General features: G+C 49.8%; 8 protein-coding genes, 3 long non-coding RNA genes and 1 pseudogene across 30 annotated transcripts in view; 6 read left to right on the top strand and 6 right to left on the bottom strand.

Annotated features, from left to right (window-relative positions):
• The first annotated feature begins 50,023 nt into the window (after positions 1-50,023).
• On the top strand, positions 50,024-95,986 carry PIGG (phosphatidylinositol glycan anchor biosynthesis class G). Of its 6 annotated transcripts, none has more exons than XM_032857061.1 (13): positions 50,024-50,296; positions 51,149-51,354; positions 57,159-57,368; positions 62,758-62,946; positions 63,825-63,966; positions 72,175-72,387; positions 76,551-76,768; positions 77,131-77,412; positions 78,806-79,263; positions 82,799-82,990; positions 86,531-86,672; positions 90,424-90,587; positions 94,940-95,986. In XM_032857061.1, the coding sequence occupies exons 1-13, from the start codon at positions 50,143-50,145 to the stop codon at positions 95,151-95,153; spliced, it is 2,784 nt and encodes a 927-aa protein (XP_032712952.1). In that variant the 5' UTR covers positions 50,024-50,142; the 3' UTR covers positions 95,154-95,986. The 6 variants fall into 6 exon arrangements, with proteins under 6 accessions (XP_032712952.1, XP_032712944.1, XP_032712963.1 ...); XM_032857053.1 differs by having other exon boundaries at positions 86,363-86,672; XM_032857072.1 differs by lacking the exons at positions 86,531-86,672; positions 94,940-95,986 and having other exon boundaries at positions 90,424-90,567.
• Positions 95,987-98,738: 2,752 nt separating this feature from the next.
• On the bottom strand, positions 98,739-99,418 carry LOC116867458 (annotated as a pseudogene).
• A 13,128-nt stretch (positions 99,419-112,546) lies between these two features.
• On the bottom strand, positions 112,547-114,289 carry TMEM271 (transmembrane protein 271). Its single transcript, XM_032857050.1, has one exon. It carries the CDS (start codon positions 114,225-114,227, stop codon positions 113,097-113,099), a length of 1,131 nt encoding a protein of 376 aa, XP_032712941.1. The 5' UTR covers positions 114,228-114,289; the 3' UTR covers positions 112,547-113,096.
• A 21,064-nt stretch (positions 114,290-135,353) lies between these two features.
• On the top strand, positions 135,354-168,255 carry PDE6B (phosphodiesterase 6B). Of its 2 annotated transcripts, none has more exons than XM_032869794.1 (22): positions 135,354-135,856; positions 140,122-140,274; positions 140,587-140,676; positions 155,536-155,676; positions 155,767-155,841; positions 157,201-157,265; positions 158,079-158,145; positions 158,326-158,373; positions 159,131-159,280; positions 159,509-159,652; positions 160,104-160,169; positions 160,556-160,702; positions 161,862-161,969; positions 162,349-162,458; positions 162,659-162,746; positions 163,060-163,160; positions 163,400-163,507; positions 164,052-164,115; positions 164,428-164,502; positions 165,659-165,742; positions 166,990-167,146; positions 168,135-168,255. In XM_032869794.1, the coding sequence occupies exons 1-22, from the start codon at positions 135,389-135,391 to the stop codon at positions 168,191-168,193; spliced, it is 2,568 nt and encodes an 855-aa protein (XP_032725685.1). In that variant the 5' UTR covers positions 135,354-135,388; the 3' UTR covers positions 168,194-168,255. The 2 variants fall into 2 exon arrangements, with proteins under 2 accessions (XP_032725685.1, XP_032725616.1); XM_032869725.1 differs by having other exon boundaries at positions 168,132-168,255.
• A 1,729-nt stretch (positions 168,256-169,984) lies between these two features.
• ATP5ME (ATP synthase membrane subunit e) lies at positions 169,985-171,840 on the bottom strand. The gene is made up of 4 exons (XM_032857043.1): positions 171,724-171,840; positions 171,211-171,265; positions 170,534-170,632; positions 169,985-170,071 (listed from the first exon to the last, which is right to left on the bottom strand). Exons 1-4 carry the CDS (start codon positions 171,757-171,759, stop codon positions 170,046-170,048), a joined length of 216 nt encoding a protein of 71 aa, XP_032712934.1. The 5' UTR covers positions 171,760-171,840; the 3' UTR covers positions 169,985-170,045.
• Positions 171,841-175,015: 3,175 nt separating this feature from the next.
• MYL5 (myosin light chain 5) lies at positions 175,016-178,599 on the top strand. The gene is made up of 7 exons (XM_032853519.1): positions 175,016-175,069; positions 175,804-175,911; positions 176,077-176,152; positions 176,920-177,024; positions 177,450-177,528; positions 178,094-178,142; positions 178,446-178,599. Exons 1-7 carry the CDS (start codon positions 175,016-175,018, stop codon positions 178,545-178,547), a joined length of 573 nt encoding a protein of 190 aa, XP_032709410.1. The 3' UTR covers positions 178,548-178,599.
• Positions 178,359-214,159, bottom strand: SLC49A3 (solute carrier family 49 member 3). Of its 7 annotated transcripts, XM_032856970.1 has the most exons (12): positions 214,153-214,159; positions 205,479-205,482; positions 186,599-186,626; positions 184,192-184,350; positions 183,784-183,997; positions 183,544-183,637; positions 182,139-182,276; positions 181,884-182,000; positions 181,035-181,187; positions 180,604-180,761; positions 180,249-180,358; positions 178,359-179,686 (listed from the first exon to the last, which is right to left on the bottom strand). In XM_032856970.1, exons 2-12 carry the CDS (start codon positions 205,479-205,481, stop codon positions 179,514-179,516), a joined length of 1,347 nt encoding a protein of 448 aa, XP_032712861.1. In that variant the 5' UTR covers position 205,482; positions 214,153-214,159; the 3' UTR covers positions 178,359-179,513. The 7 variants fall into 7 exon arrangements, 5 of the variants coding, with proteins under 5 accessions (XP_032712861.1, XP_032712843.1, XP_032712869.1 ...); XM_032856952.1 differs by lacking the exons at positions 205,479-205,482; positions 214,153-214,159 and adding an exon at positions 186,731-186,913 and having other exon boundaries at positions 186,599-186,698; XM_032856978.1 differs by lacking the exons at positions 205,479-205,482; positions 214,153-214,159 and adding an exon at positions 186,731-186,913 and having other exon boundaries at positions 178,359-179,646; positions 186,599-186,698.
• LOC116867376 lies at positions 191,395-197,311 on the bottom strand. Of its 2 annotated transcripts, none has more exons than XR_004382590.1 (3): positions 197,136-197,311; positions 191,916-192,433; positions 191,395-191,571 (listed from the first exon to the last, which is right to left on the bottom strand). It is a non-coding gene; the product is annotated as an uncharacterized LOC116867376 (long non-coding RNA). The 2 variants fall into 2 exon arrangements; XR_004382589.1 differs by having other exon boundaries at positions 191,916-192,048.
• Positions 197,560-246,228, top strand: PCGF3 (polycomb group ring finger 3). 6 transcript variants are annotated; one of them, XM_032857035.1, is made up of 11 exons: positions 197,665-197,778; positions 213,552-213,592; positions 213,929-214,081; positions 218,474-218,591; positions 219,948-220,044; positions 223,258-223,313; positions 232,094-232,204; positions 233,028-233,116; positions 238,418-238,555; positions 245,284-245,364; positions 245,754-246,228. In XM_032857035.1, the coding sequence occupies exons 4-11, from the start codon at positions 218,483-218,485 to the stop codon at positions 245,799-245,801; spliced, it is 729 nt and encodes a 242-aa protein (XP_032712926.1). In that variant the 5' UTR covers positions 197,665-197,778; positions 213,552-213,592; positions 213,929-214,081; positions 218,474-218,482; the 3' UTR covers positions 245,802-246,228. The 6 variants fall into 6 exon arrangements, with proteins under 6 accessions (XP_032712911.1, XP_032712902.1, XP_032712932.1 ...); XM_032857040.1 differs by lacking the exon at positions 213,552-213,592 and having other exon boundaries at positions 197,675-197,778; XM_032857011.1 differs by lacking the exons at positions 213,552-213,592; positions 213,929-214,081 and having other exon boundaries at positions 197,566-197,778.
• Positions 203,501-205,897, top strand: LOC116867387. Its single transcript, XR_004382591.1, has 2 exons — positions 203,501-204,226; positions 205,033-205,897. It is a non-coding gene; the product is annotated as an uncharacterized LOC116867387 (long non-coding RNA).
• Positions 246,229-268,944: 22,716 nt separating the features above from the next.
• Positions 268,945-282,541, top strand: part of LOC116867314 — a 20,352-nt gene continuing 6,755 nt past the window's right edge. The window contains exons 1-2 of the long non-coding RNA XR_004382580.1: positions 268,945-269,026; positions 269,639-269,648. This is a non-coding gene — a long non-coding RNA (uncharacterized LOC116867314). The remainder of the gene's footprint in view (positions 269,027-269,638; positions 269,649-282,541) is intronic.
• CPLX1 (complexin 1) overlaps positions 269,067-282,541 on the bottom strand; it is a 33,385-nt gene continuing 19,910 nt past the window's right edge. For both annotated transcript variants that reach the window (XM_032856934.1, XM_032856925.1), the window contains 2 exons: positions 275,983-276,158; positions 269,067-269,526 (listed from right to left, as the gene is read on the bottom strand). In XM_032856934.1, coding sequence (XP_032712825.1) covers positions 269,329-269,526; positions 275,983-276,158 — 374 coding nt within the window. In that variant the 3' untranslated portion in view covers positions 269,067-269,328. The remainder of the gene's footprint in view (positions 269,527-275,982; positions 276,159-282,541) is intronic.

The following is a 282,541-nucleotide window of genomic DNA, read 5'->3' as shown; positions in this document are numbered from 1 at the left end:
GCTGGTACAGCTACTCTGAAAAACAGTATGGAGGTTCCTCAAGAAATTCAGAATTTGTAAGCAACCTTACAACCCAGCAATTGAACCACTGGGATTTACCACAAAGATACAGACATTGTGAAAAGAAGGGTCACCTGTACCCCAATGTTCATAGCAGCAATGTCCAAAATAGCCAAATTGTGGAAGGAGCTGAGATGTCCTTCAACAGATGAATGGATAAAGAAGATGCGGTTCGTACACACAATGGAATATGACTCAGCCATCAGAAAGGATGAATACCACCATTTACATCAACATGGATAGAACTGGAGATTATTCTAAGTGAAATAAGTCAATCAGGAAAAGACAATTATTATACGGTTTCACTCATATGTGGAACATAAGGAACAGCGTGGAGGACCATAGGGGAAAACTGAATGGGAAGAAATCAGAGAGGGAGACAAACCATGAGAGACTCTGGACTTGGGAACCAAACTGAGGTTGCATTCCCACTAACAGTGTAAGAGGGTTCCCCTTTCTCCACATCCTCACCAACATTTGTTGTTTTCTGCCTTGTTAATTTTTGCCTTACACTGTTGGTGGGAATGCAAGTCGCTGTAGCCGCATTGGAAAACAATGTGGAGATTCCTTAAATTAAAAATAGAGCTACCCTATGACCCTGCAAATACACTATTGGGTATTTACCCCAAAGATACAGATGTAGTGAAAACAAGGGCCATCTGTATCACACTCTTCATAGCAGCAATGACCACAGTTGCCAAACTGTGGAAAGAGCCAAGATGGCCTTCAACAGACAAATGGATAAAGAAGATATGGTCCATATATACAATGGAATATTATGCCTCCATCAGAAAGAATGAATACCCAACTTTTCTATCAACATGGATGGGACTGGAGATTATGCTCAGTGAAATAAGTCAAGCAGAGAGAGTCAATTATCATATGGTCTCACTTGCTTGTGGAGCACAAGAAATAACATGGAAGATATTGGGTGAAGGAGAGGAGAATGGAGTTGGGGGAAATTGGAGGGGGAGATGAACCATGAGAAACTGTGGACTCTGAGAAACAAACTGAGGGTTTAGAAGGGAGAGAGTGGGGGGTTGGGAGAGCCTGGTGGTGGGTATTAAGGAGGGCACATACCGCATGGAGTACTGGGTGTGGTGCATAAACAATGAGTCTTGAAACACTGAAAATTTTTAATTTAAAAAAAGAAAAATATATATAATTCCTTGGTCTTTCTCATACTGACAGCCCTATGTTACCCATACTAATGAGAGATACCATAAGTTTAGTCAACATATATATATTTGATCTTGTGTTTTTCCTTTTGATATTTGTATCTCAAATTCAATGTCTATATTGCTTTCTTAAAGTAATAATAATAATAATAATGACATCCATGTAAGGGTCTGGATCCCCATTGTCAGACAACATGGCTCTGGTTCAGATAACACAACCTCAGTCCATGAAGCAAAGCCCACACCCTCAGGGATCCTGACACATCTCATGGGTGAAGAGTTCTGTACAACATGGAGTTGTCTGAGTACAAAGGATGCAAGCACCCTCCAGCACTCATTCTGTTTTCTTCATAAATTCCCCAGTTCAAGTCACAAGTGATTCACCAGGTCAAGCTTCCAGAGCCCAGGATGGGTCACCAGGTGAGCAGCACTTTTTCCCACCTGGAAGGCTAACAGGAGACTCGATTTCCTTTGGGAGCATGGTGGACCACTCCCCGAGCTCCTAAACAAGATACACTCCTTCTCCGTTTCTCCTCACAAATGGCACCATGCTGCTTCCTGTCAGCGAACGGGAGAAGAATGAGGCACAAACAAGTCAGCTGCAAGAGAAAGGGAGCAGGGGACAACAGTAGAAAAGACTGTTGCCCCAAACAACTCCTCAGTCCTGCTTTTCTTAGATAGAAACAATAACCAACAGAAGAGTCAAAGAAGGCCAAACATTAGTCATATGCCTTGTAGATAAACAAGAAGGAAGGCAAAATATGTCTGGACAAGCAGTATAAAGTTTATAGTTGAACAAGCACATTCAAAGGACTTATCTAATTAGCCACAGGTGCTCTTGGGGGGGAAAGGGGAAATAACGGAAAAATGAAGCAGGCGGTGTTCCTCCCTGAGCTGGCTGGACGTTCCTAGCTGCTCAGCTTCAAGGCCATATATCATCCTCTCCCCCAGAGGCCTGTTGCCAGTATGTGTTTTTCTTAAGGCTATATCTAAATGTGCTTGGTAACTAGTAAAATTTCATGGGTTATATTTTAATAATACAATGTTCTGAGGGACAGTTGCAGCACTGCACCCTGTTACAGCTCTGAGGCTGTGTTTTAATTTAAAAATATTTTCTAATATCGGAATGTCATTCATGAAAGAGAAAAACATGAACATCCACAAAGGATTCTTTTAATATTTCAAAATATTATTTTACTGTTGTTTAATTAAAACAGGAAATGAAAACGCACATATAGCCCCTTCCATCAGCAGGTACAATTCACTGGGGTGACTTAAAAAAGAGCAGGAAATAAAAGAGTAACAGACATTTTGATGACCCATCATTTCCATAATCAAACTTTTGAAACTTCACACACATGCAAAGAAAGAAGCACAAACAAACGTCTCAGCCTGGCAACTCAGAGAAGTATGAATTGGAGTGATATAGACAGACAATGAGGTTGTGTGTGTTGGCTGAAGTTGGTGGCACAGAAGAAGGTGCCCTGCCAGCTCTCCACCTGTGCCTCACCTGTCCTCAGTGAGGAACCTGCTCATAGCCCTGACCTGTCACAACTGTCACACGGGAGACACTCAGCCACCCCTGGAGCCAGCCCTGCCCACACCCTCCTGCAGAATGCACTCCACTCTCCTCCAGGACCCCTGTTAGCTCTACCCAGACCTGGAACTCCCCTGTCTGCTGCAAAGCTCCAGGATCCCCCCAACCCCCACCTTCTTCCAAAATTACACTGGCCCAAGGCTTTCATGAGAAAGGCAGAAGGCTACCTAACGAATGGTTAACACCTACTTTCCTCTTCTGTCATATTTCTTTCCACTTACAAATGGTAAGTAATGTATCAATGTGCTCTGAGATCTGAATCTTTTATTGTAGCTTTCTGGGGACTCCTTGAGAAATAAAATACCATATCCCATGACAGGGGGGTTAAAACTATTGTTTACAGAATAATACAACCCAAATCACCTTATTTTTAGTTGCTCTTCATTAAGCAGGAAGCTTCTGTGTAAAAAGACCTTCCATAAATATTACCTGCCAGCAATTTCATAAGGAGGAAACAGAAACTCTGTGGGATAACCTGACTCACCCAGTGTCAGACAAGCAGTTCCAGAACTCACCCCATGGCTACTGATGCCAAGCCCCTGGAAACTACAAGCATGCCTCTATCCAGGAGAATTCCCAAAGACTCTCCTTCTGACTCCACCACCAAAGAAACTACAGAGAAAATACAGCACATCAAAATATCTAGATGATACATTTAATAAAACTAGAAAATAAGGCTCAACTTTTAAAGAGTAAAAGCCTACTTTGAATAATTTTGAATTTTCCCTTGACCCTAATTATAACTTTTTTGATGGAAAGACTAATCAATTATGAAGCATCACCCTTGACAAATGACATCATCAAGGTCTGTATCTGATGACAAAAAGCCACCTAACTCTAGATGTTGGCCACTCAGTCATACCCTAGGACCAACTGAATAAACTCTGTTAGATAAGAGGAAAAGGTTATATGTTCAAAACTCACAAAGAATAAATCTCACCTTCCCTTTCTTTTTTTTTTATTTTCAGCATAACAGTATTCCTTGTTTTTGCACCACACTCAGTGCTCCATGCAATCCGTGCCCTCTCTAATACCCACCACCTGGTTCCCCCAGCCTCCCACCCACCGCCGCTTCAAATCCCTCAGATTGTTTTTCAGAGTCCATAGTCTCTCATGGTTCACCTCCCCTTCCAATTTCCCCCAACTCCCTTCTCCTCTCTAACTCCCCTTGTCCTCCATATTATTTGTTATGCTCCACAAATAAGTGAAACCATATGATAATTGACTCTGCTTGACTTGTTTCACTCAGCATAATCTCTTCCAGTCCCATCCATGTTGCTACAAAAGTTGGGTATTCATCCTTTCTGATGGAGGCATAATACTCCATGTGTATATGGACCACATCTTCCTTATCCATTCATCCGTTGAAGGGCATCTTGGTTCCTTCCCTTTCTAATAAAAGTGATTTCCTAAAAAACAGATGTTCAGTTTACCTTTTGAAAGCAATAAATTAACAGAAAAAACAATGCAGTGTTCTACCTGTAGGGAAACTAACTCCTGCACCCAATCTAGATTGCTGACAGCTACTTCAGTTTTACTTCATCGATCAACTAGAGACAAGAGAAAACTCCAGCAGGTTTGGGGTTAAAAAGAAGTTTTATGATGTGACACTGCACCCAATGTACCTGCTGCTCTCTCAGAATGCTGACATTCTGTGATAAGCTGTATGACTGACTCAGATGCTGATATTCAAAACTTCCAGTCTCGTGGGGCCAGAGAGGAGAAGTGCTGTCCGGTGGGCATAAGTAGGCACCTGCAACCTACGGCCTGCACATCTGCTTCAGTTTCTGGGAGAGGGGAAACACATACTTGTCTCTCTCTCTCTTTTTTTTTTTTTTAAGATTTTATTTATTTACTTGACAGAGAGAGAAAGAGAGATCACAAGTAGGCAGAGAGGCAGGCAGAGAGAGAGAGGAGGAAGCAGGCTCCCCGCTGAGCAGAGAGCCCGATGCAGGGCTCCATCTCAGGACCCTGAGATCCTGACCTGAGCTGAAGGCAGAGGCTTTAACCCACTGAGCCACTCAGGCGCCCCACATACTTGTCTCTTAAGTAGTAATGATCTTCATTAGAAAGTAGATCAATGACATTGTCTTTTTTGGTAAGGTGAAATTACTCTTCCAAATGAAGAGTTCTTCATCTGTTCTTCATGCAACTTGAGTGGGGTCTGGTTTAGTCCAGCTTCCAGGCCTCCACATGGAGGATGCTCCTGAATGATCCTGACAGCCCATTACCTCCATCCCCGGGGACACAGGGCACAATGCTGAAATTGGAGAGTTGTTCTGGGGCTGTTGCCACCACACCTGTGCTGGGGGAGGGGCCAGGAGCCAGGAAGACCCTCCTGCGTGATCCAGATAGGCCATTACCACCATCTCTGGGGGACATGGGGCACAATGCTGAAGTTGGGGGATGGCTCTGAAGCTTGTTGCTGCCACACCTGTGCCTGAGGGAACAGGAGACACCCCGCTGAACTTGGGGTGCTGCTCAATGTCCATTACCTGCACTGTGCCAGAGGACAGGGAGCATCCCATTGAAGTTGGGTACTGTGTGTCATCCTTAGGTGCACTCTTCTCTGGGAACACAGGAAACCCTGAAATGTCTGCAAGGCATCCCACAAAGCCTGGAGTGAGCAGGCATCCTGAAGTCCACAGATCTGGGGGATATGGCCAGTTGACAGACATTGGGCAGAAGAGACTTTCAAGGGGAAAAAACCTCATCTGAGTTCCCAGGATTAGCTCACCCTTCCAGTACCCCTGCCTCCCACCTGGGGCTCACCCTACCTTGGGACTCCCACCCCGGCCCACAGCGTGTACTCACCCAGGAGGGAACTCCACAGGTCAAGTTCATCTTCTCCTGCCCCACCTCTGCATCCCAGGGCAGCTTGGGGCTGCCCAGAGAGAGGCAGCTCCATGCCCATCCAGTGACTGGTCAGAGAGGTGGTGCCCTGAGCCCACTGGATGCCGCACCTGTCTGCATTGGGCCACATGCCCTTAAACCTGTGCCTCCCTGTAACTGCCATTGGTCCCGGAGGTGCCTCCTGCCCCAACACCTGGCTGGGCCCTGAGAGCAAGGACAGGGTTGTGGTCAGAGCCCTCCCACACACACACAGGGCCCCTTCCATGGATCTCTCTAGCTACAGACCACCCCCAGAGCCCTGCCCCTTCCTTTCCTGCACCAAACCCTGCCTACAGAGCTGTGCCTGGCTCCCAGCAAGGTCAGCTGTTCTCAGAAGTAACGTTTTGGCTTTAGGAAATGCATTGGTTTCCCACATTTCCAAGGCAATTTTAAAACCCAAAAAGTAATGTTCTAAGTGGGAAGAGTTTCACATTCTGGTCTCAATCATGGAGTGGCTAGTGCTTCTCAGACCTTCAAAGCATCATTCTAGGATCAGCCCATTTGTGTTGGAATATATATACATGTACTTGGTTCTGCAAGGAAGCTCCAGGATGAACAAGAACAGCCAAGCTTCTATGCTGTTGGAGTTGTGAACCAGGAACATTTTTCACTTAAGAAGAAAACATATTGTTATTGTCAACACTAAATGAACAAAGCCCTTTAAACATTTTAGAGAGAAAGGAAGAGAATTTTTATTCAAACCCAAGTCGGGACAGCTGCCTGAGAGACACAGTCTTCACAAGGAAAGGGAATGCTCCAGGGAAGGAACATTTGGGGCAGGTTTATATGTTTGCTCTGTTTTGTTTTACAGACAGAGTTACACAACATCATGAGGAAGAACATTCCAGAAAGTTACAGACTTTTTCCTATGTTTTCAGTATATGCAAGTCAGTTTGACTTTAATCTCATGGGAGCAGGAGAGGTTCTTTTGTTTTTCTTATCTTCATGTTGGCGGTGGCATTTTTTGGTTATCTTTTTCTTCTTGAAGAAGATGTACAACATGTGCTTGGGACAGAAATAGGGCTCATGCTCTAAGGTTTTGCCCAGTCATTTTGATCTTGGTAAAATGTTAAAGGATAACTTCCCTAGGAGCCCAGGATCCAGGCCCATGGATGGTAAAATATAAAAATTTCCATTATCATTATAATTACTACTAAGGGGAGGAACCTGAGACAAAAGCACCTTTAACAATAGTACCAAGAAATCAAAATGATGCCTACAAAGGTTACCTGTTCCATGGCCAACACAGGTAGTAGAGGTGTTCACAGACACTGGACTCCTCCCCTTCTCCTACACAAAACTCTGAAGCATGCAGATAATTTAAAGTCTGAATTTTAGAACCACCAGACATCTTAGAGGTGTTTGGCACCATTCCCTTGGTCTATAGAATAAAACATAGTAGTTCATTGTCACAACACTAATTTAAACATAGGTACTCCTAAACCTTAGATACATGGTCTAAGTTCTTTCCTTTCAGATTTTGACTAATATAAGTCATAGTCATACCATACAAATTACTACAATGGTTGGGAAGTAAGTAATCTTAGGTAAGGGAATATTTTAGCAAAGTTTATAAGCTTTATCTCACTTTATAGAAGAGGCTGAGCTGAGTGTTTTTAAATACTATTTCAGATGGAGGCATAATATTCCATTGTATATATGGACCATATCTTCTTTATCCATTCGTCTGTTGAAGGATGTCTTGGCTCTTTCCACAGTTTGGCAATTGTGGACATTGCTACTATGAACACAGGGGTACAGATGGCCCTTCTTTTCACTACATCAAGTTACACTAAATTTTTAAACATTGAGGGACTTCTTGGTTTTCATTTTCATTATGACTATGGTTCAATTTCCCTGTGGTCTAAGAATATAGCCTGGCTAATTTCAGGATTTAAAATGTGTAGTCTTGATTCATGGTCCCAACATATCGTCTATTTGGGTTAATCTTTTTTTTTTATTTTTATTTATTTTTTCATTTCTTTTCAGTGTTTGAGAATTCATTGTTTATGCACCACACTCAGTGCTCCATGCAATACATGCCCTCCATAATACCCACCACCAGGCTCACCTAACCTCCCACCCCTGACCACTCCAAAACCCTCAGCTTGCTCTTCAGAGTCCACAGTCTCTCATGGTTCATCTCCCCCTCCAATTTCCCCCAACTCACTTCTCCTCACCATCTCCCAATGTCCTCCATGTTATACCTTACGCTCCACAAATAAGCAAAACTGTACGATAATTGACTCTCTCTGCTTGACTTATTTCACTCAACATAATCTCTTCCAGTCCTATGCATGTTGATACAAAAGTTGGGTAATCAACCTCTCTGATGGAGAAGTAATATCCCATGGTATATATGTACCATATCTTCTTTATCCATTTGTCTGCTGAAGGGCATCTTGGTTCTTTCCACAGTTTGGTGATTATGGCCATTGTTGCTATGAACATTGCAGTACAGATGGCCCTTGTTTTCACTACATCTGTATCTTTGGGGTGAATACCCAGTAGTGCAATTGCAAGGTCATGGGGTAGCTCTATTTTTAATTTCTTAAGGAATCTCCACACCATTTTCCAAACTTGTATTCCAAACTTGCATTCCCACCAACAGTGTAAGAGGGTTCCCCTTTCTTCACATCCTCTCCAACACTTGTTATTTACTGTCTTGTTAATTTTGGCCATTCTAACTGGTGTAAGGTGATATCTCAATGTGGTTTTGATTTGAATCCCCCTGATGGCTAATGATGAACATTTCTTCATGTGTCTGTTAGCCATTTGTTTGTCTTCCTTGGATAAGTGTCTGTTCAAGTCTTCTGCCCATTTTTTGATGTGATTATCTGGTTTTTGACGTTATGTTTGAGGAGTTCTTTATAGATCTTGGATATCAGCCCTTTGTGTGTAGAAGCACCAGGTGTTATACACAACTAATGATCACTGAACACTACATCAAAAACTAATGATGTCAAACTTTTGTCTGTACTGTCATTTGCCAATATCTTCTCCCATTCCGCGGGTTGCCTCTTTGTTTCGTTGACTGTTTCCTTTGCTGTGCAGAAGATTTTGATCTTGATGAAGTCCCAAAAGTTCATTTTCACTTTTGTTTCCTTTGCCTTTGGAGACATATCTTGAAAGAAGTTGCTGTGGCTGATATCGAAGAGGTTACTGCCTATGTTCTCCTCTAGGATTCTGATGGATTCCTGTCTCACGTTGAGGTATTTTATCCATTTCGACTTTATCTTTGTGTACGGTGTAAGAGAATGGTTGAGTTTCATTCTTCTACATATAGCTGTCTAATTTTCCCAGCACCATTTATTGAAGAGACTGTCTTTTATCCACTGTCTATTTTTTTCCTGTTTTGTCGAAGATTATTTGCCCCTAGAGTTGAGGGTCCATATCTGGGCTCTCTACTCTGTTCCACTGGTCTATGTGTCTGTTTTTATGCCAGTACTATGCTGTTTTGGTGATCACAGCTTTGTAGTAAAGCTTGAAATCAGGTAATGTGATGCCCCCAGTTTTGTTTTTGTTTTTCAACATTTCCTTAGCGATTCGGGGTCCATTCTGGTTCCATACAAATTTTTGGATTATTTGCTCCAGCTCTTTGAAGAATACCGGTGGAATTTTGATCGTAATGGCATTAAAGTATAGATTGCTCTAGGCAGTATAGACATTTTAACAATGTTTATTCTTCTGATCCAAGAGCATGGAATGGTCTTCCATCTTTTTGTGTCTTCTTCAATTTCTTTCATGAGTGTTCTGTAGTTCCTCGAGTACAGATCCTTTACCTCTTTGGTTAGGTTTATTCCCAGTATCTTATGGTTCTTGGTGCTATAGTAAATGGAATTGATTCTCTAATTTCCCTTCCTGTATTTTCATTGTTAATGTATAAGAAAGCCACTGATTTCTGAACATTGACTTTGTATCCTGCCACGTTACTGAATTGCTGTATGAGTTCTAGTAGTTTGGGGGTGGAGTCTTTTGGGATTTCCATATAAAGAATCATGTCATCTGCAAAGAGAGAGAGTTTGACTTCTTCATTGCCAACTTGGATACCTTTTATTTCTCTTTGTTGTCTGATTGCTGTTGCTAGGACTTCTAATACTATGTTGAACAAGAGTGGTGAGAGTGGGCGTCCTTGTCGTGTTCCTGATCTCAACAGGAAGGCTGCAAGCTTTTTCCCATTGAGGATGATATTTGCTGTGGGTTTTTCATAGATAGACTTGATGCAGTTCAGGAATGTTCCCTCTATCCCTATACTTTGAAGCGTTTTAATCAGGAACGGATGCTGGATTTTGTCAAATGCTTTTTCTGCATCAATTGAGAGGACCATGTGGTTCTTCTCTCTTTTCTTATTGATTTGTTCTATCACATTGATTGATTTGCGAATGTTGAACCATCCTTGTAGCCCAGGGATGAATCCCACCTGGTCGTGGTGGATAATCTTTTTAATGTGCTGTTGGATCCTGTTTGCTAGGATCTTGTTGAGAATCTTAGCATCCATATTCATCAGTGATATTGGTCTGAAATTCTCCTTTTTGGTAGGGTCTTTGCCTGGTTTGGGGATCAGGGTAATGCTGGCTTCAGAGAAACGGTCTGGAAGTTTTCCTTCTGCTTCAATTTTTTGAAACAGCTTCAGGAGAATAGGTGTTATTTCTTCTTTGAAAGTTTGGTAGAATTCCCCAGGGAATCCGTCAGGTCCTGGGCTCTTGTTTTTTGGGAGGTTTTTGATCACTGCTTCAGTCTCATTACTAGATATTGGTCTATTCAGGTTGTCAATTTCTTCCTGGTTCAGGTTTGGGAGTTTATAGTTTTCCAGGAATGCATCCATTTCATCTAGGTTGCTTAGCTTATTGGCATATAACTGTTGATAATAACTTCTGATGATTGTTTCTACTTCCTTGGTGTTAGTTGTGATCTCTCCCTTTTCATTCATAATTTTATTAATTTGGGCTTTCTCTCTTTTCTTTGGGATTAGTGTGGCCAATGGTTTATCGATTTTATTGATTCTCTCAAAAAATCAGCTTCTAGTTTCATTGATACGTTCTACTGTATCTCTGGTTTCTATCTCATTGATCTCTGCTCTAATCTTAATTATTTCCCTTCTTATGTGTGAAGTTGGTTTGATTTGTTGTTGGTTCTCCAGCTCTTTATGGCATAGAGACAGCTGGTGTATTCTGGATTTTTCAATTTTTTTGAGGGAGGCTTAGATGGCTATGTATTTCCCCCTTAGGACGGCCTTTGCTGTATCCCAAAGGTTTTGGACCGATGTGTCTTCATTCTCATTGGTTTCCATGAATTGTTTAAGTTCTTCTTTGATCTCCTGGTTGATCCAAGCATTCTTAAGCAAGGTGGTCTTTAGCTTCCAGGTGTTTGAGTTCCTCTGAACTTTTTCTTGTGATTGAGCTCCAGCTTCAAAGCATTGTGATCTGAGAATATGCAGGGAATAATCTCGGTCTTTTGGTATCGGTTGAGTCCTGATTTGTGACCCAGTATGTGGTCTATTCTGGAGAAGCTTCCATGTGCACTTGAGAAGAATGAGTATTCTTTTGTTTTAGGGTGGAATGTTCTGTATATATCTATGAGGTCCATCTGGTCCAATGTGTCATTCAATGCTCTTGTTTCTTTACTGATTTTCTGCTTTGATGATCTATTACTGAGAGAAGTGTGTTAAGATTTCCTACTATTAATGTATTCATATCAATATGACTCTTTATCTTGATTAATAGTTTTCTTATATAATTGGCTGCTCCCATATTGTGGGCGTAGGTATTTATAATTGTTAGATCATCTTGGTGGATAGTCCCTTTAAGAATGATGTAGTGTCCTTCTGTATCTCTGACTACAGTCTTTAGTTTCAAATCTAATTTATATAATATGAGAATCACTACCCCGGCCTTCCTTTGAGGCCCATTGGCATGAAAGATGCTTATCCATCCCTTCACTTTCAGTCTGGGTGTATCTTTAGGTTCGAAATGGGTCTCTTGTAGACAACATATGGATGGGTCCTGTCGTTTTATCCAATCTGCAACCCTGTGTCGTTTTATGGGCACATTTAGGCCATTTACATTGAGAGTGGTTATTGATAGATACGTTTTTATTAACATCATGTTACCTTTGAAGTCTTTCTTTCTGTAGATTGTTTCTATATTTCTATTCAATGATATTTTTAGGATTTTTTCTCTTTTGTAGAACCCCCCTTAATATTTCCTGCAGTGTCGGCTTGGTGGTTGCATAGTCTTTTAAGCCTTGCCGGTCTTAGAAACTCTTTATCTCTCCTCCATTTTGAATGTCAGTCTTGCTGGATAAAGTATTCTTGGCTGCATGTTCTTCTCATTTAGTGCCATGAATATATCTTGCCAGCCCATTCTGGCTTGCCAGGTCTCTGTGGACAGGTCTGACATTATTCTGATGGGCTTTCCTCTGTACGTAAGGAGCTTCTTTGTCCTGGCTGCTTTCAAGAGGGTTGCCTACAATTATAATTCTTCATTCTTACTATTAGGTGTCTCGAGGACTTTTGAGAATCTATAATCTTGGGGGGAAACTGTTCTGCCTTTAGTACATGAACGCTGGTTCCATTTGTGTGATTGGGAAAATTTTCATGAACAACTTGTTCCACTCTATCTTCTAGACTTCTTTCTTTCTCCCCCCCTTCAGGGATTCCAATAATTCTGACGTTGGAATGTTTCATGGCATCATTTATTTCCTTGAGTCTGTTTTTGTGGCTTCTAAGCTGTTTGTTCCAGGCTTCCTCCTGATCCTTTCTCTCTATCTGTTTGTCCTCCAGATCACTAATTCTATCTCTGTCTCAGTTACCCTAGCTTTGAGAGAATTTAGATTAGACTGGAACTCATAAAGAGCATTTTGAACATCATCCCTGGTGGCTTTCAGTTGTGCCCTAACATTGTGAACATCATCCCTGGTGGCTTTCAGTTCTGTCCTAATCAATTCCGTTTGGTTATCCCTGGCTTTCTCCAACCTAACTATTGCCTGGATAATTGTTAGCCTGAATTCCCTTTCTCACATATTGTCTATGTTGATAGTCATTAGCTCTGTTGCAGAAGTCCCATCCTCTGTATTTTTCTTCTGTTGGGCATTCCTCCTCCTAGTCATTTTGGTGAGAGATGACTGAACAGATGTAGCTGGATGTATCAACTGTGGTGTAGTCAAGGTGCACCCTGGAACCCTTCTGAGCAATCAGGATTCCCCACCCAAATGAGAGAAAAAAGAAAGAAAAAGAAAAAAGAGAGAGAGAGACAGGAAAAAAGGGGAAGATAAAAGAGAAGGCTCAGCCCAAATGGGCCCCAAGGTAAGATTTATGAAGTATACAAACAAAAAGACTGATAAAACTATATGACAAGAGAAAAAAAATATATATATAAAAGCAAAAAAAGGAAGAACCTCATCAAAAAGAACCCCAAGTATAAGATTTATATACTATCAGGACAAACACAAATACACAGAAACACTGGTGGCAGAAAAAGATGGGAGTGTGGTTATAAATTTTCAGTGTGGGCGAGGAAGGTTATTTTTATTCTTCCTGGATGTATCTTGATATCTTTGTTAAAGGACTCAACTTTCCTAAGATAAGGGGAGATTAAAAATTGGTTTACCTATAGGGGTAGCATTGACTGGGGAAAGGGGGTTACCTTGAAGTTTAACTCTATATGAATATTAGAAAATAAAAATTAAAAAAGAATAAACTGTAAGGTTTTATAGGCGAGATAAACACGACACCAGGCGAGGTAGGTGCAAGGCAAGATTTATTAAAGGCACTCCCCGGCCGTTTCAGGGCTCAGGAGAAGGGGAGCCAGGAAAGTTGCACCGGGAGGAGGTAGGCACCCTTGGGCAAGGTTCCTCGACTCCTGAAAGGGGGGTGGGGGAAGTCGCCCTGGGAGGGAGTTGGTGGAGGTCTTTTATCTGTTTCCTGCATAAGTATCAGGTTACCTATGGAGATGTGACCTGGGCAAACATCCTTTTGGCGGGAGAGTCAAGGGTTAAGGAAAGGGGGGGGAGGAGGCTGGAAGATGGCGGTGGGACCCAGCGGTCATAGGATTTTATTTATTTACTTGACAGACAGAGATCACAAGTAGGCAGAGAGGCAGGCAGGGAGAGAGGGAGGAAGGGAAGCAGGCTCCCTGCTGAGCAGAGAGCCTGGGATCATGACCCGAGCTGAAGGCAGAGGCTTTAACCCACTGAGCCACCCAGGTGCCCCCCGGCGGTCATTTCTATTGTTCCTCCTGCATTCCCGGAGCCATCAACCCAACATTCCGACCTTTTTGGTGTAATAGGGGCATCAATTCAGATCTGGCTACTTCCTGTTGGCAAAGGGGCATCGTTATAGGGTCCTTCGGATGTGGGTAGGTGGATATAGGGATGCAGGAGAAGTTGGTTGACAGTGACCCTCGCGGATGTGATCCTGAATGAAGAGAAGAACACAGGGGGCGATTAGTGCTAATAGGCAGAGGAGAATAAGGGGACTTAGGATTGGAAGGAGCCAGGTCATTAAGGGGGAGAGCCACCATTGAGAGGGGTTTATTCCAGGGCGACCAAGGGAGTCACGGATTTTTGCCAGGGCACCGATATTGGTTTCGACTATACCGGATTCATTGATATAATAGCAGCATTCTTCATTGAGGAATAAACAGGTTCCTCCCTTGTCTGCGGTGAGCAGGTCCAGGGCTCGTCGGTTCTGTAGGGCTACCTGGGCCACTGAGGTAACCCGAAGATTGGGGGTGATAGGGGATATGGAGTCTCCAGGTGATGTCGAGGCTCTCGGAGATCTGTTGTGTGATGCTGGAGATGAAGCCCGATCCGTTGTCCGATTGTAGGGTTCAAGGGAGTCCAAACCTCGGGATGATGTGTTTAATGAGAACCGCGGCGACCACGTCTGATATTTCCCTAGTGGTGGGGAATGCCTCGATCCAGCCTGTGAAGGTGTCCACAAGAGGTTGTAGGTATCTAAAGGTTTTGTGTGAGGCATGTGAGCAAAGTCAAGTTGCCAGTCCTCGCCTGGCTGATGCCCTTGGAGCTGGTGGGTGGGTCCAAGTCTGCGGAGGCCGCCCTGAGCATTGACCGCAGAACAGGTTCTGCAGGCCTGGTATACCTCCTTAATGGTCTTTTGGAGGAGGAGGTGGTGAAAGAGAGGTTGGAGAAATTGGTATAGGGCCTTTGGACCGCTGTGGAGAGACCGGTGGATATCATTAATGAGGGTGTGGATTAGGCCATTTGGGAGGGCAATTTTGTCCTGGACATAATACCATCCCTTGTCACCCAACCTGTCACCTAATGTTTTGAGGGCCTGAGTCTCTTCATCAGTGTACGAGGGACTGTGAGGAGTGTTGGGAAACAGGAGAGGGGCTGGATAGGAGTTTAAGGCCGTCTGTCAGGCAATAGAGTCAGTCTTGTTGTTCCCCAAAGAGATGGGGTCCTTGGAGGCCTGATGGCCATGGCAGTGGACAATACCCAACTCAGTAGGGTAATTGAGAGCCTCGAGGAGTTTGGCAATAAGAGGCCTGTTGACTATGGGGGTTCCCTTGTTCGTGAGAAATCCCTTTTCTCGCCAGAGGACAGGGTGAGTGTGAGTAATAAGGAAAGCATATTTGGAGTCAGTATAAATAGTGACCCGTTGGCCCTCAGATAAGTGAAGGGCCCTGGTAAGAGCCATGAGTTCTGCCTTTTAAGAAGTAGTCCCAGTGGGAAGGGGGGGGCCACTTCTATGACTGTGTCCAGGGTGACCACTGCATAGGCCGCATGTCGCTGTCCATCTGGAGCTATGAGGGAGCTCCCAGCCACGAACAGAGTGCGACCGGGGTCAGGCGGCGGCCGGTCTGAAAGTCCTGGATGGGAGGGAGAGAGTTCTTCCAGGAGTTGAGATCAGGAGTGGGAAGGAGTGGGGGTAGACGAAGGTGTCGGCAAGAGAGTGGCAGGATTTAGGCGAGGGGAGACAGAGAGTGTGACCTGGTGTACAGCAGGTGGTAGAGTTGGAGATGGGAAGGAGTGAGTTGTGCCAAGGATTTGTGGCTGACTAAGTCCATTAGTCGATGGGGGGAGAAGACCACAAGGGCTGTCCTAAGGTAAGTTTGAGGGCCTCCTTTGTCAGAGAAGGCTGCCGCTAGGGCCCTGAGGCAGGGCTGCCATCCCTGGGCAGTGACATCTAGTTGCTTGGAGAGTTAATGGGGGTAAGGAGATCCTGCTGCTGGAGGCGGTCACTGATGAGCTTAAGTACTCGCCAGTGGGTTGCTACTACAGGTCTGGAAATGTCCCATACCTGCAGGTCTACGAAGGGAAGACAGTCCGGAATAGAGGACAAGCCATAGGGAAGCAGAGGAAGGACGAGGTGAGCAGAAGTCGAGGGAGAGGGAGAGAAATTAATGGTGGCCTGAAGTTTGTGGAGGATGTCCCTGCCTAGTAGGGGAATGGGGCAGGAAGGGATAATGAGGAAGGAGTGTGAGAAGGGGAACCCATCCAGGCTGCACGTAAGGGGTGGGGTGGCCTTTGGAGTGGAGGAAGTACCATCAATTCCCATAACTGCAACTGGGGAGGGACCAGTAGGACCCGAGTAGGAAGGCAGGATGGAATAGGTAGCCCCTGTGTCCAACAGAAAGGAAATGGACTTACCCGCTACCTGGAGCATGACCCTGGGCTCGGCATGGGTGAGAGGGGTGTCCGAGTCTGGGCTTCATCAGTCATCCTTCAATCCGAGAAATTGGAAGGCAGGACTTACCATCTCAGGGTCTCCCCTGCGTGGAGTAGTCAGGAATCCCCCGAGGCTGGGGCAGTCCGATTTCCAGTGGCCCATCATGCGGCATTGAGGGCATGGCCTAGTAGGCGCTTTTGGACTGGGGCATCGACGGGCCCAGTGTCCCTTGGCTCCACACTTGAAACAGGCCCCTGAAGGGACGCGGTTAGGTGCTCCCTTCTGTTGAACCCAGAACCTGCCGGCCTCAGGGCTGCTACCAGGGCTTGGGTCTGCAGTTGGACCTTCTGTTGGAGTTTGGCTTGGCGCTTAAGTTCTGCTGCCTCTTCTCGGGAGTTAAAGACTTTAAGTGCCATTTTCACCAGATCAGAAATGGGAGTTTGAGGGCCTTCCTCCACTTTCTTTAATTTTTCCCAAATGTCGGCGGCTGACTGAGAAATAAAGTGAGTAGCTAAAACAGTCAGTCGCCCCTGCTGGAGAAGCCGGGTCTAGGCGAGTGTATTGAGTCAGCGTCTCAGTAAGTCAGTTAAGAAACATGGCCAGGTATTCATTGGGTTCCTGAATGATTTCCCTTCACAAACCTTCTACAACTTTCCTTTGCATTCAGGTTTTGTCTCAAGTCATTTCATTTAGGACAAAATTACCTCCTTTTACTTTCAACAAAATGTACTCCCATTCCTTAAATCTTTCTTAAACACCTTCTACTTTCCTACATACAGAGTTGCTTCCTTTATTTCCATCAGTCTTACAGTTAGCAGAATTTTGTACTCTTAGAAACACCTTTAGTTATTAGCATCTAGTCAGTTATTAATCAATTGTGAATGGTTATAATAGAATTCTTTAGATGCCAATTTATGAATCAGTTAAGCACAAACCATGCTTACTGACGGATTTAAATATTCTTTCTTTTGTTGTAAGAAGTCAAAAGCACAAAGCTATGTTCAGTAATCAATGGCTTGGCATTTTATCCTCTTTGGAAAAGACCTAAAATGTCCAACAAATTTAATTCCATTTGTCATCCAAGCAAAACTTTAAACTTTCAGGTTACCAAAGACTTTGAAAGCTATCTCAGCAATTACCCATTAAAACTTTGAGACAGACAATTAACCATCAGTTTAGTCATTTGTTTGCTAACAGATTTTAACAAATAACACAAGCTTATTTGACCTTCAGTAAACTTTGATTGAAGTTTTACATTTACTGCGGATAACTTTGTCAGGAGTTGGGATAGGAGTGGGGAGGGGGATGGGTAGACGAGGGCGCCAGTTCAGAAATCCTGAACATAAGGGACCTTGGCCCATCTACCTTGGTATCTACTGAGGTTATTTAGGTACACGAGAATTCTGGAGTCCATTGGGACTGATTTAAGATTGGCCAATAGACCTAAAACACCCCAGGGATGTTTTAGGGTCGAATTTGGATTAGGAGGTCCCCATGATTCGTTGCCGGGCAACCCGAGGGCTGGAAGAAAGCGTCCCCTCGTCCACCACTGGGTTGCGGAAAAGGAAAAACCGTGTCAACTGCCGTAGAGGTTAGGACGTCTCCCAGCCTCTTGGAGTCATGGAGGTCACCCGGTGACCAGCGGGGTCCGCCCTGATGGGGCTGCGATTAGGCAGGGTTTTCCGGAGGGAGGCGCGGAATCAGGGGAAACTCACCAGGGCTTCAGAAGTGGTGTTTGGAAAGGCAGGTCCAGGTCCGGCTAGGGAGAGGAGAGAGACTCCCCACCAGTGTGGAGGCTCAATCTCCTCCCGGGTTTTGGGCACCAAATGTAAGGTTTTATAGGTGAGATAAACATGACACCAGGCAAAGTGGGCACAAGGCAAGATTTATTAAAGGCATCTCCGGTGAAGTTTCAGGGCTCAGGAGAAGGGGGGAGCCAGGAAAGTTGCACCGGGAGGAGGTGGGCACCCTTGGGCAAGGTTCCTTGACTCCAGAAAGGGGAGTGGGGGCAGTCATGCTGGGAGGGAGTTGGCGGGGGTCTTTTATCTGTTTCCTGCATAGGTATTGGGTTACTTATGGAGACCTGACCTGGGCATACATCCTTTTGGCGGGAGAGTCAAGGGTTAAGGAAAGGGGCGGGGAGGAGGACCCGGAGGTCATTTCTATTGTTCCTCCTGCATTCCCAGAGCCACCAACCCAACAAAAACTAGACTAAAGTAAATTAAAATTAAAAAAAAAATTTAAAAATAGAAAAGCAAAAGAAAAACATGGGTGTATGTATCCAAAAGTTCAGGTTAGAAGGTTATTATGGAATTTGATGTACTGGACATTTCACTGTGATGGTAAATAGGTTAAAAAATTATCTATATATTAAAAAAATGAACCAGAATAGTGGGAACGAGTTAAAAATAAAAGTCGTATCTATGAAGTAGTGGTGGTTGTTCTCTTGTCGTCTTTTTTTTTTTTTTTTCCTTTCCAGGTTGGTTTTCTGGGGGAGGGGCCTGCCACGTGAGTTTTCAGTCAATGACTTTCCCTGAGTTAAGTCCTCCCGCACCCTCAAGTGGGTGGGCTCTGAGGAAACCGGTTTTTCAGGCTTTTGTTCTCTGGAGGTTTTTATGGTTGTTTGTTAATTTTCTCTCTCTCTCTCTCTCTCTCTCTCTCTTGCCTTGACAGCTTTTGATGGTTTTGGGAGGTTTAGAGGAAAGCAAACTGCACCCCGACCTCCCTCTCAGAGAGAAGGCCTCAGTCTGCTCCCCTGTGGGTGCTGCAGAGCTGCTGGCAGAGCAAGTTCCGAGTTGCGGTCCCTGGGGACACAGAAACTCCTGCTTGGACCCAAAACCACGGCAGAGGCAGCTGTCTGGGCAGCTGCAGATGGCCAGAGAGGTTCTAAGCAGCGATCGCACACTGAGATTTTCCCACTGGCCCGGGCTGGGAGTGCCTGGTCTTTCCGGGTCCGAGAGCACCGGGCTGGCACCTGCACGCACCTCTCTCAGGGGAGGATGAGGGGCCCGCGCATCTCAGGCCCTGATAGTACGGCGCGGCGTTCTGCCATCTGGCGAGACTCCCAGCCCCCTCACAGGAGCTGGACCCCATGCATTCTCCGGTGCGCTGGCATCTCAGGGACCAAGACCTGGTTTCTCCACTGCACTCTCTCTGGCTCAGCACCAGGGAAGGCCGTCCTGGGTCCGGGGACTTAAGCCCCTGTCCCTAACTGCCTCGATTCCCACAATTTCCCCCATAATCCTTTGCTCGTTTTGAGTGCTTTCAAGCAGACTCCAAGTTAATGCTGGTCCCCAGACGCAGGGCACTCTCGTATTGAGGTATTACTTTCCAATCGGTCGCCTCTGTTGGCTCCCTCCCCCTTTTGTTTATCAGTCCAACGTTCCCACTCCACTTTACCTGCCCACTGGCGTCTTCTGCCCCTGTAGAAATCCAGATGTGTATAATTCTGATCTCAGGCTGATTTCATGGGTGATTGGAGTTCTTTGGTAGGTAATCAGCTCACTTTAGGGTACAGGTTGAAACGCGCCTCCTCCTCCTTCCCCGCCATCTTGTCTCCCCTCCCGGGTCTCCATTCTTTTCTTTGTGCAACTGGCCTGTGTTTTCAGGAGAAGATTCCTGGTGCTCATCACCACTGCTTGCCTTGAGGACTAACCCCTGTCACCTCCCACAGTGGACATGACAATGTGGGTTGGGGGATGCTCACTGATGAAGCCCCAGTGCTCAGTATAGAGCAGTGACCCCAGATCCTCTGCTGAATGATGGAGGAGGGAAGGGAGGATAGAAGGGACTGAGAGTGAAAGAGGTAGAGGGGAGGGAGGGAGGATGAAAGTGAAGGAGGAAGATGGGAGGGAAGGTAGGAGGATGGGAGGGAGGATGAGAGGGGAGGAAGAGAGGATAGGAGGGAAGTAAGCAGGGGAAGGAGGGAGGGGGGATTGAGGGAGGCAGAGAGGGAGGCAGGGAAGAAAGATTAGGAGGAGGATGGAGGGAGAGAGGAGGATGGAGTTGGGGGAGGGAAGGGAGGGGTGGAGGGGAAGGAGAGAGGGGAGAATGAATGATGGAGTGAATAAATGAGGAGGGATGGAGGGAAATCACAGAAGCTGGTCCATACCTCAGGAGCCATTATTTGGGGTGAGGTCAGAGGGTGTCACAGCCTGGCCTCCGGATGGTGGCTCAGGGCATGTCCCACTGTCCTTCCAGTGCTGACCTTCCTTGTCCTTGGCCCTCTGTCATCTTGGATCCTTTCCATCTCCTCCTCCAACAATTCCAAATGTTCCCAGGAGCAGAGTGGCAGGAGGAGGTCTCAGGAGAGGCTTCCGAGATCCTGTACCCTGGACAACACTGGGACAGTAGCTATAGGGCATTCTATTATGAGGACTGGGACCATGGATCCCTCCAACTCCTTGGCCATTAGTGTTGTTCCATTCCTGTTCTCTCCACCACCACTGTGTTGAGTACTGAAAATACATCTATGAAAAACTGTGCCCAAGTTTCTGGGGCTGAGTCCAAGGACAAGAACTACCAGGTGATGGGTGGGATGGGTACTGCTCACTGTTCTCCCAGACGGGGTGCCAATCACCCTCCTCTGCCTCCTCACATTCTCCCTAGGGCTGCTGGTCCCCAGACCAGACACCTGCTGGTCTGAGGGTGACCAGCGCTGCCTCCATAGGGTTTCCTTTGCCAGAGTCCTTCCCCAGGAGCTCCTGCATCTCTGACACATACTACTCACATGCCTACCCTCCCCCTTGGACTTGCATGTGTTTGGTCTCTCTCCCTGTTGAACCCAGTGACATGGAGCATAGTTTGGGCCAGAGGTATGGGAAATCTTTCTCTGGCCTTGGGTTGTGAGCAAAGCTTTTGCCCTTTGTGATGTGTCTTCCAGCTTTCTGCATTCCCCTGATTTCTGTGCAGGCCACAGGAGGAACCAGCTGTGTCCTGTCTGAAGTCAGGCTGTGGTGTCCCAGCAGGAACAGGGGTCTTGGCCCTGAGATTGTGCCCATAATTCCTAAAGGGGCCTCTATGATTACATCTCATCTGTAATCCTACATGGATTTCAATATTGAATAAGGAAAATTCTATGTCAAATAAACACAGAAAAAAATGAGTGCCCCTTGAAAATAGGTGGGCAGAAACAAAGTCACCTACTACGTAACTCCACTTACAGGAAACATCAAGCATAGGTGAAGGAACAGAAAGAGAAAGCAGCTCAGGGTTTTCTAGGGGCCAAGCTGGAGGAGAAAAGGGCAGGGAGGGCTTCTGGTTCAGGGATTCCTTTGGGGAAGGAAATATTCTGCAACGATGTTCTGTGTTGTAGTGGCATAGTGCTGGTAATGTACTTAATGCTCATAAAGTGTTCAAGTGAAAACAAGCAATTTTATTTAAAACAAATGACAAACAGTATACAGAACATGGAAAGATAAAATAACAGTTAATATGTACCAGAAGGAAAGAATATACAGGTAGGGGATGAAACATTCCTGCAGGCCATCAGGATCTGGTGAGGGAACAAAGGACAACTGCAGAAGGAGCAGGGCTGTGGGTTCAGGATGTGGCTCTGGGGGCCCCACAGGAGAAGGAATAGGGGCAGTGGTTGGGATAGGAGCAAGGGCAGGAGCAGGGACAGATGCAAGAGCAGAGACAGGGGCAGGATCCCAGGCAGGAGCTGGGTTAGGGGCAAGAACAGGAGCATAGGCAGGAACAGGGGCAGAGGAAGGGGGACTGGCTGGGGTGGGAGCAGGTGCCAGCTCTTCCTGGACAGTGTCATCCTCTCTGTGGGCAGGTGCCTGGTCACCTGCTGGCTCCTGATCTCCTGTTGAAGTTGGTGCAGGCACCCTCCCTCCCTCCAGAGCTGAAGTTGGGGGCGGCTCTAGCTCCTCAGCTGGAGCAGCTGTGAGAGGAGAGAAGCTACCCACATGCCTGCATCTCCCTGTGCCTTTGCAGAGACAGAGCACAGCCCAGGGCCTCCTAGAGAAGCTGCAGCCAAGAAGGAACCCTCACCGGGACATCTTCCTGACTGCACTCCACCTGCTGGGAGCTCTGAGCCCAGTCGTTGCTCCTGGCCCCACACCAGCCTCTGGGGACTCTTCCCTGTGGGGCCCAGTACTGACCCATGCCCACACAGTCCCAGGCACCCAGTCCCAGCCTTCTTATCCTCAGATTCAGCCTCCATGGGCTTGGGGTCCTGGAGCACAGTCCAATGTACTACCACCAGGGACAGTGGTCTGGGCAGTGTTGGTGGCCTTTCCAGGCAGTCTCCAGTCCCTGGTCCTGGAGAGCCTTGTGTTCTAACTCCCTCTGTCAGGGACATTGAGTGGGTGTCTGCAAGCCTCCTTCCTATTTCATCCATGGGCTTCTGCAAAGACAGACAAGTAGTGTCCTGGAGGCATCAGAGTCCTGCATGGCCATCCCCACTGTCCTCCCACCCAGTCCCCCTGCTGCTCCCAGATCAGACACAGACCTGTGCATGCACCCCTGAACCTTCACCCATCCATGCAGGGCTCTCAGGATAACCCTGGGCAGAGGGCGCAGCATCCCACACCCTGTCCCACCCAGCCAGTCTTGACCTGGGGTATGAACAGGACCCACTCACCAGTCTTCTACCCCTCTTCAGCCTGTTCCGCTCAGGACGTCCCCACTCTATGTGAACCCCCTTTCCACATACACAATTACACACACACACACACACACACACACACACACACACACACACGGAGGGGACCTGGGGCAGGATAGGTAGGATCGGAGTGTGTGGGCTGGGTGCCCGGCTCTGGGCCTCCTGGTGTCACCTTTCAGTCCTTTTGGCCAAATGACCAGAGGCATCAGGGAGCCCTGATAGGACATCCCCAGTGAGGGAAAGTGTTTGCAGAGTGCACTGTCCTCTGCCTGTAGCCTCTGGATTTTGGGAGGCAACATGCAAACATGTTTTTCATTTGATGATCTCCAATGAAATGAGCTGGGCTGCAGGCTTTCTCTGGAATGTGGGTGCCTGGTTACTCATGTCCCAAATTCTGTTGGGCTCTGTTGTCAGGGAAGTGAGGTCACCACTGCTTGGGGACACTTTACCCAACTTCCTCCTAACATAAGAGCCCCCAAAGAGCCCCCCTCCCCCAGCTACTCAATGCTCGCCCTCTACCCCATGCCCTGTCCATACAGTGACACCCACAGAGCCCACCCACAGTCCCTCAGAGGCCTGGGTGCAGCTGGTGTTCCTGCTGTGAGGACACAGAGGACACAGGGTTCAGACCAGACTCCTGCTTGTGCCCAGGACTCTGGCAGACCCTGTGCCTCTCAGGGCCTCCCCAGCCTCCCCATCTGCACACTGGAGGTGCTCTGGCTTCTACCTCTAGGGGTGCCATGAAGGGTAGGACCTCTACATATGTTCCATACCTGCTATCACAGGAGGCTGGTGCAGACACTTGGCAAGGCAAGGATGAGCTAGGGGCTCCAGGCAAAGCCACCCTCCTCCTGCCTATCTCCAAGCCCCCATGGGAAGTCTTCAGTGAAGTGATTCTGACCTTGTCCTCTCATGACACAGACTTCCAGGAGCTCCTATTAGCTTTAGGCTCAGGTCCCAGGGCCTAGTCTGTGCCAATGTGCTGGGCAGTATCCACAGTGGTTCCTGGGCATTCCTGAATCCTGATCACACATCCCTGTGGAATCCCCTCCCCTCCAGTGTGGATGGCGTGTGTGACTGTGCTTTAAGGAAGAGAATGGGGCAAATGATGGGATGCCATTTCCAACCTGTTTGAGGAAAGTCTGTGACTTCTCCTGGTTCTTTCTCTCCTGTGTTCAATCTCTGTCTCTGTCTTCTTCTCTGTGCATCTCTGTGTCTCAAAAGAGCAGGATTTTTGGGCTCCAGGGACGACGTGAGAAACCTCAGAAGCCTCCCTTGTCCCCATTTCCCTCTCCTGTCTTGGTGCTTGGCTCCTTCCTGAGGCTTTCTCACCCTGACCAGAGCCAGGACTCTGGCACCTCTTCCAAATGGGGACCCTGAGGCTGCAACAAGGAGGATTCTGACCTTGGTCCTCAGACCAGTGGTCCAGTGCTCTGCCACATTCTGCATACCCAGGTCCTCAGCCCCCAGGCCCCCAGACTATCCTCTACTCAGAAGGACCTCGAGGGATTACAAAGCATTTTCCCAGGACTGGGAGCACAGTGGGTCAGGGATGGAGATCCAAGGCCAACAGGCTCTTCTACAAGCCTGTGGGATCCTAGGAACACCCTGTCTCTCTGGCCGAATTGATAGAAGAGTTACCCGAAGCCTTCTGTGCTGTAGTCCCATCTGGACTTGCGGGGGTGGTGGTTATCTCTTCCTACTTCCTGTAGTTCAGGTTGGTGATGGACACCGGACCCCAGACCCTGTCCTCTCCCAGTGCCCTGGCAACCCCCTCTGGGCCCCTTGGGAGCCCCTTGACTGTCAGCCTGGCCTGTCTCCCCTCCCCATGCTATGGATCTGGGTTCTTGCCAGGAGTCCTGATGCCCCTGTTCCATGGCCCAGCTATCACTGACCTCTTCCTTTTTTCCCCCTTGTCATCCACCTTGTTCCTAAGGTGTCCTCCCCTTCTGTCCCCCAGCTGGGCAGTCAGAATGGTGTGTGTGTGTGTGTGTGTGTGTGTGTGTGTGTGTGCAGGTGCACATGAGTCTAACTATCTGGGGATGCCCGAGGTCATGTCCCCACATTGGAGATGGTGGGTAGCTATCCCCAAGGTTCTGAGGGACTCTTACCCCCAAAGCAAACCTCATGGGACGGTTGGGGCTGGCCTAGGACTGGAGAGCAGCCCTGCTCTTTGGACTTTGTACCCCTCATTTGTCCTGAGCCAGTCCCTGCCTCTCTTGACCCCAGGTTCCCAACTGTCTCTGGGGGTTGGACATGGAAATGCTTGAACATGGCCTCTCCTCCCAGGGTGGGTGGAGGACAGGTGCACCAGGCACACAGGCCTCATTCCCAAGAGGGCCAGGTGTACAAAGAGATCTGCACACACACCTCTACCATGATCCAGCCCTGAGGCAGACGTGCCATGGCTCCTTTGACCAGTACCCCATGTTCTTTCACCACTGCCGAGTGCTCTGTGACACCAAAGTCTGCTGAGTCCCAGAACCATGCTCACCCTGAGCTGCAAGCTCACGGTGAAAGGCCAGGTGGATGGACATCTGGGAATGCAAAGGTCACTGATTACCCCCCATCTAGCTGACCAGGACTCCTGGGGTCCACCAAAGTGCAGGGCTGGGCCAGAGGACCCGGAGGTGTAGGCTGACTCAGGGCACGGAGACCAGTCCATGCATTCCCCTTCTCCTCTCCTCCTTCTGCTTTGTCTTCATGGTAGGACCCTGGGACACAGGTCCAGTCTTTCCCTGGATGCAGCCCTGGCTGGAGTCAAAGGTGTGGGAAGCAGACTGGGGAGAAGGGGCCCACCACCAGGATGCCCAAGTGTGAGGGTCTTGTTACTAGGATGAGGGGCCCCATATGCATTCAGGGATTTAAGCTCTTTTTAGACAGGAGCAGTGGCCCCAGGACTTGGGCCCTGCCCCATCCTTCACTCTCCATGAGATCCTGGATCTCCCCAAATCCACTCCTTGTCTGTAGCCAGTCCTCCCACAGGCCCAGGAAATCCAGATGCTCCAGGGGGCTGCGAATTCATTATAAGCTGGAACCGAGCCTACCCTATGAAGCCTGGTTCTGGGTCCTAGAGCCCCACAGTGAGGACGGGTGATGCAGGGCAGGAGAGGAGAGAGCAGAGTGGACACTCCCTGGAGGCCATGGCTCCCTGGTCAGCACAGACCCTGTTCTGTTCTGGTCCCTAGGGCACCCAGACTTCAGCTCCCAGGCAGGCTCCAGGAGGGAGACCAGAGTGTGGCTCATGCTAGCTCAGATGTGTCACTCTGTCCTGTAGTTATGGCTTGTCCTGCCAGCTGGAATCCCCTTCCTAGCTGGCCAGCAGCACCCTCAGGGCCAAGAAGAATAGGCCATCATCAAGCCCAGGGGCCAGTATGTGGCTGAGCAGGCAGGGGAGGGCTTGCTCTGGGCTCAGGGAGTCTCTGGCTGGGCTAATGGGGACTTGAGAGGGCTGGGCTTCCAGCTTCTCTGCTAACCAGCCTTGTGACTGGAGCCATTTGCTTCCCTCTGTGGGCCTTGCTCTCTGCCTCTGTGCAATGCAGTGATGCTGAATGATTGCTCCCATGTCAGGAACATGTGGGGTGCTGGTGATTGATCTACGCTGGGCACAGAGCCTGGACTGCAGAGTGCAGTGGGGGTGGTGAGTGTGGTGTCACCAGTGAGCACCCCTCCCCCCAAAAGCAATCTAATCCTTCCATGCAGCCACCAAGCCCCTGGCAGACCACATTCCTGACACCAGGTCCCTGTGTGTGGCTCTTCCTCAGCAGTGGGATATGGTGGAGACCCTGGGACACAGGGCCATCTCCTCCCTCTGAAGGCAGGAGAGGAAGGAAGACTTTCCCTGGGGTTCCCCAAGGCCATGTAAGAGGGGAGGTGGCTGCCCCCAAACAGTACATTGAAATTCTGCTTCTGTTAGAACCTGAGCATTGGGTTTTGGTTCTTTCATTTGCTGGGCTGATGAAACATACACACTCTCCATGACTCCTGAAATGAAGAGCTTTTGCATGGTCCCAGGCATCCTGGACCTGGGGAGGGGAGAGGGGCCAGTACCCTCCCTGGCTCCTGAATGAGGCCCATTTTCTCAAAGACAGGATGGTTTCAGGTCGTGATCCTGGGCCAGGACTGGAGACCGCCCCTCATGGTTCCCAACTCTGGGGCTGAGGGGGCCTTTCTCAGGCACAGCAGTGTCCACTGAACATGGTGACTTCAGAAAGGACACACGCCTGGACCAGGTCCTGCCCCAGGATGGTGGCTGCCTTCCCCTGCTCCAGAGGAAGAAGGACATCCTCTGCTTCTCTGGGCGGGGGTCCTCTGACCTACAAGCAGGCACTGGAAGGTTTCTAGTCTGCCTCTGGAAGTGCACCAGCACTGAGTGGGCCAATCTCTCTCCACACACGAACACGGACAACGTGCTAAGAAAGCAGCAGAAGTAATCCTGTGCAAATGGCCTGTGGGCCAGCAGGGCTGGCAGCTTCAGTGCTCTCCAGTGGACCCGCTTTCCCTGGATGGGAATCCTCCTAGAGTCTCTGTCCTCAGAGCTCCTACTTGCTGGTTTCAGAACCAAGGGAGGGACTGTGGTGTGGCTTAGAAGTCTCCACTCCAGCCTCTCTCCTTCTGCACACATCAATGCGCCCCAAGAAGCAAGGGCTGCTACTCCCACAATGCCCTGTGCAAGGCTTGTTTAAGGCATTCATTCCCTCCAAGGCCCAGCCATTCTGGCTCTGTCACATACATGGTGGCCGCAGCTGCCTGGCTGGGCCAGGAGTCCCAGGAGAGCTCTCTTTTCCTGGGATCAGTGTTTATATTCCTGGCCAGAGAAAGAAGTCCCATAAGTCCTCTACTAGAGAAGGTGAATTCTTAGGCCAGGTGGCCCACAGGTGCCTGAGGACATGGGAGTCCCCTGCAGGTCCCCTGGAAAGAAGGGTGACAGGCACCCCTGTCTGGGAGAACAGTGAACAGCACCCATCCAAGGCCACAGGTGCACCCATCACCTAGCAGTTCTCGTACTTGGACTCACCCCAGGAAACTCTGGCACGGTTTTTCATGGATGTATTATCAGCAGTGTTCAGCACAGCAATGGTGGAGACAGCAGGGAATGGAACAATGCTAATGTCTATGGAGGTGGATGGTGGCTTAGTTGGTCAAGCTACTGACTCTTGATTTCAGCTCAGGATGTGATCTCTTGGTGTGGGATTGAGCCCCATATAGGGTCTGTGTTCAATGAAACATGGGCTCACGATTCTCTCTTCCATTTCTGCTTCTCCCAGCACCCTCATGCCACACACACTCTCTCTCAAATCAATTAATAAAATCTTTATAAAAATGAAATCATACAGAATGTACTTGTAAAAAGTTGTAAAAAATCATAACATTGATTTTGCCATTTTAAACATTTTTAGTATAAAATCTGGTAGTGGTAAGTATATTCACACTGCTGTGAAGCATATCTTGAGAACATTTCATCTTGCAAATCTGAAATTCTGTACCCATTATTACTTGCTTTTCATGTAGAAAGTTTATTTATTTATTTATTTATTTATTCAACCTCAGTTGGCCTACATATAATACATCATTTGTTGGGGTTTTTTTTTAATTTTTATTTCTTTTCAGCATAACAGTATTCATTGTTTTTGCACCACACCCAGTGCTCCATGCAATCCGTGCCTTCTCTAATACCCACCACCTGGTTCCCCCAACCTCCCACCCCCGCCCCTTCAAAACCCTCAGGTTGTTTTTCAGAGCCCAAAGTCTCTCATGGTTCACCTCCCCTTCCAATTTCCCTCAACTCCCTTCTCCTCTCCATCTCCCCTTGTCCTCCATGCTATTTGTTATGCTCCACAAATAAGTGAAACCATATGATAATTGACTCTCTCTGCTTGACTTATTTCACTCAGCATAATCTCTTCCAGTCCCGTCCATGTTGCTACAAAAGTTGGGTATTCATCCTTTCTGATAGAGGCATAATACTCCATGTGTATATGGACCACATCTTCCTTATTCATTTGTCCGTTGAAGGGCATTTTGGTTCTTTCCACAGTTTGGCGACCGTGGCTATTGCTGTTATAAACATTGGAGAACAAATAGCCCTTCTTTTCACTACATCTGTATCTTTGGGGTAAATACCCATTAGTGCAATTGCAGGGTCATAGGAAAGCTCTATTTTTAATTTCTTGAGGAATCTCCACACTGCTTTCCAAAGTGGCTGCACCAACTTGCATTCCCACCAACAGTGTAAGAGGGCCACACTAATCCAAAAGAAAAGAGAGAAAGCCCAAATTAATAAAATTATGAATGAAAAGGGAGAGATCACAACTAACACCAAGGAAGTAGAAACAATCATCAGAAGTTATTATCAACAGTTATATGCCAATAAGCTAAGCAACCTAGATGAAATGGATGCATTCCTGGAAAACTATAAACTCCCAAACCTGAACCAGGAAGAAATTGACAACCTGAATAGACCAATATCTAGTAATGAGACTGAAGCAGTGATCAAAAACCTCCCAAAAAACAAGAGCCCAGGACCTGACGGATTCCCTGGGGAATTCTACCAAACTTTCAAAGAAGAAATAACACCTATTCTCCTGAAGCTGTTTCAAAAAATTGAAGCAGAAGGAAAACTTCCAGACCGTTTCTCTGAAGCCAGCATTACCCTGATCCCCAAACCAGGCAAAGACCCTACCAAAAAGGAGAATTTCAGACCAATATCACTGATGAATATGGATGCTAAGATTCTCAACAAGATCCTAGCAAACAGGATCCAACAGCACATTAAAAAGATTATCCACCACGACCAGGTGGGATTCATCCCTGGGCTACAAGGATGGTTCAACATTCGCAAATCAATCAATGTGATAGAACAAATCAATAAGGAAAGAGAGAAGAACCACATGGTCCTCTCAATTGATGCAGAAAAAGCATTTGACAAAATCCAGCATCCGTTCCTGATTAAAACGCTTCAAAGTATAGGGATAGAGGGAACATTCCTGAACTGCATCAAGTCTATCTATGAAAAACCCACAGCAAATATCATCCTCAATGGGAAAAAGCTTGCAGCCTTCCTGTTGAGATCAGGAACACGACAAGGATGCCCACTCTCACCACTCTTGTTCAACATAGTATTAGAAGTCCTAGCAACAGCAATCAGACAACAAAGAGAAATAAAAGGTATCCAAGTTGGCAATGAAGAAGTCAAACTCTCTCTCTTCGCAGATGACATGATTCTTTATATGGAAAACCCAAAAGACTCCACCCCCAAACTACTAGAACTCATACAGCAATTCAGCAATGTTCAGAAATCAGTGGCTTTCTTATACATTAACAATGAAAATACAGGAAGGGAAATTAGAGAATCAATTCCATTTACTATAGCACCAAGAACCATAAGATACCTGGGAATAAACCTAACCAAAGAGGTAAAGGATCTGTACTCGAGGAACTACAGAACACTCATGAAAGAAATTGAAGAAGACACAAAAAGATGGAAGACCATTCCATGCTCTTGGATCAGAAGAATAAACATTGTTAAAATGTCTATACTGCCTAGAGCAATCTATACTTTAATGCCATTACGATCAAAATTCCACCGGTATTCTTCAAAGAGCTGGAGCAAATAATCCAAAAATTTGTATGGAACCAGAATGGACCCCGAATCGCTAAGGAAATGTTGAAAAACAAAAACAAAACTGGGGGCATCACATTACCTGATTTCAAGCTTTACTACAAAGCTGTGATCACCAAAACAGCATAGTACTGGCATAAAAACAGACACATAGACCAGTGGAACAGAGTAGAGAGCCCAGATATGGACCCTCAACTCTAGGGGCAAATAATCTTCGACAAAACAGGAAAAAATATAAAGTGGGAAAAACACAGTCTCTTCAATAAATGGTGCTGGGAAAATTAGACAGCTATATATAGAAGAATGAAACTCAACCATTCTCTTACACCGTACACAAAGATAAAGTCGAAATGGATAAAATACCTCAACGTGAGACAGGAATCCATCAGAATCCTAGAGGAGAACATAGGCAGTAACCTCTTCGATATCAGCCACAGCAACTTCTTTCAAGATATGTCTTCCAAAGGCAAAGGAAACAAAAGTGAAAATGAACTTTTGGGACTTCATCAAGATCAAAAGCTTCTGCCCAGCAAAGGAAACAGTCAACAAAACAAAGAGACAACCCACGGAATGCGAGAAGATATTTGCAAATGACAGTACAGACAAAAGGTTGATATCCAGGATTTATAAAGAACTCCTCAAACTCAACACACCCAAAACAGATAATCATGTCAAAAAATGGGCAGAAGATATGAACAGACACTTCTCCAATGAAGACATACAAATGACTATCAGACACATGAAAAAATGTTCATCATCATTAGCCATCAAGGAGATTCAAATTAAAACCACATTGAAGGGGCGCCTGGGTGGCTCAGTGGGTTAAACCCTCTGCCTTCGGCTCAGGTCATGATGTCGGGGTCCTGGGATCGATCCCTATGGCGGGCTCTCTGCTCAGCAGGGAGCCTGCTTCCCTCTCTCTCTGCCTGCCTCTCTGTCTACCTGTGATCTCTGTCTGTCAAATAAATAAATAAAATCTAAAAAAAATAAAAAACCACCACATTGAGATACCACCTTACACCAGTTAGAATGGCCAAAATTAGCAAGATAGGAAACAACACGTGTTGGAGAGGATGTGGAGCAAGGGGAACCCTCTTACACTGTTGGTGGGAATGCAAGTTGGTGCAGCCACTTTGGAAAACAGTGTGGAGATTCCTCAAGAAATTAAAAATAGAGCTTCCCTATGACCCTGCAATTGCACTAATGAGTATTTATCCCAAAGATACAGATGTAGTGAAAAGAAGGGCCATCTGTACCCCAATGTTTATAGCAGCAATGGCCACGGTCACCAAGCTGTGGAAAGAACCAAGATGCCCTTCAACGGATGAATGGATAAGGAAGATGTGGTCCATATACACGATGGAGTATTATGCCTCTATCAGAAAGGATGACTACCCAACTTTTGTAGCAACATGGACGGGACTGGACTAGATTATGCTGAGTGAAATAAGTCAAGCAGAGAGAGTCAATTATCATATGGTTTCACTTATTTGTGGAGCATAACAAATAACATGGAGGACATGGGGAGATGGAGAGGAGAAGGGGGTTGAGGGAAATTGGAAGGGGAGGTGAACCATGAGAGACTATGGACTCTGAAAAACAACCTGAGGGTCTTGAAGGGGCGGGGGGTGGGAGGTTGGGGAACAAGGTGGTGGGTATTAGGGAGGGCACGGATTGCATGGAGCACTGGGTGTGGTGCAAAAACAATGAATACTGTTACACTGAAAAGAAATTTTAAAAATGCAGCAACAATAAGGTCATAACTGTCTGACATACTAAAATAATGCTAACTTTCAAAATGGAGAAATCAACCCATATGTTTAAATTTGTCTATGTAAAGAATATTTGTAATGAAATAAAAACCTCTTATGTACAAAGAAATTAAAAAAAAAAAAAGAATGGAGACCCATGCTTAGCACTTCCTCAAGAAGAATCTAGTCCAGAAAAGTGGTGAAAAGTAAGTATATCCTAGACTTCATGCACTGTGAGTTCTAATGGCCCATATGCACTAATTCCTAGAACCAACAAAGAGTAAATCATCCAGTGTCGATTGGGGGTTTGTGAGACAACTTTTCTAACCAAATGACAGTGTTTCATCCAACATCTCCAGAACCTCTGAGTTTTCCCAAGGATCTCTGCGATCCTCTGATTCTTCCATCAACATCCTTAGGAAGCTCTGTCTTGGCATCTTCCTGGTCTCCTGTCTTCCTTGTCTCCTGCCTCCTCAGGGACCCTTTCGTGGAGCCTCCTCGGGGATCGCCCCCACCAGGGCCTCCCCTGCCAGGACTCCCCCTGCCCTGTGGCCTGATGCCTGCATCCTGTGCTGGGTCCCGTGAGCCTGGTGCTTTGTGCAAGGCCTGTGTGCTCCCTCTGGGGTCACTTGGCATCTTCCTTGCAGTGCCCTGCATCTTCCTGCACTGGGTCTCCTCTGACAAGACTATGAGGCCAGCCTGTGCCCATGTCGTGGGTATGGAAGCACAAGTCCAGAAGGTCCAGATGACCTGCTCCCAGTCCCAGCATGTGGAGCCTGGGACAAAGATGGTCCCCGAGCAGAGGAGGACTTGGGTCCAGGGAGACTGAGGGAGGATGTGGCACCGTGAGCCCCCAGGAGGAGAGTAAGCACAGTGTGGGCCTAGTGCTCAGTCCTGCTAGGAGACTATGTCCCACCCTCACTGGCTCTGTCCCCAGGGCTGGATGTCATCGAGTTCAGTGGAACCCACATTGCAGGCTGGCAGTGACTCACAGAGGAAGAGGCACTACTGGTGCTGGAGAGAGCCCTCAGGCAGAAAGGAGGGGGCAGATGCTCCCCCAGCAGCAGGTGCACTGGGGCAGGCTGAGGGGACATAAAGGGACAGCAGTGCCTGCAGAGAGGTTCTCCACACAGGCCCCCTCCTCAGGCTCAGCACAAGCTTATTCGGAAGGCCTTTGTTCCCCAAACACAAAGTCTGGCCCAGGACCACCACCCCCCACCCAAGCTCCCACTCCCAATCCTTCCTACTCAGCTCAAGTGACAAGAAAGGGCCAATAGATTAGGTGGTGTTGGGTGCACAAAGACATGTGTTTTTCTGGCCCATGTTCTAACACTGCTGGCATTTTAAGGATCTCAGGGCTTTGATTCAAAAACAGTAAGATGCTGGGAACCCCAGACAGTTTTCTGGAAACCTGTCTCTCTGCCTTGCAGCCCTCCCAACCCACCAGCTCTGCTCAGCATCACTCCAGGCCACAGACCCACGGTCTTAATTCCTCAGACAGCCCAGATGATGTGCCATCAAAAAGCGATCCAGGTGAAGCAGCAGGACATGCTACAAATTTCAACAAATCCCCCTCCCAGAAAGTGAGGGTACCACTGGGCGAGTTGTCTGAAAACAGACAGGTCAGCGTTCCAGGAAGACACCAGAGGCTCAGGAGTAACAGAGGAGCATCTGAAGGTCAGGTAGGGACTGTGGGAATCTCGGGTGGTTTGCCTGGGGGAAGTTCCCATCCCCCTAAACCCTCAGTGTGATGGCTTTTCTGGGGGATGGGGGAGGACCATGCCTGGAGGACCCATGACTCCACTGTCAGAGGTCACCAACTTGGTCTGTGCAAAGGTGGGGAAACCCGGCCACACCCCCAAAGAGTTTCTGGAAACAGTAGCCATCTCAGTGGCAGCTGACCTGGGAGGTCAACCTTCCAGCTGCCTGAAGTGGGATTAAGCCACAGACCAGCGTACTAGCCAGAAATGGAAGGAGAACCAGTTCTTCATTTCAATAGTTTCTAAATTACCAGTTTGTTCCTATGGTTAGTATACTTTGCAACGTCTTGAAAATGTTCTCCTCATGTTCTTTGCTAGAGAGGTTCTCAAAAAAGCTTGGCTTATAGGTAAAAATCATCCAGAATTGACTTCAGTTGGCACAGCCATGCTGGGAAAAGTATGGAGCTTCCCCAAAATACTAAAGATAGATCTCCTGTATGATCCCACTATCAGGTAGACATTTTCAGGAAATGAAGTCAGTTTCTCAAAGTAAGATCTGCATTCTCCCATCCAATCTCCCTGAGGAGGGGCAGCCACCGTTAGCAATGGGGCACCCATGTGGGAAGTCATAGACAACCCTCTCCTTGAGGCAGGCATCTCCCTGGACAAGGGGCTGCCCCTGGGCTGGGAGGTCTCCACAGCAGCATATTCGATGTCCCAGATACTAGGGGGAGACAGAGTACAGCATCAGGCCAGTGAGGGTCAGGACACACTACTCAAATTATGGCATCTTGGCAAATTAAATATAGAAACTGAAAGAATTTTGCATAGAGCAGAAGCCAGAAGTTCCCTCTGATCCCCAGCCATCAGCCTTTCTTCCCTGAAGCAGGTCAGCATACTCCCATGTGGCACTTTCTCTCCCTAGACCACAGGGAGGACAAGCTTATCACCAGAGTCAAGGAATTTAGGGCCACAAAGGCCATACGAACACACCTGGTTAAACTAACCCTTATCTTCCTAGTTACTTCTTTACCATTTACCAGCCGTAGTCCAAATCCATGTCTGTCAATTCTTCACACATTTATTGCTTCTTTGTCTAAAGGGAGAAGAGCTGTCTGCTCCCATTGCCTCTGCTGGTCTCCATGTTCTTGTGAGGCTCCCACCAAAAAAAATCAATACACTTTGCCTGCTTTTCTCCTGTTCATCTATTTCCAGACCCAGCCAGGGGTGTTAAGAGGAGCTGAAGAAAACTTTCCTCTCTTGCAGCACTGCAGAGGGGCAGGGGGAATCAGGAAAACCCATCCCATCTTCCTGGCCCTGGTTAAAACCGACCTCTTCTGGAAAGCACCACAGGACCGTTCATGGCTGGGAGAGCCAGGGAGAGGCAGGTGGAACACATAGGAGCTACCTGACCACCAGCCAGGGGCCCCAGTGACAAGTCCAGGGTGTGATGATGAATATTATAATGAAGAATCATATATATCAAAACTTCCCCATACCAGGCTTCATTATTGCTGCTCATTGTAGTTGTTACTGTTGGCTTAGTGACTTTCCTGAACTAACTTTGTCAAGTCTGTGTTCTTTGCTATGTGTGACCTCTGAATCCCTGTGCTATTTACTTAGTGGTCAGCCAGTGGCTGGGCAGAGAGGTCACCCATGTTTCTGAGCTATGGCTACAGATTGGGAGGTCCCACAACCTCCTCCTCAAGTTCAAAAAAATCTGTTCGAGCGGCTCATGGAACTCAGAGAAACACATTACTTAGTACATCACTAGTTCATTAAAAGGACAGAACTCAGGACCAGGCAGCTGAAAGTGATGAGCAGGGCAACGTGTGTAGCAGAAACTCGGAGCTCCCCCACTTTTGGAGTGAAAGAGGCCTTTACCCACCTCCACTATGATCTTTGTGTGTACTTCCTAACTGATGACGTCCTTCCTTTGGACTCATCTGATAACTCAAGTGAAAAAGTGGGTGGGCACTGAAACAACCCCCCAAGCAATAATCACTGCCTGATGTCAACAAGACCCCGAATGACTGACCCCAAGACAATGATTGACTGGAACTTTACTGCCCCCTACACCTACCCATAGACCTTTGTCCTAAATTTTCCTTATGTAAAAGCCCAGGAGAGTTTTCAGCACCTATAGATCAGGCCACTCCTCTGCCTTCCAGTGTGGGCTGCAGTGAAATAGATTCCTTTCCTGTGTTACCACTACCCATCTCTCTGCCTCTGGATCTGGGACACTGCGAATAGCGCAATGTAGAAAGTCAAATACCAGTTCTGCCCCTCCCCAGGGTTCACTGCTTCTGTTCCTCTCACTGCAGTTCTGCTGTTGGCTTGGTGACTTTTCTGAACTGATTTTGTCAAATCTGTATTCCTTGTCGTATGCAGCCACAGAAGTGTCTGTTCTGTGAATGTAGTGGTCAACTGCTGATTGGGTGAGATTTCCTTAAACATCTGAAAACTTCCCTCCCTCTGGGGAAAAAAAAAAAAAAAAAAAAACCTTCCAGTCTTCGCAGTTGGGGAGGAGGGCTCTGGGTGTGTGGGTGTCAGAATACAACTTCAGCACCAGCCAGACCTTTTAGGACTCTGCCTTGGCCTTCACTTCCTACTTGCTGAGTCTGACGATCACCAGAGAGCAGAGCCTAGGGCCTTCTCAAGTCTTCCCTGAGCAGGCACTCAGCCCATGCATCTAGTGTCCCAGGGGCTTAGGAATAGATCAGAGCTTCCAGACCCTTCTTCCATAAAGCTCCTCATCACTTGGACTTTCTTCCAGTGATTCTGCTTGGTATCTATTTGCACCAACTATTATCCATTGCCCTAGGGAACAGAGACTCACATATGCCTTTAAATGTTTTGGTCACTGAATGCCTGCAATAGCCACCTCACTCCTGGGAGATTTGGTGGTAAGCAAGAAGTCACAGAGGACTCCAAGGGCCTGGACTTGGTGTTAATTCCTCTCCTGAAATGCGGACACATGTGGGAGGAGCAAGTGGCCAGCTGATGGGGGGTGCAGGCACCTGACGTGGATAGATGGGGTAGGGGAGGCCTGAGACCCCCAGGGTATGTTCCTGGGATCCAGACTGCAAGGTCTTCAAAGTGGCAGATTGGTTGGGATCATCTTCAGGCTGAGGAGGAAGATGAGGAGGGCAGAGGGGACTGAGGAGGCTCTACTTAGACAGGATGGCACTGAGCCACTCCTTTGGGGGAAAAGTGGGTCAGGTCAAGGTTCACGGGACCAGACTTTGAGCCCATTGCACTACATGAAATAAGCCAGTCCTTAAAGGACTGATACTGGAGCACCCAACCTGTGAGGGACAGAGAACACTCTGATTCATAGAAATCGAAGGACCTACTGAGTGCTGGGGCTGGGGAGGGGAATTGGGGGGTTAGGGTCTCATGTGTAGAAGTTCAGTTTGGGATGATGACAAAGTTGTGGTGGTGGATGGAGGTGGCAGGTGCAGAACAGTGAATTTACTTATTGCCACGAATTGTACCTTGAAATATACTTAACAGTATCACTTGTATGTCTATTACAACACAGTAGGAAAGAATTGAGTCAAGAGCACAGGGTCATCATGAGTCCCAGGAGGGCCCTGGAGCAGGAATCCTGTATCTTAGTTCTAGCTTTCACACTCTGCCCCTTGTTGGTGACTGAGTTCATAGTTGGCACTCAGCGAACGCTTGCTAAGACACAGTGCAAGCAGATGAGGGCACAAGTGCAAACACATCAGTGGGCACCGAGGAATCCCAATAGGACACACACCCAGATGGAGCCGGTGCCCACATTTCACAAACACCAGCACAGAAATAGCCATTTAAAACCAAGGCAGGAACCACATATAACCCAGAGGGTTCCATGCTCTTGGAGGCCAAGCTAGTGACCACAGCCAAGGCCTCTGGTGGTCAGTGGACTGGAGGTCTGACAGGTGGCTTGACACACCCATGGCCCCGAAGCCCCATGGGACTGGGAGGGAAGACCTGGCCAGGCCCAGTTCTGGCTCGATGGTTGCTGCAGGGCTGCTCGCAGCCCCACCAACCTGTGTCTGTTTAGAACCAGGGAGAAAACCTTTTCCCTCAATTGTTCTTTTTAAAGATGGTTGCACCACATTGACACAGAAAAACATCTGACATAAAACTGGAGCCATTCACAGCTGCAAATGACCCAGAAGTTATCAAAATGTAGTGACCACAAAGAGAGGACCTTGTGTCCCCAGGGAGGCCTCCTGTGTGCAGGTGTAGCTGGGGACTCTGGACATGCCCATGTGGGCAGTGCTGGGCTCCACAGCCTCCCTCAAAGGGACAGAAGAAGGAACCTGCTCTGATGGCTCCACTGGCAGCACCCTCTAATGGAGATGGGGGCAGCCCCACATGCATTCTGGGTGTCCTGGTGATTCTTAGACACAGCCACAAATTCAGTTTCTTCATGGCTGGGGTGGGGTGGTGTTTGGGTAGCCCAGCAGTCACGGTCCCACAGGTCCTCCAGGGACAGCCCAGCCACCGCAAGTTCCACAGGTCTTCTGGGGACAACCCAGCAGCCATGGGTCCCACAGGTCCTCCAGGGACGGCCCAGCAGCTGTGGGTCCCACTGGTCCTCCAGGGACAGCCCAGCAGCCACGAGTCCCACAGGTCTTCTGGGGACAGCCCAGCAGCCGCAGATCCCATGGGTGCTCCAGGGATAGCATCTTGGTGAGCTTGTGGTCCAGCAGGTACCTGTTTAAGTGGCTCTTGTCATGCCACATGGCCTCCATCCCATTGGCCAGGTTGACCCCCATTGCATGGTGACAGGCCAAGGTAAGTCAGTGAACCTTCAACACTGATACCCCAGAAAAGGTTCCCAAGTAGTAAATGTTGCTCTGGTTCCTGGGGATGTGAGTCTAGGACTGTGGCTGGCACTCGTAGCTGAAGTCCTTGTGGGCCACCAGGTAGGAACTGGGGTACATGGTGCCAAAGAGCGGGGGACAGGATCTCCACACCCATGTGGTCACAGAACTTCAGGTCTACATCTGTGCAACAAGTCATCTACCTCATCCAAGTCTTGTCCAACCACCTCACATGGCTGGTATCCTTTTGAGGTGACTACCCACTCCCCAACATGGGGAAAGCAGCTCCCCCATCGTTAGGCAAGTGTGGTAAGCCCCTCTGAAACTGATGTTTTTGTAAAGACACTAAGGCTACTTCCCTATGCCTGCCCCATCACTGGCAGGTTAGTAAATTACTCACAAAGGGAAGACAGGCACTACATTTAAGTAAGGGACAGGCACACATATACACACAGATGGCATGGGTCAGGTCATTAGCAGCAAATTGAGGCCCAGAAAATGGGGAAACAAGCCAGACATGAAGCAGTGGGAGAGGAGAGTGATCATAGGCAGAGGGCACAGCAAATAGAAAGACTTGGCATTGAGCCTGAGGCATAGGTAAGACAACCACACCCCACAGAGGGCTGGGCACAGAAGGAGAGATAAGGCTGGAGAGGATGGACAGGAGGGGAACAGACCACAGAAAGGCCCAAAGGATATGTTCCAAAAAGATCACTCCAGTTACTGGAGGAGAATGGGCTCTGTGCAAAAGAGGACAGGGAGAACCTAGTCCTAACCCAACCCTAACCCTAACCTGAACCCCTAACCCTCATCCTAATCACTATTCCTTGAAATCATCACAAAATCAGCAAAACACATTCCTATACCTTTCTTAAAATAGATGTAAGAAGCCTCCTCAGGAAAAGTCAAAACCAAAAGCTCTTTTGTGCACCATAAATGTAAATATATTGTGCCCCATAAGCAAGTGTGTCTTCACAAACATCTCAAACATTGTTCAATAGAGTGATACCAAGCAATGTTATCCACCACAATAAGTTTTCAAGTAAAAACATGTGTTCATGTCAATTGATGCATAAAATATTCTAACCAAAATCCAACATCTGTTGCTGATATAAACACTCATGAAAGCAGGAATAATGGTTTTTTTTTTTTTTTCAAGAAATCTATAGGAAACACCATGCTTGGGTCCAAAGATTGACAGATCTACTCTGAAATCAGGAACAAAGACAGGATGCTGGTTTTCGCAGAAGGACAGATAGTGCATGATTCCACTTGGATGAGGTGTCTGGATATACAAAGTTGGATGTGGCTGTAGGGGCTGAGGGGAAGGGGAATGGGGAGTTGGTGTTTCATGCATACAGTCTCCCTCAGGGAGAATGAAAAGGGTCTGGAGAATGATGTACAACCATGGGAACTCAGCTAAGGCCAGAGAACTGTACCTAAAATGTTTGAAGTGGTCAATGTTATTATGTTTAACCATAAACATATTAGTGAAGAAATGAAGGACTTATGCATGTCACAACATGGATGGACACTGAAAACAGTGCAAGTGACATAAGCCATATAGAAAATACCATTCAGATTGGAGCCATGTGCTCCTTAAATCCATCAGAGTTGCACAGAGAAGGAAAAGTCTCAGGAGCAGTTCCAGAAAAAGAAAACTAGATCAGAATGGAAAAGACATCTCAGACAGTGTGGCAGGTGGCGACAGCTGAAGTGGGCCTGTGGTCTGGGTTAAAATGTGGGAACCGTCATGATTTCCTCACTTCGGGTTACGCGGTAGTTCTTCAGGAGAGCATTCCTGTTTGGGGTAAAATGCACCAAAGCAGGCCATGTGAAGTGGCAAACGGGGTCTGCATATGGAGATAAAGCGTATTTGTGTAGCTGTGACAAGTTACTGCAGATGTGAAATCACTGCAGAGGCAATGACTCTTCCAAACATTCACGTGGGCATCCTGTCACAGAAGCAGAGATGACGTCAGACTTTGGGATGGAGGCCAAGCCCCCCCAGGTCCAGGATGCCCACGTGGATGGGTCACTCACCCTTGCAGGAGGCCACACATCAGCAGGAGGCTTGTGGGAGGATTGAATTGGGCAGTGTCTCCGGTGCAGCAGAAGCAGTGGGATTTGGAATCCCAGTTTCCCACAGTGCCCCCCATAACCTGGTTAGAACTGTGAGGAAGCAGAATGGGAGGCCTCAGTAAAGCAGACTGGAGAGCCAGAGGGAGCCGGGAAGGGGACGCCTGTCGCTCAGGACCATGACAGACAGGTGACAGACATGTCACCTGCTCCAGGCCCCTCAGGGGAAGCTGGGTGTTCCTCTCCTACACAAAATCACCAACCCTGCAGCTTCCCCGGTGAGAACCCTCCGTCACCCCAGCCCCTGCCTTTCTCCATGGACTTGCCTTCCATGCAGCCCTCCCAGCTTCCCCCAACCTTGTCCATGACCTACTGAGCAGGAGACAGGCCTGTCCTCCAACAGCCCTGTGACACTGATGACAGACATGGAGGGAGACGATCGGAGACGGGGAGACACTCTGGGCCCAGGGAAGAACAGGTGCCGGGAAAACACCTACTCTCTCCACAGCCACCAGCGGAGTCCGCGCTGTTGCTCCTGTGTTCCCAGACTCCGGGCCACCCCTGCAGCGGGTGTGGACAAGGGAAAGACCACGGGGGATCCCCCACAGCCCTGCTCACAGCCCAGCAGGAGGCCACCGCACCACACACAAAGCCACGGAAGCCCCACCGTCTACAGAACACAACCTTCCTCCGTGGGACCCTGCGAGCATGCACCCCCTTGGCAGTCCCCGCTCCGACGGCTTCTGCTCACCTCCTCCCGCTACGAGGCCTGAGGAGGCCGGACTCCTGTCAGCATGGACTCAACCCTACATCCTCCGGAAGCCACCAAAGTGGGTCCTGAGGAGGCTGGGCTCCTGTCAGTGTGGATGCGGCCCCACGTTCCCCACAGCGGGTCCTGAGGAGGTTGGGCTTCTGTCAGCGTGGAGGCGGCCTCGCATCCTCCCGAAGTCCCCACAGTGGGTCCTGAGGAGGCCAGGTTCCGATCGATGCGAATGCAGACCCACACCCTCCATTGCGGGTCCTGTCGGTGTGAACTCGGCCCCACGTCCTCCCAAAGTCTCCACAGCTGGTCCTAAGGAAGCTCGACTCCTGACTGTGGAGGAGGCTCCGCATCCTCCAGAAGCCTGGGCTTCCTCGCAGATGGTGCTGAAGCCTTGGAACACCTGTCAGCGCGCGAGAAAGCGGCCTGAGAGCGCAAGCCCCGCAAAGGTAGCGAGCGGGAGTCGGGCGCCCCCCTGCGGACGGTGGGAGCGGCGCAGCATGCGGTGCGGTGACTCAGGCGACCCCTGAAGGCGGTGGGGGCGGTGCAGGATGCGGTGCACTCAGTTCAGGGGAGGCACCTGTTCCTTCCGGGGTCCAGCTGAATCAATTACATTTTGGAAATTCAAAATGAAATGGAATCCAATTGCCCCCTGACTTCTCCAGAAATAGAAACAATTAATTAGAAATCATACGGAATTAAGTGAAATCAGACACAAGCTTTACAACTTACACCAAAATTGATTCAAAATTGTAGATAACTTTAAAATGTAAACCTATCAAAATATCAAAAAGAAAACATAAAAGAATATCCACAGGGCCTTGAGTTCTGTGGTGAGTTTTAACCCACAAAACCAAAAGCCAATCCACAAAAGAAAGAAATTGGTAACATGAACTTCCTAAAATTAAAACTTCTGCTCTGTGAAAGACCTTGCTCAGGAAACTAAAAGACAAGCCCAAAAATGGGAGGAAACGTTTGCAAAACACATATTTGTCAAAAGATTTGCATTCAAAATACACAAAAAACTATCAGAACTCAACAATAAGGAAACAAACGTCGTAATCGATAACGGGTAAGGATCTGAAAATGCTTAGACAAAGAAGACATACAAATACAAAATAAGCATACAAAAATACGCTCTACCTCATTATAAGGAAAGTACAAATAGCAATAGGTACAAATAGGTGTGCAGTACTGCACACCTTTTACAAATTATAAGCTCCAAAAACAAGAATACTAATTACTAGAAGGTGAAGAATGGCAGCAACTGTCCCTTCAGAAGATAGGCTATTTTTTCCAAACCTAAGTAAGTCTCATGTTAAGATCCAACAATTACACTTCTAGTATTTAGAAAACTGCTTTGAAAAACCATTTCCAAACAAAAATTCACATGCAGTTATGCACAGTAGCTCTATTCATAATGGTTACAGACTTAAAAGAAACCAGAATGTCCTTCCATGAATGAATCCAAAAGCAAACTGAGTGCATCCATGGGAAGGAAGCAGAATATGCCACCCAAAATATGCCTCTTTAGCACAAGGGTCATTGGGGCTGATTAATTTTAAGAAACAGCAGACACGAGAGAATCTTTGAAAACTGGGTAGAAGTTGCCATTTGGTGAGTGAAATGTACACTCATAGAGGAACGTTCCATTTGTAAGCCTGTCTACCTCTGTATCATGAACATAATGACTAAATCTCAAGGAACTCTTACCAAAAGAGAAGGCACAGACTTAAGTCTGTGTAACAACCATTCCCTCATTTACAGGGCTCACTGATAACATCCCTTAACTGGCCTTCCCACCACCCAAAAATTTTTTGGTCTTTAGTTGAAGATAGCATTGGGCTGAGGGCTGGGCCACCTCACAGAGTTATTCCATTTTCCTGGGTATCGCTCGTGAATACAGGACGTATGCATATTAAACTTTGACTTGTTTTTCTCCTGTTGATCTACCCAACAATAAAAAGAAATGAACCATCACCCCATACAAGGACAAGGAAGAACTTTACATGTATTTTTCTAAGTGAAAGAATCCAGTCTGAAAAGGCTTCATGCTGAGTGACCCCATTTATAGGAGATTCCAGATAAGGCAAAACTGGAGATGATAAAAGGATCAGGGGGTGAATTCCATGATATTTTAATGATTTGTACCTGCCACTATATATTTGTCAGGACCCAAACACTTTGGGGCACCTGGCTGGCTCAGTTGGTGGAGCATGCAACTCTTGATCTTGGAGTTGTGAATGCAAGGCCCATGTTGGGTGTGGGTGATGACTTAAGAATAAAATCTTTAAAAAACATAAACACTTTTATATCCCAAAGAGTAAATCACAATCTACTGAAATTAAGTTATTTGAGATGTGGGAGTGTCACAGGATGGTGTAGGGGCCAAGGGCAGGCTGCCCCAAATCTGCCACTTTAACATATAGATCATTTTAATAAAAGTTACTTGAGAGACAGACTATGCAATGAGGACACCTAGACCCTCCTCTGCCCCCCTGGAAGCAGGAAATCTGTCTCCCATGTGAAGATGTCCTTGTACCAGAAGGTAAAGAGATTTCAACATCATCAGAGATGGGAGATCTGGAGTCCATAAGGCTGTATAAAGAACCCTTGTTACTTTTCACTAATTTACTACCCCAGCCCAAATTCTGTTTAGAATTCCCCAGTGAGGAGCGCCTGGGTGGCTCAGTGGGTTAAAGCCTCTGCCTTCGGCTCAGGTCATGATCCCAGGGTCCTGGGATCGAGCTCCACATCAGGCTCTCTGCTCAGCAGGGAGCCTGCTTCCCTTCCTCTCTCTCTGCCTGCCTCTCCGCCTACTTGTGATCTCTCTCTGTCAAATAATTAAATAAAATCTTTAAAAAAAAAAAAAAAAGAATTCCCCAGTGATTGAAGCTCCCAAGGTTAAGTTTTCTTTGTCCTGTGATTTCATCACAGTTTTATTTTCTCTTTGTCCAGAAAGTATGAACCTGGCTTCCTGGGTCATTTCCTTAGACCTCAGTTTCATTATTGGGTCTCTAGGCGCACATCATTACACTTAGGTTTTTTTCCTCCTATTAATCTGTCTCATGTCCATTTCATTCTTAGCCCCAAGGTTAGAACCTTGGACCAAGGAAAAATTCTTCCTCCCCTTCAATGGAATACAGAACGTGCCACATAATCTAACTGTATTAGAAACATGTGGGGAAAAAAGACCCTCACTGTAGACTGCATAACAAAAAGTGCTGACCTAAGTAACTTTGGAAATGAGTGGAATCGTTAGAGTAAAGAAAAATGTACTGTACGTACACAGTGGGCTCTATTTGATAAAGTTCTTTCCCTGAGGAGTGGTAGCTATCAGTTCTGAAGACATCACATCTATAATCTGGAATGGAGCAATGAATTAGATCAATGGCAGGTGGGGAGAGCCATGTTTGTCCCTGTTAGAGTAGGAAGTTACAGATCAGCAAAGGGAGAAGATCACAGTCTCCTCATGGTGATGGACAAGGTTAGAGACATCAGTGTAAACTCGTCTTTAGCTTGATATGGACACAGACAGTTGCACATAGAAATCTTTATAATTAGGTGTGTCAGCGTAGGTGGGAATACATGCATATATTGCCTTGCATTGTCTGCTGAGCACATTTAGCTCCCACGTGTAAGACTTTTATACCATCCTCTACTAACCAGGGCTCCTTGAAGAAATTGCTGACACTAGAACTGAGACAGGAAGTATAGGAGCCAGGGTAATTGGGAAGTATCAGAAAGTAAAGAAGTCCCAGGAAAAGAGCCACAGAGATGGAATGATGTCAACGGAAAACAGGAGCCAATGGGAAGCACTCCCAATCACCAAAGCAGGAATAAGACAACGACCAAACACTGTAGTGCTGGAGCATAACCTACCCTGGTGTCCACACTGGCAAAAATAAATGATTCTTTAAAGATTTCATTTATTTATTTGAGAGAAAGTGCATGAGCAGAAGGGAGAGGCAGAGGGAGAGGGAGAAGTAGGTTCCCCGTGGAGCAGGGAGCCCAACATGGAGCTTGATCCCAGGACCATGAGATCATGACCTGAGCTGAAGGCAGCTACTTAACTGAGCCACCTAGGTGCACCAGAATAAATGACTTTTTTAAAAGAAACCACAGGCCCAGAATGGAGTCACTTGTGTCAAGAGATGCAAGCCAGCAAACCAAGACTTATTACCTGATCTAATTGCAGTTTCACACACTCTCACCTCTATGTAAACTTTAACCAGTCAGGCTGGAAAATGAACTGAATGGCCCCTTCTGTTCCCTTTTGGAAGGAGACATTGCCTGAAATAGACTGCATCCTTTTCTAATAATTTCTTTTTTTTTTTTCAATCCCCTCTCTGCCTTTAAATACCTTCCCTTCCCTGAAGCTAAAAGGAGCTCCTTTCCATTTGCTAAATGGGATGCTGCCCAATTAATGATCTGTTCAGTGAAGCCATTGGGATCATTTAAATTACTCAGTTGCATTTCTATCAACAGATTACATAGTTGTTGTTTTTTACAAATGGAATTGAATAGACCTCTCCTATAAGAATTCCAAATAGTAGATGTAGACACTCAACCATCCATTAAGGAAATGGAGCTAACTCCCCTCTCCTAAAGTCTGGGCTCAGTGCAGTGTTTTCCTACTTATGAAGACATGCTGTATCCTCATGGAAAGAGTAACTTCATGGTGGGGAACCCTGACCATCACTGCTTCAGCCAGGTGACCAACATTAACACAAGACAGTGAAAAGTGTTCCCTTATTATAAAGTGATGACAGAGCACTTTGCCTCTCTGATCTGGTTCCTCAAAATCCATAATCCCAATGTAATCATGAGGAAAACAAATAAACCCCAATAGAAGACTTTCTACAAAATGCCTGACCAGTCCTCCTCAACACACCAAGATCATTGAAACAAAGCAAGTCTGAAAAACTGTTACAGCCAAGTAGAGCCTAGAGAGACATGAGCAGGAAAAGGGACACTGGAGCAGGAGAAGGTGAAACAGAAGGAACCTGAGTAAAATATGGACTTTAATTAAAAATAACACATCAATATTTGTTCATGAGTTGTGACAATTCTGTAGACTAGAAAGAAATAAAATGTCAAATAGAAGAAACTTATTGTACCAGACAGGAAACCTAGAGGAAACGGGTGATTAACAAAAGGACCCTAAAATATGGAAAAAACAAGCAGGCCAATTAGTCATCCATGGACCGCTTCCTCCTGCTGGCTCTCCACTCACTGTTCAAGGGTTCTCCTCTCCCAGGACAGAGAAGGAACAGGGACAGAGCTGTTCTGGAGCTCCTCTGAGACCTGACACACTCAGCCTTCCTCTCCTTAGCCATGCCCTGACCAGTGAGGACACCATGCACAGGGAGTCTCAGGGATTGTTGATTCTGATAAGTCAGCTGAGATTTTTTGGCTTGAAGAGAATAGGACATTGTAAGGGCCTACTTAGCCAGAGCGAGCCATTTTGTTGTTTATGCGGTAAACTTAGATTGACCCTGCCCCCCACCCCCAGAAGAACTTACTTAGAAACAAGTCTGGGAAACCAGTAAAATATGACTGACCAGCCCCTGATAACACCCATATACCAGGACGTGTCAGGTCAGGGGGAGGTAACGGAGCCCAGAATACAAGGATGAGTCAAGCCAGGTGGAGACATCCAATCAGGAAAGCACCTCCCTAACCATCCAAGAATGTGGGCCCTGCCTTTTGGGTGCCTTTTGGGCACCAATTCTGACCAGAGTGATAGGCTAGTTCAAATAGCTACTATAGGGTGAATTGTAATTCGATTGGCCACCTGTGTGTGGCCAGGCTCAACCACATGACCTTTACTCTATAAAAGTTAGTCTGTGAGGCAAGAGACGGCCCTGGCCGGTCAGTTTGATTCTCGATGCTTGGCGTGAAATAAAGCTTTGCTTGACCTTTGCTTTGTATCAGTCTCGCTCCTTTGACCATGGACCCAACAGACATACCTACTGAAGTAAAATAAATTAATATTTTTGAATGGTCAGGAAAAAATTAATACCTGCAGGAGGCAAGTTAGGAATGTGTTTGGACTTTGCAAGCCCAGGGGCTCACACTGTCAGAGTGCGACCTGGACCATCTCCAACCCTTTATCCTGCCAAGTGCTCTGGGGTGGCCTCATTCACAGACACAGTCTCTCTTACTGGATCTGGGGCCTGTAGCAACTCCAGGCTGAAATCCCCTCACCGTCGATTCTACTGGGAAGTGTTTCTCTTTCTCTTGGGTTCCATGAAAAGTCATGGCTTTAAGTGTTGTTGGTCTGGCTTGGGTCACATTCTTATCCTTGAAGCCATCAGAGCACCTAGAAGACAGAGCATGAGGTTGGGTAGACCTGGATCATACGTCCATCTTCAAGGTGGGTGGAATGTGGGGTCTGCCCTCTGGAACTGTTTGGATGGGAAGCAGGGGAGATGTGATTCCCAAAGACAAGCTGAGGTGCTGGACTTGGGTGTGAGAACAAATGCTCTGCTGGCAAAGCTGCAAGTTTTGCATCACTGGTGGGGGACTGCATGGCTGTGGAATCTGCAGCCCAGGGAAGGAAGGAATTAACCCAGGTCAGAGGCTGCGGCCACCATTCAGTGCTCTCTGTCCTCCCACAATGGCAAGACGCTCTTCCACCTGCTGAAAAAGCAACTTTGCTCTTGGTGGGACTCAAGGCTCCTGCATCTCAGAGATGGGAAGGCACACAGACCTCACCTGTGTCCCTGTTGGGCTCCATGCTGGTGGAGCCTACTTTAAAAAAAAAAATAAAATCAATTAAATAAAAATAGAACAATCTCTTCCATGTTTGCTTTGACTTGCTGGTCTTGCATTACAATTCTCTGCATTTCTGAATAAACTTACTTGGCTGGTAAAAGAACTGGCAGTTTTATTTTTAAAGTTAATACCTTATTTTGACTTACGTCTTTAAAACATATCTTCGAATACAATCAGATTTTGAAGTACTGAGGTTTAGGATGTCAACATAATGAATTTTTGGAAGGATAAAATTCAGCCCATAACAAAGACCCCTGTAAGGGAGGATGTGATCTTTGGTTTTGTTTTGTTTTGTTTTAAGATTTTATTTATTTATTTGACAGAGAGAGAGCATGAGCAAAGAGAAGGTCAGAGGGAGAAGCAGACCCCCAGCAGAGCTGGGAGCCCGAGGTGGGACTTGATCCCAGGACTCTGGGATCATAACCTGAGCCAAGGCAGTTGCTTAACCAACTGAGCCACACAGGCACCCTTTGTTTTTCTTTTAAAAGTCAACAAAGTGTGGAGATTCAAAGCACAGGCTGTCAGACTGTGAGCTCTAAATCTTTGTCCTGTGCCTCTTTAGCTGTGTCACTTTAGACGCATTACTTCATTTCTGGGTTTGCAATAAAGAATAATGACTATTTTAAAAGGTTCTTGTGATCAAATAAAATAACTTCAAGGGCTTGACCGGGTGCCTGGCAGGTGATAACTAGAAAGTCCAGCTGTTGTTCAGCGGTTGTTATTAACACTCAGGGTGAGTGAGTACTGGGAGGTGGTGGAAACCAATAACAGCCACAGCCTGAGGTCGCAGACTTGTCCCAGTGCCACATTTAAGGCCTGCAGACACCCCTTGGAGCCCGCCTCGGCCTGGGAACGGGGCTCCGGTCCAAGCAAGGTGCGGAGGGAAGGCTGGTGGAAGACGGGTGTGACCCCAGCTGCTGTCCCACGGCGTGACAGCAGCGGAGCTGTGAGCACAGAGCACCAGCCAGCCCTCGAGCGGAAAACCGCGGGCCTCTCTATTGCAACCGGTCAGTCCCGGGCTCCGGGGTGCGGCGGGGAGCCGCCTCCACAGCTCAGCCCGGCGCGTCAGCCTCCCGCGAATTCCTGGTCCCATCACACGTCGAGGCCGGGGACAGAGGAGGCGGCTGGGGAAGGGGTCGCACGGGGTCCCAACAAGGTCCTGGAGTCTGGTCTGCATACGGACGCCTTGATCTTCTCTAGGTCACCCCGCAATGGGACGGCGGCGCAGCTTAAAGGGGTCCGCGGCACACACCTGCCCACGACAGGTGAGCGCTCGGAGGCGACGGCACGTTACGCGGCAGGCCGATGGGACACAGCTGAGAACTCCTAGCAGAAGGTATTGCACACGACAGCCTCCCACCTCCCGAACCAGACCCGGCGTGGCCTACTGGAACGCGAGGAGGGGCCTCGCGGGCGGGAGGGAGTTCGCCCGTGCACGCGCCGGAAGTATTGTCAAGGGGTTCGCCGGCACCGGCAAGCGCCTTCCCTTTGCGTATTTCCGGCGCGACCGCGGACGTGATGACACGACGCTGAGCAGGCACCAGTTATGCGGGCCAGTTCACGCTTGTTCAGCGGCAGCTCCCGGAAGCTGCCCGTCGGGGCGAGGCTCGTACTGGGGTCAGGGACCCGGGACCCGCGCCCAGCGGTTAGGCACGATGCGGCTGGGCTCCGGGACCTTTGCCGCCTGCTGCGTGGTGATCCAGGTGCTCGGGGTCGCGCTTTTCCTTCGGGGATTCTTCCCGGCTCCGGTTCGTTCCTCCTCCAGGACGGAGCACCAAGCAGAGCCTCCAGCGCCCGAGCCCTCAGCTGGTACGGACCCCTCCCCGGCCGTCTCCGCTCCCCGGGCCCCACTTTCTCCAAAGGAGCCTCCTATGAGCATCGCCTCTCGCACTTCTCGGGATTTCCGAGTGCTCTCCTCGTTGGGAGGAAAGGACTCCACGCACAGGAGTCCTCTCTCTACCGCCCCAGCCCCTATCTGTACCCTACAGCGTGTGGCAGCCACCACTACCAGCCACGCTGCAGTCTCCTCCCTGGTCGCCGCAGAGAAAGCTCTGCACACCTGCACTAACTCGTCTCCTGACGTCGCACCCCCGCCCCTTGCCCGAACAGTCCGTTGTGTCACTCCCTTTCCCAGGCACCCTTTCTGCTCAATAAGACACAGCATATAAGATTCCTCCTGACCCCAAGCACTGCCTTTCCTTCTGTGACATTATTTCAGTGAATGTCCCCCTTTTCCTGCCAGTGGCCCTCACTTACCCAGTAGTACGCACTAGGTAAAGGCTCTCCCGTTTTTTACTAGGTCCCCACAATACCAGTCACTGACCGTGTAGACACAATTTGTAGACGCTTGCCCATCCCCTACCTGCTGCCCTGTGTTTTGAATCAAGCTCCCTAAATGTCAAATATCCAGGGTTCTCACGAAGGAACGAACTCTCCTTCCCAGTACTCACCATGCATAGGGCAATTCATGGTTAATACTGGGGCTCCTTCAGCTTCCTCATTACCCTTGCACTGTCCAGTAACCGGTCCTTTTCTTTGGCTTGGGTTAGGTAGATAGACAGCATATGTGCTAGAGTAGTGGGCCAGAAGCAGATTATAAGGTGCTTGGGGGCTAAATACAGTTTAAAACTTAATTTCCTTTTTCCTTTCAAACATTTTTAGGAGACCGTTCCAACTGGACCAAGCTCCCACCACCTCTATTCAGAAAAGTTGTTATTATGCTGATAGATGGCTTGAGAGATGATTTTGTGTTTGGGTCAAAGGGTGTGAAATTTATGCCCTACACAACTTATCTTGTGGAGAAAGGAGCATCTCATAGTTTTGTGGCTGAAGCCAAGCTGCCTACAGTTACTATGCCTCGAATCAAGGTAAACAGTTTGACTTAATGTGTTGTAAGTCATGATTTGGCTCTTTGGGAGGTTTGGAGGGGCTCTCTGTACTCTTTTACCTGGAGTCCCAATTTTAACTTGGTGGAAATTAGTTGAGTGCTGTCCACCTGGCTGGGGCAATAAAATACTGACAAAGCCGCACAAGATAGGGTAGAACTGAGACCCATGATTTGTGTCTCTTGTCAAGTAGCCCCAAGTTCGCACTTCATGGAAGGCATAAAGTGTTTAGAGCCAGATCAATCAGGTTAGCCTAATCCTGAAGATAGTGTCCTCCTTGCTAATCTGGTCTCTTCCTTAATCATCAGTGGGTCACTTACATTCCAGCCTTTCGGGTTAACCTAGTTCAGTCTCTTGACTTTATAGATCAGAAACAAACTCAGATAAGTTAGATGGCTTGTCCACAACTGTGGTATAAATAATGACCAAACCTGCATGATCTGGTCTCAATAGTTATCACTGTTTCTACTATATAACCCACCTTTGAGGTGCTCAGCCTAGTGAGTGTGGCTTTAAAGTGCATAGTGCTTTACCCATGAACTATGAGTTTGTTAAAAAAAAAAAAAAAAAAGAAGAAGAAGAAGAAGAAAGAGTAAAGCTGTATTGATTGGCTCAAGAACTATTTATTATGCAACTACTATGTGTCAGTACTGTAAAGGGTTTGCAGTTAGGGTAACATAGTATCTGCTTTCATGGAGCTTTTAGTCACCTGTGAGAGACATAGCCATTAAGCAAATGAACAGACAAACTGATTTGTAGTTTAAAGTGTGATTAATGCATGATGATGAGAAAGAGCAGGATGTGATGCTCATTACTGGGGGGGTTGGGAGGCCTCAGTGTAGACTGAGGGTCAGAAAAGCCTGCCTGAAGAAATGACAAGTTTAAACTGAAAGGGTGAGTAAAGGGGAGGAGGCAGAAAGAGACAGAGGAGCTTAAAAGTTTGTGACTATGTGGCTGGTACGGTAAGATAGTCTCTGGTTGGAGCCTTCCATCTATGGCTGATCATGTGACACCTTGTTATTTGGTGAGAAGGAGCCACTACGTGATTCAGTGTTTGGTAGATATTCAGTAATTGTTTACTGGATGAATGAAACAGTCTGGGATTGAAAGGATTAATACTGCATCTCTTCTTGACTTATTTTCTTGCATTTCCCACTCTCTGCAACTTTGGGTTGTAGTGTGTCCTTCATTCAGCAGTATTTACTGAACATCTTTTGTGTATCACACAGTTTTAGATAAGAGAGATTCAATGAGGAACAAGTGTCCTATCCTCATGGAGCTTAATTTCTAATTGAGGGGAGAAAAGATACGTAATTATATAAATAAATAATCGGGATAGTTTCAGAAAGTGATAAGTGCTGTGGAAGGAATCAGGAAGGAGAAAATGACATTGATGAGAAACGGAGAGAGTGGGGCCCCTTTAGTCAAGAAGCTCAGGGATGGCCTCTCGAGAATGCTCATTCTGCTGAGGCCAGTCTTGTTAAAGCTGGAAGAAAGGCATCCAGGCTCCTCACCATCAGGGGCAACTGATTTCTTCATCTGTTCTATTGAAGGTGTGGAAGGAACCCATTCCTTCCCCCTGGTAAGGAATCTGAGTAGGTTTATAAGAAAGAATGTAAGTGGGTGTGCAGGCTCAGACTGTGTCCAGACTGCATGTCGGCTACTGTGGTTCTTGGGGCCTCCCGTTTCCAGCCTGTTTGTGTCATTTCATGGAACCAGTTTTGTGCTTCATTTTATTTGTTTTCAGGCCTTTGCAGGTTCTTGCTTCTCATTTCCCAGCAATGGAGAGCTAGAACAGGAAATACATACTGGAGTTAGGGTTCACAGCTCTAGAATTTGGTAGGATTGGGTAGTATTGGCTAAGGAGTGTGTCCCCTACCCTGCCTCCTGTTAGGAAAGGGATATATTAATCTTGAGGTATTGATGCAGTTGTCACGAAATGCTGATCTTAACATTTCAAGACTAATAGCACTTTCCTAGCACTTTCTCGTGTTAACTAATTTGTGAATGCTTTTCCTTTCTTCAGCGAATTTATAGTCACCATAAGGAGTAGGTACTGACCAATTGACTGCAGTGAGCACAAAGCACAGATGTTATGTCATGTGCTATCACAACAGCCCCATGACCTAGGCTCCATGAGGCAGGCACTGCCATCTTCTACATTTTCCTGATGAGGAAACAGGCTTGAAGTGGTAAAACCACACAGCCGGCATCAGAAACCAACCCTAGCCTATGTGTGTCTGTTCCAGAGCCTCTGTTGGTCGCTGCTGAATAGGGTGACCAGGCCACATCCTCTTCCAGTAGTCTCTGCAGAGCTCTCCTTCACTCTCAGAAGGGAAGAAATCACTGTTCCCAAGGTCACAACAACTGCAAGATGACCTCCAAGGTGATGGCAGACTTGGGCTCTCACTTAGACTTCCTAGGGCTCCCAACTGCCTGCATGCTTCCTGGGGTGAAGGGTACCAAGTAGTCCCTGCCCTCCTCAAAAATGTCAGTGGGAACACAGCCTAGTATGAGAAGGAGGCAAATACCTTATAAAATCCCCTGGGAAGAGGATGGACAGATTAGACCACATGGAAACCAAAAACCTTTATGTGGTGGAAGACACAAAAACCAAGTCAACTGACAAATGATAAACTGGAAAAATTATTGACAGTTGACATCACAAACAAGATGTTAAGCCCATGATGTGTAAAGAGAATCTGACCAAGGACAACAATCCAATGGCAAAGGATATAAAGAAATCCACAAAGGAAGACATTGAAATGGCAGGTAAACGTAGGGAAAGATTCTGTACTAGTAATCAGGGCAAGGCGAACTAAAGCAATTTGTAAGCCCAGTTTTTGTCTATCACACTGTAAAAATGTAAAGATTGATGATGACCTCTTCTTCATACGAAACAAGGTAGACAGTACTGTCAACACTGAGCCAGCCCCTGCACTCTTGCCACCCTGGTCCAGTCTGCTGTGGTCTCCAGCCAGGACTGTAGAAGTCTCTCAGCACCTCCTAGTGCCCAAGCCCCTCCAAACAAAGCAAGTCGTGATGCTCTTCTTCAAACCCTGCACTCGTTTATATCTGCCTACTAACCCAGGCCTTGAGTCTGCATGCTCCTGTCCCCGTTTACCTCATCCTCATCCGAGCTGCTTTCCCTCTTCCTGTGTCATTCATCCACATAGATCACACATACCTCAAGCATGCCACCGTCTCTCAGCCTGGGGGCTTTCACAGTTTGCTGTGTTCCCCCTGGAAAGCCCCACTGTGCCTCCCTTCCCTTCCCCTAGACAACAACATGTCAGCCTTCAGGTCTCAGCTTAAATGGCACTTGCATTGCAAGCTTGTTAAAATGCATGTCCATTAAAATGGTCTTGGTCCAAATACTGAGTACTTTGTAGCTGAGTTTAAAAAAAAAAAAAAATGAAGTAGCTGTGTGTTTTCTGAGGAGAGAAGTTAGGGATATGTTATTAATTGAAAAATAAAAGCAGGTTGCAGAATTGTTTATATAGTTTATTACCATTATATATTTGTGATTGTACACATACAGGAAAATATATGAAAGAGTACTTACCCAAAGTAACTGGTTACCTATAAGTAGTAAAATTCTGGGGTGAAAGAGAGGCTCACGTTTTTAAAAAATAATTTCATTGAGGTAGAATTTTCATACAGTGAGATGCAGACATTCTTATGTGTATAGTCCGGTGAGATTTAACAAATGTGGTCTATCCGTGCAACCGTCACCTCAACTCTGGATCCTGATCCTCCACCCCAGGAGTGGTGGTTCTTGCTATCATTTTGCTGGTTTGTCAGTGAGTTACTTGCCTAAGCTCGTTCTGTAGCGTCTGTCTCTCCTGGAGTGCACAGGAGCTGGCATCTGCTTGGTTATGTTTTAAATTCTTGTTTTTATTTTAAGCTGGTCTTCCAAAAGGTCACCCCTGAATGAACATAGTTAGTGGTTAGCCAATGACTGGCCGCAGGTTGTGCTTAAACAAGTAGGCCTTCCGCCCTTCCCAGGGGTCTGTGTGTGGTTCGTACTCACTGTTCAGGCACCTAATAAGCCTGCCCTGTCACTTTCTGTGTAGGGTCTCCTGTCCTGCTGGAAGGAGTGGATTATTAGGCTTTATCTGCTCTCTCCTGAGTGCACAATCAGCGCAATGTGTGCACGCAGCTCAGTGGGCACTTACAGAAATCTGCTATACCTGTCTCATTCCCTAAACCCAATTTTTTTTTTAATTTTAATTTTTTTTGAAGTAGACCATGCCCAGCGTGGAACCCAATGTGGGGCTTGAACTTATGACCCTGAGATCAAGACCTGAGCTGAGATCAAGAGTCAGACGCTTAACTGACTGAGCCACCTAGGCGCCCCAACCTAGATCCCATTTTTTTAAAGATCTTATTTTTTTATTTGAGAGAGAGAGAGCGCGTGCGTGTACACCCAAGCTGGAAGAGAGGCAGAGGGAGAGAGAGAAGCTCTCTCCTGACAATGTGGGGCTCAATCCCAGGACCCCAAGATCATGACTTGAGCTGAAGGGAGAGGCTTAACCCACTGAGCCACCCAGGTTCCCCCCAGATCCCATTTCTGAGTGTTGGGCTTGTCTGTTACCACAAACAGCACTGTTGCCTTAGGCAGCTGTGATGTTGGCCTTCCTTGTTTTCAACACATCCCTAGAGTGGGACTTCTCCGTGCAGCTCCAGGTCAGATGGACCCATCCAGGTCCCCATGGCCACGACATGATGGCGGTAGGGGAAGGGAAGCAGCCTATGTTAAAACACCACAGGTTACTCACAGCTCTTATTGAGATTCCGTAGTTTGTCTTAGATAAGAACTTCTCAATTTGTTATAAATCCTTGGTAAGTTTTCTAAGTCTTAAAATGGTTGTTTTGGGCAGTTCTGTCCCATTTTGTCATTACTCTTAGGGGAGAGGATTTGCTGAGTTCCTCTGGCATTCCAGAAATCAGGTTAATTCATATTTGGTTTGTTTGGTTGGTTGGTTTTTTGCTGTTAAAGACCTGGCAAAATTGGACCTATTGTCATTATCCAGATTTCTGTTTATTTTCATTGCACAGGTAGGTCCCTAAATGCCAGTGTCATGGGTTGTTGGATAACTCCAGATCACAGGAGACACGTAACCCATTACTATGGCCTCTGAGACTGTGCTGAAGTGAGGGAGATTATTGACATAATTCTGCATCAGAAAGGTATGGGGATATGTGACACCCACCCTTTCCTCCCAGAAATGATGGTGCTGTGTGTGTGTGTGTGTTTGGAGTAGGGGTGTCCCACCAGCATCCCTGGGCCAGTTTACTATGAGAATTTCTGAGAGTTCTTGCATAGAGACTGTGGGAGAGGCTGCTTGTACACATGGCATGGTCATTAGAATGGCTAGGTTGTAAGATAAGTACACAGAGTTTGCTTATTACACAGAGCAGATTTGAAGCTTAGGTGGGGACCTGATGGGCAGTTGAGTATACAGCTTCATGTTTTTAGTGTATACCATGCTTTGCCATTTTCTTCAGTTGCTCTAACCTGCAGCTTTTCTGTCTACCACGGTGGTCCAGCTGCCCCAGCCTCCTCCTTCATCCTCTCATTGGCTGACAGTCAAGTCTTTGAGAGCAGGTTTGCTAGTTTTGCCAAAATCTGTGTGCAGCTTTCCCCTCTGACCCAGCTTCCAGTATTGGGGATGTCCTAGTTTGAAGCTCTCCTCTTTCATCCATAACGTGATCTGCAGCGCTCCTTCCCATGCTGTGCCTTGGATTCCATAGTCTAACTTCGTGAACGTTTCCTTCTGCAGGCATTGATGACAGGGAGCCTCCCCGGCTTCATCGATGTTGTCAGGAACCTCAATTCCCCCGCACTAGTGGAAGACAACGTGATCACACAGGCAAAAGCAGCTGGGAAAAGAATTATTTTTTATGGAGATGAAACATGGGTGAAACTATTCCCAAAGCATTTTGTGGAATATGATGGAACAACCTCATTTTTCGTGTCAGATTATACAGAGGTCAGTTTTTAACATAAGAACGCTTTATCACACTGGAGTCTGATACCCTGTCGGAGAGAGGCAACACTGTTTTGTATGTGGCCTTTGTTGGTGTGCTGGGAGAGGTGTGGAGAGATTATAGACACCGTTCATCCACATGATCAGGTTCAACTCAGGGACATAAACCCTGATGGAGATGTGAACAAAGCTCTCTTAGAACAGCTGAGCACCTGTTGATGGGGTATAGACGACTAGGAAGGGCTTCCCAGCAAGGAGCCATTTAAGCTGTTTTGAGAAGTGAGTGGCAGCTTCCCAAGTGGACAGAATGGGGGTGGCAGCATCGGTACAAGGCAAGGCAGAGGACTCCATGGCCTCTCTGGGATCCTTGAGGCTACTGGTTCTCCTGTTAGTGCAGCTGTGTCCCCAGTGGGGAGGTGGGAGGACAGATGGTGAGCTGGGTGGAGCCTGGTCCTGAGGGGCACTGTCCTGTGCTGGACAGGCTCCAACAAGGAAAAAGGGAGTGATTAGACCTGCAGTTAGAAAGCTGACCCTGAAGAGGGAAGCCACACAGAGCAAAGACAAACCCATACCAGCTCAGTTTATTGGGCCTGATAGAGCGTTTGTACTCTTACTTACATTAATACTCTTTCCTAAAGTTGACTTCTGTACATGCAGCAGTTGCTTTCAGAAGTGAGTTTCCCTGTCCTCTGTCTCATCACTCAGAGAGCCTTCCCTTTGTAGAGACTTTTCAGTGGGCGGGAGGTGGACCAGCTGAATGGTCTAGGCTGACCAGGCTCATGGCTCTGTCGGGGGATGCTCAACTGCTAATTGCTCAGAGCTGTGTCTATTTCTTCCCAGAACAGCCTTCGCACAGGACACACTTAGATGCCCTCACCTTCACCGCCTCCCACCCTTGCCCCAGTCACCTGCATCACCTGGTCATCTACTTAGTATTAGTTAATTCTCAGGAGGGATCCCACAGAGTGTTTTTTGTTTTTTTAAGATTTTTTATTTATTTATTCAAAAGACGGAGATCACAAGTAGGCAGAGAGGCAGGCAAAGAGAGGGAGAAGCAGGCTCCCTGCTGAACAGAGAGCCCGATGCGGGGCTTGATCCTAGGACCCTGAGATCGTGACCTGAGCTGAAGGCAGAGGCTTAACCTGAGCCACCCAGGTGCCCCCCACAGAATGTTTTTGTCAGAACAACACTTCTCATTTAAATTACCTATATAGTATGTTCTATCTATACCTTAGAAACGTGAGGACAGTATTAGTGAAAGCTTAATCTGATGCTAATATTTGTTTAACTTTCTTATGACAGATTTTTCTGTTTGTGTTTGGGGGTTTTTTTGGTGTTTTCAGAGTCCTCATACCTAAAACAAATGCCTAGATTCTTTTTTTTTTTAAGATTTTGTTTATTTGACAGAGAGGGACAGCAAGAGAGGGAACACAAGAAGGGGGTTGTGTGAGTGGGAGAAGCAGGCTTCCCACTGAGCAGGGAGCCCAGTGCGGGCTCCATCACAGAGTCCTAGGATCAGGACCCAAGCCAAAAGAAGACACTTAACCAACTGGGCCACCCAGGTGCCCCAAACGCCTAGATTTTTTTTTTTCATTTTTATTAACATATAATGTATTTATTAACATATAATGTATTATTTGCCCACAGGTACAGATCTGTGAATCATTAGGCTTACACATTTCATGGCACTTACCATAGCACATACCTTCCCCAATGTCCATAACCAGCCACCCTATCCCTACCCCCCACCTCCCAGCAACCCTGTTTGTTTCATAAGATTAAGAGTCTCTTATGGTTTATCTTCCTCCCAATCCCATCTTGTTTATTTTTTTCCTCCCTACCCCCCCACGACCTCCTGCCCTGCCTCTCATAGATGGCTTTGATGATATCGAGGTACCCTACACTGTGAAGAGTTTTGATCAAGAAGGGATGCTGTACTTTGTCAAATGTTTTTTCAGCATCTATTAAGAGTATCATATGGTTCTTGTTCTTTCTTTTATTCATATATTGTATCACATTGATTGATCTGTAGATATTGAACCAAACTTGCAGCCCAGGAATAAATCCCACTTAGTTGTGGTGAATAATCCTTTTAATATACTGTTGGATCCTATTGGCTAGTATTTTGGTGAGAATTTTTGCATCCATGTTCATCAAGGATATTGGTCTGTAATTCTACTTTTTGATGGGGTCTTGTCTTGTTTTGGGATCAAGGTAATGCTGGCCTCATAAAATGAGTTTGGAAGTTTTCCTTCCATTTCTATTTTTTGGAACAGTTTCTGGAGAATAGGTATCAATTCTTCTTTAAATGTTCGGTAGAATTCCCCAGGAAGCTGTCTGGCCCTGGGCTCTTGTTTCTTGGGAGATTTTTGATGACTGCTTCATGAAATCTCCTTACTGGTTATGGGTCTGTTCAGGTTTTCTGTTTCTTCCTGGTTCAGTTTTGGTAGTTTATATGTTTCTCTATTGTCAAATTTGCTGGTGTATAGTTGCTCATAGTATGTTTTGTAGTTGTTTGAATTTCTTTGGTATTGGTTGTGATCTCTCCTCTTTCATGATTTTATTAATCTGGGTCCTTTCTCTTTTCTTTTTGATAAGTCTGTCCAGGGGTTTATCAACCTTATTAATTATTTCAAAGAACCAGCTCCTAGTTTTGTTGATCTGTTCACTGTTCTTTTGGTTTCTATTTTATTGATTTCTGCTCTGATCTTTATTATTTCTCTTCTACTGCTGGGTTTAGGCTTTTTTTGCTGTTCTGTCTCCAGCTCCTTTAGGTGTAGGGTTAGTTTGTGTACTTGAGACCTTTCTTGTTTCTTGGGAAAGGCTTGTATCGCTATATACTTTCCTCTCAGGACCGCCTCTGTGTCCCAAAGATTTTGAACAGTTGGGTTCAAACAGTTGGTTTCCATCAATTGTTTAAGTTCTTCATTGATTTCTGGGTCTACCCATTCATTGTTTAGTAGGATGCTCTTTAGCCTCCATACATTCGAGTTCTTTCCAACTTTCCTCTTCTGATTGAGTTCTAGTTTCAGAGCATTGTGGTCTGAAAATATGCAGGGAATGATCCCAGTCTTTTGGAACTGGTGGAGACCTTATTTGTGACCCAGGATATGATCTATTCTGGAGAATGTTCCGTGTACACTAGAGAAGAATGTGTATTCTGTTGTTTTGGGATGGAATGTTCTAAATTTATCTGTGATGTCCAACTGGTCCAGTGTGTCATTTAAAGCCTTTATTTCAGTAAGGGGGGGTGTTAAAGTTCCCTACCATTATTGTATTATTGTTGATGTGTTTCTTTGATTTTGTTATTAATTGGTTTATATAACTGGCTGCTCCCATGTTAGGGGCATAGATATTTAAAACTGTTAGATCTTCAGGTTGGACAGACCCTTCAAGTATGATATAGGGTCCTTCCTCATCTCTTATTATAGTCTTTGGCTTAAAGTCTAATTTATCTGATATAAGGATTGCCACCCCAGCTTTCTTTTGATGTCCATTAGCATGGTAAATTGTTTTCCACCCCCTCACTTTAAATCTGGATGTGTCTTTGGGTCTAAAATTAATTTCTTGTAGACAGCATATTGATGGGTCTTGTTGTTTTTATCCATTCTGATGCCCTGTGTCTTTTAATTGGGGCACTTAGCCCATTTACATTCAGGGTAACTATTGAAAGATATGAATTTAGTGCCATTGTATTGCCTGTAAAGTGACTGTTATCATATATCGTGTATGTTCCTTTCTGGTCTGTTACTTTTAGGCTCTCTCTTTGCTTAGAGGACCCCTTTCAATATTTCCTGTAGGGTTGGTTTGGTGTTTGCAAATTCTTTTCATTTTTGTTAGTCCTGGAAGTTTTTAATCTCTCCTCCTATTTTCAATGACAGTGTAGCTGGAAGTAATATTCTTGGCTGCATTATTTTTCTCGTTTAGCACCCTGAATATATCATGCCTGTCCTTTCTGGTCTGCCAGGTCTCTGTGGATAAGTCTGCTGCCAATCTAATATTTCTACCATTGTGTGTTACAGACCTCTTGTCCCGAGCTGCTTTCAGGATTTTCACTTTGTCACTAAGACTTATAAGTTTTATTATTAGATGATGGAGTGTGGACCTATTTTTATTGAATTGAGGGGGGTTCTCTGTGCCTCCTGGATTTTGATGCTTGTTCCCTTCCCCAAATTAGGGAAATTCTCTACTATAGTTTGCTCCAATATACCTTCTGCCTCTCTCTCTCTCCTTCTGGGATCCCAATTATTCTCATATTGTTTCATCTTATGGTATCTCTTATATCTAGGATTCTCCCCATGTGGTCCAGTAGTTGTTTGGTCTTGGTAGATGTTCTTGGCTAATCTTCTGGGGGAGGGGTGTGCCATAGTGATTCACAAATGTCTTTGCCCAAGGCAGAATTACACCACCCTTGCCAGGGGCCAGGCTAAGTCATCTGCTCCAGTTTGTGCTCGGGAGCTTTTGTTCCCTGAACACTTTCTGTAGAACTTTGGAGGACAGGAATGAAGATGGCAGCCACCCAATCTGTGGCCCGAGAGGAGCCAAGAACTTGGGGCCCCACTCCTCAGCGCACCCTCAGAGAGAAGTAGTCAATCCCTCCCATCTCCCTGGTCTCTGGCCATGCTCCGAGCTCAACCAGCCTGTGACTGATAGCTTTTCTATCTCTGGTGCACGGCCCCATTTGGAGTCTCCAAACCCAGCAGATCCTGCCACTTGCTTCCATGCCATTCCTCCCGGAGGAGGAAGGGGGGCTCTTTCTGGATCTGCCACTTATGGGTTCCTTGCTCGAAGAGCAGTCACTCAACTGTGCCTTGGATCATGGTTTACGGTAACCCCGAGCTGAGAGCCCCCTCCTTGGCTGTCTCTGCAGGTAGCATCACTGCTCCGATACCTGGGAGCACTGCTGCACTCAGACACTGCTGGTCTTTCTGTGACCCCATGGATCCTGAGACCACACTGTCCCCACGAGGGCTCCACCCCCGCTTAGCCTCTGGAGCGACGTCCCTCAGTGGAGCCGACTTCTAAAAGTCAAATTTGTGCTCCACTGCTCTTTTGCTTGCCAGGAGCTGGCCCCTTCCCCCGTGGTCTGTCTTCCCACCACTTCAGATTTACTTCTCTGCAAGTCTTACCTTCCGGAAAGCTGTTGATTTTCTGTTCCTAGAATTGCTGCTCTTCTCTTCTATCTTCTGTTGAGTTTGTAGGTGTTCAGAATGGTTTGATAACTCTAGCTGAACTCCTGGGACCTGATGATATTTCAGTCTCCTACTCCTCCGCCATCTTGCTCCTCCCTCCAAAATGCCTAGATTTTAAAAGAACTGTATCCTTTTCCTTGGAGAGTGTAGATCAAGGGAAATAAAGGAAGCTATTCATACGTACCTTTCCCCCTTTACAGGTGGATGATAATGTTACAAGGCATTTGGATAAAGTATTAAAAAGAGGAGATTGGGATGTGTTAATCCTCCACTATCTTGGGCTGGACCACATCGGACATGTCTCTGGGCCCAGTAGCCCTCTGATCGGGCACAAACTCCGGGAGATGGACAGCGTCCTGATGAAGATCCACACCTCACTGCTGTCCGAGGTGAGGCTTACTGTGGTGCGCCGGGCTGCACGAATGTCAACTGTGCCAGTGACTCCTAAGAGATACCAAGTTCCTGAAGTGGACTCGAGACCTATGTAAATGCCATGCCCACCATCACACAGTTTGCCTGTAAGCACAGAGCATGGGCTCAGCCTCCCAGCGGCTCTGACTATGTCTACCATTGACCCATTCATCCCCCTCCTAGTTCTTGAATGCCTGTCTGGGCATCTGTAGAGCTTATACTGTAGCCAGGAAGGACAAGTGAGGATAATCAACAAGTACGTAAGTATTCTAGGAAAACGTGGGGCAGGAGAAAGGACCAGCATCTGAGAGAAGAGTTGCGATTTGAGGCAGAATTATGAGAGCAGCTGTCCTTCAGGATGGGAGTAAGAGACAGGAGCAGAGCCTTGAAGGGAGGGAGGTGGCAAATGCGCCGTCTGTGAAAGTGCATTCCAGGTGAAGAAAGTAGCAAAAGCAAGGAAGAGCCTGCCCTGCACCTCAAGGAGTGGCAGAGGCCCTTGGCCGGAACCCTAGGCTGAGGGGCAATCCCATGTGACACATAACATGGGCATGATAAGGCATGCGCCTAGGCTCTCACTGTCAGCAGAAACCAGGCCCAAATCCTCTACCCTGAGAGATCCTAAATAGAACCCTGCTGTGCTCCATTACCTCCATATGATTCTGTTATATTTATGATATTACTTGTTTTTGACCCTTTGATCTAGCTGTAAGCTCATAGGTTAAAAAAAAAAGTCTAACTCATTTATAAAGAGTTATTATTTTAAAGTAAAGGTAAAATCTGAAGTTGTTTCCTTAACAAGATCATGTGTTCTCCTCAGTCTGAATGCAATTGAAATATTTTTTTCTTTGACTTATAGGAGAGAGAGACTCTTGTACCCAATTTGCTAGTTCTTTGTGGTGATCATGGCATGTCGGAAGCAGGAGGTCACGGGGCCTCTTCCGTGGAGGAGCTTAACACCGCCCTGATCTTAATCAGTTCTGCATTTGAAAGAAAACCTGGTGAGGATTTAGGAATGTTTACTACTTTAAAACTGTATTCTGTGTATCTGTCTGGAAACTGTGTAAGTTTGAAATATCCCAAGCAATGTGAAGATGAAAATGGGGCAAGGGGTAGCCAGTATTTGGAGTTTACATTTCTTGTCCCAATTTTTAAAATATAAATGTTCTTTTTAGGAATTTTGTTTTATGAATGTCATGGCCTGGGTATCTGAAACTTTAATAAAAATTGCCAGTAGTTTTGCGACATCTGAACACATGTGAGCTGAAAGAAAAAAAACATTAATAATTTTAAAAAATTTTAAGATTTTATTTATCTATTTGAGGGAGAGAAAGAGAGAGAACACGAGCAGGGAAGGGGACAGAGGGAGAGGCACAAGCTGGCTCTCCGCTAAGCAAGGAACCCAGTGTGAGGCTTGATCCCAGGTCCCTGGGATCACAACCTGAGCCAAAGGCACACACCCAAACGACTGAGCCACCCAGATGCCCCAATAATCAAAATTTTTACAATCTTTTTTTTTTTTTTAAGATCTTTTCATTTATCTGATAGAGAGATCACAAGCAGGTAGAGGCAGCAGAAAGAGAGGGGGAAGCAGGCCCTGCTGAGCAGATAGCCCAATGCAGGGCTCAATCCTAGGACCCTGGGATCATGACCTGAGCCGAAGGCAGAGGCTTAACCCACTGAGCCACCCGGGTGCCCCCCAAATTTTTATAATCTTTTGAAACTCTGAGGAGTCAGGATCGGTCAGAGCAGGACTAACTGAGGGCCTGTATGTCAGCATTAAGACAGCCCAACTGTCCACCCCAAACACACATGGGCCGGCTTGCCTCATGGCCACATGCCCTATCTCTCCTTCACCCTGCACTTCCTCTGCTGCCTCAACTTTACAACACGCCTGCCCTCACTCACCAGTTATTTCTGAGTTGGACACTCTCTGGCTTCCTCTTCCGTGACCCTTCAGTACCATTTGGCATTTCTGAGCCCTCATTCTGGTAGCTCCCATTTGTCTGGTTTTCTCTGCACCTCACTTTGCTATCTAGCCTTTGTTAGCTTAGCTCCTGGCCCTGGCACTCTTTCTGGACTGCCTCCTGCCTCTATATTCAATTCTAAGATGATCTTGTCCGCGCCCATAGTTTCAAGTCCCATGAATAGGCTTGTCAGATTTATCCCACTGGCTGTCTCCTCTTTTCCAGTCTCCAGACTGTCTACTCAGCTGCCTGTCTGACGCCTCACCGACACCTCCACTTGGGTCTCCCAAAGGTAGAGCAACTGTGACAGCCTCATGTCTAATCTGCCCTCTCATATTCCCCTCCCAACAAATGGCACCTTCATGTGATTCTTCCAGGTAGAAATGTGGGCGTCCCCCCTTCACCATCTTTCTCCCTCGCTCCTCACATTCCAGACCATCCCTGATCTCCGGTACATAAAACCTTTCAGTAGCTGAACTTTGGACCAATTAACAATCCTACGTGAGGCTTCTTTCCTACCTTGCAGCTTCATTCTAAACCATATTCACCATTACTCACTGTGTCCTGGCCTCTGCCCTTCGCACAGTCCTCCAGGTGACAGGCTCTTCCCCAGGTGCCCAGCTCTGTCATCATCAGCCCCTCAGCCTGCTTGTCCACTCATCCCTGGTTTCAGCTGACATCTCTCGCTCATCCATGAAACCAAATTGCCCTCCCTGTGCTTGTCATTCACAGCAGTCCGCGCTTGGTGCCCTCTTTCTTCGCTTCGATTGTAATTACAGACTTGCCCGTGTGATGCATGTAACAGCCGCCTGCTCTCTGCACTTCAGCCTGCAGTCGGGCAGGGCCAAATCTGTTTTGTTCATTGGTACATGCCTACCTTGGGCTTAAACATCACCTGGTATGTGATGGGTGCCAAAAAGGATTGTCGAATGAATGAGTCTCCCACTTGAGTGAGGATTGTTTAGGGAAGAATCTCCATTGATTTCTTTCAATCTTTTTGCAACACTTCCTCCTCTCGGACATCTAATCTCCTAAGATGTAAGTCCTCAGCTCTTGGGACCTGAGCCTGCCTAGTCTAGGTGTCTTAATGAAGCCTTCCAGTGAGCACACACACTACCCACCAGAACACCTGCCTTCTACACCTGGCTTTCCCCCACTGTGTACCCAAAGAAGGGTTCCATGTGGCTCCCCTATGTGAGTGAGAGCCCCATGCCAGAAATGCCCTTTCCACTCAACCATGCAGCAGAGGTGGGCCAGGCACTGTGCTGGACACTGTGGGCAGCCTCCACCCTCAGGGAGCTTATAGTCTACAGAGCAAAAGAGAGAACTAAGCCGGTGACTTTTATTACAAGGATGTTAGGGTCATTGTTGAACTCAAGTGCTGATGTTTCATCTCTAAGGAAGGTTGTCCTCCTTGGGAGGCCTGACTGCATCTTCACTTCCAGGAACAGCCAGGGGGCTTATTGTACAGGACACCTGACAGGGTGGTTCAGGCCACTGACCTCAGTGCCAACTGCGGGTTCCAAGCTTTTTGTCTTTTATTGACTCCTATAAAGAGTGGTTGTGTTCGGTTGTCTCATTATGCTTATTTTATGAGCCAGGACTGCCTTGCAGGTAGCCTGCTCAGAGTCGGTATTAATTTCAGGACAGTGTACCCCCAGTTACCTCCTTACCCTCAGCTGCCAGCAACCGTGGATCTTTTTTCCATCTGTAGATTTGCCTCTTTTGGACATTTCCCGTGAATGGGCCCTGTAGTATGTGGCCTTGTGTGACGGCTGCTTTCACTTGGCTGAGTGCTTTCAAGGGTCACCCAGGTTGTAGTGGCGTGAGGACTTCTTTCTTTCTTTGGCTGAATTATATTCCACATGACAGATAGACCACATCATGTATCCATTCGTTAGTTGATAGATATATGGGTTGTTTCCACTTTTCAGCTGTTATGGATAATGTTGCTATGAACATTTGGGAAGTTTTTTGTGTGGACAGATGTTTTCCTTCTTTCTTTTTTTTTTAATATTTATCATTTATTTATTTGAGAGAGAGAGAGAGCGAGACAGTGTGTGCAAGCAAGGGGAGGGGCACAGAGAGTGGGAGACAAGCAGACTCCACAGTGAGCGGGGAGCCCAAAGCAGGGCTCGATCCCCAGACCCTGAAATCATGACCTGAGCTGAAATCAAGAGTTGGACACTTAACTGGCTGACCCATGCAGGCGCCGTTGAACGGATGTTTTCATGAGGTATTGTGCCTTTTGTTTTTAAAAGATAGTTTTGCTGGGTAGAAGACTCTGAGCCGACCATTCCTCTCTCTTTCAGGACTTCAGGTGCGCTGTCCCACTGCCTTGTGGCCTGCATGGCTCCTGATGGGACTTCCTCTCAGTCTGCCTGGGCTTCCCTTGTCTTGTCTGTCAGCATTTTCATTATAATATGTCTTTGTGTTTTGTGTTTATCCAACTGGGAGATCATTGAGCCTCTTGGATGTGTAGACTAATGGTTTCCGTCAAATTTGGGAAAGTTTGTTTTTCAGATTGTATACTTTTTATCACTCTGCCTTTAAATTTGGTGATTCTTCTGCCAATTCAGTGCAACTATAGTGAGTGAGTTTTGCAGGAAGTCCCATCTATTACCTCTAGAGTCTGGGTCCTTTACTGGAAAGTTCTCTTGCTTTTTCTTCTGTTTGAGTCATAGTTTCCTGTTTCTTTGCTTAATTCTTAATAGTTTTTGGTGTGAAAACTAACCATTTCAAATCATATGTTGCAGCAACTCTGGATGCTGACCCAGCCCCAACCCACCCCACAGCTGTCGTCATTGTTGTTCCCTTGTTTGCCAAACAGCATGGCTAGGCCACTTCAGTGGCTCCCTCTCTCCCGCAGTGTGGAGTCAGCTGTGGCTCCCATGCTGGTACAGCCACCCTGGGGTGCCAGCAGTCTCACTGATACCCTGTGCCTCTCTGTATCTCTGTGACAGCTATGCCAGGCTATTGCCTCTATTGCTGTCACACCCAGCTTCAGGCTGCACTCATTGCCAGCTGACTGCCTTATTTTTGACAACTTAAAATAAATGTGCTGCATAATCTGATCCCGTGTTTGAGCCCCTTGGCAGGGTCATTTTCGAGGCCATTCTGTGAGGTGGCTCTTACCCGTCTCTCCTGGCCCTCTCTCTGAGAGCCCAGCTAGTTTGTAGTTTTAGCTTGTGGCTGTCATGAAGCTACCAGCCTCCACTCACCTGCCCACCTCCAAAATCTCCATTGTTTTCAAGAGCATTCCTAGGCTTGAATTCACTACCTTCTGTTTCAGACAAAGTCAGTTCTTTTGTGGGGAGCTTTTCTCTGTTCTGTGGCCTGCCACAGGAAAAGCCTGTGGTCTTTTCCACTAGCATCTTCTGGGGGCAACCTCCACCCTGGAAACAGACTGGGGCAGAAGAAGAGAGAACCCAGACACTCAGCTGGGATTGAGCCTCTACACCACACAGCTGAGGAGGACAGGTGATGCTGGCAGCCTTTTCTCCCCAGAAGAGCTCAGAGCCCTCACAGGGACCCAGCGGGGAGGGAGCCCCGTGTTCTTTGCTGCACCCTATCAGCAAGGAGTCTGTCCCACGGAGCTACGGGGGGAGGGAGGAAGTCATGGTTCCTCGGGTGCCTCACACTGCTCTGTTCTTATCAAGCTTTAGATTTTCTTGAACAAAGATTTCTTCATTTACTGTATGCCCTGGATGGTTATATCATGGTGGTGGTGGTGCTTTTTATAATTTTTACCAGTTGCGCTTGTTTTCCTGGCAAGCCGATCCACAGAGCTCCTCAAGCCACCATTCCTGATAGGTCTTTAAAGGCTTATTTTTATCCTACAGGTTTATGTCAATTTTTGTTGCTTATTCTAATAAAAATTAATCTTAAGATGTTTGTTATTCTGAAAAATAAGCAGTTTTGAATTGTGTACCATGTGATTTCAGGTGTCCCAGCCTGCTACTGTCCACCCCCGAGCTCTGGCCTCATGCCTCTGTTCCACCTTCACACAGGGCAGAGCTAAGATATTTTACGGTCTTCCTCCTGCTCACAGGATGTGAGCTCCACGAAAGGAGGGACTTGGCCTTTTCTTTTATATTCTAGCCCTCAAGCCCAGAATCGTGGCATGTACTCTCTGTGTCCTCAGTTTTTGTTGATGGAAGGTGTGAAAGGTGGCTGAGCTGTACAGAGCACATTGCAGGGGCCGGTGGAGAGGAGACAGGTGGGAGAAGGTCTGGGTGCTGAATGGGGAGAATGGTTTTCTGAAATGCTTTTCCTTCTTCTACAGGATAATACGCGCTGTGTAATGTGGCCTCCCTTGTAGTAGTAGTACAGAATTACCATTCTCAGAATATTGCTGGTAAGAGCTAGTCACACTAATCAGTAGAGCAAAGTCAAGAGGCCAAAATTGACCCCGCTAGATTTGGGCACTTGGTGACGAAAGGTGGCATTTCCCATTAATAAAGACATCTAGAAGTGATGTCAGGACCTTCTGGGAAAAAATCCTGTTGAGAATCTACCTTTTCTCTGAACCTGTGTAACTCACAGATCAAAACATTTAAGTGTTTCTTAAAGACTCCTTATTATGTAAATTTTCAGATATACAAAAGTATTCAAAACAGTGTAATAAAGTGCACCACCCAGTTTCAGTGTATGGGCCAGTTACAGCCAATGTTTCTTTTTTTCTTTTTCTTTTTTTTAAGATTTTTATTTATTTATTTGAAAGAGAGAGTGTGAGAGAGAGCATGGTCAGGGTGAGGGACAGAGGGAGAAGCAGATACCTCGCTAAGCAGGACTGGGCTCAGTCGCAGGAATCTGGGACCAGGCCTGAGCCAAAGACAGCCACTCAACTGACTGAGCCCCCCAGGCGCCCGTTATGCCCAGTCTTTTTTTTTTTTTTTTTTAAGATTTTATTTATTTATTTGACAGACAGAGATCACAAGTAGGCAGAGAGGGGGAGGCAGGCTCCCTTCTGAGCACAGCCCGATGCGGGGCTCGATCCCAGGACCCTGAGATCATGACCTGAGCCGAAGGCAGAGGCTTTAACTCACTGAGCCACACAGATGCCCCCTGTTATGCCCATTCTTATGTCTTATGTCCTCTAGCTTTTTTTCCTCTCCTGTTTTATTTGGAAGCAAGTCTCTGGAAGTTATGTACTTTTCTTACTTTCTGGATTCTGTTAGCACACTTGAAATACAGTATTCATTCCTTTATTCATCAGTGGTGGTCACTGTTCAAATTTCCAAAGTCTGTCTCCCTCATTAGTTGTTTGAGTTAAGATCCAATAAGATCCATGCGTTTGGATTAGTTGATGTGTCTTCTTATGTCTCTTCCATCTGTAGGGTCCCACTCCATCCTCTTCTATTTCAGCACAATTTATTTGTTGAAGAAACCTGGTTATTTGCCCTGGGTAGTCTTCCTCTGCACTGTCTGCTGACCTACCCTCTGTTCCTCTGTGAATCCTCTCTGACCAGGAGGCAGATTCAGATCCCATTGGTTTGGTTGGTTTTCCTAAGGCTGTTTCCAGCAGGATGCACACAGTATCTGACTGTTTGCTGTTTGATGAAGCCAATAGCCAGTGATGACCAACTAGTAATTCACTGGAGGTTGCAAATAGTGATATTTTAATTACCTAATTCTGCTTTTCATTAACTAGCCAGAACAATTCTGTAAGGAAAATCTTCCCTAATTTATTTTTTGTTACCTAACTACCATTTTTTAACATGAGATAGGAGTAAAGATGAATTATTCTTCCCACTTAATTTCCAGTTCCAAATCAGCGAATTAGTTCACTGCGAATTCGCTAGCGTGCTTCAGCTATGACCAACTAGTGTTTTGTGTTGTTGGTGTTCAGTAGCATTGTGAATTCATGGATTTAAGCATAGTTTGTTTCAATTCACCATAAATATTACCCTTTTTAGTATTCAGATTGTCCCATCTTTGGCCTCTGATTCAGATTAGCTCCTGAGTCCTTCTAACCTGAAAGTCCCAAACACCTTAGTTTCTCTGAGGGCTCTGTTGCTGCCTCGTCTAAAAAGTTGTTTCAGCTTCTCGTGCACAGATCCTTGCCTAGACCTGGAATCAGCTGCTTTTCCCAGATTCCTTGGTCCCTTTCAGTGCAAAGGGATCTTTGAGGACCACCATCTCAGAACGAGCAGTACTCGTGGATACTTGTGTAGTTATCATTTCTGGACAAAGCAAGGAAATCTTTTTAAGATAAAATAGGTCTTGAGTTTGTATTGATACTTGCAATCCACATTCACTACTGTAAAATGAAATTCATGGATCTTACATCTGTTCTGTCTGCCTCCCAAGCTTAGAATCCTGGTTTTCACCAGCCTTGGATATGAGTGTCACATAATGACCTACAGTAGTCCCAGAATAACACCAGCACCACCACCTTTATCGGTGCTAAAAGCAGTTTAAGGTGGGCTTTCTGTTTTGGGTTTTGTTTTATTTCAAATCAGTGCACTTAGTATAAGAAAATACTAGAAGAAAACTAATGATAATTCTGGAGTAGAAGGTTCTTTCTAAACATAACCCAGAAGCCGTCAGTGGAGGGTTGGTCAAGAAAAGGTTAATATACTTGACCAAATTAAAAAGAAAAAAAAATTCTATACAACCAAAAAGTACCATAATCAATATATTGTCGTGGCATGGTGAGGCTGGGTGTTCCCTTTACAGATGAGAACCATCTGACAAAGTTGCATTCTTGTCCAAGGCATGAGCTAGATGGTGGCAAAGCAGGAGTGTAAGCCCAGTGTCCTGCTGTGGCACCCATTCTCCTTGGGAGGGGCAGTAGGACGGCCAACCATTGCTAGGACTTGAAGCCCTTCAGTTGCTTGGGCCATCAGTAAGCAGATGTCTTGTTTATTGGAGTTGGTTATAGGACTCGGCCCAGCTGAATCCAGCTTCATTCTACTCTCCCCAGTTAGAGGTACCTTCTACTGCCCAGGAGCTGCTGAGATGCCTGTGTCCGGTTCTCAGCACTGTATAGACCTCTCTGAACCCATGGGGTAGGGGTTGCCAGAGATCCCACCGGCACCCTGGTCCAGGGAAGGCCCCGTGCCCACAGAGAATGAATGTTTGGTAAATTTGTTGACGTAAACGCCAGTGAGGTGATTTCTGAATGAATATTCATGGAATGCTTTGAAGAGGTAGATAATTGGTTATAGCAGGTTGAGGGAAGGACCACCATTGTACACACTTGAGAGCCTGTTGCTTAAACCACTTTCCTTTCTCTAGGTGACATCAGACGTCCAAAGCATGTTCAACAGACTGACTTGGCTGCAACCCTAGCAATAGGGCTTGGTTTGCCCATCCCGGGGAACAGTGTTGGCAGCCTGCTGTTCCCTACCGTGGAAGGGAGACCCGTGAGAGAACAGCTGAGGTTTTTACATTTAAATGCAGTGCAGCTCAGCAAATTATTGCAAGAGAACGTGCCATCCTACACAAAAGGTAACTCCGTTAATGACGATGTTTCCACTGCACCTGGTGTTTTCCTGTTTGTTCGTGGTGTGCAGGTCTCAGTCTTTGACTGTGCTTCTGTTTTCTTACAACCATGATGGTCACCGTTAGCAGCACCAACAGGTACAGTTATCTACATCAAGCTCTTTCATAAATGTACTCATTCAACAAATATGGACTTTTTTAACTAAGTTCCTGATTGGCTGAGGACCATTAAAAGCGCCTGAAACACCAGGGCTCTGCCCTCATGGAGCTTACCTTACAGAGGTGGAGAAGGAGCAGCAGCTGTCAGATGGTGATGAGTACCTCAGAAAAAGGGTGTACTGAGGAAAGAATGAGGGACACAGGTGGGTGAGGGCTGTCGGGGCAGAGGCCCGGCCTTTGAGAGGCAGAGGGAGCATGTGGCAGATGCAGAATCCTACAGAGGGGATGTGTCTGCACCTTCAAAGGATGACCAGGGACAGAGTGGCTGGAACAGGGTGAACTGGAGCAATGCAGAAGGAGACGAGGTCAGAGGGATATGGAGGCCTTTCAGGCCTTAGAAGGGCTCTTAATTCCATCGTGAGCTAGATGAGGAACTCGTGCAGAGTCTGAGGTCTTCGAGCTGCAGTTTCAGAGGCTGTCTCAGGTGCCTATGTGGAGGGTTCTGCCTTGTGTTGTAGGAGAGTCTGAAGGCTGCTGCAGTGTCCCAGTGAGAGGTGAGATGAGGGCCCAGACAGTGGCGGCACTGTGTCCAGGACAGACGATGGCATTCCAGATTATATTTTGAAGCTGGTACAGGCAGGGCTTGCTGATGGTGAACCAGAGGCATAAGGAGCAAGCTGGCATGTTCAGCAGAACAGTGGAAGAATGGGATGACCATTACTGAAGTGGGAAGTAAGTGGGGTGCTTGCAGGATGAGGGGATTAGTGTTGAGGAAGCCAAGTAAAGAAAGAATTTTAGGAAGGGAGGAGTGAGCAGCCAAGTTGAATCCTGCTCAAGGTAAGATAAAATGAGGAACTGAGACTTGACCATTCACCTGGCAGGTGAGGTTACCAGCGACTTGGTCAGGGCACACAGAGTGCTGGGAGAAGACAGAGCTGGAGTCGGGGCAGGGAAGGAGGTGGGGCGTGGAGATGGCTGTACTGTGAGGTGAACAGAGACCAACAAAGGATATGTTGTTTGTATACATATATATATTTTTTTAATTAAAATATTTTATTTATTTATTTGACAGAGATCACAAGTAGGCAGAGAGGCAGGCAGAAAGGGGGGGTGGAGCAGGCTCCCTGCTGAACAGAGAGCCTGATGTGGGGCTCGATCCCAGAACCCTGGGATCACGACCTGAGTTGAAGGCAGAGGCTTTAACCCACTGAGCCACCCAGGCACCCCTGTTGTTTATATTTTTAAGCCGGGAGAAGCTAAGGGGTAGGAATGATCCAGAACAAGAGAGAGTATCTCCCCCAAGACCATCTTTTCAAACAATTTATCTGACCGTCAAGTTGCATCAATGACAGCATGTTTGGTGCAGGGACTGGGGCTGGTTTGGGAATCTGGAGACAGTCGACTCCTGGTCTAGGTGCATTTAACATGTTGTTGGCAGCTTTTCCTACTTGAGAAAGGGAGTACTAGTTAGTAGAGTGAATGTCTGAGTTGTAGGCTGGCCTGTGGAAGACCAGCAAGGACTAATGGGGCGCTGAGTATCCTGAACGGTGGGAGAGCTTAGGGGGCCAGCCCCTTGTCCATGAGGTGGCCCCAGTGAGCAACTGTGTGAAAAGTGAGGCCGGCCCAGGTGCATATTTCAGTCCAGAGGAGAGTCAATATTTGTTTTCAAAAGTACTTGTGAGTTTGGTAGCTTTTGAAAATTTGCTGTTGGTAATATGTGTCCTTTTTCCTCTACTAACATCTAATAAAACACCAAACAAAAGGGACGCCTGAGGGGCTCGGTCAGGTAAGCGTCTGCCTTTGGCTCAGGTCATGATGTCAGGACCCTGGAATCAAGTCCTGGGTTAGGCTCCCTGCTTTGTGGGGAGTCAGCTTCGCCCTCTCCCTCTGCCCCTCCCACTGCTTGTGCTTTCTGTCTCCTCTCTCTCTGTCAGGTAAATAAATAAAATCTTTAAAAAAGAAACAAACAAACTGTTAAACAACCACAGTGAGGGTTGTTTGCTTATTTCAGGAGGAGCAAGTAGGGAGAATTAAGCGCTGCAGTGGGTGCGGCCAGAAAGAAGCCCAGGAGTTGAACATAGGCCAGTCCCTGGCATGAGAAAGCATTCAAGGGGCCTTATGCTCCTAGGATGCCCCTCATCTATACCATCAGTGATCCTGTTTCCTGAGGCAAAACTAAGTACGTGTCTGACACCATAATCGATTTCAAGGCCTCCCCTAATATCCAGCCCAATCTGATACAACTCTCCCATCACTCCACTGACTTTCATTCCAGTGGGACCAACTTTTCTCACCTCAGGATCTTTGTATGTGCTACTCACATAGACTGGATGCTCTTCCTAGTTGTCACCTGGTGGATTCCTGGGCAGCTTCCACTTCAGCTTCAGTGTCATACCTTCTTATCCCCCACCCTCCACCCCAGATTTCAGTCCATTTCTTCAGTGTTACCAAAAGTCTCCCACATTCCCCTACTTAAACCTCCATAGCATTTTTCACAATTTGTACTACATGCCCATATGAGAACCCAGCTAGATCACAGGCCCAAGCAGGCAGGAACTACACATGTTTGCACGTACCATGTCGTCAGTACTCAGTAAATACTTGTCTGGATACATACACAGGTGTCCACTTCTCTGTGATTCTAGGTGGTTGGGTATAGACGCAGGTATCCCCATGTCTGTGTGACTTTAGGGTGGTGGGGTGTAACAATAAAGGTTTCCATCCTAGACCCAGACTAATGGAGTTTAGATCCCAGCTGTCACCTGCCAGCCCACGAGCTGGTGTCTGTGTGCCTCTTCTCTGGAGTGGGCTTGGTCATCGTGCGGGGCTGTCACACTGGTCACCAGCTGGTCACACTGGTCACCAGCGCTTGGTCACCCAGTATCCACAGCAGTGGCAGGACTTCCAGCATTTGGGCTGTGCTCAGGGTTATACAGCAACCCTAACCCTAATCCTGAAGGACAGGGTCTAGACCACCTTAGAATAGCTCTGCTGGAGGTTGGAAGAGCACAGTAAACACCAGGGAGTCTCTGAAAGGCAGTTCTTGCTTTGCAGACTAGTTGAGTCACCAGTAAGTCTGGTCCAGCTCCAGAGGGAAGCAGCTTCCTGATGCTGAGCTGCCTGCCAGTGCCGTTCCAGAGTGGGAGCCGCTGCGTTTGGGGCTGGGCTTCAATCCAGGTGCTGTTCTGCCAGCCCTAGCTGTGTGCTGGGATGGATCTTCTAGCTCGGCATCACGGCAGGAGGGGTCGGGATGTGTGAAGAAGGGAAGCAGGTTAGAGATGGATGCAGTCAGTCCACAGTGGGAAGTGGATGTGGTGGAAGAGGCGTCGGGCCGCTGCCTGCATGGTCCTCACAGTGTGTAAGCGTCGGAAAGATTTGTAATACCAAGGGCCTGGTAATGTAATGCCTTTCTGGGCTGTTTTTGGTTTTGGTTTTTAAAGATTTTATTTATTTATTTGTCAGAGAGGGGGAGAGAGCATGCACTAGCAGGGGGAGTCGCAGAGGGAGAAGTAGACCTCCCACTGAGCAGGGAGCCCGATGCGGGGCTCCATCCCAGGACCCTGGGATCATGACCTGAGTTGGAGGCAGACGCTTCACCAACTGAGCCACCTGGTGCCCCTGGGGTGTTTCTGTATTGCACATTAAAGAAGAAGAAAAGCTTGGAGAGAGACTGAGAGAGAAGGGAGAGGAGGAGGCAAGGCCAGGGGAGGGAGGGAGAGAATGGGCAGCAGAGCAAAGGGCACGCACATCTCTCCATGTTGTGTGCTGCATTGTGCCTCGGGCCGTGGCAGGCTGGCAGGTGGGCAGGATGTCCCAGGACTCATGAGCATCATCGGCTGTTAGTTTTACTGAGGCACTGGAGGCCACTCCCCAAGGAATAATAGTTTCTCTTCACTAGGTACCAGGCTTTATGCTCATACCATGTGCTGCGAATAACTGAATACGTTAAAGTGATAAATGTGTGTGACTCTCTGTGATTTCTGCATGTAACCCTGTCCTCTTCTTGTTAGAGCCTGGATTTGAGCAGTTTAAAATGTCAGAGAGGTTGCATGGGAACTGGATCAGACTGTACTTGGAGGAAAATAACTCAGAAGTCCTTTTCAACCTGGGAGCCAAGGTTCGCAGGCAGTACTTGGAGGCCCTGAGGACCCTGAGCCTATCCCTGAGCAGACAAGTGGCCCAGTACGACATCTACTCGATGCTGGTGGGGACTGTCATGGTTCTGGAGGTACGGGTGCTTGTGTGCAGTTATGGCTCAGCTGTTAGACTGATTTCATACCTCAGCCAGAATATTGTAGTTTAAAGTATATAAAATACTATTTTTTCCTAAAGGGAAAATTCCAGTTTCCGTATTTGTTGAAGTCTCTCATTGTGTGTCCTCATGCCCGAGGTATCCTCAGGTGTCAGGCGGCTGTGCTCCACATGGCTGCATGCATACGTTCTTGGCAAGTCATCAGAAATCGTGTTTATTGGGCTTTCTTCTGTTTCCAACATTCGAACAGCTGGCATAAGGTCAGGAGATAGGCTTTTTCTGAACAGTTCTCTCCAAGCCCAGCAGTCGTGGACACGACTGTTTTTTTCCCATTCCAGGTTCTAGTGCTGCTCCTAATCAGCATCCCACAGGCTCTGAGCAACAAGGCTGAACTGGAGGTCCCTCTGTGGTCGCCTGTGTTTTCCCTGCTGTTTTATTTGGTGTTCCTGCTTCTTTCTGCTCTTCACGTCATTGTGTGCACCTCTGCTGAGAGTTCGTGCTATTTCTGTGGCCTCTCGTGGCTGACGGCAGGTGGAGTGATGGCACTGATCTCTGCACTGCTCTGTGCGGTCGTGTCTGCTCTTGCCAAGGTGTTTGCTGATGGGAGACTCCTGAGGAAGGTAAGACTCATTTTTCCACGTAGGACACTGGCCATTGTCTCTTACTTCAGCTGGTCTTTAATTTGTCAGACGCTGGTAAACCCCAGGTTTATCAGGCGGAGTCAAGGAGCCAAGGAGAGGAGCCCATACTTCAGAGGGGCCAACATGTGAGCATCCTGACTTCTGACACTCAGATCTGTGTTGTCAGGTCACATGCCCCTTTTCTTTACGGGAAAGACAAGGGTCCCTGTGAGTGTAAACATGGCACTGCACAGAGCTGTTGGTCACACATGAACAGGCAGTTGGCTGATGGGACAGTGTGTGAATCAGACATCTCTCTGCCAGTGTTTGAACTGCAACCAAGGGAAGAACACTTCAGAGAGAAAAGAGTCAACTTGTTAGACCTTCCAGGAAGCTCAGCAGGAGGCCGGGACCCTGTCCTCATCCTGCCCTCCTTGGGAGTCCATCCTACCTTTTCTTTTCAAGACTGACATTTTCTTTGAGATTTCTTAGAATCTTTGGCCTCTGACACCTTTATTCATGGTTGTGCTGGCAGGCCAGTGAAGCAGAGGGGGACAGCCACAGCTGCTCCATGGTGCCTGGAGCCCAAGGAACTCAGGGAAGTGATTCCAGCTCCCCCTTACCACCCCCAACCCCTGCCCAGTGCAGCTGCCTCATCTTGGAGCCATCTAATACCCTTCCCTGCGTGCGTGTGTCCAAGGAGCTCATGGGTTGTTGTTCATAGTGCATTTCTGTTTCCCATCAGAGCATAGGTTTCCCTAAAGCCATTTGATTCCCTGGGACCTAAATAGATTCATGGCATCTCTCCTTTCTTACACAAGCTATACATGATAAATAGAGTAAATATTAAGTAGTTATCAACTGATACCATTAAATTCTCATCTTTAATTGTAAATGCTTTCAGTTAGTGTATTTAAAGGATAGTGCTGGGATGCCAACTTTGTTGTTTCAATAGAATTGACCATTTTAATGAAAACTTGTCTGGATTTCTGGAAAATTCATAGTGAAATTAGATGTCTGCTTTGGTAGAATATATCCTGGGGATGCTTTGGTTTGAAATAGCAGGAGCTGACTTTGGACCACCCCTGAAGACCTCAGGCTCCCAGGGAGAGGGTGAGGGTTCCAGGAGGGCTGGTAGGTGAGCTCTCTGAGCTCCAGCACTGCCCAGATGGTGTGGGTCACTCAGCTTAGGACTTGCAGTCCAGGGTGACAACTGGCTGTACCCCAGGAGAGTAGGCAGTCCCATTGAGTGGAAGATGGGTGTGGGGCATGAGGGGCAGCAGGTACCTGTCATAGCAGGTGATGCTCTGTGAGCAAGAACTTTTAAGTGCACGTGGTGGGATTTGTGTCATTTTTGTATTTTTCCCTCACGAAATGCATTTTCCTTTTATAGAATCCAGCTCATCCAAAGGCACGATGGTCGGAGTTAGATGTCCTTATCTTACTGGGGACCCTGGGCCACGTGCTGAGTCTGGGTGCGAGCAGCTTCGTTGAGGAGGAGCACCAGACCTGGTATTTCCTCATCAACACCCTGTGTCTGGCTCTGTGTCACGAGCTCTACAGAAACTGCTTTCTGAGGGACGACTGTGAGCCCCAGCTGTGCTCACACGTGGAGCAAGGACTCGTCAGCAGTGAGCCAGCATTATCGGACAGAAACATCCACTGTAACGTGTCCGAGCCCCACAGAGTGTCTAAGAGCCCTACTTCCCTTGACACGCTCAGAGGCTACGAGAAGTGGATGGTGTTAGCAAGCCCATGGGTGATACTTACCTGCTGTCGGCTGCTGCGGTCACTCAACCAGACGGGTGTACAGTGGGCCCACCGGCCTGACCTGGGGCATTGGCTCACCAGGTAAGAGCAGGAGCCATGGCCTTAGCCAGACCTTTCGTGGTTGACTGGCCACACACAGAGTCTTTTTCAAAATGTAGGCCTTTTTTTTGTATTCAGAGCAGAAGTGGTATTTAAGATCTGAAGAAATGGAAAAAAAAGACCGTAAGCCATGAATTAATGTTGAAAGATGGATTTATTTGGTTTTTTTAAATTGCTGAATCACTGTATTTGTTTATGTTTGAAAACCTTCGAGTTTTAAAATGACAACTGCAGCAAGCATGTAGTTTTGTCACTTGCTGCCATCTCCCTGACAAGGTAGGGCTGGGGCCAGGGTCGTGCTCCCTCCAGCCACCCACTGCTCTCTCCACCCTGAAGCCAGTGGCGGGACAGCCTCGTCCAAAGTATAACAGAGGGGGAGCACCAAAGTAAAGAGAGGGAACTGGGGCAGAAAATGTCAAGATTTGGCTGTATCAGGGTGCCTGAGTGGCACAGTCAGTTAAGTGTCTGCCTCTAGATTTCAGCTCAGATATGGTCTCGTGTCTGGTTCCACACTTAGCCTGGAGTCTGCTTTGAGATTCTCTCTCCCTCTGCTTCTGCCTCTACCCCTACCACTGTGCATTCTCGCTCCCCCCTACCAAAAAAAAAAAAAAAAAAAATTATATATATATATATATATATATATATATGTGCTATATTGTATGTGTATATTTTTTTTATTTTTAAGATTTCTTATTCATTTATTTGACAGAGAGAGAGAATACACACAAGCAGGGGGAGTGGCAGAGTGGAGCCCAATGTGGGGCTCGATCCCAGGACCCCAGGATCATGACCTGAGCCAAAGACAAACACTTAACTGGCTGAGCCACCCAGGCACCCCAGTATTATACCTCTTAATTGTCAGTGAAAACTTAGAAACTAAAGTAGAAGGAAGAGAACAGAATGGACATTTGTTTCCTGTTGTTGTGAAGAACTTGGATGAAAATCACCAGCAGGAGGGGTGCTGGGGACAGTGCCAGACATGTTCCTAAAGACGGGAATGCCAACGGAAAGAGAAAGGACATGTTCCTCCTCCTGGGGATCAGGAAGCTTCAGGTCAAACAACAAGGCATGATTTTACTCAGAGTCAGGTGGACACACAGAAGGAAGTGATAGAACCCAGTCCGGGTATGGAGCAGAAGACCCCTGACCACATGCTGCCATGGTCCTTTGGAAAGATACCTGGAATCACCCATCAAAAGCTATAAAAATCATTCCTCTGGTCAAATGATTCTGGTGGGAAATTTCTCCCAGGTGTTAGTAACTCTGTTAGCAAACCCCTGGCAACCACCGGAGTCACAGGCAGCTTTTTCTGGGTGCCTGCCATGTGCCTGCTCATTTCATTTTCAGAGCAAGCCTGCACAGAGCTCACTGGCCTGTCCTACCTCAGGAGAGGAAGCAGAAGGAAGCTGAGGCACCTGCCCAAGCATGTGATTTTGGGAGAGCTCTGGGATAGCCCAGTGGCCTCACTTATTTTTTCTGGAGAGTTGAAGCAGTGCAGGAGAATGTCCTGATTGCCAGCCCAGATGCCTTGCCCCCCACTCCTCAGTCTGGACCCTCCTCCAGCAGACTGGGTACGGCCTCTTCCTATCAGGATGCTCGCCTCCTGAATCACCAGTCTTCCCTGTGCTGCTGAATTCTTCCTGTCTATGAAGAGGCGGCTGTGCAGTCCTGTTTCTCCTTCATAGCAGAGCTTCTGGGGAGGCGTATAAACTTACCTTACTTATTGCTGTTTTCAGTTGTTATAATTAACAGTCCAGGAGAGTGCACAAAACACATTTTTTTTTTCTCTACAAGACTTCATTCTTTTTTTTTTTTAATTTCTTTTCAGTTTAACAGTATTCATTGTTTTTGCACCACACCCAGTGCTCCATGCTATACGTGCCTTCCCTAATACCCACCACCTTGTTCCCCCAGCCTCCCACCCCCCGCCCCTTCAAGACCCTCAGGTTGTTTTTCAGAGTCCATAGTCTCTCATGGTTCACCTCCCCTTCCAATTTCCCTCAACTCCCTTCTCCTCTCCATCTCCCCATGTCCTCCATGTTATTTGTTATGCTCCACAAATAAGTGAAACCATATGATAATTGACTCTCTCTGCTTGTCTTATTTCACTCAGCATAATCTATTCCAGTCCCGTCCATGTTGCTACAAAAGTTGGGTAGTCATCCTTTCTGATGGAGGCATAATACTCCATAGTGTATATGGACCACGTCTTCCTTATCCATTCGTCCGTTGAAAGGCATCTTGGTTCTTTCCACAGTTTGGCAACCGTGGCCATTGCTGCTATAAACATTGGGGTACAGATGGCCCTTCTTTTCACTACATCTGTATCTTTGGGGTAAATACCCATTAGTGGAATTGCAGGGTCATAGGGAAGCTCTATTTTTAATTTCTTGAGGAATCTACACACTGTTTTACAAAGTGGCTGCATCAACTTGCATTCCCACCAACAGTGTAAGAGGGTTCCCCTTTCTCCACATCCTCCCCAACACATGTTGTTTCCTGTCTTGCTAATTTTGGCCATTCTAACTGGTGTAAGGTGGTATCTGAATGTGGTTTTAATTTGAATCTCCCTGATAGCTAGTGACGATGAACATTTTTTCATGTGTCTGATAGCCATTTGTATGTCTTCATTGGAGAAGTGTCTGTTCATATCTTCTGCCCATTTTTTTGATATGATTACCTCACAAAACACATTTTAAAGGGCAACAGTGAATGGACACCCAGGTGACCGCCTCCCAGAGCAAGGACAAGGGCAGGGCCAGGCCCCAGCATGACCCCTGTCACCACCTGCTGTCCCTGGGCCCACGTCTTGACACTGGCCACATCTTTCCTCTGAGTCTTTCCTGGGTAGTTTTCCCACTGATGTTTATTCACTTGGCAAGACAGTCACTCATCCACTTAACTCTGAGCATCTGGGTTTTGTGAGCAAGAACTGTGGTGAGTGACACAGAAGAGAACCCTGCCGTCCAGCGCAGCACTCCCCGAGGTAGCAGGGTGGTGGCAAGGGCCAGGCAGAGAGGGGGCCCCGGCTCTGCCGTGACAGCTTCATGCTCCAAGTGGTGACATCCAGCCCCTCTGCAAAGTCTCCCCACACCTGACAGCGGGCAGACTCTCCAGTGAGTCAGTCTGTGCCAGTGAGTGAGCAAGAGAGGGCCACACCGGCAAGTGCTGGTCTCCCTGCGCAGCGTGTGCCCTGGTAAATCCAGTGAGCCCGGAATCTCCTCACCTCCGGGTGGGGAAAGGGGGGCTGCCAGGGGAGCCAGTGGGTGGCGTTTTGTACAGGGAAGGCCTGGAAGCAGGGGTTGTTTGTGAATGGAAACAAGTCTGGGGGAGCCATCCTTCATTTGTTGTATTTTAAGAACCTTTGAGTTTAAATCACCAATGATTTTCTTTTCTTTTTTGCTTTTCAGAAAAATCAGCTATCTTTAATACAGTTCTTAGAAAGCCACTCAGCGTAGACCCATGACATCGATGGTTATACTTGTTGGTAATTTGGGGCTCTTCCATTTCATTTCAGCTCTGATCACAAAGCTGAACTCTCTGTTCTGGCCGCCCTTTCGCTCCTCATGATTTTCGTGCTAGTTCAGAGGAGGTGCTCCCTGACGTCGAAAGTAGCCATGGCACTTGGCCTGCTGGGCGTCTATTGCTACCGGGCAGCCATTGGAAATGTCCTGTTCCCATGGCAACGAGACAGCAAAGACATTTCAAAGTAAGTGCACTGGCAAATCAATGTCATGTTTTATGTAGTAAAGCAGGCCATGCAGTCTTGAGAACTTTGGAGTGGTTCCTGTGAACTGTGATCTCAGCAGTTACTAGAACTGACAAGGAGAACCTCAGCAAACAGGTTCTTCTAGCCTCTTTGCTTTGGTAGGAGGGAGACAAGTAATGCAGTAAGGTCACTGAGCTTTCCTTTTTAAAAAAGGGATTCTCTTGAAATAAGGAATTTAAAGGATTCACTTTTGCTCAGTTAAGACATAGTAACAGGAATTACAAAGAATGGATACTTACTAGCAGTTGGGAAACAAAGCACTCCAGAAAAATCAGTTTTCTCATAATTTACAATGAACTCCAGGGGTGGGGAGTGTCCCCCCTGTTCTGAGTCATGAAGGCCACTTTTTGTCACAAAGTGGCAGCTTTTCTTTCCTTAATGATGATTGTGGGATGGAGTGAGCAGAACCATCCTGGAGGCTGTTTGCACAATGTGTTAAGAGCCTTGAATGTGTCCAGCCTCTGACCGGGGCACCATCTTACGGAATGTACCTCAGGAATCCAATCAGAGAGGAGGACTGAAACCAGGACATAAGCAGGCTCTCTGGAAACTGGAAATAGGTGCACGTAGTACAGAACAAGGTAATTGGCCACCAGCAGTGGGATGAGCCTCTAAATGCACTTTGTGCTGACTAGTGTGTTTTCATAGAAGATGTGAAGATGTGGGTCAACTGCATCTATGAAACTGTGGTATGAGCCCAGCTTGTGAAGTAGGTACATATTGTTTTATGTTCATATGAAAGGCTAAAATAGGTAATTGGTTTTGAGTATATTTAGGACATGGAATCATAGGTGGCTTGTGATCTTCCTTTTCATGCATTTTTTTTTTTATTGCTTTTCTAATCAGAGAAAGAAAAGCAAATGTCATCTCTGAAAAGGTCAAGGTGTTAGCTGAGGGCTGTGACCAGGCTGGGTGGGTGTCCAGGAGCCACAGGACACATCTGGAAGCCAGACCCACCAATGGTAGAGGCAATTGAGGTGACACCAAAAGCCTGGCTGAGGCGACAGCAGGGTGGCAAGCCTTCTCCTGAGGCAGTGAGGTCAGGTAGGGGGAGGATAATGGGGAGACATCTCAATGACTGTCCATTTCGGAGTCCTGACTCTGAGCAGATGCCAAGGCTGGGCATCGTGTCACGTTTGATGGTGTTCAAGTGTGAAACATGAATAAATTCCTCATTTCCTCTCAGATCAATGCACCTAATTTCATCATCACTCATCTCAAGACTTGGACCACTTGCCGTTTGTGGATGCTGCAGTGTACACCTTGTTGGTGTCTAGAGCATAGGCCATCGCAGCCTTTCATTAACCTGCAGTGCTTGGCTCGCATTCTTCCTGGAAAATGCTTCCTTCCCCACCCCCATCTACTCTGGTTCTAGATCCCTCTCCCTTCTAGGTCTGCTCCAGTACTAAGGCCATCCCAATTCTAGCTCCCTCTGCTTCCAGCTCTACCCACATTCTAGAGCCGTCCAGGTTCTAGATGGCTCTAACCGCTGCTTCTCACTGTGTAGTCTGTAGCTGTCCATCAGTAATAAAAATCTTCCTTTACTTCTGACTTTCTTCACCACTCTGAAGCCCAGGCTTGGCTGGAGTGGAAGGTCAGATTGCCATGATCCTAGACATGTGGGAATGGCATTGAATGGTTTAGGGCAAGGAGGTGGACCCCTTGAAGGCATTCGCTGGTGCTCTCATTTCGTGTTCACCACAAACACTGCCCTAGCATTCCTCCGCCCTGATGACTTAGGGCCTTGGCTGATTGCTCCTTCTTTAACTCTTGTGGGTCAGTCGTCAGCGTTCTGTTTAGCACACGCCTTGGTGACAGGGTTGCACCTGACCCCAGCTTCTAGGCCAGCGTGTGACCCCCTGGGCAAGTGTCTGCACGCGGGAGGGGGCATGCAGCAGACAGTGGTCTGAGTGTTTGGATTAAACTACACTTTAAGTAAAGGGATTTTTGTAAGTGCATAAACCTCCCTAAGAAAATCTAAGATAAGAAGATTCAGTTTTTCCAAACAAATACATTATTATGGTAATGATTTCATTTAAAATTTTATTTATTTAGCATTACTTTAAGTGATCAGCTTTTCTTATATATAGAAAATATTTGATTTATGAAATTTATTTAAAATATGGGTTAGACTGGGGCGCCTGGGTGGCTCAGTGGGTTAAGCTGCTGCCTTCGTCTCGGGTCGTGATCTCAGGGTCCTGGGATCAAGTCCCACGTCGGGCTCTCTGCTCGGCAGGAAGCCTGCTTCCTCCTCTCTCTCTGCCTGCCTCTCTGCCTGCTTGTGATCTCTGTCTGTCAAATAAATAAATAAAATCTTTAAAATATGGGTTAGAGATACATATGTTTTATAAGATGAAATTTTTTTATAGAGCGTCATAAATTATATCCTTTACAAATAATTGGAAATGAAGTGCTAAATTCTCTTTTTTTAAAGATTTTATTTATTAATTTGAGAGAGAGAGAGATAGGGAGAGAGGGCACAGGCAGGGGGAGGGGCAGGGGCAGAGGGAGACGCAGACCCCCTGCTGAGCAAAGAGCCTGGTATGGGGCTTGACTCCAGGACCCTGGGATCATGACCGGAGCCAAAGGCAGATGCTTCACCAACTGAGCCCCCTAGGCCCCCCTCAAATATTTCTTAATAATCCTTAATACTTGGGTGCCACACGCTTTCCCTGTGTTCTCTTGTTTAATTCCCAGGACAGCTTATGAAGTGTATGTACCATTTCTCTTCATTTTAGGAATCATGAAGTGAGCGTCAGAAGCCTTAACTAACTTGCCCCAGCAACAGAGCCAGGAAGCGGCAGAGCCCAGACTAACATGGCCCTGTCCTTCTCCAGGCCCCACAGTGTGCACTACACTGTTGTGTGTGTATGAGTGCTTGGTTGTAAACATGTCCAAATGTATCTTAACATTATGAATTTAGGGACATTTCTGACAGAGCTTGACCTTGTCCTGTTGCAGTGGTCTTTCCGATTCACCGTGAAGCAGGTGGATGGTTTTTCTGGCAGCCTGTAGGTGATGGCTCTTATCCTGCACCAGGCCGTGCTCAGGCCAAATGAGCGCAGTTTCCCAGAGGCCAATTCCGTTGGATTAGTGCACAGGGAGGACAGGCCTGCCAGCCTCTGGGCGAGGGTGTCCTGGGGCTGATATGCAGAAGCAGATACTCCCCCTTCCACAGAGTTACCCAGGTGGGCGGGAGCTGTGGCTTGTTTAGTCAGCTAAGTAGACACATGGCTTTCATAGGAAGAATATATATGAGTTTTTCAAGCTGGTGCTAACAAACCAAACTTGTTTTGCTTTTTTTTTTTTTAGGGGTGTTATTGAAGCTCGTTTTGTTCATGTCTTTGTCCTTGGCATTCTGTTCACGGGCACCAAAGACTTGCTTAAATCTCAAGTCATTGCTGCAGACTTCACAATCAAGACTGTGGGTTTATGGGAGATATATAGTGGATTAGTTCTTCTGGCCGCTTTGCTTTTCAGGCCACATAATCTGCCAGTCTTAGTGTTGAGCCTCTTGATTCAGACACTAATGACTAAATTCATCTGGAAGCCTCTGAGGCATGATGCAGCTGAGATCACTATAATGCATTATTGGTTCGGTCAAGCATTCTTCTATTTCCAGGTAGGTTTTCATTATTATTGTGGAAAATCTGTTAACTTTTTGTATGTCACTTACCTTTTTTCTTTGAGAAAAGCTTACCATAGTTTGGAACGTTAAAAAGGTTGTTTGGTAAAGGAACTGTCAATGTGGTGTGGGGAATGATGCTTAAATCCTATGTGCATTTGATAGGATAAAATACACTTAGTTATTTAAGACAGACACCCTCGGTATGGATCCAGGAGTGCTTAAGACAGCATGTGGTTGTGTACTGGTCTGTTTACCATGACCCATTCGGGACACACATCACAGTTCCATTGCTTTCCCTGATGAGGCAATGACTGGACTCTCTGCCCTTCCCCTGGCCATCAGTGCTGGATGCTGTTGGGTGTCCTCACTCAGTCGTGGTCATCATGTCTTCTTCCCGGTGTTAAAGGGCCCACCAGAGGAAAGTCTAAGCCACCTCCAGGATGGACCTTAGTATTCGCTTACATGCTTGGAGTGGCACCTGGACAAGTGGACAAAAGGACCAGCTCCTAGTCTTGGAGGGACTCATTTCCATCCCAGCCTTTCTGCATCTCTGCCCTGGTTCAGAGGGCCCCACCCTCCATCTAGTGGCTGCTTCTGGTACCCTCGAGGGTGGGCACAGCTCCCCACACTCCCCTGCCGGCTTCACACCCTCTGGTGGAGGAACTGTGTAGAAGGCCCTGAGCACTCTGTTGTGTTTTGCCGTCTTTAAAGTGAGGTTCTGCACTGTCTCTGCGCACCCTCTTCATTCAGTCCTTAGGAGCATGTGTGGTGTGTTTGTCCCAACAGGTGGGCCTGGGGCTTCTTCCATGCTTTGCTGGTACTCCTGGTGTCACCCACAGAGCACCTCCCTCACTGTTCTCTGTCTGTTCCCAGAAGCCCAGAGGAGGTGAGGGGGAAGTTCTAGAAATCTGTAAGTCCTAGAGAATGTAACCTGACCCTCAAACCCTCTTTACCATCCATCTTTCCTGGAGGACCCCTGTACTCTGTCCAGCCCTGCACGTGGGTAGCTGTAGCCCCTAATACTGGCGTCTGGCACTTCTAAGCCAGGCGGCCTCTGGCAGGCACCTGCCGTGCCCTCGTCTCATCTATAAAATGGGCCACTCAACAGCTTATCTCCTCTTTGGCTGCTGTGAGGACCAAGTAGTGACAAACAGGAGGTAGGTATCCTGCGTAGTTGCTCTCTGTGCTTGCCGGTGTTCCTCAGGACCTGTAGGGGAGGCCTGACTGGGGTCTGTAGGACCTAAAGAGTGATCAGACCTCCCTGGAGTCGCTGCCCATCCCAGGAGGTGTTGGTGACCGAAGACCACACTGATGACCAGCATGCAGTGCCTGGAGAAGTGCTGGTCAGCTCCACCCCGTGCAGGCTGGCCTCTGCTGAGCCACGCAGTGGTTCAGCTGTGTGTGTCTCCGTGGTGTCCAGTAGCCCCATCTCAGACACCACAGCTTTTCTTACCAATCAGAAGAAATGTAAAAGGTTACCAGCCTCATGGATGTGAGGGAGTGCAGTTTGCCCAGGAATTCCAACTCAGAAGGGCGGAGGATGAAGGAAGCTGTTGTAAACACCAGCACAAGTCGCAGGAGAGAGACGCGGGTCTGGAGTCAGCCTCTGGGGGAGATCTGCTTGGCCTTGTTGGCAGCGGCTCTTTCATGCTTAGCCATTCACTGTAGCTGATGTGTTGCTGTAGAAGGACTTCAGGCTTTGCTAAGCTTTCCAGAAGTTTCTAGACGGCCTGTCTGTCTCAAAGTTCTCTCTTTGAAAGTCACACACAGGCCTCATCTTGGCGGTGGCCTCCATCCAGTTCTGTGTCTCTGATCACAAGTGCCTTGGTGGGGAATGGGAATGCCATCACCATGGAAAATCGCCAAGTCCCCTCCCTTATCCAGTTCCTGGGCACTGTGCTGGACAGCAAGCATGTCCGGTTAGCACAGAACGCTCCTGCCCCAGAGGTGCGTGGATAGCCAGGGCTCCACGTAGGAGTGGCAGTTGGTCACATAGTAGACCCTGCTGGCACAGATGGCGGGATTCTGGTGGTTTCCCTCTTAGCTCAGAAGAAGAAGGTGTCTGCTGGTTAGACCCTCTGGCCTATGCCAAGGCTTTGGCATCAGGAAGAGTGATGGAGCCACTGTCACGCCCCCAGTGAGGAGACCACCTCACGTTCAGTATGCTCCTCTGTGGCCACATTCCATGGGGAGTGACGAGGCGTCCATAATGGCACATGGTGCTGGTGCTTGGCAGTGGAACGCACGTGTCCAGGAGCCCCGGTGCCCCTGCAGCAGCACCGTGGTCTGTGCTGGGGGTCTGTCGGCACGCAGAATGAGCACAGACCCTGGTGCATCAGGCAGTGACCAAGAGCAAGGTGGACCTCCCTCCTCTCAACGCTCCCCCTTGCCCTTCCCTCATGGTCAGGTTTCCTGGGAGAAGACCTACAGGCTTGCTGCCCCCCCTTCCTGCCCTCAGCGCGGGGACTCCTGATAGTGCAGGGGTTGGGAGTGTGGTGCCCAGATGGCCTCCTCTGGCGTGTTCTGCCTGTTTCCCACCAGTTCCCTGAGAGTCACAATGGCACCACATCAGAACAGTTGAGGATTAAATGAGTTAATGCAAGTAAAGCCGCAGAGCAGGCAGTCTGGACCATAATGGTCTGTGGCCAACCCTCTCTTTCCGCGACGGAGGCAGCTTCAGTGGGACCTCCATTGACTTCCCAGTGCTGGAGCCACGAGTCTGTCGCCATCACGCCTCCCCTTGCTGCAGCGCTTGGGGTTCTCGCTCTTCCCTCCTCTCAGCAGCTCTGGGAGTTCCTTGGTCTACAGCGAGGGGCGTCTAAGTAGGAATTAGGTCATCAGGAGAGAGCCTAGGCAGCCACGGGCAAAGTGGATGAAGGGGAAGCTGCACAGTGGAGCTTGCCGTCAGGGGAGGGGCCTGCTGTGAGGACAGGAGTGAATGCCTGCCTTTGAGATATTTCGGAGGTCTGCCAGCATGACCCGGTGGCCACCTGGAGTGACGCGGCAAAGGAGGCGGCAGTGGAGTTCCACTGTCACATTTGTGAAGCCAAAAACCCCCCACTGGAGTTGTGTCCTGGGTCGTTAAGAAGTGGTTCCAGGAGGGGTCTTAGATGGACCAAGGCAGATGTCAGACATAAAAATGTCCTGAGTAGCTGAGGAAAGGACACCAGCAGTGATAAACACTGCATGTGGAGAGAAGAGCTGGATCTTGGGAGAGGTTTCCCTGGGATGCAAACCCCACCTCCCTGGGCAGGGTGAACTGTACATCCCCCACCCTCCACCCGGGGGCTGGGCTGTGACCTGCAAGGTCTCGGGTCTCACACGTCAGCTAGACACCTAGTGGCCAAGCCCTCCCAGTGACTAGCATGCCCTGTCCTGCCTACCAGCCGTGTCCACCTGTTGCAGAGGCCATATGGCAACACCGCCCTCAGCCTCTCCTTGGCCACTTTGCTCCCCAAGGCCAGGTACAGCCCTCAGACAGGTCCTTGCGCAGGGAGGTCGGCGTGTCTGTCTCAGGTAGATAGAGCTGAAAAGAGTTTGGAATTTGCCATGGTGCATCAGCAGACTTACATTTTTTGAGTTTCTTAAAGGTAGAAGACATTTCACCTGCTCCTCCCGACCTGGAGCGAGGTAGGACAGGAGAGGGCGGGGGCTGGGGCTCCTGTGTGTCCATGTCGCCATGACCGCACGCAGCTTTTTGTGGTTGCTGGTGGCCGTGTCAGTGCTGCTTCTCCTTGTGTTCCAGGGAAACTCCAACAACATAGCCACAGTGGACGTCTCAGCAGGCTTCGTGGGCCTGGACACCTACATGGAGGTCCCAGCTGCGTTCCTGACAGCATTTGTCACGTTCGCAGGGCCTGTGCTATGGGCCAGCCACTTAGTGAGCTTCCTGAGCACAGAAACCCACAGGTGAAGTTCCTCCTTTGTCTTTCAGCACAAAATCTGATGGCAGGTTGACCGTTTGAAGAGAGAACCTTATTCCAGATACAGGGTTCTGAACCCCAAGGGCCTAACGGCCTTAATCAGTTTTCTCTTCCTTACGTAAGAGTGAACAGTCCACAGCATGTGGGCCAGAGGCCGGTGCAAGAGCAGGTCTGTGGCCACCCTGTGTCAGGATGGCTGGGAGGCTATGGGAGTATCCAGCTTCAGCTGCTCTCTTCCAGGTCACACCAGGATGTGATTTCCTGGGGCACAGGAAGGAAAATCCCTTCTCGGCTTCTCTGCTTGCTGGTGGCCTGGTTGGGTGGCATGGGCAGGGAGGGGTCTTCCATTTGGGGCATGAAGACAAGATATGCTCGTTCTCACCTCCAGGGGCCCTGCTGCAAAGAGGAGTCTGCACAGGCCTGAAGGGCTTCATACTCAGTGGCCATGTCCTGTCCTGCCCCTGAGAGGCCCCCTCAGGCTCCACATGGTCCCGCAGACCGAAGGGACAGCCCACCCCACCCTCCTGCCCATCGTGCTCCTTGGTGCTTTATTATTTGTTTATGCATTGGTCCTCCCAGAAGGGGGCTTCCTAAGGCGGGGACTTGGCGGTCTTTGGGCACCATGATAACCTCAGTGCCTGGGTCCAGCCTGGCAGAGTGTGGCCTGAGTGATATGTGGGCTGTCTGTTTCTGCACTTTCCTTCTGTAAAATGGGAAGATGGTATTGCCTCCGGGGTTGTGGGGCCTACACGAGGAGTCCCACGGGTGCTGCAGGTAGCATGAGTAGCCATGCCGTGTCTGTCAGGGCTCCCCCAGTGCTCCCCTCCCAGAAGCCCCTGTGCATTTCTTAAGCTACACAGTCAACCCACAGGCATGCCCCACCACCGCCGTGCACCTAGATGCCAGCACCTTGCTCAGGAGCTGGACCAGCCTTGTGCTGAGTGGGCCGCAGGACATGTAGATCACAGCCAGTTAGGGAGACCCCAGGAGGACACTGTTCCTGCCTAATGTCCCACTGTCTCCAGTCTTCCCGGGGGTATCACGTAGGGGAAGTCAAGGCTTCCTGTTCCTATTACCCCTTTAGCCCCCACTTCTCTGCCCCCTATTAAAAATGCAGCCCTTTAAAAAAAAAATGCAGCCCTTGTTGTGGTGACTGTTAACCCCATGTTTGAAGCTCCAGGGACATGTTCAGGCCCCACCTCTCAGGATAGCACTTGGGGGTCCCCACATACTTCATGGGATTCCTCTCATTCTCACCCCAGACTGGCTCCTGGGACCCAAACCATGGTGACCCTTGACTTCTGCCCCAAAGTTCCTGTCCACAAGCCACCATCTTCTGCCACTGCCCAGTTACATATGGGGTGAAAGGGAGTGTAGGTGTGAGTGGGGTGACACTCTTAAGTCAAAGTTTAGAGCAAGAAAGCTAGTAACAGCTTCAGGTGTGGAGAGCAGGCTTCCTGTTCTAGAGACCTTCTAGCCTCCCCTCTAAATTGCCATGGTTAACACTCAGCTTTTCCAAATGTGGGACTCTCTTTCCTCCAGTTGGTTTTCCTGAGGACAAGGAAGATGCCTATAAGTGACCTTGTCTTCCTCGTACACACACTTTGGGATCATCCATGAGAGAGTCCTTTTAGAGGCCCTGCGGGGCTGGTGGTCAGCACTTGCAAGCCAAGGTACTGCTGGCCGAGCAGAGGGGTGTTCAGGCTTTCATTCTGTCTTTGAACCCACGTGGGCTGCAAGACCACCATGGAGCCATTGGTTCTCTCCCTAGCAGGCTCCTTGATGTCTCTGTGCCTAGGATTAGGTCAGGTCGGGAGGCCTCAATCCTCGTCAGTGCCATCATGTATGGGGAACTTAGGGGGCCACAAGTTGGCCTTGGAGAATTTATCTGCCACAGTGCATGTGGCTCCGCAAAGCAGGCCATACCTGCAGCGTGCAGATCAGCTGGATGGGTGCGCCAGGGCGGAGGAGGGCCAGACAGTGAGAGCCTGGACTTCTATGAAGGATAGCTTCCTTGGCGCTGAAATCACAGTTTGACTTTCCTGCATTTTCATCTGTTTATACTGGGGAGACAAAAAGACAAAGCATTTTTTTATAAGTAAGCTGAAAGCATTTTAATTGGCCTAGGAGTATTATAGGATATTTTCCCTAATTAAGGAATGTTTCTCTTTTATTTTAAAAAAGGGTTTTCCTTTTCCTTTTTTAAAAGCTTAAAACATCAAAATTTACTCATTGGTTTTGGGGTGGGAGTGGTTCAAAGTCAAGAAAACTAGAGCCAGATTAAAATGGTAGAAAAAAAATATTTCTCATGGCTCAAAAATTGGGTCTTGGGTTGTCCGTGATGCTTGGCTTCAGGAACTGACTTCGGGTCTGGAGCCTGGTGGACAGCCGTGATGAGCCAGGCTGCAAGGCCTTCATCCATTACCCTTAGGTGCACGTGGTTCTTTGCTGAAGTTTTGTGAATGGTGACCCTACTGGGTGTTGCTATGGCAGGAAGAAGGCAGAGTCTTCTGAATAAGTCAGTGTTTGCTTTGTGTGACATTGAAATGCCAGGAGGGACAGGTTCCTGGGAGCCCCATCACCCTCACTGTCTCGTCAGTAGGCTCTTGTCTGAGCACAGACTCCATGACACTTCCCAGGAGAGGGTAGCAGTGCCATGAGCCACAAGCTTCCTCCATGAAGCTTTTCCCAAGAGTTTCCCTCAGCAGGTGTTGGTGCAGTGGCCCTCGAAGGAGTTAATGAAGTAATGCCACAGGGCCCAGCTCCCTTGAGATCTCTGCCTGAGGGACTGGATCTTGAGTGGGACCCAAGGTGCAGACGCAAGGGTTCCCCCGAGGAGTTCATGGTCTGGCAGCATTAGCAGAAAGATGAGTCAGTCATCTGCTTAGCACGTCACAGAGATGAGGTCAGAATGGCTGAGCCCCTGAGTCTGCTGGGTTTGGTCAGGATGGCCTCCCAAAGTAAAAGTACTCACAACCAGTCAAGGGAGCGAGGAGGAGTACATGCACAGGGACGAGGCCACAGGATGGTGGCAAGTAGAAGCAAACAGACTATTCCCTGCCAGGGGGCGAGGCCACAGCTAGAGAACCCAGCAGAAAGAAAGGATTGGTACCAAGGCCCAAGATGGGGAGCCAGTCAGGTTTGGTGAGGGCACAGCTGAGGGCAAGAGCTGTGAGTGTGAGGGGCCAGGCATCCTTTGGCCCCTGAGTGGCTGTTGGCACCTTTTGTCAGACATTGAGCCTGCCAAGGGGATCTGAGTGGCACAGGTAGTAGCGCTGGGTCTCTAGGCCTAGGAGCCCCTTTGCAGAGCACATATGTGCACACACACCAAGGCACACTTGTACACACTCGCTTCTCCGCCTCAGGGTCTCTGCTCCCCCTACACAGAACTCCTCATTGCTCACCTTTCACGCCCAGACCCTTCCCAGTGTGATCATGGTGCCCCCCAAGATCCCCTAGAGCACAAAGACCATCTGCTCCCCACCTGGGACTCCAGTAATCCCATGTCCCCATCCCTGTACACAGCCGTGCTGATGTGAGTCCTACACAGTGAGGGTGGCTGCGTGTGTAATGGGGGTCATATTTCAGGAAGGGGTGGGCAGTGGTGACGTGCGGCATTTACCAGCCCCAGAAAGGCCACCTGTAGTCATCGTGGTGTTTGAGGGGAAACGTCAGAACTGGAACTGGGCTCTAACAAGAGCCTGGAAATCCTGGCCTCTGAGGATCTGTGAGGTGTTGTGAGTGTGTGATGGAACTCTCATTTTAGAAGAAGCAGTCTCAGGAAGTTGCCTTCAAGAATAGGTTAGATTTCTGTAATGATTGCGTGATGGTTTGACAAGAAAGGGAGGACAGGCGTATGCTTTGAGGGTGTGCACATGTTTGAGAATGCTCTTCTTTGCTGTTAATTTGCTTAGCACACCCTCTCAGGCCAGTGTCCCCAGACCAGACCCATCAGATGCCTCACTGGGCAGCACAAAGCAGAGCTCAAAACATGTTTCTCATCCTGTGTGATTTTCGTTTCATTATGTTTCATAGCATTTGTGATGTATTTTACAGTAGTACATGCACATAACTCTTAAACGTAACTATTGCAAAATTTGGGGATACACTTTTCACAAATATTTTGCAGGTTGAGTCACTGGAAAGTGACAAGGCCGCCACCTGCAGCTGTTGTCCCCTTGGATGGGCCCACCAGACTGACCAGATTGGGCAGGGGTATACCAGGAACAAGAGTTACCACGGTCATTTCCACAATAAAAATACTGATTGCGTGTGTGTTCATACCTTATGTGATGCAAAAGTGCCATATACTAATACACATTCCCCTTGTATTAACAGTGGTTCTGCACTGAGTCACGCTTGCTTCTGCTACGCACTGACCTGTTCTTTTCCAGTCTCCGCATATATCATTTTGGTGACATCCCTGCGTCACCATTTGTTTATATGGAGTGTGTTTTCTCCAAAACTTCTTTATGAGGGAATGCACATCCTCATCACAGCTGCCATCTGTGTGTTCTTCACGGCCATGGATCAAACCAGCACAAAGTCCTAGCCACTGCGAAAACAATATGTTTTTAAAGTCTACTATTCACTTCATGCATTTGGGTAATGAAATAAAGATCTGTCCCAACACAAGAACGTTCTAAAGAAAATTGTGAATTCTACAAAGTTGTTGAATAGTTTCAGTTTCTTTCTCTGATGTACTTGAATATAGATTAAATAATGGTTTAAAGGGTCACTTTTAAAATAATTTAGTTTGAATATGAATCATATTCCCCTGTTGACAATCACTCCATAAAGTTCTGAACTTTGAATTTCCTCTTAATAAGTTAAGATTTCACTCAAATATGTGTGTTTTAATTGGTGAATAAAAGGTCTCGGATTTATTATGGTGTTTGTGGACTTCCAAGAGCCTGGGAACTCTGGGAGGAGGCTTACCTGCTGCTGGGGTTTACTTCATAGAGCCCAGACCCCTTAATGACTCTGGAAACCACTAGAGGTCTCAAGGAGCATTAGTGTGTGTTCCATCTTTCAACATTAAGACATTTCAAAACCTATTCATTGAAAGTATAAAGATATAAACTCATTCCATCTTAACATAGAATATTTTTAAGAAAAATAACTTTTCCAAGCCAAGAATATCTACTGAGGAGAGTGGCGTTGTTTTACATTTTTGCACATCTCTTTAGTGTCTTAGTTGAAGATTAAGTTATTCAGTTAGACTGGGTTAGAGTTTGCATTCTGTCTGTGGTCATCTGTGTGTTTGGTGGAAGTAGTCACACAGGTATGTAGTTGGGAAAGAGAGGAATGTCTTATTTTTTATTTAAATTTAATTAACAGTATATTATTAGTTTCAGAGGTAGAGTTCAGTGATTCATCAGTTGAATATAATACCCAATGCTCATTACATCACATGCCCTCCTTAATACCCATCACCCAGTTACCCCATTACTCCCCCACCTCCCCTCCAGCAGCCCTCAGTTTGTTTCCTGTGATTAAGAGTCTCTTATGGTTTGTCTCCCTCCCTGATGAAAGGGAGGAATATTTTTAAATCCTTTTTGTAACCACCGTAGATGTTCTTTTTGACACTACTCTAAAACATGACAGACAATGGTTCCTTAATGGTTAATTGGAGAAAAAGCAAGTGTGGGCAAAACAGGTAAAGCCCCATCGAGGTCTGCACCTGAGGTAACAGGACTGCCTGGTTGACAGGTTCTCTGTCAGTGTTAACATGCCATTGCAGGGAGCTGGGTGAACCGTACATGGATCTTTCTGTATGATTTTTGCAACCTCTTATGAGATTTAAATTACTTGAAAATAAAAGTTATTTTAAAAAGGAAAATAATAGTTGCAGTGTGGACTCTGAAACTGTGTCAGTGTACTTTGTGTTCTGCTCTATTAAAGTTCACTGTCTTGTGCTGTTTTCTGAGTGGGTCTGTTGCCCAGATAGGATTCTGTAGGATCATGTGGAAACAACACCTGTGCAGACGTTGACAACATACAGTATTCACTACCAGAAATCAGTCGTTACATTGCCAGCAGTCTCCTCAGAAAAGTCTTCCAGCATTGGACACTCACACAGGCAGATGCAAGTTTTCCAAAACTCTCTAGCTTACAGCTTTAACTTACACAATGATTTGATATTTGTATGCAAAATGGTCACCACGACCAATCTAGTTAACACCTCTCACCACACAGTTACCATTTTTTCTTGTGATAAGGACTTTTAAGACCTACTTTCTTTCAGATATATAATACAGCATCTTGAACTATTGTCACCATGCTGCAGGTTACATTCCCAGGACTTAGTTTCTAACTGGAAGTTTGTATCTTTTGACCCCCATCACCCATTTCACCCACCCTCCGCCCCTGCCTCTGGTGACCACCAGTCTGTTTTCTGTATCAACAAGCTTAGTTTTTTGTTGTTTAGATTCCACATATATGTGAGATCATACAGTATTTGTCTTTGTCTGACTTACTTCACTTAGCAGAATCCCCTCAGGATCCATCTGTGTTGTCACAATTGGCAAGATTTTCTTTTTCGTATCTGAGTGATTGTGTGTGTGTGTGTGTGTGTGTGTGTGTGTGTGTGTGTGTGTGTATGTCATGTTTTCTTTATCCATTCATCCGTCAGTGGACACTGAGCTTGTCTTCACATCTTGGCTATTATAAATAATGCTGCTATGAATGCAGGGGTGCAGACGTCTTTTTGAGTTACTGTTTTTGTTTCCTCAGGTAAATACCCGGAAGTGCAATTACTGTACCAGACGGTGGTTCTATTTTTAACTTTCTGAGGAACCTCCATATCATCTCCACAGTGGCTACACTGATTTACATTCCCACCAACAGTGCACAAGTGTTCCCTTTCTCCACATCCTCAACACCATTATTTCTTGTCATTTTGATGGGAGAGTGTTTCTTAATGTACAGATATCTAATATTTACAAATATTTAAGATTTTTTATCACTTTCTAAAATTGTTTTTTCTAGTTATAGGACATCTCCAACTTAATGATCCATTCTGAAAATACATTGTTTCATGCTAAAACACTAACTGGAGATCTATTTTCCATTATTTTAAATAGAAAACCATGAGACTGCAATTCATGTCATAATCAAGGACCCAGCCAGTTCCCTAAAGTGAAGCTACACATAGCAAAATGTCTACATGTAAGTACCACGCTATCACGTTAGGGAGTAAAATGCTTAAAACGCATTCCTGGCCACCAAATAGTTATGGTTATTAACTGGTGTCTTTTTCCCTAGCTTTTTAAAATAGAAACTTAGAATCATCTTAAATCATTTTTCCTCTCCAATATAAGCATTTAAAGCTATAAATTTCCCTTTTTTATTTTCACTATATTTATAAATTTTCATATGCTGCATTTTTTATTATCATTCAGTTTGAAATATTTCCTGCTTCACTTTTATGGCCTAGCAGTTGGCTTGTCTTGATGAATAGTCCATGTGCAATGGTGAAAAAAAAGGATTCAGCAATTGTTTGATGTGATGTCCTATAACTATTAGGTCAAAGTACTTGTTGTCAACTAGACCTTCTACATCCTTACTGGTTTGTTTTCTACTTATTCTTTCAATTGCCAAGAAGATAGCTAAAATTTCCAACTATAATTGTGGATTTATGTGTTTTTCTCCTAAATCTGTTAGTTTTTGCTTCATATATTTTGCATTTCTATACACTATCAATAAGTAGCAAAAAGCTAAATTAAGAAAACAATTCCATTTCCAATTGCACCAAAATAAAATGAAATACCTACAAGTAAATTTAGCCAGGGAGGTGAAAAACCACTATTCTAAGAACTATAAGACATTGATAAAGACAACACAAACAAATGGAAAGCTATACTATGCTCATGAATGAAAGTAATATTGATAAAAATGTCCATATTCCACTCCCCCCCAATTCTACAGATTTAGTGCAATTCCTAACAAAGTACCAATTGTATTTTTCACAGAACTAGAAGAAATATTCCTCAGATTTGTATAGGACCACAAAAGACCTTGAATAGCCAAAGCAATTTTTTTTGTTTTTGAGAGAACTGCTTTATTAATACAAAACATACAAGCTATTAAGTGCTAATAAATTTAAATATGTAAGGCATAGCAAACAGGTGGCAATTCAACATCCAAGGTCCACAGAATGCTTGGAAGACTGCAACAGATTAGACTCCCCTGGTGGAGAGGGCATCTTCAGAGGTGAAGGGGGCCCCAGTTTTAACAGCTTTTCAAGTTTCTTCTCCTCATCAAGGATCATGAGAGTCACTCCAGTCAAGGGTAGTTGTGCAATCTGGTGCTCTTCAGGCAGGTCAAAACTCTCAAAATCTAAAGGATCGAAGGGAAATAATTTTTCTATTTCTGGAAAGGTGTCATCCTAGGCAAGAATGGAGCTTTTTGCTTTGACAGTCTTCTCAGTCACATTTTAGGCAGAGAAGGTTGGCCTCTTCTGACTGAGAGGCCCATTAGTCTTTACTGAATTTTCTGTGGCTCTGTTGACAGTTCCCAAAGACTTTGTGTCAACTCTAGCTAAGGCTGCTTGAGCATCATTTTGCCTACACCTGGTATTGAAATGTGAGATCTCCCATCTAAAGCTTTGGCTGGAGTCCTAGACCCCAGCTTCAGCCTGTCCTTGGGAGCCACAGGTGCCTGGTTCTCCACCTTCCTTATTAACAAAAGATCAGAGTAGCCATTCTGGACTGGGTTGGGATTGACAGCCAAACTCATCCAAGACTTGGCCTAACCAAAGCAATTTTAAGGGAGGAATACGGGAGGTTGGGTAAGCCTGGTGATGGGTATTAAGGAGGGCACATTTTGCATGGACCACTAGGTGTGATGCATAAACAATGAATCTTGGAACACTGAAAAAATAAAGTTAAAAAAAAAAAAGAAGAAAGCTGGAGGTATCTCAATCCCAGATTTCCAGATATATTATGAAGCTATAATTAAAAGAGTATGGTACTGGCACAGAAATAGACCTGTAGACCAATGGAATGGGATAGGCCAGAAACAAATTCAAGTTTGTTTGTTTTTTTAAGATTTATTTATTTATTTATTTATTTGACAGTGATCACAAGTAGGCAGAGAGGCAGGCAGAGAGAAAGGAGGAAGCAGGCTCCCTGCTGAGCAGAGAGCCTGATGTGGGGCTCGGTCCCAGGACCCTGGGATCCTGACCTGAGCCAAAGGCAGAGGCTTTAACCCACTGAGCCACCCAGGCACCCCAAATTCAAGTTTATATGGTCAATTAACCTATCACAAAGGAGGCAAGAATATACAACGGTGAAAAGACATCTGATGTCTCTTCAATAGATGGTGTTGGGAAAACCAGTGACATACAGAAGAATGAAGCAGGACCACTTCCTTACACCATACATAAAAATAAACCCAAAATGGATTAAAAACCTAAATGTGAGACCTAAAACCATAAAACTCCCGGAGAAGAACATAGGCAGTAATTTCTTTACCAGCAGTAGCATCCTTTCTGTGGATGTCTTCTCGGGCAAAAATAAAATAAAATAAAAAATAAAGTATGGAGACTGTACCAAACTAAAAAGCTTTTGCACAGTGAAGGAAACCAACAACAAACAAAAAGGCCAGCTACTGAATGGGAGAAGATATTTGTAAATGATATATCTGCTAAGGGATTAGTATCCAAAATATATATAAGGAACTCCTACAACTCAATACCAAAAAAAGATTCTATTATTTTTTAAAGATTTGTTATTTGGGGGGCGCCTGGGTGGCTCAGTGGGTTAAAGCCTCTGCCTTCAGCTCAAGTCATGATCCCAGGGTCCTGGGATCGAGCCCCTCAATGGGCTCTCTGCTCAGCAAAGAGCCTGCTTCCTCCTCTCTCTCTGCTTGCTTCTCTGCCTACTTGTGATCTCCATCTGTCAAATAAATAAATAAAATCTTTAAAAAAAAAAAAAGATTTGTTATTTGAGAGAGAGTGTGGGGAGGCAGGGAGGTGGGAACAGAGTTCAGATCCTGACATGGCTCAATCTCACAAACCTGAGATCACAACCAGAACCAAAACCAAGAGTTGGACACCTAACCCACTGTGTCACACAAATGCCCCCACAAAAAAGAATTTTAAATGAGCAGACATTTTTGCAAAGCAGAAATACGGATGGCCAACAGATACATGAAAAGATGCTCAACATTGCTAATCACAGGGAAATGCAAATGAAAACCACAATAAGTCACCTCACACCAGTCGGAATGGTTAAAATAAAAAAGACAAGAAATAGCAAGTGCTGGTGGGAATGTGGAGAAAAGAGAACTCTCATGTACTATTGCTGGAATTGATAACTGATGCGACCACTATGGAAAATATGGAGTTTCCTCAAAAAATTAAAAACAGAAATACCACACAATCCAGTAATTCCATTCCTGGGAATTTACCCAAAGAAACAAGAAACTAATTCAAAAAGTTATATACACCCCTATGTTTATTGCAACATTATTTGTAATAGCCAACATATGGAAGCAACCTAAATGTCCATTGGTAGATGAATGGATAAAGGAGATGTGGTATATATACACATTAGAATATTACTCAGCCATTAAAAAATGAAATTCTGTTTGTTATTGTTTTGTTTTTTAGATTCCATATGACTTCACTTACATGTGGAATCTAAAAAACAAAACAACAACAAAAACAGAAACAGACCCATAAACACAAAGAACAAACTGGTTGCCAGGGTGGGGTGGATAGGGACAGGCCAAAAAGGTAAAGGAGATTAAGAGTACAAACTTCCAGTTGTAAAATAAATATGTCAAAAGTATGAAAAATACAGCATAGGGAGTATAGTCAATAATATTATAATAGTGGCACCTGGGTGGCTCAGTGGGTTAGGCCTCTGCCTTCGGCTCAGGTCATGATCCCAGGGTTCTGGGATTGAGCCCCACATCGGGCTCTCTGCTCATCAGGGAGCCTGCTTCCTCCTCTCTCTCTCTGCCTGCTTGTGATCTCTGACTGTCAAATAAATAATAATAATAATAATATTATAATAACATTGACTGGTGACAGATGGTGACTACACTTATTGTGGTGAGCATTGCATAATGCATAAAAGTGTTGAATCACTATGTTGTACATCTGAAGCTAATATAACATTGTATGTCAACTATACTTTAATAATAAAATTTTTAAAAATGTTTTTAAAACCTATTACTAGACACATGTACATTGATATTTGTTATTTCTTCCTGAAACATTTACTTTATGTCAGTATGAAATCTACTTCTTCATCTCTGGTAATACTCTTTATCTTAAAGTCTGTTTTATCTGATACCAATACTGCCACTTCAACTTTCTTTTGATTAGTGTTTGTATATAACTTCTCCAGCCTTTTATTTCAACCTACTATATCTGTATTTTAAGTGTATTAGAGGCTCTTGTAAACTCAAAACTTAGGTCCTGTTCTTTTATCCATTCTAACAGTCTCTGCCTTTTAGTTGGAATATTTAGTCCCATTTACACTTAATGCAATTATTTGTAGTGCTGGATTTAGACTTGTGACTTCTCTGTTTGTTACACTTTTTGTCACTGTTGTCATATGTTTCTTTCTTGTCTTCTTTAGATTAATACTTGTTAGCATTGTGTTTTATTTTCCCATTGTCTTTTATTCAAAAAAATGACTGACATTATCTTTTAGAATAGTTTTAGAGATACAGAAAAATTCATTGGGAAGTACAGGGAGTTCTCATATTACAGTCCCCCCACACATAGTTTCTTTTATTAACATCTTGCATTAGTGAGTTAACACTTGTTAAAATTGGTGAGCCAATGGTGATACATTATTATTAGCCAAAGCCTACAGTTTACGTTAAGGTTCACTCTTTGTCTTGAATATTTTATTAGTTCTGAGAAATGTATAATGACGTGTATGTACCATTATATTATTATATAGAATAATTTTACTGCCCTAAAAAATTCCCTCCGCTCCACAGATTCATCCCTCCTTCCCCTGAACCCTTGGAAACCACTGATCTTTTTATTGTTTCCATAGTTTTTTCTTTTCCATAATGTCATATAGTTGGAATCATACAGTATATATGTAACCTTTTTTTTTTTTTTAAGATTTCATTTACCTATTTGAGAGAGAGAGCAGGAGCAGAGGGGAGGGGTAGAGAGAGAGGGAGAAGTAGGGTCCCTGTTTGGAGCCCAGTGCGGGACTCAATTCCAGGACCCTGGGTACTGACCTGAGCCAAAGGCAGACACTTAACCAACTAAGTCACCCAAGTGCCCTGTAAGTAGCCTTTTTAGACAGACTGGCTTCTTGCACTTAGCAATATGCATATAGTTTCTCCATATCTTCTATGGTTTAGCTTGTTTTGGGGTTTTGTTTTGTTTTGTTTTGTTTTGCTTTGTTTTCTGTTTTGTTTTGTTTTAACAAAAATGATCCATGTACCAGGAGAATAAGATGACTGCACATCTGTTTGCCTGGCACTGTCTTGGTTTGTCTTATTCATTCATTCATTCATTCACTCATTCATTCACTCATTTTTGAGAGGGATGAGGAGAGGCAGATGGAGAGGAAGAGAGAGAATCTTAAGCAGATGCCATGCCCAGAGCAGAGCCCAGTGCAGATTTCCATCTCACAACCCTGAGATCATGACCTGAGCTGAAATCAAGAGTCAGGTGCTTAACTGACAGAGCAACCCAGATGCCCCTAGCTCATTTCTTTTTAGTACTGATTAATGTTCCATGGTCTGGAAGTACCACAGTTTATTTATCCAGTAACCTATTGAAAGAGCTCTGGTTGCTTCCAAGTTTGGGCAATTATGAATAAAGCTGCTATAAACATCTGTGACTGGCCAGTGTCACTTAAGAATTCAGCCCCACTTCCTGCCCATGAAGATTTTGGGACACAGTGTATAGCTACATGCAGGGACCTGAGAGGAGCAAGGGGAGATCTCCAATATTGACTTACAGAGACCCACAGAGCCCATGTCGGGAGGGAATGGGGACTTGGGTAGGGAGGCCCATATGAAAAGAAAGCCTGGTTTAATTGCCATGTTTGGACACATGGAGATAACGCTTTCACTTTTGTCAAAAGTTGGGGATGTATTGTCAGTTTCATGGAAAACATCAGTTAGTTGTTAATTTTAAGGAAAACAAAAAAGACACTGTCCTCATGGAACACTGTATGCTTTACCTGTGGACAATGTCTACAATCTTAATAGCATAGAATACTAATTTGGCAAAAAATGAAAAAAAAAAAAAAAGCCAAAACCCTACAGGCAGTGTGGTGAGAAGAGATTGTGTGTCAAGTGGGGGGTGTAAGTTCAATAGTAATAAATCAGTAATCATGCCCAAAATAGCAATAATTAGAATTTCAGTGTAAATCATTGTTTTCTATAAATACAGAGGCATATTACCAAAGAGAGTTGATGCTCATTGGGGTGGAAATATGGAGTAGGAGGGTGAAAAAATAGTACAACTGACTGAAACTAGGTGCATTATTAGCTTGATCTAAAGTTGAAAAATATATGAGAGTGATTGACCACAATAACAGATGAATTTGGGGGAAAAATGACCATGTTCATGAGACAAAGACACTGATGGAACTCAGTACCCCTTTATACAATAACAACAAAAAACCTCTTGGCAGACTACAAATAGAAGAAAATACACTTAATGTATTAAAGGGTATCTACCAAGATCCCAGGTGAGCCCCATACTTAGTGACTTCAGTCCTGTCATCCCCACCTGTACTCAAGTTTATGTGGGAGATCTTAGGAAGAACTCTTGGGCCAGAAAACATGCAGGGGGCTTGGAGAGCAAGAAGCAAAGCCATCAATAGTCATAGATGATATTGGAAATAGACGAGTTATTAGAACTGAGAAGAAATGTTTGCAACATTGCTGGGGACAAGATCCAAATGCCAGGTCAGCAATTGTCTTTAAACCAAACAAGTAGAAAATGTAGTTTTCAAACAGACAGCATTGACAATAACCACAAAACTTGAAATGCATCTCAGGGATGATCTGAAAAAAGTCATGCAAAGTATTTCACAGAGAAAAATATTAAACTTTATTGACAGACATAAAGGAAGACCCAAATAAGTGAAGGGACAGACCTAGTCAAAGAAGGATGGTCGGGCTCACAATTGTCAGGGTGGCATTCCCCCTAAATTAACATACTGATCCAACACAGTTTAAGCCCACATCCTGGGAAGACTCTGTATGCCACGTGACAATCTCATCTGTGGAAAGGTCCAAGAACAACACAGAAGACTGCACAAGCAAATACAGACGCCTCCCTAGCAATAGTGGAAATGCAAGTGAGAACAGCAAGATACCATTTCCCCAAGAACAAGAAGCCAAAGCGAGGCAGGTGTGGAGGGATGGGGGCCAGGGCATTTCCTGCCAGGGGTCCTGTGACTCTAGCAACCTGTGTCCACACTGCACAGTACAGAGTACCCGGCAGCTCCCAGCAGAGCTGAAATACACATGTCCCACGATCACACCTGGGTGTGGGACCCACAGAAACAAGAGGACAGGTTTTCACCGCTGTGTGGATTATGAAAGTGGAAAAGGGAGTAATCCAGGAGTGTCTCCGTAGGGGAATGTTGAAGAAGCTGCAGTTTATCTACACAACAGAATACAATATGTCAGTTTGTGTAAATACGCCAGAGGTACAGGGAGAGCCACAAATCAATCTCAAAAATGTAATGCTGAGGGTAAAACAGCATATTGCATGAAGATTAAACATAGTATGATACCATTATGTGAAGTTTAAAAACATGCAAAAACAGTACTGTATAAATGGTCGTGCATGGACACACACATTGTGGCAGAAGCACAAAAATATCCCTGGGAATGACCTGAAACCAACCTGAGATGAGGGGTGGTCCAAAGGACAAGGAGGAAGCTCTGGCTGCTCCTGCCATACTTTATATATTTGAAAATAGAAGAGAGGGGCGCTTGGGTGGCTTAGTCGTTAAGCATGTGCCTTCACCTCAGGTCATGATCCTGGAGTCCTGGGATCCAGCCCCACATCAGGCTCCCTGCTCAGTGGGCTCCCTGCCCCTCCCCCTGCTTGTGTGCGCTCTCTCTCTCTCTCTCTCTCTTTCTCTCTCTGATAAATAAATAAAATCTTTTAAAAATAAATAAATAATAAAAGAGAAATATGGATGAAATATGGAGAATAACATTTTAAAATATTAAAATTTTTAAATTTGAGGTTTTTGTTTTGATTGCAATGCAGACTGAATCCAAGTGGTGGATACATGTGTGTTTCTATGCAATACTTCATGTTGAACATTTTCCCTAATCGAAAAAAAAGAAGCCTGTACGAGAAGAGGCTGTTCTAAGACCAGCAGGCAGCCACTCTCCACATGCAGCTACTGAACATTTGAAATGCAGCTGGTCCAAACTAAGATGTACTCTGTGTGTAAAATACAAGCAGACTTCTGGACTTCATGTGAAAAAAAAAGAAAAACCTGAATGTAAAATCTATTTACCCTCTAGTTCTCCCAAAAGCAAGCACCTGCACTTGAATCAGGGCAAGTGGCAGGTTAGGGTGTATGCGGCACCGTCTGGAATTAGACATCTGGTCCAGCCAACAGTTGTTGAAGGAAACACTGATAAACTGAGTTAGCAGAGTACTGAGTTGAAGAGCTGGGAGATGGGTGTGTGCAGGACATGTGGACAAGATTCTGGGGTGGGTGAGGGGGTAGGGGTGGAGCCACTCAGCCCAGAAGGGAAGATGTTGAATTTAGGGTCCTAACAGACCCTGAAGGGAATTGCAAACAGGCTGTTGGCTGTAAGCACCCAGAATCTGGAAGGACACAGAGATTGTCATGCTACCCATCCCATACTTGGGGTATGCTGCTTAGAAACAGATCCTTGGTCTTGCCTTGCATCTAGAACAAGGCAGGTGTCCCAGGCACCAGGAGAGACCGAGTTCAGGTCACAGCTCCCACACCGGCTCCATCCTGGGCAGAACTGAGTTCCTGAAGTCTCAGTTTTCCCACCTATAAAGTCATCATTTCCAGGATTGAAGGGGCAGAGAGCCTAAAGGGCCTGGCCCAGGCCGAGTGCTCCAGACAAGCTAGCCATTTATCAGGTGAGGCCCACACACTGACAAAGATGATGGTTTATATTCCAGGTTCCCCTTGGAGCCCCAAGGGCTGGCCTATAGTCTTCAGAAACCCTTGTTGGATGGGCAAGTGAGGATGAAGGCCTCTGCCAGCTGGTAGGGCCTTCTTTCCCCAGCCTCAGGAGTGGATGGTGTTGGGAGAGCAGTGAGGCAAGGCAGTGAGCTCATGGCTGGGGATGACTCCACTATGGAGAACTGAAGTAATGATATAGGGAAAAATAACCCGAGTTACACCAAAAAGACAAGAGGGACTTTCATTGGCATGCCCACTGGGACAAGGGTAGGAATGCAGGGCAGACACTGCCTGCAGGTGAATTCAAGGGAGGTCCCAGCAAAGGTGATGGCCCAGCTGAGCCAGGACAAGAGGACACAGGGTCAGAGGACAGGGGACAGGCATCTCATAGAATGAGAAACCATGAACCAAGGCTGGAGCTGAGAGAGTAGGCAGAAAGAAAGCTCCTGAGGTGAATAAGACAGAGGCTGACCCAAGGTCCTGCAAATGCCCTGAGGTAGAGAGGCCTAGAGGAATCCCTGTCAGAGGGAGAAGGTCACTTTCCAAAATAGCCTGGGGTCCTGAAACCTTTGTCTCCCAGCTGGACTGGCAGTGCCCCCAACCTCTCAGGCACTGAGGCCACTCCTGCCCCAAACCTGCATGTAGAGAAGAATGACATATGCCTATCTGGATTTGCAAATTAATGTAGTTATTATGGCTGTTATCTCAAAATATTTGCAAATAAACCACATATAACTTATTTTCAGAAAGTTTTTTCCCCTTGGGCTATTAATTTTAATGTTTCAGCTTTTTTTAGAATATTCATCTGGATGATCTATTCAGGTCTGTAAATACCCATGGTCTGATGAGGGCTCCAACAGCATCATTCGCGCACAGCATGTCCCAGGCAAGGAATGCTGGTCCTCTGAGGTCCTCTGCAGCTAGGCCTGCACAGAAAAGCAGAAATGTTTCCTGCAGGAAAGAATGAGCAAACTACCAACCTCAACTGAGCTTTGCCCTGAGCTCGGTATTGTCCCCGCAAAAGTTTTGTCCACCCAGAGCATGGCATTATTTGCAGATCACATTGGATTAGAGTGGGACCTAAATCCAATGAGAATGTCCTTGTAAGACACAGAGGAGGGCACACGGGGACAGATGAGAAGGCCGCGTGAAGATGGAGGCAGAGACTGGGACATCAAGGATCGCTAGCAGCCTCCAGAAGCTGGGAGAAAGGTCTGGAATCTTCTTCCTCAGAGCTTCCAGGAGGAGCCAACTCTGCCAGCACCTTGATCTCAGGCCACAGACTGTGAGCAAAGCCACCCAGTTTCCGTGCTTTGTGACAGAAGCCACAGGCGATGGATTCAAGCTCCAGGGTACCAGTCCCACACTTTGCTCGAGAGACACACCCTCCTTCTTCTGCTCAGCACCACAGCTCCTTCCGCTTTCCCACTGCACACCAAGGATCTGACGTGTACCCCACTCTTTATTCATAGAGTCCTACCAGATAGGAGCCTCTGCTCAGGTTGTCCCCAGCTCCTGGTAGCTCACAGAGAGGGCCAAAGGGTCAGGCTGGGCCAGGTCCACCAGATTTTGCTTTCCTTCAGGAAAAAGGGAGTTCTTAAAGAGCAGTTTCTGAGTAGGCTAGCATGATCTGACCTGTGTTTTAGGGAAATGTTGCAATGGGAGTGGAGAAAAGGAAAAGGATTAGGCTGGTGGGTTAGAAAAAGGGTAAGCACCACCACATCTGGGGCCTGGGTGTTGAAGAGAAAGGCAGTGTGAGGTGGGCACCCCTCCTGGTGCCCTTGGCAAATCCAGGGCAGAGGGAGTGCAGGGTCAGAGCAGTCTCTACCCACCGACCTACCCATCCTGCACATCGCGGGTAGATCTGGCCACATCCGGCCACAGCCTTCAGGGCCAGGACAATACCCGGGCAGAGATAAGCAGGAAAGGACTGCTGTGTGTTTAGAGGTGGGTGTTGTGCTTTAACACAGATTTTATTGATCTCAAAGTGACAAGACATTTTATTGACATTCTCTTGATAAATGGCAGATAAAAAGGCAAAACAGAGATCAGGGCTTCCCTAGATAAAACTCCCATGTATAAATAGATTCCCCTCTAAATATGGAGATTTTAAGACAACTGTTACAAACACAGCTCTGGGAACCACCAGGCTTTCTTCTGCCACCCCAGGAAGTGCTTAGAAAATTCAGATTGGGGACACACTGATTCATGAATACTCTCTTCCTAAGTTCATTTTTTTTCCCATTTTATTGGTAATTTTGTTCCTGTCAGTCACCGTGTTAAAGAGTGGCAAACCAAGCAGATATTGGATCATCTGGAAAGTCAACCAGTTGGCGTTAGACTGCTGCCTCCATCTCATGTAAGAAATAGGTACACAGGTATATAAAGTTTATACATATTTATATGCCAGAATTCACTTTTCTTAAGGTTTCTGTCATTTACTAACTTTCTTTCTTGATGAGAAAGCCATGCTTTGGGGCAGCAATAACCTGGAGGGTACCACAGGACAGCGTGGCAGGCAGGCAGCCCTTGCTCAGAGGGGGAGTTGAGCTGAAGGTGACCCCAGAGGGGTCAGCACCAACAAGCACCAACAAGTGGCAGGTATCCGTGCAACACAGACCCTCCTAAGCAGCAAGGAGCTCAGCTTGCCCCACGCCACTGGCACCAAAGCCAGCACGGCTCAGACGTGGCTTGCTGTGTGTGCCGGCAGCTGGGTGAGGGCCCACCCCTACTCTCCTCCCCCTGCATGTGACAGAGTGTGCAGAGCTCTGTGCAGCTCAGCACCCACCAGGCACCCTCCCAGGTATGCTCCCCATAAGCAAATCCCACCACACTGCAAGGGGGCGAGTCTGCAGCCAGGCTTCTCCAACTCAGACAGGCTGTACCTGGAGCCCTGGACACTCCCAGCAGGGCTGCTGCCTGGCCCTCATACATGTCTCATGAGGCAGTGTGTGCCTCCTTGCATGCATGTCTGTGCAGGTGTGTGCACACATGCGTATGTGTGTCCGTGTGCACATGTCCTGTGTGTGCACATATCCGCACGGGCATACACATGCATTTGTGTTTCTGTGCCCTCGTGTGTGCCTGTACTTGTGTGTGCGTTCATGCTGTGTGTGTGTGCCTGTTCAAGGCCTCTGGCCGTACTGTGCCATGACACCCACCAGGACTGAAATCTTTCATCGCCAGCTGCATGGTCTTCATCACAAACACTGTCTCACTGCTCTTTAAAATCAAATGATTGTTTAATTGAATTTCAGTCAAAAATCCAATTGTGTGGTTCGGATTTGTGTTGCCAAGGGCAGACCACCTCCTCTGACAAACAAAAGACACCTGCGACCCTGGGAGGGCCTACTGATCAATCTAGGCAAACTCGCTTTGTTTGGCGGCTTCCTCATGTGTTGTCTTAGAGTACTCCCTTAAAGACAGCAACCTTTGTGTTGGAGACAATAACTTACAAACTCAGCAGTAAGCCACAGAGCAACCCTAAATGTGTTTGTTTCATCACGGTACTTTGTCATGGTCATGAACTCGGTCTGGCCACCAATAGGCCAGCTAGCGGTTCATTATTATTCTCAGAAGCAGAGAAAGACCCATTCTAAGAAAGTTCCAGGGACTGGCTTTATTTTCTAAGGAGCATTAGGAATCAATTTTTAAAAACTAAAACTTATAGGAAGTAGGATGGATGGGCCTGAGAGGTGAGTGCCGTGAGGCAGGTGCCTGTCCAGGCGTGGGAGTGGCCCAAGGAAGTCAGTTCTAATTCAAAGGAAGCTCAGTAGCTTCATAATTCCCTGCCCATATCCCTGAGTACTGATCTTTGGAACAATGTAAGTTTAGGGAGACTTGATTTTATTTCCCCTAATAAACTCTGAAAAAAAAAAATCCTGGTATCCCACATCATTATATCAGCCTCTATAAAGTGGAGTTAACAATGTATGTGGAGTTAGAAACATTCGCACCTTGAAATCTCTCGTCTAGTCTGCTGGTCACATAAAAGTTCGCCAGGGGAAATGCAGCTGTCAGCGCACCCCCAGGTGCTCCCTGCTGCCCCAGCCAGATGACCACACAGATGGCGGAAACTCTGGCCACCTCCTGCACTGGATCCACCCACCTCGCCCTCCTTCTGCCTTCTGTTCTAGCCCAAGAAATGTCTGAAGCTTTAGAGAGGCCACTGATTCTGATTGCAAATCTGAAAGATTCATAAGGCATATAACGTTTTAAGCTGTACAAATTCTGTTAAGATGGAACATTTCAGAAAACCAGAAGGATACTGGGAGGTCTGACATCTTATGTCCTTGCTGTTTGCTTTCTTGGGGTGGTGCCTGCCCAGTGGCCTTCCCACCCTGTGCCCACCAAACTGGGGTACACTGGCCTAGCAACCTCTGCTGTGTAAGTTCTGGGAGGTCAGCCTGGCAGCTGTCTATGAGAGTTCTGCTCCAGGAGTGGGGTGCATCCCTGCTCAGGAAGCAGGAAACATCTGGCAATTCCTTCTTGATTTGACTTAGGTAGATTGGAGAAAGTATCTTAAAAGCCACTTTTGCTGCCATGTATCATATTTTCTGTATAAGGTTAATGGCCAGTGAGCTGGTGACACAGAGGCATGAGAGGGACCAGGCTATGAGGACCAGCAGTTGGACTAGTTGGGCTGTGCCCTCAACCTGGCTGAATCCAGAGGCTGAATATGGGCCAATATCTGAAGAGAACTGTGGATGAGAACCCACTAAACTGGCTGTGAATCATCCTCTTTCCTCAAGCGGCATCAGCATAACAAGGAGGAAACATTGGCCTGTTGCCTCTGATCATAGCCCCCATGTTACACAGGAATTGCCCGAGCATCAGTGTGATGGGTTTGCCACCCCCACGGATCATGTGCTAACTGATGACAGGTCTCCACTCCTCTGCCTGGACATGGGACCTCTGCTCTCTAACAGCCTCCACTGCAGCTGGGATGGGGATTTGGTTGTCTAGGTTAGGGAACTTGGGGTTTGTGCAAGATACCTGGGAGCTAAGAAGTCTCATCCCAGAGCCTGGACCTGGAAACTCCACCTCCAGTCCTTAAACCGGCTACATTCCCACAATTAGAAGTGAACCCCTATACACTAGAAAGATGTTACACGTGATTCATTTAGCTTTTCTCACCTAGAGTGCTTTATGTGGTGCTCACCCTTGGCAGAGCACTGGGTGTGCCCACACTCCCTTTGCAGGAGGCACACACTATTCAGGCCAGGATGGGGCTCTGCTCCGAGCACCTTGAGAATTACCAGCATCCCTCTCTGGCTCCACAAATCCAGCACATGCAACAAAACTACCTTTTGCCCCCAAGACTCTGAGCCAGCCAGGCTCCCAGCCAGCCCACCAGACCGGATGGAAACACATTTTGCTGTCACCTAGTACGCATTTCAATATAATGTGTGTAAGTATGCACACACATGTATATATATCCTAAGGATATAGAATTATGACCTTCACATCAATTAAGGCTATTTAAGGGGTGTATTTTAAATGAAACGCTATAATATGCAAAATCACCAGATTAATGAATTAACAGGAAAATAATCTTTGCCAGAAAAACTATGACTGTGATTTTCCGAAATAGGATCGGATTGTCCATATATATTAACCAAAGTAAGCCCAGCTTTGCAGTAGAAACCCCACTGCCAGTCTGAAAGTTAGCTTTAGGAAGGGGTTGGTTGGATGGAGTCAACCACCAGCAGAATACAGCTGTTCAAATTCAACACTTGACCAAATTCAACCATTTGCCCCAAACTGATTTGTGTGTCGACGCCCCCTAACTCCAATTTTATGAATATCTCAATAACATAGCAATTAATTTAATAAAGGAACTAACCAATTTTAAATTGCAATAAATTTACCAAACATTTTCACTGTTTATGGAGAGCTTTACAGTAAGAAAGTATCAACAAAAGCAGGCACATCCGTGTACAAAGTGTTGCCGCTGGGTGCTGTTTCGCTTCGGCCACCCCTAAAGTACCCGCTGCTCTTTCTGTCCTCTCAGCGTGGGTCCTTCCTCCCGCGAAATCACCCTCGCTCTCTGAGCTCTCTCACCCTGAACCGGACTTGCCAAAGAGAAGTGCGATGGGGGCGAGGCAACCCCAAGACATTTATTGTAAACTTTAAAATGGAATCCGGATACGAACAGACACAGAAAAGAAGAGAAACCTCCCAGACACAGAAATGGAGATAGTGAAGGACCAGTCTCGCGGCGAGGAGCCCTCAGCGACGCGAGGCCAGTCCGCCCCTGAAGGTGCCACGCCACTCCAGCCCTGGTCCTCCCTCGCTGCGGCGGCCGGGCGGGGAGGCGTGCGCGGGCTCGAGCGCTGTCTATCTGGGGTGGGCCCGGGCACTCAGCAGGCCGGGCTTGGCTCCCACGGGCGCCCCGCCTCGCAGGGTGGCCGGCAGCAGTAGGGGTAGGAGGCGTTGAGGTCGGGGTCCGAGGGCGCGTACCCCGGCAGCTCCACCGACGGGTGCCCCCCGCAGCACACCTCCACACCCGCCTCGTCGAACGCGTGGAAGACGCCCACGTTGATGTAGGAGACAGCGTGGTGCGCAGCGAAGCCCGCGCAGTCCCCCGGGGCGGTGAAGTCCGACTCCTCCGGGGACAGGATGGAAGCCTCGCTCGGCCGCGGCTGCAGCCGCCGACCCCGCCGGCCCCGCCGGCCCCGCCGCGCCCGGGAGGCTGGCGGCTGCGCGCGGAGCCCGGGGCCGCCGCGGGGCCGCGCTAGGGCCCGGCCTCCCCTCCGCCGGCCGCGCCGGCCACGCCGAGCCTGCGACGACCTGTAGTTCTTGACCAGCAGGAGGCTGAGCAGGCCCAGGAGGCACTCGAGCGAGTTGAAGACGGTGGAAAGCACCAGGCCACGCTGGTAGTCCTTCAGCTGGCGGCACTTGGCGGACGTGGCGCTGTCCAGGGTGCTGCGGGCGCGCTGCGCGCCGGGGGCTGGGCCGGGGGCGGCAGCCGCGGGGCCCGGGGCCGGACCGGGGGCCGCGGCCGGCGCGCGGGGCGGCAGACAGTAGTGGGAGTACTTGCGTTCCACTAGGGACACGGTGTCGCCGTCGATCACGGCGCCCGCGAAGGCGCTGAGGACCCCCAGCATGAAGACGAGAACGCCGAGCAGGAGCAGGTTCTGGCTGTTCACTGGCCCTGAGGGCCCAGCTGCGGCCCCCGGCTCTCCCGGCGCGGCCTCTGGAGCCCCTGCCGGGGCCGCGGGGACCCCAAGCCCCGGGCCCGGCCCCGGCCCCGCGAGGGGCGCGTCCCGGGGCCCGCAGCAGAGCAGGGCGGCGCCGAGCAGCGAGAGGCCGGCGGCCAGCAACAGCCCCGAGTAGAAGGCGCCGGCGGCCGCCCCCAGCCGGAACGGCTCCCCGCGCAGCTCCGAGCCCAGCGAGAAGCACTTGAGGCCGACGGCGGCGGCGCTGAGCGCGCAGGCGAGCAGGAGGCAGGAGGAGAGCGCGGCGCAGGCCCCGCGGACGCTCCACTTCATCCTCCGCGCCCGAGCCGGCCCGCACCCCGCGCGCCCGCCGCCGCCCGCCGCCGCCCCCGCCGCCTGCGCCTCCTCCCGGCGCCGCGCGGCCGGACCGCCGGCCTCCTCCTCATCCTCCCGCGTCCTCTCTGGCCCGCGCCGCCGCCGCCGGAGTCCGCATCCTCCGCCTCGCGCCGCCGCCGCGGCCCCGCGCCGGGAACCGATGCGGCGCGGAGGACCGCAGGGCGCGCGCGCCCCCTCCCCAGCCGGCGGCGCCCCTCCCTGGACGCTCCACTCCCCCCACCCCACCCGCGGCCCCGTGAGCCTGGCCCAGGCGCCGCCCTCCTCCGCTCCCCCCAGCCCCCGCAGCCCCTAGGACGCCCCTCTGCCGCCTCCCCAAGGAGAAGTGCCCCCCCCCCGTCTCTCCGCCTTCCTCCCACTATCTTGGCCGCTTTGGGAACACCACCCCCCACCCCAAGGCTCTTTCCCCTCCCCCCGGATCCCCCCTAGGGGTCCACCCCCCAGTACCTCCCACCTCTTGTGCCCCTAGGTCTGCACTTCCCCGGCGGCCAGGTTCCACGCCCACCGGCCTGCTAGCGGCCTGGACGCCAGAGGAAGTTAGCTTGGGATTCAGGGAGGAGGGGAAGAGGGGAACCCGGTGCCGTCAGGGTATGAGGGAAAGCCTGGGTACAGGAGAGGGGGAGGGGACCAGTCTGCAGGACAGGGGAAGGAGAAAGACCCAAGAAGGGAGAGCCCAGGTAGGGAGGAGGTTTGGGTGGGGTTCGGGAGATGGGAGCCCAGAGAAGGGGTGAGCCTGGGTGCTGAGGGGGATGGGTGCGGGAGTCTGGATGCCAGGGAGGGGAGGGTTAAGGAGATCAGGTGCTAGGACCCTCCAGCGCAGCCTGGAAATCGCCAGCATGGGGGTGGTGGGTGTAAGGTTTTGCAGGCGAGGTAAACACAACACCAGGCGAGGTAGGCGCAAGTGGGGAGGTGGGTAGAGGTGCTGCCCAGCTGGAGGTGAAGCCTCCGACAGAACCTTGGATGAATCTTATTTGGACATGCGGAATTTTCCTCAGGCTCGGGTGCGTGTGAGTTAATTCATCAGAAGGCGATTCACCGCCTGAGTGCAACGGTGGGGAAGCGGGGGTGGGGGGAGGAGGGGGCAGTAAAGAGCCTCTTTCTGACCATTCGACCTCAAGGTGGGTGAACAAGGCATGTGGGGCGAGCGAGATGGCCTTCCCCCAGGTGTCTCTGGGCCCTCCATCTTCTTCCTGTAAGGTGCCCTGGGATGGGACGTCTCCGGAAGGCCCTCTGAGGTCCCATCAGGCCGAGTGGCTGGGCCTGCGCCTGCGGTTCCTTCCACACCGTCTCTGCTGCTGCAGCAGCAAGGCCTGGGGAGCCCATGACTCACTCTGCTGGCTAACTGCAGCGTTAAATAACTTTGCGTTGCATCCAGGAGAGGCAGGCGTGGCTGCAGCTAGAGAAAGAGCTGGGGGCGCTGGGGGAGCAGGGGAGATGCAGGGTGCTTTGGAACACACCTCTGTTCCTGCCACCTACTTAGCCAGTTCTGGCCTACAGAGACATCCCCCTGAGCTCACAGTTTCACGCCCCTTCCTGCGAGGAGTGCGTGACCATTGGTGCCCTGTGAGTACCCCGGCACAAGCCCCCAGAGGTTCCTTGTGTCTGGAGAAAGCCACACCCACATTCTCAAGGCAGCCCGCGTGCAAGAGCCCCTCGCCCACATTTCACGGAAACCATCTGCCCAGTAAATGTAATATGAAGGCCCTTCATGCGGCTTTCTGGACATTTGCGTGGGATTGACTCGAAATGCGATAGCTGTGAGGAGGAGCAGGTTTCACTGTATTTTTAGCAGGCAGTGCAGATTTTAGAACATCAGCTGAACTTCCTCGTTCTGTCCTGCTCCTCATGCAGGATGACTTGCCAGAAAAGTGGGAATAGTGAGCCTTCTTTCACATTTATGGTGTATAGGTTTTAAAAGGACAGTGTGTAAATCAGCTTGTATAATAATCGTGGCACCCACGCGCGTGAGCGGAGTTGCCATGAGCTTACTTCCAATGATTATTCCGGTTTCCAGGGAGACGAGGTTTGCAGCCACCTCCGTGGAGAAGGATGGAGCAGTCTCCATTCCTCGTGCGTGCCGCCGCAGCCAGATTGATTAGGCTTTGGGGGCGGAAGCGAACTGACGTTAGCTCTTCCTCCGCCCGGTCCTGATCCTCCGAAGGTGGCTGGAGGCCAGAGGCTGGAGTCCTCGCACCTGGCGGGAGTGGGGGCGGGGCACGGGGGGCGGGGCACGGGAGGCGGAGCTGCACTGGAAGGGGCTATGTGGTAGCTATTGTGAAGGTCAGAGGCTTGGGATTTTTTTGAGATCTGGCCTCCTCTCTCCTTGAGTGCCCCCCACTGCCATCAACCCTTGGCTATACACTTTCATTCCCCTGACCACCTCTGTTCCTTAAACTTATCATGCCTCTTCCTGTCACAGGGCCTTTGCATATGTTATTCCCTCTTTCTGCTGTATGTTTCCCTTGCCACATCCTCACCTGGCTTCTGCCGTCTCATTTCTTAGATCTTAGCTTCATCTCACTAACTTTTGTTGGGTGCCTGCTGTCTTCCAAACACTGTAGAGTGTTTTGCACAGGTTTTCTTATTTAATCCTTGCAACAAACCCTGAGTCAAGTGGCCCTGTTACTCTCATAGAGGCTTTCCACGAATAAGTCAGTGACTTGTGGAGTCAGGGTTCAAACCCAGTCTCTGTGCACAGCCTCCCTACCCCTTCACCTCCCTCTGCCCCACTAACCTCCCTCTCTGCTTCCCCTCCTCCCTGTCCCCCCACCTCCCTGACCCCCAGCCCCTGGCAGAGGGTTCCACATAACAGGTAGGAACTCCTGGTGGTTTAAATTCTGTCTTTCCCATCATGGTTGCTCAGTGCAGGCAGTCTATGTCCATCTTGTCTCCCTGCTTCTCCCCGTCAGGATTCAGTCTTGCCCTGGCTGTGTGGAATGAGTGAATGAGAGAATGAATGAGCAGTGGTCAGCTGCTAACCTTGTGTCACTCTGTCCTGTGACAGAATCTAAACATCTGTTTCGTTCTGCTCCCTGGGAGAACAGGCAAGGCCAGCAGGTGGAAGAGGCATCCACCTATGTGTTGAGGTTAAGGAAGGCTCTCCAGGAGGGAGCCACGAGGGAGGTGGGAGCAGGCAGCAGGAGGGAAGGCTGAGGAGGGAGCTGGGAACTCCTGGACCTCCAGAAACCTTGGGGCCGGAGAGCAGGTGACCTGTCATGAAGGGTCTTGAGCCGTGCCAGTTTGGAATTCATCTGGAGGATGGGGAGACCCTAGACGGGCAAGTGGATGCTATGGTGGATGTTTTGGAGGAAGACTACCCAGGGTTCAGTCCAAGACTAGTTGAGGATGAGGGGATGAAGGCATGTGGGAGTGGTGGGAGCACTTGGGGCACAGATGGAAGGGTCCTGCCCCATCATGGTGCTCATTGCAAGTATTGTAATCACTGCTATTTGCTGTCTGGCACTGAGCTGTCTTCTCCTCTGTCTGTAGGAAGGAGAGCCAGCAGTCTGTGGTCCCCATGTTGTTGTTTTTTTTTAAGATTTTATTTATTTATTTGAAAGAAGGAGCATGAGCAGAGCAGTGGGAGGGGCAGAGAGAGGAGGATAAGCAAACTCCCCACTGAGCAGGACTCTGAGATCATGACCTGAGCTGAAGGCAGACACTTAACCAACTGAGCCACCCAGGTGCCCCTGTGGTCTCTGTTATACAGAGCTTCCTTTTAGGGTGACCCCACAACCATCCCTCTCTCAGGGGAAGGGCCTCTCTGCACCTGAAGTGGTTTCTGACACCTATAAACAGGGGTGTGAATTGGAATGACCCACGTACATTTTGAAAACTGATTCTGTTGCTTTCTGGTGGAATCCTTTCCCCTAACCCCTACCAGACTCAACTGTGAAGCCCCTTCCCTCCCAGCTATGCAGCATAGACATAGGGGCCCCTGGGAGGGAGTAGTGTGGTCTATAGTGGGGTGATTTGGGGCGCTCAGAGGTCAGGCAAGGGACAACGCTGGAAAGAAGCAACACCCCAGTGAGCAATGACTTCAGACCCATTGTTGGGGCAGGAGTGATTCTAAACCTCACAGAGCCTACCAGAGACCCATCACAGGGACCAGGGTAGCCCCTCCAAGTGGGACACATCATTGCCTGAGTCTAAAGACAGGGAACCAGAGCCCAGAGATGGTGACTCAAACCATCATGTGTTGTTGTTGTTGTTGTTGTTTCTGATTACAACAGTTATCATACTTCAAGTGAAGAATATTTTCCCTATCAGCTTTAAATTTCATTTTAATATTTTCGTATTTATTAGCATTTGAAATCCAGTCTCCTAGAGAATTGACTTCAGTTAATTTGATCGATGCTAATTATTTTTCTCTAATTTATCATTTAACTTTTTGGTATTTTTATCCTTTATCTTTTTAACTGGCTAAATAGTCAAATTTTTCTCTTATTATTAATTCTCAGCCCCCGTTTTCCAGGAGCAATCAATATGGATCTTCACTTATCGATGTGGTTAGTGCATTTCCATGCCAGCTCTGCATAGGGGATGGACAATCTGAAGAATCACTCTCACAAAACCAGAGCCAGTGAGCTCTGCAAGATGCAAGAATGCACCTTAATTATTATTTCAAGTGCTTTTGTCTTGTGAGATATAATAGATCCACGGAAAAAGTCCGTAAAATACACATGTAACAGCCTAATGACTTATAAGTGAGCATCTAGATACTTGCCTCCAAGTCAAGGACCAATATGGCAGGACCTGAGTACATAGCAGGCCCCTCCCCAGTCACTTCACCCCTCCCAGAAAGGCTCTGCCAACTTCACTTGACACCACCTCCTTGTGTTCACTTAGACTTCTGTCACCTGGCATTCACCCCTAAGTATTTTAGCTTGGCTTTGTGTGGTTTTTGAACTTCTTATAATTGGAATTATAGAACATGATTGTTGTATGTCTGCTTTCCTTCATCCAACTTGATATCTGTAAAATTTATGCCTGTTGATTTATGTGTAGCTCATTCACTTTCATTGTCGGATACTAAGCCATTATAAGAATATGCCACAATGTATTTATCCATCTTACTGATGATTTGATTTGATGGTTTATAGTTTAAATGACTAAAGCTGTTGTGAACTTCTTTATGTGTGTGTACTGATGTGCTTTGGCATGCATTTTGTCAGATCATGAGGAATATATCTGTTCAGATTTTCGCACGCTTTTGCACTGAGACACAATTGACGGGTGATTAGCAATCACTAATTTCCAGGCATACAACGGCACGCATTGGTGATACAGGACTGTTCCACTCCGCACAAAGCCCCTCCTGTCAGTCTGCCTCTCCTCACTCCAGCCCCCACACCCCTGCTCATCTGCCTTCCGGGTTAGAGTTTAAGTATAAGATTTCATATACCTAGAATCATAAAATATATCTTCCTTTATGACTGCTTCTTGCATTTAGTATAATGCTTTGTTTTTATCCATTCATACATATTGCTGAGCCCAATTCCACCAAAATTTGTTTATCCATCCACAAATTGGAGGATATTACAGCTTTTTCCACTTGAAGTTATTATGAATAAAGCTGCTATTAAGATCCATATACAAGTCTTTTGTAAACATATTTTTTTGTTTTTTTTAAAGATTTTATTTATTTCTTTGACAGACAGAGATCACAAGCAGGCAGAGAGACAGGCAGAGAGAGAGGGGAAAGCAGGCGCCCTGCTGAGCAGAGAGCCCGATGCAGGGCTCGATCCCAGCACCCTGGGATCATGACCTGAGCTGAAAGCAGAGGCTTTAACCCACTGAGCCACCCAGGCACCTCTAAACATATGTTTTAATGTCTCTTGGGTATATAACTAGGAGTGGGATTGCTAAGTTCTACAGTAAGTTTGTATTTAACCTTATAAGAAACTGACAAACTCTTTTCCAGAGTGAGTGACTGTGCCACTGCGTGCTCCCCACGGCCTTGTATGACAGTTTCACACCCTCACCAGACTTTGGGGCTGTCTGCAATCTTCCTTCCAATGTTGACCATGCTGGTGGGTCTGCAGTGGTATCACACTGCCATTTTAATTTGTATTACTCCGGTGACTAATGATGTTGAACCTCCAACATTTCTTCTTTGGCAAAGTATCTGCTCCTAAGAGCTCATAAGAAGTTAATAAGTTATGGCTTTTTGTTTATCTTCTTTCGTAAAGTATCTTTCTAAATCTTTTTCTGATTTTTAACAATTGGGCTGTTTTCATGTATGAGCTCTTTATACATTCCAGACACAAGTTCTTCACCAGGCACTTGTACAAATATCCTCCCCGTCTTGGACTTGCCTTTCAATCTGTTCATCAGTACCTTGTAAAAAACAAAAATTTTCCATTTTGTTGGAGTCTGATTTATTACTTTTTTCTTTATGAGTTTTGTGTCCTGTCTAGGGAACATTTGCTTAAACCAGAGTTACAAATATTTTCTTTTATGTCTTTTAAGAGTTTTACAGTTTTAGGCCTTACATGTAAGTGTCTGATCCACTTTGAGTTAATTTTTGTGTATGGTGTGACGTAACAGCCAAGGATGTTATTGTTGAAGATGATGTCCAGCTGTTCCAGTATCATTCGCTGAAGATACTCACATTTCCCATTAAACTACCTTGACACTTTTATTGAAAATCAGTTGTTTGTAAAAATGCAGGTCTAGGTGGCGCCTGGGTGGCTCAGTGGGTTAAAGCCTCTGCTTTCGGCTCAGGTCATGATCCCAGGGTCCTGGGATCGAGCCCCACATCGGGCTCTCTGCTCAGCAGGGAGCCTGCTTCCTCCTCTCTCTGACTGTTTCTCTGCCTACTTGTAATCTCTGTCTGTCAAATAAATAAATAAAATCTTTAAAAAAAAATGCGGGTCTATTTCTACATTCCCAATGCTGTCCCATTGAGCTATATGTCTGTCCTATGCCAATACTATACTGTATTTACTACTGTAGCCCTAGAGTAAATTTTGAAATCTGGCAGAATAAGTCCTCCAAATTTGTTCTTTTTCAAAATCATTTTGACCACTCTAGATCCTTTGATCTTCCATATAAATTTTAAAATCACTTTATCAGTTTCTACCCCAAAATGTATATCAGACTTTTGATTGGAGTCATATTGAACCTATAGATTACTTTGGGTAGGAATGATTTGTTAGCAATATTAAATTTTCTAATCTATGAATGTGATTTGTCTCTACAGTTATGTCTTTATTAATTTCTCTGAATATTTTATAATTTTTCAGTATACAGGCCTTGTGCACATTTTGCTAAATTTACCTGTAAGTATTTCATATATTTAATGCTTTTATAAATGCTACTTTAAATAATATTTTATTGTCCAATTGTTTGTTAGTAGTATATGGAGGTACAATTGGTTACTTAAAATTGCCTTTTTATCCTACCACCTTGCTAAGTCCACTTATTAGTTCTAACAGCTAGTTTTTTTCTTTTTCTTTTCTTTTCTTTTTTTTTTTTTTTTGAGAAAGAATGAAAGAGCACGACAGGGGGAAGGGCAGAGGGAGAGAGAAAATCTCAAGTAGGCTCCACATTTAGTGCAGAGCCCAACAAGGGGCTCAACATAGGGCTCGATCCCATGACCCTGAGGTCATGACCTCAGCCAAAATCAAGAGTTGGTCAGTTAACCAACTGAACCACCCAGGTGCCCTTCTAACATCCATTTTTGTAGGTTCCTTAAGATTTTCCACATAGACAACATATCATAAGTAAGTAGAAATGGCACAATGTTTCCCTTTTCCCTTGCATGCCTTTTATCTCTTTTTCCTGCTAGGGTGCACCTGCTTAGCCCTCACGCAGAGCAGAGGTGGTAAGAGCAATATCCTTGCCTTGCCCCTGATCTCATGGGAAATCATTAGGTCCTTCAACCTTCAGTCTGATGTAAGCTGTAGGCTTTTGTAGATAACTTTTCCCCAGTTAAAATCTAGTTCTGTGTTCTGAGGGTTTGTGATGAATAGGTGATGATTTTTTTCAAATGTCTTTTTTGTTGTCATAATCTATTATCCTTTTTACACATAGTTGGATACACATATCATTTTATTGAAGATTTTTAGGCCTGTGTTCATTAGGAGTATTATTTATAGTTTTCATTCTTGTGATGTTTTTGTCTTGTTTTAGTGTCAGAGTGATGCTGACTTCATAAATGAGTTGGGAAATGCTCTCTCATTTCGTCTTTTCTGTAAAGGTTTGTATAAAATTGGTATTATTTCCTGCTTATTATTTCTTACCTAGGAAATCACTTCCTTAAGTGTTTGGTAGAATTCACTTGTGAAACCATTGTGGAAGTTTTCTTTCTGGGATGATTTTACCTATAAGTTCAAATACATTCAAAAAATTTGTAAGCAGTTTTGGAGATATTTGGGTTAAAAAAATTTTTAATGAATGCTAATAGTTTGTGTCTTTCAAGGAATTTGTCCATTACATTTATGTTTTTAGATTTGTTGGCATAAAGTTGTCCACAATATAAGTGGTTAACTTATAAGTTGGTTTTTCTTTTTCAGTCTGTTAATGTGGTACATGACATTCCTTGAGTTTCAATATTAAACCAACCTTGCATTCCTGATATAAATCCCACTTAGTCCTTGTCAAGCACGTACCATCTTCTGCCTGTTATCAGGAGGAGAAACAAAGATTTCTGCCCTCTATATCTTGGTGTTAGAGCCACCAAACACACACACACACACACACACACATACCACGCCACAGTCAAGCACTGAAGGGAGCAAGCTTCTCACACTAGAAGTCACAGACCAAGATGAGCGTTGGTGGTGAATGTTGGTCTCCCATGGCCAGTGGGTCCTTCCCAGTGGCTGATGCATGGCCTTTAGCCTGCATGCACCCCTCTCGTGCTGCAGCGGAAAACTCCAGCCATCACCACATGGACAGGCGTAGCAGTGGGCTTGGTCAGATGCCAAATGGTGTACACACTTCAGCAGAACAAAGGAGCACACACTGAATTTGAAAAGGAAAGATATTCCCACACAAGGTGATAAGCCCAACAGAATATGAATTTTTGTTTGTTTGTTTGTTTGTTTGTTTTCCTCTGGTTTAGTGACTTAAAATAACAATGCGTGAATCAAATCTCTTAATTTGAACTTGAATTTATTTTAAAAAGTTCAATAAAGCTTAAAGAATAAAATGTTGAAAAAATTTTAATTCCTTAGCATTTATAGGATCTGTAGTGAAATTCTTTACTTCATTGCTGATATTAGTAATTTGTGTGATTTTCTTGATCAACTTGACTAGAGGTTTATCAATATTTCTGGTCATTTCAAAAAGACTAGTGTTCAGTTTCATTATTTTCTTTTTGTTTGCTTTATATTTCATTGATTTCTCCTCTTTCATTAGTACCTTTTTCCTGCTTACTTTTTTATTTTTTTATTGTGTTACATTTGTCACCATACAATACATTACTTTGTCTTTAGTTTATTCTTTTTCTAGTTCTGATTTGAGACCTTTCTTCTTTTCTTATATAATCATTTAATGCTATAAATTTTCCTTTAAACATTGCTTAGTAGCTTAAAATAGCAAGTGAATTGAGCTTGAATTCATAAAAGAAATTTTCACTTTTTCTTTATACTCTCCCACAACTTTTTTAAGGTGGTACCTAATGGAAAATATTAAATGGGAGTCCTCAAACTTGAAGACTAGAGTTGGAAGGACAGATGGATGGTGGTTGGATAGATGGTTGAGGGATGCGGGATGGAGGAGAGATGGGGGATGGATAAATAGGTTGGATGGATGGATGGATAAAGTAAGATACAAGAGACACCTTGAATGGACCAATGATGACAATGGCTCATGAACCAGGAAACAGGATTAACTCAATTCTGCATCTGCTAAAAAAAAAAAAAAAAAAAAAAAAAAAAAAAAAGTTAGCTCTTGCATTATGCTGAGGTAGTAAACAGCCTCAGATGAGCGTGGCTTACAATAAACAAAGTACCCTCATTCATATCACATGGTTGTTGGACAGCAGTGGTTTGTCCTTTTCATTATGGGACCTCAAATAGGGAAACAGCCCCTTTGGGGATGAGGTGTTTTTATGGAAAAGGGATAAAAGGCAATGGTGGACCTATCCTATGGCTGTTTAGAAGTAAAATTTTCGCTTCCTCCCCTATTACCAAAGCCACAGATCAGTTGCTTAAGGTCAGCTGCAGGGATGGAGGGGATGGATCTCAATTCTGTTACTAGAATGTTGGCCACAGCTTTACAACTCCAGCTGGGCTGTAGTGTTTTATCCCAACTCCAGGCCCTGAAGCCACCTTCCTTGCAGCTACAGTTTCTTCTGGGCAGACCAATCCTTTGAGCCAGACTATTCTATCACAGGGCTTTTAAGTCTTCCTCTTTGTCCTTGGCTCTATGGTCATTACTTGAGTTTTTCTGTCTCAATCCACTACAATCACACACCTTTCCTGAACTGAGGACCCTCTCCCCTATTAGTCGTTTTCTAATGCATTCCATTTGTCTCTTCACTCTCACTTCCTGTGGTGAGTCCCACACCGAGATTCCAGGCTTCGGCCATGCCAATCTTCTTGGCTGGCTGAGAAATGGGATGAAGAGGGAAACCAAATCTACAGTACACTCCAGTCCCCATTGCTGTCAGCAGTCCTTTACTCAAAGCCTGCCCCAGCAGGTGCCATTGGGTGTTTGTTGGGCCCAATTTTTGTTCAGACATCCATCCTCTTCCAAATAGCCCAGATGGCTCAGGGATAATGACCCTCCTGTTAGTTTGTGACCTCCTTGGGAGCTTCCCAGGTGAAATCTGAAACAGGTCTCCAGACAGAAAGGGCAAGGAGAGACGGAAGAAAGAGGCTGTCTACTTTGGGTTGGCAAATGGCAGGTTTAAGAAGCAGGGAAATTTACCCATTAGTCTTGTCTGGGGCAGCCACAATACAAGAAGATCTTCACATCTGCCTTCCAGAATCTTGCACGTTTACATAGTGGTCTTAATGGTGTTCAGTCATATATGCAATCCAGATAATCTCAACACATTACTCTCTCAAGTCTGCTCTTTGGAACAGCTTCTGGGAGTGGGGAGATCAAGCAGAACGAACATTCCAAGGACAGATGAGAGAATGAAGAGGCTCAAATTACCCAGGTCCAACTCACAGGTCAACAAGCTGTCAAGTCTTCTTAGTGTCCTTCTCCAATACCTCCACCAGCTCTAGGGGTGGCCTATGATTAACCCGGTAACCAAAAGTAAGCCAGGAGGTAGCACACATTTTTTGTCAAGGGCCAGATGGTAAATATTTTAGGCTTTAAAGGCCATTTGGTCTCTGTTGTATACACTCAGCTGCAAGCAACCCACGTGTGAAGCCCACTGTGGGCCACCTCTCCCTAGAGGTCATGCCCCTTAGGGGTCCCTCCCGTCTCCACTGTGGGCTTTCCTAGACTGTCACTTCTTGGGGGCCAGTCAGATAAGCCAGTCAGCCTTGCTTGCCACTGTCACCAGCTGAGGGCCCCTTGGTCACTGCTGAGGGATGCAGAGCTGGCAGGAGGAGAGAAGCCAGCCCCTCAGCTATTGGGTCCACATTGCATATCTTCAGGGACCCCTGGTCACCCAACCTCCTGAACTTGGATTGTGTGAGATGACACATTTCCTTCATGTTTCAGGCAGTTCAAGCTGGTCTCTGCTACTGTCCTGGCTGCTCTGAGCAGGACCTCACAGAAGCATCAAGCGTCCAGGTGGCTGGGCTCCAGCTTGCCATGCCTGCACACCCCAGGACCACTCCCAGGGCACTTCCAGCTTCATCTCTGAAGCTGTCCCATGTAACGTCCACATCCTGTATGTGTGGTGCTGGCAACAGTCTCTGGGTGGGAAAATCTCATTTCAGTACTTGGAGGCAGCATGGAGCTGGGAGGCTTCCATGTGGGAGCTGAGCAGAAGATCACGGACCAGAAGCAGAAGGGTGATAATGCACGTCTAAGGTCCAGGTTGCCTCAGCCCCCTCTCCTCAGGAACAAGCATTGGCTTGGGCGTGTCTGGTGCAACTGCCCACTAGGGAGAATGTGCTCTCAGAGGACCGGGTTCCACTTGGCAGGGCCTGCTTACCCTGGCTTTGTAGGGTACAGCAGCTGATCTTGAAGTAACTGCAGTGGTGAATTTGACGTGTCACCTGGGCTGGGCAACTGGATACCTAAATATTTGGCTAAACGTGATTTCCGGGTGGGTCTGTGAGTGTTTCCAGATGAGGTCAGCACTTGAATCGGTGGGCTCAGTAAAGCAGCCTCATCCAACACTTTGCAGGTGTGCATAGAACCAGCAGTGAACAAAGGACGCCTTCCTTCTGCTGGACTGCTAAGCGGGGCCAGGAGCACACAGCATTGCTTCCCTGGGTCTCCAACTTGTGGCTAGCAGACTGTGGGACTTAGCCTCCATAGCTGCCCAAACCAATTTCTGGAAATAAATCTCCTTCTTTTTCCATCTCTATGTCCTATTAATTCTGTTTCTCTGGGGGTCCCTGTCTAATACAATAACTGAATTTTCATGCACAGATAAACATCTTACAGTCTTTCCTCTGCAGTTATAGAAAAGCTGCTCAAATGGCTGGAACGACAAACTGCAGGGCAGGACAGGTTCCAGCTCTGTCCCTGCAAGCTCTTGGGCTCTTCTCTCCTCTGGTCTTAGCTCCACCTCAGACTTGCTTTCCCCAAGACAGCTGCAACTGGGGTCAGTCCAGGAGAAGGAAAGAACCATGATTGCTCAATGGGGGCCAGGACCTTTCCCCTCGGCATCTGTAGCAGATGTCAGGAAAAACCTTCAATGTGGCTCAGCTCTTGTCCCCAACAAGTCTGGCCAGAAGGCTGGCTTAGACCAGGCAAACCATGGCCCATGGGCCAAATCTGGCCCACCACCTTGTGAGTCACCTAGGGCTGTCCTAACCAAATACACAAAGTAGGGGGCTTACAACATCAGAAATGGACTGTCTCTCAGTTCTGATCCAAGAACAGAAGTCCAGGATTAAGAGCAGGTTTCCTCTGGGGGCTGTGAGGGGCATCCACTCCAGACCTTAAGTCATCCTTTGGTGGTGCTCGCAACCCTTGATGTCCCTTGGCTTTTAGACCAGTCCTCCAATCTCTGCCTCCGTCCTTGGATGGCATTCTCCTCTGTGGCTCCTCTTATAAAGATACCAGTGGTTGGGTTTAGGGCCCATGCTGATCCTGTGTGTCTTCATTTTAAATTGGTTACATCTGCAAAGACCTGATCTCCAGACAAGACCACATTCACAGATTCCAAGTTAAAAAACAAAAGGCACAAGTTAATTCAGCACAGCCTTCTTTATTATAGTTTTGAAAAGAAAAGACAAGGCAAACCCCAGTGGTGCTGAGGCGATGCCTGCCCCCACTTCCCCACTCCCTGAGCCCCAACCCCATGGAGGCAGAATGCTACCTGGCCAGCAGTCACAGCTACTGGTCCTCTTTTTGGTTAGGTGAAGTGAAACTGTTCAGGTCTATAAGCTTAAAAGCTCCATCTCTTCTGCTCTCTTCCCCTGGATGGGTGTCTGGTAATAACTGGGCAAATGTGGGCGGCCCTGGTTCTGGCCACCTGGCCTGCACACAAGGCCACTCCTCCCATGGGGTGTCATCCATTCTCCCACCTGTTCCAGAACTGGCAGAGAACAGGGCATCATTTATTTTCCCTCAAAACTCAAACAGAAGTAGCCTAAATATCCATGAAGAGGACATTGAATAAGCTATGGAAACTTCACAGAGTAGAATTCTGTGGAGCCACTAAAAATATTGATGGGTCGGTTACAAAACATCCTGTGTCCTGTGGTTTCATCATAGAATGGTTCACACCACCGTGCGTGCCAAAAGGAGGGAGTCTGCAGAGATCTGACACCATCAATGCTCACAAAGCTCTTAGGATGGAAACACCATTAGAGAGTGAGGTCTGCACTGCTCCCATGGACACTTTCCCTCTTCCAGGCAGGTAAAGGTGTGATCTTTCTCTACATCTCTAGCTCTCCAGCAGCACATGTTTTCCCATGTGGCTTCCAGGGGTTCTATTTCAAAGGGAAATCAGCATCTTGTTTGGTGGTGACATGCTGGCCTAGGAACTGTCCCAGGTCCTTGCCTCTGGTCCACCTTAGCCACTTCTGACCAGCCCACCTGGCCCAGCTGGTACTGACCAGTCTCCTGCCCAGAGAGAGCACCCTTTCCCTCATGGGGAGCTTCTCCTGCACCCTCTGGCTGTAGATGAAATACCCTCCATGGGGTAGGGCATCTGGGTTTCTGAACTGCTGCCCAAGGAGGTGGGAGTACCCTGCAATGTGGAGAGCTCATTTCACGTGGGCAAACTGGCCAGGGGAAAGTCCCCCTCCAGCCTCCTTCTGTGACTGTTCTGAGGTATGGTTTCTCTATGCAAGCCTGAGGGGCAAACAGAGGTCCTTGAGAACCCCGAGGCTCAGAATGCTAACTTGGCTTGGCTCCAACCCTCCCCGACTCCCTTTCTGCCTACCCCCACTGCTGTCTGGGATTGAATCTCCCTTATGAAGTATTCACACTTAAGCCATGCCCCACACTCTGTTTTCTAGAGAATCCAGCAGTATAAGTTACATGTGCTGCATGAAAAAATGCCCCAAAACTCATGGCTTAAACAATTTCATTTGCTCATGATTCTGTGAGTTAGTCATTTAGGTTGGGCTCAGCTGGGCAGTTTTTTTTTTTTAATTTAATTTTATTTTATTTTTTATTTCTTTTCAGCATAACAATATTCATTGTTTTTGCACCACACCCAGTGCTCCACGCAATCCGTGCCCTCTCTAATACCCACCACCTGGTTCCCCCAACCTCCCACCCCCCGCCTCTTCAAAACCCTCAGATTGTTTTTCAGAGTCCATAGTCTCTCATGGTTCACCTCCCCTTCCAATTTCCCTCAACTCCCTTCTCCTCTCCATCTCCCCTTGTCCTCCATGCTATTTGTTATGCTCCACAAGTAAGTGAAACCATATGATAATTGACTCTCTCTGCTTGACCTATTTCACTCAGCATAATCTCTTCCAGTCCCGTCCATGTTGCTACAAAAGTTGGGTATTCATCCTTTCTGATGGAAGCATAATACTCCATAGTGTATATGGACCACATCTTCCTTATCCATTCGTCCGTTGAAGGGCATCTTGGTTCTTTCCACAGTGTGGCGACCGTGGCCATTGCTGCTATAAACATTGGGGTACAGATGGCCCTTCTTTTCACTACATCTGTATCTTTGGGGTAAATACCCAGTAGTGCAATTGCACTACATAGGGTCATAGGGAAGCTCTATTTTTAATTTCTTGAGGAATCTCCACACTGTACTCCAAAATGGCTGCACCAACTTGCATTCTCACCCACAGTGTAAGAGGGTTCCCCTTTCTCCACATCCTCTCCAACACATGTTGTTTCCTGTCTTGCTAATTTTGGCCATTCTAACTGGTGTAAGGTGGTATCTCAATGTGGTTTTAATTTGAATCTCCCTGATGACTAGTGATGATGAACATTTTTTCATGTGTCTGATAGCCATTTGTATGTCTTCATTGGAGAAGTGTCTGTTCATATCTTCTGCCCATTTTTTAATATGATTGTTTGTTTTGTGTGTGTTGAGTTTGAGGAGTTCTTTATAGATCCTGGATATCAACCTTTAGTCTGTACTGTCATTTGCAAATATCTTCTCCCATTCTGTGGGTTGTCTCTTTATTTTGTTGACTGTTTCCTTTGCTGGGCAGAAGCTTTTGATCTTGATGAAGTCCCAAAAGTTCATCTTCACTTTTGTTTCCTTTGCCTTTGGAGACATATCTTGAAAGAAGTTGCTGTGGCTGATATCGAAGAGGTTACTGCCTATGTTCTCCTCTAGGATTCTGATGGATTCCTGTCTCATGTTGAGGTCTTTTATCCATTTCGACTTTATCTTTATGTATAGTGTAAGAGAATGGTTGAGTTTCATTCTTCTACATATAGCTGTCCAGTTTTCCCAGCACCATTTATTGAAGAGACTGTCTTTTTTCCACTGTATATTTTTTCCTGTTTTGTCGAAGATTATTTGACCATAGAATTGAGGGTCCATATCTGGGCTCTCTACTCTGTTCCACTGGTCTATGTGTCTGTTTTTATGCCAGTACCATGCTGTCTTGGTGATCACAGCTTTGGAGTAAAGCTTGAAATCAGGTAACGTGATGCCGCCAGTTTTATTTTTGTTTTTCAACATTTCCTTAGCGATTCGGGTTCTCTTCTGATTCCATACAAATTTTTGGATTATTTGCTCCTCAGCTGGGCAGTTTTATGCCAGTCTTGCCCGAGTCACAGTGAAGCCGTGGTCAACTGACAGCTGTCCTAAGATGAACTCCCTTGTAAGTCAGGAAGCTGGGGCTAACCCTTGGCTTGTTAGACTAAGAGAGACCTCAGCCACTGCCACAGCTCCTGCCCTTCCCCTCCCCGACCTGCTGCCCCTGGGAGTGGGCTTGCCAGGGACAACCAATCAGGAACCCCTTAAATTACCCTTGGAAGACCCCAGACCCTGCTGTAATGGGGCTAGGGAGGCCCAGACCATCAGAAGGATGTGTGTTCTGCCTCCTGTCCCCACATCAGCCCTTTCTGCTCCAGATGAAGTCCCTAGGATCACCAGGTGTTGGCCCTCCCACAGCCTTAACAGAAGCACATGGTGCTGAGGTTTGCAGTCTCCCACCCCAGGACAGGGACTCAGGCACATCAAACCTGAGTCTGCCCTACCAGAAGATAACTACAAAATGAGTGAGGAAGTGCTGATTTCTCCTGGACACCATTCCCAAAATACCGAGCACAGGCCTTGCTTTCTCTTCTTGGTCCAACATTATTCTTTACCCAAGAATTCCTGTACCTGCCCCACCCCCACCGACCCACCCAGGTCAGCACAGAGCCCAGATAGGTGCTACTTCAGCCCCTCATCCCACTACCCCCAGCTCTGCAGCCCTCCTTCCATACCCTCTCCACTTGGATCTCTGTCCTCTCCCACAACCCCCAGTCTCCCCCTCCACTCTCCCTGATCATGCGGGGGTGGGTTCCTCAGTGGCCTATTGTCAGTAAGACCTCATGTTGTGCTGGTGCCCATGCCACACACTTTATATCACCACTTCTCACCACCACCACCACCCCAAAAAACCCCACAGCAAATCTTGTTGGCCAGAAACCAAGTGGGGGCCTGGAGAAGCTGAAATAATTCTCTGAGGTCAAGCAGCTGGTGGGAGCAGAGAACAGAGTCAGGGTCGTGGATGCACACCCACCCTCAGCCCACTCGATGCCCCAGGCCCCATCCTGGTGTCAGAGTCTGAGGCATCTCCCCACTCACCAACACCCCCCTTTCCCAATGGCAACATGGCCAGTTAGCTCCTCTCCTGTCATCCCTCTGGCAAAACTCATCCTATGGAAGTAGAGAGGCTTGATGGATATACCCTTTCTCTGCACTGGAAATGGAATGAGATTTCTGAGTGTGAGCTCTGGTTTTTCTCACCCCTGCCATCCCCTACCATCCCTCTTGCCTAGTTAATTTTAATTTCAAGCATAATACTCCTTGTGCAATTGCATCCGCTCCACAGTTTGGGATAAGAAACTGGAGTTCTCTTCATGTAATAGCTATTTAAGACATATTTCTTTTTATAAATGGCTCCCAGGGTGTACTTGCTAATTTTGAAATCCCACATTATGATGAAGCAAAATTAATAGGAACCCAGCAAAGGAGAAAACCCATTTCTCTTCAGACATCTCCCACATTCATTTGTGGAGAGGTTACCTATTGTATCTGATGGGCCTTTGGCAAGGGTGTCCATCAGCAATGTATCCACAGGTCCACCTCCCAGGTGTCCCACTCAGGTGTTCCTCATGGGTGTCTCTCACACACATCCATCACGAGAGCATCTCACAGGTGCACTCAGAGGTGTCCCTCAGGCACACATCATAGACATACCTCGAAAGTATGCCTCATGGGTGTAGCTCGAAAGTACATTTCACAGGCTTATCTCATAGGTGTATCCCTAACTGCATCCAGGGTCCATCCCTCAGGCCTGCTCAGGGCTGCTCAGGACCCTGTGCACCATCAGTGGGTGTGCCAGAAAACGAGATGAGGGAGGGCAGGAGCCAGTCCAGCCAGTGTGTGGTTCAGCAGTTCTCCTGGGGTCCCACAGGGGCGGTAGCTGGGATATTTACACATGACCCCATGAGCCACAGGTTAAGGACTCCTCCAGGGACGTAAAGTCCTGATGCCTCTGGGCTCCCCCACCTGCCGACACTGCAGGCTCAGGGGCAAGGAAACCTACAGGTAAAGTGACCCACGTACCACAGAGTGGGTCTGGTGGGCACACGGTGTAATGGCGAGGGGTGGGGGAATACCCATGCTCTGAGCTCCGGTGAGCTCCACCCATCACCTCAGGTGTTGGGCTGTGGTTCGATAATGCCCTGAGTTCCTCAGCCAGCTCCCTCCTCCACTCCCCACTCACTCTGCAAGGAGCCCCCACCACCAATCCTGAGTATGTTGTGCCTTTGACCCCACGGCCATGTCACTCCCATGGCTGCAACCTAGCCCTTCTGATACCAGACATGGGTGCATCCCTCACCGGCAGGCCTCCCCTGCCCCAGTAGGGCTGCCACCCAATGCTTCATAGGCAGGGGAACTTCACACCTCGGCCCCATGCCCTCAGCCCTGCATGGAAGGAGCCAGCTGGCAGGAGTGGGGGAGCAGAAGCAGGGAGGGTGGTTGCCTCCAAGTGTGTGCCTCTGGGTGGAGTGAGCCGAGGATTTAGGAAGTGTCCCCCCAAAGACCCTGCTGCCCTGGGCCCCTCAGCCAGACAGCCGCCTCACTGGCATGTCCCTCACATCAGGCATCACTTGGAGTGCAGCTCTGAGCGTCTGGAGACAACACACTGGAAGGCTCTGGGAGCCATCTGGGAACTGAATTCAGAGCAAGGGGACCCCCAACCCTGGCCCCCAATCTAAGCACCGCAGCACCCCACCCACAGCACCCCCTCCTTCTTCTCCCCCAGTCCCCAGGCAGAACTCACTATTTTTAGGAAAAGTGGGATGCTCAGAGCAGGTCCCTGAAAGGAGTCTGCTGCGTGACTCAGCAGAGACAGGAATGTCACAGCACAAGGGCCTGTGCCCGGCGGTCGGCCAGCTGGGCCCATTGTGCCCAACACAGCTGCAAGGCGCCAGCCCAGAGCCCACGTGGAAAGACCCCCGGAACCAAGGCTGGTGCTGAGAAAATGTGTCTGGCCACAAGAAGACCCCTGGCCCTACCATCACACATGTGCCCACACTCACACGTGTGCATGCATATGCACACTCATGCATTCACATACACACACCCTTACCAGCTGAGCACAGTAAAATTCAGAATCACATACAAACTCTACATCCTGGTTTAAAAGCAACATGAGGAAACCTTCAACATTTCTCTCCGTCCAGGCCCCTGGTTTGTGATTCCTGATCCTTGGCTTGGAGGGGCCCGAAGTCCTCCCAGCTACACTGTTCTGCTGCTGCTTCTGGGGGAAGGCCATGGCTACTGCTGCCAAAGGCGAGCCCAGAATGCCAGGTGCCCACCCAGGCTCTGCTGAGTGATGTGCACAGCTGGCTCACACCACGGACATAGCTCCTACCCCCAGCCTTCCAGCAGTCCGTGGATGTGCCCATGCACACACATGCACTTGTACACTCTACTCATGTGCACACACAAGCACACATATGCACTCATACACTCTGCCCACGTGCACACACATGCACTTGTACACTCTGCCTATGTGCACGTGCACACACATGCACATGCATGCACCTGTATACTCTGCCCACATGCACACACATGCACCTGCACACTCCATACACGTTCGGGTGCACATGCATCCACACTCATGCATTTGTACACTCAGCCTGCATGCACAAGCACACACATGCACTTATACGCTCAGCCCATGTGCACACACATTTGCACACGTGTATATGCATGTGCAGCCTGTATACACATGATCGTGCATGCACATACATGTGCACACAGTCTCTTGAGAGAAGTGAAGGACAGTCCAGCAGCTGGAGAGTCAGACACACATGGAGCATGTCCTACAGCTTTAATCCAACCTTTTTGCCACACACAACCTTTTGTCACACCATTTTCACCCACAGAGAAGCTAGCATATGTATAACACCCAGGCAGGTGGATAAGGAGAGAGGCACCGGTGGCTGTCTAGGCACGCCAGTCTCTGAGCACAGATGATCAGGAACAATCCTGTCCATACAACATGGCAGTGTCCACAGTGTGGTTGTGGACTCTGTGGGAGGAGAGGGTCTAGCAGTGTGAATAGAGTGCTAAGTAAGTAGGGATTAGGCCAAGAAAAAAGATGTGTGGTAGGGATTCACTAAGAAAAACTCTAACTAAGGGTGCTAGCTCTTAACAAAGAAGCTCTGTTGTGCACTCAGGTGACCCACTGTCACGTGCAAACCCCTCCCCTGCGAGGCCACCCCCTCACCATCAAAGAGAAGGGAAAGTCTCTGCAAAACCCCATCTAGTGGTCCCACCTCCGCAATGGATGCTGGGCCACCTTCCTCCCCCCCACTTCCCTCCATCAGAAGGGAGCCATGGGAGCTGTGCTCACTGACCTCTGGCACCTTACAGGGGATCCCTCTCCCTACCCAGGGCTGGGCTGCCTCTCTCCTAGGTGGGGTTGGTGCCCCACCTCCCCAGCACACCAGAGCCCAGGTCTGAGTGCCAGGAGATGTGGGGCTGCCTGTTGGACCATCCAGAATTCTCAGGCAATCCCCCAGGCAGAAAGTGTCACGGTGTTTGTAGGATTACCCTCTCCGTGGGATTAGGTGTAAGGGCCTGCCCCACTGGCTGCCCAAGACCCCTATCACAGGCAGAAGCCCCCGAGCTGTGACCCACCTGCTCCCATTCCAGGGGGTCTGATTTTCCCAGGGGCGGGTGGTGGAAGTCCAGGATCTAAGCCAAGGGGGGCAGGCATGGGTGAGTCAGCTGGTGTCCTCCCAGGACTCAATAATCGTCACTAAGAAAGGCTTTGCTGATGACAGTGTTTGCTGGGAGTCTGCATGCGCCTGGGGACCAGCCACGTCTCCTGGACAGGCAGTGGGACACCATGAGCCTCAGTGAGGAGCAGGTGCAGCAGTTCCTCGACCAGAACCCCAGCTTCACAGACGAGTACTTTGGAAAGAAGCTGAGCCCCGAGAATGTGGCTGGTGCCTGCGAGGATGGGCAGGCAGCAGACTGCACCAGCTTCCGAGAGCTGTGCCAGGTGGAGGAGAGCGCAGCCTTGTTTGAGCTGGTGCAGGACATGCAGGAGAGCGTGAACATGGAGCGTGTGGTCTTCAAGATCCTGCGGCGTCTCTGCACAATCCTGCACGCCGACCGCTGCAGCCTCTTCATGTACCGCCAGCGCAATGGCGTGGCTGAGCTGGCCACGCGCCTCTTCAGTGTGCAGCCGGACAGTGTCCTGGAGGACTGCCTGGTGCCCCCTGACTCTGAGATCGTCTTCCCGCTGGACATTGGAGTCGTGGGCCATGTGGCTCAGACCAAGAAGATGGTGAACATCAAGGACGTGACCGAGGTGGGTTCTGGGCCACACTGGTGGGGTCGGCAAGGAGTCCCTGCAGGTCCCATGGAATGGGTCAGCCGGCAGGACACGTCAGGACCTCTGCTTTCAGGAGGGAAGCCTGGGGCGGGGGGAAGTGGGGTAGGCTGGGCCAGAGCTTGCAGAAAGGAAGGGAGCCAGCCTTGAGCTGGCTGGGAGGGTTATCAGGGCAGGCCCTGCTGCCCCCTTGACCCACAGGTCCCAGGATGGAGGATTGGAGAGGAAGGGGTCAGAGCAGATGCTGGAGCAAAGGCCCAGAAAGGAAGGGCCAAAGGACTCCAGAACCCAAAATGCACAACCCCATATGAGACCATGCTGCTTCCTGGTACAGGCAAGTTTGGGGGTTTGGGAGAAGCAGCAGGGAGACCAGGGCTGGTCCAGGCTGGGTGGGAAGGATTGACAGCAGTGCATGGAGCTGCGATTCAGGAGGCCAGGGTCTTGATAGGTTGTGGGGAGGCAGGAAGGGTGTGGAGATAGTTCACTAGGAGCTCAGGAATCCTGGGGTGTACACCAGGGTGGGCGGGGCTAGGGGAATGGAGGTACCTGTTGGATGTGTGTGTGAGGGACAGAGGACCCCAAGGTGAGCATGGGGATGAAGGGCTCCAAAAAGAAGGCGAGGGAAGCGGCTGCTGGGGGAGAACAGGAGCCACTGGCTTCTCCCCTCCTCTCCCTTCCCCACCTCTGAAAGGGGGAGGCAGGAGCCCTGAGCTGGATCAGCCCCTTCCACTTTCTGTGAAGGAATCCAGAAGGGATTGCCCCCAGGATGGGCTTCTCCTAAAACAGTCACCATCTCCTAGTCCCTGGAGACAAATAGACACGTGCACATCCCCCAGGCCCTCTGGGGCCTGGAAAGGAAGTGATTGCAATCCTCTTAAATTTATCTGCTCTAAACAACCCTGGGTCCAGCGACCTGAATATAGTAATCTCTGGGATTAGCTTCATCTTCACTCCATTTTAAGAAACAGGTCACCCCATGCATCTGAGTATTGGTAGCCCGAGCTCGCAGGAAGAGCAGCCGGGAGAGGTGTAGGGGGTTGTGCACTGAGGGACTTCCACGGCCCCTTCTCTCCCTTTATCTTGTCCCCTCCCTTCTCAGAGTCTGGGCGGACCCCTTAGCCCCCAGGGGTCTATCCTCTGGCTAACCCCCAAGCCTGTGCTGTGTGAGGTCAGGTTCAGGTGGTAGGGCTGTTCTAGGTCCTGTGCCCTTCCCATCCTTGAAGGCTTGACCTCTCGAGACACTTCCACCTCTATCAGGACAGCCCATTCTGATCTCTCCCCAGTGGACGAGGGGCACAGTGTTGACCTCAAGCCTCAAGGTTCTGCTGGGTCTTGTTGATCTCAGATGCAGTGGAACTGACAACAGAATCAAATCAACCAAAAAGCAAGTTTCCGCTAAGTGGGTCACGAAGACCTAAGTATTGCACGTGTCAGGCTCCTGGACTCATGCTATCTTCAGAGGGGAAACTGAGGCAGAGCACCTTGCTCTGTCTGAGACTCCAGCACCTTCCTCGCTCGATGAGAAGAGCATGGGAGCTGCTTCTGGAGAGTAGTATGTGCCTGGGGGACACGGCCTCCTCGCAGGCAGCACAGAGGAGGACACCGGGGGCTGCCTCATCACCCTACCACCACCTCGCAGCTCTTAAGACCCCTGAGGGCTCATGGCAAGGCAGCTAGGCAGAAAGCCCTGATAGGCCGGGGAGGGGACACGGCTCAGCCATGGTCCCCAAGCTGCTGAGCAGGACCAGACCCAGGTCCTGGCTCTGTGGTAGTGTCTGACACCCCTCCAAAGAGCTGTGGGCCCAGAAACAGCCCATCATGAGGGCCCTGCATGTCTCCAAGGCGTCCAGATCCCAGTTGTATCAGGCAGCTCTTGTGGGGTCAAAGGAGGCTGGACTGTCACTGGGGACACAGCTCTGTGAGGCAGCTCAGGGACTCAGGCCAGCTCAGAAGAGGGGGGAGGGCAGCAGCACCAGGCTGACCCTGCAGAACACATATGGGCCAACAGGTGTGTGGGCGCAGCAGGTGACAATGATGAGGGTCTAGGCAGTGGGGCCAGGGCTGGGGGCACTTCAGAGCAGTCAGAGGACCCCTAGACTTACTGAAGCTGGGGGGAGGGAGGTGCCAAGGTGACAGCAGGGCCTTTTCCATGGGGTGGTGGGTGGGTTGAAAGCCGTGGAATGGGGGCACGAGAGCACAGACGTTTTGTGAAAGAGGCTTAAGCGCCTGGGGCTGTTCCTACTCTGACACTGTGGTTCAGGGCTTCTGGGAGTGGGAGTGTTGCCCACTGCCCCCAAGGTGGTTGGGGCTCTGAGTGGCGCTCTGGGACTGCAGGGTCTGAATCAGGAGAGAAGCCAGGTGGGAGCCTTGATACGGAGACAGCAGAGTAGAAAATGCAGGGAGGGGCCTGAAAAGGCACAGGGGACAAGGGTGTGGAATGCAGGGGATCCCAGCCCTTGGGTGACTCTGTTCAGAAAGCACAGCTCCTGGCCAGAACCTGCTCTGGACCTTCCCGATGCTCCCTTCACTGTGCATCTAGGGTGTGAGGGCTGCTGAGCTGCTCCAGACACACCAAGAGGCTCCAGCCATGGGCCATGGGGTGAAGGCCCAAGGGTAGTGGAGCAAGAGGGGCTGTGCAGTAGGGCATGGGACACCTGGGAGCGGGGGGCGCCGTGCAGGACCCCAGATGGGAGCAGCTGAAGGGCAGGAAGGAAAGTCTGGGGCAGAGCTGAGGGCCTGCCAGGATGCTGCACAGCCAAGACACAGAACCCCAAAGTGGCAGGGGCCAGGAAGATGACCAGAGAGCACAAACGTGGAACGTGGCACAAGGAAACAGCCCTGAAACATGCCTGCGCTCAGCCATTGAGTGAGGAGGCGAGACAGGGCCCCACGCAAGCTCTCACTTTGTGTCACAGAACCTGGTGCCGCTGCCGCCTCCGGGAATCCCATATGGATTTCCCTTTGATGCCAGGTGCCCTGTGGCTACAGGTGGTGTAATCAGGCAGGAGAGGAACAGCGACAAGTGGGCGCCGGACACATGCACCCCTTCACGAGAGCACTGACTGCTCTTGTCCCCAGCAGGCTTCCTCTGACCTCCCATTGGCCTGAACTCTGGCCCAGCTGCCCATGCAAGGGAGGCTGGACAGTGGACGCAATGTCCTTGAGCTGCAAGGAGGCCGAGCCTCAGAGAAGACACGGGAGGTCACATGGAGTCAGTCATCCAGGACCGGCAGTCCTTGAGTAAACCCAAAAGAGCTCCTTCAACAACAAATAATCATCACAGATGTAGGCAGGATTTACAGGGGCTTTCTCACTCAACCCAAGCTGACCAGTGAGGAGAGGGGCACAGGCCCATCCCGTCCTTGCTGGAGGTCCAGGCCTCCAACTGAGGTAGTACAACTCTGCTGTCCCCCACAGATCTGCAAAGGGTCACTTTGGCCTCATGTAAATAAATAGCAGCGCCCAGGAAGTAGGAGGCTGGAGCTAGAGTCACATCCACCCTGAAGAGCAGAGTCCTAGTCACCGGAAGGGGCCTCGTCCTGGGAACACTGCATCTCCTGGGCCTGTTCCCTGTAGAGACAGAACTTAAGAGCCCCTCAACCAGTCCCCCATCAAGGAGAGGCCCAGGAAGCAACTCTGAGACTAGCAGGACCTGCCCTGAGAACCACAAGTGGGCAGATGCCTTATCACGTAGGCAATGGGCCTCACAGAGAAGACGCTCGTTGGAGCACAGCCCCAGGAAACCTGCAGAGGACCCTCCACCCTGACTCACACTAACCCTTTATTCAGCCAACACACTTTTGGCCTGTGGGGGCTGACCCCAGGGCAGGTGAAGGCAGGAGAGGGAAGCCTGAACTAAGAGGGGCTTATGGATAGGCAAATGGGTGATTCCAGAGGTACCCAAGAGGCTGGCTTGGCCAGAGGAGAGCCGATGTGGGAGGACCCAGGCCTGCCACAGCCCAGGCCTTGTGAGGACTCAGCAGAGTCTGTGATCCAGGGCTGGGGTTAGTGACTCCGATGGGGGGAGCCACTCGGGCCTCTAACCCCCCACTTGGAGCCACAAGGACAGGCCACGGGCCATGTGCTCTTACACTGCCTGGGCTCCTGATGCCTGGGGCAGGGCCACCTGGGGCTCAGCACTGGCCTGGGTGGTGGCCTGGAGCTTAGCCCTGCCCCCACCAGGGATGGGGAAGCCCGGGCTCCCCAGACTGACGACCTCTCTTTCCTCTCCTCTTGCTACCCAGTGTCCCCACTTCAGCCCCTTTGCAGATGAGCTGACCGACTACGTGACAAAGAACATTCTGGCCACGCCCATCATGAATGGCAAAGACGTTGTGGCTGTCATTATGGCTGTGAACAAGCTTGATGGCCCATGTTTCACAAATGAAGACGAAGATGTGAGTGTTGGGGGCCTTCTGACCGTGCAAACCTCTGTGCGTGGGTCACCTCTGTCCCCGGGTCTGTCCTGTGCCTGGTGGGCATGTGTGTGTTATCCCGGTGTCTGTGTGCACACCTCTCCTCAGCTTAGCTCGCTGAGCTCATCTCTGTGTCCCTTCTACACGTCTGTCTGTCTCCTCACGTGTACGGGCCCATGTGTGCTGACATCAGTATCCTGTTCTAGGCAGCTGGGCGCCTCTCCAGCCTTGCACACCTGGGCACCTGCTAAGAACCAGGGTTTCTAACTGCTGTTGGTGTGATGTCTGTTTCAGGTTTTCTTGAAGTACCTGAATTTTGGCACCTTAAACCTGAAGATCTACCACCTGAGCTACCTGCACAACTGTGAGACGCGCCGCGGCCAGGTACCCGCCCCGCCCCAGCCCACCCTCGGGGACATCCGAGTGTGTCCCCGCCCCTGTGCCAGTCTCTCTGGACAGAGACAATATGGTGCTTAACCTGGGGGGTTCAAGACCCGCAGCTGCAGGGCTTCCTGTGGCTTTTCATGGCTATGTGTGATGTTTCGAGGGTGCCCGCTGCCGGGAGACAGTGTTGGGGGGACCATCGTGCAGCTGGGACCCAAGGAGAGGTTGGCTCTCTCATCCCTTCTGCCTACCCTGACTCACCCCCAACCCAGGTGGGTGTGGGCACCTGCAAATGCAGCAGACACCACTCCTCCTTAGAAGCTGCAGCAGACCCTCTTCAGGAGGGGCTGGGGTGAATGACGAATGGACAACGGGGACAGAGGTTCTGCCACCGGGCGGCAGAGTCCCCTGGGGGGTTCGGCGCCTAGCTGCACAGGATCGCCACTGCTTCCAGGGCTGGAATCTGCTTCCCCCCACCTCTCTCCCAGCAAGGAGGGTGTGGGGCCCGATGGGAGCAAGGCGGGGCCTTGTGTTTTGGGAGTGGGTACAGAGCTGGCGGGCACAGGAGGTAGGTCCCTTCTGTGTCCTCCTACCTCAGTTTCCGCCCCCCTGGAGGCCTGGAAGACAGTGTGTAGGCCCTGGGAGAGGACAAAAAGGAAGCTCTTGTCCCTCTGGGCCTGGAGCTGGGAAAGCTATAAAGATGTGGCCTCCAGGCTGAGCCTTAGAAGATGTGGAAGGTGACCTGGTCACTCCACGCCCTCCCCACTTTCTGTTCCATCTGCAAATGCTGTGTGCGTCCTAGTCACCTGCCGTAAACTTGCTTAAAATGATGAGAGGTTCCTCTGCTTGTGTCAGCATCTACAAAGGCTATTTGGGTTCCTCCACCTGACCCACCAGCTATGGAAGAAGCAGCCTGAGCTGGGGATCTGGGATCCCCTGAGGGTGTCTTCTGACCATAGGCCAGCCCCACTGACTGGGAAAGAAAATAAAAGCCTGAGAGCGATACCTCCCACAGGCCATGGCTGTGCAGCAGGGGCAGTGGGAAGACCCTTAGGGGAGGACAAGAGGGTACCCTGAGCAGAGGGAAGAACATGGCCTGAGGCCTTGGAAGAAGTGCTGGCACAGCTGGGGGTTGGTCAGGCAGGGCTCGGGGCCAAGTAGGGAGCAGAGAAGGGCTGTGAGGCTGGCCCGACACATGAGACTGGTTTCTAGAAAGGACCCCAAGTGCACTGTTCTCTTTAGGGGGAAGTCACTGTGAGCCCCATGCTGCAGGAACAGGGTTCTCCACCAGAAATGTGTCTCCTTTCACACTTCTAATAGTTTATATTATCATTTGTTTACATCCCTCTGGAGTCATGGGTGTTTAGGTTAAAACCCTGGTCAACTTGATTGATTTTGTTTTTCAGTGTGTTCTGACTGTAGCCATTCTCAGGCCACCTAACAAAACCCGTCAACCCCATCACTCTGGGGTGTTTTCTGTGTGTTTCGTTGGTGGATGGGTGAATTTGCTAGTTTCCAGGGTGGGGGGTGTTGAACACCCCGTACTTTCTGGCACAACCAGACACTCCAGACTCACTTGTATATTTCCCATCTGGCCCTGGAATTAGCAGTTCCCCAAGGAGCCTGCTGCTCTAATTGGGGAGTGATCTTAGAAGCAGAGATCTGGGCACTGGGTGTGTTCTTGGCTACTGGGGTATACATACGAGCCTGTGCGTGGACACATCTGCAAATAGTTCTACACGTAAGCACAAATCCACAGAAGTTAGACTTGCCTTCTTGCTGGTGTTCCAACATGATCTGTCACCACACGGATCATTCTGGCTTCCCCACTTGCTAGGATGCAGGTCTCCACTCTGACAGTGAGATCCTGGCTCTCCTCCTCCACCACTCATCCACGTTACTGTTTGTTCAGTCCCATTGTGGGCACAGCAAGAACAGAACCCCATCCCCCATTGAAGAGAGTTTTATCAAGCAGAGGACAGTGTTTACGGGCAACCCCTTTTCTCGTTAGTCTTAAAGACTCTGCTCATTTCCAAAAATCCTTCAGTCAGCCCCTTTCCCCCACCTACTTCAGCGAGGTGGTTCCAAGTGTACAGTTTGGTTCTCTAGTCAGAGTCTGCATTCTTTCGTGGAATCTCCCAGCCTCCTAAAGGACAGTCTCCTTGTGGCACCGTAGGGTCTGTTGTTTGTGCAGTAAACGTCTACAGACCTAACAAATGCATCATGACAGGTCTACACTGTTACAGTACCCTGCAGAATAATTTCACTGCCCTAAAACTCCCCTGTGCCCCACCCGCTCGTCTCTCCCTCCCCACCACCACGGAGCCGCCGCTGGGAGCCACTGATCCTTCTGCTGCCTCCACCGGTTTGCCTTTTCCGGAATGTCATAGAGTGAGAACCATGCAGTGTGTAGCTGTTTCAGATCGACTTCTTTCCCTTAGTAAGATGCATTTACAACTCCTCCATGTCTTTTTATGGCTTGATAGCTCATTTCTTTTTAGAGCTGAATAATATTCCATTGTCCGGATGTATCACATTCACCTGTGAAAGGACATCTTGATTGCTTCCGGTTTGGGGCAATTATGAATAAAATTGCTATAAACATTTGTGTGCAGGTTTGTGTGTAAGTTTCAGTTCAGGCAAGTATATACCAGATATATATATCATGTCATCTGCAAGATGTGCAGCTGCTGGATGATACGGCGTAAGTGTATCTAACTTTCTGAGAAACTGCCAAAAAGCAACTGTGTCATTTTGCATTCCATCGATAATGAATGAGAATTCCGATGGTTCCACAACCTCAACCACGTCAGTTTTTGGTACTGTCAGTTACTTGGATTTTAGTCATTCTAATTGATGTATCTGATTTTTGTTTTAATTTACAATTCCCTAATGATGCATATTATTGCACATTTTTTCAGATACTTATTTCCCATCTGTATCTTATTCTCTGGTGAGGTGTCTGTTCAGATCTTTACCCATTTTTAAATTAGTTTTCTGTTTCCTTATTGTTTACAGTTTTTGTAATTTTTGGATACAAGCCCTTTACTGGATGTGTGTTTTGTAAATATTTTCTCCAAGGATATAACGTGTTTCCTCATTCTCTTAACAGTGCATTTGGGAAAACAAAAGTTTTAAATTTTAATGAAGTCCACCTTACTAACTTTTCCTTCACAAAGTGTAGTTGCATCTTCAAACTCATTACCATGACCATCAAAAGATGGACGAGTGGATAAAGTAGATGTGAGACAGATATAATAGAATATGATTCAGTCTTTAAAAAGAATGAAATCTTGCCACTTGCGGCAACATGTGGGGAGCTAGAGAGTATAACCCTAAACAAAGTCAGTCAGAGAAAGACAAACACCATAGGATTTCACTTGTATGTGGAATTTAAGAAGCAAAACAAACAAGCAAAGGGGAAAAAACAAGAAACAGACTCTTAACAATAGAGAACGCACTGACTGTTGCGGGGGTGGGGGCCGTGAAACAGGTGATGGGGACTAAGGAGGATGCTTGTGATGACAAGCTTCCAGTGTCGTTCGGAAGTACTGGGTCACTGTATTGTGCACCTGAAACTAGCACAGCACTGGGTTTCACTAACTGGAATCAAAATAACAACTTCTTTTAAAAATCTCATCACCAAACTCAAGGTCATCCAAATTTTCTTCCATGTCATCTTCTAGGAGTTTTATAGTTAGGTCTATAAGTTAGTACTTATGAAAGCTGTAGGGTCTGGATTTAGATACACTTGTTTGCATATGGATATCAAATTTGCAAAACTATCCTTTCTCCACCAAATTGCCTTTATTCCTTCATCATACTGCAGTTGTGCGAGTCTGTTTCTGGGTTCTTGATTCTGCTTTATTGATCTATGCATCTATTTTTTCACTAATACCATAGTGTCTTGATCATTATAGCTTTGTAGTCTTGAAATCAGAAATATCAATTCTCCAACTTTTTTTCTGCAGTATTATGCTGGTTATTCCATGGGTCGGGGGAGGTGCCTTTCCATATAAACTTTAAAATCAGTTTGCCATATGCACTGAATAGATTGCTGGTATTTTTTTTTTAAAGATTTTATTTATTTGACACAGTGAGAGAGAGCTCACAAGTAGGCAGAGAGGCAGCTAGGGGGTGGGGGAAGCAGGCTCCCTACTGAGCAGAGAGCCCGATGCGGGCTCGATCCCAGGACCCTGAGATCACGACCTGAGCCGAAGGTAGAGGCCCAACCCATTGAGCCACCCAGGTGCCCCTAGATTGCTGGTATTTTAACTGGGACTGCATTTGTTAATTTGTACGTAAGCATTTTATTTTTATGCTAATATAAGTGGTTTTGCATTCTTAATTTCAAGTTCCAATTATGTATTGCTGATATAAAGAAAAGTGACTGACTTTTGTATGTTACCCTTGTATCCTGTGACCTTAAAGCAATTATTTATTAGTTCCAGGAAGGTTTTTTAAATTGATTCCTCGGTATTTTCACATAAACAATCATGTCATCTGCAAGCAAAGACAGTTTTATTCCTTCCTTCCCAATCTATCTACGTAGTATTTCTTCTTATGTTATTGTACTTGCTCAGAATTCCAGTACAATGTGGATAGGACTGGTGAGAGGGGACATCCTTGACATATTTCCAATATTAGGAGAGAAACATCTAGTTTCTCACCATTAAGTTTGATGCTTGCTGAAGGGTTTTGTAGAATTTTCATCTAGCTAAGGAAGCTTATTTCTATTTGGCAGAGTTTTTATTCTGAATGATTGTTGGATTTTTATAAAATACTTTTTCTTCATCAATTGATATGAACGTGTTATTTTTCTTCTTTAGCCTATTGACATGGTGGATTATACTGATTTTCAGATGTTGAGCCAGCCATGTAGACCTGGAATAAGTCATACTTACTCATGGATTATACTTATTTTTATACTTTATTGGATTGGTTTTGGTAATATATTTTTTAAATATTTTATTTATTTATTTGACAGAGATCACAAGTAGGCAGAGAGGCAGGCAGAGAGAGAGACAGGGGGAAGCAGGCTCCCTGCTGAGCAGAGAGCCCAATGCAAGGCTTGATCCCAGGACCCTGGGATCATGACCCAAGCTGAAGGCGGAGGCTTAACCCACTGAGCCACCCAGGCACCCTGATACAAAAATTCTTAATAAAATATTACCAAAACCAGGGGCGCCTGGGTGGCTCAGTGGGTTAAAGCCTCTGCCTTCGGCTTGGGTCATGATCCCAGGACCCTGGGATAGAGCTCTGCAACGGGCTCTCTGCTCAGCAGGGAGCCTGCTTCCTCCTCTCTCTCTGCTTGCTTCTCTGTCTACTTGTGATTTCTCTGTCAAATAAATAAATAAAATCTTTAAAAAAAAAAAGAATTTTTGCAAATGTTCATAAGAGATTTTGGTCTGTAGTTTTTCTTTCTTGTGATGTCTTTATCTGGTTTTGGTATGGGTAATTCTGGCCTCATAGAAGGGGTTAAGAAGAGTTCCCTCTGCTTCTATTTTTTGAAAGAGATTGTAGTGAATTTGGCATAATTTCTTCTAACTATGTTAAGTAGAATTCACCAATGAGTTCATCAAGGAAGGGTGCTTTCTTCTTGGAGGATTATTAATTATTATTCCAATATCTTTAATACATACAGTTCTATTCAGATGATTCTATTTCACCTTATATGGGTGATCTTTGTGTCTTGTGTCTTTGAAGGCATTGAAAACTATTTTATCTAAGTTGTTACCTTTTGGGGCTTAGTGTTGTTCTCGGTGTTTATTTTTTTTCCTTCTGCTTGCTTTAGGCTTAAATTGATTTTCCTTTTCTAGTTTCCTGAAATTAGACTATTGATTTTGGATCTTGCTTTTGCTCTATTATGTTCACTCGATGTTGTCAGCATGCCTCTAAGCGCCACTTTCACAGCATCCCACAAACCTCAACAAGCTGTATTTTTGTTTTCATGTACTTCAAACTCTTTATAAATTTCCTTGGAGACTTCTTCTTTGACCCATGTATTATTTAGAAGAGTTCTGTTTCATATATTTTGGAATTTGCCAACTACTTTCTGTTTAATTTCAGATCTCTAGTTTAATTCTACTGTAGTATGATAATACAAAGATATGTTTTATGGCCCAGAATATGGTCTATTTTGTTGAGTGCTCCATGTGACCTTGAAAGAATATATATTCTGCTGTTGTTGGATGCAGAGGTCGTACTGATTTCCTGCCTGCCAGATCTACCAGTTACTGAAAGAAGAGCATGGAAGTCAGCCGACTAGTGGGCTTATCTCTTTCTTCCTCAAGTTCTATCAGTGTTTGCTTCATGTAATTTGATGCTCTATAGTTAGGTCCATACACACTAAAGATGTTATCTCCTTGGAGAAATGACCCCCTGTGTCGTTATGTAATGTCCCTTTTTACCTCGAGAATGTTCCTTCTTCTGAAGTGTGCTTTGTCTACAACTGATAACAGCCATTGCAGGTTTCTTGTGATTGGTGTTAGCATAGTATATATTTCTCCTTCTCTTTACTGTTTTCCTAATTATTTTTATTGTGGTAAAATACACCTAACATAAAATTTACTATCTTAACCACTTTTAAGTCTACAGTTCAGTGGTATTAAGTGCATTCATATTGTGTAACCATTACACCATCCATCTCTAGAACTCTTTACATATTCCCAAGCTGAAACTCTAGCCTCATTAAATACTAACTTCCCAGTCCCCTTGTCCACAGCTCCTGGCACCCATCATTCTACTTTCTGCCTCTCTGATTCTGATTACTCGAAGTATCTCATATAAAGGGAATCATACAGTACTCATCCTTTTATAACTGGCTTGTTTCATTTAACATAAAGTCCTTGAGGTTCATCCATTTTGTAGCAGGTGTCCAAATTTCTTTCTTTTAAGACTGAATAATATTCTGTTATCTGGATAGACCACATTTTGCTCTCCTTTTATCCATCAATGTACACTTGGGTTGCTTCCACATTTTAACTATTGTGAATAACACTGTTATGAATATGAGTGTACAAACATCTCTTTGAGATCCCGCTTTCAGTTCTTTTGAGTACATACCCAAATGTGGAATTGCTGGGTCATAGGGTAGTTCTATTTTTAATTTTTTGAGGAACTTTCATACTGTTTTCCACAGTGACTGCACCATTTGCTGTTTTCGCCAACCGTGCCCAGCGTTCCAATTTCTCCACATTCTCTCCAACACTTGTTATTTCCTGGGTGTTTTTATAGTAGCCATACTAATGGGTATGAGGTGGTGCTTTATTGTAGTTCTGGTTTGCATTGCCCCAGTGATTAGTAATATTGATCATCCTTTCATGTGAGTATTGGCCATCTGTGTATCTTCTTTGGAATGTCTATTATAGTCCTTTGCCCATTTTTTAATCTGCTTATTTGGTTTTTTGTTGTTGAGTTTTAGGGATTCTTTACATAGTTTGCATATTCACCTCTTATGAGATATATGATTTAAAAATATTTTCTCCCATTCTGTGGGTTGCCCTTTTACCTTTGATGCACAGAAGTTTTTAATTTTCAGAAAGCCCAATTTATCTATTTTTTTTTCTTTTGTTGACTGGGTCTTTCTTGCCCTACCCAAGAAACCATTGCCAAACCCAGTGTCAAGAAGCTCTTGTCCTATGTTTTCTTTTAAGAGTTCTATAGTTATAGGTCTTACAAGTCCTTCATTCGTTTTAAGTTAATTTTTGTAAATGATGTGAGTTAAGGATCCACTTCAATTCTTTTGCACAGGGATATCCAGTTTTCCCAACACCATTTCTTCAAAAACTAACTTTCCCCCCACTGAATGATCTTGGAGCCCTTGTTGAAAATCATTTGACCATTTATGTGTGGGTTTATTTTTAGATTCTCTATTCTATTCCATTGATCTATTTGTCTGTCTTGATGTCAGAATCACATTGTTTTGATTAAGGTAGCTTTGTAACCAGTCTTGAGTTCAGGAAGAACTCAAATAAAAAAAAAAAACTCAAAAACTCAAACTCCTCTTTGTTCTTCTTTTCCAAGATTGGTTATTCAGGGCCCTTGAGATTCCATATGCATTTTAGGAATTTTTTTTTCATTCTGCAAAAACATCATTGAGATTTTGATAGGGATTACATTGAATCTCTAAGTCCCTTTGGGTGATATTGATATTGTAACAATATTAAGTCTTCCAATTCACGACTAAGGCCTGTGTTTCTATTTATTTATGCCTTCTTTAATTTATTTCAACAATGTTTTCTAGCTTTTGTTGTTACAATAATGCTAGCTTTTATAATTGCCCATGTATTTACTTTTATTGAAATCTTTATTTCTTTATACATCTGTGAGTCCCTTTCTTGTGTCCATCATTTCCACTGCAGGACTCCCTTTCACATTTCTTGCAGGACAGGTCTTGACCAATGCACTCAGCTTCTATTTACCTGGGAATGTCTTCATTTCTCTCTCAATTTTGAACAGTTTTGTTTTTTTTTTTAATTTTAGCACTTTGGTTATGTCAACCCATTGTCTTCTGACCTCCAAACAAGATTCCTGATGAGAAACCTGCAGACAGCCTTAGTGAGGATCTCTCATACGTGACAAGTCACTTTTCTCACTGTTTTCAAGGTTTTCTTTGTCTTGGCTTTCGACGGTTTGATTATAATGTGTCTTGGTGTGTGTTGAGCTTCCTGGGTGTTGATATTTATGTATTTCATCAAATTCAGGGAGTTTCCTGCCATTTTTCTTCAAACACCCTCTCTATATATCCCTCTGACGTGGCAGAATCTAGCCCACTTCCCTTGGGGCTGATGTCCTGAGTTGCTCTCATTCTGTCTGTCCCTGCTCTGTAGGCCCCTCTACTCCCAGGAATGGATAATGCAGCTTCCTCTCAGTCAGGCCCCTTAACTTAGTTGCTGTGTGGACATTTCCCCAGTTCTTATTAGCAGCATCTCCAAAACAGTGACTTCAGGCCAGGATTCAAAGCCCATCCCATGCATCCCAGGTGTGGGCCTTAGAGAGGCAAGTCTGGGAGTGTTTTCTTGGCTCTGTCCCACCACATACACTTCCCCCCATGTGGTATTGCCCAGAGGTGGGGGGAAAGGGAATGCAGTTCCATCCAGGAAAGTCACATCTCAGGGGAAGCCAGGTTTTTAATTCTATGCCTGTTGTGTCACTGAGCCTCCACTTCCCTCTCCAACTACCCCTGCTTGACTGCTCCCCTTTATAGACACAAATCAGAGCCCAGTCTGCCAAGATCATGGACACATCTCAGGATCCTTCTCCTTCTGCACCTTGTCAAGCCCACCCCCACTCAACAGTCAGAGACGTACTTTGAAAACTTAGGTCATGTCACTGGGTGGCCTCAGGGTCTCCCCTACAGTCCTCTTCCCCTGCTTCTGTCTCTCCCCACCCCCTGCTCCATCCCAGCTATTGTCCCCCATAGCCGTTGTCCCCTTTTATATCTGCAGGTCCCTCTGCCAAGAACACTGTTTCCACACACCCGTGGCTCCTCTGCAGAGAGATCTCCCCTGCCCTGAGTACCCCTGTCCAAGCCCCACATTCCCTACCTAGCCCTGCCTCCTATATTTCCTTTGTATTCCCTACATCTCCGCATAACAAGCCATATGGCGGTTCATGCTGCTCATGTTTTAGATCCCCCTGCCCCAACCTAGAAGTGAATTCTAAGACTCAGGGATTTTGGACTGTTCTGTTGTCTAGCTATCCCAGATCGAAACCAGGTAATAAGTTTCATTCCAGGAAGTGAACTGCCAAAGCTTAGGGAACACGGACTGTCTGGAAACTCATTGTTTCCTGTTGCTCAGACCACACACGTGTACAGACGTGCTTGAACTGAGAGCTCCACTGTGGACGTCCATGTCTAGTTGTGTGCTTTGATTTCCTACTCAGACATCACCTAGTCCAGGTAGAAAGCTGTTTCTGATACCTAGTACTATGAGCAACATTTTTAAGAACCCTAATTAATTTGCACAAAGCATGGGGCTCTACTTCACAATCCTTTTTTTTTTTAGAGAGGTAGATCTACCTTTTTCTCCAAAGAGACCGAACTTCAGACAATGACTAAAGACTGGCACCCAAACTGCTTCCAGTTAAGCCTGGGCCCTGGTCCTTTCTTTCTCTCCTCCTTGTGCTGCAGGAAAGCAGGCACCTGGGAATTAAAGCAATTCTCCAGCACAGCTTGTCCCCGCCCTCCTCAAACCTCAGCAGCTTTCCAGAGTCCTAACAACCCCTCAGCAGGGCTATAGTCCCTCAGACCAGCCCTCCATCCTCCAGCAAGAACTACTGACCACCCTTCTTGCAGGCTCCACTCAGGGGCTCCTGTCAATCCCTTCCTGAAAGAAGCTAAGCCACTTTGGTCAGAGGCAACAGAAGCAACAAGGTAAACATTAGGTTTGGCCAGGGATGTTGGAATTTCTCCCTGATCTATTGCGTCAAACTGACCCGTTTTAGCTGAATGATTCCCACTGCCCAACAGTCCAGATTGCACCAAAAGCTAGATGAAGGGCCGCATTGGTGAGCACTCTGGCCTCTCTGACCTTCTAGGCTACCCATGTGACCATGGCCTGCTGGCTCAGTGTGAAGACCAGAGTCCTGTCCCCTCCCAGGGCAGGACAGTTTCTGAAGGCCATAGAGACAGCACGTGTGCTCAACTGCTGGCCTCATATTCTTGTCATGTGGACAAGTGGAAACACTCAGAAGTCAGAGCATGTGGGTCAGAAAACAACAAGGAGGGGCTGGCAGGCCTCTCTACCCTGGGCAGTACCAGCTGGCTTTGTCATGAAGCCCCCACTGTGGTGTTACTGGACACAGAGTTGGGAAGAGATGCACCAGGGTGCAGATCATCTTTCCACCATAAATAACCCAGGAGCATGGATAACGTTGAACTATAGTGAAATAACAAGGAAACAATGAGGTTGCATATTTATACCCTTGTCTTAATATAATTTTCCCAATTTTTAGGCTCACATCATTTAACTTTAATTATGGCTGGGTTAAATGACTGGCCCTCAAAATTCCTGATGGTTGGACAACCAGCTCTCAGGAGCTCACCACTCAGTAAGAGCTCTGGGAGCCAAGGCCAATTGCAGTTCACCAGGCCACCTTTCCTGTCTGCCCCCCCAGACCCCAGGCAACCTGACACCACCCACCTGGAGTGTGAGTGTCAGGTTGGGCCTCACAAGGCCAGCCTTCCCTTCCAGAGGCTTTGCAGGCCTCTGTGTTATCTGTCCCCAAATGCAATTGGATACCCCTTATTTCTAAAGTCACCAGGGACCCCTCACCATTATCCCAGGTTTCCCATTTTGAAGCATGAATCTGTGAAGGGCAGCACCTCAGCACCCAGCTGACCATGGCTCCTGGTCACTCAAGCACCTAGTGTTTGGTTCACATCACAAGTGCTGGCACTGGTGTGCTGTGTGCTGAGGACAGCAGATACAGGCTTAAGGTCAAGAAGGGGTAACCACTCCCCAGGGAGAGGTCAAGGTCCAGAAGATGAGGTGTGAGTTACACCCTGAAAGAGGGGACAGGGAAAGGCAGAGGCCCTTGCCGAGCCACACAAGGTCCTAGTTTGACTCAACAAATTTCCTATATTTTAAAGATGAGATTTTACTTAAGAATCTGAGTTTTTAACTTCTCTTGGAAGTCTGAGGCCAGGGGTACCTGGGTAGCACACTCTTAATTTCAGCTCAGGTCTTAATCTCAGGGTTGTGAGTTCAAGCCCCACATCACACACACTGGGTGTGGAGTCTGCTTAAGAAAAAAGGAAGGAAGGGAGAGAGGGAGGGAAGAAGGAAGGAAAGAAGAAAGGGTGAAAGGAAGGAAGGAGGGAGGGAAGCTCGAGGCTCATCCCCTGATCCTTATGGCTGCTCCTGGAGGGTCCTGGCCTGCTAATCTCTAGCAAGCAACATGGAAGATGTCAGCCAGGGTCAAGGACCTCCTTGGTCTGGAGTCTGGGGCAGGGGGAGGCTGTCCTAGGAATGGGATGAGTAGGAGCAGACTCAGAAGGTCCCAGGTTGCAAGGGTGTCCAGGAGGCCCAAAGCACTGGAGATTCAGGAAGAACCACCCCAGAGTGACACAGGACAGACACTGCATGAAGATGCCTAGATGAAGCCCCAGAACACTCCAGAGCTGGAGCTCAGAAGAGCCTGGCAGGGACGGGGAGGGGGTTGTGCTGACCGGGTGCTCTAAATCCTGACGACACAGGTGCATGCTGACATGAAAATTCATCCAGCTGTGTTCCACCTCACTTGCTCACTGTGTGTGCCAGACTCAACTCAGAAAGCTAAAAAGGAAACAGGAAGATAGAGGAAGGGCAGAGGACCTCGGTGAGCCAGGCTGCCTGACTTCAGACCCACTGAGCTCCTATTTCCTCAGGGCCAAATGAGAACCAATTTTGGAGCAAAGACAAGCACGTGATGACTAGTCCCTGGTCTGATGGGAGTAGGGGAGGCTTAGGGTGTGACAAGAGGTGCTCTGCCAAGAGGGAAGGATGGGACGAGGTGGAGGGTCAGGAAGGGTCTCCCTTAGGTGCTGTGCTATGAGGTACAAGGCCTCCTCCTCCCCATTGTCTTCCTCCTGGGGGACAGGCTTTGGACACCAAAGTATTCAGGCAGCTCAAAAATTAAATGTGCTGCCCAGACACACACCCCCTCCCTGCACTCAGCAGGACCAGGAGATCTCCAGCTGTCCCATATATCTCTAAGCAGCTGGCCTCCCCTCATTCTTACTGCTCTGGTGTGTGTTCTGGTCCTAACCAGGGCTTTGTACACAGCGGGAGCTCAGGGAGTATCTGTGAGTTAGACACACAGATGATTAACACATTCATATGCACACTCATACACATACTCACACATGGGACTCCTAAAAGCCACACACTCTTCTGACAGCCTGACTCCTGTTCCACCATTCTTCCCAACATCCTGAGAGAAAAACATCATTTTACCCATTTTACAGGTGGGGAGACTGAGGTCTGGAAGTTAGCCGACCTTCCTAAGGTCACAGAGCTGAAGAGAAGCAGACCAGCACCCTTACGCACTAGGTGTGGAGAAAAAGAGTAATGAGTTCTGTATCCAAGCCATTAGCCAGGGAGGACTGGGGCACTAAGCCAGCACCTCAAAGGTGAAGGAGACACAGGGCAGTGCATGAGTGAACACTGAGTCCTGCCCTCCCCTGCTGTGCATGTCCAGACGTCCAAGTGGCATCTGGCTCCAGGACCTGGAATTCAGACTGTCTGCCTTAGAGCTTCGAACCCTCACAGCCTTCCCTGCAATCGGCAAACACACAGGTGTGAGGTACTCTGCTAACCATGGAAAAACTCCACCTCATGGAGCTTGTGGTGGAGTGGGGAGACAACGAGATTGTGCCTCTATGAGGTCAGAATGAAATAGGGTGTTGTAAGGATCAGGTTTGGCAAGTGTTCAAGACAGGCATTCCGAAGATGACTTTAGACTAAGACTCAAAGATGAGGAAGCCCTGGAATGAGTGTTGTGAAGGCAGAGGACAGACCTTGTACAATGGCCCAGTGGTCAGTCAGAGTGAGTGCTTATGGCACATGGGAGTGCCTTGGAGATCGATGGACAAAGAGAGGGCAGGGCCAGGCTACCAGGAAATCCTCCTTCACCAATGGAGAGTGGTGGGTGGGAAGAGGTCTCCATGAGCCTTGTGCTCTAATGGAGAGCATTAGGATTAAGCTGCCTGCTGGTAAGAGCACTCCAGGGCAAGTGGGGTCTCCAGAGCGCATTCCTGCCTATGACAGCAAAGGGTGGGCAGCTGCAGAGGGCCTGAGAGGGGCTGGCTGGAGGGGAACCATGCAAAGAAGAATCATGGTGGCAGGGAAGTCTTGGTACCAGGGAACACTTAATACAGGCCAGAAGATACATGAGGTTGTGAGTGGTGCAGCATGAAAGCACCTGTCTTTGGGCAGTGGCTGAGGAAACTGAGAAACTCGAGCCAGGCAGGTGAGGGGAGAGCTTCACGGAGTTCCTCTGAGCTTGGCCAGTGAGCCTGGACAGCAGCCTGGTGTTCAGTTGTGAGTCAATGTCCTGGGAAGGGTCTGGCCAGGGCCTCATGGAGCATGTCAATGAACTATCTCTCTCAACTCATTCTGTGGCATCCAAAATGCAATGAATCCGTGCTCTCAAACCCAGCTTCTCAAGGCTGATTAGGGAAGGCAGGTTGGTCAGAGTTTTGCCTTTAAATTTTAATGCATTCACTCTTTCATTCACTAACCCAGCCTAAGGCCCAGCACCAGACAGTGAGTGACAATGATGTAGCCAAAGCTTGGAGGCTTTACCTTCCAAGAGGTTTCAGGACACCTGGGTCAAGGAGCAGGTAGTCATGTGCTTAGATGAAACCATGGGTGATGGGACTCTGTGGAGATGCTATCGGGAGGGTACCATCCATCACCAGTGTCCCTCTGGAGCTCTGTGGTCAGATGCATGTGTACATGTGTATTGGGTATCACACAGGTGTTGGGGGTGTGTATGGCCACAGGCTCACAGTTGTGCCCCCCAGCTGCTGCTGTGGTCACATAGGTGTGTGTGTGTGTGTGTGTGTGTGTGTGACCATAGGCCCACAGGTATCCCCCCTCGTGTGCTGCTATGGTCACACATGTGGGGAGAAGGGGTAGCCACAGGCTCACAGGTGTGTCCTCCCGGCTACTACTGTGGTCACCCAGATGTGTGTGTGTGTGTGTATGTGGCCACAGACTCACAGGTGTCCCCCCCAGGTGCTGCTGTGGTCATATAGGTGTGGAGGGTGAGGAGTGACCACAAGCTCACAGGTGTGCCCCCCCAGGTGCTGCTGTTGTCACCCAGGTGTGTTTGTGTGGCCACAGGCTCACAGCTGTGCCCCCCACCCAGGTGCTGCTATGGTCAGCTAACAAGGTGTTTGAGGAACTGACAGACATCGAGAGGCAGTTCCACAAGGCATTCTACACCGTGCGTGCGTATCTGAACTGTGACCGGTACTCAGTGGGCCTCCTGGACATGACCAAGGAGAAGGTGAGGCCTCAGTTCTCCACAGGACTCCTGGCCAGCCTTGTCCGCTCCTGTGAGGACTCACTAACTCTGTCCCTTCTCTTCTCTGCTCAGGAATTCTTTGACGTGTGGCCCGTGCTAATGGGAGAAGCCCAGCCATACTCAGGCCCACGCACACCCGACGGCCGTGTGAGTCATGGTGGAGGGGGGACAGACCAAGCCCATGTACCTCGGTTTCCCTGGTTCCAACTACAACTCCAGAGTTGGGAAGGGACCTGTGCCAACCTGACCAAGGGTGGGAGAGGGAGGGCTACAGGAAGGATGTGGGGCTGTGGGGACAGATGGTTGTAGGCCAGCTGGCTACCTGACTGCTCTGGAGGTCAGTCTCTGAGTGCTTGTCTGCTGTCCCCAGTGACTCCAGCCCATGCTCTGGGGCCAGGTTGGGGTGGGTGCAGATCTCCTGATGGGGTTATTAGCCCAGTGAGAATGACCAGCAGCTGCCCCACCCTTAAATGACTGGAGAACCTCCCGTATGGAACCACGTATACATGGTTCCACGTGCACACATGTGTGCATGGGCAGGAGAAAGGCAGTGCGAAAAGGGCATGGGAGAAGGGGCAGATACCTCTGTCACTATTGTACACCCAATCTGGCACACACTACCCCACCTGGCCATGATTCAGTCTTCCCACCAGTCACATGGGGCTGATAACTGGGCCTTCCTCACAGGATTGTGGGTCAAGTGTGTAGAAGAGTTCCTGTTCATGGTTTGGCTGTGATCATGACTTGCCACAGTTGAGTGTTTGTGTGTCTGTGTATGTGTGTACTGGCCTGGGCGGGTTGTGTGCATACATTTGAAGGAGTCCCAGACCTAGTTTGTGTGTGGGCTTGAGTGGGACACAGACAGAATGAGGACAAATGCAAACCAAATGTGTATTGTGTGTCCCATGAGTGTCAGTGATGGTCTGTGTGTGTGTACATAAAGTGCATGTGAGGTTGTGTGTAACTATGGGTGTGGGGTTGTGAACGCATGTGTGCACATCCATGTGTTTACGTGAGATTGTGTGTAACTGTGTGGGTGCACCCGTGTGCACGTGAGGTTGTGTAAAACTGTGGGGGGTGCATGTGTGCATGTCCATGTGTGCACGTGAGGTTGCATGTAACTGTGTGGGTGTGAGCGCACATGTGCATGTCCATGTGTTATGTGAGGCTCTGTGTAACTATGTGGGTGCACGTGAGCACATCCATGTGTGCATGTGAGGTTGTGTGTAAGTGTGTGGGTGCGTGTGGCATCCAAAATGTGTGCACGTGAGGTGTGTAACTCCGTGGGTGCATGAGTGCATGTCCATGTGTGCATGTGTGGTTGTGTATAACTGTGTGGGCGCACGTATGCAAATCCATGTGTGCCTTGAGGTTGTGTGTAACTGTGGGGGTGTGGTGTGTGCTCTGTGTGCAAATGCACGTCCAGTACGACACCTGGGTAGCTCCTCTAACCCCCGGGGAGCTGTCCCAGGGAGCCCTTCACGACTGCTGTGGTCCATTTTGCAGGAAATCGTCTTCTACAAAGTCATCGACTATATCCTCCATGGCAAGGAAGACATCAAGGTCATCCCGTAAGTGCCAGGGTCTTGGGAGAAGCATCACCTGAAGGCAGAGCACCCTCAGACCCAGGCCCGGTGGGCTTTGGGGATTTGTCACAATGGCTCAGCAGCCTCAGGCTGGTCCCTCACACAGGGCTGCTCCCTATGCTGGAGGGTGAGACAGAATGGGATGGGGAGGGAGGCACCATGGACGTCCAGAGTGGACTTCCAGAGGCCCAGGTGAGCTATCCAGGTGGTCCTGTCAGCTATAACTGATCTTTGAGTCCCTCAGGGTCTCATCTTAGCTCACCCAGCCACCCACGCAGGTGGAGCCCCCAGAAGGCACACCCCATAGGGCAGGTAGGAGGGGATGTCCACCCCAGGGAAGCACAGCTAGGCTGAGGGCAGGTCAGGGCTCCAAACTAGAGACACTGGGGACAGGTGTTGGCCGTTCCTCGCTCTGTAGCTGCACGGCCATGTGACCCATAAGCCTGTCAGAACCCCATCCTGCAAGTTCCACCGAGGGTCTGGGATCCAGGCACTAAGCCTGCAGGACGGGTGACTGACACTGAGCTCCAGGGGCTGGACTGAAGAGTGGGGCCCCCAGTGGGGAAAGGGCTTCTCCAGGGTGAGGGGCCTCAGCATAGGCAGAGGAAGGATAAAACAGTATAGACACCCCCAAACCACACTCCTGGCCTCCTCTTATTCCCCCTGAGTCCACTAGCCTTCCCACCCCACCCAGAGCTCAGGAAAGGGAATCAACATTAACACACACACACTCTGCCAAAATCTACGTGCACATCTAATAACCCACCCACCATCTGACCCTCTGCTCTCTCCCCCCAGCACACCCCCAGCTGATCACTGGGCCCTGGCCAGTGGTCTTCCAACCTACGTGGCAGAAAGTGGCTTTGTGAGTCTGCTGAGGCCCTGCCCTTGCCTGGCGCCCCGGCCCTTCCTGCCAGCCTGTGCACCCCTGCCAGCTCCCAGATGCCCTGCCTACGTAGAGCTCATCGGGCTGGATAGTCGTCTTTAGAACCCTATCGTACATTGGGCTGCTTCAGGTGAAATTGTTTTCCTGATCCTCTTCCAGATCTGTAACATTATGAATGCCCCTGCCGACGAAATGTTCAAATTTCAGGTATCTATTCATTTATTAGAGAAAGTATGCTTACTTAGGGAAGAACATATTGTGGTTTAGAAACAATGAACCAAATTAGTTTTCGCTCCTTAAGAAACAACCTCACAATCTCAGGGGCTAACCGCAGCAGACACACACTTCCAGGCACAGGTCTATGAGTAGGCAGGCGAGGCCAGGCCACAAGAGGCTTTTCAAGTCTGCCCCTTGGGTCCTCCTCTGGGGACACATGACCAGAGCAGGCTCTTTTCTGGAGAAGGCCAAGAGTCAAGTGGTCTCCAAGACTCTTCCAGGAACTGGCCACTACCTTTCACTGGCCAGGTGTCAGTGGAATGTGACATGGGAACAGCAGCATATTTTGTGGGGCCCACAGAATGGAATGCAATAATTCAACAATTATTATCAACATTAAGATCATGGTGGCAAAGACAATCGAGCGTGGGAGCCTTCTAAGACAGGGGATCCTGGGTGCCCTCAGGGGATCCTGGGTGCCCGCAGGGGATCCTGGGTGCCCACAGAATTCATACCATGAAGCTGCCCTGCGGGGCATAGAGCCCCAGTTCCATCTAGCAGGAGAAGTCACAACACAAACCCAGGGACATAGAGCTCTCACGCATGGGGGGGAGTTAGCAGACAGGAGGAGCGACCCAATCACCACAGTTTGAGGGCAGAAGACATGAAATGGGTGCTTGCTGGGTGACAGGCCTGAGTCAGGGCCAGACCCAGAGAAGCGGGCATCTCTGGACACCTCTCCCTACAGGAAGGGCCTCTGGACGACTCGGGGTGGGTCATCAAGAATGTCCTCTCCATGCCCATCGTCAACAAAAAGGAGGAGATTGTGGGGGTTGCAACATTCTACAACAGGAAAGACGGGAAGCCTTTTGACGAGCAGGATGAAGTCCTCATGGAGGTAAACACATGTCACAGGGGCAGCTCTTGGAGGGACGCCTGTGTGACAGCATGGGACCCAGCCATGTGGAGACCCTTCCTATCACCTGCTTTAGCAGCATGATGCCCGAGGAGAGTGGGACCAGAGGAGCTGTGAGGGCCCTGGAGAATGCTTGAAAGCACTCAGGGCACTGGAGCAGCACTCCACACGCCAGGACACAGGGTGGTGACACTGCTGCTGTGTCTGCAGTCCCTCACGCAGTTCCTAGGCTGGTCAGTGCTGAACACAGACACCTATGACAAGATGAATAAGCTGGAGAACCGCAAGGACATCGCCCAGGACATGGTTCTGTACCACGTGAGATGTGACAAGGACGAAATCCAGCTGATCCTGGTACCACTCCTGTCAGGCCCTGGTCCCCTTTCCTGCCCAGGGGGGAGGCAGGGCATCCCTGCAGTTGGGGCATATCCTGTGGTCAGAGGGCTGGGCTAGCCCTGGAGTCCTACGTGCTCTGCACAACCAGGAGCAGTCCCTCCCCTGCGTCCTCAGCGGCGAGCAGGGATTGGTCAGAGCCCTCCTGGTCAGGCTGTGTGAGGACTCCCCCTGTTGTCCATGTGGAGAACTTAGAACAGTGCCAGAGAGGCAAGGAGGGACATACAGGAAATGGGAGCCACTGTCACTTTTCTCCAAAGCTAGAAGCTCCAGCTAGGACTCCTGTCTTGTGCCTGATGTCACCTTGTCCCACACTCATGAGGGGTGTAGGCAACGCTGTCACCCTGTCCCATACTTATGAGGGGTATAGCTGACACTCACTCTGTCTCAACACAGCTGTCTTCTCTCTTAGCCAACAAGGGAACGCCTGGGGAAGGAGCCTGCCGACTGTGAGGAGGATGAGCTGGGGACAATCCTGGTCAGAATCTGACTCCCACCCCTCAGGTGGAGACTGGAGGGGCCTGAGGGTCGGGGGAGACTTCCTCAATCCTAGGAGACCTGAGCATGTCATCTGATGTTTGCTGCTGTCTGCATGTCTCTATGCCTGGGTCCGTGTGTGTGTGTGTGTGTGTGTGTGTGTGTGTGTGTGTGTGATATCTCCTAATGTGCCTGTCTTTGCACCTGTTTCCCCAACAACAACTTTGGTCTCATAGTGGGGCCTGTGAGTGGCTAGCCACAGGCCAGAGCAGCTGGAAGGGCAGATGTCACCACAAACCTGGGACATCTGAGACTGGGCAAAGGATCCTGGGAGGGGAAGAGAAGATTGTGGGGCTGCCTCCCTCAGCCCCACAATCCCTCTCACAGAAAGAAGTGTTGCCAGGGCCCACCAAGTTCGACATCTATGAGTTCCACTTCTCTGATCTGGAGTGCACAGAGCTGGAGCTGGTCAAATGTGGCATCCAGATGTACTACGAGCTGGGCGTGGTCCGAAAGTTCCAGATCCCTCAGGAGGTGGGGATGGGGTCCATGGGAAGGGGTCCAGATCCACTGGGACGTGGGGGGTTGTGGCAAGGGGTCCCAGATCCACTGGGAGATAGAATTTGGACATGGTTAAGGGGTCCCAAATCCCCTAAGATGTGGGAGAGATGTGGTCAGAAGTCTTAGGTCCTACAGAGAGTTTGGGGACAGTCATGTTCATTATAGAAACTGTGCCTAGCATAAATGACTGAATGGATGTATCGATGGTTAGATGGGTGGAGGGAATGTTTGGTAAATGGTTGTTCCAAACAATTTGACCATTAAGTGCATCATTAGGCAATAGTGGGATTTGGGCGTGGGATGGAGAGGAAACAGGAGCCCATGAGCTACAGAAAGCAAAGGCCATCTGCACAGTAAGAATGTACCAGGGTGGAGGGGTGGCCCTTCCAGCTCTGCCCTGAGCCCTGCTGCTTTCTGATAGTTTCATGGCCGCTGTCCTGCCTCCACCTTCACACCTCAGGGAATGTCTGCTTCGCCACCATGCAAGTGAGGGTACCGTCTCTCCTCGTGCCTCCCCTGGGAAAAGGTGCAGCACGCTGGCATTTTCAAAAGAAGTTTTACTACATACTAAAGGAAAACACAGAAGCAAAAAGCAGAGAAATGATTACTAGAATTTTTTAAATTTCAGAATGATTTTCTGGCACCAAAAATCACAGTGGATGAGTAAGAGGCCCCTTCGGCCTGCACCCTGTTTTCCAGGGGTAACTGCCCTTGTAGGAGAAGGCTCACACGTCCGGGGCCTGCCCCTTCATCTCTGGACCCTTAGCCTCCATTTTATTTCTCCACTGTCCATGCCATGAGCCCACACATGGGCCATTCAAACACCACTCTTGAAACAGACCTTTTCTTCTAAAACGTTCCATACCCCTTGCCTGGGGTCTCCCAATTTGGGGCTGGGCAATAGGTTGGAGGCCCCCTGCAAGCTGGAGCTCTTCTTAGCTTTGACACTGGTCCCCTCCCGGCATCCCCCCTCAGGCTGCCCGCCACCCCTCGTCAACCCCACAGGTGTCCCACCCAGGAGAGTGGTCAGGGGCCAGCAGCAAATGGCTGGGAGAGGAAGGACTCTCACACCAGGCTGTTGGGGGGACTCCCGCACCGTGCTCAGAGCCCATGCTCCTCCAACTCCCCTCAGGTCCTGGTGCGGTTTCTGTTTTCTGTGAGCAAAGGTTACCGGAGGATCACCTACCACAACTGGCGCCACGGCTTCAATGTGGCCCAGACCATGTTCACGCTACTCATGGTGCGTGTCCAGCATGGGCATGACAGGGGCTGCCCTTGCCCCCCTCCCACTGGGTCAGGCCTGTGAGGGGCAGGCGCTGGAGGGGGGTGCTCCTCTGCGAGCGAGGTGGGGGCCTTCGCTGGCAGAGGAAAGGAGGAGGTGGGGCGCACCCCCCACCCCAGGAGTGCAGGAGGGCCCCTGGGCTGAGGCAGGCAGCAACATGAGGCCCTGACCCCTCCCCACCCTGCCTGCATCCAGCCCACCACCCCCCTACCCCCCACCTCCCCACCCCTCCCCCCACGCAGTGGGGAGGAAAGAGGAGGGGAGGGGAGGGCAGAGCGGGGGCAGTGGGGCGGGGAGGCCACTGGAGCTGCGCAGCTGTAGGGCCCTGTACCCTCAGACTGGGAAGCTGAAGAGCTACTACACGGACCTGGAGGCCTTCGCCATGGTGACCGCGGGCCTGTGCCACGACATCGACCACCGCGGCACCAACAACTTGTACCAGATGAAGTAGGCAGCACGCTGGGCCCCCCGGGGTGCTCTGGGGGAGCATGTGTCCAGTGGCCCAGGGAGGGGCCAGCCCGGAGCTCACTGAGGGTTGGGGAGGCCCCTTCCCTGGCGAGCAGGGAACTGCAGGGGCACCCAGAGGCCACAACCAGCCTCTGTGGGGGCTTCTGGCCAAACTGATTCTAACGAAACCTCTGTAACAGATCCCAGAACCCCTTAGCCAAGCTCCACGGCTCCTCGATTTTGGAAAGGCATCACCTGGAGTTTGGGAAGTTCCTGCTCTCTGAGGAGGTTCGTGTCCCATTCCTCACTCAGAATTTCTCCATATTTATGCCTGACTGTCACCTGCACCCCTGGCCCTCCCTGGCCCAGCGCCCACGACGCCACAGGGCATTCTGACCAGGGGCTAGAGGAGGGTCGGCGGTGATGGGTGGGGTTTGAACGTGGAAATGCCCCCACCGCAGGGTGAGGTGGGCTCAGGTGTCCGGCAGTGGTGGATCTGGTGCAGGGTCTGTTGCCCAGGACCTGCGACCTAAGGGTAGGGTCAGATAGATGGTTCCTGGGAGGGGAGGGGACAGACTGGGAACCCTAACCCTTCCTGCAGTCCCTGAACATCTACCAGAACCTGAACCGGCGGCAGCACGAGCACGTGATCCATCTCATGGACATAGCCATCATCGCCACGGACTTGGCACTCTACTTCAAGTGGGTGCAGCCGCCCTGCGGGAGGTGGGATGAGAACCTGGGGGGTCGTGGGAGTGGTAGGGTAGGGACCTAGAGCTCCTAGAACACCCTTGCCAGCACAGCGGCCCTGCAAGGCCTGAGCTGTCTACCTCAGTTTCTCTCCTAGAAGGGTGGTGGGGTTAGGATCAAGGAGGAGAGGGGTGTCCTTCATGGGGTGAGCGGGTAGGGGTCGACTGTCTCTCTCTGTTCTTGGGGTTCAGGAAGAGGACGATGTTCCAGAAGATTGTGGATGAGTCTAAGAACTATGAGGACAGGAAGAGCTGGGTGGAGTACCTGTCCCTGGAGACGACCCGGAAGGAGATAGTCATGTGAGCTGTAGGGGCAGCAGGAGCAGTCTCCATGCTGGCTAACCCTCACGTGCCCCTCCCAAAGGAGAAGACACCAGGCCCCTGAATAATACACAAGAACAGCTCTTCTCTAAATAGCTTTGATGAAGCGTCAAAATGAAGCCTCTTACTTGTTCCTCGTTTTCAGGGGAGACAGTACAGGATTGGGGTCAGACAGTCCATTTCCTTAGTTTGTGGATTTGGCAATAATTCTTATTCATGAACCTTCACTGATGAATCTACAAAGTGGAGATTCAGAACTATGGTCCTCCTCCAGGCCCGTCCCAGAGATCCAACAAGGAAATGTGTAAATCATGGGCACTGGGAGCTGCCCAGTGAAGACATGTTGGTTTTAGCTTATGGAGGCAAGGGGAGGGGGAGGTGATGAATGAGGGTTAGGGTTGGAGTGGGTGTGTGTACAGTAGGAGGTCTACTAGTGGAAGGAGTGCCCAGAAGCAGAGGTGGAAGGGAGGGAGGGAGGGAGAGAGGCCAGCCTGGGCACACCTGGAGCTTCATCTTCCTGCAGGGCCATGATGATGACTGCGTGTGACTTGTCTGCCATCACCAAGCCATGGGAAGTCCAGAGCAAGGTCAGAATTCATGCAGGGCCCCAGCCTCTTGTCATTGCCTCTTGCAATTGCATCTAGGAGAAGCCTGAGAGGGGGGACAGAACCTTTGTTTGCAAGTAGCACTGAGGACTGCCCCTCTGCCCCCACTCTGGGGCTGGGCTCACGGCCACCATGTGGGCACACACCAACATGCTCACTGGGCGGTAGGTCCAGCCTGAAGACTGGGAATCCCAGAGGGCCTGAGACAGAGAAGACTGAGGGCCCTTTGTCAGTTTCTGACCAAGCGCTGAACTCCACAAGATCACTGCCTTTTATGTACCCCCTGCCCACCAGGTTGCTCTGCTGGTGGCGGCTGAGTTCTGGGAACAGGGTGACTTGGAAAGGACAGTTCTGGATCAGCAGCCCATTGTGAGTGTTACTTCCAGAATCTTCTAACCCCACTGTGGTCTTTGGGAACCTCAGGCCTTGCTTGGTGCAAACAGGGAACCCCTGGGGATCTGGGGTGCTGGGACCTCAGTCTCACATTGTGGGGTCCATCATGTGACATGAGCTGAGTATAAATTAGGTGGCTCGGGATCTGGGTAAAGTTGTAGAAAAAAATAGGGTTTCGGTAAAACTGTGATGCCCATGCAGAAATGGAAAGTTATTGTCAAAAGTGGTCAAGGCAGGACATGACCCATCTCCCAGGGCCTCCCCGGCCCAGGCAGCCCCACAGTGAGCCTCAGCCAGGCTGAGAGCTGCTCCAGGAAGGGCATCAAGTGGGGAGAGTGCCGTGCCAGAGAAGGCCAGTGGCAGGAGTCCAGGTGCCCTCACCGTGATAGATGGAAGATGCTGAGATCTTTGGGTCAGTAATGTGGGACCAGGAATATGCTGCTAGCCTACAGTGGAACCTGCATAGTATCCAAGGAGATGAGGACAGCATAGCATTATCCAACAGAATTTGGAAAAGATGGAAAGAGGGTTTGTCTTACAAGTAAATTCCAGTCAGTGGAGCTGCCTGATCATGGGGTGGAGAAGGCTTTGGGGCCAGAGACAGGCTGCAGGAAAGGGTGTCCTAACCAACCAGCCAAGTCACCTGGGGACCAGGCAGGCCTCTAGTTCCTGCATGGCTCACCCTTGCTACATGGAGCTCCAGACAGTAGGTAGCTATGAAGGACAGACTAGCAGGGGACAGCCCAGGGGGTCTGGAGTATGTGGACACCAAGGATAGCCCGTCCAAGGGCCTCTGGATTTCGCCCTGCAGGGCTCTCAAGCCAGGTCTTCAGTTAGCACCATGGATAGCTCCCAAGAAAGTGGGAGGAAGGGGCTCCAGGACCTGAAACTGGGAGCATTATGGTGGACTCATGGTGGAACTACCAGATGACTCAGAGAAGGGGAGGGGCATTCTGACTGTCCCCCCTGTAAGGGCCAGCATCTATCAAGGCAGTCTAAGCCCCAAGACCAGAGGCTCCACTCATTCCATGGAAATTGCTTCATCTGTGTCTCTGTGGACATGTTCATCTGAGCCGGGTGGGGCTGAGTGAGACCTGCAGGCTCAGAAGAGGTTTCTCTGCTCCCCCCCAAGCCAATGATGGACCGGAACAAAGCAGCCGAGCTCCCCAAATTACAGGTTGGCTTCATCGACTTTGTGTGCACATTTGTGTACAAGGTGAGCAGGCTGGTGTGGGGCCTGGCTGGGTTCACAGGAGTGGGGGGACTGGTGTGGGTTCACACGATGGCCTGGCCTGCCATAGCCCCTGTTGCCTCATCCTTGCACTTAAAATCTGAAATCCTCAGTGTCATCCTAAGGAGTCCCTTCCCACCTTCCCCTCACCAGTTCCTCAGAAGCTCTTCATGCTTTCCCACAGGTCTCCACTCTCTGGGAGATCCTCCTCCCACCATGAGGTCTCACCTCACCTGTCCCTTCCCCAGACCCCATCTAGCCACCGCCAATCATGGCCTGCAGCGTATCTGTGGGTGCATCTGTTCAGTGCCTATGAACCCAGGGGGACAGCAATGGGTCCACCTGTCCCAGCTGGGAATGCCTCACCCAGCAAACATATGTTGCACTTGAGTGACCGGGGAACACTGTGCCAAGGACATGTGCTGTGACATCACAGCCCAGAGGACTGGTCAGGGAGTGTGTTGGGGGTCTGACTGCAGAGCCCCTCCCAAGTGATGACCGACACATCCATGGGCTCCATTCCATCTGATCCTGGGGGCTGTGAGGAGGAGGTTGTCTGCTTCTGAGTGAAGTCAGCCCTGATTGGGCCAGTCCACTCCCTACCTCGACCATCACAGCACCTGGGCTTCCCCTTACTGAAATGAAAGCTCAGCTCCCTTTGGTGCCCCCTCAGCAGGACTCTAAGTGCTGCAAAGGAAGGCAGAATCAGGATGAACATCCCAGTCCTGAAGGTCACAGGTCACAGCCCCACCACAGCACCCCCCTTCCCACTGCCTTCCCCAAGTCCATCCACATGCTCCATGCTTGTGTGTGTGTGTGTGTGTGTGTGTGTGTGTGTGTGTGTGTGTGATGTGCGTAGAAGAGCCTGGAGAAGGGGCTGCAAGACCAACCTGTCTGCCCAAGTCTTCCCACCCTCTCTGCCAAAGGACTCCCCTTCTGCCATTGATATTCTCTATTCCTGGGGTCCTCTCCCCACTAAGACCACCTGTGCCCTTCCCATCCTCTCTTCTCCGTTTCCAGGGCTTTGCTGGGAAAGTGACATCTCAATGGCCTTCCCTTCTCCCTCAGACAGGTCCCCTCCCCAAGTTCTCCTCTTGGGTGAGCAGGGCAGGGTGGTGGGGGACAGGCTGGTGCCAGCGAGGGCCAAGTCATGGGGAGGCCACCTGCCCCAGATGCTTAGGAGCACTCAGGAGGTGTGACCCAGCTTCTTGATTCCCTGTCTTCCTGTCCAGGAGTTTTCCCGTTTCCACGAAGAGATCCTGCCCATGTTCGACCGACTGCAGAACAACAGGAAGGAGTGGAAGGCCCTGGCTGACGAGTATGAGGCCAAAGTCAAGGCCCTGGAAGAGCAGAAGCAGCAACAGGAGGAAAAGACAACAGCCAAGAAAGGTCTGGGCTGCAGGGCGGGTGTTTGGTTAGTCCCCACACGGAAGTGTGTGAAGGGACGAGGTTAAACAAGAAGGGCAGGTGGGGCTGGTTTGCTCAGGCTCCTTCCTGCAGAGGCAGCCATCCCTCGGGATTGGGCCTGACTGCAGGATCTCCTTGTTCCTTGCCAGGGACTCTCATTTTCTCTAAAGAAGTAACTATTTGAATGTTACTTCCTTTCTAAAGGGAGGAAAGCCCAGGTGAAACATTGAGAACTCTCAACAGCTATTTCTTCCACCACCAGACAGCAGTTCCCTCCTAATTAACTTAGGAAAATCTACCTCCACTTCCATGTACCCTCAGAAACGAAACAGAAGACCTAAGGGCGCACATCTGACTCCAGCTCAGGTCATGATCTCGGGGTCCTGGCTGGAGCCTCCCCAGTGGGCTCCGCGCTCAGCAGGGAGCCTGTTTGTTCCTCTGCCCCTCCCTCTGCTTGTGCGCACACACGCATACTCTCAAATGAATAAAATCTTTAAAAAAAGACCTAAAAAAAGAAAATACGGGAGCTAAGAGTCAAGCGTACATGACATCTCCCCCTGTACTACGTCAGAGCCTTTCTTTCCCTACTCAACCCCACCCCTGCCTGCTGTTTTGGTAATGTGGCTCACGTGGCTTCATCGTAAGGAGTCACCATGGGGCCTAGACAGAATCCCTGACGTTGTTGCCTTGGTATTTGCCTGTGCGTGGCCACTGTGGCCCTGGGACTTTTGCTATTTCCTGCCCTGGGGAGGAAACCTATGTCAAGTTATGGGGGCTGTGGGGGCACCAGAACTAAAAGTGTCATGAGAGCTAAGATAAGAAAGGCTGAGTCCTGGCTAGGCTAATCAGCTCAGGCTTCCCACAGGTCCCACACTCTGCCCTCCCTCTAGCGGGGCTGGCAGAGGACACAGGGCAGGAGAGGCGGGGCCGGCAGACACAGTCCTCTCACCCTTGTTCTCTCTTGCAGCAGGAACAGAGATTTGCAATGGCGGCCCAGCACCCAAGTCTTCGACCTGCTGCATCCTGTGAGCTGGTCCATGGGTTCTGATGGCGCCCCAATCCGTTCACCCGCTGGGACCCCACCTCCAACCATTTGCTACAGGAGGTTAGGAAGCCCAAGAAAATGACTGAAGACAACTTTGGATATTTTGATTTTTTTTTAAGATTTATGTTTTTATATTGGGGCACCTGGGTGACTCAGTGGATTAAGCCTCTGCCTTCGGCTCAGGTCATGATCTCAGGGTCATGGGATCGAGCCCCACATCAGGCTCTCTGCTCAGCAGATAGCCTGCTTTCCCCTCTCTCTGCCTGCCTCTCTGCCTCTTGTGACACCTCTCTCTCTCTGTTAAATAAATAAAATCTTAAAAAAAAAATTTTTTTTATAAAGTCAACTACAAATACACTTAAGCGTCCTTTACACTCATCTGTCTTTTGGGTACACAGCAATACCACAGAGAGACGTTTGGAAAGGGTCAGTGACCTGCATGTCTGAAAGCACTGGGTGAGGTCCACAGGCGCACATGTAATGTGTATATGGGTAGACGAGATACACAGTTGTTACCTATCTGGTTCCGGGGCAAATAGGGCCAGAAATTGAGAATACAATAAAAACAAGTTGCCCTTTTCTTTAATGCAGCAGCAGTTGTGGTGGAGGGCACATCATGTCTAACCTATGAGAAAGTTCTGCCACCAAGGTCAAGGCCATGAGTGACCTGAGCAAAAACACCTGGAACAGCCCTCTGCACTGAGGTCAAGGGGGCACCCTGCCACAGCTGGGGTCTGCCCAAGTCCTACACCAGTGATGGTTCCCTTACTGTTTGTGCACCAGCAGAGCCAGACCCAAACGCATGACTCCCATGTGAAATGGGTATTACTTACCTGGTAGAAATTAAGGACTTTTCAGATCCTGACCACATGAGCTCCAAATCATTCATTCCCAACACTGGACACCTTACCCCACAGTAAACTCCTCTCAGCTGCCTGATTAGATGGGCTGTGGAAAAGCCATTTCGGATGCCACACAAGCCCACCCACAGAGGCCCTGAGCTCCTGGGCGGGCGGGGAACACCAACACCCCCCACAACCATGCAGACACAGCAAGGAGACAATTTCCATCTCAGCAGGGAGACCCGCTGACAGTCCATGATTAGGGCACCAACCAACAACTCCAGAAGGAACTGAGCTGGGCTCACTCAGCCTTCAACTTAACTAAAACCAAGGCTTTCAAGTGCTTATCCACTGCTTCTCATCTAGCCTCCCACCCCCATTTGCAAAAGAATTCATTTTACCAACTTTGTGCCAGGCCTATGGCTGGGAAGTGGCCCCATTACAACATGAGGAGTCAGGCAGAACGTGGCCGTCAGTTCAGCAAGAGCCCAAGCCCACTGCAGAGCTTTATGCAGCACCCCAGCCTGGTCCTCAGAAGGTCACAGGCCTTCCTTAGGGTCGAGGGGAGGGTTCCCGACAAGGGGAGAGAGATCCAGGTCCCATCAGTAAGGGCATCAGGCCACCTCCCAACCCGCGTTTGTACTGTCCATCAAAGTGTCTGGGCCAGAGCTCACTGAAGACCAAGCAGCAGCCACAACATCCAAGCTGCCTGTGTCTGGGATAAACTGCTCCCTTTGGGGCTCCCCAGTCAGACACCTCAGAGAACAGGTGATGGGAATTTCTGTGTTCCCTGCCCGTTTGTGCACTGCACCCTGGGTTCAGAAGGTCCATTCTGAAACCCACTCCCTAGCCCACCCCACCCCCAACATAAATGGAGAACAGAGCACAAGTGCAGAGCTTGAATCCGGAAATCAGACAACTGACGACAGTACAGGAGAGCATCAGACAACACAGAAAGCTTTATTCATCCACACCGTTCCAGAGAAAGGCAGGCTCACTTTAGTATGCTGTCATCTTGGGCTGAAAGGTTCAAAGGAAAATATTCGTGTTATTACACACTCAGACGACCCAAAAGGACCACTTCGCATGTTCGGTGCTCAACAACCCAGGATCTGGCTACAGTGGAAGCCCAGCCGTGTGCTGCCTCAACTATTGTCCCTGCGCGCTCTGACTGCAGCCTGCCATGGCAGTCGGTGGGGGACGATGCCTGGTTCTGGTTCTATGGGCCTCTGAGCGTGGCACATTCCCAAACAACTCCCTTCCAACGCCCAGAGACCTGGGCCTCGCCCAAGCAAGGTTTCACCGTGTCCCCCCACATCCACCGCCCTGCTCCATCTCTCCCTCCACCAGAGGACCCGCTGGCCAGTGCTGGGAGAAAGGAGGCAGCTCCTACCCCTACTGCGGGGCTCGCCTGAAGCAGCACCTGTATGTTTCTAAAGCCCAGGCAAAGGACCAAACTTTCAGATACACTCAGTCCAGTACCTTCTGCCAGTTCTCTCTCAATCCGTTTCCGTTCATCCTCCTTCTTTTTCTCCTCAGCGGCTATCCTCCTCTCCTCTTCCGCCCGAGGTTTCAGGTAACCTGTGCAAGGAAAGCGTGAATATGGGGAAGTACTTTCAGTGTCTTCACAGAAACACTTAAAAGGAATTTAGTGCCCCGTGAATGCCTGACCCGTGTGCTTCCCACTCCTCTCTCTCCGCGTGGGTCAAGGCCTGACTAGAGCTCGGCAGAGTGCACAACCGGGAGGGCAACTGCAGGGGCCGCGCCACCTGACCAGACCTTCTCTGCTCAGCTATCTGGGCCACCCGAGGCTACTCGCATCTGACCACAACACTTCTCCAGCACTCACCTGGCACCCCAGTTTTCAACAAGAACTAGCTGCTTTCCAGCTCCCCCGGATGCCCAACGTAAGAATGCACTTTGGGTCCTGACCACCTGCGCTAATCGCAAAGCGACCTACACATCTGCCGCGGCAGTGCTCCGCGGTCAAGCTCGCTCGGGTTCCTGGGGCTGGCGCCTCCCAACCCTGTCCCCCTTCTTGCCCTTCGCTGGGGTTTACGAGGCGGCTCTAGAGAGCCCCCACCCCCTGGCTATAAGAAGCCCCAGGGTTTCCCCTGCCGTCCGCCGACATAGCGGCCCCGCCAGCCGCGGTCACTCACTGTAGCGCTTGGCTCCGTACGCCACTCCGAGGAACAGGGCGGAGTAACGGCCCAGCTGCGGAGAAAAGTTGGTCAAAGGCAGGCCGGGGCGCGGGGCGCAGGGCGCGGGTCCCGAGGGCGCGGGTCCCGGGGGTGGGGCTCCCAGCCCGCGGGGTCGGGGCGCAGGACGGAAGTCCCGGGAGCGCTGGGACGGGGGATGCAGGGCGCGGGTCCCGGCGAGGGGGCTCCCAGCCCGCGGGGTCGGGGGCGCAGGGCGAGGGCCCCGGAACCGTGGGGACCGGGCGGGGGAGTGGTGGTGATGCTGGTTCCAAGCCCAAGAGATCGGGGCGCAGAGAGAGAGAGTCCCGGGAGCGCGAGTCCCTGGGGTGGGGTTCCCAGCTCGCGGGGACCCGCGGCGCGGGGAGCGGGGAGTGGGGGTGGAGGGCTCGCACCCGCGGGGGCGCGGGTCCCGGGTTCCTTGGGGTCGCGCACGTGGAGCCGAGCACTTGGCGACGGCCGCAAACCCTGATTCACCTTGATGAGTGGGGAGACTTGCACCGGCGGCACCATCTTGCCTGTAACCTTCACGCCGGAAGCACAATCCGCGGAGGACGCTGCAAGGCCGGGAAAGCTGCGGAGGCGTAAAAGCGTACAAGGCTAAACGCATGCGCCGTCAGGGGTGAACAGGACATGGACTGCGCCCCCCGGTGGACGGAGGTGGAACGCGCCTGCCCGCTAGGGGAAGGAATCACGCGAGGCGCGCGGCTCGCGAGCAGCTGCGCATGCGCGACTGCGGGAGCGGCAGGTGTAGGTTGGGCAGCGGGGGCGCCTTTTGCCAGAGATGTGGAACCTCGGCCTACCCTCATGTTCCCTGCAGCCCCTAATGTTGTCAGGCCAGGATGACACCAATGGAACGCGCCCATTATAAGTCCATATATTTGAAAAATATCAGTCAGGCACCCAAAGTGTAAAATAGATTGTTCTCTATTCGCCTCTACTATGTGGGCTCTCCATTCAGGACCAGCGAGTCGGGGAAGGAGCCCGCATTCCCGCCCCGCGGCTGGAGTGCAGCCTTCAGCCACATCCAGGCCCATGACCACCCCAGGTCAGCCACAAGGACTGCCCAAGAAGAACCCATGGTCCGGTTAGAGGTTTGGGGCTGGGAATCCGGGGTCTGTGGACTGATGTGACCTGAGTGCAGGCCCCCTTGCCCCAGGCCTCTCCCCCGGTTGGGGTGGGGGGGGCTGTTGTGGCCAACCCCTCTGAACTCAGGCCAGGCTAATCATGGTGGCCTCAGGACCCATTCCTGGGACGGCACTGCCTTCGGTGTCCCTTACGGCTACCGCCACCCCCCAGTCCCAGTCCCCCAGCAGAGTAGAGCTTCCTCACTGCAGGAGTCTCTCCAGCACAGGGGGCTGGGGTCTTCCTGGGAAAGGCACCCTTGTAGAGCCTGCTCCCTGGCTCCAGCCCTGGGGACCCTGCCGTCCCCAGCTCCAAGGTCCACCTCAACCAGGGCTTCAGGGACCACTGAACCTCCAGATGGGCCCTCCTTCTCTCACTTCTGCTGCTTACGGTGGGTGGGGGTAGAAAGCCACACCTGTGAGTCACTGTGTCCCACTATGAGTTGCTGCTGGTCTCCCCCACTTCTGAGGTTAGCCCTGGCAAAGACATGACCGGGTCAGCCACAGGTGTGCAGTGGGGCTACCCAAAGATGGAGCAGTGGTGGTCAGACAGCTTCCCAGCTGTGCTGGCTATGCTGACACATGGTTCCCAAAGCAACCAGGTTTGTGTTGGGGGGAAGGGGGCAAGGGTCTGGCAAGAGAACCACTCATCCCCTGGGCCCTGTGCTGCTCCAGAAAGAAGCTCCCTGAGAACCAGAGCTTAGGGCTCACTAGGGCCCCTGGTATGCCAGAGGGGAGCCCACTTTTCCTCAGTCTTCCAAACCCTATTGTCTCCAGAGAGAACTTAACTATAAATCTAAAGGGAATGGAATGCAGAGACAAAAAACTGCATGGTACGAAGCAGTTCAGTATATATGCCTGGAGGGGAGGCCCTTCCAGCCACCTCCAGGGTCCTGGGCCCTTTGCTCTGCAGCTCGCTCTGGAGTCCTGGCTCTAGGCTTCTCGCTGAGAAGCTGGAACACCACCTTCGTTGTTACCTAGGCTGAGAGTGGGAACGGGGAGGCCCATCTTGTAGGGCCACCAGGCTCTTGTCTGAGCTCTCTGAGGACCCCTGCCTGATATCATCCATGACTGCCTCTGCCAGGGGTTGAGGGAAGTCCTTCCCAAGCCCCTCATTGCTCCCTGAGGGTGCTGTAAGCACACATGGACCCCACAAGGCACAAAATAAACATCTTCAACCAACATGGGTGTGGTGATGCTGAGTGCACACTCCCCACTCTCACCCCACCCCCATCCTTGCCCTTGAGCATCTAGGCAGATGACCTCAGCTGATAAATATATTCTTCCTTCCCTGGACATTAAAATAAACAAGACTCATCAGCAACTCCTGCTTCCAGAATCAAAAATAAGTGTCTCTTGGGCTGAAGGTGAGGCCAGGGTGTTGGTAGAGGACCACCTAACAGTAGCTTCCAGTGGGACAGGGTGGGGGGGTTGGTGGGGGGGACACATAGGTACACATGCCCATATACACATGGGGAAGATCCCTGAAGCTGGGGGAGACTCACTTTGGCCCTGGGCCCTTCCGGAGGGCTAAGGGGGCTCCCATCTGGCTCGGACCACAGGAACCACTGGCTGACACCTCTGCACCTGTCAGGGCCAGCTGTCTACTCTGAATCCTGATATTCTCTCTGGAGCCAGGCTCCATGGCTATCTTTAGTGCTGCCAGCCCAGGAAACCTCCCCAGGGGCTCTGCCCGTGTCTTCTGGCCTTTCCCATATCAGGGACCTTCTGAGCACAGATCCTGTATGCCTTCCCTTCTCAGTGTGGTGGTCCCAATCCTCCAGCCCTCCTAGGGTCTCTCCAAGCACCACTGTCAAACCCTGCCCAACTGGGAGTACAGCCCAGCCCAGGTTTCCCACATTAGTCATGTGTTCTGCCTCTGGGAATCCTCCAGGCAGAACCCCAGGGAGCTCCCCGTTCCCCCCTGGTGGGTCATGCCTCTCTAAAGTCCACAGGGTGTCTGTTGTCCCATACTCAGGGCAGGCAAATGGTGGGCTACCCCTGGGATCACAGAGGTGTCATGTGACTGCAGGATTATGCCCCTGGGGGCAGGACACCTGCCACGGTGGCACTCACATGTGATGTGGTTCCCAAGTGTGCCCTAGGGGACCCCTGCTGCTGATGCCTCCCTCCAAGCTGCAGGTACAAGGGGCTCTGAGGGCTTATTCTCTGGGTGTGAAACTACAGTCCTGAGTGCCCACTTCATTCTGTCCCCAGGCCTTCTAGCTCTCACTCTTTCGTGCCCCTAGCCTGTACTCCCCGCAGCCCAGGACTAGGGTACCCAGCCCCTGACCCTGTGCTGACCGCTAATATCTGCCCCACACACACACAGGCACCTAGGCCAGCTCCCCTCCCCAGACCGCCTGCTGGGCCATAATGTAGTAGGGAAACCTGTCTGAATGCTGGCCCAGGGCCCAACCCATCTGGATGGTCCTCCATCCCAGACATGTTATCCCCACTCTGTGCCAGGCAAGGGGCCACCTGCCAAGGGGAGAGATGGGGCCCCAGTGAAGCAGGGAGGCGAGGGCACACACAGCATGCTTAGAGAATGCCTGGTCACCAGACTCCAAGGCCACTCACAGTGACTTTGGGCAAATCTAGGAAAGGTCCCCCTTCCTCTGCCTCCTGCAGCCTCCTGGGTCCACATGCAGGTGGCCCTGGAGAGGCACAGAAAACAGGACAACAAGCTTCTCGGTGAGGTGCCTGGGAAGCTGGGGCCCCTGCTGAGCAGGGGAAGATGGGGGCATCTGAGTCACCCGCCAGGTGCCAGAGCTCACTCTGCACTTGTCCAGTCCCCAGGGTGGCCCCAGCCTGTCCTTGTAGGGAGCGGAAGCCAGAGTCTGAGCTGTCCTGGGGGACTGGGCAGGAGCTTAAGACAGGCGACCTGGGCAGGGAGGGCACAGACCATCGCCTCAGGCACATCCAGGCATGGTGAGTGTGGACAGCAGGCCACTGGGGCAGGAGTGGGTGTGAGTATGCCTGCATTTGTACAGAGTGCGCCTTTGTGACTGTGTGTACATGCGTTTTGCCTACATGAGTGTGATTTGTGGGAGTGTGTGTGTGCACACACGAGTTGAGTTTCTGTGTGTGAGGGTGTTAGGTGGGGAAGATCTCTGCCCCATGGCTGCCTCAGGGACATCTGTGGTTGGAAGATGAGGGTCCTGGTCTTCACACTGGAAGGGTCCCTAGACCAGGCCTGCCCACTTGCTGGCCGCCTGCATGGTCCGTTTGCTCCTTGGACGTCTAGGCCCAGCTGGGTCCTGGCCAAGCTCAAGACGAGCCCTGGGTGCGTGCTGTCAGGACCTGGTCAGGGCTGCCCTGACCCAGGCTTGGGGTCCCCCTGGGACCCCTAGTGCCATGGTCTACCCATCCTCTGTGTTGTCTTCCAAAACACCAGCCTGCAGGCCCCTCAGCCTTGGTGTTCTCACGTTAGGCCAGCAGGAAGACTAAGAAGAAGGAAGGGGGGGGCCTACGGGCCCAGAGGGCATCATCCAACGTCTTCTCCAACTTTGAGCAGACCCAGATCCAGGAGTTCAAGGAGGTGAGGCTTTGCTTTGTCCCAGAACCACTCCACCCAGTAACTCCTGCCCAAGGGGTCCCCTGTGAATCGTAATGCAGTTGACCGAAAGACCCTACGTGAGCCTCACTCTGGAGCCAGTGAGAGTAGATGCCTATCCTAACATGGTGCGACTGGCCTGGGTTTCAGGCATTCACACTAATGGATCAGAACCGAGATGGCTTTATCGACAAGGAGGACCTAAAGGACACGTACGCCTCACTGGGTAGGTGCCATGGGACAGAACTCCACCACAGCCCGCCTCGGGGTGTCCTTCAGTCCTGGAGAGACTTGCTCTGCACCTGGGCCTTACAGCCTGACCTGACACCCATTTCCCATGGGCTGCAAGGTGGCAGGCTGGGCCTCCCCTAGGGAAGAGATCCCTCTGGCTTGATCAGGGCATCCCAGGGTGGGGTGGGTGGCACAGCTGAAGCACGGGCACTCTGGATGGGAGGCTGGGACCAAAGCCCCAGGGAAGCACTAAGACCCCAGAGGGATACCACTCCATGGAGAGGCTTGTCCTCCTTCCCCCAAGCCTGGCAAGGAAGCCCAGAAACAGACTTGGGAGAAGAGGCGGAGGGCAGCTCGTGGTCCTCTGAAGAGCCAAAGGCTGGCCCTTTCTTCTTCAACTTCCCATCTGGGGGCACATTCTCAGCCTGAGGCAATCCCAGGGAAGAACGGGTAGGTTTCTTTCCTCTGGGCCCCCTTACACTCAGGTAAGCAGATCACAGGTCTTCCTGGGCTACACGCATGACCTCTTCCTCCTCCCCAGCTGCCCATCTCCCCAGGGCTCAGGGTTTGGGTTCTGCTAACATGCAGACCTGGGCCCCCACACCTGGGCCATGTGACACCCCCCCCCACTGGCTCACCTCCCTCCTTCTGGCCTTCCCAGTTTGAGTGATAGTGGTGGGAGACCAATGGGGACAGCGGATGCATCAACAGCAGGACAGCCGGGGGGATGTGACATTCCTGCCTGGCTTGTGTTGGTGATAGGCAAAACCAACATCAAGGATGACGAGCTGGATGCCATGCTCAAGGAGGCCTCGGGGCCCATCAACTTCACCATGTTCCTGAATATGTTTGGGGCAAAGCTGACAGGTGAGAGCCAAGGGTCCAGGCTCCTCCCTGGCCAAGGGCAGCCCTCAGGCCAGTCTGCCAAGGCACTGTGTGTTTTGTTAACTCCTAACACTCAGAAATTCAGATTTCACATAAAAATCCTGATTTTCAGATTTGTTGAAAAGCCCTAGGTCTTGATATTCTGGTACCCACATTCGTGGGTCACACATGTGGCAGTGAGCTCATCCTTCCTCCCGTCTGCCTAGTGGTGATAACCTGTCTTTCACTCACCGAGCATTCACTCCACCTTTAGACCTAAGCGGGATTCTGGGGACCCACAGGCCCCTCAGAGTGGGAGCTGCAGGGTCTCCGTAGTGCTCAAGTGCTGGAGGGACATACAGGCCAAGCCCTGGGATGGCCCAGAGCAGGACTGGAGCCCTAAACAGTTGAAGGCCTTTTGTGGGCAGGTACGGATGCTGAGGAGACCATCTTAAATGCCTTCAAGATGCTGGATCCTGATGGCAAAGGCAGCATCAACAAGGACTAGTGAGTGTGGCTACGGGCACCTAGGCATCACCCCTGAGGGCTGCCAAGCCCACCTCCCCTCACCCCACCTCAGTCCCCAGGCCTTAGGCTGCCTGTCCCCAAGATCCTGAGTCCCTAACTGAGGGCAAAACCAGTCTTGCCCAGCCAGTGGCCTGGGAGGTCATCACCACTTGGACCATCACTGGGTCTTTAAGCCCTTTGGGGGGAGTGGGCCTATGTGGTATACCAGGCACTTGCCCCTAACCCCCCAGTTTCCTCCCTGCAGATGGAGCCCCCCCCCCAGGGGTGGTGACCCCAGAGCGTGCATCAGGAAAGACTCCCTGACAACCACTCTCTGGTGCCCAGGACTCACCCTTTAGTCAGGCTTCTGAGAGGCACCTGTGCTGTGAGTGGGTGGGATTGTAGGGTGACCAGACCCCCGCCTTGGGGTATCCCATGGTGGAAGAGCCAACAGTGTGAATCGACCCAAGTCATGGGGCTTCCCTGGGGCTACCCCTCCAGTTCTTCCAGTGCCAATCCCTTTCTTCAGTGCAGCCTAATTTGGCTCCTCCCTCCTTTTCCTCAGCATCAAGCGGCTGTTGATGTCCCAGGCAGACAAGATGACCGCTGAAGAGGTTTGGCCCACTCTGCCCTCACCCCACTTCTTTACCCCATGTGCCTCTGGGAAGCTCAAGAATAGGGGGTTTAGCTAGGGCGACTCACCCTGGGCCCCCCTGAGGTTGCAGCAGAAGGGTGGGCAGGATACCCCAACCCCAACCCTGGCTCTGCCGTGTGCCCCCCCAACCTCCCTTTCCCCCACCCCCACAAGCAAAAACCACCCTGGACCTGGCTGGAGTTCAGTGTCTATAATTCACCAGACCATTGTGTTCCTTCCCCTCCTCCCTGGGCCTGACTCCCCCAACCGGACCGGCTTGCAGGTGGACCAGATGTTCCAGTTTGCTACCATCGATGCTGCAGGCAACCTGGACTATAAGGCATTGAGCTACGTGCTCACCCACGGGGAGGAGAAGGAGGAGTGAGGGGCACGTTTCCCCCATCCCCACCTGGGCTGCAGCCAGTTCAATAAACATGAACGCATAAACCTGCCTGCCAGAGTCTGAGGGGGAGAGAAGGTGTCCGCCTGGAGGTGGGAGGGTCTGCAGGTGCGGGACTTCTGCCTAGGGCTGGGAGAAGTGTCTGCCTTGTTGGGGAGAGTTTGGGGGAGGACCCCTGAGGGGTAGAAGTGTGTGCTTGGAACTGGGAGAGGCTGGAGGGGAAGGGTCTCGTAGGGGTGGGAGCATCTGCCTGGAGTGGGAGGTTCTGCCTGTAGGGCCCTCCCTCTGCTTCCCCCTCCCAGAGCAGCCCGACTCCACCTGCTGTCCTCGAACTCACTCCGGGAGTCAGTCACTCTGCAGTCGGCAGAGGTCGAGAAAAGGTATGGGTTGGGATTCCTCAAGGAAGCCGTTTCTCACAACTGTCCACTCCAGCCTCAGTCATGCCAGGGGCCCTCAGGACTGCCAATCCATGAGGCTTCCCCTCAGCCCTTGTTCCTCAAGCCAGGTCCATCCCGCATACACTGCTCCTGCGCCAGCCACCCTGGGTCTGGCCTGGCCACTGGGGCACCTGCCTGCCCGGTGGCTGCACCAGCAGTTCTTGCTCTAGCCACAGGGTCTCCCCTAGGTCATCCTGCTGTGCTTTGGGTGTGCCAAGGACTCCAAATCCCTCTGGCACCTGCTGGATGCTGTCACCCTGGGACCAGAGCCCACCCCTCTTGGCCACCCCTTCATGTCCCCAGGACCACTTCTTGATGCACTGATGGCTCTTTTGGCTTCCAGAACTCTGCAGGGACCCCTGTGACCTCTCTGCAGGTCCCGGGGCCTCCAGCAGCTCAGGGCTCCCCCAAACAAGCAGGTAGGGCCAGGAGAATGGTGCTGGGAATGAGTGGCCCCTGCCTGAGCTTCCTACAGTCTGTGCTGGAGGTGGTGGGGGCGTGCCCACGTGGAGCCTCAGGGCGTAGCTGCTGGGCGGGGCTCGTGATCCGCAGTTTCTGGGGACGTGTCCTCCTGGATGGAGTGGCTCACGTGGGCCTCAGCCTGCAGGCGCCGGTACGGAGTGTGGAAGAACACCACCAGGAAACAGCTGAAGAGGGCACACAGGCCAGCCATCAGCAGCATGGACACTGGGGAGACATAGCCCAGCTCTATTCTGAGGCTCACTCAAGCAGCCAGAGTTCCCCACCCCTAACCCAGAGTACCCACAGATCTGGCAGAGCTCCAGCTGACCCCACTAGCCATGAGCAGAGAGGGACCTGGAAACATCTGTCCCAGCTCCCAACAGGCCCTGAGGGCATTCACAGACCCAGATGTGGTGAGCTCCAAGGTCAGCAGTATGGGATCTCCAGATGTGGCCACCTCACCCCCGTCTCTCTCTGCCTCCCTGTCTCTTTCCCTGGTCTCATTTCAAAATGACTCACATGGGTTTCAGACATTGGGCTTTCACCAGGGCCTCAGGCCTACTCCCAGCACAGTGAGCCTTGGAGGGGAAAGGTCAGCCTCGTTGCCCTCCGACCCCCCCGGACCCCTGCCCTGTGGGTGCCCAGTGCATGCAAAGGAGAGTGAAAGGTGCCAAGAGAAAGGGGCCCATGGAGGGGAGGTTCCAGCACTGGGAGGGGGGTGAGGAAGGCCCAGGCACCGACCTCCTCACTTGTGCTCTGGGGTCTCTATGCAGGTGGGGGCACTCACCCGTCCAGTCCAATGGGCCCTGGCCATCCTGGCAGGTGGAGATGGACGGCTCCGCACGACGAACGGTCAGGGCAGTCAGCAGGACCATGATGAGCACACCCTCGGCCTGCCTGGACAGACACAAGGCCTTCAGCCCTGCCCTGGGCACTGCTCAGTACTCACAGTGCCACTGGGCTTTCTGAGGCCAGTGTCCTGTTCTGCTCAGCGTGGGGCACGGCAGCTAGCCCAGGACTGCACAGCTCAGAACACGGTGGCCTTCGCCCGAGCAGGCTGGTTACCCACTGTGTAGCCAGGGCTGGGGTGAGGACAAGGACTCTGGGGTCCCCAGGGAAGCGGTGGAGAGACAGACACTCACCCCAGAACGATGACCAGGCCTGCGGCTGCACCCTCACCTACAGGGAAGGAGCACTCGACCACCAGCTCCATGGCGATGGGCGCCACTGAGAAGCCAAACAGCCCCAGCAGTGAGCAGATGGCGGCCAATGCCAAGGTCTGTCCCTGCAGCTGAGACACCTAGGGGGATGGTGAGCCACATAGAGAGATGGGGCACCAGTCAGAGTGCGCAGCATGGACACCCAGCCCCAGCCCAGCCCTGCACCAGCACCCCCTCTCAACTGAGCAGGGAGCAGGGATGGGCCAGTGGCCAGGGTCGGGGACCACCCCAGTGGGCAGTGTCTAAGCCTGAGAAGGTCTGAATTCCTGCTTTGACCCATCTGTCAGCTGCCCTGTCCCAGAGCATCCCACTTACACCCCTGTAGGGTGGTCTTGGTTCAAGGGGACTCTCACCAGCGCAAAGGCCACGCAGACTATGGAGGTCAGACAGAAGCCAATCTTGACAGTTTCAGTGAACTGTTTGGTCCAGTCCACATACAGGCTGAGAACAAGTGCCCCCAGGACTCCGAACACAATGAAGAGAGCCCCACAAAGGCCTGCAAATTCCTGGAGGAGAGGAGGTCAGGGGTGCCCCATCATTGGGTCACGGTGATACCAGGGACCCAGGAGAAGGACCCCATCCTCAGGGTGTATGCCATAGCCGAGAAGCCAGCGGCAGGGTGACATGGAAAGCTCAGCTGCATGGTTAGCCATGAGTGAGTGATGGCACATCCCCCCCAGGTGCCTCTTTCCTGTGGCACCCCACGCCAGGAACCCAACAGTTGCTAAAGGAAAAGGCACTGAGGGGTGCCCGTGTGCTGCTCACGAGTTTGGAACATACCAGGCCTGAATCCCACACCCAGGGCTGATGCCAGGCAGCAGAGGGCAAGGCCAGAGATGCTATGAGCAGAGCAAGGCCCTCCCAATCTCCAAATATCAGAGGACGACCCTTCCCTGGAGACCCACAGGGTTGGGGCCAACGTGGGTGGGGCAGTGGGAAAGATAGTGAAAAGAGCCACACAAAATCCCAGCACATCTCTGGGCACTGCCACCACCCCTCCCCAAGGCCACGACCCCACGATCAGACTGCCTCTGGCACCCAACACAACATTTCACACACAACGTCTCAATACCACCCATAAGAGGAGGTTACCCTGTTCAGGCATGGAAACCCAGTGTTTGGGGCAGTCTTCAGGGTACTAGCAATGGCCCCCAAGCCCCATCCTTGCACAGGAGAGGGGGCTGGGTGGGGCCAGCACTCACGTTGGAGTAGCCCTTCACACAAAGGACCTGCTCCAGGAGAACCGAGAAGCTGGAGAAGATGCCGATGCCGCCTCCGAAACACACGGCCAGGATGATATAGGCTCTGTTCCACAAGAGCTGGAGGGGAAGGCGCCGCTCAGCCCGGGAGCGAGTGGGATACTGGGGATACCCCAGCAGGGCCTGTCCTAACCCCCTTCCCTCCTCAGCCTTCTCCCCACACCAGGTCACCCCAGCCCTGGATCCCACAGCACTAACCAGCTTCAACCCATCCAGGAACTTCTCTGAGGTGGAGTGGGCGGCCCCTGCAGAGGGTGGGCTGGGAGGCACACTCTCCCAGAGGCAGGCAGTGGCCAGGAGACAGGCGAGGCCCGCAGGGATGATATAGATGCCCAGCTGCGGAGAGGGCATACGTGAGTGTGTGCACGTGTGTGTGTGCACTCACACATGCACATCAGGGCTTCACACCCACTGTTCTGGGCCTCCCTTGCCAGCCATGCCTAGAAGACAAAGGCAAGCCCCAGGGCCTGCTTTGCCCTGCTTCCTCTAGAACCCAGGCTTCCAAAATATCCCCCGCAGATGACTCCCACAGTGACACCCTTAGCCCAACCCTCTCCCTGGGCCCCAGACTCACCCATCCAACTGCTGACTGACCCTTTCTGCCTGTCTTTGTGAATGACCCCAACACATACTGAGCTGCACTCCCCAAACCTGGCCTGAGCCTGCCCCCACTTCCCAACCCAGCCAAAATCCTAGCTCCCTACCTGCACAGTGCAGCCACATCTTTTGCTCCCTGAATCTCTGGACCAGGACAAATCACTCTCCCCTTAGACACTCCCAGAGGTTCCATCATCAATACCAACCACCTGCCACCTGCACTGACCCCTCCTTCCACCCTTCCCTTGCTCAGCAGACACACTGGCCTCTGGCTGCAGCCCCTACCCCTCAACCTCACATCCACCTCAGGCATGTGGAAAAATCCTGTGGGCACCAAATGTACTTGCCAATGTGGTCACAGGGAGGGGCAGGGGCACACTCTCAGACAGGTGTGGGCACACTTGTACATGCGCATGCACATACCACATAAACACACATGTATGCACATGCAAGCCCACCGCGCAAACACATGCACCACATACATGCACACATACCTATGCACATGTGAGCCCACCGTGCACACATATGCACCACACACACGCACATACACCTATGCACGTGTAAGCCCACTGTGCACACACATGCACCACACACACGTGCGCACACACCTATGCATATGTAAGCCCACCATGCACACACATGCACCATACACAGGCACACACACCTATGCACATGCAAGCCCACCATGCACACACATGCACTACATACCCACACACACCTATGCACATGCAAGCCCACCATGCACACACATATACCACACACAGGCACACACACCTATGCACATGTGAGCCCACCGTGCACACACATGCACCACACACATGCACCACACACTTGCACATGTGTATGTACATACGAGCTCACCATGCAAACATGTGCACCACACAATACACACATGTATGTATATATTAGCCCATCATGCATAGACATGCACCACACAGATATGCACATGTGAGCCCACTGTGCACACATACACCACACACAAATGCACACGCGTGTGTGCATGTACCTCATGAGCTCTCTCACCATCATAGGGATATCCTTCTCCTTCTTCACCAGGGCAGGTGACAGCAAGTTGGCCACCAGGATGCCCAAGGGGTTTGCTGGATGGACAGACGGAGACATGTCTGCTCAGCCATGGCCAGGCCTGGTCTCCAGCCCACAGCCAGGGCCCTTTGCCCTCCAAGAGCTGGGAGTGCAGAGGTGCCACAACCCCCAGAAGACCATCAGCCTCACCCCTGTCACTCACACATGGTGCCGATCATGTTGGCTGTGGCTCGCTGGTGCTCCGGGAACCACAAGGCAGCCAGCTTGGCTGGAGAGAAGATGACCAGGGTCTGTGCCAGAGCACAGAGGCTCTGCCCAGCCATGAGGGAGGAAAATGGGTCCTGGATCTCGATGAATAGGAAGGGCAGAGTTCTGAACACACTCCCAGCAAAGTTCAGCCACGCGCACACGATGGTCTGCAGGGACACGGACAGGGACAGAGCACTGCCTGGCCAGCCCAGACACCCCACCAGCACCCTGATCACTACCCTGCCACCCAAATGACTCTGCCTGGAGACCCCCCGGGGAGGAAGCAATGGCTCTTGAGCTCTTCCTTACTCAAGGACCCTGCCCCATCTAAGAGACAGCCCTGGCTTGGTTTCCAACTCACTGCCCAGCGGAGCCCAACAGAGTCCAGAACCCAGATGGCCACCACGCCGGATGGGATGGACGCCACAAGGTAGATTAGCGAAAGCCAGTTGATCTGCTTGGTGGAGAGGAAGAAGTGGTGGGCAATCGTGTCGGCCACAGGAGCGAAGCTGAGCCACAGCTGTGGATACACACTGGTGTCAGTCCCGGGGCCGGGCACCACAGAAACCACAGCCACCCGCTGTCCCAGGCTTGGCCAGCCAGCCTGAGGCAGAGAATGTCCAGCAGTCCCATAAGGGCCAGGATCTTCACCTAGTCACCTCTGAGGGAGTGTACCAGGTGGCAGGGGTGCGGGGGTCAGATAGACAGTGTGCCTGGAATGTGGAGCAGATCATCCCGCAGACACGGTCTTGGCGGGTAGACAGAGGCCGAAGACCGGAGCAGAGCCTAAAGGACCGGGAGTCCTGCCAAGACTGACCCTCTAAGGAGAAGGCCCAGAGGGATGTCAGTGACAGGCAGAGGACTGCAGGGGGAAGGGAAGCTCTATGTAGTGAGTGGGCATGAAGGCCAAGTGCTGGATGGCATTGGGGCCCGGGAGGCTAGAAAAGGAGATCCTGATGAGGGGAGCCAGTGGCCCAGCCACCTCAGTCACACAGATGTGTAGATTGCCCAAATGGCTGGGCAGAGCAGCACATTTTGGGGGAAGGGGGACACTCAGTGTCTGTGGTGAACATCCACGTAGATAAGGGTAGGAAGCAGGGTGGGCTTGGAGCCATTGAAGGGACAGTGGAAGGGATGTTTCCATGGCAGGGAAGGAGGAAAGAAAGAGGCCCAAAAGGTATCTCCAGGTTGTCTAGAAACTCGGAATCCCAGGTGGAAACCCCTGGATTGTGTGTTGGCCCTGCCCAAGGCCAGCCCACCTTCCTACAGGAGACCCAAGTGTTCGGAAGGTAGACCCTCCCTGACAGTGTAACAGGTGACATTTCCCACCCTCAGGTGCTGTCAAACACTGGGACTTTTAACCCCACAGACCTTCAGCAAACAGTACATTCAATTAGGTCAGTGGGGAAGACTTCCTGGTGGAGGTGAGACACTGTCTCCTCCCTGAAGGATGATGGGTGAGAAGAGGGGCTCTCCAAGGCTTATAAGGAGAGAGATGCGAAGCAGGTCAGGGAGGGACCAAAGACAAGGGTACCACAAATCAAAGTCCACCATCACTGCAACTCTACGAGACACAGGAATGCAGGAGCTGGCCCCAGGACCACACCCTCCGTGGTGAGACTTGCTGACCCAAGCAGATACTGACTGCAGGCCTCACATGACAAAGAACTTGAGCAAGAGCTGCCTTTTCTTCCTTTTTCTTTTTTAGGGACAAAGCAGAGGACAGCTCTTCCAGGTGCAGAAGGAGACCCCATGCAGGTCCCGCTGCTTCCTGCCCAGCCTGATCCAGCAGAGAGGGCTTGGTATCCGTTCTCTAACCCTGCCCTGCCGAGCCAAGCCCATTCCTTGTTCCTCCCCAAGTCTGTGCCTGCAGAGCAGAGACAGGTCTGAACTGTGCCAGGTAACATGAGGACAACAGTATGTCCCCAGCGCACAAGAATTCCCTTCAACCTTCTCCAGCCCTGCCAGGTAACCCCTCACCTCCCTCTGAGCGCGCTGATAGTTGCTCCACATGCTGGTTCCTGCCCAGACTACTGGGCAGTCTCCTTGCTCCCCTTTGGGGCCTCACTCCAGGCACTGTTCCACCTGCCTCTGACACTGCCCTCTCAGAACGTGGGACCTGCAGCCACCCAGCTGCAGACCAAGTACACGAGTAGACTTGGCTGGGGTGAGCCTGATGGTCAATGCTTACTGTGGTGACCACAGCAGGGATCACCGTTCCTGGTGAGAGTCCCATTTGCTCCATAGTAACTCGTGGACCAAAGGGGAGTAAGCAGGATGCTGTCTCAGTGTCCAAGGAAGTTCTAGAAGCCACTCACCACACCCATGCACTCTCAGACTCATCAAAGCCATTTTAGGGGCTGAAGGAGACCCCTGCTCTGTGTCCTTAGACCACTGCACCAAAAACCAATTCTGGCCTTCTAGTCAGCTACACAGGGACCTGGTGAGAAGCCACAGAAAAAAAAAAGAGGTTTCCAGAGTCATAGGAGACTTCAGGCCAGGCCATGGATGCCACCTGTCCCAGCACAGGGCCGGCTTTCCATACCCAGGCCAGTAAGGAAAGGAGGGAAAAGGCCCTGATCAGTGTGGAATAACATCCAGGAGTATTTGCTGCTCAAGAATCCCCAAGGCAGCATCTGCCCAGAATGTCCACACCTGCCTGCCCATCCCTGCTCATGAGTCTGCACTTCCCAATTGTCCCTCGGCCACTCACAGCCTCCCGCAGCTGTGGAGCCTGCTGTCAAGGTAGCTGTTCATTACATGATTACCTGGTGGCCAAATGTGCCTGACAAGTCCCTGGGTTCTGTGATAAGCTGAGTGGTCGTAGACAGGTTCCTTCAGGCACACATAGGAGGCAGAGCAGGCAGCACCAGGGAAGTGAAAGAGTGGCCCCGCGGAGCGTGGTGTGCGACAGCACTGCAGTCTGACCCCATGAGCAGGTGGCCATGTGAGGGTCAGGTGTGGGAAGGCTGGCTCCAAACCCCCTGTCCATTCAAGTGCAGATGGGTATCTGTCCAAGGGGCAAGGGGCTAGGGCAGCATAAAGCTCACCCCACTGAGCCCACTGTTTGTGATGGGCTGGGGAAAGAGGGGCCCAAGGCCCTGGGTAGTACAACCTGGGGGCTCGGAGTGAGTTGGGGACAAGCAGGTTGGGGAGCTGGTCCCCAATAACTGGCAGATCCTGTTCTCAGTGGCTGATCAACTGGTCTCAGGGGCTGAGTGGCTGCCAGCAGTGGGAACCATTCTAGAACAGGTAACCGGTCACTGGAGACCCCAGCTGGGGAGCTATAGAGAGACTGGGCATACAGATAAGGAAGCCCCACATGCCGAGTCAGAAATGCAGTGAGGACCCCCACAGCACAGGCCAGCAAAGGCGGCTGGGCCCTGCCCTGCCTTGTGGGAGTGGGTGGGGTGGGGAGTCTGGAGAGGGAGGGCAGGAGCCGGATCTGAGGCTTGCTGCCAGGTGTTGGGTCTTCCAGGAGGGTGGGGTAACTGGAAGACCCCTTTTCGGCTATGCCAGTGACACCCCTGTCCTCCGACGCAGGAGAGGGAGTGTTTCAAAACACTATGGGTCACAGGAAAGAGGCTCTGCCACCACGAGGACAGACGCTAACCCCTTTTCTCCCTATGCAGCCAGGAGAAGGGGCCCTGCGCCTCCGCGCCTGCTGGGTCTCCGGCTCCTGCACTCCCAGCGGTCCCGCCGCCCAGGCCTAGCAGACCGAGCACCCTGGGCGCACTAGGACACGGGCAGGTGGGAGGAGCGCAATGACTCGGACCGGGGTCCCCGCTCGGCCCGCCTCCGCCCGCGCCCGCGCCAGGAGGCCGCCCCAGACCCCTGTACCGTGGCGTTGGAGAAGTTCAGCAGGCTGAGCACCAGCAGGAAGACCCAGCGGCGCGCGTAGGCTCGGTAGCCCAGCAGCGCGTCCAGGGCCGAGGTCGCGTCGGCGCCCGGTCGGTCCTCCCCCTCTCCCGCCATCGCCAGCCGCTCCTTTGGCCGGATTGAGCAACTCGGCGCCTGGGAGAGGACCGCCCTGAGAGGTGGTGCCAGGCGCGCGGGGCGGGCCGCTCGGGGTCAGTCCCAGCCCCTAGGGCAGGACGAGGTTGGACCCTCCTCCATTAGCCAGCCAGGAAGGAAATCTCTGCCCCAGAAACAGGCACAAAGTCTCCTGTCAGGGGCCAAACAGGTCACGACCTCTGTGGTCGTTGAGGTGGACGCGCGCACGTGGGTGGGTACAGGAGGTGGGGGGGCATCGGTAAAGTCATTCAACCCCGCAAAAGGTCCGCATTTCCTGGAAAGGGCGTGGAAAGGTCCCCTCCACCACCACCTCCCCCAATTCCCGCTGTCCAAACAAGGCACCAGGAGCAGCAGGAAGCCAGCTTGGAAGAGGAGGCTAGAGTCAGTTTGCAAAGAGCCTCCAGTCCAGACTAGTCATTAGATTGGGCCCTGTGGTGGACAGAGGTGGTGCTGGCCAAGGGGGAAGCGGAGTCCAAGGCCAGCCTGTCCTGCCCAGGAGAAGGGCAGTGTCACAAGGGTGAAACTGGGGGCAGTCGACCTCCCCCAGTTGTCAGTTGCAGTTGACAACTGAGGAAACAGCTGGGGCATGGTGGGGAGAGAACTGAGAGCTGGAAGGCAGAGAGGAGGGAGTGTCAGCCGACTCTCTTTCACAAGAACTACCCTGTGGGTGGACAGCCTCCTCTCCAGCTTGCTCCCCGCCCAGGAGTCCACCGCAGACATCTCTTCTACTCTCCAAATAATACTCTCCCCAAGGTCACCTGTGACCTCAATGCTGCTGACATAAATGGACATGATACAGGCCTGGCACTCTTGTTCTTCTCCACCTCTGACTCTCTTGCTCCGCTGGGGGCCGGGGGCCTCCTCCCCATCCCTAGGGCTCTTCTGTGGAGTAGGCAGCTCAATAAGGTCACAGTTACATGTCTACAGGCCAACAATAAAATGTGGAAATGAAAATTAAAGACACAATACCGTTTACAATTACTTCAGATAATTAAATACTTGGGTCTGTAAAAGTTTATAAAAGGAAACCTTGACAAAAATGGAGTCAGGAGTCCAGATGCGTGAGCTCTCATGCTGTACCATTCAGTGTCAAAAATTGCCAGTACAGGGGTGCCTGGGTGGCTCAGAGGGTTAAGCCTCTGCCTTTGGCTCAGGTCATGATCTCAGGGTCTTGGGATGAGCCCCGAGTCAGTCAGGCTCTCTGCTCAGCAGGGAGCCTGCTTCCTCCTCTCTCTCTGCCTGCCTCTCTGCCTACTCGTGATCTCTGTCTGTCAAATAAATAAATAAAATCTTAAAAAAAAAAAATTGCCAGTACAGACCCTAAAAGAAGAATTGTTAATAGGAGAGAATCATCAGTTACATGCCAGAAGAGGAAAAGATGTGCATTGCATCTCCCACAAGAAATTAACCACCCCTGCAGCTCAGCCCATGAGAAACTGCCATCATGGTAGGCTCTTGCCTTTCTCCAGTGGACTTTCATTCCCAGCAACCCCTCCAAACTTCCTCCTCCTTCTCTCTCTCTCTCTTTTTAAAGATTTTATTTATTTGACAGAGAGAGACATAGCGAGAGAGGGAACACAAGCAGAGGGAGTAGAAGAGGGAGAAGCAGGGTTCCCATGGAAGCAGGGAGCCCAATGTGGGGCTTGAACCCAGGACCCCGGAATCATGACCTGAGCTGAAGGCAGACGCTTAACAGCTGAGCCAGCCAGGTGCCCTCCTCCTTCTCTTTCAAAAAACATTTCCTTTCCTTTGTGTGTTGGACTAGCCTATGATTTTGGCTGCAGCTTTCTTGTCCTGCATTGCAATCCTTTGCTATTCCTGAGTAAACTCTTTTTTCTTTTTCTGGTAAAATAACTGACCTTTATTTTTAAGGTCAACAGGTATAAACTTAGCAAACTCTACACAGGACTTGTATGCTAAAAATTATACAACGTATTGAAAGAAATCAATGAAGACCTTAAAAAAAGGGAGAGATATACCATGTTCATGGATTGGAAGATTCAACACAGTAAAAATGTCAGTTCTCCCCAGATTGATCTATAGATCTAATACAGCTCCTATCAAAAGGGTTTTGTAAACATAGACTGGGAAAAAATATTTGCAAGCCACATATCCAACAAAGGACTGGTATATAGGATATATAAAAAGTCCTCAAAACCCAACTATAAAAAAAAAAAGAAAAACAAAACAAAAGTCCAATTAGCAAAAGACAGGAAGAGACATCTCACTGAAAAGAATATACAAATGACAAGTGATGATGAATGACTAACATCACTAGCTATTAGGAAAATACAAATTAAAACCACAGTGAGGTACCACTACATACCTTTCAGAATGGCAGAAAGAAAAATCAGTGACATCATGCTGGTGAAGTTATGGGTAACTCAGTTACCTATCCACTGCTGTTAAGAATTTAAATGGTACAGCCACTGCAGACAACAGGTCGACAGTTTCTTATAAAACTAACATGCAATTATCATACAACCCAACAGTTGCACTCTGAGGCATTTATCCCAGAAAACTAAAAACTTATTTTCAACAAAAATCCATACCCAAATGTTTACAGCAGCTTTGTGATACTCCAAAACTGAAAACAACTCACTTGCTTTTTAGTGAGCACATGGTTAAGCCAACCATACTGCATCCACAGCATGGACTGGGACTCAGGGAGAATGCCTTGTTCATACACAAAGCGGTCTGCAGAATCTCAGGGTAATTATGCTGAGTGGGGAAAAAAATCCAAGTTCAGAAAGTTACATACTGTATAATCTATCAACCTCAAAGGGAAACTGCCAGTTATTTTACCAGCAAAAAATGGGTTTATTTGGGAATAGCAGAGAATCACAGTCCAGGGCAAGCAACCTACAACAAAACCAAAGGCTAGTCTGGGAAAAGAAAGAGGAAAGAGGAAGTTGGGAGGAAAACAGAAAGTCCATTGGGGTAAAACTGGGAGGTGGAAGTGTACTGGCTTCTCATTGGCTAGGCTGTTGCTGGGGAAGGTGGAAGCTTTCCTCCCTCTGGGATAAAGTAGTAGCTACAGTGGCACTGGTTTACTTTCAAAGTCCCTCTCTTTTTGCTGTGTCTTCACCTGTAGAGCCTCCCTATTCCATTTTAGTGAGGGTCCCCTTTATTAATATGCACAAATTCCACTTGTTGACACTTTTGAAAAGATAAAATTTTAGAAGTGGAGAGCAGATCAGTGGTTTGAAGAGGGAGCGGGAGGGAGATGGGGTCCTCCTGGCAATGGAAATACTGTCTTGACTGTGGCAGTGGGAAGGAGTCTACTAGTCTACATGTGACACAGCCTTGTGACGTCCGTGTAAGCAAAACTGGAGAAATCTAAGATGGCCATTCATCCGTGTTGGTGTCATGGCTGTGATATCATGCGGTTGTGTTTTGAAGATGTTACCTTTGGGGGAAAATGGGCAAAATGTACAAGGAATCTCTGTTTTACATCTTACAACTGCTTTTGAATCTGTAATTATCTCAAAATAAGTTTGATTTTAAAAACTCACATAACATGGAAAGTAAACAACTTTCTCCACTCTCACACTTTATTTAAAAATTTGGGCGAGTATCTTCAGCATAAGCATTTAAGCTGTTCAAGTTTTGAATCAAGGTAAAACACCATCCATGAAGGACCATTCCGCACCCAGAATCCATCGGCACACCGCTGGGACCACCATATCTTGAAGAAACCCTTCAGTGATCTCCACCCAGGGTCTTCCTTTAAAAGTGATCTTTAAAGGTTTGTTTAAAAAAAAAATTTTTTAAATAAAGGTTTGTTTAAAATAACATCTGACACACAATTATGACTAAATCTTTGTTCCAATTTTTTATCTCCTTTTTTCTTTTTCTTTTAAAAAAATTGTTTTATATCTCCTTTTTTTCTTAATCAAGTACAGACTCCCATTAGCATCCCAAAGTAGCATTAATCAAGGCTTTTTCAGGCCACTGTGTCTTCCCCAAACAATATTTTGTTCAAAATTAAGCAACTGAAAGCAGTCCCTTTGCCAAGAATGGAGCCCAGGAACACCTTCTTCGCTGAGGATATTGGGAAAGAAATCTCACCTCAGATGATGAGATGCTCACAGTCCATCCTGCTTGTTTGGTTTTTACTTGGCTTTTATCTGCTCCTCTCAAGAGTATGTCAGCTGTTTGAGGGCAGGAGCCAGTCTGTCCATTCCCGAATCCCTGGAACAGGCTGGGGCCAGCACACACCAGTGGAAGAACAGACAAGTGTGTGGGATGGGTGACCTCTCTGCCTTGCCCCTGTCCTGTCCAGCAGGTTCTCCACAGGGCGGCCCACTCCCCCCACCCCGCCCTGCAATGTGCATCCTGGACAGGAGCCTCTGAGCCTTCAGATTCCAGACACACCCTCCCACCCACATCTTTACTCATGTCTACCCCATGCTGCTTTCCCCAAGTTCACGGCTGCTGAAAGCCCCCACACACCAATGCTGCACCACAGCAGGGAACCGAGTAAGCAAATCTGAGTCTAGACTCTCAGGCTGCCTCAAAAAGGATGCTGTGACTTCATCCTTATCCATATGGGCGGCCCATCAGGGAGTCTGCACTGGAATGTGAACCTGTTTCATTAGAGGAAGAAAGTTTCTGGTCACTGTGGTCTGTGCTCCAGTTGGTCCCCACCAGAGAGAAGCCCCTTGGGGTTGCCTCCTCCTGATCTGTTCTGCCTCTCCCACAGTGGAGGGAAGCCAGCCTTGGAGGCTCATTCCATCACAAAGTCAAGACGAGTATCTGCAGCCCCATCTGGCTAGCCCATCTCACAAAGAACTCTGGGGTCCAACTCTTTTCTTGTTACTCAGACCTGTTCTGTCTGATAAAAAAGAGAAAGGATCTGAGTTCTCACTTTTCTGTTTGTTCATAGTGAAGTGGACAGTTTTTTGTATGTGCATGGTGTAGAGTAGTATCTAGTATGTATATGAGAGAGAGAGGTGGCCATCTAGTGTTACCGTGCATGGGCTGATGTTCACCTGTGTGTGTGTGTGTGTGTGTGTGTGTGTGTGTGTGTGTGTCAAATACCAGATGGTACCTAGTGTGTGTTATGTTGTGTTATGTAAGACCGTGTGGGTTTTGAAATGTGTGGTGCAAGATGGGCCTCTATCTCCTGTGTATGCGTAGCAGGGTGAAATGGGAAAACAGGCATCTAATTCTTTGGTGTGTAGTTTGTGAAGTGCTTCTACTGTGTGTGTGTGTGTGTGTGTGTGTGTGTGATATGCCTGTGTTACATCAGAAGCTGTGCTGGGTCTGAGATTTTGCTCTACTTGTGAGCTCAGAAGCCAGCCTACCCAGGTCAAATGTATGTGTATGCAGGAACTCCGGGACCTGGGTCAGGGGTGAGCAGCACCTGTTCCTTGCAGCTACAGTAACACCTTGTGTTGATTCCTCCAGTTCTCATCTCCATGGGCGGGCAGATGGCATGCACCTGCCCTGGGGTGCACTTCCAGAGAAGAAGCCTGACACAGGACACTCTTATCTCATACCACCCTGCATCCCAGAGAGAGCAACCTTCATGCTGGAATGTGAGTACATCTCCAGGGAAAAGAAGGGATGGGCATTGTTCCTGACTCTCCGGAATGTCTCTGAGACAAACATCCTTAACTAGGCTATAAGTGATTTTGCTCTGAGGACATACCTGGACCAGGCAGAAACAGAAACCTGAGAAATTCATGGAGAACCACCTCTCAACAGGATCTACTTTCTAAAAAATACCTCCACAGGGGCTGTGAGATCAAGTCCAGTGTCAGGCTCTCTGTGCATGGTGGACAGTCTCTCTCCATCTCCCTCTGCTCCTCCCCCATGCTTGCTCTCTCTCTCTTTCTCTCTCTAAAATCAATCAATCAATCTTAAAAAATAAAAACACTTCAACAGGTACCTAATTTTTTCTTTGTGGATATGGCATGATGGATCTTTTAGCATGGCCTTCTGAGGTGGAAGGTAAGTGTGTGTGTGAGAGAGAGGGGGAGATGTGAGTGTCTAATTTCTCTGTGTGAATGATATGGGTGTCAAAGTTTTTCCCCTGCGTGGTTGAAATTAGTATCCGATTCTTCTGTGCATTGTACAGGATGACATTCTGTGTGCGGAATGACATACTTACCACATTTTTCTGGTGTCCCTTGGAAATGGGTACCCATTTGTTGTGTAGACAGACGTGTATTTGTGTGTGTGTGAGATCAGCGCAGCTCACCTGATTGCTGTTTTGCTGTTTTTACCTCTCTCTGTTTTCTGACACGTCTTGCTGCTGCCGCTGGCCAGCTGCAGCCCACAGGGACTCTCACCCAGGCAGGCACACGGAGTGCACAGTAACCCTCACTTATGGGATGACTCACAGCAGTCTGCACACACTTGTCTCCATCCTGCTTACCTTTTTTTTTTTAAGATTTTATTTATTTATTTGAGACCGAGAGAGCAAGAAAGTGTGCAAGCAGGAGAGAGAGGCAGAGGTAGAAGGAGAAGCAGACTCCCCCTGAAGCAGGAAGCCTGATAGGGTCTCCATCGCAGGACCCACAGATCACAGCCCCAGCGGAAGGCAGATGCTTCACCAACGGAGCCCCCCAGGTGCCCCTGCACCCTGCCTCTCTCAGCAGCACACCCTGTCTCTCCTCCCTGGTGGTGGGTGGCCTGTGGTGGAGCAGGCAGGTGTCTGCTACTCCTGCCGCAGCTGCCGTCAGATGCACAGAGCACATTGACTCCAGAGGCCTTGCTGGCCAGCTCCGGTTGTTTCTGTTACAGATGATGTTTCAATTAGCAGCCTTGTCCAAGCCTTTTTTTTTTTTTTTTTTTACATTTTTGCCAGTGTTTTGCCAGCACCAGACTGGTCAGGAGAGGGCTCAGTGGACCTGAGGGAGGGAGGAACCTCATGAGCAGCGTGGATGGACCACCCAGGTCTAGAAGCGGCTCTGCTAGGCCTTGAATGTGAGAGCAGGCATGTCCAGGAGAACCATGCTACTGGAAGAAGTGAGCTGGGGAGAGTATCCAAGGCCAGGCCAGAGTCAAAGCAGGACCTTGGAGACCTAGAGCAGCCCCTGGGCTGGTAAGCAGAGGCCTGGTACCCTCTGCCTTAGGTGTTGAAGGGTCAGCTCACTAACTGCTCTGTTCAGCATAGACCAGAAGTGGGCCAGAGGTGGCAGAAACACCCAGACAGAACAGGTGAGCTTAGGTAGGTCAGGGCAGCGTGGCAGAGTCCAAGAGCCATGGTTGGGTGAAGGCATATTTGAAGATAGAGCCCCCATGACTTCCCCAGGAATTGGACATGAGAAAACAGAGAAAGAGAGGAATCAGGAATGAGTCCGAGAATTTGTGCCCCAGTAACAGAAAAGACGGAGTGGCTATTGGTTGAGATGAGGAAGATGGAAGGAAGCAGGTCACCTGGTGTAGCCCCGAGTTGTGTCCTGAACCTGGTGAGAATGATGTCTGCTGTTCACTGGAGGGACACATGATGCATAAGCACTGGAGCATAGCCAGCATCTGGACTGGGCTTGAAACCATGGGCAGAGTGAGCACTGGCCAGGAGAGGAGCTGATGACAGATATGGGCTTGGAAGAAAGGATCCCAGTGTCTTAGCTTAGCAGGCAGGATGGAGTGCTGTTCTCTGCGGTGGGGGCTGGAGTGAGTAGCAGGCTTGAGGGGAGATCAGGAGTGGACACATGATACCAGAGCCTGAGCTCCCTAAAGATAGCCCAGCAGAGAAGTGGCCAGACAGTTGGATACAGGAGCCCAGGGTTCAGGTCTGGGGTGTTGTTGCTGACGAAGTCCCTGGAGAGAGCAGGCAGGGCAGATGTCCTGTCTCCGCTCTTTGAGAGAGACTTGTAGCCATGCCTCATGCACACACCCTGGCTCTCCCCCATTTGCAGACAGATGGCTACAGTGTCAGAGGGCCATCAGATTCCTGGGGTCACTGCCCTGTGCCCAGGGTTGTTCCTGGCCTTTTATCCCCACCTCTGCTACCCAGACCTCCACTGCAGACTAGTTCAATTTAGCTTGCCATCTCACTGGAAAAGAGAAACAACTGGTCGAGATGCTGCCCAGGCCCCACTCTCTGCATCAGGGCCTTCCTCCCCAAGTGCAAAGGGCTCCCAGAGCCCCCCACCCCAGATCCAGTCCCCAGTCCCAGGTGAGGACTTCAGATTAGGCAGCCTTCCCTCTCTCCAATGTGGTCATCTCTCCCTGTACCCCACCAACACCACTGAGGCTATGACCCAGACAGAAAACAGCCTTCTAGTCCCAGAAGCCCCTCCAAAGCAAAACACCTGGAAAGTTGTCTGTATTTACTCTCCTCCCTTGAGCCCACAATAATTCAATTTTTACCTAGGCAATTCATCCACACTGCGCTGGTCAAAGTCCCAGAAGAGTCCCACTCCCCATACCCCTCTCAGCAGCTGACCAGACATCACTCACCCCTGGGGATCCTCCTCCCCAGTCTGCTCAATCAGGGTCTTTCTTGCTGGATTCTCCTGGACTCGCTGATTTCTCCATGTGGGCAGAGGCTCAGTACCCTCATTCCTCACTCACCGCTTGGACTCACGCATCCATCTCCAAACATTGCAAACTCAGACTATACTCCCGAAGCCCACAGCTCCACAGCAGCACCACGGGGAGTCCAATGGATATGACAGTTGCATTCCTGACCCCACTCTCCTGCACTCCATCACCATCCCCAGATTCTCAGAGGCTGTCCACCCTTCCTGTTGTTCCTCACCCATCCTGCTTATTCTCAGGCTGGCCCCAGCAGTCTACACTTCCTCCCCTCCTGGGCACCACCCAGGCAGCACCACGACTTCACCCCTGCACTGCCTTCTGTGCCGCTCCTGCCAGACGAGCAAGACAAACAAACAGAGGAAGGTTTTACCGTGCCAGTGCCATTCCATCACTACTCTGCCCAGAATGCCCAGGGACCTCTCCATCTGACCTCATCTCCTCCCTCTCCACGCCTCATGCCCTCTGACTTCCATGCTGGCCCCTGGCAAGCATCCTTCAGTCCCCCCACTTTGCAGCTTGGTGCTGGCAGGACAGCTTGCCTGTGAATGCCACCTCCAGATATTTGCAGGGCTCGTTCCCTCTGTGTTCCTACTCTGTGCCTCTCTGGCTAGCTCCTTCTATGTCCCTTATGTACCCATCCACCCTATTTAACACTCCACACATCCACTGCCTCCCCCACCCAGTTTATCTGGCTCCCACATGACACCTGATTTATTTTTCCCTATGTTATTGCCTCCCCCCGGGCCAAGGTGTGGAACCCACAGAGGGAGGGACGTCACAGTCACTACTTACAGTTCCAGGGCAGAACCGGTGCAAGGGTGGACTCACGCAGTTGCGGGGTCAGCCCTGCAGCCCATTGTCCTGCCTGGTGCACGGGGAGCGCTCGGTGCTAGGTCCCAGAAAGGACTGGATCGCAAGAACAAGACCGACTCTGCCACAAGAACGCCCCGACCCGGGCGCTGGCCTCAGCGCCGGATGCCTACTGGGTCCTATGTCCAGCAGGACGCTCCCCCAACTCCAGCGCAGCACCCGCGGGCCACGCCCCCTCCGGCCACGCCCCCGCAATTCCCCGCCTCCTCTGCAAGCCCCGCCCCCGGCACCTTCCCAGCTCCAGCTCCAGCTCCCTCGGTGGAGCCTTGCCCAAAAGCGCCTGCGCCTTGTGACCACGCCCCGGCCGCGCCTTCGGGCCCCGCCCCCTGCTGGCCCCGCCCCCTCTCGGCTGCGGGGTGGGAGCCGGGCCGCGCAACGCGCATGCTCCATGCGCGGCGCCCCCGACTCGCCGCTCGGCTCCGTTCGGGCATTTCCGCCTCTTTGTTTTAAACTCCGGACGGGTTTTTTTCTCCTGCTCTTGGGGGGGACCCGGAGGGAGCGGCGCCCCCCCCACTCCCGACGCTGCCCCCGCGTGCGCCCCGCTCGCCCGCAGCCGAGACGGCAGGTCAGTGAGTCCGCGCCCCGCCTGGCCTGGCCCACGGCGCCCGCTCCTCAGGCCGCGGCCTCGGCCGGTGTGCGGGCCCGGAAGGCTCGGAACCCCGGCCCGCGCCCCTGCGCCCCTCGTTCGCCCGGCCCGCGGAGCCCCGACACGGCTCGGCACGCTCCGGGCACGGGCCGGACCCACGGGGCCGGGACCCGGGACAGGTCACGGGGAAGGGCCGGACCCCGGGACGGGTCATCGGGGAGGGACCGGGGAGAACCGGACCCCGGGACGGGCCAGCTGGGAAGGCCAGACCCTGAAAGGATTCACGGAGGAGGGCTAGACCCCAAACCCACCAGACAGGAAGCGCCGGACCCTGACATAGGTCACCGAGGAGAGTCCAGCCCTGGGATGGGTCATCCAGGAGGGTCCAGCCCCAGTACGGGTCACCAAAGAGGACTGGGACCTTGAGACCGGACAGGAGCCAGAGAGGGCTGGACTCTGAGATAGGTCACCGAGGAGGGCCAGACCCCAGGATCTGGCAGGACCCAAGGAGGGCTGGGTCACTGAGGAGGGCCAGGACACCAAGACTGGCCCCAAAGAGGGCTGGGATCCTGGAACAGTCCTGTGAGCACTTCTGACGTCCTGATACAGCCCCTTCCAAGTGGGAGGCCAGGACCCTGGGACCGTGCCTTAAGGAGGGTTCATCCCATGCTACAGGCTCCGGGGATGACCAGGGCCCCAGGTAGGTCATTTGGGAACATCTGGATGCTGGGGCAGGACCTTGAAGAAGCTAGGTTCTCCAGGAGGGCCAGGACCCTGACAAGAGCTGGAACTTGGAGACAGGTCACTCAGAAGGCCTGAACTCCTGAACAAGTAGATAGGAATCACCCAGACCCCAAGAGTGGACTATAAGGGATGCTGGAACCCCAAGCCAGCCCTCCAGAAGGTTGGACCCCTAGGGCAGGGGCCCTTAATGTGTCCATTCTATGCAACTGGATCCACCTGCTATGAAAGCTTGGGAGCATCGGGGATCCTGGTCACCTGAGCCCTACAGTGCAAGTCTCTCTGAGGCCCCCGAGCACCCTGATGTTAGGAGCACCTGGGCCAGGCCTACAGACCTTCTGGCCTTCAGCAGATGCTGCCTGGCTGGGCCCCAGGGGCACATGTGAAGCAGGGTGGGAACCCATCCTCATGCCTATAGGGATTCAAGTGGAGCTCCTAGTCCACACTGGCTCCATGCCTCAAGCCAGCACTGTGCTCACTCCCCAGATCCAGAAAGCTGTCCCCTACTCTATTCTTCAGCCCCTACACCAGGGCTACTGTCTTTTGCCTTGGCCTTGTGGTCAGTGTTCATCACCTTCAACCACTCCAGCCCTTCTCTCCCTCCATTGGTGGAGGTCATATGGTTGTGTAGGTGTGCCCTCCATCCTGAGACTGGTGTCTCAGGATGTCCTTTCACAGGTGTACAGGAAGGTCCAGGAGGGGTGGGTCCAACCAGGAGTGTTGGAAGCCTAGGAAAGTGTTTTGGGGGCACTGGCCCAGGGCAGGAAAGTTGGAGCAGATGAGCATATATATCAGGTGAGTGGATTAGGCACCTTCTCCACTCCAGGAAAGGAAGATATTAAAGGACCTAACAATGGGGGTCTTTGCTTCTCTGAAACCTTTGAATGACACTTTCATCTAAAACTAGCCCGTGTTCTCCTTTAATTTGAAAGTGCTGATGAAAAAGTAGGGTGTGGTATGTGCTACTCTTTGACTGGGGACTGGCTCCAGAGTGCGTCCAGTAAGATAATGCTGGAGGAGTTTGAGAGAATGAAAAGCCCAGGAGGGCAAGGGCATTGTCCAGCTCAGCTCCCAGAACTGGCTGCCCGGCGTGAGGTCAGCAGGTAGCACGCAACTATTAAATGAAGAAGTGAGTGTGAATGAACGAGTGAAAGGCAGGAATACTTGTAGAAAGATCAGCGTGTGTTAGGCTTGCAAACTGATCCAGAGATTGGGCAGTAGGATGAGATAAAAATCTAACACTCTGAGCTCTATGAACTCCCTAAAGAGACACTTGAACTGGTCAGTTCAGTATTTCACTTTGTGCCACAACTTTACTGCTTGGTTACTTGGGAGAAGACCCGTTTAGGTTTTCAGATTGGCATTTTATAAGACCAAATCCTAAGCAAATGGAGTCCCCAAATAGTCCAGCTTAGGAACTTTTATTCGCCAAATGTAACCACACTTGGGACCTTCTTACTCAGCACTTACTTCTGATTTTTTTGTTGTTGTACTTTTGTACCTTTTTTAAAACTTAATTTGTTTTCTGAAGTTTTGGAGAAGACTTGCCAAATTGAGCATTCAGCTTTGGTTAGGTTCTTTAATTTCCTATTTTTGCATTTTTAAAGGTGTGATAGTCCTGCATGGTTGCATTATTTATATATTGCTGCCCAACAAATTACCCCAAAACTTAGTGTCTTAAAACATCAGTTAATTATTTTACCGTTTCTGTGGGTCAGGAATCCAGGCACAGCTTAGCTGAGTCCTCTGACTCAGAGTCTCATAAGGCTGCCTTCAGAGTGCTGGCTGGAGCTGTGGTCTCATCTGAAGGTTTGACTGTGTGTTTGACTGTGCTTCCAGGCCTGCTTGCTCGGCCACTTGGGCTCTTCATAGGGCAAGTCAGAGGGAGCCAGTGCAGAAAAGAGAGCAAGCAAGAAGGCCACAGTCTTCGAGATCTAATCTTGGCAGGGACATCCCATCCCTTTTGCCATATTCTCTTTGTTAGAACCTCGTCACTGGGTTAGGGTTAGGCTTAGGGTGTGTGTACTGGGCGTGGGGGTGATGGTCACTGTGGTCATCTTAATGCCTGTCACTTAGCAGATTTCAGCTAATATAGGGCCTGTACTTGAGAAATACCCGCAAGTCAATTAGCAGAATTGGATAGAGAACAGTGCGTTCAGTAGAAGGTTGCAACGACTCAGCTCTCTTTGATTGTATAGGTTCCTCTGATGTCACCATAATGACCACAGCCAGTGGAACTTACACAGGAGGGAAGATAAATTATAAATAGGGAAGATGCTTGGGAATTACACCTGGAGCAAACCATAAGCAACTCCCCTGCCAACCCTGCAAATTAAATTGAGTGCTGTAGAATTCTTGGATAGCTTCAAGTTCAATGATTTCAGTGTTTCCAGAGCATCATTTTAGTCCTGCCTGAGATTTTGCTCCAGGAATTATAAACTGACCTTTGTAAAAAGTTTTTCAGGAGTAAGAGCCTGAGACATTTTAGATATTTGACCCTTGTAAGGAAGTCATGCTCCAGGAGCCAGAATGTAAGGGCCTCAGTGCTCAGGGCCTGTGGCTCCTTGGAGCTCATGGACTCTGGTGCCATGCCTCTCTCTGGCACCCCGGGCGGGGGCTGGAGTGAGGGCTGTAAAGCGCACTGTGGAAGCCCTCTGCAGAGGGATGTGTCCCCTCCTGCTGCCCAGTTCTTTCTGGACCTGCTGGGGTCCAGGTCTTGCTAGTGGGAGGAAGGGGCCTCTTGCCAGTGATTGGAATTACTTATTTGAGTTGTTAGATTGAATTATAAAGGAAGGTTTATTTTGGTTTATACTTGCGCTTTCTCGAATGCCAGGATTTATTATTTCATTTGAAGCTGTTTGCTTATTGGTCAGAATTGAATTTGAAATTGAAAATGTAATTTTACTATTGAAATATGTTGAGGTTTGGGGACAGTTTCTTACTACCCTTCTGATATTTGCTGTTTGTAGTACAGAAATGCTGCCCAATTCTCATTGTGCTTCAAAAAATGGAACTATACTGCTCTACAAGTTGATAGTTTGTCATTAAATTTTAAGAAGTAAGACCTCTAAAAATAATAAGCGTATCTTTTCTGATCTGCCATGTTCCTCCCTACAGAACTGAATTCTTTGAAGGCCAAAGGACAACAATAATGAAACACTTAACACATGATGAGAGAGTTAAGGTGTGAGCCTTGCTTAGGCACATCTTCAGAATTGTCTGTTAAATTAAGCAAAACTCATTGATAAGAAATAAAACGCGCTAGAAAATATATCCTTAAAAACTAGTTGTGGGGTTGAATGCTTTTTTGAAGAGAACTTCTAATATTCAGGTGAACATGGGGAGTGGAAGTTAATTGGATTATTTTGCAAATGAATCAGTATTCACTGGACTTTGCTACGTTAACATGCTGTTAACGTATTCCAGATGTTTAGCAAGAAATATGCCAACAGTAGAAAGCTGTCTGCATTCTTCTTTGAAGCCCCTGCTAACTGTGGGTTTTATGGGGGCAGAAAGTGGTGATGCTCAGCAGGGCCTGGCCAGTGTTAGATGCACAACAAAGAATTGAAGTCTGATCTTCATTCACACCTTGTGTGGCCCTGTCTTGGAGATACTGTGTGTGTCAGCTCATCTGGTTCTTAAAGCCACCCCACGTCTGCTCTCTGATCACCCCTGTGTGCCTGGGAGGAAACAGATGCAGGCCATGGCTGGGATGTGAGGAGCAGAGAAGGATCAGCCTTTCCATTTTTATTTCAGAAAAAAACACAGTGGAGGAAAACAGAAAGGATTCTATACCCCACCCTGATCTAGCAATTATTTATGCTTTGCCGTGTTTGCTTTATCTCTTTTTTCTAAATACATATTTATTGTCACTGAATCACCTGAAAGTAGCTACAGACAACCTCCCAATCCCTTCAGTAATTCTGAGCACACAGGTCATGGGATCAGGATGGTCTCCGCACAACCACAGTGTCATTCTCACACCTGAGGAATGGGCACTCGGTTCACATACTAGCTCATTTTCTGTTCATTTTCCAATCTCCCGACTTGTCTCAGGAATGTCTTCTGTGGCGTTTTCCCCAACCAGATCCAGGCAGAGTCCTGGGATGGCACAGGGTGTCCTGCGCCTCCTGGACAAGGCATAGGTGGGTTCCCTGGGTGGCACTGGGGGTCATGGCCCCTGTGTCTTCTTAGGTTTCCCTCTTGCCCTCCACAGGGTTGACTTTTGCAGGCTATGTGTCACACCTGGATTTTTCCGATTCTTCACTTAAGATGTCATCCACCTTTGTTGTCCTTGTGTACTCTGAACTGAAGGAATGGGGGAGAGGCCAAGTCAGGCTGCAGGCCTGGGAGATGCCTTCGCAGGGGCCAGTGAGTGCTTTATGTTGCACCATCGGGGACACCCAGTCAGGTCCTGCTACTTGGATCAGTCCTGCCAGCCGCGCTTCTGGGGCCACAGTTCCCAGTGTCCTGCCATGGGAAAGTCAGCTAGGCCCTCCCTGTCTCATTTCTGATGGGGGTGCAGCCTCTGGCCATTTCATGGAGGAGCGAGCCCTGATCCTCCGTGCCAGTGCTTTAAGCAGACTTTGTAGAGGGTTCAGTGCTTGGAAAGGGTTTGAAATTGCTAATGGAAATAGGACTTTTGCTGACAAGTAACATTTCTTTACCCTAAAGTAAGTGCCTTTCTTACTGTAGAGACAGAAATGGCTAGAGGCAGTTGGTTTCCCCCAGCCTTTTGTTAAAGGCACTCTGGCGACAAAGACAGAATCCGAAACCACAAGGGAGGTGTCTTAGTCAGCCGCCACAGCAGAACATCACAGACGGAGTGGTTTAAGCAGCAGGCATTTATTTCTCACTGTCCTGGGGGCTGAAGCCCAAGGCCAAGGTGCCAGTCGATGTCGCTCGGGGTACGGGCCGGCTGCCTCCTGGCGGTGGAAGCCCTCTTCCAGCACCTCTTGCATGGACGCTAATCGCATCCGGGCCCATCCTTATACATCTGACCATGTTGCCCCAGATGCTCCGTCTTTGGACATGGCTTAGGGCGCCAACACAGGAATTTGAGGTGGGCACAGTTCACTACAGACCAAGGGGCGGCAGCTTCTGCTACTTGTTTATTAACCTGTTCCTTGTCTCTAGAATTGGGAGAATAGTTGCCAAATGAAAATGTCCCCAGGACTTGTGGTCACTCTGTTTTATATGCTTGGGAAACTGGCCCTTTCTTGGGCTATTTAACTCCATGTCTTTAAATATAGTTACATTAATTTTCTAACACTGCATAACAACTTGCCTCAAAATTAGTGGCTTAACAGGACACTGACTTACTAGTCCCAGTTCCATGGGTTGGAAGTCTAGCACAGTGTGGCTGCTCTTCTGCTCAGGGCCTCAGAGGCTGAAATCCATGTGCTGGGCTGAGGCTCTCATCCGGGACTCGGGTCATCTTCTGAGCTCACTCGCCCACCTCCTGTGGTTGTTGGACTGAGGTTCTGCTTTGTTGCAGGCCGTCAGTTGGGGGCTGCCCTCAGCTCCTAGTGGCCCCACAGTTCCTCGTCCAAGGACTGTGGGTAGTTGACAGCAAGTTGCTTTCTGCCGGGCAGGTAGGACTCGCCCCTGTGTCCTGCTCTTCTGCTGTGAGCTGGAGAAAACTCTGCTTTGAATGACCGTGCTCTTTGGCTTACCCTATTTTAAGGTCAGCTGATTTGAAACCCTAATTACGTCCTCAAAAATCCCTTTGCAGCAGTACCGAGGGTTAGTAAGGTGGGAGACTGAAGTATGCCAGGGCCCAGAATCTCATGGCCATCTCAGGATTCTCCCTGCCACAGTCCTACTGCCCCAAAATTCATATCCTCCCAAATGCCAAATACACCTGTCCCTCTTCTGAGGTTCCCTAGGGTCTCGTCCCACAATAGCACCCGCTCAGAATCCCAGACCTTGCCTGAACCACAGAGTTCTGGAATCTCATCCCCTGGATCACCCGCTTGGTGCAGTCCACTGGCTGCTACTCCTGGACACTTGTGAACCAAGTGAGACAGACCGCCTTCCCAGTACCCCACCCCCCCCCCCCAGCAAGACAGGTGTAGATTACCAGTTGAGAACGGAGGAGGGCACATAGCAGGGAGTCACAGGCCCAACGCAGTTCTGAAACCCGGTGGGGATGTCCCATTGGGATTCTTGATTGGGTTTTGAGCTCAGGGTGAGCCCGCTCGTTCTGTGCTTCGCCCTCTGGGCTCTTGTCTCTACCCTGAGTTGGCCTTTTTCATGAATGGGATTGCATGTCTGCAGCAGAGCCAACTCATCAGTTGGCTGCTACTGGAAGAGTCCTGGGGTCCTGCAGCCCCTTTTCATAACATGTTTTTCATCTTCTCCAGGGGTTGGATCTGGGAGTTAAAATGGGTATGATTATATAATGATCTGTTTTACGGTTGAGTTCTAATCTCACCTTCCCTCTTTCCTGACATTATCTGACATTACTGTCTCCTGTTCCAAATTCTCAAGGATCGTGTCTGAACTCGTGCCCTCCTTGGCCCTCTGTCCTCGTCCCCCTGTCCCGTGTGGATGCCTCGTCCTCCAGGCCAGCCGGCCACAAAGTGATCCTCTTGCACTTCGGGGGCCCCTTGACCCATCGGTGGGGTGCCTGCTGCTCTGACCCCTCCCTCCGGGTCCAAGGTCAGACGTTCCTCCGCACCGGCTCTCCTCTGGTCACTGTCTAAAGCAGCCCCTCCACCTGTTTCCTCTGCTTCGCTGCCTTCCTCTGCTTTCTTCACGGTGCTCATCACTCTTTGCTGATGAGTTTGTCATGTCTCGTCACCAGCTGGAATGGGAGCTCCCTGAGCACAAGGCCTGTGATAACATGTGAGCACACTTGTTGTCTCCGTAGGCATGCCTGGGATGAGTATTTGAGCACCTTTCCTGAGACGTCGGAAAACACCATGGCTTCCAACCATACTTGGTTGATAGTTTGGCTGGATGTAGAATTCCACATGAAAGTCTCTTTTCCTCAGAACTTGGAAAGAATTACTTCTTTTGCTGGTAGGATTCACTGTTGCTGATGAAAAGTCTGGTGCTGAGTCCCACTCCACTGTGAGCTCCTTTCCTCCCAGAACCTGTAGGACCCTTTCTTGTACCCTTGATGTCTTCCACTTCCAGGACTTGGTTAGATGTGGGGATTTTCCCTCACTGTGCCAGGCACTCAGGCCTTTGTGGTCTGATGGTTCTTCCAGCTGGGGAAATACTTGAATAATTTTTCCCAAATCATGAAATACTGCCTACAAATGAGCATAGAGAAAGATACAATGAACACCTGTGTACTTATTACCCAGCTTAAGAAATAAAATATTAAAGTATATTTGAAAGCTCCTTATCTCGGTTTTCTGTTTTTTCTAAAACACCTATTGGTTGGATGTTGGATCTTTTCCATTTCCTATCTTAATCTATTCTTTGAGAAGATTTTCTCAACTTTATCATAGAACCTTTTTATTGAAATTTTAATAGCTCTAGTCACGTGGCTGGCATTGTTGTATAGGGAGATGGGTAGTGACATAAATAGGTGTATTATAAATTCAAGGGTAATATCTTAAATTTGTGGTGTGTGCACACTGGGCATGTAATTGTCAACCAGATGGTCCCTAAAGGCGTTGCTGGGTAGATGACATTTGATAAAAGGCTTGATGGAGGTAGTAGGGTAGTTCCCGTGTATCCACCTGAGAGACGATGTTCCAGCTACAGTAGGTGCAAGGGCCATGAGGTGGGAGTACACATAGAATGTTCTAGAACTAGCAAGGAGTCCACCATGGCCAGAGTGGAGTGAGAGGGGTGGCTTGGGACCTCAGTGGCCACTGGAAGGCTCTGGCTTTCCCTGAGCCCTTGGAGAGTTTTATACCACAAAGCCACCTGCTCAGACTCGCATTTCCTCGGGATTCCTGGGAGCTGCGTCGGGGGTGAGTGTGGCTTGGTGTGCCTGAACACAGTCCAGTAGGGTAAGTGTGAGGGGTATAGTTGTCCTTACCTCTTGCACATGGGTGCCAAGTAAGTGAGAAGCCACAGATGGGATGAGCCGATGTGGACAGGAAATCCAGACTATACACTTGGAGATGCCAGGTTTCCAAGTGGACCACAGGTTAGCGTCTGAATTTGGGGTCAGGGAGCATTGAGCGGTGTAAGCATGAAAGTGAGAGGCCAGTGGGATGTGACTGGAAGTGGGTGGGCTGGGCTCAAGGGACAGGCGCCTGGGAGCCCACCCTGGGGACTGTATCTCAGATCACTGACTTCCAAATGTATATAAACCTTTATTTAAGAAGTGAAGATTGGGAGTAAATTCAGCAAGGGACATGGTCATCAGTCTACCATATCAGTGAATTCCTAGTCACTCATTTAACACATTAGGCATCCTGTTGTCCTCAGAACACCCAGTGATGGGAAGAGCAGCTGTGGGTGATGGCCTCTGACATCCCTGAGTGGGGAAGCGAGGACAAGGCCTGGGGAGGCAGTCCTCAGCTTTTTGCAAGGCTGAGACCTTGGTGACCTGGGGGTGGGGCTGGGGGTGGGGTGTCAGGTCCAAGTTAGGGAAGAAGATGGAGCACGGACTTCACTGTCCTTTGAGTCATGAACACTTTTGAGAGTCTGAATTCAAAGCACTTTTTTGTTACTCATATTTTTAAAAAGCTTTTGTGACAGTACATCGTCACATAGAAACACATCTAAATTTCACTTTCTTTCATCATCTTAACCTGACTTCAGTGTCCCCGCAAGGCACATTCATGATACGGTTCTGTTCATCTTGAGACGGCAGTGAATTCTGGGTATTTGGCCCACATGTGGAGTGTCCATTCCTGCAGGCCTTGCCTGAGACCTGGTGATTCTGTCCTCGAGTGCATGAGCCCCGCCACGTGCCAGAGCCCTGCTGGGGAGCAGGACCACGCAGGGAATGGGTTAGCTGGGTGCCACAGGGAGACTAGTGAGGCACCGGATTCCTGGGAGGCAGGATCGTGGGGTCAGGGAGGCCATAGAGAAGAAGCTGCAGTGACCAGACACCAGAAAGTAGGACTCTTAAGCACACACTGTGTGCTAACACAGGTGCTCTAGTTGGGGGAGAGAGGAAGAGGAAGGCCCATCAGATGGGACAGCAGGTGTGGAGACACATAAGCATCCAAAATCGGAGCAGGCTGGTTTGGGAGGAGAGGGCACTGGGCATGGGGCAGAGTTCAGCAGTTTGGTGATTTTCTTGTGGAAATGGATGAAGACAGAAATCTCTCTGGTTGATTGGGCAGCTCTGGGGTGGGTGCTCTGCCAGACATCATGGCCACAGTGAGGGGGCAGCCTGAGCCCTGCTGTGGGGGTTCACAGTGCCACGGGGGGCAGGCTGGGCACAGCACCCTGAAGAGGCTGACAGTGTGGGGACAGGATAGCAACGGCGTTAGATTTGGTGCTGTGGTCACCCGACCAGAGGGCTCAGGGAGCCAGCTTGATGCCCTGAGGATGGAGGGCCGGGCTGGTGGGAATGGTGCGCACACAGCCAGAGGCAGGCGAGGCCAAGGGGCATGGACGTGCCCTGACGTGGACACTGATCATGGATGGAGTCCTGATGTGGATGGGGTTTATGAGACTGGAGCATGGCAGGAGGGCACGGCTGGATCCTTTCAAGGCTTTCATGCAGGAAGGACATGTCTGATTTGCTTTTCTGTGTGTTGCTCAGACTTGTCCACGAGATTGAATTTGTGGTGAGAGTGGGCATAGGGAGGCCTGTCCTGGGTGCTTCTGCCATCTCTATGGGAGCCATGGTGTGTCCAGGGGATGGCTGTGGGCACGGAAGGCGGACAGAGGGCATGGCATTCAGGAAGAAACGGGCAGGACTGGGGTGAGGGAGGAGAGGAAAGCATGACCCCCGCACAGGCAGCTGGTGCTTGGATGTGGTTGGGGGTGGGAGGGGAAGCAGGTTGACAGTTTCTTAAAAAGTTGTCAAGCAGCCTCATGTGACCCCCTGGTTGGCGTTTACTCCAGAGCATCCGTCCACACGACATTGTGGCCATGAGTCCCTGACAGCCCCACAAGAAACAGCCCAGGTCTCTGTCTGCTGCTGAGCAAGCCAACAACAGAGCAGTGGACGCTGCTCGGAATGAGAACGAGCTGTGGGTGCCGCGTGAGCGAGCCCCAGAACAGGACAAGTGAGGGGAGCCGAGTCGTATGACGCCATGGACACAGCCCCCGGAACACGCTGCCTCAGTGCAGTTCCTGGGCAGATCGGGGTCTCTGGGATGAGGATCCATATCTCCACTGGGCTGGTCCTTTCCCAGGCGAACGTCAAAGCTGAGTCGTCTTTCTAAAATACGTGTAGTTTATGTTTTGTCAAGTATTTCTCAGTAAAGCTGTTTGGTGAAGGTTAAGGTATTATGATCAACTTTGTGTTAATGATTTTTTTTTTAGAAGATTGTATTTATTTATTTGACAGGGAGAGAGAGACAGTGAGAGAGGGAACACAGGCAGGGGAAGCGGGAGAGGGAGAAGGAGGCTTTCCGCTGAGCAGGGAGCCCAATGCGGGACTCAATCCCAGGACCCGGGATCATGACCTGGGCCAAAGGCAGAGGCTTAGCAGCAGAGCCCGCCAGGCACCCCAGGGGCTGATGATTCTGATTAAGATGTTCCTGGAAACAGAGCGGGAGACTTGAAGGTTCTCGTGAGACGAAGCACACGCGCTGGCTGTGGATTTGTGGGAGGCAGGTTCCTTCTCCGGGGTCCCCAGGCAGGCGGGCGTGAGGGGGTCTGGGCTGCTGCTGGAATGGAGGGAAGGGCAGGTGGGTCTGGCCCCGAGGAAGGTGCTTCCGGGGGGGCCCACCAATAGGGGCACCGCCATCACGCTGCATCCCTGGGCCAGGGTGCACAGCTGATCGGTGGCCGGGGAGCCCGAGCTGTGTGTGTTGGCGTGGGAAGACAGCTAGGGTAGCTTCGTGGTTCTGAAAGCCCCATGTCATTGCATCATCCGTTGTCTGAGGGCGGCTTTCCATTTTCCAGTAAAAATGAGGGTGTGTATGTACATGTTCCAAGTATTTAAGGACATACCCACAGAGGGAAATACACAATTACATTAAGGACAGCAATTAGTCTGGGGGGGCTGGGGTTGTAGGGATTTTCCTTAGTGTTATTCTTTACTTTCCAAATCATGTTGAGTAAAGGTGCATATTACGTCCACACTGCAAAAAGCCTGGTGTATTCACCTAACAGATAGTCCTGGCTGACAGAGGTGCTGGTGCACCACGGGAATGGAGGGCTGGGGAAGCATCCCCCGATGGGCGCTCACAGGAGTCAGAGGGAGGGCGTGACCCAGCCAGGCACTTGCGGCTGAGGGGCCTGGCTAGGGTTGCTGGTGCATAGCTGTGAGTGGTGGAGGGGCCAACTGGAGGGGTGTGCACAGGGAGCCTGGGCCTTTTTGCACAGGATGACTGCCTGCAGGCCTGCGGTGGGCCTGAAATTTGTGGCAGAGAAACATGCCACCCGGCCCTTCTGGAAGGCTCCAGCACCGGTGCAGTGCATGGTGGAACCAGCCCTGCCCCCGTGGATCCTGCAGATAGTTTATGTTGGTAATGTCCTCATCACCGGGATCTCACTGAGAGCAGTCTGACGGGGTGGGGGGCCAGCAGACACAAGGGAGGTGTTCACCAATGAGGCACAGCTGTGGCAGACCCTCATTGGGATTTTAACTTGCATTTCCGGGGTTACTAATGAAGCTGAATGTTTGAAAATACGCTTATTTGGATTTTCTCTTCTGTAAAGTGCCTGTGGTTCCTTTTATTGCTTGGAGCAGGAATTGGCAAATGTTTTTGAGCAAATAATGTAGCTTTTTGGCCATATGGTATCAAAACTCCTCCATCCCAAAGCAGGGACAGACAGGACACAGGTGTGTGGGCGTGGTAGGTCCCGCTCAGTCTCTGTTCTTGGAGCAGCCTCGTGGAGCCCTGTCTGGACCGTCGTCTCAGGTGTGACTGTTTCTACTCTTGTGTTTTGTGATTATCTGATGTACTTATTTTTAACATAGTTGATTTTATTAGTCGTTCCCTTTGTGGTTAGTGCTTTTTGATTCTGTTTGTAATCTTTTCCTCCCCTGAGGTCAGGAGGATGTTTGCCCTAGTATCTTCCAAAGGTTTAAATTTTGCTCTCACAATTGGTCTTCGTCCACCTGGAACTGATTATTTGGGGATAAGGGTAGGGGAGATGCCTAGTATAAACTAGGAGTTTGTTTTTATTTTGTTTTTCCAATTTCACCACCAGGAATGATGTTTGTTGTTTTTTTTTTTAAATTTTAGAATGCACTTTTTAATGGAGGTACAGTTTACACACACTGAAGTTCACCACAGCTTTCATGCTGTGTGGTTGGTGTCTTTTGGTGCATCTGTGACCACACCCCACTCCTGACCCAGAACTCTGCCATCTCCTCAGACTTCCAGCCACCAGTCCCTGCCACTGGCCATCCCATGGGCTCCCAGATCTGCCTTTTCTAGAACTGTGTGTCCAGTGGGACATGCACTGCGAAGTTCTTGTGCCTTTGTGTCTTTTGTTCATTTTGGTTGCTGAGCAGCACCCATTGTGTGGACGGACCACTTTCTGTTCCCACCACCGCTGACAAGCACTGTGGCTTTTTTCCATTGTGGGACTACTATGAAGAAAGCTGCCTTGAACATTCAGGCATAACCCTTTGAGTGGATATTTGTGTTTGTGTCTCTTTTATTTCTTTTTAGAGTGGGGAAGCGCAGAGGCAGAGGGAGCGAGAATCTTAAGCAGGCTCCATGTCCAGCGTGGAGCCCGATGTGAGGCTTGATCTCATGACCCTGAGATCACGACCTGAGCTGCTATCGAGAATTAGACGCTCAACTGACAGAGCCACCCCGCAGCCCTGTTTCTCTTTTAAACAGAGAACCTTTATTAGCTTCTAAATTTGCTAAGAGTTTTTTTTTTAATCATGAATGGATAATGAATCTTATCAGATGATTTCTGTGCATCTTTGGGAAGATTTTATCATTTTTCTCCTTTTGTCTATTGTCAGGTTACTTTTTTACCTCATAGTAAGCCCCCTTGTATTGTAGGGACAGCCCTCATTGTCAAGCATGCCCCTCCTGTTCAGACATTCCTGGGTCAGGTGACTCCGCGTGCTCACAGCTTTGACACTGATGGCCACCAGTGAGTTCAGTCTGTGATTTTCCTTCAGTTCTGGTCTGGTGTGTGTGTTGCCTTCATAAAATGAGTTGGAAAATACCGTCTTTTTGATTCTCAGAGTGGATTTGTCTGAGGAGGTTAGTTTTGGCTCTTTGAATACTTGGTAGAACCCTTCAGACGGTGGGCCTGGGGTTTTCCTGATGACCATGTCCACTTCCTTAATCGTTACAGAACTTCTGGGTTTTCTATTTCTACTTACCTCAATTCCGGTGAGTTATTTTTCTGGGAATTTATCAACTTCACATAAATTTTCAACTTTATCAGCATAAAATTGTTCATAATTCATACTAATAGCTTAGTTCTATTATTGCTCAAATGTAACTTTCTAAAGGAGGGACTCATTGACACCCAGTCCCCAAACCAGTGCCCCTACTTCCCCTACTCTGGTCTTACTGATAGCATTTATCACCTGTTAACATACTAAGTAATTTACCTGTATATTGCATTCATTACTTATTGTCTCTCTTCCTCCATTAGGGTGTAGGCTCCAGGGAGCCTTTTCTTTGTGTCTTTCTCCTTCACTGAGGTCTAAGACCTTAGCTCAGGTATCTGTAACTGTGTGTCTAGCCACAGTACAACTTAAATAAAATAAAATCCACCGGAAGTTTCCTCATTCACACTCACCAGATGTCAGGGGCTCAGCAGCTACCGTGCTGGGCAGAGGGGATTTCTTAGGAGTCCTACCATCCCAGAGCATTCTGGTCAGCCCTGGTCCAGAGCCAGGCCCTGTGTTTTGTCTTTGTTCTCTTGTCTGTGCTTTAGACACACCTGTTAGTCTTCCTAACCAGCCAACTAACTCTCTTCCTCCTTCCCCTCCCTCCTCTTTTCCTTTTTCTGTAGAAATTAATTGAGCTTCAAAGATTAATTAATACAAACTGCAGCGTGGAAATCTTGAAGAGTAAAAATCACATAAACTGTGTATAATGTGAACATCATTTAACTATTACTAGGCCCACCGTTCCAAGGTTATATTTAGCCACATTGTTAACCACCAGGGCCCAGTGCTTTCTCAGGTGCGTCCCGGCTTCAGAAGGGAGCAGGCATGGCATCTCTAGCCCTGCCTGTCCACCATCCCACCTGGAGGGTGGGAAGACCTCGGGGGGAGGAGGGAGAGGCCCATGGGGGTCCCAGAGGAGTCTCAGACGGAGCCCCCACATGGCACCATGCCAACAGCCTGACCCCCCTGGGGCCTCCAGGTTGGAGTGCAGACCCCACCCCCGCAGATCTGAGAGCACCTCTTGGCTCTCTGTCACCCAGAGTGTGAGCCCAGGTCTTCCCAGAGGACTCACACAGCCCTCCCTGGGCCCCGACCTCAGCCCTGTGCTGGTTGGTGTCTGTGCCTGTCTCCAACCAGAACTCCGTGACCCCCACGCTGGGGCCCAGAACCCAGCATGCAGCCTGTGTGCTCACCTTATGGGATATGAGGAGGGATGTAAGGGTGCAAAACACACAGAAATCACAGACACTAAATACAACTGTCTACTAGTCTCTGGGGCCTTCCATCGGGTCACCCCCAAGATCTCCCCGCTCCTCTGGCCTCACGTCACGTGACAGAGCCCCCTTCCTGCCCCCACGCCTCCCGGGTGCCCTCCCAGCCCAACAGCCCCTGGGTCTTGGTGCCACCAGACTGCCACGGACATCTGCCTGTGTCTTTGTGGCGGGTTCTGGTTCTTCACTGTCATCAATTCTTGTTTTCCATTTGGTTGTTTGAAACAAGTAAATGGGCAAAGCCAAGGCTGCAGGTCCAGCAGCGGATGTGGGCTCCGTGTGTACAGCGTGTGTGGGTGACGCCCCTATGTTGTGTGTCTCCACAGGCTTCAAAATGTAGCGGAGCGTCCCAGGCTGCCATGTACAGGTAAATGCAGTTTGAACATGGATTTTTCTCTTCTTTCAGTGCATGTGAATTGCTTAAATTTACCTTGGATTAGACTGTGTGAGTATGCTACAGCCACAGAAAAAGTCGTCTCCTGTAACTTCTCTAAAATGTAGTCTCTGACAGTTCTAGGGGCAATTAGGGAGCAACCACTCACATATACCCAAACTGTCCCTTAATTAACCCTTCTGGTCAACTCTGTTCTATTGTTTACTACGTGGGACTCACCCAAGAATTCTGGAAAGAACATCATTATAGGATTTTGTGCGTCCTGTGTGAATGAGCTGACGTGAAATAACAGGGCTGTTTCTGTGCCAGAAAATGGACAGAGAGCAAGGGACAGAAGGGAGGCGCCGACGTGAAGACCCACAGGGCAGAGTGAAGCCGCTGACGAGGACCTACAGCCTCAGAGCCGCAGCCTGAGCGCCCAATGCAAAGGCAGGAGGAGGGGACTGAAGACATCTAGAAGAGGTGAGGTACGGTCTCCCCCAGCCTCCAGGCAGCCTTTCAGCAGCCTGTGTTGTGGCATGGGGAGGAGCAACAGCTGTGAAAAGCCTACTGTTCATTCACTGCTGACCTCTCCTGCGAGAGGCTCTGAGATGCACCCATCAAGGCATCTCAGGGTCTCCAGGCAGGTGTGTGTGCAAATGGTACAGGACTGACAGTCTTGTAGCACTTTCCTCCTCTGGCTCATGCCCACGTGGTGTCCAGTGTCCAGGGCTACACAGGGGCTGCCAAACGTGGGAGGTCTATAGGCAGGACGTCCGCCTGATGGCAACAGTGGACATGTCCCCTCTGAGTGCAGCTCCTCGTGGGCTTGAGGACAGGAGGGTGGTTGACCTTGGGGCCCAGCTTAGGCAGAGCTGGCAGCTGGGCCAGGGGGTCTCTCAGGTTCCTCTTATCTCCTAATGTGGGTGGTCAGCAGGTAGAGGGTCCCTTTTCCAGGCTGTCAGGGCTGTCCCCTCAGCCAGGCACAGTGCTCAGGCAGCCTGCCCCCTCTTGTCTTCCCTTGTCTCTTGCGACCTCCCTCCCTCGGGGGTCACCTCTGGGGTTTCCTGTAGGTGAGACTCGTGTGTGCTCTTTTAGCAAGAGTCTCGTGAGGGGTGCTGTGTCCTTCGTGGCATGACTCAAGGAGGCACAGCTATCTCTCTCTCATCTGATGCCCACCTGGGTATCAGCTGGTCACTCAGGAAGTAATGTCTACACAGTGTTTCTACCTGGAGGCCCTGCTCTCTGTGCCTGAGAAGTGTTCGTTTGGCGGGCGGGGGGAGGGGTCTTTGAGACTCTTTGAATCTTCCCTTCCTCAACAAAGCCTCCATTGGTGATTCCTGAGGAAACTGTCGCTGCGGTTTCTGTGGTGGCTGGTGACTTCTACTTCCATGTGATCAGCTTACCTTCTGGAAGGAAGAATGTCTCATGAACTTCATTTGGTGTTATTCTGTTGATAATGATCTGATTCGTTCTGCTCGCCTGATGAGAGTGACTCCTTATCTTGAAGCCCCAGTTGTTCCCAGTGTGGCCGTGGAGCCCTTGGAGCTGGGGCCAGGTCCACTTGGGCCCAGTTCTGTTACATTCCCAGCCTGGCCTTATGTGAGCCATGTGCCTGTGCCCCCGTGAACCTCATGGCAGACAGCAGTGTGTCCAAACTGGGACCTGGGCCACCAAGGAGCACTTACTCCCAGGCCCTCCCAGTGGACAGAGCTGGGAGGTAGGTAGGTATGCGAGTCCACACGCATAAGCACACACACGTCTTCATCTCCATACCCACCGGCTCACAAAGCATGAGCTCACACTGACCCCATTCCTCAAAGGGGCCAGAGGCCCCATCTATGCCAGAGTGACCTGGGACTTTGCTTTGGCTTTACAAGTTTGCGTGTTGCCCTTGAGCTGGGGCCGTGCTAATCTGCTCTGTATCATTCTGACTTTAGTGTGTGTGTGGCCAAAGCGAGCCCTGTTCTGTCTTTTGTTTGGCAGCTCGGTTACTTGGCGTTTGGGAAGATATGTCATTGCTGAGCATGTTACAGTGGGATGGGAACATTTGTGTGTCCTGTATCCTTAGTGGCTGGCATATAAACTGCTCAGTAGAAGGTTGAGGGCATGAGAAGAGTGCTCAGCTGGGGCCAGAGTGGGGCCTCACGCAAGATTTCCATGTCAACAGGCAGGCCCCTGTTTTCTGCTCTGCTTTGCTTGGGTTTCCTTCTCTCCTTTAATTTCCTACTCCACAAGGTGGTTCTGGGTTCCCCAAAGTCCAGCTACTTGACTGGGCCTCAGCCCACCCACTTGCCAAGAACAGAGTACAAATCCATATCGGTTGAGAGCGAGTCCATCTTCCCCAGCTGAGGCTGGCTGGCTTGTAGAAATCCCTGTGCGAATGTTTCCCCAAGCTCCGTTTTATCTTTGCTAGATTGCTAGTAACATCAGCGAGCCCTGACCCACAGACGCAGCTGGCTGCGAGGGAGGTGGGAAGGGCCCTCTCCCCTGGGGACCACGTGTCTTTTGAAGGGAGGAGAGATGTGGGTGAACAGCCAGAAGTATCTGCTTTCGTCTCATGTTCCACGCAAGTCCTGGAGCGGGACTGCGGTGTAGACACACTCCATTCTGTAGGTGATGCTAGCCTGGCAGGCCGGCCAGTGGCAGTCCCTTGCTCTGGTAGTTTGTTGGTTCCAGCAGTGCCCCTCCAGACTGCTGCTTCCTCCAGGGCCTTCGCCTCCTCATCCAGCCGGAAAGCCCTGGCCGGGCCCCCAGCCACACTCACTGTGCAGGCACGGCCAGCACTTGCCCTCGGGCCTCACACAGAGGGAAGTGGGTCTCAAGTCCTCTGCGTGGTTTGCTTGCTTTTCCCTTTTCATGAACAGCACTGAGCCACGAGCGCCCTCGCCCGGTGGCCTAGGAGCCATGTGCACTGTGCGGCCAGCCAGCCTCAGAGATGCCCTTGACTCCGATGTGTCTGTTTCTGGTCTTCATGCAGAGCTCTGTTACTGACGCTCACTTGGAGAACATTCACTCCGTGAGTATCCGCCGGAGCAGCATTCCGTGTCGGGTTCCTACTGCTGCTCTAACAAAGGACCAGCAGCACGAGTGCGTCATCTGACAGTCCCAAAGGTCAGAAGTCAAGGTGCCCACAGGCCTGACTCCTTCTGGCTCCAGGCGAGAATCGTGCTTTGTCTTTGCCAGCTTCTGGGGCACCTGCACCTTTGGCTGCACCTTCAAGCCAGCACCCTAGTATCTCCCAGTCTCTCTGCCTCTGACCCTCCCACCTCCCCGTTTCAGGGCTCTGTGATGGCATGGGGTCTATGGGGTCATCTGGGACCATCTCCTGCATGAGGTGACATACAGGTTTGGGGGTAGAATGTGGACATTCCCAAGAGCTGCTGTAACTCCTGGCACAGCTCAGGCGATGCAGTGACAAAACCAACCCTCATAGAGCCTGTGGTCTAGGGGGAGACAGGTGACCTGAGGGCAGAGCCAGGTACAGTGGCGTACCCCCCGCTCCCCGAGACAGAGACAACACGTCAGCACTTTGGCACACAGATGTTTGGGCTTTGATGATGTGTGTGCAACACTGATGTCCTGTGGGACAGTGACGGGGATCGGCAGGTCACCTTAGGAACCCCCAGTTCTGGGACTGGGTTGTGCTGGGCCAAGAGGCTACTGAGGCCCCAGGAAGGGTGAGGTCCAGGGGCTGGTTGGATTTCCCTTGGACAGGGCAGAGAGTAGGGGAGGAGGATCTGGAGCACCTGCTGGCTAAGTAAAATTGCTTTTGTAGCCAATTCTCAGTGGCAGTTTTCTGTCATTTACCATTTTAAACAATTGCAGCAAACATCTTTTGAACTTGTCCCATTATTAAGATAAATCTCTAGAAATGAGATGGCTCCTGTCCTATTTGGGGACATCTGACTGGCAGCCCTTTTGACCGTCTGCTTCCCTGGAACTGGTCAGGACTGAATGTCAACTGAATATTGGAAATACTGCCTTCTGATGCTGGAATGACATGTGGTATCACCTGCATTTGGACGTGTCCGTGGGCTGAGCACCTTTGCTTGTGCTTATCAGCTGTTTCTGTGTGTCCACACTGAGGCCTCGTCAAGGGACTTTGCTTCTCTTTCAGGTTGGGCCAGAGTCCCTCAGGGTCACTGACATCCCTCAGGGTCATTCTTGCCTGAGCTTGCCAGAGGAGCCAGAGGCTCTAGCAGTGACCCCGCAGCCTCCTGTCCCTGCACAGGTGGCCTGCTCCCCCAGCCTCTCTTCCTGCGGCTCCATGCATCTCCTGACTCACACCCCCAACATGGCTCCCTAGATGGCCTTAGTTCAGTCCCAAGCAGGAGAGGGTTGGGAGAGCCCTGAGGGGGGCAGTGTCGCAGTGGTTAAGGGGAAGTGGTCACACGTTTGCAGAGCGCTGCCCATTGGGACAGTCCCGGTTCTCTGTGAGAAGAGAACCTTTCAGCAGAACCTTACAGCACTCCCTTCTATAGACGGGAAGCCGGGCCACACAGTTTCTATGGTGTGGACCTGGCCCTCCATCACACTGAGCCCTTCTGTGCTGGAACTTGATTTACATTGGGCCTGAAACTTTGATGGAGCACATGGGAGTATTTTGGGGGCATCTGAGGGCACAGTCAGTTGGGCGTCCGACTCTTGGTTTTGGCTCACGTCGTGATCTCAGGGTCGTGAGATCAAGCCCTGCATCGGGCTCCTTGCTCAGTGGGAGTCTGCTGAAGATTTCTCTCCCCCTCTGCCCCTCCCCCGACTCATGCTGTCTTTCTCCCTCTCTCTCTAAAAATAAATCTGGGGAAAAAAAAAAAGAAAGAAAGAAGCACATGGGACTATTTCAGATATTAGTTAATAAGTGGTTTTCTCTTGCAGAAGCCAAAGATGTTGACCAGAAAGATTAAACTCTGGGACATAAACGCCCACATCACCTGCCGCCTATGCAGCGGATATCTCATCGACGCGACTACGGTGACCGAGTGTCTGCACACGTGTATGTGGGGAATATTCTAGAACATGGTCTTTGGCAGCTGTGGGGGGGATGTGACTGAGTGTCTGCACACGTGTATGTGGGGAATATTCTAGAACATGGTCTTTGACAGCCGTGGCGGGGGAATGTGACCAAGGTCTGTATACGTGTATGTGGGGAATATTCTAGAACATGGTCTTTGACAGCCGTGGTGGGATGTGACTCTCTGCATACTCGTGGGCGGAATGTCTTAGAACGTGGCCTTTGACTGCTTCTAGCCTTGGGGTTTCTTGGTCCCTGGGCTTGCTTTCTTTCCTTCCTTCCTTTCTTTTTTCTTTCTTTCCTTCCTTTTCTTCTCTTTTCCTTTTCTTTCTTTTCTTTTCTCTTCTTTCTTTCACCAAAACCTTTTAGCTCAAGCAGAAAGCAAGACACAGAAGCAGGAATAAAGATTATCTTAAATCAAAAAAATTAGTTCAAATTTAAAAAAATATATTATGGGTAGTTTCAGTAGAAATATCATTTAAGAAAGCTAAAAATAGGAAAAATTTAGTTATTTCCATGTAACAGCAAAACCAGTGTAACTGTGTTATGACAATATTCATTTTTAGTGGACAGAAATGCTTACTTTTTAAAATTTCCAAATGAATTCCTTAAACTTTCTGAACGGGGAAATGTGGTTTGGCTCCTCGAGGCTGATGGGCTTGTGTTGTGCTATTTAGAAGACTCTTAGCTTGTGCTGGACTTGGGTGTTTTAAGCCCCATCTTGAGTGAACATTTAGCAGGTGCAGTTTACCCGAAGCTAGCCTCCATGATGGGGGCTGAGGGGGCCAGGCAGGAACCCCCTGTAAAGACAGGGTCTTTGCCGTAAGACCAGTGCCTGGAATGCAGGTGACTTTGGATCCTGTATTTTCCGCTTTAGAAAATAAAATATTTGCCAGTTTTGATAGAACTTTTATTTTAAAGGTAATTGTAGCTTTAAATTGTTATTCTCTGTTGAATTTTCTCGAATTTTGTTGTACACAGAAAATCTCGTGATTTTTCTTTAGACAAACATGAAAATTTTAAGTTTTAGCCCCTGTGGTGAGAATATTGGGATGAGACCCTGACGTGCATTCTAGTGATGTCTCTGCTCTTGACCTCTGGGCACCCCCTCCTCACTCAGGTTCCTCCTGAGTCCCTCCTACCCTTAGCCCTCAGACCTGCTGAGTGAGCACATGAGACTTCACCGTGGTTGGTGAGACCCGAGAGGCAGGTGTCCCATCGAAGCAGCCACATGCGCGGTGGTCAGTGGGTCTGCGCATGGCCCAGGTGTGAGCCGAGCCCAAGGAGGCACCGGCATTCTGCTCTCACTTTCTGACATGTGTGTGCTTTCGCAAACAGTCTGTCGGAGTTGCCTGGTCAAGTACTTGGAAGAGAACAACACCTGCCCCACTTGTAGGATCGTGATCCACCAGAGTCACCCACTGCAATACATTGGGTAAGTGCCTCCAGGGCCCCCGGGCACAGTTTCTGGCCTCGTTCCCTGTCAGGGCCTTGCCCTGGCCTGTGTGCTTGGCCACCCTGCCAGCCAAGTCAGACCAGGGAGCACCGGGGCTGCTCCCACAAGTTTCCAGGAGTATTTGCTCAAATTGAATAATCTGAGGAACCTCAGGACCCACATGGATTTCACTGGTTTTAAACTGAAGTTTGCTCTAAAGCGGGTAGCAGCCCTCGGCCCGCCTTTCTGTTATGGAATGAGTGGTCCTAGGCCCCTTGCTTGTGGCCTGCATCTTGCTTCTCACAGCTGGTGGCCCTGTTGGCCACGGCCACCTTCTTGGGTGAGGGGGGCGTCCGGGTTGGCTTGTGGCTCTTATGTGGAGTTTTAAATGGCTTCCAGGTTTGAGGGGCTGTCCTAAAGGAAATGAAAGCACTCCCCTACCACGTGGGAGCAGCAGAGGTAGGTCTGGAGATCTGTTCTGAACCACTCATAAGGGTGTGCACAGGAGAGTTTAAAAACATGTGAGCAGCTGGCGTCGGCGCAGCGAGAAGCCGCTCCCAGATCAAGAGGTAGAAATCACCAGGCCCAGAAGACCCCGCCCAGTAGCCCACTGTTCCTGGACAACATACCTTAGTCTCCTTTGTCCAGCTCACTACAGGGGGGACCAGTGGTGTGTTTGTGCGCCTTGCCCTTGACCCATCCTGTTCTCCAGACCAGTTAGTTAATATGGGACCCTGTGGCCAGGGCACACTGGGGTGTCCACAGCGGGCGCTCAGTGCTGCTCTGGGGTTTGCCGTATAGGTGTCTCTTCTTTGCCATCCCTCAGGGCAGGGTGTTGGGATGTAGAGCTCTCGTACCTTCCGGTGCTCTCCTGGGCTATTGTGGACTGCATTCTTGCTGTTTGGTGTGCTCTTGACCCTGATTATCAGTGAGCACCAGCCTCCTCCCAAATGTTACCTGGCCATTCAGGTTTCTGGGAAGTGTCTCTTCATATCTCATTTCATTTTTCTACTGGGTTCTTTGTTTTATTTGTTCTGCTTTAAAGAAATGCTTTATATATTCTGGGCACTAATTGTTGGCAGTGTCTATGTATGTGTTTCCTGTCTTGGGGGGTGTAGCTTTGTAGAGCACAGGGGGGCTTTCCTGATGTGATCTGTAGAAGGCAGGTGGTGGTAGGAGCTTCACGCCGGTGGAAAGCTGTAGAGACTCTGGCCCTCCCTCCCAGAATTCCAGGGCCCCTCTCCTGTGCTCTGGGGTAGGCAGGGTGTTCTGGAGAACAGAAACACTTTAGCAGTCCCAGACCGTGGTGTTCTAGGCATAGCCTAACCTGTAACACAAGGAAGGGGAGCTAGCCGGGTGCACAGGCCAGGGCCTGCCTTCTCTCTCTGTGGTGATGATGTGGTGACCAGGGCCAGGGGGTTGAGGTGCAGAGCTGCGGGGAGATGCGCAGCCCTGAGGCCTGCCATGGGCTCTGCGCTCCACAGTGGCTCTTTCCTGCTAATCTTGTCCCTTACTCCTTGACCTCTGTGCTTTGTCTGGAACTATACTGTTTTACCCATCCTAATGCCAGCTCTGCTGTTGGCTCAGAGCCTTCTTCCTGACATACCTTTGTCTTACACACTTGGCCCAGCCTTCTGCTCTGATTCTGCTACACTTTGACGGTGAGGTTGCCCCAAAGGAAGGGCCTTCACCTTTGGGCTGGGGCAGAGTGGGAAGAGGGCACTTAGGATGGGGCAGCGGGGCCTGGTGGCCCCGTGCTGGGCCCCAGGCAGTGGCTCAGGCCTTAGGAGGTAAGATGATGCCATGGGGTGCTGGCTGAAGATAGGTGTTGAGTCCTAGCTTCTAGGGTCTGGAGGATCTATGAGGCAGCTCTGCCCTTCAGGCTTCAGCTTCAAGCCAAGGACCTTGGCCATGTGAGCCATGTCAAGAGAGGAGCTAAGAGGGTGTGTGGCCTGTAGCGTGGAGTGTGAACATGAACCCTGCAAAGGAATTGGCTCTGTTTCAAGGGTTTGCCCTGAATGTAGCTGACACCAGGAAGAAGGCCTTGTGCTGTTGTGCCTCCTGGCACCCTCCCCGAGGAGAGTCCGCCGAGCCCTCCACTCAGTGCTGTGGGTCTCTGGCCATGCAGGCAGGGTCTAGCCCAGTCATTCGGAGGACCTAGGATAGAGCTCTTTGGCAGGGTTCCGTCCAGCATCCTCTCCTTAGGGATCGGGTGAGCTTTCCGCAAAGCTGGTGAGGGTGGAGTCAGCGAGCAAGCGAGTCGTGTGTACTCCAGGCCAGTGGTGGTTCCGAATGCTTATCCATGTGCATGTGTCTGTCACCCGTACACACACGTGAATGTGAGCGTTGGGACGTGAAATGCATTTCTTAGTGTGCAGCACGATCAGAAGGGTTGAGAAACCCTGCGTCCGTCTGCCACAGGCTGAGTTGTCAGCCCAGTGTCTAGTAGAACTTTAGAGTTGTTGGAAGCAGTGAGCAGTGGTCTCTGCGGGACCCGGTCCCCCAGCGTTTCTGGCAGAATTGTGAGCCTGGTGAGCGGCTGCTGTGTGCCCAGTCCTGTCCTAGCTCTCGCAGCTAAATATCTGATCTGTGGAGCAGAGCTGTTTGTCAATTGGTTACAAGGTACCTATCTGTGTTCTTAAGGTTTTCATTTTAATGGACGATGTTTGAAAACAGTTATTCAATGTATTAATAATTTATGTTCAAAAATAACAAACTGGAGTGGTATACTTCAGATACTGTGCTCATGTAACCTTTTCAGAAAACCTTCATAGGTAGATCATAAAGACCACCAGAAGGGCCTGATCTTAGCACCTTTTCTCTGCATTTTTGAGAATGTTAAAGAAAACTTCCTGTCTAGTGGAGACCCCAGGAAGCACCAGTGGACAAGGCGGGGTTGGCGGTGTGCGGCTGGACAGACCACACCAGGCCACAGCTCTGTGTTGGCTCCACATTCAGCAGGCAGAGGGCACTCATCCCCTAGAGGATCTTTGTGCCACTGCTGCTTGAAATGTTCTTAAGCTTCTAGAACCTGAATTAAATGATGCATTAATTCAGATCATATATAACTTCTGCTAGCACATTTTTTTAAGTGCAAACTAGAAGCAAAATTCAACCAAGATTTAGAATTTGCGACTGTGAATTTTGCTGTTGTAAAGGGAAGATGTGCCCGGGTGTTTTGGCTGACCTGACCTGTTGTGTTCTTTTTGCCAGTCATGACAGAACCATGCAGGACATTGTTTACAAACTGGTTCCAGGCCTCCAGGAAGGTGAGTGTCAGAGTGTCTCTCTCAGACTGTGGAGTCTGTAGCACGGCCTCTGGGAGGCTTTCCTCATGGGGGTCCTGGACCTGGAGGGAGGCCCCTTCTGTGGCAGCAGCACCGCCTGTCTTGTCCCCACGCTGAACTCACGAGTACCATGGTGCTGGCTTCTTCCACTGTCCGCCTTGCCGGCTCCTGCGTTCAGAGGGGCCGAGTTGAGCATGCAGCCTCACTGAGGCAGCCTCCCTAATTGCATACACACCACCAGTAGCCGGGGTGTGGATAAAGTTTACCTGCATCTAAAGTCCAATCTCATTGAGAATTAAAAAGAAATACTTACTATGTAGTATAAGTATCCTGAAAGTAGAAATAGCAGTTATTATTTTACACTTTCCTGCAGTCCTGAACACAGAGAGTGTTGCTGCCCCTCTTCGTGGGGGTGGTGAGGGGGCGATGGGGAGGGACGTTGGCCTCAGGGTCCCACTCAGGATCCGAGGGTGCTGTGCTTGCTGATGAAACTCCGTACGCTGTCCTTCAGAGATAAAATATGTTAGGGATTCCTTTTGGCTGTTTTCTCCTTGTAATGTTTCAAAGGAAGGTTGTAATTGAATATACAGCTCACTGTGTAAGCTTAGAAGATACTCATCTAGCTTTTCCAACATAACAGTGCTATTAGTCTTTTCTTCACCATTCACAAGGTCATTTATATAAAAAGAATTTAAGTTTCCTGAGTAAAATGTAGATGGAAACAGTCATCTTTTGATACCCCGAAGTTTTTAGTCCTAAAGCAAAGAATACATCAAAATAAAACACCAGTACCTTAAAAAATTATTACAGAGTATTTTAAACACAAAAGCAGGCAGAAGCACGTACGGAATCCCATGTGTTTATTATCCGGCATCCGCAGTTTCCCAGCTCACAGTGAGTCCTGTTTCATTGACTGCTCCCGCCCATCTTCTGCCAAAAGATAAGGTTCTTCTTAATACACGTAACCACAAAACCTTTATCAATCTAAGAAAATAATAGTAACCCCTTGGTATCAAACAGCCAGTCAGTGCCAACATTTCTAACCGCCTTGAGAATACCACATTTTCTGAGCTTGTTTTAGCTTATTTCAGTGAGGATCCGGGTTAGGTCGCCCCCAGGCCGACTGCTCTGCGGCCTCCCGGCCTCTCCTGTCTCCCAAGTCTAGACTTGCCGAGGGCACCCCAGTTCCTGAACTGGTGGCCTCTGCAGGCCTGACCTGATTCTGGCTCGTGTTTCTGGCAAGTCCCACTCCGGTGGTTATCCTGCCTGAACAGGTGCGTTTGGCCTGTGTGTCCTGTAGCTGCAGCCATCCTGCACGAAGAGCGTCAGTCTGGGACACGTTAGGAGCAGTCCAATCCGCCTCTTCCGATCTGCCTCTTCCAGGCCTGACCTGGCCATGTACCGGGTAGACCACGTGCACAGAGCCGTGCATCACCGCAGGGTTCCTGAGGCCCATTCACATCAACAGGCAGAACTGAGTTTGTCTTTCCTTTGTATACAGCCAGCCGGGCCTTCAGGCCCCTCCAGCCACCGTCAGTGGATGGAAACGCATGCACATGTTCACAGCATGTAGGGGTCCTTGTCCTTTCTGAAGCCCTGGTGCTCCCATCCGTGGCCTCCGACAGCACCCCAGGAGTCTGGGGTGGCCCTGCTTGCCCGGCAGGCAGGTTCTGGGCTCCTCTTGGTGACTTCCTGTCCTCTCACCACAGAGTCTGGGTGCCGGCCATGGGTGAGATGCCCGGCAACACAGTTGTAACGGAGGTCTTGTTGGTGGAGACCATGTGCAAGTGCAGTGATGCCGGCTGACTGAGCCAGTCGCCCTCTCTCCGCCTTGGGCCGGGGTCTCTCTTCTGGCAGACCAGATGCTCGGCTTCTCTGGCCCTCAGACTTGCAGCCCTATGTTGCTCTTCACAAGAACAGCATGGCTTTGAAACCCTCAACAGTGTGGCCACTGTCACGCTGCAGGCTGCCTGCAGCCCCTTTGTCATGTCAGCTGTGCCCACAGCTGCACACCTGATTTCTCAGGTGGAGGCCCCATTCTGGAGGCTGCACATGCTGCCTCCCGGGCCTCGGAGCTGCGCCTCCTCGGGTTCCACCTCCGCTGCTGCCCTCTTGCCAGCTGTTTCTCTGTTCCCCGTAGACAAGGTCTTCTTGGTGGAGAATTTGTTTTTCAGTTGTCTTTTGTTTCCTTTTTTAATAATTTTTGAAAATCTGCCTTTGAAGAGGCCACATTTTATAAAATTTAATCAAATGATCTATGTTTTATGTCGGCTACCCCTCCCTGCTTTACACAGCCTGTAGCTTGCTCCTTCTGCCTGGGTGCCACAGAGGCACTCGCCGGGATGTGGGGCTCTGCCCGTCTGACAATGGCTGTGGGGGTCCTTTTGCTCCTGGAGACTCCTCCTTACAGATACTTAGGACGTTCCCATGGTTGGCTTTAACCGAAGGGAAGGGGTGTGCCGATCACCCTTTTGCATACTTTTATGGGAGTGGGTGAATATATTGGGCTTTATTCTGGAAGTAGAATCACTAGGCCAAGGGTTCTGCATTTTTCTTTCTTTCTCTTGCCTCTTGGCCCTGCCTAGAGTAGGTGTCGGCAAGCTGCAGGCCAGATCTGGCTTGGTGCCTGTCTTCACGGGGCTCGTGAGCCAAGAATGTTTTTTACACTTTTGTAAGGTTGGGAAAAGTCAAAAGAATAACATTTGTGATGTGAAATTGAATTGAAATTAATTAATTAATTGAAATTCCATTGTCTCTTAAGTAGTGTTATTGGAGCACAGCGTGCTTACTCCTCTTTGTATTGTTTGTGCTAGCGTCGCGCCCCGAGCAGGCACTGGTGGCAGACCGGGTGCGGGGTGGGGGAGGCCTCGCCGTTTCGCACACCATGGATCCAGAAACACAGGCATAGCTTGCCAGCTTTTCGAGAGCCGTGTGCCACTGCTGACTCTGTTGTCCGCGCCTACCCATCACGTCAGAACCCGAAGAAAGGAAAGTGTGGGCTCCAGATGCTGCCTGTTTAAGCCACAGGGATGCGTCGATGGAGCTATCCTCGCGAACCAATGGTGCCATGCTGAGCCACCGTGCTGGGGTAAAGGAGCAGAACCAGACTGAATACGCAGGAAGGAAAAAAAAAATCTAAAATAGAGTAGCTCATCACAGCAGAATTTCTTCACAAAAATAAAAAGTGACGATACGGCTGCAGCGGAGTAGGTTTCTGACTGGCTGGTGTGTTAGCCAAACAGGGGATCCATTTACCCTCAGTCCAGTCTTGTTTGACACCAGCAGCCAAAGGACAGACTGGCTTTGGAGGCAGCTTCTGGGAGCTGCATCAGTCGTCGCGGAGGAAGCCAAGCTGGTGGTTCTGAGTGTCCAGTCCGCTCAGCCGTTCGCATGGGGAGCTTGCAGTGACCAGAGACAACGTCTCTCCGAGCGGTGCACACAGAGCAGCTGCCACCGGGAATCTTCAAGGGGTTGAGAAACTTCCAGTCCAGTACAACCAGAAGTGGCATCCGCTCAGCTGTGTTCCAGCCAGCAGGGGCGGGAACGTGTGTGGGGCAGGAAGATGCTCAGTTGGATGGACGAACTGCACCTGTGTAAATGGAAGGTATCTGGGGGAACGTCGTATTCACCAACAGGAATACTGCTGAGATGACTCTTTCCTGTGTCACTGGACCCATGGTGTCCGCAGCAGACTTCATTCACTTTCAGTTGTCACCATCCCCCGGCGTTGGAGGTCCTGTCCAAAGCGGAGGCTGAACATCCCAACTTTCCCTCCCACTCAGCCTTTTAAGGCTTCAGGCTGGCAAAGTGTGTGTGTGGTGGGGTTTGGAGCTGTGGGGGGAGGAAATTTTCAGAGTGGAAAGAAGCACCTTTAACGTTGAAGGACTTCAGGAAGTACCTTTTTCCAAAGACTCGACAATGCTCCTAATGAAGTCAGGCAGCGTGACTTGGGCACAGACTCCCTGCGGTGAGGTGCTGCCCTCTGGACGTGGTGCTGTCAGAAGCAAGAGGAGGCAGGAAATCTCCGAGCTCATATGGACTGGGAGCAGCCTTCTTTCTGAGCTCTGGCTACAGGCCCAGGACCTCGACCTCAGTCCACATGTCAGAGTCCACTGACTGTGCTGCTTCCATCCACCCTCCAGGAGGAGCAGTGAGCCCTGTGATGGCGCCACAAGGGACGACACCGGGAGAAAAGGCCCCCCAGGGTTCTGGGAGCACCCCCTCACTGATGCATGAGCCCAAGAGGTCATGTGCTTGTGGACTGATGCCAGCATTTCTGTGTGAAAAGACATTTTCAGAAATGAAAATTTGTAAAATCTCATTTGAGATGAACATGTATAATCAGTTTAGATGATAAGGAACACTAACTTTTAACCCCGATTAAATATCATCCCCCTAAAAGAAGTCCGTTTCTCTTGTTAGCAGCCTATGATACAAAAAAAACGTCCTCAATTATAGTTTTACCATATTTTGAAGTTTCATGACTGCTGGTTTCCAGTTCCTCACATGAAGAGCTTGGAAGTCACCACTCTGTCCTAACAAATAAGCTGAACAGACTGAGAAATCAGCCACTTTTCTTATATTGTAAGAAGGATGGACACAGGGGAAACTGCTGCCCCAAGATTGGAGAAACTGGATATGGGGGCCCCGGCTTCCCAGGGCAGAGACTCGGGAGCGGAACCCTCCCTGGGAACTGGCACAGGGCCAGAAGCCTGTACTTGAGGAATTGCTGGAGGCTCCATGCAGACAAGTCAGTATCAAGTATCATGAGCTTCGCCCCCAGGATCTCAGCCATGGTCCCTCAGTGCTTTGGGCAGGGGAAGAAGAGGAGCCATTCAGCAGCACTTCTACCAGGGCCTGCCCACCGGGGAAACTAGCTGAGCGAGGGGAGCTGGTCTTCCCACCCACAGCGCGAGAACACAGCTGGGATGCGCTGACCAAGCCCAGAGTGGAGGCCCTGGCCGAGGATCACAGAGCCCTTCCCCTTCCCCACCCCCACCATGTCACTGAAGGCCTCTCCCTGGCACATCGCAGGTGGCTCACCAGAAAACATGACAAGGACCACTGAAAGACAGAAGCGGAGTTTCAGGACACAGAACAAGTACCAGAACCGGGCATGGCAGGGATATGGGAATTGTCAGACTGGAATTGAAAACAAACGCAACAAATATGCTAAAGGCTCCAATGGGTAACGTGGACCAGAATAGCTGGGCAGTGTAAGCAGAAGGACGGAAACCCTAAGGAAGACGCAAAAAGAAATGCCAGACATAAAACCATAGTAGCAGAAATAAAGAAAGCCTGGGCCAATTAGTAACACGACTTGTGTAGGGTTCTGTCAACAGAAGCTAACCAAAATCAGAGTCTTCAAGGGTGAGCGACTGCCGCAAAGGTGTACCGTACATGGGACGGGAACACAAGAAGCAGAGGAGAGAGAGAAGGAACAGCAGAAACACGTGAGCTGATCATGACTGAGATTTTCCCCAAACTAACATCGGGCACCAAACCCCGGACCCCGGACGCTCAGAGAACACCAGTCAGGATCAGTGCCAGGAACGTGAGACCTATGCATATCATTTTCCAGCTACAGAGTAATCAAACTAAATGAGGCAGAGGGAGAAAACACCTTATTACAGAAGAGCAAAGGTAAAAATCCACCTGGCTTCTCCAAAGCCACGCCAGCAAGGAGACCGGAAAGTACAGTGTTTGGTGTTGAGAGAAGAAACCACTGGCCAGAGTTGTGTGTTCTGCAGAAGGCAAGGAAAAATAGCTTCTCTGGGAGCCAGAGGTCTCGGGAACTTGTCGGACTGCATAAGAAGTTCTTCCAAGACGAGGAGGTGCCAGAGGTTGGAAACTTTGACCCACATGAAAGAAGGAAGAGCATCAAAGAAGGGATTGTGAAGGTAAAGTGGAGCTTTTTTCTTCATCTGACAGATGACAGTTTATTCAAAATAAGAGCCAGAATGTACTCATTATACTTACATAAAACATTTGCCTTCTCCCTGGTTCCAGACCTGCCTATGTCGTACCTCGGTGTTGCTGCGTAGCTCATGCAGCCCCAGTGTCCACTGCGTCCAATGACGGGACGCTTGCGAGGCCCCGGGCTAGTCCTCCACACTGGGTGTTCGGTCTGAGTGGTGCACGTGGATGTCCTCGTCTCAGGCCGGATCCGGGGGCAGGGGGAGTGGGTTTCAACCTGAGTGTGAAGTCGGCCATGGGACCCCATATGTGCCCACGTCATTGAGGAGGCGCTGAGAGCGCCAGGGAAGGACACGGACTCGGGCCCAGTATGGCCTTGCGTTTATCACTGCCCTGGATTCTCCTAGATCCTAGTTACACCAGGATCTGTAATTTTTATAAAATTTTATAAAACTATTTTATAAACTTTATTATTTTGTGTTTATTTATTTTTATTTATAAATTTATTTTATAAAATTTATTATTTTATAAATTATAAAATTGTAATTTTTATAAAAAACGAGATCATGCTACATAGTCTTTTCCATGATGACCTACTGTGCTTGTTCCACACCAGTAATAGGACCTTGGGGCGCCTGGTGGCTCATTCGGTTGCGTGTCAGACTCATGACTTAGGCTCAGGTCATGATCTCAGGGTTGTGGGATCGAACCCTGCACCAGGCTCTGTGCTCAGTGGAGAGCCTACTTAAAATTCTTTCCCTTTCCCTCTCTCTCTGCCCCTCCCCTCACTCACACATGTGCTTGCTTGCTTTCACGCTCACTCTCTCCCTAAAATAAATAACTAAATCTTTAAAAAAATATGTGACTTGTATCTTTTTTTTTTTTTTTTAAGTGGGCTCCACACCCAGCATGGAGCCCAATGTGGGGTTTCAACTCACAACCCTGAGATCAAGACCTGAGCTGAGATCAAGAGTCAGTCACTTAACCAACTGACACCCCCAGATGCCCCCAATATGTATCATTTTTAGTGGCTACATGGTATTCTACTAAGCAGAAGGCCTTATCCCAGGGTAGCAGATACATTAGGTTTATCTCACATGTTGACTGTCCGTAGTGGATGGCATTTGGGATGGAGTGTTGAGAAGGATTCTGAGGCTTTCTTGGCCTCGCCCTTCTGGCTGGCCCAGCCCCCATTCAGACTTGTTTCTGGCCCTTCAGTGTTGTGAATAAGGCCCCAGGGACTGTGTGCCTCCCCCTGTCCTTATGCACTAGGGTGGTTATTCTTTAGGACAGATTACCAGCAGAATTTGGGGGGCCAGCGGTTAAGTTTTTAAATAGTTTTAAATAGCAAGTTACCTTGCTGAAAATTTACCCCAAGGGACATTTGTGTGCTGATCTGTTCCTGACATGGAGTATTAATTTCAATATTCCCTTCACTCTGAGAGGTGAAAAATTTTTAATGACAATTAAAACAAGGTATTGGAAGCAGCGTCATTTGAGCGTTAGGCGAGAACTCTTGCGCGCTGTTGGGCGGGACCGCGCTGTACTTGGAGAAGCTGGGGGGAGTGGCCTCATGCCGTCAAGCCCTGCTCTTCACACCTTTATTGCTGAACTAGCTTGGATATGTATATTTCATTTCTTTCTGAGCTAATCCCAAATTTTCCAGACCAGTCTTCTGGTTTGGCACTTTGCCGTATATGGTTCCAGCACCCCATGTCCCCTCTAGGCAGTAGAGCCATCCCTTTAGTTCTGAGGGGCGGCCACTTTGTGCCTGAGCCTGTTGTCCCCCTGCACCCATGTGCTCCTGCGGGATCGGTCATGCGGAGCATCGTGCAGGTCCAGGTTGTGACCAAGACGTATTCCTGGCCCCATGGAGCTCATGCTATAGGGGAGGACACAGGTGCAGGTAAAAAGTGCAACAGAGTGTTACGGGGTTAAGTACACAGAAGTGTTTTTCATAGAGTGATTTACAGGCTATTAGTTTGAGCTGCTTGGGTTTAAAGTTTCTTTGCTGCCTGCCGTGGGGCCCCGAGCAATGACTAATTGCTTCGTTGTCTGGGTGTATGGTTTACAATCCTTTTCTGCTCAGAGTCGGCCTTTCAGCCTGCTGCCCCTGCCCTCTCCTGGCCTGGCCGCCACTCTACACGGGGGGGCTTCCTCTGGTGCAGCCGGCAGCAACTGGCCTGCCAACCCCAGGGAGTGGGGTGCTAGCTGACATCACTTCTGAGGAGGGGAGTGGAAGGCAGTGTGGTGGCGTGGCTTCTGCCCCCAAAGGAACCTTCCTGCGGGTTGAGGGGCAGCTCCACTGCCTCCCCAGGATTCTGTGAGCTGTGATGGCATGCCACAGACACCAGGGGCCACTCTTTACCCCGTGCCTGGCACCCCGGGGTGGCCCTCTGTTGCTGGGAGAGGACACTGCATGTCAGCAGCACTCGGATGCGGGCAGTGCCAGAAAGCCCGAGTCTGTCACTGAGCCGCCCAGCGGTCTGCGGGTCCTGTGTGTGGGCCACTGAGGAGTCCCAGAACATTGAGCAGGCGCCCTGTGCTGAGAATGGCAGTCTTGGGTCTGAGGGTGGGGAGTGGCCTGCAGCTTGCGGTCAGGGGTCTGTGCGTCCCCATGCCCTTGTGCTGGCAGTTTCAGCCTGGTGCCCGGTGCGTCCTCCAGTCAGGGCCCCACGGCTCTGAGGTTCAGAGGGTGACAGTCCAGAGTTGTCTTCTCGTTAGTGGCAGCCATCAAAACCCCCCAGATCCAGATCTGTTGTTCGCTTCACATGACATTTGTGAACAGAATTTTCATGTGATTCACTGCCTTCTTAAGATTAAGAGTATGTATTCATTTTCAATAGCGGAAATGAGGAAACAGAGGGAATTCTACCACAAGTTAGGCATGGAAGTGCCTGGAGATATCAAGGGGGAGACCTGTTCTGCAAAACAGCACCTAGATCCCCATCGGAACGGTGAGTGGGCTCCGGCGTGCCTGCAGCCAAGGCTGGGCTTTGGTATGAACCCCTTTCTTAGGATGGGCTGTGCCCCCTCCATAGTTTGTGGTACAACCTGGGAGTTTCTGGGGCCCAGCTAAGAAACGGGAGACAGAGGGGGCCCCCACGAGTACCTGGAGGTGGGGTGCTGTGCAGGTGGGCCTCCTGAGACTTCCCTTCAGTTTGTCCTGCTTCAGTGTAAAATTAGTGGTATTTTCAAGTTGGTACATATTAAAACAAATTATTCAAGTATTTCATGCCAGGGTGTTTTTCTAGTGACCCACAGGGGTTCCTGAGAAGTTTCTAGACCACCCTGTGTATGTCTAACAATGTTAGAAGAAAGGAGAGGTCCTGTCTGGTCCTGAGGAAAGGCAGGGTCTGCATGCTGCACCCCTGTGGAGGCAGAGGGAGGCAGTTGGGGGCTGTTTGGGAAGCCAGGGTTCTTGTCCCAGCCACTTACTTGTAAAAGCAGTGTTGGAACGATAAAGATTGTAGGGGCCCTGTGCTACTAGTTGGTAGTTGGTGTATTAAGCATTGAGTAGTATTGGGTACGAGGGTTTCTCTGCCCCTTTCACTGCCCCCACCAGCCTTTGCCTGCTATGTCCTTGTAGACACACTTGAAGAGACACCGTGTTTTAACAGGTGCCCTGTCCAGCTCTCCCCAATTTCATATCCTTTTGAAGGTGCAACTGTCTTATTTGAATGAATTTTTATAGCATTTTGAGTATAGTGTACAGTTAAAAAAAATAATGGTTTGACATTCTGGGTTTCGTAATATAATATCTCCTGTTATTGCTGAAAGGTGAAACCAAAGCAGATGACAGTTCGAACAAAGAAGCAGCAGAAGAGAAGCAGGAAGAGGACAATGACTACCACAGAAGTGACGAGCAGGTGGGTGCTGCCGCTGTGTGTGCACTATGGTGGGCTTCAGACAACCCTAACTGCCCCAGGGGGTGTTTCCTCCATTTACAGAGTAAAGGCCAAGTAGCCAAGAAAGTCGACACGTTCAAATGTCAACACGTTTCCTTACATTGTCCTTCTTTATCTTTTCTTTTTAATTGCCAAAGTGATAAGTGCTCACTGTAAAACATTTTAAATATAAAACAATTGAAGTCCACCGTCTGCACACTACTGCCAGGTGGGCTAATCCCATGTCAGGCGTTCTGTGCACCTGCACATACAGTATCAAGAGCTGCAGTCCTGCCTGTGTTAGAGGAAAGGAAACAATGCAGCATTGAGGGATCTGTGCATCCGCCACGCAAAAAGGAGAAGGAAACCGTCACAGAGATGCTGTAAAAGCTTGTGATCCAATCTCATACCCACGGTACTGGGCCTTTCCATAGGATACCCTGCCTGGGAAGGTCTCACAGTCATCATACCGAAATTAGAATCATCTCGTTAACATGAAAGACAGGAAAGTGCACAGTCTCAGCTGTTACTCAGCATGGCTCGGAGGACTCCGGGCACTCACTGAGACAGACCGAGATGTGTGTGACACAGCTGAACGCTGTCCCTCTCACGCCACCCCGTTGTCTCACATAACCTAAGACTGTCAGCGGGGGCAGTGGTAGAACTTGTTGTCGCTTGTCAGGGAATGAGGTCATCTCAGTCTCAGCAGGTGTGGGGGGGCCTCATCACGGGACTGAGAAAAACTTAAGAATATTCTAGTAAGAAATTGTGTGAGGCTAAATGAAGCCACTGAAACGTTATGGAAAAACATAAGAAAAAAAACCTGAATAATCAGGTATTAGGTTATTTTAGAAAGATTTATTTATGTACTGGAGAGAGAACGCCTGCGGGTGTGCAGGGAAGGCCAGAGGGACAGGGAGAAGCTCAGACAGACTCCCTTTGGTGCTTCTCACAACCGGAGCCAAAACCAAGATTCGGATGCTCAGTGACTGAGCCACCAGGTGCCCCAATAATTATTCAGATTTAACAAAAGGTAGTATGGGTTTGTGTGCGCTTTTGCTCATACTGTTGGGTTTATCCCATCTTCCTGTTTTGTGGAGTCTGTGTTTCTTCTGGAGGGGCCGAGCATCCCTCTTCACGTCTTTTCAGAGAGGGTGTGTGCATAATGAACTCTGAGTCCCTCTGTGTTTCCCATACGGGGCTGCATGGTACTGTGGCTGGGTGTCAGATTCTAAATTCGGAATAACTTTGAAGACAAACACTTCCTTCTTCTGTCACTCAGATGACTTAACTGAATTGTGCACTTTTCACACTAAGCATGAGCAAAAGAAAAAGAAAAACAGCTAAGAGAAGTGCGAGCCCCAAGTCTGAGACACTAGCAGGCCGGAGTCCTCAGGCCCAACGCTGACACTCGGTGCTCCTCCGGGTTTACTGCTCTTGAACTGTGGCTGGGCTGCAGTCCTAGGTATTTGTTCAGCAGAGAATCCTAATGCCTGGCATGATTCTGAATTTATTCCTTATAGAGCACCTGTGGTGTTTCTATCCGCTGGAAGTGTTGCTCAGACACCTTGATGGCTCAGTGCCCTAACCCTCTCGCTGCCCCCTCTGCCCTCTGCCTTTGTCCCTGTTCCCACCCTTGTCCAGAGCACGTTTCTCCCTGCCCGTGGGACAGGACGGCGCCCACCCTGGGCTGCTCCCAGGTGGGCCTGGAGGAAAGCACAGATGCTGGTGCACTGGTTAGTCACTAGAGTAAACATAAGAAAATTAGAATATACACCTACTTTTAGGAAGAATTTGGCCCTACTATAAGGCCCACATTCTGCCTGCTTTTGAGCAAATGGGCTGCCCATCCCCAGAGGTGCCGTTGACCTTTGGGGTCCCTGCACAAACAGCCACAGGAGGGTTGTGAGAGCTTCGAACCGTCGGGCAGCATGGCCACAGCCCCACTCCCTGCTCACTTGGGAAGCGCACGCTGAGCCCAGCATGGCTGGGTGTGATGTCCAGGCCCCAGAGAGGAGGAGCCAGGGCCAGTCTGGAGATGCCTGCGCCCCTCCAGGTTTGGGGGATGCCGAGTGCGGTGTGCACCTGTGCTGTGCTGGTGGCCGAGGGGGTCGCCTCAGCCCTGTGGGACAGTGGAGTGGGGAGGCTGGGCACCACCCCACAAGCCCTGAGCACCCACCCTGTCTAGGCCCTACCCTGCTCCCAGCTGGTGAGCAGGGGGAGGCAGGCAGCATCTGCGAGGGAAGATGTGCAGGTCAGCGCAGGGGTGTCAAGAGGGAGGGAGGGTGGGGTGGAGCAGGGCCTTGCAGCAGGGCCGGCTGAGGAGGGAGGAGTCAGTATGGAACCCTCAGCAGAGCAGAAGACTCGGGGAGGCCAGGGCTCCCCAGATGGGAAGGCGACCAGGCAGCATCTGTGGCTCGGGCAGTGGGGTGGCTGGGGACACGTGAGAAAGGGAGCCTGTGGGACACGCTGGTCAACTGGGGAGAAGGACACAGGGCTTGGGGCTCCTGTGCCCAGTGAACAGAGAACTGTGTGCTGGGCTGTGTCACTAGGTTTGTATGTACATCTGTGTGTGTAGCCGTAAACCGCAGGAAACGAGAACGTGTGTTCTTCTACAGCTGACTTCTTTCAGTTGCAATTGTATTTCCGAAAATTTGGGGATGCATGATGTTGCCACATAGTGTTGCTATGTACTCTGTGCACAGGCCATGGTATGCAGGGCGACGCTGTGTCATTGCTCACTGACCTTTCTGTCCGGTGTCCTGGTCCCTCTGGTGCTCAGACACCTGCGGGGCCGACTGGCATGGCCAGCCAGGTCTCCTTGCACCTGTCCCAGACTGGACTCGCTGCTCCTGGACATGACGCCTGGTTGTCGTCCTCACTGCTGTCTTCGTGTGTGTACCAGTGGTGTTGAGCGTCTTTTCAAATGTTTCCTGGTTCTCTTGGGACCTCCACTTTTTATCAAATTACTTATTCTGTCATGGACTGTGTATACTGGGCAGTCTGACATGCCTCCTCTAGTTTTCTGGGGCCTGCTTGCCCACGGTCACTGTGCTCAGGCTTGAGGCTCTGGCATGGACTCATCAGTATTTAGAACTTTGCAGTCTCAAAGTAATGAAATTCATTAGTGTTTCTTTCCGTTATCTCAGGAAATTTCCCCACCCCAAGGTCATAAATATGTTCTACGTTTTCTTGTAAGATATTTTAAAGTTTTACTTTTTACAGTGAGGTTATAAGCCACCAGTAGGTGATTTGAATGCATCTGGAGAGGAGGTTAAGTCTTTTCCTCCAGGTTGACTAGCTGGCTCATCAGCATTGGCTAATAGGCCCTCCTCACCTGTCTGATAAGAGCCTTCCGTCCGTGCTGGGGTCAGTTGTGTTCTGTGCCACTGCTCCTGTCTCCTCTTGTACCTAAACCCCAAGGAATTTACCAAGCTGCAATTATTTAATTATTTTACCTGTGAAGCTGTGGCTTCTGATGGGGCATATACCCCTTATTTTTCTTTCTCAAAATTATCTTGACTAATCACGCCCCTTCGCTCTTCCAAATAAAAACTAGAAAGCAGCCGCCCACACTCGCTGAACAATCCGGATAGAACTAGGGGGCCCGCCCGCCCGCCTGCTCACCTGCCCACGGCTGCTCCCATCTCCCTCCCAGACCAGGGTCCCCTCTCCTCGTCTGTTTCATTTCATCCTCACTCTTGAGTGGTCACTTCTCTGCTTCCTGCTGCGCTTTCCAGGCACAGCGGCTGCGTCTGGAGGCCCACCTGCTGCGCCTTCCTGGCCCCTTCCCCACATCCATCCATGCCAGTGTAGCTTTCCTTCATGTCTCTTGTTTTGGCGTCTTTGCTTCCTAAATTTGAGAGTTTTTGTGCTCCATCGTTTTGATCCTTAGTCGTAACTTAAATTTTGCCTTTCCCTTGTTCTCCCTTCTTCCTTCAGAATTTCTGTTATGTGTGTGTTAGACCCCCTCGGTCTCTTCCCCCCTCACCCTTTCTTTGTTTTGTTATTTTAATGGATATCTTGCTCTCTACTTCTTTTAGGTAATCTCCTCAAGTTGATCTTTCATGAACTTGGTCTGTGTTCTGCTGAGACTCATCTGTGGTTCAGTCACCCACTGAGTTTTTACCGGTTGTATTTGGTTGTCTTTTTTATACCTGCCTGGTTTTTTATTCAGAGTATATTATGTTTTTAATTCCTTCTTTTTATCTCTAATAATTTTAGACATATGTATTTCAGTTAATTCCTCCATTCTTTTTTTTTTCTTTTGAGAGAGATTGTGCAGGCAAGGGGGGAGGGGCAGAGGGAGAGACAGAATCTCAAGCAGGCTCCACGGCCAGTGCAGAGCCCGACACAGGGCTCAGTGTCACGACACTGAGATCATGACCTAAGCTGAAATCAAGAGTTGGCTGCTCAGCCATCTAAGCCATCCAGGCATCCCTCCTTTGTTAATTCTTTTATCAGAATTTTGGGGGGGCTGACAGTGCCATTTTTTGTGGCTGCTACTGGAAAAGGATTCGTTCGTGAGTGCTGTATTGAGCGGGCCTTCTCAGCAGTCCTGCGTGGCCTGGGGGTCCTTCCTTTTGCATCTGCCGGGTACCCCCTGGTCCCAGAATCCCTTTTACTTAGTTACATTGCAGTCCCTTGTCACACGCCCTGTACTGTGACCCCACTGAACTGTTGATTGTCTAAGAGGTAACTGAACTATCAAACTTTGTGCCTTTGCTTCTGGTTTTTTTCCTGAGCCCAGAGTCCTTTCTTCTCTAGTGACTTTGCCATCCTGTGTCAAGGCCAGGCATCCTACTGCTTCCTTACAAAGCTTTCCTGGGCACATTCATGCAGAGTCAGGCGTGCCTGTCCCTGCTGGCTGCATGTTCTTCCTCATCACGCCAACAGAGCGCTCTGCACAGCCCATGGGATGGGGCTCGGGGAGAAGCTCAGGACGGGGCTGCAGTCTGTGTCCATTTCCCTCTGAGACCAGCGCCGTGTGTACAATGAATAAATAATTCTCAGATTCACTTTGAAGTACTATGTTCATAAAACAGAATTAAAAGTGTTAGATTATATTTCACAAAACGGTAAATAGAGATTTTAAGATAATGTGTATATAACAACTAAAGTAAAGCCCTCTTCCACAGTGTTGAGGTCAAAACAGATTTCTGATTTCACAAAGCCAGTGTTGTCACATTTACTGGAATGAGTAGCTTCTCCGAGAGCCTCTGAGCCGCACAGCACGCCCCCCCACCCCCCCGGGAGGCCTGCCAGCCTGTCTTTCTCTCCCAGGTGAGCATCTGTCTGGAGTGCAACAGCAGCAAACTGCGGGGCTTGAAACGGAAGTGGATCCGCTGCTCGGCCCAAGCAACAGTCCTGCACTTGAAGAAGTTCATCGCCAAAAAACTTAACCTTTCGTCTTTCAACGAGGTAATAGTTGTACCGCTAAACAGAAACTGTAGCAAATCTTTCCTCATTTGTGGAAGTGATACTTCTAAAGGTCTTCGGGGTTTTTTGTTTTTACATCTTTGGAGATTTAAAATCAGAAAAAAAAAAAAAACCTTGGTTTGTTTTGCGGGCTCCCAGATAGTGTGATGGGACATTGTGTGGCCAGACGAGGGCATGGGGAGCCCCCTAACAGGAGAGACAGCACCGGGGATGGCAGGGAGAGGCTGAGATGTATGAAAGGCCTGGCTCTCGAAGAGAAACACTGTTCTGTAATTTCACAAATGGGTTATTGGCTGGGTAGGGGGTGAAATGGTTGGGAAGGTCGATAAGGTAAAATACTTTCAGGTATTTTGTGGTAAATGACAGGAATTGAATGAAAGTCCGCACCTCTGGTATGCACAGGGGTTGGTGGCTGGCAGCTGGGGTGAGTACCTTGGCTCAGATTCTTGGGGAGCCTTCCTGAGGCAGCAGCACTTACGCTAAGATGTTGGGATGGGGTGAATATATTCTGCATATGGGACAGATGTGGATTTGAGGAACCAGAAGGCAGACCATACTTGGTTAAATGGTGACCCCCACCAAAAGATGTGTCCATTTCCTAACCCCCAGCACATGTGAACATGACTTTATTAGAAAAAAGGTCTTCGTCAGTGTGTCGAGAATCTTGAAATGAAGAGATCATCCTAGATCATCCAGCTGGGCCCTAAATTCAGTGACAAAGGTCGTTATAAGAGGAGAGCAGACACAAATTGCCTCAGTCAATTTTAAAAGGTAGATATCTTACAAACTGTCTTCTCTGACTACAGCAGCATTAAGTTAGAAATCAGTAACAGAAGGAAAACTGGAAAGTTCACAAAACTGTGGAAATTAAACAGCACACTTTTTAAAAGAGATTTTATTTACTTATTTGAGAGAAAGAACACAAGCAGGGGGAGCAGCAGAGGGAGAGGGAGAAGCAGACTCCCCTTCAAGCAGGGAGCCCCCCACAGGACTCAATCCCAGGACCCCACCATCATGACCTGAGCCAAAGGCAAACACTTAGCCAACTGAGCCACCCAGGCACCCCTAATTAACACACTTGAACAACTAATGGATCCAAGAGAAATTGGAAAATACTTAGAGACAAATGAAAGTGAAAACATAACTTGCCAAAATCTGTGGAATATAGCAAAAGCAGTGCGAAGGGGGAAATTGATGCTATCAATACTTACATTAAAAACAAGAAAGATCTCATCAACAACCTAAATTTACAACTTGAAAAACTAGAAAAAGAACAAACTAAACCCAAATTTAGCAGAAGAAAGAAATACTAAAGATTAAAGCAAAAATAAATGGAATAGAAAACAGAAAAACAATAGAGAAATTCTGCAGTTCTTTGAAAAGGTCAATAAAATTGACAGGGCGCCTGGGTGGCTCAGTTGGTTAAGACTTGATTTCAGCTTGGGGTATGATCTCCGGGTCGTGGAACTGAACCCTAGATTAGGCTCTGTGCTTAGCACAGAGTCTGCTTGTCCCTTGCCCACACCCCTCTATGTTCTCTCTCTCTCTCAAATAAATAAAATCTTTAAAAACCATATTTAAGTTTTTGACAAACTTTGGACTAATGGATTAAGAATAAAGACAAACTATTAAAATCTAAAATGAAAGCAGAGGCATTATTACCAATTCTACAGAAATAAAAGGGATTGTCAGAGAACACTGTGAACCATTGTACACCAGCAAATAGGATAACCTAGATAAGTGGACAAATTCCTGGAAACACAGAACCTACCAAGGTTCAAGCAAATAGGATAACCTAGATAAGTGGACAAATTCCTGGAAACACAGAACCTACCTATCACAGAGATGCAGAAAGTCTGAACAGACCTACGACTGGTAAGAAGACTGAACCAGTAATCAGAAATCCCCAAGAGAACAAAGCTCAGAACCGGATGGCTTCATAGGTGACTTCTACCACTTAAAGAAGAATTAACACCAATCCTTCCCCAACTTTTCCCAAAAACTGAAAGGGAGAGAAACTTCCCAGCTCATTCTATGGGGCCAGCCTTACCCTGATATCAAAGTCGGACAGAGACACTGTAGGAACAGAAAACTGTAGACCAACATCCATGATGAGCACAGATGCAAAAATCCTCCATGAAATACTAGCAAACAGAATTCAGCAGCATGTTACAAGGACTATATACCATGACTAAGTGGGTATTTCTGAAATGGAACTGTGGTTCAACATACAAAAACTGATCAGGGTAATATGTCCCAGCAACAGGATCGAGAGGGAAACCACATGATCTTCTCAACTGATGTAGGTCTGCAAAGCATTTGACAAAATTCAATATACCCTTTCGTGATTAAAAAAAAAAACAAAAACAAAAACTCAACAAACTAGGAATGGAAGACATATGAAAATAAAAGCCATATATGAAAACCCACTACAAGCATCAGACTCACTGGTGAAAGACTTAACAGTGTTTTCTTTAAGATCAGGAACAAAGTAGGGATGCTGCTTTCACCACTTCTATCCAACATGGGACTGGATGTTCTAGCCAGAGCAGTTAGGGAGGAAGAATATATAAAACACATCCAAATTGAAAAGGAAGAATTCAAATTATTTCTGTCTGCAGATAATATGATCTTACATGTAGAAAATCGCAAAGATTACACACACACACACACACACACGTTAGAACTAATAAATTAATTCAGTAAGTTGGCAAGACACAAAACACAAAAATCGGCTGGATTTCTGCACATTAGCCATGAATAATCTGAAAATGAAATTATAAAAGAAAATTTAATTTATAATTGCATCAAAAAGAATAAAATACTTAGGAATTAATCAAGGAAGTGAAAGACTTGTACAATAAAAACTACAAAAATTGCTGCAAGGAATTAAAGAAGGCATAAATAAATGGAAACGTATCCCAAGTGGATGGATTGGAAGACTTGATGTTGTTAAAATGTTAATACTACCTAAACAGTCTATAGTTAGAGCAATCCCTATCAAAATCCCAATGATCTTTATGCAAAAACCAAAAACCAATCCTAAATTTTATTAAATATCTGTGGACCCTGAGTACCCAAAACAATCCTGAAAAAGAACATAACTGGAGGAACCACGCTTCCTAATTTCAAAACTTTTACTGTAAAGCTACATTAGTAAAAAAGTGTGATATTGGCATAAAGACAGACATCTAGATCAATGGAATTGAATAGAGAGTCCAGAAATGAACCCTTATGTATGTGGTCAAGTGATGTTCAACAAAGGTACCAAGACCACTTAGTGGGGAGAGGATAGTCATTTCAACAAATGATGCTAAAAAAACATCACCATGCAAAAGAATGGTGTTGGATCCCTACCTCACACCATATGCAAAAGTTAACTTAAAGTAGATCAAGGACCTAAATGTCAGACCTAAAATAGTAAAGCTCTTAGAAGAACACATAGGACAAAAAGCTTCATGACAGTGGATTTGGCAATGATTTCTTAGATGGGGCAGTAAAGGCACAGTCACAAAATTTAAAAAATAGACAAATTGGACTTTCTGAAAATAAAAAAATTTTATACAGAATGTGAGAAATTATTTGCAAGCCATACATCTGATAATGGATTATTATCCTGAATATACAGAGAACTCTTAAAACATAGCATAAAAGAAATCGTACAACCTGATTTTAAAATGGGCAAAGAGATTAGACATTTCTCCAAAGAAGACACAAACAGCCAATAGCCATGAAAGGGTGCTCGGTATCACTGTTAGGGAAAATGCAAATCAAAACTACAGTGAGAACCTCCTCATACCTATTAGGATGGCTACTGTAAAAAAATGAGTGAATAACAAGAAAGTAAAAGATGGCGAGGATATGGGGAAACAGGACCCTGTGCACCATTCGGGGAGGGAGGTGATGGAGCATAAAATGGTGCAGCCACTGTGGAAAACTGTGGACGGTCCTCAAAAAATTAAACATACAATCACTGTATCGTCCAGCAGTTCCACATCTGGGTGTGTTCCCTGGAGAATGGAAAGCGGGGTCTTAATGAGATGCTGGCATCACCATGATCATGGCAGCGTTACGCACCACAGCTGAGACAGGGAGGCACCCTAGTGTCTGCGGACGGGTGGATGGACAGACGGTCGGATGGATGGAAGGATGGATGGACAGACAAATGGATGGACGGATGGGTGGATGGATAGAGAGCTAGAAGGATGGATGGATGAATGCATGGATTGAGGGATGATGGACAGACGGATGGATAGAGGGACAGATGATGATGGATAAGAGGATAGACAGGATAGGCTGATGGAGAGATAGAAGGATGGATGGATGGATGGATGAGCGGATAAACAAAATGGACATACAATCCACACAATGGAACATTCTCCAGCCTTAAACAGGAATGACATTCTGACACCTGCTCCCACCGGGGTGGACTCCAAGGACACTGTGCTCAGTGACATGAGCAACCACAAAGGAACGACACTGTGTGACCCCACTTCTGTGAGTCCCCAGAGGAGTGAGATCATAGAGACAGGGTGTGCTTGGTGGATGTCGGGCTGGGGGACAGGGAGAGATGGGGAGCTAGTGTTTCTTGGGGGCAGTTTGGGAAGAGGAGAAAGTTCTGGAGGTAGAGGGTGGGGCTGTTTGCAACATTTTGAATGATAAAATGGTAAATTTTATGTGTATTTTACCACATTAAAAAAAAAAAAAAGGAATGAACTCTTGATACTCATAAAGAGAGGCAGAAGGTGGTCTGAGGCCCGGAGCTAGCACAAAGCTGTGCAGATGGAGCAGAGCTGGAGGGACGTGGCCTACTGGCTTCAGGCGGGACTCTGAGAGGTTCAGTCTGTAGTTTTCAACCCCCCAGCAGTGGGGTTTCGGGGCAGCCGTGGAGACTGATACTGAGATAGCCAAAATGATTTGCTGGTCTCTCCAGTGGGGCTGCAAGTGGGGAGCAAGTTCGGGCTGTGCTCCTGGGTGGACGGCCTCTGGGGACAGGCTGCTGTGGCCACTGCCCCTGTACAGTGGAAAGTGAACTAAAAGGTGAGTGTCAGAGCCCCTGGTTAAGGTTGGGGTCCTTGGCATGTGGAGCCATTTGGAGCCCAGGGTCATGATAAGGTCATCCAGAGGGTCGGCGTGTGGGAGGGGCCTGCCTGGGGGAGGTGGGGTTCAGAGCCAGCCCCCGGCCTCCCCAAGTGTTCTCCCCAGCCCAGCCCTCCTGCAAACGCAAGAGCCTTCTTCCCCTTGCCCTGAGGGAGCAGTTTAAAAGACCATCTGAGTCAGCATCATTTGTCATCAGGGAAACAAATTCAAACAATGAGACACCACTCCACACCTGTCAGAAGGGCCAAAATCCAGAACTCTGACCACCACATGCTGGCAAGGGTGTGGAGCAACAGGGACTCCTGTCCACGGCTGGTGGAGACAATTTGGCCGTTTCTTATAAAACTAAATACACTCTCACCATGTGGCCCAGCAGTCCCACTCCGTGGGGTCCCCCCGAATTAACTGAAACCTTACGTCCACACGAAAACCTGCACGCCATTGTTTACAGCAGCTTTCTTCACAATCGCCAAAACCTGAGAACCACCAAGACGTCCTTCCATGTGTGAGTGGGTGAATTAGCTGTGCTCCACGCAGACCTGTTACATATTTTCATGAGAAACGAGCACCCAAGCCGTGAAGAGACACGGAGGAGTCTTAAATGCACGTCACTAAGGAAAGACGCAGCAGAATTCCAGCTGTGGGACATCCTGGGAAGGGCAGAACCACGGGGACAGTGACAAGACCTGCAGTTGTCGGGGCTGGGGAGAGGAGGGCAAACAGGGGGAGCAAGGGGCATGTGGGGGCCGGGAAGCAACTCGGTGATACTGCAGTGGGGGCCTGTCCTGATGCCCTCATCCAGACCCATAGAACGTCCCCCCCCAGGGGGGACCCCAATGTCATCTGTGGACGCTGGGTGATGGTGTCGTGTCTGTGGAGACTGGTCCACCATAAGGGACGTCCACTCCGGTGTGGATGTGGCTCACGGGGGGCTGGGGTGCATGGGACATCTCTCTCTGCCCTCCTTGGTGCTCTCACCCTCGAACTGCTCTAAAAATAGTCTTTTTTAAAAAGAAAGGAAAGGGGTGCCTGGATGGCTCAGTCATTAAGCATCTGCCTTTAGCTCAGGTAATGATCCCAGTATCCTGGGATTAAATCCCACATCAGGCTGTCTACTCAGTGGGGAATCTGCTTTTCCCTCTCTTTCTCTCTCCTCTCTCTCCTTCCCTCTGGCCCTCCCCACCACCCGCATGCTTCTCTCAAATAAATAAATACCATCTTACCAAAAAAAAAAAAAAAAAAAAGGAAAAAGACTATCTGAAGAGGCCATTTACTTTTTCCACTGAGATAAGAGGGACAAACTTGGCCAAGAATGGACCAAGGTGGGGAGACAGATGCAGTGTGGTAACCGCAGCTGAGGGCCCTGGGGGGGCCATGGTGAGTGTGGACCCCCCCAGGCGCCAGATGCTCCTGGCCCTCATGTGGGTTGGGGTGGCCCTCATGTGCCTTCTGAGCAGTCCCCACCTGTGCCACCTGGAGACAGGACACCCCCCCACACACAGGCAACTGACATCGTGTGGCCCAACTGGCATAACCAGCGTGGCCCAGGGGGCAGATGTGCCGAGCGCCGTGCCCTTGGCACCCTGACTGAAGCCTTCTTCTCCCACCAGCTGGACATTTTATGCAACGAGGAAATCCTGGGCAAGGACCACACACTCAAATTTGTGGTTGTCACAAGGTGGAGATTCAAGGTGAGACTTTGGAAAGGTTGGGTTGTTGGCTGCAAATGGCAACTACTTTTCTGTGCATATTTTTCAACTAAGAGCTTAGAAGTAACTGTCACAGCATTGTGAAAGACAATCATTGTGCTGCCATCCATGCTGCAGCCACACGGGGTTTTGGGCAAGCACCATCCCCTGACCACCCTGTGGTGGGCTGCTGCATTCAGAGGGTGCGGGGGACCCTCACCGATGCAGGAAGCAGATGGCAGGACCCTGACTTGAGGGGCAGCCTGGAACGGGGGTGACAGCTAGCGGGACCAGGTGGGGCAGCAGGTGTGCACAGGTCCCAGGTCACCCGGGCCCCAGGAAGGGGGGCCATCCGCGTGGCTGGTGGCTGACTCTCTGACTTTGTCTTACAGAAGGCGCCGCTCCTGCTCCACTACAGACCCAAGATGGACCTGCTCTGAGCCTAGCCCTGGGCCGGCTCTGCTGCCCTCCGTGCCACCTGCGGGTGTTGTGGGGACCAGACTTCTGAATAGAGAGTATTTATAACTTTTGTATGAGAGAATTCACACTCAGCAAGACACTACCAGCACCACGGTTACAAGACGACGAAACACTTCACAGTCTCAGCGGCAGAAGGGGCGCCTCTCACAGACCAGATGGTAAACATGGTGGCCAGGCGACCTGTGCTTGCTTCCCGGGCCTTGGAAATCCGGTCATTTCCGTTGCGTTTATGAATTAGGGTTCATGCTAAGCCTCAAAAATCCTTGTACATTTACTGAACCCTTCCTAAGTTATTGAAAAATCTCTCTTCATGGTGAATGACAGTATTTATGTTGCCTTTAGCTTCCTGAAGACTCAGAAGGTATATAAAGGGTTAATTTAAAACCATTCCATTAATTCTATGAGTTCGCCAAGGTATTTCATCATCCACCACGTTAGGAACCGTGACAAGCCCATAGCTCCCCTGCCTGGCCTGGGGCTCTGGGCTCTGAGGCCCCGAGGTGAGGTGGGGGGCTCCACCTGCTGCTCCCCAGATATGGGCGCTCCCCACAGGGTAGATCAGAGGTGGCTTGGCCAGCTTAATGCTGGTTTGCAGAGCCGTTCTTGTTCTCAGACGGGACTGGTGTTCAATAGGGCTCTGACCCTTCAGGAACTAAAGTTCCCCACTTAATTCTTTCCCGGGTTCATCGTGCTGAAGAGAGAGGTGGTGGCATTGTATAGGGTCTCCCTGAGAAGGTGCCGTCAGTCAGAGGACGGCTGGCACCCGGGGCGTGCAGACTGAGGTTCCCGCCATGTCCACCCCACGCTGCCCCGTGGACGGGGGTGTTGGGGGGGTACCCTCCAGCGAGCTTCGGAGGAGCCTGCCGGCTGCTCTTTCAGTTCCTTGGTGACCTGCCAGTCACAGGCAGCACACACTTTGTCTACCCCTTTCTCCTCCCAAGTGTTAACATTTTTGTGGGATTAGTGAATAAACTCTGACGGCACATTAAGTATTTGTCCCTTTAAAACAGTAACTGGGAACATGGAAAGGCAGGAGGAGAAAGCAGCCATTTTCCGGGGTTGTGAAAGTGTTCTGGGGTTCTGTGGCCATCCTTGTCCTCTCCGTCTGCCCGCACCGTCCATTTGTCTGTGAGCTCTGGGTTCCTCCCCCTCGTCCTCAGTCACCCCCAGGCAGCCGCAGCCGCCCACCTCCTTTGTTCATGGAATGTGTCACCATCCTGTCTGGAGTTTCTTCTCACATTTGCTTTGAATGTTATGGTGGGGTTTTTTCTGTTTCCTTTTCTGTTAATATACGTGAGACCTAATCTTGGTGACAAGAAAACCATTCAAATTAATTCAATCCAAGTGATTCTAACATAAGGCCTTTTAGAAGCCTCGAAGCAGGTTCTGTTAGGAATTGGTCACCAGTCACCCCTCCCTGAAGCCCCTTCACCCCCGGTGCTGTTTGCCGTGTTCAGTTCGCTAGCTTGCTGTCCGTCCGAATCACGTCTGCGGGTCGCTCCACGAGGGTCACTGAGTAGGTGTGTATGAGTGCATATGACCTGTCTACCTCAACATACACATTGTTGCTGAAGCCACACTAAGCACGGTGCGGTCTGGGCTCTGGCGTTGGAACTCCGCTGTTCTCCTGGGCGGCGGTGGAGGGGAGGGTCCCACAGTGTAAGCATCCAAATTCAAACGATATCAACTCACAGTTCAGGTCAGACTGAGTGTCGCTGTCAGAATCTCCTAATAGATATTTGTGACTTTGTAGCTATCTTTGGAATCACTTGAATTTGCTATGGTGCTAAGTGGATGTATTTCGATACACAGGTGGAGGTGGTCAAGGCCAGCGCTCACACTGCCGGCTGGCTGCTGACCCACCCGTGACCCCCTTTTGTAATCGTGTTACCCTGACAAAACCTCAGCTGCAGACCTACTATTTTTCTAAGATTCCTCACGCAGACTGTCTTCACTGCAGGGCGGCCCCAGGGACCCGCAGCCCTCGGCAGACGGGAGTCCAGAGCCCGTGTCCCAGGGCGACTTCTGTGGTCCCCTCCCCACTGGCACGCTTTCATTTCACCTCGAAAGGCTGAGTTTCGTTTTTTCCAGCATGCAAGCCAGGATCAGTTTCTTTTGTAACAGACGGAGTTCCTGTGAAGTGGTCTTCACGACTGTTGACGCTGGTAATAACACACATGCTATTCAGTCACCTTCCTGCGTCACCATCAATGGCAGTGGGACCCGCTCCCCAGCATGCGGGCTCACTACGTGCAGTTCTCATGAAGATAGAAAATTCAGATAGAATATATAATATTGAATTTAAGATTTGGGGGGTTAAAAAAAAGAAAACTTAACTTTATAAAATTATTTATTCTATTTTAAGCCTTCTATCATATTTTCCCATCCAATTGTTTGGTTTCCGTGGTCCAGCTTTATTTACAGGCATATAAAATGAAATTGTGACATGTTTTGCAAGCTTCTTCTTTTTACTTTGAGTAGCTTTTAACTTGTACGTTTTTGTTTCATATAGATGAAGAGCATCGTTCATGCTTTTGTGCGATAGGTTTCCAAGATGCATTTATTAGATATCTGTTTAAATTGTAATGTCGCATCTCTTCTGCTAAATCGAAAGGGAATGTCGGTGGAATTTCAAAATATGTGCATTCAGCTATTTGGTCTTTCCTTCTCACTGTTGTTCCAAGAACACTGTTTGGGGATGGTTTGTGTGTGTGCCCCGTGCGAAAACACCTGTCCACAACATCTGAGGGCGCCTGACCGGGCAGGCAGCTACCAAGCGCTGTGTGGCCGCCCCAGGTCCCCTGTCTTCAGACCCTGCATGCTCACAGCCCTGGATATGCCACCGCGTATCGACCATACGTGGGACGGTGCTACTCCCCGTGCGGCCCAAGCCCTCCGGGTCGTGCAGCCTCTGATGCCTCCTTGTGGTGAAGTCTTTAGAAATTCGTTTCATTTTTTTCCTCAAAGCTCACAGGCGGGCATTTTAGAGCAACTTAAAATGTGTCATTGGATCAATTGTTCTAGGAACGAGCCAGCTGATTTCTACTTTATGCGTGAATATTAGATATGCTCTCAAGATGTTGAAAGTAAACAGCGCAGGTAGCCAAATCAGAAAATATCCAGTTTCTCTGTTTCCTCAGGAAATCATTAACACTCCAGCACATCACGTGTGACCTTTGCATGATAAGCCAGTGGGTTTCTCTGCCTTGGTATTTCAACAAACTACAGAAATTGGGATAAGTAGATTAGAAAATCATTATTCACACTAACCATAATTTTGCAAAGGTTCTGTCCCTGCCAGGCAGGGACCCAGGTGGCGCGGCCAGCCACCAGCCCACCAAGGAGGCTCTGCCTGCGCAACCCCCCCCCCCCCCCTCCACCTGCATCGCGTGTGGTTCACCACATCCATGAGCGCATCTGAAGGATGGACTGACGTTTGAGTGTCCCCTAAAATGTGTGTAGCATTAGTGTAAATGTCTATTCCGACAATTTAATTGGGTCTAAGGAAACCATTTTTCCCCAAATGATGAAGGGTCCAGGGGTGTGAGCCACCGTTAGCCTGATCGTCACACATGTTGCGGTTTACTGAGATGACAATGCAGATACATATTTTTGACTGTTTAATTTGAAAGTTTACATTTTTTATGCTTTGTGTTGGTGTGTAATTTTTGTACTATTGGTGGCTAGTTTTTGTCTAAAATCTTTTTTGGAATATTGCTTAAATGTTTTGATTTTATGATAGTGAAGCTTGTACTCAGTGTTTTGCCAATTAATATTATATGCTTGTAATAAAAGCAAAAGAAAAACTTACGTAAAGTTCTTTCAGACTGGAAATTTATAATCTAAAATACTTGGCTTTTGGTTTTTTGGGAGTTTTGTGGGGCTTTTTTGTAGATAATGTAAAATATTTGTAAGAGCATACGGTGGATGATCTGTTGTCTACTACAGTATGATGAAAACACCACAGGCGTTGGTAGTGTCTGAAGGACACACCCCTCACACCATTCTCTGCTTCACCCTGTCCTGAACCCGCACAGATTAACTCCCTTATCCCGCTTCACGCGGCCCCTGTAGCTGCACAACTCCAGTGGAGCTGGCCTGGGGTTCGGTACCACAGGTTTGGCGGGAATGTGTGTACCGTCTGCGTTCATCTGTCTGCTTGGAGTGAGAACTCACTTTGGTGGAGAGCGCCATGTGCCAATGAAAATACTGTTAAAAAAAGAACCTGCTAGTCCCTGTGGTGGGTGGGCTGACAATATTTTACTTCCCTGTTAGGGTGTCAGTCGGAGTTCCCAGAGGAGCAGAAGCTGCAAAGACACATGTACAGGGATCTGTGTCTGTTGTCGTGAGCGCACTAAGAGCACACACGGGTTGTGTTTTCCCAGAATGTCAGCTTTATTCAGTTGTAAAGCAAGGTTAAAGCAGGTTTAGGGTCCCAAACTCAATGACGTTTCATTGCACATGTCATTTTGGCTTCATATATCTCACACAAACCAAAGCGCGTAAGAAAATCACACAACAAACAAGATGCAAGGGGATAAGTTGTTAATAAACCAAATGCAAAGTCAGCCTGTGAGCGAGCAGTTGAGATGAGGATAAAGTATTCGTTGTGTCCGGGCCGTGGTGGGTGGTGGCGGGGTGGGGCGGGAGCTCTCCCTGTTCAGAGATCAATTGGACAGAACTTGGTGGCAGTTGCCTTCTGATCCAGTCAGACGTGAAAGCGTCATCATCTGGAGAGTCAACACTTGCTGCAAAGGTCCTGCCTTTTAAAGGAGTTGAATTGATGGTGGGCCTTTGCCGGTCTCTCCCGGTTCTCCTGGTTCTCCTGGTTATCAGTTCCTGGTGCTGTTGGCCTGTGCTGGTCTCGACGGTCCCTGCTCCTGGAGGGTCGCATCTCTGCTCAAGAGGACTGACTCCATTTGCTGTCTGCATGCATGTTCAAGGAGTTTGCTCTGTGGAGGCTGGCTGTCAGCTGCAAACTGGGGAGGGCGTGTGCAGTGCTGTGAAGGGCAGGAGAGGATCATGTCCCAGCTCAGCTATCAGGCGGGAGGCGGTCCCTCTTCCTCCACCTTTCTCTCCAGTCAGGCCTTCCAGGGCTTGCCTGACGCCCACCGGTTTTGGGGAGGGCTCAGCCCGCCAAACCAGATGCTCTTCTCGTCCAGAAACACCCTCACAGGCACCTTCAGGGTCACTTCAGTCTGGGCACGCCAAGGCCCGTTCAAGCAGATGCGTGATATTACCACGAGAGAGAGAATGGCGGGGGGGAGCTATGCCCAAAACTTTTGTTTTTTAACGGTTATGTAATTGACAGCAGTCTTGAAAATCTGAGAAAACTGGAGCTGAAAAAACAGAATATGATGACCAAAATTATATTCCCTCGTGGGTTTCAGATCAGTTAACGTGAAAGAAAAGTTGAGTGTTAAGAAGCGGACTTTGCCAGGCCACCTGGGGGGCTCTATTGGTGAAGCATCTGCCTTCAACTCCGGTCATGATCCTGGGGTCCTGGGATGGAGCCCCACGTCAGGCTTCCTGCTCAGCAGGGAGCCTGCTTCTCCCTCTCCTCCCTGCTCATGCTCTCTCTCTTGCTATCTCTGTCTCTCCCAAATAAATAAGTAAAATCTTAAAAAACGAAGGGAGGGAGGGAGGAAAAAAGAAACATTTTGCCTGTTCTACTTGCTTTCTTTCAGTAAGTGGTCTAGAATGTCAGGTTACCAGATGTTCACCTGGATCCCGGAGTTGGCAGCCGGGAGCAGCAGGGGGGGAGGGGGCATCTTTGGGGTTAGGTCCCCCTTGCTGGTCCGAGACTCCACTGGCACCCGGTGAGGCTGGTGGGATCCAGGGCTCTGCAATCCTCCTGGCTCCTCCTGAGACCAGGGAGCCCTCTCTGTAGGCCTCGAGGGACTGTGTGTGCCTGTCTGTTCTAATCCCCTGAGGTCTTACTGGTAGTTTTGCTCCTTCAGTGTGAATGCATGTGTGTGAAAATGTGAGTCCCGTTTTAACTGGAAGAACTATTACGAATGTGATTGTGCGCCCTAAAATGTAACAGCCGCACATGGCACAGCTTGAATGTCTCCCTTAGATTTTTGGTTCTTAAGGATAAAACCCCCAGTGGGTGCAACAAGACCCCCCTAAGGGGCGGCTGTGGCCAGACCGTGGGGTGTGGGGCTCGGGCTGCCTCACTGTCCCGGCTGCATTGTAATGCGCCCTTTGCCTGAAACAATGAAATCATATGTCCATCTCCCAGTTACACTGAAATACGCCTGTGCTGACCCAGTAAGTCTCCTGTAGGGCATACAGTTCACTCCCTCCATCAAAGACCAACAGTGGCGAGCACCTGGCTGGCTCAGCAGGTAAGAGCCTGCAACGCTCAGCCTTAGGGTCGTAAGTTCAAGCCCTACGTTGGGCCTGGAACCTACTTAAAAGAAAATGACCACTGGTTACATTTTGTACCTTCTCTTATTTACGTGGCAGTGAGATGCTTTCCCAGGTCCTGAGGAAAGGGACAGGGCTGTCTTAACCACATGCAGACTCTGCAGTAGGACCCTTGTCAGCTTCATTTTTATTAAGCTTGATTTATTTTGGTATGAAAAATTAACAATGTATTACCTTTATTCCTACTGTTTTTCAAGCGTATTGGGGTACTATGAAAACAAATTTTCTGCTTTAAGAACATTTTTTTAAAAGATTTTATTTATTTAAAAAAAAGATTGTATTCATTTGAAAGAGAGTATGAGCAGGGAGAAGGGCAGAAGGAGAAGCAGACTCCCCACTGAGCAGGTAGCCTGATGTAGGACTCAATCCTGGTACACTAAGAACATCTTTAGTCAAGGGGCGTCTGGGGGGCTCAGTCAGTGAAGTGCCCAACTCTTAGTTTCAGATCAGGTTGTAATCTCGGGGTCGTGGGATCGAGCCCAGCGTCAGACTCCCTGCTCAACACAGGGTCTACTTCTCCCTCTCCCTCTGCTCCTCCCCTCGTGCTCTCTCACTCTCGCTGTCTCTCAAGTAAATTAACAAAATCTTTTTTTAAAAAAAGTCTGAGACTTTAATGGATTTATTTATTTATTTTGGAGAGAGAGCATGCGCTTGAATTGGGGAGGTGGGCAGAGGGAGAGAGACACTCCAGCAGACTCCCACTGAGCGTGGACCCCGACGTGGGGCTCCATCTGAGGACCCTGAGACTGACTTGATCTGAAACCAAGAGTCGGACGCTTCCCCAACTGCGCCACCCAGGCGCCCTGACAGGGCTATTCTTTTCTTTTTTTTAAGATTTTATTTATTTATTTGACAGAGACACAGTGAGAGAGAGAGAACACAAGCATGGGGAGTGGGAGAGGGAGAAGCAGGCTTCCTGCTGAGCTGGGAGCCGGATGTGGGCCTGGATCCCAGAACCCTGGGATCAGGACCTGAGCCGAAGGCAGATGCTTAATGATGGAGCCGCCCAGGCGCCACCCTGATGGGGATATTCTTAACGTCTGCTTTTAAGCATAATGGTTGTGGGGTTTTGATAAACACCTTCTCCTAAGTGGAGAAATCTCCTTCCATGACAGCTTACTTAATATTTTAATCAGGAATATGTGTTAATTATTTATTTTATTTTTTTAAATTGAAAATTTTATTTTATTTTTAAGATTTTATTTATTTATTTGACAGAGAGAGAGAGAGATCACAAGTAGGCAGAGAGGCAGGCAGAGGGAGAAGGGGAAGCAGGCTCCCCGCTGAGCAGAGATCCTGATGCGGGGCTCCATCCCAGGACCCTGAGATGAAGGCAGAGGCTTAACCTACTGAGCCACCCAGGTGCCCCTAAAATTAAAATTTTTTAATTACCCTTTTGGTTTTGGAGTTCTTACACATGAATTCGTGCAACCACTACAGTGAGGACACAGTGGGTCCTCAGCCAAAGAAAAGACTCCTTCTTAGTGCCAATCCTTTGTTGCTGAGCACCGGCCCCACCAATGGCCCCAGGCCACCGCTGACCTTCAGCACTACCCTGCCTTCTCGAGAGCGTGGTAAGCACATACCATGAGCCCCACAGCGCTGCCTAGGTCCGTACTCCCCCTTCCCTATGCTCTGGGCAAGCCACAGTTACCAGATCCCCCACGCACGCAGACCTTCTGTGCTTGCAGTATTCACTGTGAACAGAGCAGCTGTGAACATTCCCACACGGGTTTGCACGGGGATCATAAGACTTTGTTCTCTGAAAGTAGAATTGCTGGGTCATCTGCTGAGCGTGCACTTCACCTGGTAAGCTGCTCTCATCTGCATTTCTGACCGCGAGGTGTGAGAGTCCCAGCTGCTCCACTGCCGGTGTCCCCCTGAGTGTAGCCCGGTTGCAGGCGTGCAGGAGGGTCTCACTGTGGTTTGAGTCTGCCTTTCCCTGGTGGCCACGGATGTTGAGCATCTCGGTGGCTTGTTGGCCATTATATCATCTACAATGTGCCTTTTGCCCACTTTCTAATTGAGGATTTTTTTTTTCTCTTATTGTTGAGTTTTGACAGTTCTTTATATACCCTGGATACAAGTCCTAAGTTGGATATGTGGTTTATAAGTATTTCTCCCAGTCTTTAGCTAGTGTTTTCATTCTCTTGACACTGTCTTTGGCAGGGCAAATGTTTTAATTTTCATGAGGTCCAATTTATTGCTATTTTTTCCTTTATGGATTATTTCATGGATTATGCTTTTACTGTCATTTCTAAAACTCTGCTAGATCCCAGGTCATGAATATATTTTTCCGTTTTCTTGCAAACATTTTATACTTTTTTTTAAAAGATTTTATTTATTTATTTGACAGACAGAGATCACAAGTAGGCAGAGAGGCAGGCCAGGGGTCAGGGGTAGTCAGGCTCCCCACTGAGTGGAGAGCCCGATGCAGGGCTCCATCCCAGGACCCCGGGACCATGACCTGAGCCAAAGAGTCTTTAACCCACTGAGCCACCCAGGTGCCCCAATATTTTAAATTTAAAATATTTTAAATATTTTAAAAGCATATTAATTTAATAAATATGCTTATTTACATGTGATCCTTTTGAGTTAGCTATAAGACATAAGGTGTATGTCACAGTTCAATGTTTTACATGGGGATGAGTAATCATTGCATTACCATTTGTCAAAAAGACTGTCCTTTCCCCACTGAATTGATTTGCAACTTGTCAAAGATCAACTGATCATATGTATTTGGGTCTATTCCTGGTCTCTATTCTGATCGTTCACCTGTGTGTCTTGTCTCCACCAACGCCACACTATCTTGACTCTTGTTGCTTTAGGGAAAGCATTGAAATTGGGTAGTCTGATTCCTCCACCTTTGTTCTCCTTCTTTTTTTTTTTTAAGATTGTATTTATTTATTTGACAGACAGAGATCACAAGTAGGCAGAGAGTCAGGCAGAGAGAGAGGAGGAAGCAGGCTCCCCACTGAGCAGAGAGCCCAATGCGGGGCTCGATCCCAGGACCCTGGGATCATGACCTGAGCCGAAGGCAGAGGCTTTAACCCACCGAGCCACCCAGGCGCCCCTGTTCTTCTTTATAAAAAGTTACTTGAGCTGTCCTGGCTCCATTACCCTTTCATATAAATTTTAGAATCATTATATCTATGAAAATGTCCCCCTGAGATTTTTGGAATTATGTTAATCCTACAGATCACTCTGGGGGAGATTTATATCCCATATTGAGTCTTCCCAACATGAGTTATCACTCATTTATGAGGTCTTCTTAAATTTTTTATCAGCATTTTATAGTTCTCAGCATATGGATTCTGCACATGGTTTGGTTAGCTGTATACCTAAATCTTTCAGTCTACCTTTTTATCTATCACTCACCCTTCCTCCCTTCCTTCCTTCCTTCCTTCCCTAACATTTTTAAAATTTTAATTCAAATAATTACGTATAATGTATTACTGGTTTCAGAGGTACAGGTCCGTGATTCATTAGCCTTATATAACACTCAGTGCTCACTATGTCTTGTGCCTTCCATAATGTCCATCACTCAGTTACCCCAACCCTCCACCTCCTTCCCCTCCAGCAACCCTCAGTTTGTTCCGTATGACTAAAAGTCTCTTATGGTTTGTCTCCCTCTCTGGTTTCATCTTGTTTCATTTTTCCTCTCTTCCCCTATGATGCTCTGTTTTTTTTCCCTAAATTCTACATATGAGTGAGATTGTACGATAGTTGTCTTTCTCAGGTCAACTTATCTTGCTTAGCATGATACCATCTAGTTCCATCCACATTGTTGCAAATAGCAAAATTTCATTTTTACAGCTGCATAATATTCCAGAGTGTGTGTGTGTGTGTGTGTGTGTATTTATGACATCTTTTTTTTTTTAAGATTTTATTTATTTATTTGACAGAGAGAGATCACAAGTAGATGTGGGGGAGCAGACTTCCCGCTGAGCAGAGAACCTGATGTGGGGCTTGATCCCAGGACCCTGAGATCATGACCTGAGCCGAAGGCAGAGGCCCAACCCACTGAACCCTACCACGTCTTCTTTATCCATTCATCTGTCGATGGACACCTGGGCTCTTTCTATAGTTGGGCTATGGTGGACATTACTGTTGTAAACACTGGGGTGCACATGCCCCTTCAGATCACTACATCTGTATCTTTGGGGTAAAATCCATTAGCTCAATCACTGGGTGGTAGGGTAGCTCTATTTTCAACTTTTTGAGGATACTTCATACTGTTTTCCAGACTGGCTGCACCAGCTTGCATTCCCACCAACAGTGTAGGAGGGTTCCCCTTTTTCCACATCCTCTCCAACATCTGTCGTTTCCTGACTTGTTAATTTTAGCCATTCTGACTGGTGTGAGGTGGTATCTCATTGTGGTTTTGATTTGTATTTCCTTGATGCCAAGTGATGTTGAGCATTTTTTCATGTGTCTTTTGCCATTTGTATGTCTTCTATGGAAAAATGTCTGTTCATGTCTTCTGCCCATTTCTTGGGATAATTTGTTCTTTGGGTGTTGAGTCTGATAAGTTCTTTAAAGATTTTGGATACTAGCCCTTTAGCTAGTAAAACATTTGCAAATATCTTCTCCCATTTTGTCAGTTGTCTTTTGGTTTTGTCCACTGTTTCCTTTGCTGTGCAAATGCTTTTCAATTTGAAGAAGTCCCAATAGTTCATTTTTGCTTTTGTTTCCCTTGCCTTTGGAGACATGTCTTGCAAGACGCTGGTGCCTGTATTGTCCTCAAGGATTTTGGTGGATTCCTTTCTCACATTGAGGTCTTTCATCCATTTTGAGTCTATTTGTGCATGTGGTGTAAGGAAATGGTCCAGTTTCATTCTTCTGCATGTGGCTGTCAAATTTCCCCAACACTATTTGTTGAAGAGACTGTCTTTTTCCCACTGGACATTCTTTCCTGCTTTGTCAAAGATTAGTTGACAGTAGAATTGAGGGTCCATTTCTTGGTTCTCTATTCTGTTCCATTGATCTGTGTGTCTGTTTTTGTGCCAGTACCATACTGTCTTGATGATCACAGCTTTGTAATAGGGCTTGAAGTCCAGAATTGTGATGCTCCCAGTTTTGGTTTTCTTTTTCAACATTTCTTTGGCTATCCAGGGTCTCTTCTGGTTCCATACAAATTTTAGGATTATTTGTTCCAGCTCTGTGAAGAATGTTGATGGTATTTTGATAAGGATTGCATTGAATGTGTAAATTGCTCTAGGTAGCAGACACTTTTTTTAAGATTATTTATTTATTTATTTATTTGACAGACAGAGATCACAAGTAGGCAGAGAGACAGGCAGGGGGTGGGGAGGCAGGCTCTCTGCTGAGCAGAGAGTCCAATGCGGGGCTCAATCCCAGGACTCTGGGATCATGACCTGAGCCGAAGGCAGAGGCTTTAACCCACTGAGCCACCCAGTTGCCCCAGTAGCAGACATTTTAACAATATTTGTTCTTCCAATCCATGAGCATGGAACCTTTTTCCATTTCTTTGTGTCTTCCTCAATTTCTTTCAAGAGTGTTCTGTAGTTTTCAGAGTGCAGATCCTTTGCCTCTTTGGTTAGGTTTATTCCTAGGTATCTTATGGTTTGGGGTGCAATTCTAAGTTGGATCAACTCCTTAATCTGTCTTTCTTCTGTCTCATTGTTAATGTATAGAAATGCAACTGACTTCTGTGCATTGCTTTTACATCCTGCTACCTTCCTAAATTCCTGTGTGAGTTCTAGCAATTTTGGAGTGGAGTCTTTTGGGTTTTCCACATAGAGTATTATGTCATCTGTGAAGAGTGAGAGTTTGACTTCTTCTTTGCTGATCTGGATGCCTTTTCTTTCTTTTAGTTGTCTGATTGCTGAGGCTAGGACTTCTAGTACTATGTGGAATAGCAGGAGTGATAGTGGACAGCCCTGCTGTGTTCCTGACTTTAGGGGAAAAGCTCTCAGTTTTCCCCCATTGACAATGATATTTGCTGTGGGCTTTTCATAGATGGCTTTGATGGTATTGAGGTATGTTCCCTTTATCCCTACACTGTGGAGAGTTTTAATCAAGAAACGTTGATGTACTTTATCAAATACTTCTTCTGCATCTGTTGAGAGAACCATATTGCTCTTGTTCTTTCTTTTATTAATGTATTGTATCACATTGATTGATTGCTTTGCGACTATTGAACCAAACTTTCAGCCCAGGAATAAATCCCACTTGGTCGTGGTGAATAATCTTTTTAATGTACTGTTGGATCCTATTGGCTAGTATTTTAGTGAGAATTTTTGCTTCCGTGTTCATCAGGGATATTGGTCTGTAATTCATTTTAAAAGGTGGGGTCTTTGGTTTTGGGATCAAGGGAATGTTGGCCTCATAGAGTTTGAATGTTTTCCTTCCATTTCTATTTTTTTAATAGCTTTACAAGAATGGGTATTAATTCTTCTTTAAATGTTTGTTAGAATTCCCCTGGGAATCCATTCTACTCTGGACTCTTGTGTTTTTGGAGATTTTTGATGACTGCTTCAATTTCCTTACCGGTTATGGATCTCTTCAGGTTTTCTATTTCTTCCTGGTTCAGTTTTGGTAGTTTATGTCTCTGGGAATGCATCTAATTCTTCCAGGTTGTCTAATTTGTTGGCATCTGGTTGCTCATAATATGTTCTTAGAATTGTTTGTATTTCTTCAGTGTTGGTTGTTATCTCTCCTCTTTCATTCATGATTTTTTTTAATTTGGGTCCTTTCTGTTTTCTTTTTGATAAGTCTGACCAGGGGTTTATCGATCTTATTGATTCTTTCAAAGAACCAGCTCCTAGTTTCATTGATCTGTTCTATTGTTCTTGTGGTTTCTATTCCATTTATTTCTGCTCTGATATTATTACATCTCCTCTCTTTCTGGATTTAGGCTTTATTTGATACTCTTTCTCTAGCTCCTTTAGGTGTAGGTGTAGGGTTTAGCTGTGTATTTGAGACCTTTCTTGTTTCTTGAGAAAGGCTTGTATTGCTATATACTTTCCTCTTAGAACTGCCTTTGCTGTATCCCAAAGGTTTTGAACAGTTGTTTTCATTTTCATTTAACTCCATGAATTTTTTTTAATTCTTCTTTAATTTCCTGGTTGACCCATTCAATCTTTGTAGGATGCTCTTTAGTCTCCATGTGTTTGAGTTCTTTCCAACTTTCCTCTTGTGATCGATTTCCAGTTTCAAAGCTTTCTTTCTTTCATTCATTCTTTCTTTTCTTTCTAGGAGGCTATTGTGTTCAATTTCAGTTTCCAATTTTGTATTGTTTTATATAGTACTAAGATTGATTTTTGTGTGTTATCCTGTGACCACACATTTAACATAGGATAAAATATGTTGTGGTTGTTTTAGAATAGCCTGCGATTTTCTACATAGATGATCATATAGACTGTGTGTCTCCCTTTCCAATCCACATTATTTTTATTTCTTTTACTTGCCCTTTGCACTGGCTGGGACTTCCAACATTGAATAGGTGTGGTGAGAGAGGATGTTTTTACCTTGTTTCTGATCTTAGGGGGAAAGCATTCAGCATTTCACCATTAAGTATTACACAGTTACATAAGTCTATACGCTAAAACTCATAAAACTGTACACTAAAAGAAAAAAGTTTCAGTGTATAATAAGCTTTTTACAAAAAGAAATTTAAATACTATAAGTACCAGTAAAGAACAATTGAATTTTGAAATAAAAGACACAGTTTTATGTACACTAATACCAAAAAAAAAAAAATGAAATACAGGTATAAGTCTAACAAAATATGTAGAAGATCTATCTACATGAGGAAACTATAAAACTCTGATGAAATAAATCAAAGAAGCTCTAAATAAATGGAGAGATAGTCCATGTTCTAGAATAGGAAGACTCAGGGCACCTGGTGGCTCAGTCATTGAGTGTCTGCCTTCAGCTCAAGTCATGGTCTCGGGTTCCTGAGATTGACCCACATCAGGCTCCCTCCTCAGCAGAGTCTGCTTCTTCCTCTCCCTCTGCCCTTCCCTGGTTGTGTTCTCTCTTTCTCAGTCTCTTGCTCAAATAAATAAATAATTTTTTTAAGTCAACAATAAGAAAACAAACAACTCAGTTAAAAAATGGGCAAAAGATCTGAACAGACACCTCACCAAAGAAGATATTCAGATAGCAAATAGCATATGAAAAGATGCTCAAAATCGTCTCAGTAGAGGATTGCTAATTAAAATAATAATGAAACATCTATCTGAATGACCAAAACCTGGAATACTGACAACTTCAAGTACTGATGTGGGCATGGAGCCACAGGGACCCTCCACACTGCTACGGGAATGGAAGCTGCTGCAGCCACTTTGGAAGACAGTACGGTGGTTTTTTCCAGAACTAAACACACTCAACACATGATCCAGCAGTCCCACTTCTTGGTATTTACCCAAATGTGTTGAAAACTTACATCCAGGGGGCCTGGCTGGCTCAGTTGACAGAGCATGCAACTCTTGATCTCAGGGTCGTGAGTTCAAAGGCCCACACTGGGTGTAAAGCTTATTTGAAAGAGAAAAAGATGGCTCGGTCGGTGAAGCATCTGTCTTCGCGTGAAGTCATGATCTCAAGGTCCTGGGATCGAGCCCGACATTGTGATCCTTGCCATTTCTCTGTCCCTCAGCCTGCCATTCTCCCTGCTTGTGCCCTCTCTGTCTCTGTGTGTCAAATAAATAAATAAAATCTTAAAAAGAAAAAGGAAGAAAATGTACCTCCACACAAAGTTTTCACAAACGTTTATAACAGCTTTATTTGTAATTACCAAAACCCAAAAACAACGAAGCTGTTTTTCAGTAGGTGAATGGATCTGGAAGGGGGCAATGAATCTGTGGATCACAGGCAGTATAAAATCCTGAAACCATAACATACTCTGTGGATCCGTATCTCTGCACGTTCATCAAAACACGCAGAGTGTACAATACAAAATTAAATCTAACGGAAACTATTAAGACTTTAGTTAACAACAGTACATCAATGTTGGTTCAAAATTGTAAAAAATGTATCACACTTATGCAAGATGCTAATAATGAGGGAAACGAGTGGGGGATGTATGAGAATGCTCTGTACTTTCCACTCAGTTTTCCTATAAACCTATACCTGCTCAGAAGAATAAAGTCTATTAACCATTAAAAAAAAAAAAAAAAGACAACTTTTGGGCGCCTGGAATACTGACTCAGTCAGTTAAGCATTTCTTGAGTTATTTTTCCTGCTAGGGGCTCTTGGCCATGTTTGCACTCAATATTTATTTGTTTGCTTGTTTCTCTGCACTGTGTCTGGTTGGTTGCCTTGCTGGTTCTTTCCATTTTGCTTGTGCTAGGACAGCCCCATCCAGAATACATTTCCAGCTCAGCTATAGCACAGTGAGGTTTCACACTCTTCCCCCCCATTTCTGAAAATGACTTCCTCTTTCATCCACATCGGATTGTTGTGGGGCTTTGGTGACTCTGCGTGCCTCTCTGGACTGCGAGTCTGGAAGTGGCTGGGCGAGTCCAGGTGGGCCAGGTCAGTCACCTGCGCTTGGCTGAGATGGCACCTGAGTCAGGCACACTGGCAGTGTTTACCCCACCCAGCAGGCCTGGGGCAGCAAAGCATCGAATCGCCCCCAGGAGGACAGAGCTCTGGACCCCTCCTTCCCATTAGGGATCTGCCTGCTCTACCCTGTTTCCCTGTCACCTGCCTCCATGCAGCAGCTTCCCCCTTGCCTGTGCGGGAACAGTGAGAATACTCAGAAGGAAGCCGGGGACTGTCCGGCCCCGGTTTTTCCACTCTGCAGGCAGGTGAGCTGGTTAGAGGTTGAACCTGCACTTCCTTCTCTTCTGTGTCTTTCATTAGCTGCTGGTTTTAATGGTGTTTGAATTGGAGTCTGCCCTTTCCAGATTAATTTGGTAAGTAAACTTATAATTTTAGAAGTTTTAAATTTCTAAAAAAATGTTACGGGGCAACTGGGTATATCAGTCGGTAAAGTGTTTACTTTAGGTTTAGATCATGATCCCAGGACCCTGGGATCGAGCCCCACATCAGGCTCCCTGCTCAGTGGGAAGCCAGCTTCTCCCTCTCTCTTTGCCTGCCACTCCCCCTCGTGCGCTTGCTCGCTCTCTCTCTCTGTGTCAAATAAATAAATAAAATCTTAAAATAAAATAAATTTTACAAAAAGTTATGAAGGTAGTGCAGTATCCCCATATTCTTGCACTCAATTTCTCCTATTACCAACATCTTTCATGAGAATGGTGGGTACATTTGCCACAGTGGATGAACCAACACGGATACATTTTTGTTAACTAAGGTCCATTCTTTATTCAGATCTCCCTAGATTTTACTTGGTGTCCCTTCTCTGTTCCAAGATCTCATTGAGGATACTGTATTTTTTAGGTGTCATGTTTCCTTAGGCTCCTCTTGGCTGTGACATTTTCTCAGACATTCCTTGTTTTTTATGGCCCTGACATTTTTAAGGAGTGCTGTGTCAGTTAATTTGTAGATCATCCTTTAACTGCAGTTAGTCTGATGTTCTTCTCATGGTTAGATTGGGGTAATGGGTATGGGAGAGGAAAAGCACAGAGCCAAAGTGCCCTTCTCATCACATCTCCTCGAGGGCACTCTCAACATGATGGATCACTGTACTGTTGCCCTTGACCTGGGGGTGGTGTTCCCGTAGGCCTTCTCCACCATCAGCTGCTGTTTTCACCCCGTCTCCATACTGTGTTCTTCAGAGGGAAGTTGCCATGTGCAGCCCACACTCCGAGTGAGGGTTTGTTCCATCTCCTTGAAGGCAGTGTCTACCTAATGTGGTTGGAATCCCACATGGCAGACTTAGCTCTCCTCGCCATGGTGTTTACTCATTCACTTATATCTATATGGGCTAACGAATCCTTATTCTGTAGTTGAGTTATAACCCAACACTCCCTTACTTGTTCCAAATGTTCAGCCTTCGGTCACTGGGAGCTTGGTCAGCTGCTGCTGTGTCCCTTTAACATGCCCACCGTTGTGGGTGCATGTCTGCTAATTAGCATTTCCTTGCTAACAGGCTTATTTTGGATATTTCCAGCCCCAATCATGGGTGAATTTCTCCTACTGAGGAATTCTTATTATCTACTTAACTTTATTTCTGCCCCATGTATAAAGAGTCAACCGCAGGAGAACCCATGCAGAGAGTCAATGGTCCATCTTGGCTGGGAAGTTGCAGCTGGGCCCGGTCCTGGGTGGGTGAGGTGGGAGCCAGGAGGTGTAATGGGCTGTGCCCCCCTCCTTGAGACTGGTGGTCAGGGCCTAGTGAACATGTGTGGACAGAAGTTCTGACTGATGGACTCCTTTGAGAGAATCAAAGTTTTGGCCAACTGGACACAGAGCATGAGGCCCTCCTCTCTTGGCTGCTGCACTAAAGGTTTATTCCGAAAGCAAATCAAAGGTCAGTGCTTGTGTTGGCCTTGAAGTAACACGTTAACGTTTGCCTGAGAACTGTCTTTGCATAGGAAACTTCAGAGAGTTGGCAATTAGTAGAAGCAGGAGCTGTGACCCTGGGATTGCCCTCTCTGCCCACCAGCTTCTCAGTTCCTGGGTCTCCTGCTGCCAGAAGGCAGCACCCACAGCTTCTACTATACCGTCCCCCAATCCCGTCCCTCCCTCCAGGCCTCTCCCTGGCCAGGCCAGACCACTTTCCTCTCTCCCGGCAAAGCCCTTTCTTGCCCCTGCGCAGCATAAATCCCTGGGGACTCACTCAATTGAGGTGCCAGAAAGCGCTTTGTTTTATAAAAATCAACTCAACCTCCAAGGCTGGGAGAAATCACACTGGCACCACTGGGAACGATGCGCAGCCCTGGGCAGGGCCCAGCAGCAGGGACGCGCGGCCAGCTGCACCTCCAGGAAAAGCACCGTGACCAGTGCAGGACTCGGTGCGTGCGGGCTGAGCCCACTCTCCTGGTAAAGGATCTTCTCTGAGCCTCAGGCTGCAGAACGAAGCCCGCCAGTCAGCACTGGCCACTGGAGCCCCTTACTCCCAGGCTCTGCCCTCAGACAGGTGTGGGCCTCTGCTTGGCCAGCTGGGGCCACCTGGGCCTCGCCCGCACCGGCTGCAGCCTGGCCCTGCCTGGTCTGGGGGCCGAGCGGGGACAGCGAGAAGGATGAGCCCACCCCGCCTGGCTTCGGCTCCCTAGGCGAGGGGCAGAGACTCTGCTGTCGCGGCTGAGGATGCGCCGCACGTGGCAGCCCGGACGTGTCCCCTGTCTAAGGTCTGTCCAGTATCCCCTGTCCGGTGGGCGGCCTCCCAGTTGCCAGTCAGCGCCCAGCTCAGAGCCAGGGGCTGCCTCCTCGCCGGCGGCTCACGGGACCCAGGCCGTCAACTCCTTGCCCCAACTTAGCCTGCGGAGGACACCGGGACGACTCCGGAAAGACTTGGGGAAGGAACTGCGGAGGCTCCGGAAAGGCCGTGCGGGGACTGAGCCCCAAGGCCGTCCCGGGACTTGTCGCCTTCAGCGCGGTGGCGTCTCCCCGGTTCTGATTGGCCAGGTTCCTGGCACGTGACCACCTCGGAGCCAATTGCGGAGGGTCGATCTGCACGCGCTTATTGGCTCAGGCCGGCCAGGTGGGCGGGGACAGAGCCCTGGCGTGCGGGGGCGCGGCCACGCTCCGCAGGCGGGGCTTTGGCTCCCGTATCTCTTGGTCTCAGCGCACACCTCAAGTGGCACTGGGCTGGGGGACTGCCCTGAGGCCCTTCCACGCTTAAGACCACGTAGACGTGTGGCCGACACTGGCCTCGCATTGAGACAGCCCGGGCGCCTACCACCAGCCCAACACCAGCCTACCCCCAAGATCGGCTGCAATCCCGCCCCTCGCCCAGCCCCACCCCCGCCCCTCAATCCCGCCCCCAGCCCAGACCCACCCCAGCCGCAGCCCCCCAATACCGACCCCAGCCCAGCCCTACCCCCCGCCCCAGCCCCTCAATCCTGCCCTCAGACCGTCCCTCAATCCCTCCCAGCCCAGCCCCACCCCCGCCGCAATCCCTCAATCCCACCCCCGCCGTTGTCCCTTAATCCCGCCCCCAGCCCAGCCCCACCCCCGCCCCATTCCCGGTCCCGCCCCTGGGACCAGGCCAAACTAGGCTGTTAACCACCCCGCCCCCCGCCCCTCCGCGACAGAACCCCTCCTTTCCCTAGACCTGAGGGGACCTGCTGAGATGGAGTGGAGACAGTTCCAAACTGTGTGGACAGGTGGCCCGGACTCAGGGTTCGCTGAGCCCCGCTGGCCGCGACCGTGGCCAGCAGGACTTGTCTAGCCGCGGATTAGCAGAACTAGACAAAACGGTCCTTAATTGCCAGACCTTTAAAATTGTGTACTGACAGCCTTGATAGTTAAGTGGCTTGTGAGTCAAGCAGGTCCTTGAAGAGGAGAGGAAGCAGGAAATCTCCGGTTGCTGGCAGGGAGCAGAGCGAGGAAGTCATCAGAGCCAGGAGCTGGCCTGACCTGCGTGCGGGCAGAGCCAGAGCGGGAGAACGTCTCTGCAGGGTGCCACCTATCCATGTGTGCTCTGCTTTGTCAAGAGTTAAACATTCAGAAGGAAAGGAGACTCTGCTAAGAGTCAGTGTGGATCTAGAACTGACTTCTGGAGCAAGGCCATGGTCAGCTGCAGTTGTGGTCACTGTTCTGAAGGGCCCAGGGCACCTCCTGCCTCAGGGCCCTGGGCATGGCTGTTCCTCTGTCTGTAGTGCTCTCCCATGGGAGTCCCACAGAGCTCCCTCTTCCTCTCCCTGGGGCTTCTCTGTACCTCCTCAGAGGTGAAATACTGGTCCTCACCATCCTTTCTGCCCCCTTAATCCACTCAGTTTCCTCCACAGAAGAAACCACTTGATTTATGTTTTTGTTTATCATCTGTCTCCTGCCACTGGAAAAATCACTTCCAGGAGGGAGGGACCTCAGTTATCCCTGGTGCATAAAGCTGAGGTGGGCCCATCATAGGGATTGAGTAAACATCAGTTGAGCAAGTGCTTTACCTGGAGTCCTGAGACTCCATCACTTGAGGTTGCTGGGAGGGGCTGGCCAGAGGGAAGGTGTGCCAGGTCACCCAGCAGATCCAGGTTGCTGCTCAGGACTGAGCCTCATCCCCGCCAGGCCAGGGTGGTGGGGGGAGTGGAGGCTGAATGGTGGGTGCCGTTTTCAGTGCCCTTCTACGAGTGGCCATCCTGGGGTGGGAATGCAAAGCCGAAAGACACAGAGTTGGCTGCAAAGACTTCTGTCAGTGCTCTGGATCCAGGGAGGGAGGACAGACAGCTGCTCCTTCCTCAGGAGCCAAAAGGCACACGGGGCGGTACACGGGGCTGAGGGCCAACATCTCCCCAGAAGCAGGTCTTCATATACCCGCTCTGCTGACATCACCCGCCCCTGAGGCAGAAGCAAAGGCCTGCTGCTCTGGAGCTACCCACAGAGCACAGCTGTGTGGGGAAGGGTGCAGGAGACAGGGGTAGGGGGTGAGGGCACTCCTTCTACTTGCCAAGACTACGGGTTTTACTGAAATTATTTCTGGCCAACAGTATGAGGAGAATCACAGAAGACAGATGACCCAGACTTGCTCCCTGGAGAGAGGCCGGGGGGTGGGGGGCAGAGGCCACACACGTCTTTTCTGGGGTTACAAGCAGAACCGTGGTTATGGTGCCTTGGGGTAGGCTTGGGGGATGGGAAGGACATGGGTGGGGGCCCAGGAGGGAGAGAGCCAAGCTGTTCTCTGGGCCAGGTCAGGGTCCCCAGGGTTCCATGGGTACCTCACCCAGCCTGGCTCAGACAGGCAGGCTTCCCTGGTGGGGTGTGGGACCCAGAGCCCCCGCAGGGCACAGAGGCCTCCCTAAGGACACAGGGAGGCAACGGCCACAACAGGACAGACTAGAGGCTGTGAAGGAGTTTAGGGTGGTGGGGGTTGGCCGAAACTGTGCCCAGCACAGTGGGAGCTGGACCCTCAAGGGCCTGGCATATCTGTGGGGAAGGCAAGGACTGTCAAGCGGTCTGTGAAGGTGGGAGATTCATGGAAGGAGGGGGCAGGGAAGAGGAAGGAAGGGCACCCAAAGGGGTGGGTCTGCCTCTTAGATGGTTACCCTAGGGCTGCCTTAGAGAGCAGGGGGTGATCTGGGTCAGGGTGATGGGGAGACCCTGCCATTGTCCCAGTGACAGGGGAAGGTGCTTCCTATCTGGCAGGACGTGGAAGTAGATCTGTCCAGCAGGGTCCAGCCCCTCCAGTGGGGACCCCAGGCTGCCCAGGCAGGATCAGGACTCGGGAGAGAAGGGCCACACCGAATGAAATCACTGTGGTGTTTTATTGGCTGTGATTCCACCCAGAGACTACACACGCGACGGCCCCCGACATGCAGGAGGAGGCGCAGGCGCAAAGACAGAAGGACGGATGACACCCACAGTCTACGCTAAGCTCGGCTGCTCCGGGCGCCCCATGCGCTGGGAACGGGATGCGGGGTTTCTACGAGACAACGCCCTGTCTGCTCAGAGCTGGATTTTCAAAGTGTGAAAACAGGCATTTTAAAAAAGACATGGGACCAGGAGGAGTCAAGGAGGGCGCCGGAGGCGCGGGGCGCAGCGGGGCGGCGCGGGGGCGCGGGCACACGCTCTCCCGTCGCGGAGCAGGGGCGCGCGGTTAGTATTGCGGTCTATTGATATGGCTTCTCTAAAGAGCGACGGGGGCCGTGCCCCGGGCCCGCAACACGTGGACACCATGAATTAGTGATCGGGACAGAAAGGGGCCCGAGCACCGAGGCAACGGGCTCTGTCACGATGAAACTCCCCAAACACGTAAGACCTCATTTACCTGAGATTCAACAGATCGTGATGCAAAGGAAAACAAGGATGAAGGAACAAGGAAGGTTTGGGAGGCCCGCGTTGGTCCCCGTCAGACTCCGCCTCCACCGATCGTAAGGCCTCCTGGCAGGCCCCACCTCGGGGGGCCTGCACCCTGCGGAAGAAGCCAGGGGCGGCCTTTGTCTCCTCCACACTCCTCTCCAGATGCACGCACTCCTGCGAGGGCTCTGCGTCTCCTCCCAGCCCTGGGGGGGAGGGGGACGGCGGGGTGCAGAGAGAGGCGGCAGGGGATCCCCCCCATTCAGAGGAGCCTCCAGGGGTTAGACCAGAGGTGCCAGCCAGGGAGGGGGGTGGCCGGGCCCTCGGACTCCGGACTCCGGGGCAGAGTTACAGGGGTGTGTGAGGGTCAGTGTGTATTCCGCACTGGGCGAGGAGGGCAGGTGGGGGGCGGGTCTGAGAAATTTACCCCTAGGCCTATTGCTTTGTTTCCCTCAGTTTAGAAGAGAACCGGGTCTTGATATTTCTAAGAAGCAAAGCCTTCCAGAGGAGTGGGCCGAGAAAGGAGAGTGAAGGACATGGAGAGACAGATGGACAATGAATGTGAGGGGGGGCCGGTGGAGGTGGGCAACCTTCAGACAGGAAGATTAGAGATCCTGCAGCCCAGGTGTAACCGCAGGGATGGGGGTCTTCCCACCCCAGTCCCAAGGGTGAGGCTGCTCGCCCCTCCCAGCTCCTCCCCCAGCCTGCACGCCCGCTTTCCCCCCACTATGGCTGTGCTCCTGAGTTTGGGACCGGACAAGCGCCCACCAACGCAGGGACGTCGCACCCAGGGGTGGTCGAGATGCTGGCCCTTTCGGTGGCCCTGGCCTTGGGCACTGCGGGGTGGGTGTGAAGGGCGGGAGCAGTAAGGGACTTCCCAGGCTCTGGGGGAGGGTCCAACCCAGAGGAGCACGTGGGCTGGTCCCCGGGGGTGCCTGCAGCACAGACCGCAGGGGCCCAGGGGAGGGGCGGCTGCCCCTCCCCCCGGGGGCGGTGGCGATGGCGGTGCTGGGAGAGGGTGGGAGTGAGAGGTGCGTAGGCTCCCGAGGAGTGAGGGGGACAGGGGCTGACAGATCTAGGACTATGGCTTATATTGGCGTTGGGGGTGCTGCACTCCGCTCCCGACATCCCTTCAGGGGCCTCCGGAGGGCACGGGCAGGGGCTAAGTGGGAGATCGGGGCGATGGGGTTGGGGGCTCCGGGCGCGGGCGGGTTGCCGTCCAGCGTAGGGTCGCTACTTCTTGAACATGTCCTGCAGTGGCCCGGGCAGGTACTTGATGACCGTGTCCAGGATGCTCTCGTCCTCCTCCTCTGGCTCGTCCCCACAGCCCGGCGGGATGGCCTTCTTGGGCCTTGTCAGGCTGCCCTCCGAATTGGCCTCCATGGCGGCCTGGGCCTCCGCCTCGCGCTCCTCCTTCTTCTTGATGCCATACTGGGTGGGGAGGAGAGGGGGCAGCCGGGTCAGCAGGTGTCCCAGCCCCCCACGGAGTGTGCGGAGACAAAGGAAGCCTGGCTTGGGGGGCCTTGTGGGGGTGTGGCGGAAGCAGGGGGGCGGTCCCTATCGGTGCCCCTGCCCCACCCCCAGCCCTCCCCACTGCCATCCTTCCTCGCCTTCCCAGGAGGCAGGGGCTGTGGTCCAGGAGCTGGCTGGTGAAGAGCCCACTGCTCCGTGACTGGGGGGCCCACTCAGCCCAGGTTCCCAGTCAGGTGAGGGGTGCTCACACCTCAGGCCTGGCCCATCTCCCCAGATGGCCTGGACAGCCAGCAGACTGGGCACAGTGGCAGCTCTAGATGGCAGCTCTGGAGCCCCACCCAGGCTTGTCCTCAGCCAACACTCCTGGGCACCCCTGAGCCCCCATTTCCAGTTTCGCCTCTGTAGTGGGTAGAATGGTGTCCCCCCAAAATTCATGTCACCTGGAACCTTAGGATGCAGCCTTATTTGGAAATAGGGCCTTTGCAGATATTATTAAGGTAAGGAGATCTTCCTGAGCCCTAAATTCAGGGAGAGTTTCCTTGTGGAAGAAAAACAAGGACAGAGAAAGCCACAGGAAAGTGGAGAAAGGCTGATTACAAGCCAAGGATCCTGAGCACTGCCCGGAGCGGCCACAGGAGACAAGGAAGGGTTCTCCCCTTCAGGTTTCAGAAGGAGGGAGCCCTGCCCACATCCTGATTGTGGACTTCTGGCCTCTAGAACTGAGACAGTAAGTTTCAAAGAGACCAACCATGTTCCCTACCCCCAGGCCCACCACTAGCCCTGCAGGAACCAGCACTGAACCATCCTAGTCCCACAGGATTGAGGAAGATGAGTCTCTGGTCACCAAGAGGCCTCCTGCCTCAGGGCTGGTGGGAACTGGGTGGGGTCATGCTGGACTCAGGTCTCTCTGATGGGCCAAGCTTGGGACCCACTCAAGCTGGAAAGAGGGCACCCCTTAGGCAGGTCTGAGGTTCTGAGTCACACATGAGCACACAGGAGCAGAAGCATTAATACGGGTAAAGAGAGACAACTGGGGACAGTGTGTGGGGGCAGGGTTTATCCACAGACTCCAGATTTCTACTGGGGAGCACACAGGCATGATCACTGGCCTTGGGGAGAAGGTGTTTCTGCCCAGGGGGAGGACTGACCCCACTGCTCACTCATCTCTCTTTGCCAGCCCATCTTCTGTTTTGGGGCTGGTGGGGAGGAGGGGAGTGCCCCACTCTCCAAGAAGGACCTTCCCTCTGCTTCCAGATTTCAGGGGAACTGGCTGTGTCCTACCCCCAGCCTGCTGAAGACACGGACGGCAACCTCTGCCCCTGTCTGCTCCCTGAGCCTGCTGGTGGCTTCAGGCATGGGGGAGTTGATGGCCACCTTCAGCAGAGGTCAGAGGAGGAAGCCATGCTCTCTGGCCCCCTGTGACCACAGCACAGCCCAGGGCCTCATTGGGCGCCTGCCAGGCAAAGAGAGAAATGCGGGGCTGTTGGGGGCACCCAGAGAACACCTTGGGCAGTGGGCATATGGACCAGAGGGCCCTTCCTACTGAGCCCTGATGTCAGGTCAGACAAAGGCACAGAGTGTGACAAACTGGCCAAACACTAGGCACTCCCTTGCACAAGGAGCTCATGCCCTCTCCCTGGGTCACCACTCTGGGACAAAGTCCTGGTGGAAGGAGTGGCCCCTAGGCTTGGAAGGGGAAGGAAGGACATGTGGCTTGGAGGCCTGTGGGGTGGAATGTGGGCGGGGGAGAGAGACACTGCCAGAAACTAGGTCAGACCAGAGAGAGCTTCCCTCCAGCCAGGAACACAGACTCTAGCAGACTTCTCCAGCCACAGACGGCTATGCACGCGGCAGGAACATTCATGTGCTGGGGGGTCGGTCTTGGGGCCGGGCCCAGGAGCCTGCACTCACGCTCACCACCTGTGCTCAGGGGACACGCATGCTATGGCAAGAGAACACAGGGTAGCTGAGCAGAGGAATCTCCCTGACCTGAGAGGCAGGCTCCGGCCCAGCACTGTGTTGGGGCTGTCCCCTCTGGTGCCCCCAAAGGAGACCCTGGACCCCAGCCCAGCCACTCCAGTAAAATTCAAAGTCATTCCAAGGATTAGGTCCCTGGGTTCCACCTAAAGGTCACCATGTTAGAGGAGGGACTCCTGAGCTGGGCTCCAGTGGGACCTGGCTGGGAGCTGCTCCAGAGACAAATGTCCAGCTACAGCCAGTCCAGGCACCCACTGGCGGTGCCCAGCCTCCACAACAACTACGGAGATGGCAGGGTCCCACCGCACACCCAGTGGCTGGGAGGAGCCTGGTGCTAATTAAGTGAGGATCTGTAACATTCCCAAACAACAAACAATCTGCAATCACATATTTGCTTGTTACTTTCACCACAAACCTCAGCCTAAGCCTTGAGTGATCCCAAGGGAATGTGGGGGACCTGGTGGTCTGGGATCCACCCGCATGGTGCTGGGAGGAGGGTGGTTGTGGCTCAAAGCTGAGGGTCTCCAAACCTGGTGATGGGCATGCAAACCAGGCGAGTATGCAAATCAGGAAATGCATATGCAAACCAGGCAGCACATAGGCAACTAAGCACAGGTGAGTCAGTCTCACAGGTACACGGCGATGGGGTAGGGAGAAGGAGGCACTGCCCACCAACCCTAAGGTGAGACATCCTAAAAGGCTGCTTCTGCTTTCCTTGGATGAGGTCGCCAAGGGGCCTGGGTGCCCCAGAGGATACGTGACCCTGGCCCCTATGTCCGCCATCTGATGGCCCCCCACCCATCTGGGGGCCACCCTGGACTGAGCAGCTCCTTTTCTGACCAGCCCCCAGGAAGCCTAGGGGTACATGGTGCCAGGGGAGGACTGGAGGAAGCCAGGTCTGGTGCCTGGGGGTCAGAGAGGGTAACCTGGGGGAGCCACACCTGAAGAGGGTTCAGGGTTCCCACCTGTGGGGAAGAGGAAAAAAGTGGTTACATGGGCCAGTGGAAGAGGGCTCTGCAGAGAACCCAGGGGACATGAGTGGCAGGCAGACCTCTCAGGGGCAGGACCTGGGGGCTAGGTGACTCAATGGTGCTATAGGTACAGCGGGGAACAGGGGATCCCCCCACGCAGGCAGGTGCCCTGCCCTCACTCACTCAGCAAGGGGGACAGCTCCAGCCTTGCACCCCACACCATCAGCACACAGCCTCCACTCAGACTCTGAGCTTCCTCCATTTTCACGGGGCCCTGGAGCTCACAGGAGGGGCCACATTCTGGAGGTTGGAATGGTGGCACTGGGACAGCCTGGGCCTTCTGGGGCTCCAGCATCCAAAACATGTCAGACACCTTCCTGAGCTGCCTCTGACCCATGTATGGAGGGACTGACCATCGTCCCCATCTGCCCAGCACCAGCACCACCCCCTACCCAGTTCCTGGCCAGGTGACCACTGTCTCATTTAGCTCTGTAGCCACACAGAAAGGCCCCTGCCTTGCAGACTGAGTTTGTGATGTCCAAGTGGTCCCCAACAGGTGTTCCCGACGCACCCATGCCTTCCCTGCAGGTGGACCCTCTGGGGACAGGTCCTGTCCCACTCGTCCTATCTAATCCCACAATAGCTGGAAGAATGATCAGGCTGGCCAGGTAAGGTCAGAACCCCTGGTGCTCTGACCCCTGCCCCTGGGATCAGCCGATGCCACCGAGCCCCACTGGGCCCAAGGGAACAGAACTCAGATGTGCACAGGAAGGAGTCCTCCACTGGGCAGGGGCGAGACCCAGCCTCCATGGGTGGCAGAGAAGCTGAAGGCACCCAGCCAAGGGGATCCCGGGTAGGGGTGCTCATGTGGGGAGAGAGGGGGTCCTGAGGCTCTTCCAAGGGGTGTGGCTCTCCACAGAGCCACCCTGAGCCTGGGGTCTGGAGGACAGGGTCCATCCTTGGGAGAGCTCCCTGAGTGTTGCTTGTCCATGGAGCAGCGGGACACCTGCTGCTCTCATGGAGGAGGCACCTCCCACTTCCCCCAGGCCTCTTTCCGTGATGGTTCCCACCAGATCCCCACGAGGAGGAAGAGGACCCTGAGCTCATGCTCACTCGAGCACCCACTCCCTCACTCACTCTCTGGCAGGGCACCTATTGGGCCAGGCTCTGTTTTAGCCGACAGGTACAGAGCCAGACACAAACAGCCAAAGCTGCCACCAGCCATGTGGGGGTGGGCAATGGACAGCAAACAAGTGAAAAACAGGAGTGGGTCGGATCAAAGTAGGTTTGGGGAGCAAAAGAAAGCAGGAGACGGGGAGGATTGTGTGGAGGGTGGAGTGGGGAGGGAAGAGCCTCGGGAGACGTCCAGGGAGAATCAACCAAGCAAAGGCCCTGGGGCACTGGCAACATGGACCCAAGGAGGCCCAGACGCAATGGGCGCAAGTCAGCACAAGCCTGGGGCTGGGGCCCTGGATGAAACGGGAGCCCAGGGGCAGTCTGAAGCGAGGAGGGACAGAAGGGGTTTCCATGTTAAAGATAAAATGAGTTGGAGTCTGTTGAGCTCATGATCTCTTACCAGCAGCACTTGAGCAGGCCAGGCGGGGGCTCAGGGGAAGGGGCTCACTTGGCATCTGCCTCCTGATGGGGGAGACACCCCCACTGCACACCCCCAGGGCTCCAAGCCCTGTCCAAACACTGTGACCTCTTTGTGAGGCTCAAGGGCAGATCCCCCAGGACCCATCACCAAGTGCACAAATAGACGGACAGAGAAACAGACAGGCTTCAGAGCACAGCTGCTCCAGCCCTCTCTGCCTGGGCATCTATCTGTCTCTGTCTCTTGATCCCTCCCCTTCTGCAGCATCCCCCTGCTCCTGACCCCTACAGGGATGACCCCTCCCAGCCCGGGCTGCCTGACCCAGAATGCAGCAGGTACTTGTCAGGGGTTCTCACAGCAAAACCAGCTGGAGCTCTCTGGGGCTCCCCAGAAGAGGTGTCCCGTGACCAGTGGTGGGATGTTGAGGTCTGCGGTCCCCCACCCCCGTCAATGTGGGGGCCCCGTGTAGCCTAGAGATGTGCAGGCACCCCGGCTGTGCCGCCCCACCTTGGGAGGCCTGGCTCCTACCTCATGGGTGGGGACGGCCCTCCCTGGGTACACTGAGGCAGCACTTGGCAGGCGGGAAGATACCAAGGTCTAGGCTCTAGACCCAGCAGCCTGGGCATCTCAGATGGCCCAGGGCCAGGGACCACAGACATCTCCTGAGGAGACCCAGCCCCCTACCAGCAGGTTTTATCTGCAGCATCTGGGAATGCCTCCCTCAGAACCCAGAGCCAGGGTCATCGGGGTGAGGGGCAGGAAGGAACCAGCAAGGCAACACCTCCCACCTGGTCTCCTACCCAGGCACCTGGACCCAACGACCGCCAGGCTGTAGGCATCTCTCATGGAGGTGGGGGCTTGGGGACAGGGTGGCCTTGAAGACCTTGGGTGGCCATATGGTTTGGGGGGTGCTTAAGGCTCGTGGAACTCCCAGGTCCCCAGGGGAAGGCCCCATCTCCTCCCCCAGCCCCCAGCCTGGCTCCCCCAGGTGGGGTTGGATCAGTTCCCCCAGCACGTGCCCTCTCTCCCACACTTCCAACCCAGCTGCTGGATGGGCCACAGAGGGTGGGCCGTGGACATGCCCTTGGGGGCACGGAACCCCTGTGCTCCAGCACTGTGCTGAGTGTGTGACCTGCTGCCAGCTCAGCCTCGCTTGCACCCTCCCCCCTGGGCCTCGATTGCCCCGTCTGTACCTGGCACAATGCTTTCACTCACTGCTGCACTTGCTGGAGAAGGTAGCCTAGATGATCCACAGAAAGACTGTGGTTGCCAGCCCAAGGCCCCCAAGCCAGACCTCAGTCTGCAGGCCCGTTTCCCCCAACGCTCTGTTGCAAACCTCAGAAGCTATGAGGACCCTCTGGGGCTGCTCAGGTGCGTTCCCCTAATCCTGATGGCTGCCCCACCCAGGGCCTGCCTGAGAGCCCCCATCCCTGGGCAGCCCGGCACCTACCCACTCTGGATGGGGGTGTCTCCCTAGAGGCCTGGGGATGGGGTTTGAGGGGACAGCTCCAGGAGGAGCAAGATGGGAGGCTTTCTCCTGCAGAAACCACTGTCGGGCCCAGAGAGTCTGGGAGACCCTGTCATGAGGAGGGGACCCAGGCCCACTGTGGAGAGCAGGAAAGACTTGGTGTCCCACAGGGTGAGCCCTAACGCTGGCGGGCCTGTGCGGCAGACATGGGCTCCTGGGGGTGTGCAGACCTTTCTGCCCTGCTCCCGTCCCCTCGCACCACCTCCCGGAGCTTGGGAGCGGACCAAACAAAGGTCTGTTTCAAGGAACCAGGCCAAGGAGTGGGTGGAGAGAGGCCTGGTCCAGGGGAGTGAGGTGTGGGGTGCCCCGTCCGGAGCCCCGTCATCCCTGTGCCCCGCGCCCACCTTGTCTCGGATGCCCTGGCGCATGGCCTCACGCTCGGCCTCCATCTTGGCGTACTTGGCCTTGCGCTCCTCCTCCTCCTGACGCAGGGCCTCCTGGCGCTCCTCCTCCTTCTTGGCTGCGTCAGGGTCCTTCTCCTCATCGCCTCCAAGCATCTTCCCCATGTCCTTTGTGGCCCCTGGGGACAGAGGGTGGTGAGTCAGGCCAGCTTCCCCTGTCAGCTGCTTCTGCCTACCGAGAGTCCAGGCCCCAGGCTCGGGTCCCCTCCATCTCTGCTCCTTCCCTCCTGGTGCTGGCCCCTGCCGGTTCTGGCAGCTTCCACCCAGAGGGAAGCCTGGCCTGTGCGCGTCGGGGGAGGGAGGAGGTCTGTGCCGGCAGGGAAGTGTGATTATAAGTGCGCGCATCTGCCCGTATATGTGTGGCTGTGTCTGTGTGGCCGGGGCTGGCATATCTGCTCCAGGTCTTGTGTCCAGAAGCTCGGCCTCCAGAAGGTGGTGGAAGGCTGGTCTGAAGGCATGAACACCTGGCTGGGGAGCAGCCCGGGGCCGAGGTGTCCAGAGGCTCACGGGCAGGGCCTCGGCTAGAGGCTGTGTCGAAGCTCCGAGGCCCTAATTTCTCTGCCGCACCAGCCACCACTTTTCTCATGAGCTCCTGATTCACAGGCAACAACAAACACCCCCGGACGCCCTCTGGGACTTGGCCCACAGGACAGAGACATGTAATTACCGCTCCAGCTCAGCGGGCATGGCAGCGAGCCAGGCCCTTCCATGGCTCCTGGGAGCAGAGCCGTCCCACACTGAAGGCATTGTTGGGAGCGGGGCGCAACCTCAGCCGGGGGCGGTCAGCTCCTTGGGGTGCCCCTGCCTGGCCAGTAGGAGTGAGGCAGCGTCCCCATCACGCCTGCATGCTTCCTCTGCAAGCGCCCCTTCCCAGGGCTCCCCTGTGCCTGCCATCTTGAGCCGGGACCAGTGACCACCTATCCCCACCCCATCGACACCCTTCTGTTGGCCTCTGGTCTCCCACCCTGAGATAACCCACAGCTGCGCAGCCAGCGGCGCCCATGCCTTGGCCATAAACCGTGAAGTGGAAATGCACAGAACCCCCTCAGTCAAGTCCGTGCAGGTGGGCACGAATGTCACTGCCCCCCTCCAGAAGGGTCCCCTCCCAACTCCATACTGTCCCCTTCTCCCTAAATTCAGTGACTCTGGGTTCTGAGTCCCCACCTCCACGTCTTGGCTCTCCCAGACGGTCATCCTCCTCGGCTCCCGCACAGGTCTGTGTAGTCCTGAGCCTGGAGACACTCCCTTTCCGACAGCTGTCTGTGTGCTGTCTGGGGCATACACTGTCCCCGCCGGTTACTCAGGACTGACCCCAACCGTGTGAGTGGAGGAAGTCGTTTGCAAGACCACTAGCTGTTGATGGCAAGAGCACAACTCTTGGGGGGCGCCAGGGCAGCTTAGTTGTTAAGTGTCTGCCTTCTGTTTGGGTCCTGATCCCAGGGTCCTGGATGGAGTCCCACCTCAGGCTCCCTGCTTAGCAGGAGTCTGCTTCTCCCTCTGCCTACTGCTGCCCCTGCTAGTGCGCGCTCTCTCTCTTTCTCTATTAAATAAGTAAATGAATAAATAAATAAATAATCTTTAAAAAGAGAGAGAAAGAGAAAGAACAACTCTTTGGTTGAGTGTTCTGGGCTGAGAACTAGACGTCCATTAGGCCGGGCCATGCCCACCCCCTGTGGGCCTTCCTAGCTGCTAGACACTCCCACAGCGTCTTGGAGTGTGGGGCGCCAAGGCCACCATGTCACTGTGAGGTCAGGGAGCCCTCCTGTACTGGGCATTTGGCACAGATCCGGACTAACAGAAAACTAAAACCTCAGGGTCTGTTTTCAGAAACACCTGCACAGTTTGATAAAGCCGATATGAAGCCAGTGACTCAAGGAGAAGCAGGTCATAGAAGAGAGTCACTTCTACACTCTGCTAGTAGTTGCCCAGAGAAGCAAGCAGGATCTCTCTGCCTCCTGAGTGACAGTCGGCTCTGGCAGGTGTGGAGGAGGCAGGAGCGAACCCCACAGTCCAGGGAGCAGCTACAGTTTTCCGAACAGTGCCAAGTCCCACTTTTCTGTAATCCTCCCTCCTGAACACACTAATTCACACTAAAGTGAGAGTGACCAACTGCTCTTCCTCCTTCCTGAGAGTGTCTGGTGTACTCCAGCAGAATTGGGGGACGTGCCTGGGGGGTTCGGTCAGTCAAGCATCTGACTCTTGGTTTCAGCTCAGGTCATGATCTCAGCACAGAGTCTGCTTGAGATGCCTTCCCCCTCCCATCCCCCCACCCCCATCTTTCCCCTACTCACATTCTCTGAAATAAACAAACAAATAAAATCCTTTAAAAACAATCCCCAAAGCCGAGCTGGTGACCTGGTGTCCCCCCTTTCCCTCCTGGGAAGGAAGGTGTGGGACAGCTGGGGGAGGGCGGGGGGTGGGGTGTGATTGCTTCTCCAACACAGCACATGAACTACAGAGCTAGTGATCAAATAGGCATCTACTGAGAGCCAGCTGTGTGCTGAGCTCTGCCACGCTAGGGTGGGCCTGGTGGTGGTGGATGGGTGGGGGGAGGGGGGCTTGTCCAGGGCCCTTCTGGCTCTGAGTTTCAGGGACTCCTCAGGGTTCCTGGTGTCCTTGTCTGGCCCTCAGTTGCGCTGGGGGCTGGTCCATTTGGCCTGAGGCTTAGGGAAAGGCAAGGGAGGCCCTGGCCCATCGGATGGAGGGGCAGCTCTGTTTGGCCTCCCCAAGGCCAGGGGTGAGGGGACCCGAGGTCACTCCACAGTGGAATGGATTTGTGCCACACCAGCTGGCTGCAAAGCCCTCATTGCCGGCATGGCACCCGGCCTGGGGGCATCCACAGGGCCATGTGGCGAGCTTCCCTGGCCCCCAGTCTCCCCGGCATGGTCTCCACTGCTGTGCAGAACATGCCTCTGGAGGACCCAGTGGGCTGGGAATTAGAAGAGTGCCCAGCAACAGAGCAGAAACTGCAGCAAGCTTGGTCCCAGAAAGGGAGCTGGCGGGGAGGGGCGGGGTGCCCGGCCCCTTAGCGGCCCACCATGCTAACAGATGAAAAAACAGACACGGAGCCATTCTCCCCCAACTCCAAGGTCCAGGTCTCTGACTGCAAAAGGGAGGTGGACTCTGCTCCGGGTCCCACAGCCAGGCCCTATGCTGGCTCCGAGGGGGCAGGAGCGCGGGGAGGGGGACCCCTTCATCCTAACCCAAACAGGCTTTTCTGGGGCCGCTCGTACGCACTGGTCACCCCTATAAGAGTGGTCACTACCATGGATGCGTTCACTTGTGGTAGGTTACACATACTTCAAATTATGTGTATTTAAGTAATATTTAAGTTACTGTTGACTTTTAAAACTTCATCTGGAAATAGTTTTAGATTTACAGATGTTACACAGGTACAAGGGCTCCTACACGCCCCTGGCCAGCGTCTTCTAAGGTTTGCTATGATACATTCATCACAGCTAATGAAATCGTCACAGGGGCAACACTGGGAAGCAACCTACAGACTATTTAATGTCACTGCTGTCCCCACTAATGCCCTTTTCCATTCCAGGATACCATGTTATATTTACATTAAAGTCAATTTTTTAAAAGTGGAAAGTACTTTTTACCTTGAAATAAATCTATGGGAAAATTACAAAATTTAGAGGAAAACTAAACTATTTCTAAATAAATACAGATACTTGTCACTTTCGTGGCTGGGGAGATTGCATAATGAAGCTGTCGTTTCTCCCCAGAGTGAGTCTCAGTCACAGCCCCAAGAGTTAAAAAGGAAATTCTGTGAAATGTGACAAGCTAAGAGTTTTGCATACAGAAAAGCTAAAGATGCCCTAAAGGCCAGGACAGACACCAGGAAAAGAACCAGCAAGAAAATGGCCCGAGCACACAGCCCTTGTGAGCTGCACTGTGATGCAGTCTCTCGCTGGGCTGGGGGTAGACAGAAATTAGGATCAGAGGGGACAGCCCATCCACCGCCCCACAAACACACCCACCCAGGACTTGGACACATGACCGGTGATGGAGGCGGGCCCTCAGAAGCCGGAGAAAGAACCAGCTTTCCCTAAAGGGGGCTGGGGTAAGTTTTTGGTGAGGAAGCATGACCCAGGACTCTAAGGTGAACCACATATTCTGAGGTGACACCACAATTACAGATCTGAATATGAACCAAAAATAAAAATGAGGGAAGAGAAAACAGCCCTCAATTGGCCAGCTTTGTGTCCCCACAGGTACCATTACTTGAAATGATATTTAAATTCGTTTGCTTGCTTTTTCTTGTCAGTCTCCGCCAATAGAAAGTGAGCTCGACGAGAGCAGGGACTGACCAGCTTGTGGCTGCAACCCCTCGACCTAGAGCTGTGTCTAGCATGTCTGCGTGCTCAATAGATATGGGGCAAATAACAAACTAAAATTGTAAAGGAAATGTATCATACCCTCAGCCACAGATAAAATCTCAGCAAACTCTACTGCTCATGTCCTAGTCCGTGATGAAATACTAAAACACTGTTCTCTTGGCTCAGCAGTGAGCAAAGGAAGCTCCCTTTCACCTATCCCACTCGCCTTTGCACTAAAGGACCTAGTCCCTGCACTAAGGCAAGAAAAGAAAGAGAAGGCATGAAGGTTGATAGGGAAGAAATTGCCCTTATTAATAAATGACATGACTGTCCAAAAAACCTCTGCTAGAACCAATACGTGATCTTAGCATGGTCACCAGATACAAGATTATTAAGCAATAAATGGATTTTTATATACGAACAGCCAACAACTGGAAAATGAAATTTTAAAATAATCCCATTAAAAATACTGACAAAAACATAAAATATCTATGCCTCTGTTCTTAATAGATGTGCAAGTCTGCTTTACCTAAAGCCACAGAACTGTTGAGAGGAATTAAAGAAGACCAGAGTGAATGGAGGGGTGTACCACGTTCGAGGACACAGGGCTGCTGGGACGTCAGCCTTCCCTGGGCTGGTCTGTATGTGCAGTGCAATCCCAAGGAAATGCAAGCAAGCTTTTTCACACACATTTGCCAGCTGATTCTAAATTCATGTGGAAATGGAAGAAGACCTAGAATAGCAAAACATCTTTGCAAAAGGTGAACAGTTCTAGAGAACTTACATGCTTGATTTCAAGACTTCCTATAATCAAGACAGTGCGGTATGGACAACAGAGCGGACATACGGGTCGATGGGATGGAACAGAGCCCAGAGATGGACCCACCCATATATGTTCAGCTGATTTTTTTTGACAAAGATGCAAAAATAACTCAATGAGAGAAGGGCAGTTTTCGACAACAACTAGAGAACCCCAAGCAAATAAGTACATGAGTAAATTTCTTCCCTTACCTCACTCCTTACACAAAGCTCCACCATAGACCTAACTGTAAAAGCTAAAATTACAAAAATTCTAGAAGAAGGCATAAGGGAATAGCCTCTGGGAATGAGCCTGACTTACACAGAGATCTTTTACGTAGGTGATGAAAAGCATAAACTTAAAGGAAATATTAATCAGCTGGGCTCCATCGACACTAAAACCACACCCCCTGAGGTCTCACCACCCCCACCCCTGTGGGATAGGCAGGACATGGGTCTCAGCTGCCACTGGGTCCCTCTGCCCTGCCTCCAGCTGCAGGGATGGTGCGAGGACACAGGCAGCCTCGCCCCCTCTGTAGGAGAGGGCCTTGGAGTTCCACTGAATGTCCTAAGAAAATAAAATGAGTGTCATGAAGTTACCAAGTCCTCTCCCTACGCCCCGCCCACCTCCTTTGTTGGTGCCATGGTCACTTTGCTAAAGAACTCACAGCATCCGGGGAAAACCTACCACAGCTCATCACGGAATACGGCAGAATGGCTAGATGAGGTATTTGTAGATAACGAATTCTTTGTTAGCACCATCCAGTCAATAACAGGCTGGGACACAAATGGGACAATGTTCTACCCATGGTAATTACAGGGACGGCAAATGATCAGGAATATATTTAACAGAGACAGCGAACCTCTCCTAAGTGTCAGGCTCTGCGGACTGCGGATTCCTGAAGGGTAGGCTTACCGCAACGAGGCTGCTTGACACCGCCAAGCTGCCGCCCGCCTGCGTACTCTAGGGACCTCCCGCCAAAACGCCAACTCTTCCTTCCTCCTTTGTTTGGGTTTAGATCAAATCATGATTCCTCTGGTAGTTGACCTGACCCGCATGCCGCAGGGAAAATGCCCGCTCCCCGGGAGTCCCAGGAACAGAGAGCTGCGGACGGCACCGGGGTCACCAGACCGCAGACCTTCTGAACCTGCCGTGTGCGCTGCTGGGCGTGCTGGGGATGCGTGCCCTCTCTCCCTCTGGGGACAGGCCAGCCGTCACAGCGTCCCAGAGGTTTGTGCAAACAATGTGACAGTTCTCAGCACATTGAGAGCACCCCAGCCTCAACCCTGCCACCCCCTCCCTCCACAACGCTCCTATTAAAATAAACACTCCTCCCTGTAGAACGCACATCCGCAGGCTGTTTGTTTCACAGCGG

This window comes from Lontra canadensis, unplaced genomic scaffold (assembly GCF_010015895.1).
Source record: "Lontra canadensis isolate GAN:19392208 unplaced genomic scaffold, GSC_riverotter_1.0 scaffold1, whole genome shotgun sequence".
In the NCBI taxonomy this organism is placed as follows: Eukaryota; Metazoa; Chordata; class Mammalia; order Carnivora; family Mustelidae; genus Lontra; species Lontra canadensis.
This window is presented reverse-complemented; position numbering and strand designations above follow the sequence as displayed.

Bases quoted from the DNA above. Each gene is read 5' to 3' on its own strand.
- SLC49A3 (XM_032856952.1), bottom strand. From the start codon at position 186,763: ATGGGGTCAGACTGCAGTGCTGTCGCACACCAC. The intron at 184,351-186,598 runs GTAATCATGTAA...GTGTATCCACAG, and splicing joins CAGGCACATTTGGCCACCAG to CTGTGGCTCAGCTTCGCTCC. The intron at 183,638-183,783 runs GTGAGTGACAGG...CTGTCCATCCAG, and splicing joins CAACATGATCGGCACCATGT to CAAACCCCTTGGGCATCCTG.
- ATP5ME (XM_032857043.1), bottom strand. From the start codon at position 171,759: ATGGTGCCGCCGGTGCAAGTCTCCCCACTCATCAAG. The intron at 171,266-171,723 runs GTGAATCAGGGT...TTTTCTCCGCAG, and splicing joins AAGTCTCCCCACTCATCAAG to CTGGGCCGTTACTCCGCCCT. The intron at 170,633-171,210 runs GTGAGTGACCGC...TTCCTTGCACAG, and splicing joins GTACGGAGCCAAGCGCTACA to GTTACCTGAAACCTCGGGCG.
- MYL5 (XM_032853519.1), top strand. From the start codon at position 175,016: ATGCAGGTGGCCCTGGAGAGGCACAGAAAACAGGACAACAAGCTTCTC. The intron at 175,070-175,803 runs GTGCCTGGGAAG...TTCTCACGTTAG, and splicing joins ACAACAAGCTTCTCGGTGAG to GCCAGCAGGAAGACTAAGAA. The intron at 176,153-176,919 runs GTAGGTGCCATG...TGTTGGTGATAG, and splicing joins GGACACGTACGCCTCACTGG to GCAAAACCAACATCAAGGAT.
- PDE6B (XM_032869725.1), top strand. From the start codon at position 135,389: ATGAGCCTCAGTGAGGAGCAGGTGCAGCAGTTCCTCGACCAGAACCCC. The intron at 163,161-163,399 runs GTGGGTGCAGCC...CTTGGGGTTCAG, and splicing joins GACTTGGCACTCTACTTCAA to GAAGAGGACGATGTTCCAGA. The intron at 163,508-164,051 runs GTGAGCTGTAGG...ATCTTCCTGCAG, and splicing joins ACCCGGAAGGAGATAGTCAT to GGCCATGATGATGACTGCGT.
- PCGF3 (XM_032857011.1), top strand. From the start codon at position 197,602: ATGCGCGGCGCCCCCGACTCGCCGCTCGGCTCCGTTCGGGCATTTCCG. The intron at 220,045-223,257 runs GTAAGTGCCTCC...TCTTTTTGCCAG, and splicing joins CACCCACTGCAATACATTGG to TCATGACAGAACCATGCAGG. The intron at 223,314-232,093 runs GTGAGTGTCAGA...CATTTTCAATAG, and splicing joins GGTTCCAGGCCTCCAGGAAG to CGGAAATGAGGAAACAGAGG.
- PIGG (XM_032857053.1), top strand. From the start codon at position 50,143: ATGCGGCTGGGCTCCGGGACCTTTGCCGCCTGCTGCGTGGTGATCCAG. The intron at 72,388-76,550 runs GTAACTCCGTTA...TCTTCTTGTTAG, and splicing joins CGTGCCATCCTACACAAAAG to AGCCTGGATTTGAGCAGTTT. The intron at 79,264-82,798 runs GTAAGAGCAGGA...ATTTCATTTCAG, and splicing joins CTGGGGCATTGGCTCACCAG to CTCTGATCACAAAGCTGAAC.
- TMEM271 (XM_032857050.1), bottom strand. From the start codon at position 114,227: ATGAAGTGGAGCGTCCGCGGGGCCTGCGCCGCGCTCTCCTCCTGCCTC.